The sequence below is a fragment of the Lycorma delicatula genome, chromosome 3 (genome assembly GCF_047948215.1).
Source record: "Lycorma delicatula isolate Av1 chromosome 3, ASM4794821v1, whole genome shotgun sequence".
Classification (NCBI taxonomy): Eukaryota; Metazoa; Arthropoda; class Insecta; order Hemiptera; family Fulgoridae; genus Lycorma; species Lycorma delicatula.
Genome location: NC_134457.1, coordinates 223,866,266 through 224,125,739, shown reverse-complemented (window position 1 = coordinate 224,125,739; position 259,474 = coordinate 223,866,266). Strand labels below are relative to the sequence as shown.

The 259,474-nt window shown below is 31.3% G+C and overlaps 1 protein-coding gene across 1 annotated transcript; it reads right to left on the bottom strand.

The window, feature by feature from the left end:
- Window positions 1-19,423: 19,423 nt before the first annotated feature.
- LOC142321321 (zinc finger protein 423 homolog) lies at window positions 19,424-144,304 on the bottom strand. The gene is made up of 15 exons (XM_075359312.1): window positions 144,205-144,304; window positions 89,424-89,629; window positions 61,873-62,015; window positions 46,505-46,715; window positions 45,323-45,503; window positions 42,421-42,887; window positions 39,956-40,354; window positions 38,715-38,870; window positions 35,939-36,109; window positions 35,281-35,571; window positions 34,965-35,141; window positions 33,057-33,315; window positions 30,883-31,055; window positions 28,046-28,399; window positions 19,424-20,855 (listed from the first exon to the last, which is right to left on the bottom strand). Exons 1-15 carry the CDS (start codon window positions 144,302-144,304, stop codon window positions 20,436-20,438), a joined length of 3,708 nt encoding a protein of 1,235 aa, XP_075215427.1. The 3' UTR covers window positions 19,424-20,435.
- Between the last annotated feature and the right edge of the window lie 115,170 nt (window positions 144,305-259,474).

Genomic DNA, 259,474 nt, shown 5'->3' with positions numbered 1-259,474 from the left:
TAGTCAACATTGTACAAAAGGCATATTTTTTTAAGGTAAAGGTACCTTCAATTTTATGGCATTCTTCAAGTTAATAAAACAGGCTACAATATGAAGTAATTAACAAAAAATAAATTGCACTGTTCACCCAGTAATTTTCTAATCGATTTTAACCCGTCGTCGACTGAACTGAAATTTTGTAGCGTTTGTTACACTAATTTTAAATGTTCTCATCCATGGCTGATTTTGTTAGCCTCTTTTATCATTGTTTTCTATATTAAAAGATAAGAATGAGATTTTTTGTTTAACTTGATGTGTATTTTATTTTCATCAACATGTAGATAAAAATATAATCTTAAAGTTATCCCATGCATAAAAATAACCTTAAGGAATACCTTATTTATTTCTTAGGTTTTTAAGTTATATGTTCAACTTTGAATTACTGCAGTGAAAACTTGCAGTGATCAGAAGAGTTTTTTTTATAAGGTATCCTAAAAATAGATTACTTCATAAAATGCACAAAAAAAATTCTAACCGGTAGAAGCTTTGTCATACTTTCTACAGAACAGCAGCAGAAGAAAAACCTTTTTTCTTAATAAAGATATTTACTTTAAAACCAATTGAAAAATAAATGATTTTTTCTACAAAAAAAATCATAATTTTCCATGGACAGAAAAAAATATCAACAAAAATATTCTTGTATGTAATGATATATTTAAAAATATTCCTTTATTACTTTTTATAAAACTACTTTCTGCATGAAAGTTATTTTAATTTTTAATACTTAAGTATTTAATGTTGAAATGCTTAATAATTTTTATTTCGTTCCCTTGTTCATTTTATATTTACACTTTTTTACTCTTTTAACCTATTTAAGTACTATAATTCAGTTTATAATCACCTACTTCAAGTAATTGGAAATGTTGATCAGTTTTTTAAATGGTCCATCACTGCCAGAAATTGATAAAACTACCCATATTTGATAAGGGTACAAACAAACATTAACTCATGTTACCAATATATGAAATTGTTTCATTACATCTATGAAGCCAAAATTTACATTAATTGTTTTTATTTTACTCAGTGCAAAACTTGTAACTTTCTAAAGCTGTAGATCAGCCATTTTTTGAACTTTAAATTGTTCTTTATAAAATTATAAAAAATAATATGACTATTTGTCCTTCAGAATAAACTTTTTTTTGTGAAGAATTGTTACAAAATTTTAACAGCAAAAACTCAATTCTCTGTTAACTAAAACATATCATCTTCAAGGAACTTCACTGAAGAAGTATCCAGATAAAGATGTTTTATAATATTCATCAATTTTTTTATTCTTGTTCATTACATGATACATTTTTAAATTACATTTTTTTTACTTGATACCACATAAGCGTAAGCATGAACCTTGTGACTGGGATATGGAAATGGAATTTTTCAGCGTATGAAAAATGCCATGCCTGACTGGATTCAAACCTGAAACCTCTAAATGAATACCTGAGATGCTACCATTCTGCCATGGAGATCACCGTATTATCATTATTCGATGCACATGCATGTCTCTGGTTCAAATATAATAATTAATTTAAGGTATGGTTTTAGTCAGATTTGAAAGTCCACATTATCATATTTCTTTGTGTATTTGATTTAATTTTTTTTATATATAATCCTCTGATAACTGACAGACTCAGTCAGTACTTAAGATAGGATGCGTCAAAAGTTACTTAAATTTAATTCTAAAAGTATGACTGCTAACTTTCTTTTGACTAGGAAGGGAATTCACTAATAGAGTAGAACCATTTTTCAGTTATAAACTACTTTTGCATTTTTATTAAAATTTTCCTATCATCACATATAAATCATAACATTTTCATATAAATGACATCCTATCATCACATTTTCCTATCATAATTTCTCCATAAACTTTGGCCTTATATACAATGGCTTATATTTACTGTAAATAAATGTTCTATGTTCTGTGGACAGCTACAAACCTACTTCTGTAACTGTTACCTACATTTCTTGTATTTATTTCTGTATTTTTTTTATTATTTCTTCTACACTTCTTATGCTATTATTACCACCAGTGCCTAAATTTAAAAAAATAAGTTTGACTATCTACAATTAATTACTGCATCATTAATAAATAAATACCTAATCAAGGAATTGTTGATCTTTAAAGATTTTACATGTTTCATATTTTCTTATTCCTACCATATATATAATGACTTTCTTTTATAGCATAAGAACTGTTGCTAAATTTAGTTTAGATGATAATCTTTACTATAGCATTAAGTATTCTGTGTTAGAAGTTATGAACTTATATTGGCATTGTCTCAGGAATTATTAGCCTGGTATCTTGAGACTGGACATCTATGGCTTGAAGTCTATAGTAAGTTATTCAAAACACTAATTATACAAAAGTAACTTGGATTTATATTCACTCATTGAATACTGAAATTAGTTAGGATCACACTGTTTAAATTAAAAGACATTATTTGTTTTATGACAGTAATATTGTTTATTCCTTTCTTTGTCAACCAGAAGCTATACTTTAGATTTACCTGTGTTGTGGTTGCTGCATTACCAGAGATTACTCTTAATAACAGAAAATATTTCTGAAAAGAAGGAAATTGATAAATTAAGTGGTGAAAATATCCGTATGAAACTTATTTTAATATTTATGTATTTATTTCTGAAATGCGTAATAGTTTTAATTTTCCCTTGTTCACTTTATATTTAGACTATTTTTACTATTTTGACCTATTTAAGTACTAGAATTCACAATCGATGACTACATTACTTCAAGTAACTAGAAATGTTGATCAGTTCCAAGTAAAGAAGTAACGGGCTGGTTTGGAATGGAAAGAATGTTTCAAATGATGAAATATTTCAATTTTTCATTTTGAAAAATGAATAACCAAGGATAGAAGGGTTTAAAGGCATTTGGATTCTTACCAGAACCTTTCTTGAACAAAGAATTACATCCTGGAGTTTGGTGAACCTAGGATTATAGTTTTTTTCACAATCAGACTTAATATATTATTAATTATATTACCATAAAGATGTATCAAAGTGATGAAAGTAGGATAGGGAAGGTGATATAATTCCTATGCACTCTATCTCACTTTAGAAGAAGTAAGTTTTTTAATAGAGAAGGATCTTTTTTTAAATTAGTTCAGAGCTTCCTTAGATTATCGCAGGCAGACAAACAAATAAAGTTACCTCTTTTTACCTGGTAGTAAAATTCTCACAACTTTAATTCTGTTTATTTTCTTCCTCAGCTGAGAAGTTAAAAATGTTTTAACTTTGAGAATTTAAAACTGATACTTAGTGCTGCTGAAATAATACTTTGTGTCCTGCATGACACAGTATTATGCTATAAGCAATCATCAATTGGCACTGTTTTCAAGTCAGTATCTGCATGTATTTATATGAATAATTAAAATGCAGCACTCCCAGAGATTTAAAATATGAAAAATGCAAAGTCTTTTGTCACTTTTGTTTCATGTTTAGAAAAGAGTCACTGTTATAACCTCTTACAAAATTTTGTATGAAGGAGTATCTTATAATTTTGGGATCAACAAAAATTGAACTTTCTTGAAATTTGTAAATTTTCAGGGTAAAAGTAGTTTTGCATGATCTTTATGATAAGCCGGGACTTGTCTCACATTTTCTTCTTTGTCAGAATTTATGGAAAGAAACACTGATCACAGTGAACACATCAATTAATATTCAATTAAATTACTTTTGCATCACTGATTACATTAAATAAAATGTAATAACTTATTGGAAGAGATTTCGAATGGATTTTTATTCTTCAAAACATTTTATGAGTACACATGCTCAGTGTTATATGAACAATTATTAGATTGGTATGAATCAGAAATTTTTGGTGTGAGATAGGTGTTACTTTTTTATTTTTTTTTTAAGGATGGCCTCCTCACTCCCCTCATTGCCATCCCCAACCTCCATGAATTTTTTAAGCACCCTCACCTGCTGTTAAGCATAACAAAATCACCTTGAAGTGCCGTAGCAGCAGTCTGTGCCCACCGTATCTTGCTCCTCTCCCAGGAACCCATCAGGGTTTCTCCTGCTTCATTGAAACACGCCGACCTCCTCTTCCAGATTGCCAATGCATTCTTCTGCTGAAGGGCCACCCTTTCCAGCTCTAGTCTATCAGATCCAGATGTGCTTTATGCACGTCCTTCACTCTCCTTGCCCATTTTCAGTATACCTCGAGAGTTCCCTATGCCATCATCGGGGAATCCCGACCCCCCACACTTGTGTTGTGTATGGCGAGAACACAGAAAGGTAGCCCATAGGGGCTACCTCTTTTGCCCTGCACGGCGCCATGTTTTTTTATAAAAAGGAAAACACAGGTAGGTGTCTTCACCCCTCCTTAGCCATTCAGAGTCCACCTCCATTTGGAACTACTTTTTGATTCTGCCTGTTTTTTGCTGCTGCGGTACATCCAGGTGTCTTTACCCATGGCCGTAGTTACCCCCTCATGTGACTGCCTCTTCGTCCAATGTATGGTCCTTTTCCTTAATATTCCTATTTGTTTTCATACCCGATAACATAATAACTAATTGACTTAATCTAATGCACGTAAATAAACAAAGGCACGAACATAAATAAAATACAATGTTGAGTGATTTCTTAACACTTGAGATAGGTGTTACTGCTTTGATGTATTTGCAGAGACTTGTTAACAGTCAAATTAGTGGCAGTATCATTATAATGAATGCATTTTTTTATGCTTTTTTTAATATCTCATTTTCTATTGCCATGGTAGGAGAATAGAACAGTTTATGGAGAAAATTCTTTGCTTAGTCTACATGATTCATCTTCCTAACTGAAAATTAGCTTTTCTGTTGGATTGGACTTGTTCTCTTCTATTTGATGTATTCATTTAAGAATTACTATATTTCCACTTTTATCTTGAGATGTAATGTGTCAGAGATTTTTAATTAATAATTTTTTAAAAATTATTTTATCTTTTTATGTAATATATATTTTATTTATAAAAATGATTTATTTTGTATTTGTGGAAATTTTTCTATTGCAGGCAATTGTGTACTAAAAAGATTAAATAATAGAGTAAACTGTTTAAAAAAATAAAGTATACTTGTACTTTATCAAACTGAGATAAAAACAAAATCTTTAATTTTTCCTTAAATTTTGAGTTTAAAAATCAATGCTTAATTAAAAATAAACATCTACGAACAATGTACTCTTAATTAATGCTAATTTGGCAATGATTTCAAAACTAAAAGTTTAATGAATTAAAAAGCAATTTTTTTTTTTTTGACATCAGTCACTGTAGGACCACATAGAATGGTTAATTTTTGGCTAGTTGTTTAGTTCTTCAGTACTCCTTCATTCTTTCACTGTGCCACTTTCTTCATTCTTCTGACTACTTTAGGTTAGCACAATCTTTCTTCTCCTTCTGGATATGTTTGAATTCTTCGATTTTTTCCTAAACACCCTTCTGTCTTTTAAAAATGTCAAGTTTATCTTTTCCCTTTAGTTTTTCTTTAACTTGCTTGAACCCTTTAATGTTCGTTTTGTTACCATTACACTTGTCAAAAATTCTGTTTTGTCAAAAAGTCTGTTTGAATCCATTCTTGTCAGATGTCCATAGAATGGTATAGTCTTTACTTATGTGATTCTATCTAACTCCTGGTAAAGTTCCTCATTCTTCCAATATTACTTTTTCTTGGCCCTATTTTCCCTAAGTTCAGAGCTATATATTCTACTGTGTATAAAACTTCTGATTGGATTACGTTGTATAGTGCCTGATCTTGCCCATCCTTGACATTCGTTTCTTGTTGTACATGTGCTTCGTTAGCCGTAGGATTTTAGGATATTTTTGATCTTATTGATTTTTGTTTCCTTGTCCATTCCATTTGGTTGCGTAGCCCTCAAGTACTGAAATCTGCTCGTTTTCTTAATTTTTCTGAGCTCTGTCCATAACAATGTTGGTGCATTCTTAATATTTTTCATATACTCTGTTTTTTCTATGGAAATTTGTAAGCTTGCATTTTTGGACATTTTGCATAGAACATTTAGTTGTTGTTTTGCTGTTTCTATATCTTCTGCCAAGAGGATGTGATCATCTGCCAGAAGATCAATCAAAGGCCAGAAGTTCAGATTCTCCCTCACACATCCCAAATTGACTTGCTTCAGGGCTTTATGTTGGCAAGCTTCCCTTCATTCTCTTATAACCTTTTTCAAGACCACACTAAAGAAAAGAGGTGACAATATGTCCTCTTGCCTGACTCCTGTGTTGATTCAAAAAGATGAAGATATTTCCCCTTTAAACTTAATCTTAGTCTTTGTCTATGAGAGTCTGCTTGATGAGGTTTATTGTACCAAATTCTTTATAAGATTAAACAATGTTTTCTGGTCAAATGAATCATAAGCCGTAATAAAATGTATGAAGGTGATGCCAAGTTATATTTCCTGATGACTGTTTTCAGGCTAATAATCTGTTCTGCGCTAGATCTCCCTTTCCTGAATCCAGCTTGATACTCTTCAATTTGTTCTTTTAATTTGTCAAGGATAACCTTAGAAAGAATTATGAACGTAACCAGCAGAAGAGATATTCCTTGAAAATATTTTACCCCTTTTTGTTCACTTTTTCTGTGAATTGTATGAATTAGAGCTGTTCTCCACTCCTTTGTGAGTTCTTCTTTTTCTCAAATCTCTGTAAACGCTCTACATAGTGAGTAGATTGTATTTTCATTGGCATACTTCCACATTTCTACTATGATTGAGTCTTCATCGCATGCTTTTTTACTTTTTGAGGCTCTGTATTATGTCTTTAATTTCTTCCAGAGTTGGTGGTACTGACTCTGAGAACCATTGTTTTGGTTCTACTTCTGGGAATCTTTCCTCTGGTTCATTACATTTGAGTAGTACCCAAAAATATTCTGCCAGGATTTCACAGTTCTCCTTGTTGTTAGTTGCCATCTCTCTGTTATTCTTTTTAAAGAAGAGACTTGGAGGAGTGTATTTGGTTAATTTCTGCTTAAAAATTCTATAGTAGTCTCTACTGTCATTTGTTTGGAAGCCTTGGTTAATTTGGTCAAGGAGACCATTTTCATAGTTTTTCCTCATGTTCTTTAGGATTTTTGCAATCTCTTTCCTTTACAGTCTAAATTCAACAATGTTTTCCTGCATTTTATTAGTATACCAGTTTTTCAATCAGTTTTCTAATGTATCGACATACTCTTGATTCCATGATCTGTGTTTCCTTTTCCTTGGTGTGTATGCTATCTCTTGTCCAGTCTCTGCTGCATGTTTTTTCAAGTCCTGCCAATTTTTGGGGTTGAGGTTTTCCAGTGTTTCTTGGAACCTGTATATTTTCTAGCAATTTTTGGATATCTATCCTGTGAATTTTACTTTGAGCCATCATTTTCTTCTTTTGAGGGATAAATTTCACTTTGATTGTGCTGAGATAGTGATCTGAGTTTACATTAAGTCCCTTCTTCACTTAAACATTCATTATTCTTTTAGGAAATGATCAATTTGAAATTCACTGATTCTCTTGCGAGGTTATCTCCATGTTTTCATCTTCCAGGGGTTCATTTTAAACCATGTTAGTCATAATTTTTAGAATTTCCAATTTACAAAGAGAGATTAAACCATTTTTATTCGTTCTCTTATGTGCTGTGTATTTACCCATTTCTCTTTCATCTATTTTGTTTTTTCCTATTTATGCATTGAAATTGTCTAGAAGGATCTTGGCATTGTTTTGGGGAAATTTTCTTTAAAAACCGTTATTTATAAATAAAATTTGTTTTTCAATTAATACTTAAAAAGAAAAAAGAATTTTATTTTTATATAAAATTATAATAGGTTTAAAAATGCTACCCAAATGAAAAAGCCAATTGTAAGAAATGTAGCTATGAGAAACTCAGTCTTGATAAAAGTTAAAGAAAGAATGTAGAGAAACAATTTGAAGGGAACTGCTAACAAGTGTGAGCTAATTCTGGATAACAAGAATTTAGAGCAAGTAACTCTACAACATAAATAAATGACCATCAAAACATGCCTATTTGAAGAGTAATGTTTGAACATAAAAAAAAAAACAATATGGATCAAATTGAAAACCTCCCCTGATTTATAGAAGTTTTAAAAACAACTTCTGTAAAGCAGGTATGCATTTATATCAGGTCTATCTTACCGCTATTTCTAAAATGGCTACTGCTTTAAAATATGAAGCACTTTAAACTGTAAAAAATAACATTTTTCTTGGTAACTTTGTAAAAACTGCTTGCAGGTGCTGGAATGCGGGGAAATCGTAACATTTCACATAATAAACATATTAAAACAGTATAACAATGAACATAAAACAATAGTTTCTCTGTTTTTGGTTTCAGCTTCCAAAAAGTTTACAACCTTAATGGCAAAGTGGTATCACTACTGTTCCTCCAAAAGATTTTTGGTTCAAATTTTGATCAGGCTTTAATTTTTCAGTGGCTGCAAAATTCATTTTTCATTAAAAATAGGGGAAAACTTGCTATAATTGGGCATCAGCTTGTATTAGCAAATAAATAAATTATTGATTTTTCAGGAGAATAAGCAAATGTTTGGTTTTATCAGGGAGTAAACAAATTTTTTGGTATTAAAAATGGAATAAAAATCTTATGTTTCTATACTGAAACATAGTAATAATTTAAGCGAAAAACAGAAAAATATGAATTTATAAATGCACTCTCAAACTACAAAGTATGTCAGTGTTATGTAAAAGAACTCTTACCATAAGAAATGAGAGGTAAATAATCATTATTACTGAAATTTTTGAAGCTAGAAAATAATGATGTCTATACAGATATTATTTAACACATATTAGTTTAGAAGTTTAATGTGTCACACGTTATAAAGTGTTATAGTGTAATAAAATTATATCCCATTTGAAAATTATGACAATCAAATAAGTTAGTTGTATATTTAATTGTTGCTTTTTCTGTAATTTATGTGTAACTTTGTTATGATATTGCTTTGTTACATATTTGTTCAGTACAAGAGGGAACAAATGTTGGTCCTAGAGATTACGTTTACATAATGCATTGTACATACTAATGAATGTCTTAAAGAAAATACTGTTAAATAGTGTCTATCTGTTGGGTGCCATAAAGAAATGCATGCAAGTGATCAGACATGAGATACAAGCCACTTCCAAAAACAATACAGTAATTTTCAAGAATATAAATCCCATACCAGGTTTACTAGGAAAGTGAAAAGTGAAATATTTCCCTGTTGTTTCACTTATTGTGAAATGTTTCCTATAGTCACCAGTATTAACATTAGTATTTACATAGTGAAACATTGAAATATCGATGATATTGTTTAAAAAAAGGAAATTTGTTCAAACTAACTGTTTAAAAGGTTTACTGTTCAAACTATAGAGGGATTATTTTATTGAAGAGTTATTATAAAATCTACCCTAAAATAGTAACAGAATGCAGCAAAACAATTGTAGATACTATACTTTTGGAAGAATAGTGTGGTTTCAGAATCAGTAGGTCATGAATTCACCCTAATTTTACTCTAAAACAAATTACTGAGAAACACACATCACTTTTGTAGATATAAAGAAGGTCTTTGATAGAGCTGATAGAAATATTTTTGTAGTGAAATCTGGACAGATAAGGAGTACCTTCGCATTAATAAGTTTATTAAATGTCAATACACGAGTGCAAGCATACAAATAGATATCGGTTGGAAATTGTTACAAGTTTAAGCAAAATCAGGAAGCTTTTAAAGAATGCAGCCTTATCTTCCATTTTGTTTAATTTGTATTTAGACTACACGGTATGAGAATGGAAAAATTTAGGCTGTAAGGGTATAGACTTGAATTCCACAGCATATGCATATTCATGTCTGTTTATCATTAAAAATTCAGGACTGTATTTATTATGATAAATAAATTTAAAAATAACAGCCAGGAAGACTAAAGTTATGATTATATCAAAAAACACTTTAGTTAGATCCAAGATTGTTGCTGATGATGTAGTTTTGGACCAAGTTAAACAGTTTAATTATTTAAGCTGTGAAATTAGCTTAGATGTGGAAATGTATTTAATAAAAAAGTTCAATTATATCTGTGGAAAAAAGAAACAGACTCTACGAATCAAAGTATCAAAACAGATCCAGTTAAAATTACCCCTATACCATTAAATGGCAGTGAGATGTGAATTGCAAACAGTAAACAGGAGCAATGAACAGAAATTGCAGAAAGGTGGTTCATGAGAGTAGTTAAAGAATGTGTCACAATTGACAGGCTTAGAAATGAGAATGTTTGGAAAAAATTGCTGATTATAAACATCTCTGAAGTTCAAACTATTTATCATGTCAGATGGTTAGAACATTTACATAGAATGGGGTAATGGATGATTACTGATGAACATATGGAAATATTGATTCCCAAAAGAAGGTGAACCAGGAAGACTACATTGTCTTCTTATGTCAACTTATTACATGATGTCAGACCAGATTTCACTAGGAACTAATCCATGAAGTGAAGAAGTGATTTGCACCAGTAAGAAAAGTTATGACAAATATTGTAAAACAACAAATTAGTGACCCTTTCTGTTAAAACAGTACAATATGTAAACCGCCTTTACTCAATAGGGGAAAAATTGTGATATTTTGATTTCAGAGGTATTGTGATTCCAGAGGTAAATTAAACATTTCTGCTTAAATGTTTAATTAATAAATCAAAAATGTTGTTGAAATATTCTACAGAATTTTAATGAAATAGATTTCTTACAATATTAAAAAATGTACAAGCTGTGTAGCTACTAAAATGCCAGGAGAAGGATTAAAAGATGACTTATTGTGCAAATTACTAATGTAATTTTAATACTTTGGTTTTTAAACAATAATATTCAACATAATAATTAAATAAATAATTATAACATGTAAAAATTTAATCTTAATAATAATCCCAAACCATATTTACCATTAACATACCAAAACGAACCCTATCTATTAGATATAATAAAATATTACTGAACTATATATTAAAATTAAGTATTTTCTATAATTATTATTAAAATGAAAAACAATAGATTTTAAAGTAGCTTTGAAACATATATAAATAAATATGTGAATTTTATTACTCTATATAATTAAATAAAACAGCTTGAAAAAATGTTTACAGATCATGAATTATCATTGATGCTAAAAAAAATGTATTTATTTGAAACTTTATTTTAGGGTATTATTTATCACAAAGTAAATGAACTTTATATTTGCAATATTATTTGGTCCTGTTGAACTCTTCCTTTTTTCTCTCTGTGTGTTTTTGATGCTGTTACAGTTTAATTCATTTTTTAATTTTTATTTAATTTTTCAGTGTGGCTTCTTCCTATTGTTGAAAAAAATGTATATGTGAAACTATTTTGTTTCAGCATCATGGTCATTACAGTTTGATGCCCACCTCAGTCAAGAGATTTCAATTTTTTCTTTAGCGGGAGTTCCTCCTTGACAGTCACAGTCAGAAGTGATATGTTGCATCTCTGTTGCTTAATATTATTTTGGCATTAGTTAAACTTTCCAGAATCAATTTTGACTGACAGTCTTTCTTTGTACTTTATTTTAATATTCACTTAGTAATTCAATATTATTGTATAGCTCTACAAAATCACTGACTATTACTGTTTACAGAATAACAAATATTATTATCATAAGGGAATTAATACAGAATTTATAAAGACTATTTTACCACTGATAAACTTTAAATTTAATAACTATAAAAACTTTATATAGTGAATCATTTTTATGACATGAGCAAGTTTCATGTCATTGGATGATTAAACGGTGGTAATAAATTTTATTCTAACACTAACAGTCAAATAAAACTTAGAATAGAATATTTTTAAAATAAACTTACAGCTGTATTTTATTGCAGATATAAAATAAATGAAACTTCTGCTTAAAGTATGCAATTCTGAGTGTTGTGAAAAAATCCACCTTTTTATGAACACTCTGGTTCTCTGTACCAGATTGGTTTATAATGTAATCCTTTTATTTATGTTGTACTCTACTAATGTGCAATATACTCCTCATTTTCATTTTCCAATATGACCGCAGTTCCTAACAAAATTCACACATCATAATATTCATATGATCTCTTTAAATCCATGATTCTATTCATTTAATTCATTAAACAAATTAAATTAGAAGAATAGAGTAAAATTGTGCAATTTAAAACTGTACAATTTTTAAACAACAAAAAATAAATAAATATAACATTTTAAAACTTACTTCATAACATTTTAATAGCTGTTAACAACCATTTTCAGCAATTAGTGGTTGCTGTTCTCACCCTGGATCATCTCTTATTATTGCTGAATTTTTTTTGAGTTAGGCAGATATTTATTTAGAATGCTTTTAAAAATTTTTATTTGGATAGTATTGAGGAGTAAATGAAATACACTCTAAATGTATATCTGCTTAATAAAAAAAAAAACTTCAACAATAGCATTATCTGACATCTGAGTGAAAAAACACTATCAATAGCCGAAGATAGTTGCAAGAAAACTGAAAATATTGTGATATAATTTAAAATCGGTTTGATATATTATTTAAAGAAATTATAATTTTAAATAACTCTCATGATTGTCACAGACAAAAATGTAGAAAATTATGTGTAAAAAATTAAGTAATTGATAAATTAATATTTTAACGACGATACAGTGTTTAAAAGAACTAAAGACCTCTCCTTTGTTTTTAGTATTTCTCATGTTCAAATGAGACAAACTTTTCAGGATGTTTCCAATTCTGGAAGATAACTTCCATGTAGATAGTATTTTAAACAATCACTTGTATCACATATTTCCAGTTTTTTAATTTTGTCTTTGTTCTGTGGGTTATTTCTCAGTTTAGGCTTTCATCAACACTAATGTAAGAATCTAGTTATTTAAATTACTTTAATATTTTTAATTTCTACATCTCAATCCTGTCCTTTACATACATTTTCTTTCCTGTTGATCTTTATTTCTTTATTATCTTTCTTCCCAGCTCTAGTATCTTTTCAAGAATGTTTCTATCAAAATCCACTGATATAGTTCATGTGCTAATAGATTTCATCCTGTTCTATTATATTTTCTCTCAGGACATTCACATTACTGTAGAAATATAAGAGCTGAAAGAGGAACAATGGTATGGGCTAACTTTTCAGAAATTTCTATACTACTACCCATGTGATTCTTCATATGTATTGTTTTTATCAAAAAGTTCATTTCTCAAGACTGTCTTCCTTTTTACTCTACATGACATAGGACTATATCAAATGCTTCTGCCAGATCAAAAAATATCATATGTACTTTCTTTTGCCTTTTCCTCACATTTCTCTAACAGTTATGCAAAAGTTAAATTCATTTTTCTTTTTGTGGTATGAAATAAAACTGGTGTATTTATAGTGTTTTTCCTACCTTTTTATTAACCTTCTTTCCACTATTCATTTTCATAAGTTCATTTTATACAACATATGCCCTACTAGTTGTCAGAATTCAGTTATTATCTTTTTCTGTGTATGTTATGTATACAGTCACACTAACACTAGATTATTTTATTCTAAATTAGAAAATGTATATTTTTTTATTTATATTTTTTCAATTGCAATAAACATTATTTTTAACAAGAAATGTAATTATTTTGTTTATAATATGCTGGCCATTTTTTAGCAGATAATACTTGTTAGTACTATTAGCAAGTAAATTAGCAAAGTTAATACTTGTATGTATCAGGAAAATAAATTCAGTTTTAGTAACAGATGAGTGAAATCTTGTTAATAAAACTATTAGGCTTTAAAATTTATAGAAAAATTAAAAATAAAGTAATTAAATACAGATTTAATTCTGATTTTTTAAATTTTGATAATTATTGATTATGTTTGTTAGGTGCTATGTTAAGTCCCGTGCCAGAATACTAGGGAAACTGAGAATAAAGTAGTTTCCATTGCCTTTACTGGACTGAATAGACAGTTTAAAATCACATTCAAAGCACACCAAACTGCAGGTGATATTTGGCCCCCTTCAATAACACTTTCATTCTGTTTACTGCAAGGCTCTATATATATATATATATATATATATATATATATATATATATATATTTATTTATTTATATTTTATCTTTAGTAATATAAATAAATTTGTATTCTTTCAACGGAAAGAACATTGGTTGGTATCTCTAGTACCTCAGCACCTTTATATTAATTACAACCACTTGAAAGATAAGTAACTCAACAAATTAAATGTGTCCCTTTTTATCAGAAACAATGAATTACATACACTTCTACACAGTAGAGAAAAAGCTTTGAGTGGCTCATAAATTAGTGAGTGTACGGATTCTGTAATTTTATCAGGATTCTCTGATAATCATGATCTATAGAAGATTAAATTACGTTTAAACATTTTTTTTTTTTTTTTTTTAATTTTCCCTATGACTTTACATAATTGGTCATATGAGTTTGGTGATTATCCAGTATATCTGTTCATAGCACAAGTAATCTTGATGATTTTGATTGTAACCTTATTAGATGTAGTAAAGCATTAGGAGTCCAAAGCAAATGAGATTGAATATAATTTAGATTTTTATTAAATGTGTTCTTATTTTTAAATTACTTTTTTCAAATCAGTATTTAAGTAAGGCAGTGTATTTTTTTCTTGAACTATGCGGATGTAACTATGTGTATTCCAACATTTAATATAGAAGTGTATGTTTAATTTAAAAACTATTATGTAACTAAAATAAATTAAGAAAATTATTTGTTAAAATTTTTAATCTGTAAAACTCAGAAATAGATGATTAAATCCCAGTAATGTTTTAAGAGTATTGTATAAATATGTTAATTCAAGGCTAGATTTTTCAGCTGTTTTAGTAGCATAAATTATACGACAGCATTCAGTTCAATTTATAATTTATATGCATTATCTGCATGGCTATTGTTCACAATAATTTTTCAAATTTTTAATTCTATTCACAATTTTTATGTCATTAAAATTAATTTACTTTGATAGTTTTAGAAAAAAATGGCATGGAATAAATTAAGAAAATAGTTACAATATAATATAACAATGTATAATCTTTTTTCTGATGGTTTGGTGTATTGATGTTTGGATTGTTGAGGCTCTACTAAATTAATATAAAATCAGTTTCATAATATAAATTTTATAAAATTAACCATCTTAATTAAAATTGAATATAATAAATGCTAGGAAATGTTTTAAAGAGTTTTTGTTTACTTAGATATGTAGTTAATGTAAAAATTATCAAATAATTTGAATACAATTTATTTGATAAATTTGTTTCCATAATTGTATATCTAATTAAAATATAAATGCAAGTATTTTTATTTATCTGATAAAAACAAACTGTTATTTGTTAATATTCTATTTTTTTCTGTTTATAAAAGTCTTCTGAACCTCCCAGCTAACTACCAATAATTGACTGTTGCTACCCCTGTCTTTAACCATTAATATATCTAAAAATAATGTTTATTTTTTTATTGTAATTTTTACATGCTTTTATAAACATTCATTAATGAAGAAAAATAGAGGATGAAAAAGTAGTAGATCCTTGACGAGAATGGAATCTGAGACTGGCTGATATAAAACTGAGCTTATCATACACTACAATGACTAGCTTTAAATTACATGTTAATTATCAGCACGAGTTACTATGAAGCATTCAAATATTTTAGCAGTTTTTTTTTATGCTTCAACAGAGGCTCTAATGCATTAGTGCACATCTGACAGAACTCAAAATCCCTACAGATTCAAAATGCCTTTGCGCATGTTGATTTTATTGGGTAAAAACTAAGCATGAAGAATGATTTAAAGAAGAGTAAAAGATTAGGATAATCTTGAAAAGATGGTGGATTTGTGAAAAGTGGATAACTGGTTATAAGTCGCAAGAAAAGAAGTGAATAAAAGATACTTTGTTGAATGAGCGCAGAAAGGTAGTAGATGATCTAATCAAAGTATCTTGAAAGAGGTAAGCCGAAGATGATGAAGACGGTAAATATTAAATTTACTGTATTCTACAGAAAGGCAGTTCTTTCTGTTACTTAAATTTATTAGCTGAGGCTTGTTTTTTAATGGTGTTACCAATTTAAATTGTACATAGGTAGTTGCTATGGATGTTTTTTACTTAATATAAAAATCTGTCCCATTACATCTGTCATTTTCACATTTTATAAAACTAAAAACTAATATTATTGATAATCTAACAATAAAATTAAATAGTACTTGTATAAAACTCTTGTCTGAATTCCTGGCAGGCAATTCAATTGATGTGAATGATCCAGAGCAGGTAGAAATTATTACAGTTGAATAGGGAGCAAGCAGTAGAGAGCAAAGAGGTTCAGTAGCTTTTTTAAATTTACATTAAGTTTGGTAATGACAAAATTATTTTAATTAACCATATTTCTTTAATATAAATAATAATTGAAAAACTTAACATATCTGGATTTAACAAAAATAACTTCAATAATAATAATAATAATAAATTTAAAATAACAGTAATTATAAAATAATAAAGTATAAGCAATAATATAATTTATACAACCCCATTTACTGAAACATATTAAGAACATTACATCTAATATTTATTTACAAGACAATAATAATAGTAATAATAACCACGATTATAAGAATACAGTTTAATACCAAGATAATTAACATCTTACAAACTATAAAATTAAGGGCACAGTTATATCTCATTTTAATATATTATATTAATAATAAACATGGATGATAATTTTGAGCATGTATTTACAGAAAAAAAATCTCTATTAAGTTTATATATTTACACATATAACTATTTATATCTACTTATTTATATTTTTATAAAACCATACTCCATTAAATACAACTATTTGAAAAAATAATCACTGTAGAATTATTTTAATATTTTCTTTAAAAAAAATAATGGGCAATGTTTAAAATAATACTGAATAATTTAATATGTAAATTAAACTTTATTAAATTCATATATATATATATATATATATATATATATATATATATATATAATATAAGTGTTTTATATATTTTCCAAAAACTTTGAAGCATAATAATAATAAAATATCAAGAGTGATGTTTGATTTCACAACTGCTTTTCTGTTAACCTACACCAGTTCCATATTGTTATTGCTATTTGTTTTCAATAATAAAGAAAAATTAGAGAAACTTATTCAACTTCGGCTAGTTTTTAACGTAACTTGAATTTATATCATGAATGAGTGAATCATAAAAACTACTTTAAAAATATATACTTGTGCAAATAAATCAAATCTCCCTGACAAGTTGGGTTGTTTTCAGACTAATGGTTTTCCAATTTATTTCTTCTTGCTCAAGTTATAAATATTTCAATTAGGAATAGTTATTTTTAAAAATTACAAAAAAAACCTTGAGTGAGTGTTCATTGTGGTAAACTGACAGGAAAATCTCTACAATGAAGAAAAAAACCACTTGTATTATTACAATGTGGATAAATTAATTGTAAATAAAAAAAATAATTAAATATTTTGTGTCAGGTTGTACAAGTACATAATCGTGCAAGAAAATGATTGGTCAGCACATTATCTAAAATCGGCAATTCAATCTGTATTGTTATATATCATTGCAATAGTTTTTCTTCTCTGCAGCAGTTAATAAAATAAAATTTCATGTATTACTTCTTCTGTTTCATGGTTATTTGTTTTTATTATAAACATTTTTTTATTCACTTCATCAAAACAAACATATCAGATTTATTAATAATAAAAACTAGGTTAAAAACCAATTATTGATTGATTTAAAAACAATTATTCTTGACTGAAATAGTTATTACTTGAAAAATCACTAATAACTAGAAGATTATTAGTTGAAAACACTAAATTTGATAGGACAATGAGGACAATTAGGTTTTAGGTAATAATATACATTTTTAGAATTTTTTGTGCATTTTATAGGAAAGAATTCTAATTAGATTAAAAACTAATTTAAAAAACTTTACTTTTAATTAGTTTTCTTAAGTTTTTGAAGAAGTCTTTCATTAATGAAATGAAATTGCATAGGTCAAAAGGAAAATTGTTGAATAAAATAAGACAACACTAGGTTTTACCATTATTATAAAGCAGCTTGGTAAGCTTCAAATTCATCAGCAAAAATATAATGCGATTGTGATAATGGAAGTGTTAATTAACATAATATATAATTTAAAAAAAAAAATACATTTAATAGATAAAGATACTGTGAAAAAAAATTAAAAAAAAGTTTGCAAATAATATAAATATAGTTTTTGGTCAATAAGTTAATTTTACATACTTAAATAATGTACACCAACATAATAAAATTAATTACACAAAGAAAATGACTTATTTTCTCCTAAATAAAAACTTATGACTATTATTATTCTTTGGTTATACTTCTTTTTTAAATCAGTGTCATTTTTTTATTAAATAAGAAACAAAAACTTAACAGTAATAAAAATTTAACATAATAAATATATAATAGTCTGTTACACCTATACTATTTTATCAGTGTTTTGTAATTAATATTCAATTAATTGAATAATATGTAATTTATACACAAGATTAATTAATTACTATATACACCAATATCAATTTTTATTATTACTTTATACAATTAAAGTGCAACAACAAATTTATTATTTTTTTTAATTACATTTTCTCATCAACATTACAAAACAATCATGTATTTTATAAACAATTATTACTTAAATGTTCCATTTTATTAATCTTAATTTCTTATAGTTTTTCAGTAAAATTGTTAATTATGTGTTTCAAATCTTGAATAAGATTAAATTAATAAAAAAAAGTTTTAAAAACAAATATTTAATAAAAATGTGTAGCAAAATTGCTTTGTAAAAGAAAGGCAAGCAATAGTAAATAAATAATTAAGTTTAAGTTAGTGTTCTGTGTACCATTGAGAACATACACTTTATTTATCTGGTGAATAAAAGCTATAAGTTACTAATATGTTTAAATTATTATTTAAACAGATCTTACGTTGCACTGACTACACAGATGTGTATTGTTTCTTACTGTTAACAATAGTGAACAGATAATTTGTGTTATTGAGCAGATTATTTACATTTATATTTATAGAATATAAATTGAAACATGCTATCATAACTTATTATCTGCAAAACAACTAATCAGTTTTTATCAATGTTTGTTTTTTGCTATTTTTTTCATGTAATCTACTGTATATTGTTCTTAACAAAGAAAAATCTTTTGAATGAAATTATAGTGATTTAAATCTTTAGTTAATAATTTGCATGATAATAATTAAAAATTCCCAATTTACTATTAAATTCTAATTTTAAAGAATTTAAAAATCAATACTTAAAATAATTAAGAAAACAGATAATTGAAAAATTGACAGTTGTAAAAATCAATTTCATTCTAGTCTGAGAACATTTAACTTGTAGCTGTCTTAAGGAATTTCTCATGAAATTAGTTTGTAAAAAATAATTATCTTGACATTTGAAATTATTATAAATGCCATTTAAAAAAAAAATTAAATAAAATAGAGTAGTTACACAACTATCTTTACTACAATTTTTAATACTACTGAATAATTTCTGCAGTTAATTCAAAATAGATAACTTGATATTAAAATTCTATTAAATAAACCACCTAGTAATATTGAGATAAGACATATACCTTAATTTTTCATGTAATTACTTTGGTGGATCCTGCGTTCTCAGTCATGATTGAAATAATTCCGTTATTGCATAATAAAAATACTAAAATAATGAAAACTGCATATTAATTTAAATGAGTGCTGTTATATGTTGCAGTGTTTATAAGACCAGCTCTCTCAAACATTGTCTGATAGTTTATCAAACTGAAATTTCGTTTTATTTATATATGTAATATTTTTCTAATGTATTTAATTTTTTGTCATATTTATTAATTTCGAATATTTCTATTGATATCAGAAACAGAATATTTATTGTTTATGGTCTGCCATATTAGATAAACCTAATTTATTTTTGTACTTTTTTATGATGTTCAAGACATATAGTTTTCTTGAGTAAATCTTGTTTGTATTTGTCTACACCGTAAGCCAGTGCAAATGAAGAATTTAAACTGAATTAATATAAGATTAATTAGTAAACGGAAATGTGCTACTACAAAAACAAACAACATAAAACAATCTCCTTCCCTTTATTTAATAATTGCTGAATTAGATATTTTAGTTTAATTATTGATTTTTATGTGATGTACAGTAACAATTATATATTTTTTTTGACACAACTTATTTCGATTAATTCATTTCTTATTACCACCAAAATTAAATTATTCTGGTCAATAACAATATAACAACAACCTGAAATTAAAAAAACAGTGATATTGATAAACTAATTTAAATACAATAAAAATTAAGCAACTTAATATTTAAGCCTGAAAAAATGTTCAAAATCTATAAATTCTCTTCTGTTCTGTTTATGTTGTCTGTTGTACTTACACTTTGATCTTCAACATCAATATGTTCATCTTCATCAACAGCTTCTTCTTTTATTTCTTGTTTTATTTCATTTTCATTCTCTGTTTGCGAATCAGGAATAACCGATAATGTTTCAAGTGATACTTTAATATTATTATCATCTGGTGTTGAGGATATTGATGGTTTTCTATGATGTCTCATATGTGCTTGAAGACCTACAGCGCTTCCCAATTCTTTATCGCATTCAGCACATTTAAAATTATTAGTCTTTTTAAGTTGTTTACAAGTTTGTTTATTTGAATCATTCTGCCCATATAAATCTATACCGTTTCCACTAGATACAGGAGATGACTCTGCTGATTGCACTTTGTTATGTGGCTGATAATATGGAGATGTCTGTTAACAAAAAAAACAAATGTTATGTTTATTATGAAATAAATAAACTACATATAACACTGCATCAGACAAAATTGAAAAATCATGACAAAGTCATGTAAAATTAACGTACAACAACATACAAACAGGTAGTATATATTTTGCTAGGAAATTTCCACACAGAACAAAAGTCTACAGAAGGCTAGAGAAGTCTGATCTGGTATAGGTGGCTCTGAAAAAGTGAGCAGGATAGGCCTGGAGGGGATCATAAAGCACTCCTTTTGATGGGTTGTCTTGTTTGAAGTCCATTTTAATATGTAACCCTTTACCTAATATTTGATCCCTTTTTCCTTAAAGTGTAGGTTTCAGGTGTAGAGACCAGATATTTATTGCACTTTTGGTATTTGATGGTGAGGTAGCATCCTCCAAGGATGCTTTTCCTATCTATTGGCTACTCAAAAACCCAACATGGGGCTAAGGTGTTTGGTGATGCTTCGTCTCTTAATCATTCTTAATAATACATATATATCAACTAGAAAGTATATGAATAATGTAAACATTTTTTATTACTTTTAAGATAATTTTTTATTATTCTGCCGTATTTCAGTTTTATTTTAAGCTAAAAACATCAGTATAAATAAATAAAAATTGGCCGAAATATGAGATTTGGAAACCATTAATTAATATTATAATTAACTTCTATACCTTCTATATATATAAAAATGAGTGTTTGTTTCATATGTGTTCCTATATCATTCATCCAATTGCGATGAAACTTTGGTGAGTTGTGCGCACGCCTGTAAAGTTTTCTGAATTACTTTGGACCTGGTAGCTGGGACTGGGGTCAAGATATTTCAAAAAATTGTATTTTTGGTTTGATTTGGTTCATATTCAGAATATATATTAGTTACGTGAAAAGAATATTTCTGAAAAAAAATATGGACCCGCTAGGTGGCACTGGGGCTGAGATATTTAGAAAAATTGTGTTTATGGACCGATTTGGCTCATATTCAGAATATATATTAGTTATGTGAAAAGAAAATTTTTTGCAAAAACTATACCCACTAGGTGGTGGCTAGTGTCGGGATATTTACAAAACAAACAAACAAATAACCAAACAGACTTTAACCTTCTATATATATAAAAGGCGATGTTCATATGTGTTTTTGCTATAAACTAAAAAAAACTACTGGACCCATTTACATGTGGGTTTTCGCAAAATGGTCTGTGTTGTCCAGAGAACGCTTAAAACTATTGAAATCCTCAATCTGACCAGTAGAAAGAAAGTTAGGAGTATTTTGAATGGACTACTATGTTTAGAGAGTAGTTTGAATTAAATCCGATAAGTAGTGCTGTTTTGATAATTGGGTTTATTTACAATCTGATTTTTATACAGTGAAAGGTTAAATTTTGTAAAGTTCCATATGTTCAATTTTTTAATGTTTTATCAAACTTTCAATTGTGTTCATTTATTTTAATGTATATATATATATATATATATATATATACACTCAAATTTAGCAGTAGTGAAGCATTGCTGGATATAATTCTTCTAAGATGCTTATAAGAATCCCATTTTATAAGTAGAATTATCTTCCAAAAGATAATATTTTATTTTTATTTTGTGTTGAGGTGTTACAGTATCAGTGCAACCGTAATTCATAAAAATAGTTATTTTATTTAAGGTATAATACATCAATATATAAACATTTTTGGTAATATGAAGCCCAATTCCAAATAGAATGAATATCTATACATACATGATTTAAATAATTAGCTAATTTAAACAATTTAAGAAACACTGGTAATATTGGTAGTAAAATTAATACAGTACTTCTATATGATCTAGTGACTACCAAATGAGCTCTGATTATCACAGTGTAGGACTTTGATAGAAAACAAAATCAAATCATCTTAGACCTTTTTTATGCTGTTAACATTAAATATTATATAATGTTAGATTTTTTGTGATCAAATTGAGCAAGTAGTATTATTTCAGCGAATGGAAAGGTACAAAGTGAAGAATCAAAGTAAAACTTATCCTCATAATCTATATAACAGATGTTATACCCCTTATTCTAAGAGATGAATCCTTACAGTGGGTATGTAACTTAGACGTGGGTAAAATTTATATTGCTATACTTGTTACATGGTAAGGTTGTATTCAAGATTAGCTGTAACCAGAAGTTTAAATAATCTTGACATGCACTTCCAGTATCAATTCGATTGCCATTTCTCATTATCTAATGATGATAATGTGATTTTTGGAGACTTATGAATAAAACAAAAGTCCAATAAGTCCTCCAAAAGTCCAATAAGTTAATAGGACTTATTGGAGGTTTATGTATAAATCTTTAAAATTATGGAAAGAAAAGTTTCAGTTGAAACTTGCTTCATCTGTAGTTCTTAATAAATCAATAATATCATCATGTTTGATTCACAAGTTTTGTGAGAGTTTTTTTGAAAGTAATCTTTACAAATGGACTTTTTCTTTTTTTGTTTAGCTTTCGGAACCACCATACAGTATTTTAACTTCAGAGGATGAGTGTAAATGAAAAGTAGTCTTGTTCAGTCTCAAGGCAACCATTCCTGAAATGTGTGATTAATTGAAACCCAACCGCCAAAGAACACCAGTATCCACGATTACGTATTAAAATCAGTGAAAAAGTAGCTGTCTTTACTAGGATCTGAACCTTAAAACTCATGACTTCGAAATCAGCCGATTTGCTATGACAAGTTCATCACTAGACCAACTCGTTGGGTATTTACAAATGGACTCGGGTGGAACCACTGTAAGGTATTACTTCAGAGGATGAGTGAGGATGATATGTATGAATGTAAATGAACTGAAGTCTTTTACAGTCTCAGGTCGACCATTCCTGAGAAGTGGGGTTAATTGAAACCCAACCACCAAAGAACACTGGTATCCATGATCTAGTATTCAAATCCATATAAAAGTACAATTACTTTTCAAATCCTAGTAAAGGCAACCCTTTACTAGGATTTGAACCTTAGAATTCTCGACTTCGAATCAGCTGATTTGTGATGACAAGTTTACTATTAGACCAACTTGGTGGGTTTTACCATTGGACTGATCCTGAAGGGGAAAAGATACCTGCTATGTGACGATTACAGTTGCCATGCCACCCCCCCCCCCATTACTAGTCCTATGGGCTTTACCAGAGGTCATCTTCTGAACCTACAGATTAATTAACATCTCTCAGTTAACAGCTTGACCTCCGTCAGGATGCCACCAATGCAAATGCCACAAGTGACATTTCCATCGGCATAAAAACCTTAACAATAAACGCAAAACAAAAATCAAAACTACTCAAACAAACAGAAGTTGGAAGAAATAAAAGTATTAAATTTTGAACTATAATCCTATCAACAAAATAAAATGAACAAATTCCACACATCACAAAATAACAAAACAAAACTACAAAACGCCTATCTTGGAGACAAGTAAACATCCAAGTGAGATCCTAACCAACCAGCCTCACTTGAACTCGCTTTCCTACACGCCCTCTGCAACTTGCTGAAGAACTAAATACTTCATAACGTTCTCTACAACTGACCATTCAACCTGGCTTTTCCAATTAACAATTAAATCTGTTAACATCTTCTATTTGTAGGGTGGCAAGAAAATTCAAATTGCTTGTTTACATAAAAAAGAAAAAACTGGACATTAAAAACATTTACCGGTCAGTGATCTTTATTCTTTATTGATAATGGGATTGAAGACTTCATCATGTTTATTTTAATAATGAGATCTGGTTTAACATGAATGGCTATAGAAACTAATAAAAGTGATGAAATTCTCAACTATTTCACGAACAATCATTAAACTCATGTAAAATTGATATTTAGTATGTTAATCTCCTTTGTTTTATAATAGGTCCTTTAATTTTGATGAAGTTTATCATGAACTTAATTCAGCATTTTATTACACCATTAGAAGAAAGTGACTGAAAATGCTGGTTTAATAAAGATTGGCTCAATCTGTCATACTATTAATGAAGTAGTAGCTATGTTAAAAGAATTTTTTGTTCATTATTTGGTCTTGCAAGGCTTTTGGCTGCCAAAAAAATTCAGCTCTTACAAGAATTGAATTTTCCTTTGTAGTAATTAAAATTTGAAGTTTTTGAGAACAATTCTTATATACTTGACAAACTAAAATCCTTTAACATTGAAAGTGAAATTTAAAACGTCTGAGCAAAACAAAACAACTTTCAATATCTAATATGAAATTAAAGTATTGTGAAGTTTTCCAATGGACACTTCCCAATAATGGACTTCTCTTAAAACCAGACATTTTTAGATTCCTCGGCAGTTCTATAGTGATATTAATTAATGGATAAAATACTTCTTAAAAACAAACCTTCTAAACAACGGATCTGGACAATGAATTTACCTATAAAAACTGTTCAATCAGTTCTGAAAAACCGTAGGAATAAAAATAGTAATCTTTCTTGTTTTATTTTATACTCATTGTGACTAATTTGTTTATCTGTTGTAAATTGCATCACTTGCTGTCTAGATGCTGATGCTATGATTTCAATCAATTCATCATCAGTTATGTGCAAGTGTATACTGTACATTGAACACGTGTAATATTTTTGTTACGGTACAGTACTGAATTTTTTATGGTAGTACATTTTCTATATATACTTTTACTGTACATTCAATTTTGTGTGTTTTACAAAAATCATTACAAGCATTTGTTACTACAACTTAAAATGTCTCAGAAATGTAAACTCCTGACATTAAAAGAAAAAGTAACAGTTATAAATGTCTATGATAAAGAAAAACTCAGTGTGTGTGATATGGCACAACATTTTGATATTGAGAAAACTCAGATAAGAGATTTATTAAAAAGCAAACTTGATATCCTACAGTCATGGATTGAAAATGACAATCAGTTAAGCAATCCTACATTTCTTAAAATGCCAGGCCTAGCGGTTGATAATTTTACTTATGATTGGTTTTGCAGTGCTCATGCTGATAACATTCCAGTCTCTGGAACTTTAGCATGTGAGAAAACCCTAGAAATTGCTTAAGAACTCGGTTACAATGAGTTTAAAGCATCAGGGGTTTGGTTCTGTAAATTCTGAATTACACATAACGTTTCATTTAAAAATGCTTGTAGTGAAATATATGGGACTGTAGATGAAAATTTGATGTCAGAATGAAAGGAAAACTTAAATAAAAGATGCACGAGTTATAAAGAAAAATCCCACCCTAACTTTACTTTAGAAAATATAAAATTGATATTTCTTCCTCCAAATACTACTACAGTATGTTAACCGCTTGATCAGGGATCATTCAGAACTTTAAAATTCAGAACAGAAAAAAGGTGTTACGATACTTATTGTCAACAGTGAATGAAGTTACAGATGCTGATGAGCTTTCCAAAAGCATTAGTCTGCTGGAAGCAGATTTATGGATTTGTATGGTGATAAAGCAGGATACTACTATGACAGTGAGAAAGTGTTTCATAAAAGCCGGTATTAAACACAAACTAACTTCAATTTCAACATTGAAAATCTTACTGAACCAAATGAAAATTCTGCTGAACAGAGTAAATTACAAGAAATTATTCAACTGTTTGTAAACTACAAAGAGTACCTGAATACTGATGTCACGCTCATCACAGGACTTATCAACTGACATCCATGATTTTGTTGCTGCTTCAAACTTGATTACTTCTAAAACGAACGACGAAGATAATGACAATGATGAACCCAGTTTTACCATTATGGTTAATGAAATAACAGAAAAGGTTAGAACATTTTTTAAAGCAATATTTCTTTCAAAAACGATTACCAGAAGGCGTTATTTAAATAACAGAAATGTAGTTACTTATTTAGAAAAATATTTACCAGGAATCAATTAAAACTAAAATAGATAGCTATTTTAAACCATCTATGTATAAATTGATTGTATGTATCCATATTTGAGTTTTACTTCCTTGTATGAATTAAAGGAAGTACTGTGATCGGGAATAATTTCAGTTTTCAGATTTCAACGGAAATATCCATTTGGACCAACCCTGAATCCATTTTGACTACTTTCGGTGTGACGTCTGTATGTATGTATGTACCTTGCATAACTCAAAAACGATTAGCCGTAGGATATTGAAATTTTAGATTACTAGAGTTGTAACATGTAGTTGTGCACCTCCCTTTTGATTGCAATTGACTGAACCAAAAGTATCCAAAAAAGCCCAAAATCCAAAAAATTAGAATTTTAGACGTTTTCTTAACTGCAGTAACAAGCCCTCATTGAGAGCTTTTCAATGATATGTCATAAGTGGTAATTATTTTCATTGGTTCCAGAGTTATAGCCAAATGAAATTTTAACTTATAAAATATTTGAATCTTACAAGGGCACATCGGTTTGAATCAGACATCTCCTTCTTTTTAACTTAAATGTATTGATTTATTGATAATTATTAACCTCAGATTGAAAACAAAAATTTTTGATAAATAATAATTCAATAATTACAATTAAAAAAAAAATATGAAAAAATATCTGTAGTAATAAATGAAATAAAATTTTATGTACTTTTCATTTATAAAAAAAATGTCTATATGTAATTTAATAGGTGTACAAGGAAGTCATGTAGTGTCCACTTAAGAGTTTTACATTATTTCTTATACATATGTTTTAATTAATATTCTTGTATACTGTAGCGTCTTTGTTTAATATTTTTTTAGTGTAAATATTTTTTTATTCCATTTTAGTATAGTACAGTAATTTTATTCCTTTGGCTGATTTCAGTAGTACAGTATTATTATTTTTTTTTATTAAAGTGTGAACCCAGAGTACAGATTTTTTGAAAAACAATAAAAAAAAACTTGAATATACAGTAATTTTAATTAGCAACTAATTTAAAAGAAATTTTAGTTTATAAGAAAAAAACACATTACTGTTGTTCTAGTTGTGTTTTTTTGTTTACAATAACTGATCACAATACTATATTTGCATTTTTCTGAATAGCAGATGCCTTTAAATAATGGACAGGTTGTTGTTTCTGCGCCATACCTGATATTGGGAAGTTTTACTGTATATGTAATCTGAATATTTTTGTAATTTCAGTCTTATGAAAAAAAAAATACTTCAAATGTACATTATCAAATTTTGGACCATATCCTTTATGAAATGGTCTGTCGATCTTATTAGTTAATCAGTTAATTGTTAATATTTACCTTATTTTGTTCATCAGAAGATTCTTCATCAAGATGAGTATAACTATGATTGTCTAACTCTGCTCTAAAGAAGAAACGTAGAGAACAACGAGGACAGTCATAAGGTCTTGCTGCTAAGCCGTGCTCTAACATATGTGCTTGTAAACCTTGAGCTGTTGTGAATACAGCACTGCATAAATAACATGTAAATGTGGGACAACCGGCAAATGTATGCTCTATTAGATGAGTTTGTAGTTGAAATGGTGTTGCCAGCATTCTTAAACACAATCTGCATTCATGTCCTGTTCCGTTACCCTCAGTTAATAAATGAGATGCAACGTGTAATTGTATTTCACGTTCATTTTCAAAACTTAACTGTAACATAATAAATAAAAAATACTCGGTAATGAAAAAAAAAAATTATTAATTAAAAATGGAATATTTTCTCTGAAAAAGTATAAAATTAATATTTAAAAGAAATTATCAGTGAATGACAAAAAAGAAAAGTCAGAAAATGTTATAGTATCAGTTAATAAAGTTAGTGAGAGATTCTTTGAGTGTATCGAGAAAGACCTTAATATCATCCGAGCAAAATCCAAAGGTATGTTTGTTATGCACGTATATTTACAATTCATTGCTACTGGGTTGGTGTGATGGAAATAGAGTAATGAATAGAGTAATGGATTCATTACTATAGTTACTATAGTTAAACAGTAATCTCTTTGTCAAGCTGGTGTTGAACAACTATATATATTTATAAACAACCACCAAAAAAACAATTTCATTGTAAAACTGTTAGTGAATTAATTTATGACAAAAACATTATAAAATTAAAAAAAAATGATGAATAATACAAATTCACTAAAAACACTTACAGTGTGAAGGTATTCCATCAGAAAAACAAAGGGGCTGTTTCAGTTAAAAAATAATGTTACTCTAAATAGATGTTGCTCTTAATGATTGAGCAGCTTGCTTATTTTTTTGTGTTTTTTCTAAACCAGTCGTTATATTTTGAAACAACTCTGTGGCAAGTGAACCTTTATAATTTTAAAAATATCAATTTTTTCCAGATTCAGGACAAACAATTGATTTTTGTGGGATACCTTCACATTGTAAGTGTTTTTCTGGGGTTTGTATTATTCACCATTTTTTCATTTCATGTTTTTGCCATAAATTGATTTGCTAACACTTTTAGTATGAAACTGCTTTTTTGGTGGTTGTGATATTAGTTATTCTGGTTAAAATATCTTTCATCACTTTCGTCATGATGTATATTATTACAAAAAATAAACAAAATATAAATGGATTGTTTTACATTTTATATTGAAGTTGTCAATTTTTCCAGCAAAAACACTTATTTCATTAGGTGCACTATTTATTAGTTTTTACCATTTACTAATAAATATTATATGTGTATTCTTTCCATTTAACTAGTATTTACCTAATCACAGATCAATCGTTTGTAATTCAGATGTAATTTTACTGTGTTTACCCTTCATCATAATAATACACAAAAAATAAAAACCTTTATTATTATTTTTGTTAACAGTTAATCATTCTTCATTAATTCTAATTATTTATATTTAATATTAATTATATTTCATTTTATATTTAATTAATATATATATATATATATATATATATATATTTAAAAAATAACAACCACCAAAACACAGTAACTGAAAAACCTAAAAAAAACTAATACCAATAATTGACTTTCAGGGTATCCAGCATCATCAATTGGCACACAATTCTACAATTACATCAAACAAATAAAACCCAATATAAAAATATCCAAAGTAATCGAGTAGTGGCAGTGGAGTTGTGTTATTCCAGATTTTGTGGTTGTTTGAGCGTTTATGTTTTCTAAATATTTAAGTTTTTATTTCTTTTTTCTTATTTGTTTGATGTAATTATAGAATTGTGTACTGACTGATGATGCAGGATCCCGCAAAAGTTGACTATTGATATAAAGCATTTTTTTAGGCTTTTGTTATTGCATTTTGGTAGTTAAGTTGTTATTTTCTGAATTTAATTAGCACAGTGGTCAAAATGTTGAAGAATTATTTTTAATTTTCAAAAAAATAACAAATATATATAATCTTGTATTAATTTTATTTTTTATATTTAATTATATTATAATTAATTTTTTAAAATACTTTTTTAATTCAAATTCTATTATATTTATATGTATAATTTATTAAAAAAATTTTCATAACTGATTAATACATCCTAGTATTTTTTGAACCCTGACAGTTGGCACAATCTGAATGAAGATACATGGAATTTGGAGGTTTCAATTTTTCTTGATGAGAAAAGAGTAAAACATGTGATTGTAGTCAGTGCCGCCATCTGATTAAATATAGATGAAGCATAATTCCTTTTTTATAAAGCCAATGTAAGTTGATTTGTTGTTGTTGGAGAAGAATAAAATTGTGGATTCATTTTTCATGATTAGAAACATTAACACATGTAAATTGTATCAATGAATGAATATTTAGTAGTGAAAATAGCTTTTATTTAAAGAAAAATCCATAAAAAAAATCAATATTATTGGTTATCATATAAGTGTGTATTTTTTAGTGAACAAAAAGTTGCAACCTTTTATAAGAAGCTGTACCATTTATAAATAATACCCCCGTTTGTTGTTTTCTTGCTTTTTCACTCTTGTTTTTTTGATGGATATTTACTGGACTCCCAAACAGGAGTATATATATATATATATATATATATATATATAAGGACTCCTGTATGTAGATTTTCTAATGATTTACATTTTAATATTTTACTATAGGTAAGATGTAAAGATCTTACTGTATTTAGGTATAAATTTTTATTAAAATATTGTCAATAGTTACCTGGCATTTAATGCATTGATAAGTTTTTCTGTGCACTGTAGAAAGATGAGCTTCTAATGCAGGTCCTGTTTCAAATTTCAATTGGCATTCTGGACATCGAGTTGGTGTTGCTTTTCCGTGTTTTGAATAACATTCTTTACAAATTCCACCAATTAAATCTCTTCTGTCACATCCTTTATCAACAAATGAAATGCAATGCTTAGTTTATTAGTATTACTCATATAAGATCATATTTTTCTATTTATATTCTATTTGTATTCATACGATAGGGAAATATCGTATGATATCTATGATATGGAAATTCTGCAGAGTGTGAAATATAACAATATTAGGATTTGAACCCACAACCATCTGGGTGAATGGCAAAGTTACTACTACACTATCAAGGAGGGTTGGTATGGCGTATTTATTATGGAAGTATTTAAAAGTACCTATTTTAGAATCATTAAATTGATTTTCATTACCATGGAATAAATCATTATTAACTAGGCAGAACTGTTTTACTATCATCAATAAATCTGACTTGTTTTTATCAAAACTATAATAATGAGTTACTAATTTTGAAAAAAAGAGGTTGCCTATAACAGAAGATTGGTTTTATGTAAAATAAATTAGAATATTTTAAATCAGCTATAACTTTAATTTAAGGTAATCATTGTAAAAAATGAAATGACTGAGCAATTAATCTAATCAAGGTTCTTCAAATCTGTAGACCTTAAAGTATAGTGTCATCATCATCATCATCATATACTGTTATCTGAGGCAGGTAGCTTGCTCCATATTTGTTCCATTCACCTTTCTTTCCAGTTAAACATCTGAGTTCCTGTCAGCATTTGTTTCCTTTTAGATCATTTATAATTTTTTTTCAGCTTATTTTTTTTGCATCATAGTCATTCCTTTAGTATTATTTTATCAATCCTTCTTCTTTGATGTGTTTCAGTCAGTTAACGCCTATTCTGCATTGTGCTTCATCTCCTAAAAAAAGACATGTCATCTGTGAAATCTTAATAATTTGTTTTCCTCACTCTGAGCTTGACTCTTCATGTTTTACAAAATCTGTGATCATGTTTTCAACATACATGTTAAGCAATGCTGAGGCTAAACAGCACCCTTGCCTTACTCCTTTTCGTAGGTGGAACCATTCTCCTTGCTCATACTTTATTTTACAGCTGTTTTATAATTGAAGTACAACTCATTATTAATTATTCTTTTTTTAGCAAGTTATGCTGAAAGCAGAATTAAACTCTAACTGTCCCAGATTTTGTCCTTCTGGCCAAAAAGTGTTTACTATGCCTCTTGGTTTTTGGAGAATGGATTTTTGTTTTAAAATAGTCTTTTGGACACTTAACCTGTTGTAGATACATTAAACTATTTTACTATTTTAAAGCTTACTGTTGGCAATTTAAAAACTGTTCTATATTTTTTAAAGATGATAGATATGTCATGGATAGCAAGATTCAAACTTTTAATTTAGCAAGGCAAGCTACTATCCATACTTACAGGAGCACTGCTTTACAGGTTAGTAAGATTGAAGCAATTCTCTATGCACATAATTAAAAGCAACACATGAGCTGGTTATATCGTAAAGAATATTCCTGAAAAATTTACATTAAACAATCTATAATTCAGCTACACTCTTAAAAGAAAGTTTGTGAAGTGTACTTAAAAATTATTAACGTATATGAAAATATTTTAATCACACAAATAATCCACTTCAATTATGAACGGATTAAAGAAGATGATAAGAAATTAAACAACCTTAGAACAAAAAATGCTAACAATAACTTCTCACAAGTTTTACCTTTTACCTCCAGAGTAAATCCTATAAACATTCTCTTACTGAAAATGATAAAATACTTGTGTTAAAAGAGTCTTTGAAAGAGTGAAAGTTTTCTTGAATGATGGATAAATCAAGAATGACCAGGTGTTATCTTATCAAAAATTTATTGATTATATAGTAATGAAGTATACAACTATATAGTGAAATGTAGGATCCACAGCAGCTCGCTAATAACAATACCTATTTCTTCTTTTCCGCATTTGATATATACATCGATTATTATGTATCATATGTATTTACACTCTTACAAATGTGAGTTTGTAAATGAATGTCATTTATTCAATAGTTAGAAAGTTGATGAATTTTTTAATGAAATGTTATGGATATTTATTACCTTGCAAGCAAACACAGCACTGTGTAGTTTCACTTTGGTGCAGATGAAATCGTGCATGTATTCTAGCCTCCATTTCTGACACAAGTGTTTGTCGACAAATAACACAAGCAGTTGGCAACATTAGCTGCATCTGAGATGGACTTACTCTTCCTGCTGAACTAGTTGGAGTGCTCCCACTATGTTGACGCATATGAACGAAGTATTGTTCTTCATTAATAATAGATGATTTACATTGTGTGCATGATGAACCATTTATTACCTGCAATATTTACAATAATTAAAAGATGTATTTATCTAAAATAAGTATTGAAGTAGTTAAATATTATTATAACATACTAAGTAATCTATCAATTCAGTTTTTGTAAATTCAGACTATTCACCCTCCAGGTTTTGAGACCTGATTTGGGTTCTTCATAAAATGTTAGAGAGGATGTCTTTTTAGAAATTTCGATTGAAACATCAGGGGGCCTCCAGAAAGGATTGAAGTTTTAAAAATATATCCATCTGAATTGGTAGATTACTACATTGCCTATCTATTTGAAGAATATGTCAATGTAGTGTAGCAATTTTCTGTGCATACATGATCTGTATACACTACAAAATAGTATAGTGTATACTGACCTGTAAGCTGTAGATGTTAAGACTTAACATTCATTGCCACCTCATTCTCTTATTATCAAATGATTATAACTGAAGGTGCACTACCTTCAGTTATAATCATTTATAAATATGTTCACTGAATAATAATTTATTATTGTAGAAGAATTATTTAACAGAAAAAAAACAAAAAACATTATAAAACAAAGAGATTTGTAATTTTTTTAAACTTTTAATACATCTGCACTGCATTAACACAACAATCTTACATTCTTTGAGCATAGTAATGGTGCTATGTTCAAATAAAACAATTATATAACTATTTAAAAATGGTCACTTAAGTGGAAGTAGATCCAAATTCTTGAAAATCATTAACAAGCTGAAATGGTGTGTAGTTGAATTTATAGATGAAAGCGCATGGTTGAATATCTAAGAAATTTTGAATGTTATTGGAATAAATGGAGATTCAGTGTAAGCAATTTTAACAAATGATTTGGGCACCAGTATAGATGATGCAAAAAAGTGTGTTCCAAACTGGTTTTTTATCGAGGCAAAAATAACTTTAACAATGAAATAGAGAATATGATGGACAACACCAACAATAATTTTGATTTTCTTAAAATCATCATAATTGGTAAAGAAAATTGGGTCAAACAATCTTGGTCCAAAGAATGCAAAGTAGTTAAAAGTAATAACAGTGATGCTGACTGTTTTTTTTTATATATTTTTTTTATTATTATGCAGTTGTACATCACAAATAAACTCCAGAAGTTAAAATAATTAATAATTAATGTCAAGTGGTTTATAATTGTTTGCATGATGCTGATGATGAAGTGCAAAAGACTAGACTAAATTTGTGGAAGTTGAAAAATGGTATTTTTATTATGACAATGTTTTTACCCATACTTTTTTCATACTTTGTGCAGAGAACTTTTAAGTGAAAGCAAAAGATTAATGATCAGTTCCTAAGGTTCCTCACTCTTTAGATCTGGTTGGTTATGATTTCTGGCTATTTCTCATGCTGTACATTGTATTTGAAGATATTTCTTTTTGGAAATATCATTCCAAAACCACTTCTTAAAATTTGTTGAAAAATGAAAAATCCAATAGGTTTACTGTACTGAATCAACATGATTATACTTTGAAAAAGCTAAAACTACAACCTGGTAAAAAGATGTTTTTGTTTAATATTGTAAGGTTAGGATAGTTTCTAAGATACTTTTAGAAAAAAATGTTATAATTGTAATCGCCCATCTGATATACTATTGAAATTTCCTGTTGGTATTTAAAGATACAAATTTAATAATTTACCTTACAATGTGTTAGTTTGTGCTCAGCAAGTATTGCAGCTGATGGACATATTTCATCGCAGATGTTACATTTATGTTTACCACTAGCAGAACCACCTTGTGAATGGGTTTTCATGTGATTTTCTAATTCTGTTCTAGATTTACAACTCTCACTGCAATAAGCACAATGTAGACTAACCTGTTTAAAAACAAAATGCAATTAATATTTTTTAATTTTATAGTTTCACCACAAATTTGTTTTTTAGAATTATATTTTTGTAATGAATCTAGTAATCCCAAATTAAAAAGTAAAAAATAAATTATATAATTAAATTTACCTTGCTACCAGTTGAAGACTTTAAGTGGTGTACTAATTTCCTATGTGCAGCCAATTCTGCTTCACTTGTAAAATCAGATCGCTCACATATATCACAGGCACTTGGATTATTGTTATTATTATTTGTGTATTCTGATTTCTTAACAGCTCCAGTATCAACTGGTTGATTACCAGACACGCTACCTCTCCCACTTGATGGGCCATTTAGTGTTATTGATGCACATGATGATGGTATATTATTTTTTGATCCAGATACTGATTGTTTCTGATCAGATTCTTCTCCATTTATGACCTAGAAGAAAAAAACACACATTTTTATGCAAGAGCATACAATATGGCTTGGTTTCTTAGGATTAATAAAAATTTTAGTTTTTGTTCCATCAGCATTATCTTTCAGTAACATTAGTTATCACCATGGGATAAATTGTAACATTACATTACAGTTACTACATAGACATTTAACTGCATAAAATTCTTAGAAGAAAAAAACACACATTTTTATGCAAGAGCATACAATATGGCTTGGTTTCTTAGGATTAATAAAAATTTTAGTTTTTGTTCCATCAGCATTATCTTTCAGTAACATTAGTTATCACCATGGGATAAATTGTAACATTACATTACAGTTACTACATAGACATTTAACTGCATAAAATTACCTGGGAAGTATGATGAGTTTGAATATGTTTATCAAGTAAAAATTCAACATGGAATGTCTCTGGACAGAGTGGGCAGCGGAATTGTTTTGTATGGACGGCTAAATGGAACTGCATTTCCAGTTCACTTGAGAAACTCATGCGACAAAACAAACATCTCACCATTTGTGCTGGCTGAAAAAAATTTAGTTAAAAAATTTGAATATTAATGTTAAGACAAATTAATTCATATTATTAAATATTCATAAAAAAATACTAGAAAAAATAACATTCTGGTAGATTAAAAATTATTATTGGTAGTATATTTACAAAATGAAAAATAATTTACAAAGTGTACTTTTAATCTTCTTCAAATAAGTTATTAAGATAATTGTGATATATCATTTCCAAAATATAACTTCAGCATTTTTTTTTGCTCTCAATTATGATAATGAAATCAGAGTAAGCTTGGTTGTGCTTTGCTGCAATGGAGAAGTAATGGCACCTCCTTTTTAGAATATGGCAGTTACAAATTCTTAATTTTACTAAAACTTCCAAAATGGTAAAAGCTATACATCAATAACACTAACAAGTTTTATAAAATGTGGGTCAACTAAGACAAGCAGATCATTCCAACACTTAGGTGTATCCCATAAACCTAGCTTTTTAATTTAGTGTAACTTAAAAAACCACTTTATAAAAATTTAATTAAAATCAGTTGAGCAAAGTTTTGCAAACATACGTACAGTAGCATGCAGATTAATCTGAACACAGGTGTTATTTAAAAACAAGCAACTTTATTTAGAAAAAAAAAATTAGACCTGTATAATTTGTGAATATCTATCTAGTAACAATTATGTTCTCCTTTATTCTTAATCACTCCACATACTCGATTTGGCATCAATTCAACAATTGTGTTACTATTGTTTTGATTTCTTTATCATAAAACCATACTGATATTATTGCTTTAATGAGGTCAATTTTTGTGGTAGAATTAATTTTTGAGAGTTGTTTTCTAACTATTGCCCAGAGATTTTCAATTGGGTTTAACTCTGAGGAGTGCCTGGTCATGGTAGCACTTGTTTGTGCTTCATAAGTTTTTCCTCTTCATTGGCAGTATGGCAGGCATGGTGTCAAATTTTGTTGGAACAATCCGCTGCCTTGTAGGAATTTGTTTTGAATATGTGTCACAAACCTTTTACCCTTCAGTATTATGATATATCCATCACTTTTCAACATGCCATCTACTGGAACAAAGGGCTTCAAATGTGAAACAACCCCAAAACATTTTTTCTGGGGATGTTTAACTGATTGTTGGGTATGAGCCAGTGATGCACTTTTATCTAATGCTAAAATATTAAACCCTTTGCTGCTGAACATAAAGATGTGTCTTGTTGGAAAGCATTACATTTTCCAGTCTTCTTTGATCTGGTTAGCATGCTCTTTGGGCTACAAGAGTCTTTTTTACTCATTGCTGGGATTAAAAGTTTTTTTTAACTGGCCAATGACCTTTCTATTCAGCTGCAAGATGTCAGTATGTAACAGTCACCACATGTAAATCTGTTCCACTGGCTGCTAATTTTTAATTTAAGTTCACATCAGATAATTTTGGATCAAGTTTACTTTTTCTCACTAACAATCGACTCTTTGTTGGAGTATCTTTTCTTTTATGGCTACATTTGCCTTTCCTTTGAGGTGAAATGAACCAGTTTTTTTAAATTGTTTTAAAATAGCAGTCACTGCTCCAAGTTTGGCATCATACTTAGGAGCTACTTAATGTTATGCCATACTGGTATGCCCAGAAAGAGCAACAATCTTGAATTTTTTTTTGAGTTTTATCCATTATTAAATTACAAGACATGCAGAACAAAAAAAAAAAAGAAAAGAAAACATGATTTTGTAATAAAAAATGAAATAAACTTTTACTAAACACCATTTGTAACATGAAAATTGCTAAATAACCAAAGCTAAATATTTTTCATATTAAATTACTAAATAACAATAACCTCATATTACACAGACAACTTAAAGAATGGGTGTGGTCAAGCAATGTAGCCACAACAAATAAATAAATAAAAAATTCCTTATGTTCAGAAAAATATGCATGATACTGTAGTTTTAAGAATTTTGATAATTATATCATAAATTTCAAACAGATCATAACAAATAATGTATCCAAAATGTTGGTTAAGGAAACATTTACTGGCTCACATGAAGTTTTATCTAAATTAAGTATTCCACTTACGTAGGGACAAGTATATAAAAAAATCCAAACTAGTAAAATTGGAAACTATTTTGTTTAAAATAGTTAATAATACTGAAGCACTGTGAATAGTATTCTGCTAATAATAAACAGTATTTATTTTTGTTATTGCGGTATAAAGGTAGTATATAGTTAAAAGTGGTTAATACAAAACAGTTTGGCCTAGATATCTCTGAATCATGTAGGTTATTTATACTCATAAAAAAAATAAAATCATCCCTCTTTTATCTTTGTATTATTTTTTAGTTGATACAAAATTATTTTATTTTTCAAATAAGTATATAAACCCAAAAGGAAGATAAAATTAAACAATTAAATATAAATCAATTTTCCAATTATGAAAAAAAACATATTTGTTACACTTAAAACATTATCTATTGTGTAGAATGCACATAAAATATTTCTACTTTATGCTGAAAAAAATATATTCTTAGAAAACGATCCAAACACTTACTAAAATTGAATTAAAAATAAAAAAATTAGTATATAGGTATATTTTAAATTTAATTAAATTTTAAAAGTTTCTATGTTTCTTACTGGTGCTACTGGTGGTTTAGGTTCTGGTCGTTGAGGTACATGAATATTAACAATGTGCAATTTAAATTCTTGTTCAGAATGAAAGACTGTATTTGATGGACATGCTGTACACCGATACATTTTAGATTCATTGCTATGTTTCACTGCAAAGTGTACCTGAAAATTTACAAACTCTAAATTAATATGTACCTAGTATTATTAAATTATGTAAAAACATAAATAAACTATTTTAAATACATTTATAGTAATTACTTAATGTTTTATTATAGGCATTGGTAGGATATTTTCTAAATAGATGCCTATTCTTTATCTATATATACTTACAGGGTATCTTTCTATCTTGTACATTTTTGGAGGTTGTATTGTATTTCACACAATATACAAAAAAATTCTTATGTTTCTACACAACCTGGGTGTAATAACACTGCTTATAATGAATATCTGCTTTGATGGCTGAGATGTTATTATAAAAATTAGTAAGATTACTTTTCTGACTCCAAAAAATCTAAATTTGTTACAGATTATCATCCATTTTAAAATGAGGATGTCTTCAGCTCTATCAAATCTATAGTTATATGTATCTAGAGGTTCATTATTCAAAAAGCATACTTTTACTGTCTATTTTCTTGCATTGATTCTGTTGGTCTAACCTATCTTACTGAAGATAAAGATTAATTAAAAAATAAATAAAGATTAAAAAAGATAAAGATTAAGCACATTTTATTAGAGATTCAGGCGAACGATGTCACATGCACAGATTACATTACTCTAGAGACATGTACTGATTCCTCTAAAACCAGCATCATTGAATACGACAATTATACATATAATAATAAAATATTGTTTATTTCATCTTAAAATTTCTTCAACTAAATAGAAACTAGAGATTTTAAAAAATTTTTTTAGAAATACTTGAATTTGTTACATCTTTTAAATAAGGAAAAAAAATATTCTGTTCTATTTCTATTAATTTTGTAAAAATGACATTTTTTCAATATTTAAGAAATAGCTATTTTAAAGCTATGTATTTTACACTGATTGAAGTTTTATCTTAAATTTGTAATAGGAGCTCAATTATTGATTTTAAATTAATTTGATTTAAAATAATTTTTCTTAGCACATAAAACTTAATGGGTAAACAGGTAAAAGAATTTCAGTAAATTATTTCAGTTATACATGCAATGAACACAAAGCATTAAAAAAATGAACTTGAAGTAGATAATGACAGACACATATCTTACCTGTATAGCTACTTTAGAATCAAACATTTCTTTGCAGAGAGCACAACGATAAAGATGATGTGCATGTATATCCATTAAATGTTTTTGCAATTCATCAGGCTTACTAAAAGCTTTCATACAGCTTTGACAGCTATATTCTATATCTGTAGCTAAAAAATGTGTTGATATATGTTGTGCTAATTCATCTTGATTAGAATAATGTGCACCACAATGACTGCACTGTAAGCTAGGTGATTTGCGAGGTTCACCGACAAGTGAACCTGCACCTCCAAGTAGTCCTCTTAGACCTCCAGCTTCTTCAATATGTGATTTCACATGACTTCTGAAAGATTCAAAATCTGGCAATGCTGCGTTACACTGATTACATAGTAATGTTCCAGGATGTTCATACTGCCTTAACTGTAAAAATATTGAATATGTTTTAATACTTTTAGTCACTGATATAGTTTCTATTGAATATTATTATAATCTTAAATAAGTAAATTGCATGTGGAACATACTGTGTTCACACACACTCATATGCATGGTGTGCATGCACACACACATCATACACAGATGAAGTTCTATAAATAATAGAATACTAGACTTCTAGATTTCATTAAAAAATTCTAGAATATGACTAATTAATGAATTATAACAATGTTCAATTTTTGGTACTTTTGCATCGTATCAACTTTCACTTCATTCATTTTCTAATTTTGAATGTTATCAATTTATATTTTTTGTTCATATAATTTTTTATTTTAAATAAATAATTTATCTTGTTTTAAGGCATGTGTTTTAATTTTATTATTTATGACATATTCTGTTCTTAAATAATACAAGTTTTTATATTTATTACAATTCAATATAATTTAAGGTAAAAACTCTAACCCGAATCTATGCCAGGTTCACTTTAAATTAAGCTTCTTCTGGGTTTGCTCCTCGGAACATTGAGTTTTTCCTGTTGTTGGAATTTGGATTAGTTTTTTAAGGATTTCTGTAATTATTAAGTATCCAAAGAAGTGTGAATTTTAAATTGCGTATATTTATTAAAGTGTTTTTTGGTATTTTACTTATAAATCATGTCTAGTCTTCATTATTAATATTTTCATGTTGTTAATGTTCATATGTGATTTGTTTTAGTAAGGTAGTTTTCAAAAGTGGACATAGGTATGTTGTAGTGTGAAATGTACAATACCATCAATAAAAACAAAATTAAGTCAAAAATATGCGACAACAATAAAATAAATCTGATTTACCTAGGGTCTAGAATTTGACCGGTTCAATTGTAAAAGGTTCTGGATAGAATAAACAGGACACACATTTACACAATGTGCTTTTAAGATGAAAATTCAGTTTCATAAACTTCTCATTGAAACAAGCCGTTTATCACAAACATGGAAATATTACACATAAACAACTTGAAATAGAGATGTATAAAAAAACAATAAAAATTAACAAGCACAATTTAAACTACTTTTGTGTTTGTGTTAAATTTCAGGACCTGAAGTAACAATATCTGAAGTTTTATTTCGAATGAAAACTACCTCAAGTTCAGATAAAATTTTTATTACCTTCAACTTAATACAAAGTACCCTGTAGCTGATTTAGATTGTTCTATGAGGAATAATAAGTAACATTTTTACTTCTTTGTACAAAGTAAAGGAAGTACTGTGATCGCGAAAAATTTCAGTTTTCAGATTTCAACAGAAGTATCCATTTGGACCATCCCTGAATCCATTTTGACTAGTATCAGTGTGACATCTGTATGTACATATGTATGTACGTATGTATCTTGCATAACTAAAAAAAAATGAGCCGTAGGTTGTTGAATTTTGGATTAGGACTGTTGAAACATCTAGTTGTGCACCTCCCCATTTGAATGGAATCGACTAAACCAAAAGTGTCCAAAAAAGCCCAAAATCAACAAAAAAAAAAAATCAGGATTTTAGACTTTTTCTTAACTGCAATAATAAGCCCTCATTAAGAGCTTTTCGACATACATCGAAAAGCTCGAAAAGCATCGAGAAGTACCATACATGGTACTTCTTTTCATTGGTTCCAGAGTTATAGCCAAATAAGATTTTAATTAATGAAATATTTGGATCAAGGGGAAGGCACATCATTTGAATCAGACTTCATCTCCTTTTTTTTTGTTAAATTTTTTTAAAATTTAAATAGTTTGATTTATTAATAATTATTAACCTTCGATTGTAAAAAAAAATTACAATAAATAATAATTCAATAATAACCATAAAAAAAAGTATGAAAAAATATCAAAAGTTATTAATGAAATAAAATTTTATGTACTTTTCATTTTAAAATATGTTTATATGTAATTTAATAAGCGTACAAGGAAGTCATGTAGTGCTCACATCAGATTTTTTATTTACTTTTTTTATATTACACAACATTAATTACTCCTTTCTACAATAAAATAAAATGCATAGTTTTAATAATAATGAATAATTTTCTACATTTACCATAGATGGAGAACGACTGTTGTCAACTCCATTGGCAGAAGAATGTCCATTTTCTGAATGACGAAACCTTTTACTTGATGGAGGTCTGTCATCATGAGGTGTGGGTGTTGGTCTTGGGGAAGGTTTTTTAGAAAGATCTGTGGGTTTTAGCTGTTCTGCAAGACCATGAGGAGAGAATAATCCAGCTCCTCCATGTAGTAGTACATAGTGCTCTGCAAAGAGTTGTGGTGTAGGAAAAGGTAAAGCACACTGTAAACAATAAAGAGGATCCTTGCTTCTAGGAAATCCATGAACTGAAAGGGCATGTTTTTGTAGTGCAGAGACTGAGCCAAATCTCATTGTGCAAAGTTCACATGAGTATGGCAGGATGGAACCAGCTACAGTATGGCTTGGAGGAGAACTCAAAAGCTGTGTTGTTTGTCTGAGAGCTACTAATTCTCTTTGGAGGTCACCATTCAAGATAGAACCTGTAAAGAAAAAAAAATTAATGCAAACACAATTGTTTTAATCTGATGCATTTTTGTTTAGAATAAATGAAAACCTTCTTAAATAATTTTGGATACATAAAAATAACAATTCTTATTGCTTGTTTAAATAAAATTTTATGCAGTATGGCTATTCATTTGCAACTTTGATGATCTATGCCATCGACTAACTATACAGAGTACAATTATGTTTTATGGCAATTTTTGGTCTGATATGGCTAAACTTCTGCATTTCGTTTGTTAATCATAATGTGCACTGTAGGCTAGGTGATTTTCGAGGTTCACCGACAAGTGAACCTGCACCTCCAAGTAGTCCTCTTGGAACTCAAGCTTCTTCAGTATGTGATGTCACATGACTTCTGAAAAATTCAAAATCTGGCAATGCTGCGTTGCACTGATTACGTAGTAATGTTCCAGGATGTTCATACTCCCTTAACTGTACAAATATTGAATGTGTTTTAATGTCACGGATGTAGTTTCTATTGAATATTATCATAATCTTAAATAAGTAAATTGCGTGTGGAATATACTGTGTTCACACATGCTCACAAGCATGGTGTGCATCCATACACACATCATACAAAGATGAAGTTCTGAAATAGTAGAATACTTGACTTTCGTAGATTTCACTCTGAAATAAAAAATTCTAGCATATCAGTCATTAATGAATTATAACAATGTTCAATTTTTGGTACTTTTGCATCGCATCAACGTCCACTTTATTTATTTTCTAATTTTGAATATTATCAAATTATACTTGTTGTTAATATAATTTTTTGTTTTTAAATAAATAATTTTCTTGTTTTAAGGCATGTCTTTTAATTTTTAGTATTTATGACGTATACTGTTCTTAAATATACAAGTTTTTATGTTTTTTGGAGTTCAATATAATGTTTAATGAATAATTAACATTTTTTCAAAGAATTTTTACTCACTTTCTTACATGCTTGTAAGGCTGTGGAAATAAATATTTTGAAGTATCAAAAGTTCTGACATAGATTATGAACACATTTCAATAATAACTACTTGCTAATGAGAATATATTATAATCTATGCGGTTAACATTCATAAATATAGTAATTTCTAGTTACCGTAATTCATAGTTATGTCATTTGTAAGAAATGATGACTAGTAAAATACTAGCAATACAGTTCTGTGTTTGGTGATGATGAAAAGATAATTAACTTGTGAGATTTTGATTAAGAAATAATTTGTGTAAATTATTACTTACACAGTAAGAAATGCATGCTTGTGTGTATTTCTAGGTTGTTTTCTGTGAAAAGATAATTAAAAAAAATATCCTTGTTAAGTTTTAATTTGATTTATATAGTAAGGGAATTATTTTAAATCCAGTTTAAAAATTAATCAAGACTAATTTCTGAGCATTTAAAAAAAAATGTTTGAGATTTAACTGTTCATAACTTACTTCATCATATCATAAAATGCAAACAGTTGAAGCCTTATTTTTGAAAATGATTCTTGTTGAACACATACATAAACAATCTTCCACATTGTTCCACTTTTGAGCTTTTCAGAGATTAACTACCACAGCCTTTGATTCACTTAATATAAATTACTGAATCTCTGCAGAAGAAATATTAAGTTTAAAATTTATAAAGTCTGAACTTGCATAACATGATGATTAAATAAATATTTGAAAAAAGTTATTGTTATGATATGCTTTCATTAGTTTTTCATTTGAAGATTTTAAAGGATGCGGTATCTAAAATCTCCAACATTTATTTTGCTATAACAATTTCCTTAAGATTTCTTTGTTTTAATTAAGTATATTGTTAAAATATTTTAGGTATTAATTCAGTATCAAAGTACGACTTTAGGATTTTTAAGTATTCTTAGAAACAGAAAATAACAAACAATAAATTGTAGCTTGTGAGACATATTGCATAAAAATACTTCCATCCTTCATCAGTTTCCCGATTTTTAAATTCATTCTGCCAATTAAAGAATTATCTTGGTTTTATTTGTTCCTACTCAAACATGGTTCCAGTCTTATTAATGACTGTGGTACATGATTGGAATTGTTAAATGGAGATTAAAACTGGTGTTACGTTTTGGGCTGAATGTCGCCTAAATTTTGGTGATTTTTGTGAGCAAATATACGTCAGGATATCTGTCCCTGTGAGAAAATCATGGAAAACTGTTTAACTCTTTTTTCTTCTAATAGAGTGCATGAAATAATTCTTCAGAATGGTTTTGCTGATTATGGGAGTAGCTTGTGTCTCATATTAGGTTACCTACAATCGTTTGGCTACATCACCTAACAGACAAAAAAAAAAATAAGCAGAAGAATTAGAGCTTTGCAAATATCAGTTTTTTCTTTATTTTTATCAACAATAACCTATAATACTTTACAAAAACAAATTTATTGTTACTATGCAAAACTTTGAGCTATTTACCATGCATGGCTTGAACATGGAGGTGTAAAGCTTCCATTGTATTAAAATTATCTTTAGTACAGTACATGCAAGCCAATCTAGGAGATGGAAAAGATGGTGAAAGATGAAGTCTGCTAGCTGACCTTGGAGTTGCAGGTGGTGTACATGTTCGCTCAACATGATGATGAGTTGCCATATGACCCTAGAAAAATAAATAAATAATTTTGTATTTAAAACATACAAAGTAACCTAATGTTTATTTTTTTTTATGAAATGGGTGTTTTAGGAGGACTCTTAACTGCTTATTTAGAGAGTTTTTCCATGAATCTCAATTTTCCTAAACAAATGCTTTTTCAACTTACAGAACGCTAATGAAAAAAAATGAAATATGGCTGTAAAACTAGATGGTGAAAGGAAATGAAGGAGATCTATGTAGACAACTGTAATTTACTAAATCTCAGTATTTACTGATCCAATAACTGTTCATCTTAAATGAAAGATGTTACTTAAAATTTTCCTTTTCTACTTATAGATTATCCTGCCAGGGGATGAATCATAGACCACCATAATTTTCCATTCTTTTAACATTCTTCCGCAACCATATCTACCAGTACTTTACACCCCAATTTATAGTATACTTTTTAACTTTATTTGATCATCTTTTTCTCATTTACCTCTTGCTATTCTCATTTGTCTCCCAATTCAACATTTTCAGAGACTATTTTCCCCATTCATTTTACATTCTAAGCCATCTTGCTCTTGTTCATCCTGTTAGCACACTTTCTTTCTTATTACTTTACATGTTTTTTCTTTACTTTTTTAACTTTTTTCTAACAAGTTTTCAGTGTTTATAAGGGTCCATAATTCTACATTCTTCACATGATCCTTTTTTGTGTTGCTAATCATTCTTCACTTTCTATGCTTATGGTTTTCTTTTCTCTAGACCTTTTTTAACTCATGCTTCTACACGATAAATGAGAATCGATGTTTTCTAAAGATTGCGTCTAAAGTTTATGATTCAAATATTCATTAATTCATATATTTGTAATACTCCTTTAAGGAGTGTTTTAAATTAACAAGATTTAATCTGTAATTTTTATTAAATATGTTTTATTACATAAAATACTACATGAAGTACTTTCCACATGAATTATATGTTTTTTCTTTAAAAGAAAATAATAAAGTATTAAATAGAATATTTACCTGAAGATCCTCTGGTTTACGAAAGAACTCTGCACACTGTAAACATTTAAATGTATTCCCAGGTGGGGATGGAGATGGTGGCTCGCTGGATTTCTTATGGTTTTGCATGTGAGATGTTAAAGCAGCAGCGGTATTGTATCCTCTGTTGCAGACAGTACATTGGAATGGTTTTTGATTATCATGAGTTTTCATATGAATTTTTAAGTGGTCACTGAAAAAAAAGAGTACAAATGTAATTAATCTTTTACGATTAACTACTGTACTTCTTAACAAGAAACGAGTTTTTAGATAGCGAAACAATAAAAACTTAAAAACAAAAAGAAAGGTTATATATTCCTCTGCAATGCATATTAATAATAGTATACTTTAATTATTCTACTATAAAATGTAAAATACCTAAAATAAATGAGGAATGTAGCTTGATGAAAATCTGGCTAATTAATCTTCCCTAATGGAAAACTAAACGGCAAGTGCAGAAGTAACACCAGTACTAAAACGTAGATTCACCGGTTGATTCTATCCAAGACGATACCACCCTGTTCTATGCTAATAAGAGGCTGTCCCTTTGCGATAGATCTGATTCCTGTCTTTGCTCATCTTCTCTTTTGTAATTGTTTATCCCTTTTCCTTGGCTAGGAAGTAGAAGAGAATTGGGTTAGCCACTACCCTGACTCCATCTGTAGCCTTACTGGTATGCCTTGTAGCAATCATTGAGTTGGCTACCTCTTTATTAGGGCTCAGTGAATTTTTGAACTGTTCATAGGGCCTACTGATATAAGATCTCCCAGGTGGGTGTTTGTTCATGTCAGAAATCCTTATCTGAACTATTTCCTTACCTAAACTATTTCCTGTCTAAAGTTATTGAATTAGCCAAATCAGCATTTGTCTATCGACTACAGATAGTCTCAAACTATTCTAAGAAATATAATGAATTAAAGTAAATTATTGTGTACTTCCCTTTAAAAATTTGATGTAATTATTGTGAAAAAAGATAACTCAGGAAATATACAAATACTTTAAAGAGTAAAAAGAAATGGACTATAAGGAAAATGATGTAAATATACTGGAAGTCTCTATATGTTATAATTGTACTTATATAGATGTATAATTACATGTCTTATCAACATACATATATATGACATAAATATATACATATTTTTTTCTTATTTACAACATACCTTTTATTTTCTTACATTTGTCATAAGTATACACGATGTCGCCTACATACTACAACACTGAAACTACTGTAATACTGAATTAAAAGTAAATAAAAATAAAATAACGCTGAAAGATAAAGGTAAAGGAATGATAACAAAGATGCAGAAACTAATAAGATGCTTACTCGATTAACGGTAAGGATGCAGGGTTCTTAAGAGTTGCTATCTACAAACTTATCTGAAATTTCTGTTTCCTAACCTGTGGCTCTATATAAAGCTTGGTTTGAAGTGATTGTTGAATAAAGATAGACGACTAACTTTTTCGGATTATGTACAAACAAGAGGAAAAAATAAAAGTAATAAAAAAGCATAAATTAAAATAAATTAATTAGTTTAGATTAAACATTCAAATAAATAAAGAATCAAATCAATAAAGAACTAAAAAACGAGATGTATTTTTATTCTGTAAATAAATGTTTTTCTTGTTTTAAATTGAAAACCTTTGTAGGAAAGGGTTAAATTTTTACCCATTAAGAGCGTATAAATATCGAAAAAAATATTTTTCATCAAGAAAACCTACCCAAATATTTTAAACCTCCCTGAGATAATCCATCATTGTAGATTTCTGCTTGCTTAGCAGCAGACGTACGACAAATGAGCCTACCTAACAGTATAATACAGGGCTTTATTATCTCACAGGTCTGATGACAACACCAAAATCACCTGCCTGTTGTCGTGTGTGATCGTTTGTATTCTGCTCCGGTTGTGTTAATCCCGATGAGTGTTTGCGGCTGTCCGTTGGAGTCCAGGATGGATTCAGAATGTTCATCTAAGAAACCTGTGAATTAATCCTTGTTCAGCGGGTTTTCGTCAATAGCAACGGATTTTTAACTGGGGATGGGTCTGATCTGAGGCCAATTATGTGCTACGAGTACGGTCTGCTCTATTCTACGGTATTGTCTTCCGATTCCAGCCGACTCTTCATGTGAGCCAGAATCCCTCCGCCGGCCGTAAGAATTTGTCCCGGGTTGAGACCGACGGCTACGAGGCACGGTTACCTTAATCGAGCCTGCAGAGGCCACTATCCGTAGAGTCGAGTTGAAGCACAGATCATTCCAGACTCTCAAAAGGAGTTTGAAATTGTCCTGAGCGGTAGGGGCCGCCTCCACTCCCACAAGTCCTCAATTCAACTTTAATCGTTAAATCGATGGGAGACAGGTGTTTTCGATCAAATCTCGCATGCTGACTTATAAACAAACGAGCCGAAGGCTCTCTGAATTAGTCCTCTTCACCAGACTAAATTCTCGGGGGCCCAAATCGGGCACCCCAGTAAGTATCTTTAATGCAAATGACCTGTATTTAGTGACTCCAATCATTAAATTATCATTATGCTGTCGTGGCATGGAATTACTGGAATTTAATAAGCCGTGGCATGAAATTACTGAAACGATCGTGTTGTAAAGCGGGTACATACCGTTTAGGTGGTGATAGAATGTAATAGAGTTAGGCGCGCGGGGTCTTTAATTTTCCGCGGATAGGCTGTTAATTTAGCAGTTTCTGAAGGCTACGCGATAGAGCTAGGTGTCTGATGTCTTCTTTGAAGGCAAAACTTGTCTAGGGCGGAAATTATTGATGTCTTTCGAGACATTTTCATCTGTGGCATCTTACGAGGCCGACTATGACTGTGGAATGTTATCGGTCTGAGGGCAAGTTGTCCTCCAATTAAGCCACTTACGGCTAGGAACGGAGGGAGTGGTGTGGGGTCCAGACACGTCACGAGGCGGGTGCTCTTCTCCCTCGTGGGAGGGAATTAAGATTTATTTAATCACGGTCAGAAGAAATACGAGTAGATTCTATACAAATTCTTAAAATCATTCCTGCTGCTTTTCTGTATTTAAGAGATTAAAAAAACATTTTTATTTAAAAAAGTGAACAATTTAGTAAATTATTACAGCCGATTAAAGATTACTTATAGTCAAAAAATTAATAAAGAAGGCTATAAAGAAATCCATTTGAATTGATACACCAGTATGGACATCATAAAATTCAAAATCAAGTTAAACGGATTATTTTGTTTCAATTTTAAATTCAACGTAAATATATCGAAAAACTTAACTTTATACAAGCTGTATAGTAAGTTTGTAATTGTAACTTATGAGATTCACTAAAGCTCAACGGATTTAAAGACCCCAACACAAAAATCTTAATGTTTAGACAAGAAAAGTTTTTCATATAATTTCTCCGGCAGTTTCAAAATTATAGGAAAAACAAAAAAAGGAATTTAATACGGAAAATAACTTTTTATGAAATCAATCTTACAATAACTGAAAAAAAAAAGTTAACTGTTCTTTATAACTGTTACCTCAAACAATTTTGAAGATACGCTGCGTAACATAGTTGTCGACTAAAAGTCATGTAGTTTCTTTAATGCCTTAATTTAATATAACCGTATGATGTTTTAGATTAACGAACAGCTTCATTTTTTATTATATAATGTGCTTTATTTTTTACTATTTTCTTCTGTTGAAGACTTGTTCTACCGACATATTTATCGAGTGTTAGAGAAACCGTATCGTTCTGTGGACAGCCTACCTCGATAATTTACGGCGCTACTACGTATTAATTACGTTGCAATATATTAAACACGGATTAACAGTGTAAAGAAACTTATTATATATTATGAAAATCTAATCGTTTATAGTAAAACACCCATCTCGAAAACGATACTATATTCATACTACATTATACTAAAACGATACTATATTCTATATACTAAAACTACTATATACTAAAACTATATACTATATACTATATACTAAAACTACTACTATACTATACTATATATAAAATATACTATATATATAATATACTATATATAAAACTACTACTATACTATATACTAAAACTACTATATACTATCTATATTCTATATACTAAAACGATACTATATTCATACTACATTAAAAACATGATTATGACAATTTTAATTATGCATGAAAAATAATTATCAACAAAATTATAATTTTTTTTAATCGCTGATCTTTGTTATAGTTGTTTTAAATCTGCAAAATCTTAGCTGACATTTTTAATCTATTCCTTAACTTTGTAAAAAAAGAAAAAAGCAAATAGCTTTTGCGATTTGACACTAAAATAAATTTAAATAAAAATTATTATAAGGGCATCAAACATTTTTAAATTCTAAACTTTTTAAACGATTATAGCTTTAAATAATTTTTAAAGCCGATCGTCAAGTACAAAAAATTAGAAAAACGAAACAAATTTTCTTTTTTGTACTATTTACTAATTTAAAATTTTTCCATACTGAATTCCCAAAAACGTAAATAACATAAAAGCTGTTATCATGTATAAGACTAACATTATAAGCCGGTAAAAAATAAATATAAAAATAAAGTACACCGAAAGAGGAGTAGTTTTAATTTGCAAAAGGATCGAGTAGCAATAGTAACAGTAGAAAATTATGAAAGCCTATCTGAAGTACAGAGGCGAACATGTCCTTGTTTTTCTTTTCTAATTTGGGTACGGAAGAATCAGTAAAAGTATAAAATACTTTTCTGCAGCAAATTGTCGGTACGGGGTCAAAAAATAAAAAAAATAATATTTGAGAAATTCTGCGCAAAGACTGACTTTTCGCTTCCGACGCCGTAACTATTTCGCAGTCAAAAACGCATTGATTTTCAGAGTACAACTTAATACATACGTTCGATTAACAAGGAGACCCTACACACAAGCATCAAGTTTAAACTCACTCGACACTGACTTACTGCATAAGCGCGTATGAAACATACACCACTACACAGTCAACGTAACCTCAAATTGAGGTTATGTTGTTTGTTGTCGACCTTAAACTGAACGTAACTTAAGAACGACTCGACCAGTCTTCATAAACTTTTCACACGCACAACTTCAGTCGTACCGCTACAGCATATAAATTTCAATGAAATCGATTTGGTAGTTTTGAAGATTTTTGAGCCAGAAAAAAAGACACAAAATAGAAATTTGAAAAAATTTCAAGTTTTTGGGAAAAATTGAACGTAACTGAAGAACGACTCAACCAATTCCCACATGTACAAATTCAGATACACTTATACAGCATATTTAAATTTCAATGAAATTGATCTAGTAGTTTTGGAGATTTTCAACCGTAAAAATTTATACATGAATGAATATAATATATATATATATATATATATATATATATTCAGCGAATGAATATTCCGAAATTATTCTGTTAGATAAATTTGATTTGAAAATAAATAAGAGTAAAGTAGAAGTAATGAAATAAAACAGAAATAAGGATAATGAGGAATTAAATATTAAATTGATAAAAAAAACAAAAAAAAAACAGAGGCTGCACATTATTAAAAAGTTTTTATTTAGGATGTAAAATTACAAAGGATGGATGAAGAAAGACTGTTGGAAAAGCAAACTAGCACAAGCCAGGAGTACATTTCGGTATCAAAATGTATATTTCGGTATCGGAAATTAAAAAGAAAAAAAATATATATGCATGAAAAGTAGCGAATGCTTTACCTTAGTGAAACGTGGAAATAGAAAAACTCGAAAAAAAATATTAAGGTTTTCGATATGTATTTTATAAGAATGTTGAAAATTGAGTGGGTTGATAGGAGTACCACCCCGGAAATGAATATGTTTTCAGAGAAATTGGAAAAGAGCGAATCGTTTTAAATATTATACATAAAAGTAACCGACTTTTTTTAATTCTAGCCTAAAGCTCTTTAAATGACCAAATCCATTTTATAAATATTAATCTAAAAGGGTAGGGTTCTAGAATACTAAAAAATAATTTCTTTTTCTTTAAAAATAAACATTTTCAAGAAATTTTAATTTTTGGCATTCCATAAGATACTCCATGTAGCAATTAATCTCTAAGTAACTTAGAAGATGGACTTCGATGGAATCTTTCTGATTATTAGTGGTATTTTTAACGTTAAATTTTTATTTAAAAACTAAAATTAACATACGTATTATGTATTACGTTAGGTACTGAAACACCATTAAATAGATCTCCACAGGTCTGGTGACAAATGAATCGTACGTTTTATTACTGTTAATTAAAGATATATGTTGAAATACCTTGTGTAATTTCTATCGCAAGTCGTAAGGTTTATTTTCGTATCATGACGCGTGTCTGTATTAAGGTGTATCAGTATATAATAAGGGAGAAAGATAAAAACAGAAAGAGAGAGCTCGAACGAGTGGAGGGTGGAAAATTTCGGCTCGTGGCCATCGCGTGCCACGTCTGATGTGGTCATTGTCTACATGTCTCCGTCGTACATCCTCTCTACATGCTTGTTAAAGTATCCCGATTGTACGTCGAGATTGGTGACTCCAGCTTTGTGTCGATCTTTTATTGAAAGCAACACCGTTCTTTCTTTTTCCTATTTCTATCTTAGTACTTTTGATTCTCTTTACTTAGAGTACTAGGTTATTTTTTGTTTCTTTCTATAACTATCATCTTTATTTGTCCGTTCTACCGAGATTTATTTTGTCCTCAATATCAAAATTTCTATGCACGTATCAAAAGAAATCAAGACATCTCTCATTGTATACGTTATTTCTCTTCGACGTTACTATTATTATTTTTGAACAAAATAAAACGATTTATTCTACAGAATCTCAAACGATACGCAGATTCTTTATTTTCTATTATTATAAATTGAGGGATATTATACCTCATACTGATATTATATTAATTCTGTAAAGGTTATAACAGAAGTCACGGTTTATAGATAATAAGATTGTAAAGCCAAAGCCTCACATTAACTTCTCTAAAAATGAGGTATCCTAAGATATAATATGCAAATATTATATTATTAAAAAAACTGTGTAATTGAAATGATAGCGGATACAACCCGAAATGTGTTTTGAATGAAATATAAAGAAAATGAAACGCAAGGTTTTTTTTTAAATAACATTGACGAATATAGAATTTTACATTTTTTAGACAGAATTTTATTTTTTAATACTTTTATTTATAGTCGCATCGACAATTAAAGTCATTACCGACTTAACATTAGAATGTAACTGTACCGGTAAATTTGTCCAAGACAACAAATTCAGGTCGACTACTCTATTCTTGAAACGTGTGGTTAATTGAAACCCGACCACCAAAGAACACCGGTATCCACGATCTAGTATTCAAATCCGAATAAACGTAACTACCTTTATTAGGACTTGAGAACTCTGACTTCAAAATCGGCTGATTTACGACGACGAGTACCATTAGATCAATCCGCTGGGTTATTTTAAAATTTTATTTTATTTTTATGTAGAATTTCATTTTTTATTTTATGTAGAATTCTATTTTAGGTTTTTTATGAAGAAAAAATGAGAAATAATAAAACTTTAAATTAAATTTTTAATATATACAGAATAGATTATCCCAATTTCATAAATAAAAACCAAAGATTCTTCTTTTTACTTTCACGAAACATGCGCTTAACTGTAGTAGAATGTAACTTAATCCTCGATTCAAACTGTCGCTGCACAAAAACAAGCTGTAAAATAAGCTTGCAAGACATACAGAATACAGTCTTCATCGATTATAAAATAAAATAAAAAAGAATCAAAATCTACCTCATACAGATCTAAAACGTTTATTAAACGTAACATTTAAAACGTTCTGTTGTTAAGAAAAATAATCACCTCGTAAAGAATACACAATAATTTACGAAAAATTATAAATTAAATTTTTGATATCTCGAACTTAATAAATTTTTATCTCGTTTAATAAATTTTTGTAAATGAAATACTGAAAATTCAGCGTATTTTATAAATTTTAAATCAAGCGACTATCTTTTACAGAATGTATTTTAGTAAGAAACTGAAAATACTAGTAAACGAAAAATGACACGATAAAATGCGACTCGTCGGTTTGAGTCATTGCTTTCGTCAAAGCCGATTTATCAAATAAATTTTATTTTAAAATCTTTCTTATAGTTTAATAAATAATACGTCGATAAAAATAAATAATTCAGATCTTTTAAACGGTTCCTGAGTTTTAAACGAAAGTTGGTAAAAAAACGCACGGGTCTTCTAATTTATACAGAATGATTCACGAAGAATATAAAAAACTACAGTTCTATTCGTGAAAGTAAACAAGAAAGTTCATATAAATATAGGTTCGCAAACGCTTCGTTAGCGAGTATCGGCTGGCAAAAATTTCGCCCTGATTTTTGCTTTTTCGGTAAAATTAAGTCAGAACGTAATTAATGGGATAAGTTAAGGGATGCATTTATCGGATTTATATGAAATTGAAAAAAAAAATAAAAAAAATAGGTTTCAGAACTGTATATTTAGTAGTTTTCTAGAAGTCTGGGGTAAGAGACAAAACATTGTGGTTGAAAAACACAATATTTTATGTTTGGCGTTATATAACTTTGTTAAACGGGTAAGAAATACATTAAAGTTTTAAAGAAAACTTGTAGAGTACTTGATTGTGAGTAAAATGGTATGAATAAACAGAAAATAAATACAAAAGTAAAAATTATTTAATTCTTTAAACCTTAATCGTTTCTTTTTCTTAAACATTGAATTCTTTTGTATTATTGAAAATTCTGTTTCACTTAATACCTTGTCAAAATCTGCCGTATTTAAAATTTTTTCTTTAATTCGCTTCAAAATTCTTACGTTTGTATTTAGTTTCTAAGTTAAAAAGTTAGTTTATTTTCTAAGTTTTCTTTAGTTTGCGTCAAGTTTCTGTGGACTTCATTCGTTAAGTTAAAAAACGAATTTTAAAATTCGTCGTATAATTTATTATTTTTCACGACTTTAATATTAAACACAGTAGTTTTCATCATCTTCAGCGTTAAATTTTCTATTGTTCTTCATCTTCTCTTCTTAACCAACAGTATCTTCAAAGACCGATTCGTTAATAACGCTTATGCGGTCTTACTCCGTAACTAACAATGAAAATTATACGGTACGAACCGGTTCCAATTTACAGGTTTATTTATATTTGTCGTATTTCTTTCTAACATTTTAATGTGTCAATTTCTTATACGTAATTGCAGTGATACATGCGGTTTTCATATACAATTACTTTAAAACTACTTCGTAACCGATAACGGAAACACTAAAAGCAATTTATTTACGACCGATTAAACAATTTATTTTTGACCGATATTAATTTACTGCAACTTATAGTTTTACTAAACGGTTTTTTACTACGATTACAGCAAAATTTTCTTTTTTGTTTAATTACAACTCATCGTAATAAAAAAAGCGTCAAGTAATTAAATTTATTTAATAACAATAGCGATAAACAAAAGCAAAATAAACAATACTACAAAAAATAACTTTAAAAACGGTTAAGTACCGTAAATGAATTTAACTGGAAAGGAATTAGTCTCCGTGACGTTCCGCTATATATGAAAATGAATGAAGAAATTGTAGGATGACATAAAAAAAATAAATAGAAAAACAAACGATTAAAGAATACAACAAAAACAATTTTATATTTTTAAATTTCCTATCGCTAAGTAAAATAGAAGAACGGTTTAAACGGACTTAAAAATTAATTTCACGTCTACAGGGAAAATCTAATAATAATTTTTAGTTGTTTTACCTACTTTAAGATTTCTTTATACTATGTTTAATATTTTTTGGAAAAATGCATTATTTATAACTCGAAAATTGTAAGATACTTACAGATAGTTATTATATTTTTTAAAAAAATGTATAGTATATATAATATATTTTTTTATAATATATTAAAAAAAAAAAAAAAACAAAGAAATATGAAAATATTTCACAGTCTGTCTTATTTTTGTCCTTTTGTTTCTTGGCAGAAATTCATTCTTAAAGATAGATTATCATCGTTTAATTACTGCAAGTAAAAACAAACCTAGGGAAATGGGTCTCTCTCCTTGGAAATTTGAAAGATAAAAATAAAGCTGTCATTTTTTTAGATGATGCGATCAACGTGTAGGTGTAGAGGTAACATAGCATGTCTAAATTTGGCTTAAGAGATAATTAACGACAGTTTAAATTTCGTGTTGTCTTACCTTTTCATCTTATATTAAGCAAGTTGCGGCGGACGCTGTCTCTGTGATGCACAAACTTAGAAGGATTGCTCGGAAAGACTACGGGCTGTCGGGCCGCCAAATGTACTTGGTGTACCGAGGCGTCTTCGAAAGTATGATCGCATACGCGGCGCCGGTTTGGGCGCATAGGTTGGATAGGAATAGAGCACTACTTCAAAATTTAAGGAGTGCCCAGCGCAGAGCCATGATAGTATGCACTGGTGTATTTAAAACAACCTCCTACGAGGCTACTACTGTATTGGGAAAGGCTCTCCCAATCGTTTTAGTGGTGAAAATTCGGGCAGCCATGTGGAAGTTGCGAAGAGGTCGGGAGGCCGAGGCGTTTGGGATGCGGTTTCGAGCCGGGCCAGAACCGGAGCGGAACGGTGATCACAATGCACCGGAGCAAAGTTTCGTCCAGTTGCCCATCTCCCGTCTGCGGAAAAGGCTACAAAGCCTCGCGATGGAGGCATGGCAGCTTCAATGGCACACCACGACTAAGGGTAGATCCTTGTATAATTTTATACAGGATTTGGGGGGATGGTATGCCTCGAGTTCCTTTTTAAGGGCGTCGGGTGCCCAGGCGCTCACCAACCATGTGAATCTAAACCAATATCTGTTTCGGTTTCGCCTGGTGGCTGATGAGTTGCGTGTCTGCGGGGAGGTCCAGTCTAATGTACATATGATGTACGACTGCCCGGCCCTTGGGGGGGGCCAGAGACGGAGCCACCCTGGAGCTTAGAGGTCAGGGGGAAACCTGGCCGCTCACAAGCGGCGAGGCAGTGTGGCGAGAGCCGCACTGTCGGACCGTGTGGGAGTTCCTTGATGAGGTTGCTATGTTCAACCATCATCGGTAAATGTAAGGGATTAAGTGTAAAATGCAATTGGACTCCTACAGCTCTGCTGCTGGAAACCAACCTTGAAAATAGGGCTGGCTATCAGCCAAATCACCTCCAAGCGCTGTTAAATGGTGGACAGGTACTAGCTGGCATACAGCGACCGAGGCGTGGCAGCCAAAATTGCTGTCTTTTAATTTTATTGACGTATAGTTATAAGTTGTACAAGGGGTGCGCCTCCCCGATCTAGTTTTATGTTTGACAAGTGAGCGATTGCGACACTTCAGCGGGTGCTGTATGGCGCCCTGCTTGATTCGCTCACGCACGTTAGGTAGCTCACTAGGAGCTTTTAGGATTTGGGTCGCTAAACCGTTCTGAGGCTCAGTAGCCGTTCTTGGCACGGAACATTTGGTCTATGCTCTAGGGCGACCGAATCGGGTGGTGGTGGGAGAAATGCCAGTTAACCAAATTACCTTTTCATCTTATCCGACCTTTACGCAAGCTGAGTGGAACGGAGTGAGGTGACTTGTCGGAAAGGGAATTTAAAAATTTTATTAACATATTTTGTAAGCTAACTTTTTAACTTCGACTTGGAACTATTCAAAGCGAGACTGAACTGTTAATTCACACGTTAATTTATCGTGATTAATGCGTGAATTAACAGATCGGGTTTTTACATTAATATTTTAAAGATAATAGAGTTTACAGAATAAGGAAAAATTTAAAGTGAAATTGTTCTAGCGATTCATTTACAACGATCACTGATTACTAAGACATAATATATATTTTTTTTTTAATTAAGTCTCCGATCAACTCCAAACATGTTCGTACTATAATTGAATTTGGTAATAAGTTATTTATTTCTTATAAGTTGTACCGCGGTGTTTCTCAAGGTATTATTTATTACCCGGAATGGAACCGTAAGTCAAATTTCAAAAAAAGTATTAAAACAAAATCGATTTAATTTTTATTATTTAAAATTAAATAATTATTGTCCTTCTAAAATATTTTTCTTAAGTTTATTCAAAGCGTGAAAAACACAAAAAAATTGCATCTCCTAGATGGAAAAATCCGCCTTTGAAATTTATAAATCGTTTCTGAGAAAGTTGTACGTAATTCTGTTTACTATTTTCATCGCATGAAATTTTTAAATAAAACTCATATTTAGAGAGTAAGTTACACAAAAGTTTACAAACAAGAGAAGCGGCTTTAATTTACTGTCCTATTATATTTTTTTAAGCGATCCAAATCCTAAATATTTATTTTTCTTCTTTTATCTTATTTTTCAATAAGGAAGTCTCTCTTATTGAAATATTGTACCCTTTGGTAACCGTTTAAAATTAGGGAAATTTAGCAGACGCAGCTAAGATTCAATTTCTTAAGTTACGCTTGCTTAAATTAAGTTCATTTTTTAGGATTTTTTAAAGCGCTTTATGACGTAAATGCTGAATAATTCTGTAAAAACTGTAGCACAGAAACGATTTTCTGTATCGGGCAGAAAGTCACATAAATAAAGCTATTGAAGCAAAACAATTTTTAATCTTGTTTGAACGTAAAAATAAAAGCTATCTTAACGAATCATATAATTTGTAATTATATGCTGATTTTACTGTTCTTTTTGTGTACTGTAATATACAGGGTTATCATAAAAAAATGGTGCGGTTTTGAACATGGTTTAAATTAAAACAGAATTACTTACAGTTTATGTTATTTAGTTTTCAAATTTGTCGTCTCAAACGTTTTATTACATAATTAATAAATTTCAATATGTCGCCCTTAGTCGGTCGACAAATGTCCAAACGATACTCAATTTCTCTCCAAACATTGGTTAACATTTCTTCGTTAATGGTTGTCATCGCTTCATTAATCCTGTTTTTAAGCGGTTTAGGTCGCGAATTTTTTGTGTATAAACAACGCTTTTGATGTACCCCCCACAAGAAAATGTCGCAAGGTGTCAGGTCTGGACTCGTTGGAGGCGAAAGTACGGGTCCTCGCCGGCCTATCCATCGATCTCCAAATTTTTCGTTCAAAGCGTCCGCGACCGATGCATTGAAGTGCGGGGGAGCACCATCTTGTTGGAAATGCAGTCGATGAATGTTTTCGAGTTCATTCGGCTCAGGAAAGCAATAATCGGTTAACATGTCAAGAAACACAACTCCATTAATTGTTTTTTCAGCAAAGAAGAAAGGCCCAATCACACGATTTTTCATCATACCACACCGAACATTAACTTTAGGCGAATCGCGTTGTTTCTCGATAATTGCGTGTGGGTTTTCAGAGCCCCATATAAGTGAATTGTGTCTGTTAACACATCCATTCACATGGAATGTAGCTTCGTCTGTAAAAATTATATCATCTAAAAGTGATTCGTTTTCACCTATTCTGTCCGACATTTCAACGCGAAATTGTAACGTTTTTCCCCATCATCGGGTTTCAATTCCTGCAGTATCTGGATTTTATAAGCGTGTAATGTCACATTGTTTGACATTAATGTCAATTGTTTTTTCAGCAAAGAAGAAAGGCCCTATCACACGATTTTTCATCATACCACACCGAACATTAACTTTAGGCGAATCGCGTTGTTTCTCGATAATTGCGTGTGGGTTTTCAGAGCCCCATATAAGTGAATTGTGTCTGTTAACACATCCATTCACATGGAATGTAGCTTCGTCTGTAAAAATTATATCATCTAAAAGTGATTCGTTTTCACCTATTCTGTCCGACATTTCAACGCGAAATTGTAACGTTTTTCCCCATCATCGGGTTTCAATTCCTGCAGTATCTGGATTTTATAAGCGTGTAATTTCAGTTTTTTATGTAAAACTTTGCGGACTATTGATTTTGGAATACCTAATTCGACGCTTCGACGGGAGATAGACTTCCCAGGACTTCTAATTGCCGATTGTCTAATTAGTTCAACCGTTTCGTCTTGTACACTTGGTCTGCCGGTTGATTTCTGTTTTTTAACCGATCCGGTTTCTTTGAATTGTTTAAACCAACGTGTTATGGTATATTTGTGTGGTGGATCTCTTCCGAATTCACGTCGAAAGGCACGTTGAACTAAAATTACGGATTTTAATCCAGATATCAATAAAACACACTTCGCTTTGTCTTTATCCGAGAACATAGTAACTCGCTAAACTCACGCAACAACAATACAAGAACTGATGTTGTGGTTACAACTTATGATAAACAAACTTTTGGGTTGGAGGCTTTCAGGGATACCAATATAACACCTAGAAATTTCCCTACAATCTTCCTATGAATTACTGAAACCGCACTATTCTTTTATGATAACTCTGTACAGCGCGCAGACCACGCTTGCTACAAAAAATTAAGTCTTCTACTACCAACAAAAATCGTAGCAAAATAATATTTTCTATTAAATTGGTGATATCTCTTGAGGAATTCATCCGATTTTTATAATAAAATAAGAAAAGGAAAATTTCACTTTCGTGGTTTCTGTTACCGACTACATTGCTACAAGAAAAATGACGCCGTAGATCAGTCAGCACACGCGACTCCTTCCTAAGAAGGGAGCGCATTGTTTCCTCCAAACACTAGAGCCCCGGAAGGCTATTCCTGTTAGCCCAAAGGGCGCTAGCACGGAAAGGATTTCAGGGGACGGACTGAAGGAGAATTACGCCGGGAGTACGAAGCTCGTATGCGCCTAGTCTCCCACGATCAACCCCGCTCAATTAATTGGTCTAAAGGACCGGAAGGCAAAAACCAACTCCGTCCGTAAATAAAACATAAAAAATCTATGAGCCATTAAATAAATAATGACCCGCCCGATGAAAGAATGACACAGCAGCAAGGGACATTTGTCCAGGTTCCGCGATCGGTAGGGAAATAATAAACTCCCGCTATCCTTGCGTTCCGTTCCGACGCTGTAGAATATATCACACGTTCCGTTTTATATCTACATATCCCATATTATTAAAATCAAAAACGCACAAAAATATTCCATGTGTCTCCTGTATTTTATTGATTTTTGGTTTAGGCTATCAGTCTGAGCGTTTAAGAGCAATTTTACTTATTTATACTCTTTTTGGTCCTTCATCTTTTAAGAATTTTTTATTTTATGGATTTTTTTTATTACGTTTTAATTTTTTAATTAATTCAACGGTTTTATTTTATTTTTTAATTAAGTTTCCTTTATTTGGGTTTCATTTGCGATTATCCTCTAATCGTTCTACAAATACGGCCAAAAAAACTCATTCCTCTTTTCCGAATTTGCGTTGCTAAATCATTATATTATTATTATTAATTAAAATAATAACGACGATGACATTTATTTTGATACTTACCTTCTTGAGAAAGCGGCTTCGCATTGTGTGCAACGATATTTCTTGTCACCCGTATGAAGTTTAATGTGCCTGTCCCTGCTTCTTTTGTGCTTGAACAGGCGGCTGCAAAATTCACATCTAAAAGGCATGTGGTCACTATGCGTCTAAAACAGATAAAAAAATTTCATAATATCATTACTATTTTTAGTATAAAAAAAAATACTTTTAATCTTACTATCGATGATTCTAGATATACCGAATTTACAAATTAATTTCTTACAGTACAATACGTAGCGCGTATGAAAATACAACAATAAACTGTTGTATATGAGATTATTTACTCTGGCTCTGAGAACTATCATAGTAAATTATCGATTGAAATTAAATAATGTAATTTCACAATGTTATTCTTCAAATTTCGTTACTAGCGGTTATTAATAATTTCATCAGTGCAAATTACTTCCTCCAAGTGCGTGTATGTCTGCGATTCGGATTTTTATAAAAAAATAACTTTTGTAAAATACACTTAAAAATAAATTAACATATAGGTTTTGAAAAACCTAAGGATTGAAATATTTGAAAGTCCTATTATTCTTTCCTTAACAGGATCGGGATTAAAGACTGAAGTAGAAAAAATAGAATCCATCACAAAACAAGAAAATCGAAAATATAACAAAAGAATTAAAAAAAAAAAAAATATTCTCTTGGCGCTTGTTTTGAGTAGTTATAGCAGAATATCACAATTTGCGCACGTAATTTAGTTAAATTAGTAAAAAAATTAATATAGTTATTAGAAAATAAAGTAAGAATAATAAGAAATAGGAAAGTAATTTGATAATCCGGACCTGACAAGATCGCACTCGCTTCGATCGTATAAAATACGGTTTACACAGAAGTTGCCCTTAATGAATCATTTTAATTTAGAGTTACGGCATTCCAATTTTTGACTTATTCTCTTAATTCCGCACGTTATTCTTTCCTTAAATAACCTTTTAGAGATTTCATTAGGCCAACCTGGATGAGGTCAGATTAACTGTAAATTTAGAATACGGAGTATTAATTTAAGTAAATTAACTTGATTTAAAAATTTTGTCTCGATTATATTTTTGTTAAAAAGATTTATTTCAGTAATTTGGTTAAAAAAATTGTATACGCGTTTTTGTGTATGTGCGCGCGCGCGTCTCTGTCTCTCTCTCTCTCGTGTGTGTGTGTGTGACATCTCTGGTTTGACAAACGTGAACAGCATGACTATTATAGATGAGAACGATTACAATCATAAAATTTGGAATGGTAGATTCTGTATTTGGAAAGATTATTTGTCTTAATCGTACTTTCGGTCGCACGGTAAGATGGGGAGGGGTGAAAATGAATTTTAATTAATAATTAACCCGGTTTTAATCGAATGGTATTTCCACACTCCTCATACCTCAAAACGTAAAGAAAATTCATTTTCACCCCTCCAAAATTTTATCATGCGACCGAAAGTATTTGATGAATTTCAATGAAAATTAAATTTTCTGCAATAGTGTATCTGAAGTTGTAGGTGTGAAAAGTTGATGAAGATTGGTTGGTTGAGTCACTCTCAATTTAAGGTCAAAAAATTTGTACTGGGCAAGTTAGAAGCGTGGTTCGTTACGATTCTGCAAGCTGGAGCGTTGACGTTTCTTTGTTAGTAATCTACGCTGTTATTGTTCGGCGTATTCAGGTAGTGTTACCTACTTTGAGGGTTTGATGACAGGGTATGTGTTTGAGCACTGCAAAAGGAAACAAAATAAAATATCGAAAAGTCGCCCTTAAATTTTTTTTTTTTAATTTGTGTAAGATGACGGTTAGCTACCGAAGAGTTGTTTTACTATGTTTTGAAAGGAGTTGGTTTAATGAAATATTACTCGCACGTGGTAATTATTATACAAAAATATATTATTTGAAATTTTCTCTAATTAACACGATTAATTAATTAATCGTTACTGGAATTTTGTTTTATGTAATGTTCAAACGAGTGATTTACTTTCAAGCGAACGGAAAAGTAAGAATTTATACAAACACAAAAGATATCAGTGGGCTTATGATCGTAGCTGTTGATGCCCTCTCTTTCTTAAAAGAAAGAAGAGTGGAATAAAGACTGTCTTTTTTCAATACCTCTTAAATCTTGTTTAGTTCTCTCTTTTAAAATAAATAGAATTATTTCAATCGGTCAAGAAAAAAGTAAAACTAAAGGGAATAAAATTCCTTTAAAATTCAAATTTGAAATCTGGAGATAAATGTTAAACGTGAATATGAAACGCATATATGGATGTAAATACCTCTAAAAACAATGATACCTTTGTAAAAGTTAAGAAAAAAAATGCCAAAAAATCTTTCATCTCAAATTTGATCAAAAATCTTTTTTTTAACTTTTGACTGTTTCAGTTAGTTAACGCAATATTTGGAATTTTTAGGAGGGAAATGAAATTCCCAAACGAAACGTTATCAGGATGGAGAAATATTTCATCTTCTATTATAAAAAGAGTAAACTAAAAAACCATTATACATACGAATAAATATAATCGTCGTTTAAACTGCCCAAATACTTTTATTTAATATGTTCATTATGCGACCACATACTTAACTACAAATTACATTTTTTATGATTTTTACATTTTATTAAAACGCTTTAGACTTTATACATTTTTTATTAAAACTTTATTCACGTACCTACTAATATCTTTTTCACAAATCATTTCACTAAGCGATAATTTTAAGCTTTAAACAAATTCCCAAAACGTTCAACAATATCGTTGCCAGATTATTTTTAAAGAATTTTGTTTTATGTAATGTTCAAAAGAGCGATTTACTTTCAAGCGAATGGGAAAGCGCGAATTTAGAAGAAAACAAATGATATTTGGTAGAGGACTAAAGACTCCTTTTTTTCTATATGATGTTTTAAATTTTCTCTTTATAAAACAGAATTATTTCCAACAGTTACTGAACAATAATGATACAAAATTTCGTTAAAATCCAAAGTTTGAAAGCCGAAGGAGAAATAAATGTGAAATATTTATCCGGGTAAGTTGTCTCAGATATAGTTCTCTTAAGCAGTTTTATATATATATATATATATATATATATATATATATATATATATATATATAAAGAGTCTAATTTATATTTTACTTTCCCCATTTTATTTGATAAAGGAAATATAAATTATTATTAATGTTATTAATTTACTATTATTACTATTAACATTATTATATAATTATAGTATAGACGTCAAGTCTTAGTTCTAAATTTGATTTGAACGTTTTTTTAAATTTAATTTATTACAAAAAACAACTTCAAAAATTTATACGAATGTATAGCCTCTGTGTGTGTGCGTGTGTGTGTAGCGCGCGTAATTACAGGATATATCAAGATTATTTATATAAATGGAACAATGATCATTATAGCCGAGCATTTTTTAAGAGCTGTAAAAGTTATAATCATAATGCTTGAGGCAAGGACCATAGCACAACGCAACATAGCATAGCAAGCATATTATAAATGCAGTGGGACAGCTCGTTGCACCCTGTCATTCGTTGACGCGGGGGCACAACAAATGAGGCAGTTATTGGCTCCCATTGCATTCTGTTCGCTCACGCCCGGGGTGGTCCGACCATTGTTTAGCGAGAAACAATAGCCCTTCCAAAAAATTTTTAACTGGATGTGTTGTTCTAAATTATTTCTCATCATCTAGTTTGGTCTTCATTGTTTTGGTTTTCAAACGAGAGCGTTAAAAATCGTACTAAAAATATTATATACTTAATTTAATGTACTTAAACGATTATAAATATTATTTCTAACAATTCTTATAAAATTCAATACATTATCGCGTAAGATATAGCCCGGCGTAATAATTTGTTTTAATATCGGCACAAATAAAATATATTACATCGAATTCCTTTCGAATAACTGCGCCTATATAAAACAGATATACATAGACTAACTATTTTTACCTCGGGGTAAAGAGCTCATCTTTCACATTAACATGCGGGCAACACTTTTGTATTTGTTGCTTCTGGAATGTCCATTATTTAAAAGCTCCTCCCAATTTAATTTACTTATCCGAGTAATTTTATTCGCATTCCTTAAACGAGATGGGCCACCGAGAAGTCTCTGGTCGGTATGCTACGTTCCGTTTTAACGCTTCGTAGATGAAACCGTGAGTGTCTATTATCCTTTTTATGTATAATTATTACAGGTAAAAGGAATACAAACGAAAGCCGTTTTTTATAATGCGGTAAACAAATTAATATTTAAATTAATTTTTTGTAATCGAAGAAAGAAAATTAACTTTTATTATTTTAAATAAAGAAAATAGAAACAAAAGACAAAAAATTAAAAAAAAAACCGAGATAATAAAAAAATTTTCATTATTATACTCGGTGTAAAGATTATGTCAATCCATTGAAAAAAGATGGATTTTATACATTATCAACATGAATTAAAGGGGAATTGCTTTATCTAATTCATAAAAATTAAAAAAGTTAATAATAACACTGTTCCTTTTAAACAGATGAGTCATCTTGTGCAATTTTTCACGATTCAGTTATATATATATATATATAATAAAGTAAAGTTAATGTTCCCATTTATATCTGTACACTTAGAATTGTACCTTGTTTATTTATACATATTTTTACGTTTTGGTTCAGGTGGATTTAAAATGACAAAACATTTTTAAAAAATCTGGGGAATCAAAATTTTGATATATTATGATACAAACCCTTTTTATAATACTCTTTAAAAACATTCTAATGTTTTTTAGCTCTGGAAATAAGAATGAAATAAAATACGTACATTTTATGAAAGAAATAAGAGAACCAATGATCTCTGATAACGGAATTCTTTTGCCTGGCAATGACATACGGGGTTTTACAATCATTGAATTGTCTGTGTGTGTGTATATATATATATATATATATATATATATATATATACGTATAATTTAACTTTTATATATATATATATTCATAACAATTTATGTATATATATAGATATTAACTTTTTTATTTTATGTTATACGTGCATATGTTTAATTTTTTACTAAAAACACTTGTATTATTTTAATTGTCGTCTTAGAAATTTCCTACTTGTTTTGCAGCATCATTAGGGAATGAAAATATCATCAATTACGTTTCGTCGGTCTTAATACAAAAAACACATACAACACATCTTATACTGTAATATTGCGGGGTGTTAAGTGTTTTTTTGTATTTAAACATGACGAAATGTAATTATGAATATTTTCTTTTCGTGATGGTGCTGATACACTGATGCTGTGAAACATGTAGGAAATTCATACGACAAATGTATGGCAAGACGATAATTATAACTATATGTATTTTTAGCAAAAAAAAAAACAACAAATATATATATTAATTATTTATATCAACTTTCCTGCAAATCATAGATACTTGGTGAAGAGTTTTATAACATTTTTATGTAAGTGAAAAAATTTAAATAGTTTACAAAAATAGCTTTAAATATTAAATAGCTTTTATATATATATATATATATATATATATATAAAAGCCGAAAATTTGTCTTTTTGTTTGTTCTTGCATCACGCGAGAACCAGTCGACATGCTTTCAAATTTGCAAGATACATTCGTGTTATCCCAGAGAAGGCTTTATAATCTAAATGGAGGTCCTATTCTCCTTGCGGGTGAAGTTGCGGTTTAAAAATATTCATTAAAGAAGAAAAAATGAATAATTAATTAAAAATTAACTTAATTTCTGTTACCGATGCGACAGAAATAACTTGTAAAATTTTACGTCAAAGCTGTGTTTAGTTTACTTACCGTGGTCGCTTCTACCTTGTCTTTTGTAATTTAGAATCTTTTCTGTTTTCTATGCCTGAATACTTTAATTGTTATTTATCAATATTATTCTTAGAACCGTACGGGTAACATTGTTGAGGTTCAGGGGTACCGCCCTGTGGATAAAAGGGAATGGCGAGGGAATCGAGATCTGCGGCCCTGGGCTAGGTCCCGTGACCGCAGGACGCTCTGGATCGGTTTCGGGTTTCGCCTGGCCGACGTGAGCCTCGACCGGCTAGTATATGGAGAGTGGTATCAGGAAGTTCTTCTGGGATTTTCATAACATATTCTACTCGTGAGAATAATGGAAAAAGTTCACATAAACATTCGTCCTGAATGCTTCGTTTGCGAGCTAGGGCTAATGAAAGATTTCGCTCGGATTTCAACTATCCGTTGAAATGAGGTTGAAATTTTGAGGGACGCTAATTAAGGGGCAAGATTAATTAAGGGGCTTTCTTAACGTTTTTGAACTGAAAAATGGAATAAAATAGGTCCCACAACCGTATCTGTAGTAGTTTTTGAGAAATTTGTACACAACTTTTTGTATACAATATTTTTAATCCATCCCTAGATGCAAAAATGTAAAAGCGTTAGATCAGGCGATCGTGATGTCCAGGAATGTGGACCTCCACGACCGATCCATTTCTTAGGTTAATTACGATTTAAGTGAGTGGAAACGGCACAAGAGAAGTGGGAAGGCGCGCCATCGTGCTAGAAGTATATTTTGCGCATCAGCGCTAGAGGAACATTTTCAAGCAGCTGCGCTAATTCTTCTTAAAGAGAGTGCAAATAGACTTCAGCATTTAAGCGGCCAGGTAATATGGACGGTTCAAAAAGCTAATTTTGAAGAGGGCCGCACCATATATTGACCCTAAATCGGAGTTGAAATTGCCCTCCACCGTTTCATAAGGATTTACTTCTGCCCGTATACGCTCATCGCGTAAATGTTGACGCCATCTCCAGTGAAATTTGCCTCGTCGGTAAATAAAATATGCTTGCAGAGTTGTCGATTTGTATTCCACCAGTTGCAGAATCCCAAGCGAAGCGGACCGTCTCCTAGGTGTAAATGTTGAACAGGCTGTTTTAAGGATAAAACTTATTTTGTTTAGGTGTCCTCCAAACCATCGAATGCAAAACTCCTGTCCGCTTGGAAAGACGTACTCACTCCAGGACTGCTCTGAACCGCATCAATAATAATTTAATCAATACCAGCATCGTGTTCGACAGATCGTAGTTAGGTAGGTTCGAGTAAATCGTAGGTAGTGAACCTGATTCCTGAGAATTGTGAAAAGTAGCGCTAATTCTTTTGGATTCTGCATTCCTGCGATTCGAAAAATGTATTTCATATTCTACTGCAACAGCTGTAGTATTAGCACCAAACACACCAGAATGAATACCACATCAGCGAATTCCTCTGTTACAAATAAGTACGGTATTACTTCATTGGGAAACCGACCACGTTCAGACTAAAATTCACAAAAAAATGTCGATAACGACAGCACAATTCACAGTACCCGATATACTTAATGTACCTTACAGAATGATTTAAACACTAATACAGTGTTGCCGATTGTCGATCGGTTGTTATTATTGCAGACTTTGAAATAATAATTTTTCAAATGATTTACTGCATTTCTGTCATTAATAAAAACGTCATTATCTAAGTAATTTTTATTTATTTAACGGTCTTCACCCCAGATTTCTCAAAATTTACTGCAGATACCGTTCTGGGACGTACTTTATTCGATTTTTCGGGTTAAAAGCTATAAGAAATCACTAATTTTCTGCTTAATTAACGCCCTAAAAATGTCAGTACGACCTCATTTCGTCGGGGTAGCTGAAATCCGAACAAAATGTTTCACTGGCCGTAACTCGCAAACGAAGCATTTTAGGACGTAGGTTTATACGAATTTTTTTATTTATATCTTCGAATATAGTAGGTTATGAAAATCCTAGAAGTTCGTGATACACTCTGTATATAAAATATACAGTGTATATTTTTGGGTTTTTGAATCCTATCAAATGTTGTCGACGGGAACGGTTTTCTTTATTTCATTTCATTTTCTTTAAATCATTACAAACCCGGTATCGCTTGAGGTTACGACAAGACATATGATAATAATTTCAACAATTTTTTGCTGCAATCCCGGAGTTACAGAAGCGAAAAACGCGTTACCCTCTATCCGGTGAAGTCAGATAAAATACTTATCGGATTATAAATTTTATAATCGGTTTCAATTATATTTTGAAATAATTATTATAATATTCTTTACAGTCGACTGAAATAAGTAAATCGAATTTATAATTTAATACATCTACTGTATATTATTTGTTATAAATACTTTCCTAATTTTACAATACTCTACACATCTTGTTCCCGTTGTAACAATGCGATAACCGTTCACAAACTTTGGAAAAAAGTTTGGTGGATAGCAAAAATTTGAATAAACATGAGATTAACATTTTTATTCTAATTAAAATAAAACGATTGTAGATCTAGGAATATAAAAACCTACCTAAGGTAGCCGTGAATTATCAAACGACGTTTACAACTTGGCTATACGAGCAAGTTTGGTGTTTTTGAAAAATAAATGCAGAAACAGACTTGAGTAGAACCGGACTTGAGACGTAAACTGTGTTCATTCACACCAAATATAGCGATGTTAGCAGAGTGTAAACAGCATCATCCTAGCCATTAGTTATGCGATCTATATGTATTCTTATATACTCGTATTACAGTCTCTTTTTGTAATAGAAATATTACAAACTTAAGGTAATTTTTTGTTATCAGTATTATGTTAATAAGAAATTGGAAAAAAGATCTCATAATTATGTCATTGTGAAGTATATATTATTTAGCGGGTCACGGAAGATTTTTATTTTAACGATCAAGGAAAAATAAATTAGAGTTTTAAGAGTCGCTGGTCTCATTATATGTTGTCGTTAAATTATGAAATTCATTATTTCATAGAATAAAGAAAAAAAAAAAATGGTACCGTAAATTATAGAACATAATTTTTACTAATTTTAAACATTTAACTGGATTTGTTTTAAACATCATTATAATCGTTAATTCGTTCGTCTTTGGCTCATTTTTATTTGTATACCGGTAATAATGTGAATAGAGTAATCTAAAAATTAATTTCTTAAATATATTTAATTATAGAACAGTTTTTGGTATTTTTTTTGGGACCGTCACTTATGACAACCTTAATGAAAAAACAAGCATACATGATTCTGATTATTAAGAGATTTAAGGTATTGGAAGAAAGTGAAAAAATAAATAAATTTTTTTTTAATCTTTTTGGAAAACTGGACGATTCAAATTTTTTTTTTTATTTACTGATTAAATTGTTTTGATTTACAAATTTGAAAGAGATGAAAAGGAGTTAAAATTTAATTTAGGAATATTTTTTTCTGTTAAAGCCGTAACTGTTTCATATCGCCATGCCATGCCAAACGAGAAGCAGTAAATATTCAAGTATACAAGTGATATTTTCGTTCTGCATACGAAAAGAACTGGTTATAGACTGAATATCACTCCACTCAGAGATAGTCAAGAGATATCACAGAGATAACCGTTCTGAATACTGTCTTTTGAAACTCAAGACCTGTCACAATCATAAGGGAGGCAGATAAGGTTTGTCTTTTCTATCGTCAAAAAGGATTATACTCATATACGAGGTGTGTGAGAAAAGTAATGAAACTGACTTTTTACTTACCAAAGTTTTTATTTTTTTCAAACAACAATTTTATCCCCTTCAAAGTAGTTCCCTTGGGCAGCTATACACCGGCGGAGTCGTTGTTCCCACTCCTGGTAGCAGCGCTGGAAGGCTTTAACCGGTAGGGCTTTTGACTGGTCGTTTACAATATTTTCCAGAGTTCCAAAATGACGTCCTTTTAAGACACGTTTCAATTTCAGGAAAAGGAAAAAGTCACTTGGACTCAAGTTAGGTGAATAGGGGGGTTGAGGAACCGTAGGAATGCGTTTTGAGGTCAAAAATTCCCTGATGGAAGTGGTCGTGTGACACGGAGCATTGTCATGATGAAGCATACAATTGTCTGCAATGTCTGGTCTCACGCGAATCACTCTTTTCCTGAGCCTTTCAAGGAGACCTTTGTAAAACACTTGGTTGACAGATTGTCCTGGAAAAACAAATTCTTTATGCACGATAACCCAACTGTCAAAAAAGCAAATCGGCACGGTTTTGATCTTTGATTTGCTCATTCAACATTTATTGAATGAGGAGATGATGAAGTGTACCACTCTTCGCTTTGTTTCAAGATCGTACTCAAATATCCAGGATTCATCACCTGTGATCAAACGATTGAAGAATTCTTGGTCATTGTCATTCCTCTCAAGATGATCAACGCACACGTTTCTTCGATTGTTCTTCTGTTCCGTTGTGAGGTTTTTCGGCATCAATTTCGCACAAATCTTTCGCATGTGCAAATCGTCTGTCAAAATTTAATATACGGTGAAATTGTTTAAATTTAACTGTTCACTCATCATCCTTCTTGTTAAACAACGGTCTGATCTCACAAGAACCCTCACACGCTCAACGTTTTCGTCAGATTTTGAAGTCGAAGGTCTCCCTGAGCGAGGTTGATCTTCAACGTGTTCTCGGCCTTCCAAAAATGATTTGTGCCGGCGGAAAACTTGCGCTCTTGATAAGCAATATTCCCCGTAGGCCTGTTTCAACTTTTCAAAAGTCACACTCGCGGATTCCCCAAGTTTAACACAAAACTTGTTCGCACAACGTCGCTCTAATTTCCGATGCTCCGTTTTCGTAATACACAAAAAAAACACAAGTTCACTGCTGGCGCTGTCAAAAATAATGTGTTGGCTGAACGGAGTTGAAACTCGTACTGAGCATGTGGAAGAGATGAACAAACCGATCTAGTACAGACCGGTAGACACAGCGTTGCCAGATCGCTCGCAGTATTACCAATGTCATTACTTTTCTTACACATCTCATATACTGCCATAATTCTCTAGGGAAGTTAGTACGTCTGTAGGGATATAAGTAAAACAAAAAGATTCATCTTATTGATATGCAAAAACAATCAGAAAAAAAAATATATAAAAGTTGCAAACAACGCAAGCGTTAAACACAATGCTGCTAGATGCAATGTTCTTTATCGGTTAAAAGAGACTAACTTACAACGATATAATCACAGTTTTCGATTCATTTCTTAAATACAATCACAAATCCACCGTTACTGACAATAACCTTATATTCTACATGTACCTAAAAAAAAACATTCAACACGTCTTAAAAACCTTGAATTTTACGAAATATATTAAAGAACGATAGCAATGTAGTAAATGAATTAACCCGATTCGAATCCGATGCGCTTTTAAACCGCATTTTAAATACAGTATATGAAAAATGAAAAAAAAAAAACAAGCAATAATACTGGCTAAGGCCAAGGGGTAAGAATAAATTTATCAGTCGACGAAGATGGAGCAACAACTGGAAACATTACAACGTCAGTGTTAAAAATAGATAATTAATAAATTCGGTTCGGCCTTTTGTGTAACAATTTTGTAGTTTAAGTTAACATTCCATAAGAAGCGATTACATCAACCTTTTTCTTTTTTCTGTTTAGCCCCCGGAACCACCATAAGGTATTACTTCAGAGGATGATATGTGCGAGTGTAAATGATATGTAGCCTTGTACAATCTGAGGTCGACCATTCCTGAGATGTGTGGTTAATTGAAAACCGATTATTCGCGATAATTTTTTAACGATGTTGTAAAAAGAGGAGATTCTCAACTCGATCTGTTTGGAATTTTTTGTTTGTTCAACCTTTATGCGCAATCAAATTGAACGATTTTGATGATTCGAAATTTTTTTTATAGATAACGTTCCACTAGTAGGTAACGTTCACATTGTAAATTTTACCTTTTATACTGATAAGAAAGGTTTTTTAACGAAGGATTACTTCGTCTTACATTGTATTATTTAAAACATTTTTTCACAAAAAAAGCGACTGAAAAATTTATAAGGAAAAACGTTTTACGTATTCCCGCATTCTAGAAAGCCTTAACTGACGTTCGATAAAAATATGTAACTCGTTTCTTTGCATTCCTTCTTACCGACTTATTGAAGAAAAGTACGGTATTACTTTCGGTTGCACGGTGGGATTGGGCGGTGAAATTGATGTTTTTTTTTTGAGGTAAGAGGAGTACGAAAATACATCCATTAAAATGTAGGTCCTTCTCTCTCTCTCTCTCTCTCTCTCTCTCTATATATATATATATATATAGCCTACAACTTATATAAAATCTGATTCTCGAAAATCTCTAAAACCACTTGATCAATTTCATTGAAATTTAAATATGCTGTAGGAGGGTCGAGTCGTTCCTGAGTTTTACGCTCAATCTAGGTCGACAGCAAACAACATAACCTCAGTTCAAAGTAGTTTCTTCGGTCGCATAGTGGAATTCTGGTTTGAAAAAGAATTTTATTTACGTTTTGAAATATGAGAATTACGAAAATACCATCGCATAAAATTTTACGGTTCGAAAATCTCCAAAACCGTGCGTCTGAAATTGTATATGTGAAGATTTGATGAAGATTGGTTGAATCGTTCTTAAATTACGCTCAATATAATGACGGAAACAGACAACGTAACCTCAATTTGAAGTTATGTTGAGTTTGTATCGGTGTGTATTTTTTATACGCGTTTATGCAGTGAATCATAGTGGTGAACAAGTTTTAACTTCGTGCTTGTATGTAGGATTTCCTCGTTATTTTTAACTATTTCATAAAATTACGGTTATAATAATTTTATTTTTTTATAAACAATAGATATATTTTAATATTAAAAAATAAATAAATATATATATATGTAATACCTCTTTTAATTTTCTCATTTAATTTGTTTCGTATATTTTTCGCGCAAAAAATTATAGAAAGAAAAAGTCAAATTTTTGCACAAAAATGCGCAAAAATTTTTAAAAAATTTCTATCAAAACCTATTTTTAATGCCTTTACGGTATTTATTAACGACTTTTTTTTTTGATACGGGCTACTATTTTTACAGACTGTTTATATTTCAAATAAAGGTAAAACAGAAAAAAAATTAAAATGCTTTTTGCTAAATTAATAACCACAATTTTATAAAATGTATTGAAATGAAATAATAATACTATTCAATTTTACATAAATTTTAATTTTTTGAAGTAGTCCTCAAGGGTAATGGTTATTAAATTCTCGCTAATGTTTGGTTTTAATTTTAAAATATTTGGAGACGATGTTAAGTTGCATAGTATTCTTATTTTACCACAATAAGAAGTACGTGTTCAGTGAAAAAAATCAACGAGCAAAATTAAATTTGCTAATTGTGCCGTATAAAAAAGTACCGTATTTGGAACAGGCTGGATAAAGTATCTATAAAAAACGTGTATTAGATTGATTTACTTCGAATTTCAATTAAATTAAGAGATAATCCATCAAATTGAGCGATTATTAACATCTTTTTTCCATAATAACTGGGGATTTTCGGAAAAAAAAGATGCTTCTTTCTGAAGCATTTAACTACGATAGAGCGTTGGACGGAGTAAAGAGAGCATTTACTATTAAAACATTCCAAAAAAATGACGATAATTTAACGGTCGTACAACGGTTCTTTCTAGTCGTTTCAACATTCATCGGAATGATGCGGTGTCGCCAGATTACGTCATTGAAGTCTGGTCGCATTATTTTTAATACCGGTTTAGAGTTGAGCAAGAAGCCTTCTGGTAAACGAAGGAAAGTGCACGAACGCTTTTAAAAATAGATATCGTAAGAAGTACAATGCTATACCCGTTATCATTCGGTTCACTTCACTTGTCGAATACCACTGTAAAGGATTCTTCATAAGGCTGTATTCACATCAATCCATATAAAATTCAAGTGATGCATTAATGGGTTCACTTACGGTCAATTTTCCTGTCAACATTTGAATTATAAAATAGTAACGAAATTGTTACAATATTATTAAAAGATGAATGAAATTTTCTCCTTTATGGATATGTGAATAAATAAAACTTACGATATAGGTAAAGGCAGTACTAAAGAACTACGGTTTAGAGCGTACCGTACGATGTGGAGTAGCATAAAATAGCTGTAAAATAAGTCCATATGTTTTTGAAGACAGCGATGGGAATGCTGTTAAAGTTGCCACAGAGCGATATGTCCAAACGATAGAAACCTCATGTCTGATTTTTCTCTTCTCAAACGGCGGGGAAACACCTTAAATCAAGCCGTTCTTTCGGTTTCAATAGGATGGAGAGACCGATGATCGCTTTCAGATCGCGTTGTCTGCAGAGATACTTCTCGGGTAGCGAGCATGCGATTTTTCTGCGGGACTGTTTGACGAGTAAGATATTCAGAGATCCACCCCGCGTTACGTTAAAGAACTCAAAGGAAACAACTTTTCGCAAGTTTCTTCAATTTCTGTGCATAAATAACGTTGTGCGATGGAAGACATAAAAACTCAACTTGAAGAATTTGCGTACCGAAATGGAGACCCTGTTCAAAGTATGGTGTAAAGAATTTAGAATTTTTTAAGGTAAATTTGAAATATTTTTCAAGCTAAGTATTAGTAATGAACTGCCAAATTCTTAGTAAACGTGAAATAAAAATTATCTTTATTAGTCACCTATTATAAATTTAAATATTATAAATAAAACAACTGTCAAATATTTTATTTAAATTTGTCACATATAAAAGATTTAGCTATATTTTATCGGAACAGAAATTTAAACACTTTTTAAGAAATTGTATTTATCAAAATCACACGATTTTTAAGTCTTTAATATAGATTTAGAAAAAAACCTTGAGTTTGATCGTTAATGTTACCTGCGAATTTACGAATCTGCAAATGAACTGGAAGAATTTCTTCTTTTTTTTGGAGCTTTAAAAAGTTTTGGAGCTATTTTTTTGTTAATGCTGGTATAAATCTTAATTGTGTGTGTATGTTTGTGTGCGTGTGTGAATGTGTGTGTGTGTGTGTGTGTGTGTGTGTGCACGTTTGTGTAATACAAAGTACTAAGTATGAGCATTCACAAAAGATTCACAAAAGAGAAAAAAAATACTTTTACTTGCTAAAAATAACTGAGAAAAATTGTATCATATTATTCAATGTAGATTTAGAAAAAGGTTAATATTTTTATTTAAAAAATTACTAACTGTTTTTGAAAAATCCGTTCAGAAAATTTTCAAAAAAGTGATTCAGCGTGTCAGTAGGTAGCAGTTTCTTAACATGTTTTTACCGACATTTCGAAGAAAATTACGGTGTTATTTTATCGAAAATAATACCATAGTATTATTAAGAAAAGTACGATGAAAATTTAATAAAAATTAATCGAGTCACGCTCAATTTAAGGTCAACAAAATTTGAGCGGGGCAAGTTAGAAGCCTCGTTCATTATGATGCTACTAGTTAATAATTTAATTGCCTTATAAACAGAAAATATAATATATTATTATTAAAAATTTGTACCTCTTTTAGTTTTCTCTCTGTTTTTTTGTAAAATCTTAGATTAGAATGACTTGATACATTTTCAAACAAAATGCAATAACGAAAAGTCGATTTCTTGTGCAGAATTGCACAAGAAGTTTTTTTAATAACCGATTTATTTCTGATTTTTGTTACATCATTACGAAACTAGTCTTGTCCAAAGAATAAGACAAAACATATTTTAAATCTGCTACAATTAAAGATTTATTACGGAGAAAATTACTTTTATATCGGTTTTTTATGTTAATTTTCTTTAAAGCATTGTAAAACAAATTAATCGATACGGATGAAATAAATTCTTACGAGTAACTTGCAAGTAAAACGGATAAGCAATAAAGAAGATTTATAACATCGAAAAGAAAAATAATAGCAAAGTTGTCAATAAAAAGACAAAGTTGGGTGAAGTGGGATCCGCCGCGAGAAAGAGGTAATATGAAAAAGTGGGTCGGGTAATAGGCGAGGGGAGTACGGCAGGGTGTGAGATCTTATCATTTACTGGCGGCGACTCAAAGAGATTTGAAATAATAAAAGAGACAGGAGGCGGTGAGTGCGGTTCATCTAGATCCCGAGTATAAGTATTTAAAGAAGAACGTGTCCGGATATCCAAACACAAAGTCCCTCGTATCTCCCACATGTTATTTATTGTATTCTCTGTCTAAAACAATGCTTTACAATGTGAAGCCGAAGCTCTCCTAGCCCTGATAAAGCGCTAAGAATGCCTCAGGTACTTTTTTGATGTACCTTCTTCTGTTGCACGCCTTGCATACAACTACGCTGTTTAATAGATTAGCGATCACACTGGAACGCGACGCGCGGGTTCCGCAAAGAGGATCTTATAAGAATCTCTCCGTGTCCCACATATACACATATACATACATTCATATATTCACAGATCCCTACCATACGAATATATATATATATATATATATATGTGTGTGTATAAAATAAGAATTTACATTTAAGTCTGTTATTTTTATGTTTGTTTTGAAGATATTAAATAATGAATAGAATAGGTAACTTTAAAAAACGATTATTTCTTTTTAAATATACGTAATAAATAGATAACTGTCCTGCGTTTAGATTAATTTAAGAATTAGTAGCTAAATAATGTATTTATCAAAAATATACACTTATGTTTAAAGATGGAAAGCCGATGTAAACTACATCGGCTTTAGTTTAATCTAAACTTTATCTGTAGTTTAATCTATTGGTTTTTTTTTTGTAAATGTATATACAGTACCTTAAAAGTAAATTTTAGATAATTTTTTTACCTGTTGCAGTTATGGTGTGCAAAATGTATAAAATACAATAATTATAATAAAAAAAAAGGTACACCCTAAATGTTTAGTTATTGAGGTGTGAATATAATGTAAACCTTATACACACTTATTACAATAAAATTCATCATATATATATCCGTTTAACGTTTATCTTTAAACATAAAAATCTTAAAAATAAGGTATTTTTTACCAGTAGATTCCGCCAGGTGGTTTCACATTTCATACTGAATATTTTTACATAATGTTTGGCGCGCATAAAAATATTCCTTTAAAAATTTTGAAAATTTTCTGCGTTCTGAAGTATTCTATTTGTTTTATTCTAGAAGAATATCAACCGTTGAATATTTCATCCGTATAACTGTACCGCTTTCAATAATATCATAAGTTGTAATAAAAGCCTAATCGACACTAAAGAGATGTACCGGCTATGAATCGTGAAATAAGCGGGCTATTTACATTCCTTTTCATAGGGCTATATCGACGACTAATTATTCCGTCATAACCTGGGACATAATTATTTTTCAATAATGTTCCGAAAAAAATAATCGGCGTAAAATATTTGTAATTAGTACTCGGCTAGTATTACCGATTATAAAAGTAACCGATAAAGCGATAAAAAAATCTATATCCGATACAAAAATCGGATTAAAAAAGTTATAAAAATTGCAACCGGTAGTTACAAAGCAAGGAAGGATACAGTAATATGAAAAGATAACGATAAAACTTTGAATCGCCACCGTTCGTAGGAAAACAAAACGAGGCAGACCAGATGGCAGATGTACGGATGACATAAGAATAATCATAGGTGCGAACTGAACGGCGCTAACAACGAGTGGAAGAACAATTAAAGAGATCTACAACTGCAGTACGAAACGGATAATTCAAAAATGAAAAATAAAAAAGAGGAAGGGATGAAAGAGAAGAGGAAGAAGGATGAAGAGAAAGAGAAAAGAGGAGAATGTAGAAGTGAAGGGTGTACTCAAAATCCTTTGAAATTTTATCAAATCAAGAAAAATTGGAGGTCTGTTTGACGTTATGACTGGAGTAAAATATAATACTATATATAGAGGATCTCGTGAAATATAAACTCAAAGAAAAAAAAAGTTATAATGTAGAATAATTAATACGCTGTTGTGGAAATATTTCTTAGTCTAATGTAATACAAAATAAAATAAGGTGTTCAAAATGATATATATTGAGGCGGTAAAGAATGAAAAGGGACGTCACGCGGTTGTATAGGCAGACAACAGACGAGATACTGAACCGGTTTTTAACTCTCCTTATGATCATATCATTCATAATTCAACTAGTTAAATTATTTACCGACTAACCACTACTGAATATACTACATACTCTACATACTAGTAAAATATAATACCGGACAATATAAATATTATAAACGTTTTCATTTATTAATTTAATACCGCTTAATTTTTATACTTACGGTATTTCATTTCCTTTTTATTACAAAATATTAAAAGTTAAACGTGTCATTACAACTACAGCAAATTTTTCTTTGTACAAGTAATAAGCATTCCAAAACGACACGAAGTTATAAAATTATACAACATTTAATTTATACAAACGTAATAAAAATACTTGCAGGCATTATTAATATAATGCACTAGCTGGTAATAAAGTTAAATAACAATCTTATAATAATGCGTTACGATTTCCTTAATTATATTATTCATACAAAAATATTATACAGAGTAAAACCGGTAAAATTTACTACGTACTGAATATAACAGCTTTAATTACGCGAATCAAAATTTATTTTAATTGTATTTTTTGTTGTAATCGGTTTACCAAAATTTCTTTAAAAATGAATTGCAACGAATCGTTAAATTATTTTTTTCTTTATTTAGAAAGGATTTGGAAGATCGGTTTTTACTATTTACGATTGACTTATCCTTGGATTTACTGAGCAGCAATTTAACTTGAAATAATCTTTAAACGGACTTAACGACAAATTATTCCCTGCCGGATCCTGCAATTTTACAATTATTTTGAGATCTTTGATTTTAAAATAATAAAATCGGTTTTATAAAATTCTGAAATCGCGCATACACGTGTGTTTGGTTTTACATATCAGGAATAGTTTAATAATAATAATAATAATAATAATAATAATAATAATAATAATAATAATAAAACACACACACACACACACACACACACACACACACACACACACACATGTATATATATAAAATAAGATTTAGTGAAGGTGCGGTATTGGTATAGAAATTTATTAAATTACAACAATCAAGCGGTTTCGACATTATGACTTCGTCAGGAGAACGATAAAATAAAATTAATTCACATAAATAATCTATTTATTTTTGTTGTAGAAAAAAACGGTTTATTGGATCCTTTTTGATTTGTTTTAATTTAATTTTTCATATTTAGCGAGTGACACAACAAAAAAATATAATATTTAAGTTAATTTATACGAATAATAGAAATATCTTATTTGTATAATACTTTTATAAATCCACTTAATATTTATATGCCCGACTATCATTTTTACTTAAAGTAACTGTATATTTATAACAACTAAAGGCGGGGCAAAATGGTAATAGAATCAAAATTAGAAGAAACTGTTGTAAGAATAAAATTAATAAGGAATAAAAGTAAGTAGCGAAAGAATGTAAAGAAGTCGAAGGTTAAAAGAACGGACTAAAGAAATAGAACAAGGATTTACATTATTAGTAATGAAATAAACTTACAGATATACAAAAAAAAAAAAAAAAACAGAGAATTCTTTACTTAAAAGAAAAAAACTAGTTTTTTATTTTGTTTATAAGGATGAATAAAACTTTAAGATAATTTTTTACCGATTAAAGGTAAACCGAATGATCAAAAAAAAAAAAATAACGCAAAAAGTTAAGGCAAAAAGAAGAGGCAACGAATTATTACAAGATTCGTAATACTTACGTGCTGAAATCTGTATAAAACAATATATTCTAAAAACGATTAAGTAGATAATTAAAAGATAAAATATATATAAAAATAAATAAATAAATGCGTAGAAATAAACGGACCGACCGTGACCTACTTGTATCAAAACAGGAAAATTCAAAAACGTACACTAACACAAGAATAAAAGTAAAAATATTATTAAATGAATATTCAAAGCTCTTGCGTGAAATAAAATTGTAAATTTTATCGAAGTAAGATTAAATATTTTAAGATGTAACGAATTTCAAAAACTGGGAAAAATATTACTTAACTTTCCTGCATTTGAATGTTATTTAAAACGTAACACCTCTCCCAGTAAAGCTAAAAAGATTTCATTATAACTTTATTTATTTTTAATTAAATACGTATTTAATCCCAAAATTCGTGAAAATAAAAGTATCCTAGATAAAAAAACCGTTTTGAGCTTTAAATAAATCATTTAAAAACTATGTTACGAAGTTAAAAAAAATTATTCACCAAAAACGTCTTACTTCTTATTCAGATGTTAACGTTTGAAACTTATTTCTACTGTTACGGTAGAGCCGTTTAGAATAGAGTTCAAATCATTACGTTGAAAATGTTAAAATTTTGAAACGTTTGTAGAATTTTTAGAAATTTGGCTGTATTACATATTATTCACGTGATACGATCTAAGGATCAAACTTTGATTTTATTTTTTGAATGATGAAAAAACCTTTACGATCGTTCACTTTCATCTTTTTAAAATTGTTTCTGACCGAAAAACGCCTCGATAGGTGGAAATAATATTTTTGATTAATTACAAAGATTTTGTCATTGTACTAAAATTGAGCAAAAATTCAGTTTAAATTCAATGTATTTTCAATTGGTACTTTAATCGTGGTATGAGAAATAACATTTTTGATATTTTAGATTGTTGGACAGGTCAAGCTGTTATGAGCCCGGGCTTCACTACCGTAGCGTCAACACAAGGGAAAGCTCAGTACGTGTACTAGTTCGCAGAAACAAAATATGTAACTGTCGTACAAAGAAATTATACGCGAGTATGTCGAAGGAATTATTCGAGTGAAAATCATACGTAAGTGGTAAGAACAGTTTTTGGGAACCGGAAGCGTTTTGAAAGGACCCTCAACGGGTTCGACGCAGTTCGTGCCGTTAGTCGTGAACTAAACATTCCTAAAAGCATTGCCCATAAGAAGAAAGTTTCAGTCGGCAAGCAACTGAAACTTCCTTCTTATAACCTGCATTTACTCCGTCAAATTACGCGTAACAATAAGCCACAAACAGATCAATCGGTAACGATCATGATAGATTTCATTTTTGTTAATGAAAACTTCCCACAGGACATTTTATTTTTCATATATTACATATATATATATAAGATTTAATATTCGTGGAATTGTCATGATTGTCGATTTTTTGTAGGTCAGAAAATCCACACCGATCGGCGGGATTCGTCTGCAACTGTTCGAAAGTAAATGTCTGGGTTGTTATCATGCAAAATCGAATTTTTGGGGCAATTCTTTACCGTGAACAGACTATTTATTACGGGCATAGTGTACGCGAACATGTTAGAGAAGTTTCTGTTTTCGCAGATTGAAAATACGGAGGACCTAATTTACCAGCAGGTTGGAGTCAATCCGCATTACACGAATCGTGCGGACTGCGCTTAAGGTTTCCAGAAACCGGATGACAAAGAATCTCCCATCGTTTGACCACCACACAGTTCCGCTTTGAAGCCGATCGATTTTTTCTTTTGGGGCTACGTAAAATATATCGTATATGAAGAAAAAATCCAATCGCTTGTTCACCTGAGCCGAAGAATAACATCAGCTGTGAAAGCGATTCTACAGAAATACCCGCGATAGTGTGGAATGAGATTGATTTGACGTCTGGAGAGCTGTAAACGATGCTCGTATTGAGTTGCATTAAGGGGTAAAAAAGAAATTAAACTTTGTACTTTCACGTAATAAGACACGTACTTTTGTATTTCTAAAATCTAATGAATTAAATTTAATTTAAAACCGAGGAGTTCTTTTTCGGATACCGGGTAGCAAATCGGCTAATTGAAGAAGCAGTCGCTCGCTTCATTCCTATACTACTAAGTCTAGCATAAAATCTGTGGTTATTTGTAAATGATTACGTTATTTTCTAGCGTGACTCATTCGTATTTTACTGACGATTCACGGAATGTATTCTATAACATTAGAATACAGTAATTAATGTAGGACGCGCAAGGTAAAAGAACTGAAATTCAAATCGATATATAAATAATAAACTCGGTTTTATGTTTTCTTTAAAACTTAAAATTATTATTATTTAACGAGATAAAACCTCAAGGTCAAATAAATTTTTCACACGATCCGACTACGATTAGAAATAACGAGAGGGAATTTTAGGTTTATTGAACTGTTAAGGCTATTTATAACGAAAGTCTCCGTCTTTTTATATTTACCCATATAAGATCAACAATACTTTCATTTTGGGAGCTTAAAAAATAAGTACATTTTTTAACCGCTCAAAAAGTATTTTATTTCTATCTTCTCCTTTTTTAAATTTAGAAAACATATGCTACCGTGTTTGAAACAAATCTTGGATCGTAATATGAATTAAAATAAACATTTAAATATACGATTTTATAATTCTACTTCCAGTCGATGAAATATGCATTTTATTTTTGTTTCTTTACTGCGAATGGGATGTTAAGATTTATGGTGTTATAAGTTCCTTAATTATCAGATAATCATATCATATCGCTATTAGGAATGAACATATATGCAAATTTTGTCGGTTGAAAACGAGTGAAATATCGTTTGCAAAATTCTTCTGCAAGAATTGAACGTTAAATAAAATAATCGAAAGAGAAAAAGAAGGAAAAGTAGGGAGGGAAAAATAAAAAAAAAGAAGCTATTTCTAAGTAGAATAAAACATATACGTGCGACGAAGAGGACAGATCGAGAAGAAATATTAGAAATATAGAACCGATGAAAAAGAAGTCAAGTACGGTAGAGTGCGCTGTACGCTCGAACTGTTTGTTTATCGAAGGCGTGACGCGAATTGATGCGACTAGGAGGGAAAAGATCAACATAGTAGCGACAAACACTATCCATAAGGAGTAAGGAGAACCAGAAGTCGAGGACGGACGACGGATGGATGATCGGACGTATATAATGACATAATAATAGAATGTAATGCTAGTCGGTTTTATAAAAACAAGTGGAATAGCCGTGTACAAGTTCAATGGACATTAAGGAACTACCACCACCACTGTACTGCAATAGCCTACTGGAAACTGTTCGACTGCAACTTTAGTAAAAAGTACAAGTCAGATAGGTCTAGGCGAGTCAGCTTAGTCGAAGCTCTTTACCAGGAACCTGACCTTACTATCCTAGGTCATGAGATGTGCGTAACCTGGTCTGCAGGTAGGTAGGTAGGTTTTGTTACATTGAAAAATGTAATTCTTATACTATGACGCAACAGAAAAGAATCTTATATTAATCGATAAAAAATAATACACAACAGATAAATACTATTTTCAATACGTGCAGACTGTACGTAAAATATAAGTTTTTAATAACTGTAAAATATTCAGAGAACAGTAAAATAAGTTTTTTCATGTACGGTTAAGTAAAAATGTCTCCTGATTTTGAAATATTTACATTTTTCTGATTTAGAAGATGAAACTTTTATAAAAAGGAATTTTATTTTAAATTTTTTTATTTTTTTATTTTACTAAAGGAAATAATTTTGCAACAACCGACTTTTTAAATCGTTAAATTTTAATTTTCTGGACGCTATAATATATATTATTTGAGGAAAATATTACGATTGTAAGAAAAAGACCCGTAAGGCTATCTTTTAAATCTTTTTTTGAAGCCCTTAGAAAAAAAAATACTGACCTCCTGGATACGAAATATATATAAACGAATAAGGATTATTTGGGCCTATATTTCCGGAATTGTCAAATTTAAAATTAAGAAATTTGGTGTTACGTTATGTGTATTAGGAAACTTGATTTTATTAAATTTTTGAAAAAATCGATTGAAGGGATGGGGAAATGGGGCTCCTCAATATTGAAGCTCCTTCAAATTGAACCCTTCTCAAGCTGAACTTCTTTCAAAATTGCTATGTCTTGAAAGTAATAAAAATCTTTGTTTCTTTAGTATATACGAGTAGAAATAACATCTCTGTTATGCTGTTGTAAATAATAAAACTGAAAATTAAAAAAAATATATTTATAAATAAATCACTTCACCCAAAAAATCTTTTTATAATTTTTTATTAATTTAATATTTCAAATATCAACATGATTTGTCTTCTATAAATGAGACGTAGTTTAGCGTGAACTTTTTTCTACCCTTATTACATGATTTTTAAAAGTAATACACTCTCTTCCTATAAAAATAGAAATTTTATTAACATTTTCTGTTCCATTTAATCGCCTTAAATCTTTTTTTTTATTATTGTTTCTAAATTAGCCGTTATAAATATAGAAATGACAATTATAGTGATAGATGATATATTTAAAAAAATTAAAATTACTAATTAAAATTAAGTAATTTCTTATCTAAAGGAAATTAAAAAAAAAACTGTCTACATTACTTTATCATTTAAAAAACAAAATATAAATACCTTTACAAACTCTGCCTAGTAATAAGATAATCTGTCCTGAAGAAGGCATTTATAAAGCATATCAACTTAAATTAACAATAAATTGGGTTTCATAATGAAAAAAAATATATTTTTTAAAGGTTATAATTTATTCCTATCATTACGGTACGAAAACTATTTCCATCCTAATAATGCCTTATTTGTAGTACATGTACGATATAAATGTAGTGTGTAAAAGATGTTTTACTGTCTTCAAAATTCTTTTTGAAAAAGGAGCAGGATCTCAGTTTGATCCTCTACCCCTGCTTACACACACACACACACACGCGCGCACACACACACACACACACACACACACACACACACACACACACACACACACATATATATATATATATATATATATATATATATATATATATATATATATATAAAAGAAATTATATAATACAGTATTGTATTATTAACAGATTACAGAAGTCATAAATAATTTTTCAGTGAACTTAGAAAAATTAATTTAGCAAACGCTCTTTCGAAAACGTTTTTCTCAGCATGATACCACTAAACCCTCTTTCGGAGGACCAACTCAAAATTTTAAATGAAAAGGGTAAGATTATGACAAATAATTATAAAGGGCAATGAAAATCCAATATTTTGATTTTCAACAATTAGAGGTACGACAAAGTTAATCAAAATCGCGGCCATTTAATTCTTTTTTTACTACTATTTTTTTAAAATAGGGCGTGCATTACATCCTGAGTATTGGTTTCAAGCCGAAAAATAAATTGCATTGTGATACGAAAATTTAGTAAATTTAATTTTTCTAGTATTTTTCTGTTAAGTATAAAAGAGTCTTAGAAGTTTCGATGTTTTGAAGTCGGCATTCAAAAGAGGCATTGTGCGCCTTTTTAATTTGCCACACAAATCAAAATTTTATAAAGACTTAGAAAAGTATTGCTATTTGGATTATAAAGCGGTTTTTGTATGTTTTATTATTAAAAATCTTATTTTATTTCAAAATATTTTGGGTGGTATTATTTAAAATTATATTTCTGGTAATATTTATAATTATTTTGATATACGGTAAGTTATTTTAAAGTCTAATCCCTTTTGAGTTATAACATCCCTTTAATAATTCCATTTTGCATAATAAGAAAAAAAAACGTGTTCGTTTATATTTAATTGTTATACGAGAATAATGAGAAGTATTTAAATATTGTAAATTTATTATACATTTCATTATTATTTTACTGTAATTAATATAATTTTATCTAAGAATATGTAAATTTTCATTTTTTAATGTATCTTTACCGGTAAATGTGAATAGAAAAAAATCAAAGCGTACAATTGAACAATTTTAAATTAAAACATTAAAAATCATGAGAAAACAGGGTCTTTGTACTAATTCTTAACTGTAAATAACTAATAATAATAATAATAATGTAAGTTAACTAATAGTTAACTGTAAATCTTTTTAATTTTTATAATATTAATTAACGCAGTTAAAATAATTTTATATTCTGAATGTAGCAATATTATTAGTTTAATTATACTACTTCTATAAGATTTAAACCAGTGATTGATCGATCGTAAATATTTATTCTTATAGAGCCATAAAACTTAGATATTAAATTATTCTACATAACTACTGGTATTTAAATAACCGATTTAACTTGGTCGTAATCTTTAAGTATTACATTTTAAAGCATCTAAAATTTAAAATAAAGTTAATTTTTCTTCCTCATTACATACGCACTCTCTCTTTCCCTTTTATGTATGTGTATATATATATATATATATGTATATGTGTTTGTGTGTGTGTGTGTGTGTGTGTGTGTACCCATTTATAATAAGAGAATGAATTCTTGTTTTATTTATTTATATATGAAGTTATTATAAACTGATCCCGATTTCAGTAACGAGAAAAATGCTAAGCCGGGATTAAAAAACTAGAATCCTCTGAGTGAAAGTCCCAGGTGATCGTCGCATCAAAAAATACCAAAAGATAACCTTTCTATGAAAAATAATCGTAAACGATTAAAGACTTTACGATTTATATGTTTATATTTCAAGGACTTCAGGTAAGTTGAAGTCGACTGATTGAAGACGCTAAACAAGTTTTAATGATTTCAGGTGTTTAATTTCTCTTACTTTCATCAAATGTAAGCCCGACAAAAACAAATCGATCGCTACATTCAGAACGATTAAGATCTAACTGTAGACCAAAGACTTCGACCGAAATCGTTAATCATAAACAGCGATAAAATCTTCCGCTTTATTATGATGAAGTGTTATTGTACGGTCGATACTTATTCTCCGGACGGTAAGCGGGTGTAGCTTTGAGGACAGCAGCTGCCGATGCGAACGGTACGTCGAAGAAGACCGAAGACGAAGACGACAGAGGTGGAAGGAACAGGTTAAGGGAGATGAATGGTGCCGGACAGGTCGATTGTCATTCCATCCGTGCGACCTGCCTTCCTAGACGAGAACGCTATGGACGTCCCCTGTTCTGTCTTGTCCTGTCCTGGACAATGACCTTCTCCAGACGTTCATTAACACCACCGCCGGCGTTCTTCACAGACCGGTAGCGAAAATCCTAGACAAATTTGCAGACTGGAATCTTTCAGCTCTCTTTACGTTCTTGATGAAACAGAAGCGGTCGGTTCGGTGTTACCCGAGGATATACGCATCGCAATGTTAGCCTAAGGATACGACTTAATAATTAACTTACTGACTATCTCGATCTTCATTGTAAAATACCTTAACAGGAAATAGTTTTTCTTGCGTTAAAATCAGAATCTCAAAAAAAGATTTCACCGGTCTGACTTTAAATTTCAACTACGTTTGTCGAAGTGTTCTTAGAGTAAAATAAAATTGCCTTTTTTAGAAACGAAACCGCTAGAGAAAATGACAGTTAACATAAAATATCGGCAAAGGTTTCTGCTCTACACTTCCATTCAAAATTAAGAAAATAAACTATTAAAAAATTACACCGCTTCAAACGGTTTGATGTTTATTTTTTTAAAAGTAATTCAGAATAAGTAAATGTCAAAACCTATTTTTCGTCGAGCAAGGGACGATTTTCCGTTAAATATTTTAAGTCGATCTAGGGAAAAACTTAGGGAAAACTTTAACATACGATCTGGATTCATATGACGATAAGACTTATACATCTTGATAAGATCTATATATGTAATACATACCGTTGTGCTTTACGAAGTTTATCGAGAAAACTGAATAATTTGTGATTTAAATATTACAAACGATTATATTCGTAACTAAAATTTAAAAATTAATAATAATAATATCTAAATTAATTAATAATTCTATTTTTATTAGACAAATAAATTCTATAAAACTCGCATGCGTAAAATTATTAACTGACCTGTTCATGCTTCTTTAAATACGAAAGGCGAGGAAACGCCTTATCGCAAAATTGGCAGGCGTAAGGTGTACCCTCAGTAACGCCGACAGTAAAAGATAATTCAGCGTCTGGTAGATCCGTAGCTGAATTAGGAGTAGCACATGAACTGCTGGGTGAGGTCTGTCCCTCTGAACCCCAAGATGAACCCCCCTCGGTCCCCAGCGCCTCTGCAAAAGAGTAAAAATTATAATTTAATAAAAAAAATAGAATATACTCTTAATAAATGATTTCTGGAAAATGTAGCAAAAATTTTAAATCCGATAAAAAAGTATTTTAAATCGTATTAAAATACACGATTTTAATATAAATACAATTCTAATCGATATTATTATCTTTATTTATCGCACGCGTTGTTAACGGTTCTGATGGATAAAGTTATACGCATCGGTAAAATTACATTACGTATAAATTCTTTATACAGGTACAATGTACAATTTTTAGACGTACAAATTACAGATAATTATGTATTTGTTTCATTTACTGTTTAAATTTTACGAATAATTTTCTTGTACGGTTCTGCTATATTTATAATTTGAACCGGTTTTTAATAATATTTCATATATCCTTAATGCGTTTGAAGAAACAAATTATTCTTTTCGTACAGATAATCCAAAATGTTATTTCAAATCGTCTAAACGTACGTATTATAGTGTTAAAATTATTTTCTTGATTAAGACATCGTGAAAATTGTCGCTGACGTTCTGAATTTTCACAGGTAAAATCATAAATACGAACGATTAAATAAAAAAATAAATAAAACGAAAATGTAAGAAGGCCTAAAGGCTATTTATTCAAATTAAAACTAATTCTTTTTCAATCTAAAACTTGTTTCTTCACCTTATTTGGAAATTTAATATTAATAATTTATAGATTTATAGATTTATAGATTAATAATATTAATAGATTTAAAAATTCATTTAACGGGCCTTTTCAAGATAATTGTAATATATACAAACCTGTAGTTTTAATAAGCGATCTATAAGTGCAGATTTTGGTCCGCTTATCTAAATTTTCTTTTGAATTTTTGCCAAAAATTAACAAAATTAGTATTATTTTCATGCGTTCAAGCTAAAAATTTGAACTAAATTTTTCGGCAGTCATAACTCGAAAACAAATAATTTTTGAATCTATGTCGGTTAAACGTTTTTTAATTTCATCGCTAGTACACGATCGTAAAATATATTTCTATTATTTCATCGCGTACTTTTTACATAATGCGGGAGATTTACATTTGAATCGAAGTATATTCGTAAGAGTACGTATACGATTGTGTATACGACTTAAGTGTTTACGACTTTGATACCGATCGTAGTACTCAACGTAAGGTAAAAAATGCACGTAAATATTAAAAGGGATTTAAAAAAGAAGTATTCTTTCTCACCCTGTAATAAACAGCCGTAAAAACTTTTACCGCATTAAGAATGTAGTTGTATTATTTAACAGTCGTTTTACTTTCATTAATAAAAATTAAAATTAAAAGGATCTGAAAAATTTAAATATTCATTTATCGATCGATTAACACAACTATTCTGTATTACACAACACCATTTCTAATGAATGCTTACTGTCGGTCTCGATTTAATGTAAAAAGTAATAAATACGGTTTAGATCAAAATAATTTTTTCCTAATTAAATCTATATTATTATTTTAATAATTTTTTCGGAACGTTTAGTATCCCACATTTGACAATACCGCAGGGATTATTGTTTATTTTATTTTTTTTTAAATCCAGATGTTAAAAAATAAAATAATCGAGAAAGTAGGCCAGAATTGTTTGGTAGTAAGGAAAAATATTTGATGAAAAAAACAGCTGCTGCAAGGATGCGGGCGATAATCACGCTTAAAAAAACCTAGCTGTTTTCTTTTGGTATAATCATCAACAATGAGACGTATTATATGAGTATATATGCAAATAAACCCAAAAAACTTTACGGTAATAAAGCGTAAGCCAATTTATACCAAGTACCCTTAAAAGAAATAAAAAACTTTATTTTTATTTATTTTTTTTTTGTAGCCGGCACCTAAATTAAAACAATTAACTACAACTTAGTAATTTCAATTTGGTCTGGATTTTAAAAATGTAAAATTAATACCGTACAAAAAAATTGGAGATCAACGTATTTTTTAAATTTGTTTAAAACTAACTACCGCTTAAACAAACTAACATTTTTACGTTTTTAAACCAAACGTTTTACGTTATCTTTTTCTAATTTAATCTTTATTTGGGGGGGGGGGGGTTGATTATTTTTAAACTTTTAAAACTAAAGGTTGAATCTTTAAATGATTGTAAAATTATTTTTCTTTATAAATTTATTTCCCAAAATAGAGAGCGTTTACACGCAACCCAAAAAAAGCCATCCAATTTAAAGAAAAATAATGCGCTATATTTAATTCGATAAGTTGTAAATATTAAAATGATTTCTGTAAAACAATATCGAGATCAAATTTTTCTATTATAAATCTTGAAAGCGTCCACCATTTTCAGCAAATACAAGTCTTTATCCCCTTTTTCACAATCCTTAACAAATTTCTGGTAATTCTTGAGTTATGTTGCTTTATAGTTTTCAGTGGAATGTGGATTATTTTTTAATAGACAACCTTTTGGACATCTCCAGAGAAAAAGGCCTGCAGAAACAACATGAGGTGACCTAGCCGTAAGCCGTAACTTATTACATAACCGCTAGCCATAAGCCTGTCGATATAATTCTTACACCGATATAATTTCTGAAAAGGTCCGTTGTCGCTCTTGCCGTGTGACATGCGGCTCGTCTTGTCGATATCGCAAATTTATCTCATTTAATCCTAAATTTGCAATAAATTGCGTTAAAATTTCTCGGTAGACGTCTGTATTAAGAGTGTTCTCAAAGAATACGATGCCGATTATTGTTCGCCTGGAAATTACACACCATACACAAATTTTCTGTGGGTGTAGAGGTCGTGAACGGATGACGCGAGGATTGTTGGAGCTCCAATAGCGACTATTAACGTAACCTCAAATGAAACCTAGCCTTATTTGTGAAAAATATATTATCTAACATTTTAACGGTCTCCAGAACAAACCGATTAAACCACTGACATTAGCGGAGCCTAGCGGCGTAATTCGTGCGATAAATGAATTCGGTTTGGCCAAGTTAAGTAGCCGGGTGGCTTTAAAGGCACTGTACAGAGATATTCCTTTTTGTTGTGCAAATTTTTGTATCGATTTGTTAGGCGAGTTTAAAAGGCTTATCCTAACGTTTTCCAGTGTTTAGTCATTAAGTACTGAACGTTTCCGGGTATCTCTCTGATCGCAAACAGAACCGTTCATCTATATTTCCTTATCAAACGATGAATTGAAGATTTATACGGCATTCCTATCCGGAAACTGCAATTAAAAATATTTTTCGCGTAAAACAAAAGATTTAGTTGTTAAATAAGTTTCCACGATAAAAATCCTTTCTTCCGCGTCCAAAACCATTAATTCTTAATAAAATACATAGATAACCAAAAATAATTAACCGTTCACAAAAAAGAAATAGAAAATTATATCGATCGATTATAAAACAACAAAAATAGAGCTGCCAACCCCTCTTCATTCGGAATTATTGTATTAACTTTTCTAAAAAGTATTTTGCTCGGATTACGTTTTAAAATATTCTGTACTATCACTTGAAGACTTTTTAATTATGTTTTATACTGGTTTCAAACTATTTAACGTATTAAAGATTTTTTAAATTTTTAAATAGTTTTTAAAAAAAACTTTTAAGAAAATAAATTCATAAATGAAAAATTATAATTTTCCTAACGTTAATGTCATTGTTGTCGGATTTACGCTGTAAAATGACAGTCGCTGTTAAAAAAAAAAAACTTTCTCGACGTTTGGATAGATTTTAATATTTAACCCTTCCTCCGTTTATAGATAAATTTGAAAATTATTATCGGTTTGCACGTTGCTTATTCGCTTACTGAACTAGTGAAGTGTAAAATAAAAATCCACCGCAATTTGTAAACGAGTAAATTTATAAAGATTAATGAAAATTATCCGTTAGACGATTCAAAAGATCGATCGTACCTTCAGCTTCTGCATATTCTTTATATTTATTTATAATTTAGATTTTGAAACGATTAAAACCGTGAAAAATACATTAAATTTATTTATTTATTTGCGTGAAGAGAAAGGAGACGAAGGAAACTTTTAGTCGATATTTAACTGCTATTAATGATTTTTAAAATGTTCCGGTGTAATTTTCATAAAATTGTACCAGGAATGAGGTAGAACAGTCGTGGTAAAACGAAGGGGTTAAGATATTTGGATCGCAAGAGAAAACAATTTGATTTTCCCCGCAATAAATAGTCTGCATAATTCCTTGGCGCTAATTTAAAAAAAATTTCGATCTAATAATTATAGATTAAAGAGACGACTACTTTATCGCTTCTATAATTTACGTACAAAATTTATAAGTAGTAATGTTACATTTAAAGAAATTCCACGGCAAATATTATTATTTAGCTATAATCATTCGTTCCAGAAATATTAAGTAACATAGACACCGACACATACGTTCAGAACTGTGCTCAAATTTATTAAACATTGATAAATTAAAAAAACAGGATATCAGAATCTTTGACAAAACTTACGTACGTATTTCAATAATTTATAAAAATTAATCGCAACATTTTTAACTTATGACCGATAATCTTATTAAAACATAGAATCTACTATCTATAAAAATTTATAATTAAATTTTTACGGGCGATAATTTATAATTTAATGAGTTTATTTGAGGTCGAGAGAATATTGTAAATTTTATTTTATAACGCATTAAGGAATACGATGTTATTCAATATCGTATAAATTTACATGTTTTTATATATTTAAGCTAGTCGTGTATGTAATTAAATAGCTAGAAAAGATTAAGTTTCTTTCTCTCAATGAACGGATGGGTCAATAAATAAAAAAAAAAAAAAATGTTTGTACAGATCTGCGATTGTGTTTTTAAATAATGGACCGGTAATAAGAAAATATTTGGTAATTCATCCTAGACTCTTAGGTTATTATCGTTTGAATTATTACCTTATCGTGATTAATGTTAGCGGTATTTACCGGCTCGGTTTTCATTTTATTCCACTTCGCATTTATATGATCGATATAATTCACGTTCGTAATGTTGTAATACGGTCAAAAGAAATAATCGTACGGTCAAAGAAAAAAAAAAAGGAATGTTCCAACAGCAAGCAAAGCAGTATGTTTATGCCGGGTGCAGGCAGAGGCTAACGGGCGGTTAAATAAGGCAGGTGTGGGAGGAACTAAATTAACGGCTTACTTAAAATTCTCGGCTCAATTTTCTTCAGTGTGGAGACCCGCTGCTGTGCCTACGTGTACGCCAAATTGGCTCTTCCTTAGTCCTGAATTAAACAAAAAACTTGAAGCAAGATAGAGTTGAGTTATTTATACCGCGTGGACCCCAGGGATCGCATCTTCGTCCTGTTAACACCGCCAGACCAAACCGAGGTGGCGGCGACAACTTACAACTCACCAGCACTCACGTATTTCAGTTTTTTCATCCGTTAACTCTCATATCGTTTCGCTAACTATTCGATGAATTTTGAATAAGTTTTTTCTTTGCGATTTTAAATCGCGGATGAATTACTACATTTCATTCTAATAAAAACGATGTTTCTATTAATTTGTTAGATTTATTTCTCAAGTATAATACTAAACAAAAAATAGAATTTACTGACCGCTTCAATTTCAAACACCTGTTAATCGTTAATCGTACCAGAGGAAATTTAAAAAGATATAATGTTTACGCACTCTTTCCGTAACTACAGGCCTACGACAAATTACAGCTGCCTTGGTCAAAATTTTGTACCGTATAATAAAATACCGATCCTTACCGGGATTCAAACCCACGACCTTGTTGATGAAAGGCTGAGCGGCTACCGCTCCGTTTTGAAGGTCGGCACGATTCTTAGTCGAAAAAAGTTATAAATTGATATTTGTTTAAGCACTACAAATAAAAAATTAATTTGCGATAATCCGATAAAATTATTTGGTTGTCGGCGTTCAATTGAAGAAATGTATTAGGAAAGGTTATCGTACGATCGAATAACATTCCCAAACCGTTCGTGGGATTTCTTAAAGCCAGTAAATGTTTTTGATCTGAGCAAAGTAAAATAACAATTTATAAGTTAAAGTTCTAAGGAAAGAAAATACAATGCACTTTTTATTACCGTCCCTATTATTATAGTACATAGAATACTAATAAGGGAAAGTATTGTAAGCGGTACAAATTTTCATCTCTAGAATTTTTCATTTGAATTTTTGTAAGTCCAAAAACGCCTAAAATTCAAATTTGAGGCGATTCAATACGTACGAAACATACACACGTGCCGCTCATTCATCGATGTTTATTTTGCTTAATATCTGTGAAAGAATAAAACGTAAAATTTCGTTGGATGACTTGTGCGTACGGAAGAAGCATCGATGTTATGAAACGTTTTTGAAAATCGTACTAGGAATTGGATATTTTAATTCGTATTTACTACCTCAAAATATATTATTTTGGTGAAAACTATACCGGGGAACTTTCAAACGCGATAAAAAAAATAGCGTAAAATATCGAAAATGTTTAAATAAAGTCGCCCTAAAAAACCAATTAAAATAGTCAGATATCTTTGGGACTCGTGGCTACTATTTGGACCCAAATACTATTCGATGGCTTACTGGGACATTTGAAATATTATTCGTTTTTTTTTTTTTTTTTTTGTCTTCAGTCATTTGACTGGTTTGATGCAGCTCTCCAAGATTCCCTATCTAGTGCTAGTCGTTTCATTTCAGTATACCCTCTACATCCTACATCCCCAACAATTTGTTTTACATACTCCAAACGTGGCCTGCCTACACAATTTTTCCCTTCTACCTGTCCTTCCAATATTAAAGCGACTATTCCAGGATGCCTTAGTATGTGGCCTATAAGTCTGTCTCTTCTTTTAACTATATTTTTCCAAATGCTTCTTTCTTCATCTATTTGCCGCAATAGCTCTTCGTTTGTCGCTTTATCCACCCGTCTGATTTTTAACATTCTCCTATAGCACCGCATTTCAAAAGCTTCTAATCTTTTCTTCTCAGATACTCCGATCGTCCAAGTTTCACTTCCATATAAAGCGACACTCCAAACATACACTTTCAAAAATCTTTTCCTGACATTTAAATTAATTTTTGATGTAAACAAATTATATTTCTTACTGAAAGCTCGTTTCGCTTGTGCTATTCGGCATTTTATATCGCTCCTGCTTCGTCCATCTTTAGTAATTCTACTTCCCAAATAACAAAATTCTTCTACCTCCATAATCTTTTCTCCTCCTATTTTCACATTCAGTGGTCCATCTTTGTTATTTCTACTACATTTCATTACTTTTGTTTTGTTCTTGTAAATATTATTCGTAATAGCGTAAAAAAATCCTTCGCTCTCTCCTCTTCCAACAAATCAAAAACCGGAACCCGATGTAGAGAAAGCAATTATTTTTTTAATAATTGTTTTAACTAACTACTTCTTTCAGGAAACGATCCAGAAAATGAAATATATATATATATATATATATATATATATATATATATATATATATATATATATGCGTACGTAAATTAATTTTCCATTAATTAAAGAAATCGGTAAATAAATATTTAAGAAAATAAGACTGAAAGGTCAGTAACAAAATTTTCATACTTTCACCGGAAGAATGATTAAATTTTAATCTCCTCACAAGCGCCGGGAAATTTTAGTTTCCTGTATTTTAATTACGATCGACTTATTAATAACTAGCAGTCGTTTAGTAGCGACTAAACGACTGTTCAGTACTTACAACTCGGTTAACACAACTCCCTAACGTTTGATTATTAATTTACATGACCGTAGCGATTTAAGGAAACCTGAAACGAGTTCCAAAATCGGTTCTGGAAAAGGTATAATTATTTTTAAGAACAAAAATCCAATGCCAGGCTTATTAAAGAAACTCTGGAGTCGATTTGCTACTGTCTTAAGCATTCGGTTAAGTACGATTTACATAATTAACAGCAAAAATAATGACCGAAACGAATAATGTTAAGCGATAAATTAATTAACTGCATTCTTTATATTCTAAAATCCTTAAATATATATATGTATAATATATAAAGTAGCGAGCGGAAATATTTCCCGAGCCGTTTCAGAGGTTTGTTATTAACCGTAAATTAAAAAAGTAATCGAATATAAATATAGGCTTTTAAGGATACGACGACTAAACGCAATATAAAACTACAAATAAATACGTAAATAATTTTGCACATTAATAATAGTAATATTATCTGTTTCTCAACGTAAACGAACACGCCTATCTAACAAAGGTGACAGATAACTGCTGTAGAAAAAATATATAACTGTCATAAAGCTCTCGTAAAACTGCGAAAATTATTGTGAAGTCGCTTTGAATACGAACAACCTAATTTCACACATCATTCTTTCAATTTATTTTTATGTAAAAAGTCATTCTTATTTGAAGGATGACATAGGCCTCCTTTTTGTAATAACTGTATAATCCACGGAGATAAGAATTTGTTGTTGATCGTAGTTAAAAGCATAGACTAAACATAAACACATACGCGCGCGCGCATACTTATTCCTTTTATATCGATGAATTTTTGAATTTTTTTTACCGCTGATTAGAAATACCGCTACTATTCCAACGTCGTGGTGGACAAGTAGTATCTCTGGTTTTCATCCGGAAGGTTGTGGATACGAATCCCGGTCAGGCTTAGAGTTTCTCATATGCTGTAAAATCTTATCGTACGGAGAAAGGGGAAAAAACACAGAACGGTAGTAATACAGCGTTAGTCCGTTGTCACCGATTCAAATAAATATATAAAAAAAATCGCTTAAATATTTTCAGAAAATTAAGTAGTATAAAACTAAACTTATTACTTTATAAAACAGCGTTCAAAGATTTTATCAAACCGATGTAGTCAGGGCTACGGTTTGACCTTCGAAATGTTTTGAAAGCTTGACGATCGAGCTTGACAAAATGGAGATAAAGGTGTCTCGTTATGTTTATACTTTGAAGACAATTACGCCGATCGAATTCTATTTTATCTTGAGTAATAATAGTTAGCAAAAATAATACCGTGGAGAAAGCGGGCTACTGTTAAACTCCAAAAATTAAAGTTAATAATATCCGAATACTTTTTGCACCCGATTTTGACTTAATCGGTTAAATATCTTGGCTTTTAGAGCGCGTAAAAGATAAAATTTTTACCGATGCATCGACTTAAGTTTCACATAAAGGTAATAAAAATGACCGACAAATGCGCCGCATTTCAATTGCATTTAACTGTTTGAAATAATTGTCAAGGTTTAGTAGCAAATTAACGAATCGGCCACCAGTTTGTTGTTTCTGGTTGAGGAAAGAGAGAATCTGAATTTAAGCCGCTATTATGTTAAAAATAAAAATAAATAGATCGAAATATATATACTCGTACGCATATTTATAGACAAGCAAATATAAAGTTTTTTTTATTATTCCATTTATCACTATTAAAGAGATCTCTGCTTTTTCAGAAGCAGCTTGTTAAACTACATTGCTGCCTTTACAATCTTTTTGTAGAGTATGAAACTAATGATCGATGCCGATTTTAAATTAAGTATATTACTTTGACTAATTATATACGTTACTTTATAAAAATTACCTAATCGCTTATATGCTTATAAATATTCTTGAAAGCGTTTTTTAACGTTTCTGTTCGTCATTCCTATGTATATATTTTTTTTTTACATTTTATACTACACATATTACGCTTTTTTAATCGATATCTGTTCTTTATTATAGATAATAAAATGAAATTTTTATTTTTTTTTAATGTATTTAACTGTTATTTATGTAAAATCGGCTCTTTCTTTACTAGCAATAAATAACAAATGTGTTGTTATATAATTCTAGCTAGTGAGGTACGTTGTTGATGTAATACCCGCTGGCGTTCCTTTTCTACGTAGTGATTTCTAGTAATTTGAAATATTATTAAAAATTATCGTTTTCTATTTACTTAACAATAGATTTGAATAAAATCGGTGTCGCGGTCTCGATGTTTAGAGCTTCTTAAGCGGTGTTTTTTTTATAATTTTGAGATGATATGATGTCGAAAGTTTAAGGGTATTTTATTTAACTGTTGAAAAGTTTATGTTCATTTGGATAATTTGTTTATAAATTTGATAGTCCACAAAAATACCGTAAAGAAATAAGTATAAAAAATTGAATTTTTTAGTTTTTTTAAACATCTCATTCTTAACTCTGAATGGTGTTTTCTATACACACTTTTTAAATCAGTATTGTAATTAATACATTTAGGGAATAAATTTCAATAACTGTAAAAATCGTGTTTTTGAACATCAATTTAAATAAATAAATTTTCTTCTCTCTATCTTACGGTAATGAATTTCAGTTATGTATTCGGTTAATAGCCGATTTGATTAAGGGGAATCTAATCGGTCTACATGCCTTATCATCGCAAAGAAAATAAATTTTCCTCGAAGAAAAACAAGTACTATTATAGCTATCAGGAAGGATCGTTGGGATGCGGATGGATTTTTCTTCTACAGCGGTAAATTCCTCACGCTAAAAAACAGCTGATTATATGATTTTTGACAAAATCGTGTACCGAGGTAGTTAATCAAATATTAATGGATCTAGGTTGAAATAGGAATGAAATTAATTTGACTAAGAGATTTTACACCTAAGTCGTTTTTAGGTTATTTAAAAAATTTGTGAAAAAAAGTACTATCAAAAATTGGAGTTTTTTAATCGAATTTAAAAAAGTATGTTCAAAGTTAGACCCTATAAGTTGGTTTTTTTTTTTTTTTTTAATATACGTTCTAGGGAATTATTATTCCTCACCAGATGAACCTATACGGATGATTTCTTTTATACTTTGTAGCGGAAATCCCTTTGGTGATCATGTTACAAGTTTTATTCCAGATAATTAAAATTGAAAAGTTTTTAAGTGAAAATTTCACCGCCTACACAGAGGATTTAGAAACGTTTTTCATTTTTTGTCATAATTTTTTAATAATGAAATAAAAAATTGTATCGTAAAATTTTTGATACGGTTAAAAATAAGTATTTCTTCATACCAAATAATTTTAGTTCATTTTGTATTTATAATTTTTTTTTATCTTAATTGTATTTATACGTTTTTTACATTTTTAAAAATTTTATCAAAAGAGAGGTTTCCACGATGTCCCTTTTGAAAGGCTAACTTTAATTTGGGTTGCATTTTTTGAAGTTCTATTCATATTTAAAGAAAAACGCTCGAAATTTACTTTGTAATAGTCTGGAATTATTGTTTAAATATCGTGTTTTTGAAATCGGTACCGAATTTAATCGTTTTTATCACTATATCAACTTATAAAAATCGAATTTAAACAATAGAAAAACTTATTATTTTTTTGAATACGGTTTTATTTTTTTGTATTTCAAATTATTTTTAATGACTTCGAAGTATTTTAGTTATTTATTCAAAAATAAACATTATCGTAGTGACATAAGCCGAGTATTATCAAAGAGGTAGGAAGCAATTTTTGTTTAATTAAAGAAAAAGGAAAGTTCCTAATAATTCAATGTCATTTGGGATTCAAATCGATATAATTTAATCTTGGTATAACAAATTAATAAAAAAATTATTTTTTATTACAATTAATAAAAAAATTGGTGGTAATGTAAATATTACAAAAAAATAATGATAATTAAAATAATTTTTAAAACTTATTAACAGGAAGCCTGTTTCAATCCTTTTGCAACTACGGGGAAAGTACACCGACATCCCTGATTTTTTTTTGAATAAGTAAATCGTATTTAATGCAATAGAAAGGATATTAATAATATTGACAGAATTTATGTTAGATTTTCGCGTTTATGTACGTTTTGAATTACGGAAGAGAAAACCATAAACATCACCAAAAATAATACAGAGTAAAGAAATATACTGTGGATTTTATCGCTGTAGGAAAGAAGAGTAAGAAAAAATAAATGAAAAAAAGGATAAAGAAAAGGAAGGAAGAAAGAAAGAAGGGAAGAAACGGTTCGGATAAAATAAATTGTTAAAAATTTTTAGGATTTGCATGGCAGGAGATTAATGACATGTTGATGTGGTGATAATAAGGAAAGGTGGGTGACAAGAGCTGAATTGAGATGGATTGGAGGTGAACAAGAAGTATGGCGTAACACGTATAAAACACTATCCCATAGGAACTACGGAAGGCCCCCGTCGACTTCCAGGAAGCATCGTTACATTCATCCTACTTTCTTATTTTAACCTACTCTCTTGTCTACCATCCTTTCTTCCTTGAATCTCATTTTTGCCAATTTAACAAGGCGCTTGACTTATTGCATTCCTTCATATCGTTGTTCTTGTATTTCGATAAAAATAAAATAATAAATAAGAATAAACAAAAATTTTTATAAATTCAGTAACCAAAAAAATCCTTTTAACTAAAAGGGATTTTTTTTTTAGAAAATAATAGCTATTTTGTTTTAATGATCTCTTTAAATTCAAACCGTAATAATCTTTACGTGTTATTTCTACGTTAAAAAAATCCGGTAAGATTAAAGTTTTCTCTATATTCGGATAGATTTAAAAATTTAACCCTTTTTAATGAAAAAGTTAACGATTTTTTTCATCTTAAGTTCTTATCTAAAAAAAATCATAACGATAAACTGATATAAAATTTATTTTTAAGTCTGTAAAAAAAAGAACTAAAATATTCAATCCGCTGGTAAATACCTCTGTTTTACGAATTATAAAAGATGTATCTTTTAACCGAAAAAGACTTCAGTTTTCTAGAATGTTTTGGACTATTTGCATAAATACCGTATTTTTTTGTATGCAGGTCAATTTTTTTTCTACATTTTTTTGCCAAAAAATGGGGGATCGACCTGTAATCGGGTTGAAGTAGACCTATTTGCGGGGCCGACTTTCATTTGGATACGACCGGGCTTTTATGTTTTTCCGTAGTGTATTTTCGTTTCTATATTCGTGATGGAGAACTTATTACAGTTATTATATTTTCAATAATAACCTACCTTAAATTATTTTATTATTATTAATAAAAGTACCTAATTAATGAAAAAGGTTAGACGGATGAGTATTTGGTCAAAGATTGGTTTAAAACGGTCTGGTCCAGAAATTTAGGTCTTAGAAAACAGCGATCCGTATTAATATTGGATGCATTCCGGGATCATTTGACGAAAATGTAAAATCGGAATCTTTAAACCGTTTAAGTTAACCTTAAAAAAAACCTTCCGTCAGCTTATTTTACGAGTGGATTATTAAGTTGTAGAACTTGATAATACCAGATAACATTAGACAAGAATTTAATAAAATGTCGCATTAGATATACATTATTAGATGGAACTTAAAATGATATTCTGCGGGAGGAAGAATCAAATAATGAAAAAAACATTTTATTTTCAGATAGCGTAATTTCAAGTTTTAATGTATTGCGTGTGAAATTTAGCGAAGTAGTGATTTTACTAATGCCATTTCTTTTTAGTGAAAATACGGAAAGACAATTTTAAAAATATATTAAAAAATGATTTTTAAAATATTTCTAACTAAAAATCTGGTACACAATTTTACATCTCTGATTTTTAGGTATAAAATTTAAGCAATTATGTATATTATAAAAAAATATAATAAATTTCGAAATTAATTTCTTATTAGAGGTAAATATTTTTTTCGCTTTAATCGTTCGTTTATACTTGCATCAACGGTAACAGTTATTAGCTGCTTAAATAAAACCATTTATGATCACTTAAATAAAACTTAAGCGATCATAAATAATAATGAGACGATAAACACCAAGCATCGAATAAAAAACTAGAACGTGAATAACAAATAAGTAATAAATAAATATTAGAACATGACCGCTAGACCATTTTTCACTGCGCACACAATACTCCGTAAGGGATTTCATGTAAGCAATACCGATAAATTCTTCATTCCATTATCACAAAGAAACCGCAACAGTCTTTTGATATATTTCTTCCGGTTATTAAATCTTCACATCTGAACCCAGGTTTAGTTGTCGACGAACAGACCCGAGCGTTAGGAAATGTGGTTTACAGACCATTCTACATTGCACGCCGCACAATTCTGCGGAGGAGAGCCAAATAGTTGAGCGTGGGTATGCTTTGTTTTCCCGATCCTGAGCCGAGTTGGGATGATTTGCCCTCTTCTGTTGTTTGGGATAAAAGGTTTCTCGAAGAAGTCCTTCCGGTGCCGTGTAAGGCCGCGGGAGGATTCAGGAGCCAGAACTTATTCCATTGGCTACGCAGTTTGACACAGGCTACCTTCGTGCAGTCGCTCTCATATGTTAATCCAAGGCCATTTGTTGCCGCTTTCTTGGCAGCCTCATCAGCGTTCCCGAGGATGCCGCAATGGATCGCGACCGACATGAATACCACTGTCTTGTTTACTCTTGAGAGGGTGTCATAGATAATTTCATAGTTATTATCAGGATGCTGTCGTCACTACGGGCCTTAATGACTCTAATGGCTGAGTGAATTGCATAGGCCTCGCAAAAGAAAACAGAGGATTAGGCACTAAGCTTATATTTTATCTCGTTCCCTTTCCGAGAATCCTCGAAACAGACAGGCCTAGTTCCTGAAGCTAGCAGACTAAGGATGAAGCAGACTGAGCTCGAAAGCCTTGGGTAAGGACTTCTTCCTCTCAAATTGTGGAATGCGAGTGGGCTTGGTCCTGCTTTGAGCAGTCGGAGAGAGGGACCTGCTGACCGCGTATTTTATAGCCTTGTATTTCCTCCTGCAATTTAACGGGAGTTCATTGGATTCTATTAATAGACTTTGTGTAGGACTCTAGTGGAAAATGCTCCTACGGATATTCGAATGCAAGTATTGTGCAGGGAGTCTAGGAAGCCCTTAATTATTCCTCTTGCAGAGCGGCAGAAAAGCTTTCACAAAACTATGCTTCTATATGCGTTCAGAACGATGCGTTTTTCAGCCCTTCGTTTGTAGGATGTTATGCGTTTAAGGACGCTAATTTTCCTTAGACATTCAGCCCTTAGTGTACTTAATGGGGCTTCAAAATGTCAGCTTTTCATCAAAAGTCACATCTAGAAGTTTAATCTCGTCCGTTCCCTTTATCTCATCTTCACCTAAGTATAGTTTGAAAATGTTCTTATATCCCTCTAACCGTCTAGAGGAAATAATAAATGTTGACTTAGAAATTGCCAGTTACTGTCAATTTGGAGCCATTACTACGTCCTCACCGAAGTTCAGGGAATTCTGCATTTAGTTTCAATTTTCTCGCCTCTACAGGTGTATTGATGTCGTCAGAGAAGATACGGTTTTTCAGCGGCGGAGTGATCACATCTGCTATCCCGTTTATAGTCACCAAGAAGAGCATCATACTTAGGACAGATCCCTGAGGACTACATTTTTAATTTCCAATATTTTTGAAAGTTCCCATTATCTCTAACATGTCTCTTCCGCTTTCTCAGAAATTAGATATTATCCTCTCTTTCCAAAATCTCATAGGCGTTTCAATGTCTAAAATTATTGCAAGGAGGTGCTCCTTAGAAGGAATGCTTCACAGACATTCTTCTGAGTAGATACAAAGTGATCCGTGATTTCTCTGAACTCGTAACGGTACGGAGGACAAGAACTTAATTCCTTCCAGATGCCGTTTCAGCCTGTTATTTATTATCTTCTCCATCACCTTTTAAAGAGTGCACGTTAAGGCAATCGGACGGTAGTTCTCTGCCGAATTGAAGTCACGATGGATTTTAGCCACAGGTATGAATACAGTCTCCCTCCAGACATCCTGAAACATCCCTTTTTCAGGATAGTGTTGAACAGGTGTAAGAGGCGGTAGAGACCTTTATCTGAGAGCTGCCGTATGAAAACACAATAATCCATCAGACTCAGGGTTAGAAGATTTTAAAAAGTTTTTAATTTTAGAAAACCGAAAGAATTTTATATCCTAGATCTTAGTAACTTTAACATATAAACACATCGGGAAATAAAAACGTTTGCCGGTAAATCTTCTATAGATAGAAAAAGAATATTTAAAACGAAAATTCGAATTTACGGGTTGTTTATATTAATTAGGTTTAGGTTTTATTATATTACATTAGTCATTAGAAGCCGTAACTATTATAATAACGTTGTTAATATTAGTGTGAATACAAGCTATTAATAACTGTTATAGATGATTTGGTATCCGGATATTTATGTATTCTTCCCTTTTCAAAAAACCACAACAAACTCAGAGAGATCCGTATACTCTTAGCACGAATCTAGTGAGCGTCTATAAAATCCCCACAGAAAACCACAGGAGGAAAGGATCGTGGAAAATAGAAAAGGTGTGTCTAATGAGAAAGGAACGATTTATTCAGTGATTATAAACCAAGATAAACAAGCCCACCCAAAGGAATTCTCTCGAACCCCGCTATTGCTATTACTTTACAGAATTAAAGCCTTCCTCCACGGTGAAGCGTCTGAACCTATCATCCGGAAGGTTCCTGGATCGAATTTGCATGACATTTTTCATACGCTAAAAATGTTTATTCTATATTCCAAAACACAATTTTTGAGCTTACGTCATGTATTAATCATATATAATTAAAATAACGTATAAGAAATTTACAACTATAATCTACATGGGCAATCTCTGCCTGGAGGAGGCCCTGAGCTTTTACTTGGGACTGGAATTATTAGTTTTTAACTGTTGTTTCTTCAAAGATAGATCATTCATTCTAACCACCCACCATCTTTTCTATCCTTGATTTCTTCTTCCCCCATTTTTTGTTTTGTAGGTACACAGCTCTGATCCTATTAGTTCCATTCTGAGCTTGACGATACTATAAAAACCAATTTCATTCTTAGTGCAATACGATGGAGGAGGCTAATCTTCACTAAATACGGGTACTCCGGAAAAACATTCAGATATTAAAAGTATTTATTGGTGCCCCGTTTTTCAATAAGTTCCTTGCAGTTGACCATTTGTAAAGGGTATTAAGATAAAAACTATTTTTTTACGTTATCAAGTAAGAGTTTAATTTCTTTTGTTTAAACTGAAGGCACTCATAATAATTCAAACGATACAAATTTCTAGTTTGAAGGGTTTATGAACTCTCAAAAATGTTAATTAAAAAAAAAATTGTCAGAAAGTGACAATTTACGATTACACGAGTAATATCTAGAGTTGTCATTAAAAGAAAAATTGAACCTGTATAATATTCCAAATTGTGTACAAGAGTAAACCGATTTATCACTATCAGAATATGCTGTTACAATAGCCGGTGTCTATTTGTAATTTAACGTTATACATATTAATAAAATTCCACAAAACTTATACAAATTAAGTAAAATAAATTAAAAAAAAAAAAAAAAAAATAACCAGTGAAACTATAAGTTAATAAAGTACTTTATGTGATAAAATTTTCACTTGTTTGTGAGAAATATAATCAGCTATTTAAAACTTATATCGATTGATTATTTGAGTTTTGAATAGATGTGAACATTTCACAGATCAAGTGTAAATTAATTCTAACGACATTTATCAGAACGTGAAAGGCAATAACCGAAAAGAAGTGACATTATTCACTCCCCGTTCTATGTTTTCTACCTCATCTAATGTTCTGGTAACGATTTGGCAATTTTGCAAATTAAAAAGACAATATAAAAAAAATTGTGAAAAATAAGAAAAAAAAAATTAAAATGTTACGAGCGACAAAAGTTTTGAGGAAATTCCTTTTAGTAAGAGCTAAGATTTAAAAAAACTTATTATCAATCGAAGCTTGGAAATAACTTTCATCAACTTTCTTTTTTTAACAATTTTGTTCGCTTAGGGGTTCTAAATATTAGCTATTATTATGATAATTGTGTTTCTATTCGGTACACGCAATAATTTAAGGGTTCTACACAACTTTATACGGGAGAAGATATTTCTGAAAAAGGAGTAGGCATCCTCGGTGTTTGTAAAAACGGTTAAAGATTTTTCTTTATGTTAATGCTTTTAGTAATATTAAATTTGTTTTTGAAATACGTTACAAAAATATTCGTTTGCTTGAAATTTCTCCCGCTACCACCCTATTCGATCGCCCTAAAACATAAGACCGAATATCTGTGCCACAAACGGCAACTGAGCTTGGAAAGCGACCGGTATCCTAACGTAGCTCCTAGAGCTTACCTAACAGCGTGAGCGGACTAAGCGCGGTGGCATACACCATCGGCTTACGCGTCCCAACCGCTCACTTGTTATATATTTGCTAAAACGGGTAGCCGCACTCCGTCAACTACTAAAAATACATATGACATCCATAATAAAATTTATTTCGTCTAGGCAGCAATTCGCTGTCACGCCTAGGTCGCTGAATGCCAGAAAGTACCAGTCCACCATTTTATAGCGCTTGGAGCCGTAATAATTGGCTGAAGGTCAGCCGTACTCAGGGTTAGCTTCCCGCGGCAATGCGGTAACAGTCTTTCCCTTAACCAAACTACGGATGCCGTTGAACAAAGCAACCGTATCTAGGAACTCCTACTACACGGTCCGACAATGCGGCTCTCGCCGCTTAGAGTGGCCAATTTTTCCCTTCACCTCTAAGTTCCAGGGTAGCCCGGTCTTCGGCCCTCCCAAAAGCAGGGCGGTCAAACATCATGTTTCAAAAATATATGTATCTTTACCTATAAAAGATTATCGCTTATTACTCATATCGTAGGGTTTTGACACGTAATTAAGAAATTAACATCGATAACTGCACGGGTAAATTTTCTCGGGAAACGACTAGATACGTGGTTCTTGAAAGCTTTTTCTATCCGCCCATCCTTTTGAGATGCAAACTTTAATAGCGTTATTACCGCACGCATAAAAATGACTACGACAAATTTGAAGATTTTTAGTCCGACCGATCCCGAATTATAAATCCAAATAGAAGCTATAACACACGTACACATCAAAAATACGTGAATGAATAGAATTTTCTTTCTTTTTTTCATTTCGACATTTAATCGCTCCCTAAATTCGAAAAACGAAACAAGCGGAAAGATGATCTTGGGCGTGCTTATCGTGCTTTCTCCTTGTTATAGCGTACACTATACTGCCGGACAATAAATAAATACGCAATTAAAAATATGAATTATTAAAACATAATTTATTTCTTTCACCGGTATTCCTTCTTTTTTTTTTGTAATTCAACGAACTCTCACAACCCCCCATCGATTGATATTTATTATCCTTAGAGCGTTTTTTATGTTAAAATTTATAAAAATAATTAAAAAGCAATTAAACAATTTAAAAACAACGATAGTGCTTTTTCTCTCTCTACGATTTTTCTCTCGAATATAAAACTGAATAATTTTAATTAAACTATTTTTTACTTGCTAATAATGCAATATTTTATTCTTTCTTGAAATATGTGTTTTTTACCTGTATAAACCGATATCTTTAAATACAATTTGATTTTTACATAAACTCAGGCTTAAAATCGTAAACATATTTTTGTTTTATAATAACTTCATTTCTGTTCGGTTCGAAAATTATTCTTTCCATTAATACAGTAAGTAACCGTATTAGAATTACGTAAATCAACAGCGGGTATTAAAAAAAGAAAATGTTTACATCCCTTCTTATTTTTTACGTAAATAGAATTTTATTTTATTAAAAAACCCGGATCTAAACGCATAATAAATTACTTTTTAAAACATTCTTATATATAACAGGACAGAAATTAGCTTTTAATATGTATAAAATAGTACTGTTAGTAGTTTTTTCCGTTAAACTGATTAACTAATTTGGACCGGTCGACTTTCTTTCAGCGAATAATTTATCTTAGTAGACGCTAAATATAATATATTTATGAGAACTAACTTTATAATTCAACGGCCTATATATATAAATGTATAGATTAAATAAACACAAATAAAAGTTTGATAAAACATTAAAAACACTGAACGCTACGGAATCTCATAAAATTTTACGTTTCCCTTTTTCCCTTTTTCCCTTCCTCCCTATTTCCCGTTTTACATTTTTGAAAATGTAAAAAAAACGTTAGGTTTTTTGAAAATTAAATTTATTTCCACGTAAGTAATAAATATTCTGAATATGAACCAAAACGGACGATAAATAACATTTTTCGAAATATCTCGACCCCAGCGCCACCTAGAGAGTCTAAATTAATTCAGAAACCTTTGCGGGCGTGCGCACAGCAACTCACGAAAGTTTCATCGGAATCGGATGAATAGTATAGGAACGCATACCAGACAAACAAACAAACATTCATTTTTTATATATATATATATTTGCAGATCCGGCAATGGTTCGCTATTGCTAGATTTGAATATATATATATATAGATAGATTAAATGAAAACCATTGAAAGTTGATAAAACATTAAAAAAACGAACATTACGGAATTCACAAAATTTAACCTTTCATTTTATTCCTTTTTCTCTTTTCACCCTTTTCCCTTTCCACCGTTATCTATTTCCCTTTTCCCTTATTTCAGTTTCCCTTTTCCATATTTATTTCTTCTTTCTCTTTTCCCCCTTTTCTATTATCCTTTTTCCCTTTCTCCCTTTTCCAATTTTCCCTTTTCATTTTACCCTTTTTCCCGTTTTTAATTTTTAACTCTTTCCCTATTTTCCTTTTTTCCCTTTTACCTCACGCGCAAATCGGTCCAGTAGTTTTTTAGTCTATAGTGGACACACATACATACATTTTATATATTTAGAAGGATAAAGTCTGTTTGTAAATTTGTTTGTTTGCTTCGTAACTATCTTGACACCGGCACCTCCTAGCGGGTATAGTTTTTGCAAAAAATATTACTTTTCCCGTAACTAACATATATATTCTGAATATCAGCCAAATCGGATCGTAAATAAAATTTTACGAAATATCTCGACCCCAGCGCCACCTAGCGGGTCTCAAATAATTCAGAAGCCTTCCCGGGTGTGCGCACAACTCACCGAAGTTTCGTCGCAATCGGATAAATGGTATAGGAACGCGTACGAGATAAACAAACATTCATTTTTATATATATAGAAGATTAGGCATACGGACATCCACTCCCAACGTCTTTGGATCGGTTTGTAATGTTTGTATTCTCACCCGTGCCGTAAAGGTTATATGAAACTTGACGTAAGACATAAGTTAATCTAAAATTGGAATTATTCTCGATAATAATTAGCATCGTATGGCAGAAGCTTACTACGGAAAGGTAGAATACATATTTTTTCTTAAAACAAAAAAAAGTGTGCGGATTCCTTACTGAATTGAAAAGTACAACAAATCGCGTACCGTACCGACGGAAATTCTGGTGACACTTAAGACTCCTTCAAGCGATAACTTCACAAAGTTGATCGTAGGAATAGAGTAGTAGACGATTTTACACTTTGAAAAAAATTCTATTTATTACCTTTTGTACAACAGGAGCCTTAAATGAATCGACACAGCTTTAATAAAAATATAGGATAGATTTTTACAAGGTGTTTTTCTTCACTTTTAATACATTTAATAATTTACGCAAACTAGATTGTAATTTGGGAAAACAATCGTAATGTCAGTTGACGACACCGTATTAGTTTACAGCTATACATTCTTGTAGCTGTACAAGAGGAATCGATCAGAGTTGCTCTGTCTGAGAATAATGATATTTATTGTACGGAAGTTCCTCTAGTAAACAGATAGAAGTGTTACTTATAAGGTCAAATGTCAACTGAATTTCGATCGGCTCTACATGCCGATAAGCAAACGTACATTCGATTAGATGTAAATATATGCGATTCGTTTCATCGTTAATGAAAAGAGTAAATCATTTCATTAATAAATTTTCTAGGATGCGTAGCACAAGATAACTATAATTCGAAAAAGTGGTTATGACTTTTTTCAAAGTGTCTTGAGTCATTTCAGGAAATCTACAACCGTTACGGTCACTACATCCCTCTTAATAGTTTTTTTTGATTCTAACGTATTAATTGTTATTTAAATAAAAATTTTTACACGCTATAAACGCTTTAAAATATCTTTTGTAAACATAACATTACGGTTTCTAGGCTTATCAGGTTTTTCTCCTTTAAATTGATGATTCCGTCATTCAATTGACCGCTGCATCTAAAAGTAAAACGCAAAACGTAGGGTTTTTACTTTGTACTTACCGTACGGACCAGATTGTTTATTGGTAGTTTCATATTAAATTTTATTTTTAGAAGAAACTTTTCATTTACAGTAGACATTGAAGTACAGAATCATAGTGTATAAGACACCTGACACGAAATACTCCGATTCGTGTCATATAATAGTTTAACAGTACTGAAGATCATCGAAATCATTGAAATCACTGAAGATCATCTAATCTTTACATGGAACTAGCAGTTAATGATGTTAAAGAACAATTTAGATTCGGAGTAACAGTACAAGGTGAAAAGATAAAGATGCTACGATTTGCTGATGATATAGTAATTCTAGCCGAGAATAAAAAGGATTTAGAAGAAACAATGAACGGCATAGATGAAGTCCTACGCAAGAACTATCGCATGAAAATAAACAAGAAGAAAACAAAAGTAATGAAATGTAGTAGAAATAACAAAGATGGACCGCTGAATGCGAAAATAGGAGGAGAAAAGATTACGGAGGTAGAAGAATTTTGTTATTTGGGAAGTAGAATTACTAAAGATGGACGAAGCAGGAGCGATATAAAATGCCGAATAGCACAAGCTAAACGAGCCTTCAGTAAGAAATATAAGTTGTTTACATCAAAAATTAATTTAAATGTCAGGAAAAGATTTTTGAAAGTGTATGTTTGGAGTGTCGCTTTATATGGAAGTGAAACTTGGACGATCGGAGTATCTGAGAAGAAAAGGTTAGAAGCTTTTGAAATGTGGTGCTATAGGAGAATGTTAAAAATCAGATGGGTGGATAAAGTGACAAATGAGGAGGTATTGCGGCAAATAGATGAAGAAAGAAGCATTTGGAAAAATATAGTTAAAAGAAGAGACAGACTTATCGGCCACATACTAAGGCATCCTGGAATAGTCGCTTTAATTTTGGAAGGACAGGTAGAAGGGAAAAATTGTGTAGGCAGGCCACGTTTGGAATATGTAAAACAAATTGTTAGGGATGTAGGATGTAGGGGGTATACTGAAATGAAACGACTAGCACTAGATACGGAATATTGGAGAGCTGCATCAAACCAGTCAAATGACTGAAGACAAAAAAAAAAGAAGAAGATCATCGAATATCCCGTACCAGGTCGGTATAGTATTAGAAAAAGTTAAAAGGAAAGCGGTTTTCCTTTATCTTCTTCGCAAAATTCATTCGATTATGTTACCACGACAGGTTTAACAAAAAAAGTGTGTTTAACAAAACATACATTATCTCACAAACTGGTTTTTTAGTAAACAATCTCTATAAAACTAAATAATACCTTCGTAAAACACAGCACAATATTTGAGCGATCGAGAAAGGGCCCTATTATTCATCCTTTCTATTTTTTTTTTTTAATAATTTATCGACTAATGTTTCGCTCAAATAAATTCCATTAACGCCTTCTAAATTTTTTCCTTTTATACTTTATTTCGTATAATCAAATATTCCCTTTTTTTATTATTTATTATTGTTTTTATTAGTAATATCAACTTTAACCAGGTCCATGTATTTTAGGTTCTACAACACTGCTTTGATCAAGATACGTCTTCCCTTAATTCGTCCAGATGAATGTTACAATATATTTTCTCGTTATCAGTCGTGTATTATACCTTTCATTCCTGACATGAACCGTGTAATGAACAATATATGTATATATATATCGACATATAGATCTGAATAAAATGTTTATTTAACATTATTACTCGTAGAGAAACTAGTCGTCTCTGGAGCTTCTTATATATAACATGGATTACATGAGTAATTAATATATTAAGAGAAACAGTTAAAGCAACAAGTTAATTCACCCGTTTCTATTTAATAAGAAACATTACGTAAAATTTCATTCACTAATTTTTTTTGTCTAGAGATGATCACAGATTATTTTAATCGTACGTCTTCAACTTACATAATTTTATTATACTTGTCTATGCTTTTAACAAATATTACTAACAAGATTTTTTTTTTTAAGAGAACAAAAGTCTAAAATAAAGAAATGTAAATATATAAATATTGTAAATTAAAATTGAACATTAACAATAACTAACCGACCTAGTGATGTAAATCTGTGTGCTGGCGGTAACATAGTTGACAAAAAGAATAGACAATTGGGAGAGGACAGGAAAACGCCCCCATATACCGCCTCCGACCCTTAAACAAAGTAAAATGAGCTAGTTTCTTAAAATACTTGTTGTAGCCTACTTTAAGCTATTCCTCTATTATTCATTTCGGAAAAATGAACCTTACTCAAAAATTCAAATTAGAATGTTAAGATAAAATATAAGACTATAGTAGTAATATTCTAAATAATAGAGTCAAATATTTACGACATTATAACTTCGATAACTTATATATATATATATATATATATATATGATATATTACACACCTCTTAAATCACACACACACCCGCGCGCGCGCGTTTTTGTTTGCAAAACAATATGTTTAACGAATAATAACGTTATGTAAAAAAAAAATTAATGATTATCATTTTTTGGCAAAAAACAGTGTATGTATATATATATATATATTTTTTTTATTTATGGATTGAAAAATGATTCCCCTTGATATTTATTGATATAGAAAAGTTACTAGTAACTTTAAAAACATTTTTAAACATAAAAAAATTGTTTATATAAAGCCATTATTATTTCACCTGAAGTTAACAACGAACTCATAAATACTTAAAAAAATAAATATAATTTATTCATTGACAGACTAAACAAAAAAAGGAAATCAAGATATAAAAAATAAACCATTTTAATACAAATAAAACTACAGAATAACCCAGCAAAATAGTTAAAATATAAATTAATAACCCAGCAAAATAAGACAAAAATTTAAAAAGTGCCTAAAAGAAGATAGTGTGTTTAAACGTATTCGTTGAAAAAGATTCTAATATGAATCAATGTTTTTTTTAAATACACTTTCTGTGGTTCGAAATAATTAAAAAAAATAAAATACCTTTTCTGTTGGTCGGGTACTGACTATAAACGAATGAGAATTTGAACGTTAAAACTAATCTTATATCTACCCGACCTAAATTAATTATTTATTTATAAAGTTTTACTGGAAAGGAAAGAGATTCTTTATTAAACTAAAACAATTTTTTCAATTAAAATCTAATTAAGCCTTTTAATGAAAAAGATCTGATGTAGACATCACGTGACTTCCTTGTACACCTATTAAAGTAGATATTCACTTTTTTTTTTAAAATGAAAAGTACATAAAAATTTATTTCATTAATAACGTTTGATATTTTTTAATTTTTTTCCTTTATTGCGTTATTGAATTATTATTTATTGTTCATAGGTGTTTACAATGGGAGGTTAATAATTAATTATTACTAAATAAATATATTTAAATAAAAAAAAAAGTTAAAATAAAGGAGATGAAGTCGTATTCGAACTGATGTGCCGTCCCCTTGTAAGATCTAAATATTTAATTCATTTAAATTTTATTTGGCTATAACTCTGCAACCGATGAAAATAATATGATATATTGTTAAAAAGCTCTCAACGAGAGCTTATTGCTGCAGTTACGAAAAAGTTCAAAATACAAATATTTTGGATTCTGGGATTTGTTGGACACTTTTGGTCCAGTCGATTGTGTAGGTGCACAACAAGATCTCACAACAGACCTAAATCCATGATTTCAACATGCTACAGCTAATCGTTTTTGAGTTATGCGAAATACATACATACAGACGTCACGCCAAAATTAGTCAAAATGGATTCAGGAATGGTCAAAATGGATATTTCTGTTGAAATTTGAAAACCGAAATTTTTCGCGATTAAAAAATTTCTGTTGTTACAGACAACAATAATTCATGGAAATTTCTCAATGAAGTACGGTCCTAGATAAATTTGGGTTGTGTTCAAATAATGCTTTTCTACTGGTCTCCGTAAACATAATTTTTCCACTTTTTGTGTCAAAATTAATGAATATTAAAATTTTTTATAAATGAGAAATGAAGATATTTAATATTGCTTAAAAGATTGCTTTTAAAAGATTGCGTACATCTGTTATTCCTGTCATATTATTAGTTTTCTTCTATTGACTACAGTTTACACATATTCTTCCATATTCTATCTAAATGATGATCTCCAAAGAGTATCGAGTATTAAATAACACATATTATTATACTGTTATAAACCGCTCTCTTATATTTATTCTTGGCGAATCTAGATATCATTATTTCTAGACCAAAGATGTTGAAGCTTTTGTGTTTGTAGACAAAAGGAGGTAATGTTCAATCGTTACAACTAAGTCCTTCATTTTGTATTCAACAAATTATTTCCAGTCACGCCGTTAAAGTTGATATTTAATGTCCAATATTTAATTAGAAAAGTTAAAATAATTACTTCGATTAATTATAAAATATAATAGAAGTTATTAGGAGCTTAAAATGTCAGTTGGACACAAGATGAAAATGAAAACGAATAGTGCTAGTGATCTATCGCAGAGTTGATTTATGATAATTATAATTCGTTATACATCATTTTTCCATTAAAAAATATATAGGCTAGATTTACGTCAGAGTAAAATTTCTGGACAGTATTATCCATCGTTTTTTACTCAACAAAATTATTATTCTTAACAACATTTTCACTGGGAGAAAAAAATTATATTTATAAAATTTAATTAATTAAATTTAAAAAATTGGTGACTATATGTAGTATGCACACACACACACACACACACACACACCACACACACACGCATATATATATATATATATATATATATGCTTGAATACATTCTTAATGAAGTCAACAGACAGTTAATTTATTATTTTGAACAAACAAAATGATATCAAATTAATTTAGCTTACTTCGGGATCCTTCCGTCGAAATTAAAAGTTGTACAGAAAATGTTATAGCTCCCTTTGGCAAAATATATAATGAGAAGCTGTCTCATTATAAATCATACATCTCAATGTTTATATTGTTCTAACTGAATCTTCAAGTTGTCAATTATTGTGTTTTCATTATTCTGCTTTATTGAGAAGGCACGGGTGTCGACTGAGATCACAACAAAACAATTACAGGTATTTAGATAAAGATATCCTACGGAAAAGGAGGTAAAGATATACTGCGGAACTCTTGGACCGACCGTGTAACTAGTTTTAAAGAAAGTTCATATGTAAAGAAGTTGGATTTGAAAAAAACAAAATTATTAAGAGAAAAAAGTAATATTTGGGATATACAATTCGGCATCCTCAAAGGTTTGGGCTTCTTCAGTTAATAGTTCAGACTTAGTTAGATATTAGACTTTCAAAATGTAAAAAAAAAAAAAAAATTAATTTATTTCTTCAGGTGACTTGGAAGATGATTATGAACCCTACAAACCTAGGAATCCGGTCAAAAATATTTGTGCACGTAGTACTACACTACAACTAAAAATAAAAAGATCTCTTTCGGCACCCCGGAAGGCGGAGGTAGAGTTCATCATCGGTGCTAAGCAGAAGTTAAAAAAAAAAGATTCCCTCCTTAAAGTTAAGAAAAACTTCAAATTTACTCAATACGACAATGATTGCACTTTTCAAAATTTTCACATGTTTAGCATACAAGACCCATCTTACAATTCCAGCAACGTTGTGGTCAGTAACGCTTTTGCAGTTTGCAACGTTTTTGCAGTAAAGGTTGGTCATATCAAAAATTGTTTCAGACAAAATTTATAGGTAATGTTTAGAGGACTAACTTTTTTAAAATCGGTTCGATACTGTGCCAATTAAGGAAGGTATGATAATTTTTTTTTTGAAACCCCATTTTTTCCACCTTCTGGGCCAATGGATGGTGATGTAAAAAAAACTTTACTTAGATAAGCTTTAGGCCCTTACCCAAAGAATAGTAGGTACTTGATATGAATCAAACGAATTTAATATTTTACTTAATAAGAAAGTTATAGCGATATTTTGTTTTTTCGAAAAAGCCACCCGTTTCCCAAGCCACGCCGTGATACGATTTTAGCCGTTAACAAACTTGACCGAGATTTTGGGTCGATTTATTTTTCAGGAACAATTTGAAAGTGATTGACGTAAAATTACGGCAGTTATTGAATACACAAGAAAGTGATATTTATATATATATATATATATATATATATATGAACATGTTAAATAGGTGACCCAAAGGGCAAAGGCCGTCAGGGTCTCACTATACCCAGTACTGAACAGTGCCAGCCCATATCCTCTGGCGGCCAACTGCTCATTTTTCGGCTATACGTCCTGCCGATTCTAATACATGCTTACCCGGCATGGGGAGCTTTGTTGAACTCCACGCTTCAAAAGAAATTAGAAGCTGTCCAAAACATAGCGTTGCAGACGATATTTGGAGCACTGTGGTTCGTCAGAAACGTCACTCTTCGCTACGACGCGGGACTACACACCGTATCCGAGGTGGGGGTGGCGCAGGCATGCAGACTGTTCGGGAGAGCGGCCGTGTCCGAACACGGTCATCTCTGAGACATCTGCCGAACGGACCCTACTCCACAGGGCATAAGAAAACGGCCTCATGCCTATTAAACGAACCACCGTGAAGAGGCGGTACGAGAACCAAAAAAATGACAAACCAGGCTTAGGAGCCTCTATATCGTGTAACCTATAAATGGAAACCGCGCGAAAGTGACCGTTTACACAATTAAATTTTGTTAAAACTATAAAAAGTTAGACACATCCCACACCGTCCCACGAACAGACTGCAATTTATTTCAATCAGCATATGCGACTCCCTCCGGAGAAGGAGGCGTATTGCTCCCTCCAAATAAGTAGGGCCCAGGTAGGCGTATTCCTGCTACCCCATAAGATGCTGGTACCGAAAGGACTTCAGCGGATAGAATGAAGAGGAATCACGCCGGGAGTACTAGGCTCAAAAGCTTAGTCTCCCACGGTCAGACCCAGTAAATAAATTTCACGCTTGTCCATACGGATAGAAACACAAATTACTAAATCCGTCCGTAAGTAAAACTTTCCTTTCTTTTCCTGTTTAGCCTCCGGTAATTACCGTTCAGATAATACTTCAGAGGATGAATGAGGATGATATGTACGAGTGTAAATGAAGTGTAGTCTTGTAACTTCTCAGTTCGACCGTTCCTGAGATGTGTGGTTAATTGAAACCCAACCACCAAAGAACATCGGTATTTACGATCTAGTATTCAAATCCGTGTAAAAATAACCGGCTTTACTAGGACTTGACCGCTGGAACTCTCCGACTTCCAAATCAGCTGATTTGGGAAGACGCGTTCACCTTAAACTTAAAATTTATAACCGCCACCAAATAACCGATGAAACCCGGCCGATAATAGAAAGATACAACAGCAAGGGACATTGTCCAGGCTCTGAAATCTGTAGGGAGAAATATTGAAACTCCCGCCATTCTTGCGTTCCGTTCCGTTACATATATATAAACTTTTGAGCTGACGGTGGTTTTGGGGTCTGCGGGATGTGAAACACGAATATATGTCGTAATTTTCAGGAGGTCGAATCATGGTACCCATTACAATAGGTAGCTTTCTGATGAAATCTACCTAAGTGTTTCAAGCAGCAGTCAATAAAATTGCCATTCCCATATGATCGTCCGATATCCGGTATCTATGGTCGGTCTGCAAAGAAGAAGAAGAAGAAGATAGCTTGAGGTCGATCGGAAATATAATTTAAACAATTCTTTTTAAAGTGGTTTTTTACTAAAATGTATTTTTCTCTACAACATCTTTGGTTTAATTTTTGTCGTTATTAAATGAGCTATTAGTTTAAAGTACGTCTACTAATCTGAATTTGTTTTTGAAATTTGAGAAATTAATGGTTATGCTTTTAGTATTAATGAGGTTAGTTTTATTTTTGTCGTTAAATGCTTTTTTTAAATGTAGGCTATGTATTTCTGCTGTAAGTAATTTTAAGTTTTAAACTAAATTTATTTAGTTAATATTTAAAATTTTTTATTAGATATAAATAAGAAAAACAATGCGTTACTCCTCTATGGACAGCACTTTCTTCAATCGAGTAGAGGTACTGCTTGTTTCATGACAGAAATAGGTACCACTTAAAACAAATTAAATATTGTCTCTAAATTACTAAATATAAATATAAATTACTAATCATACGATAAAAACACACTATAATACATTATCTAATTATATAAAACATAATGTCATTATCACTACTCATTTTCGAATTTCTCTTTATCCTTTTCCTTATAATTTTTTTGATCTAAACTAAATGTATGGATTGACTAATGAAGAAGGAGACTTTTTTTCTGTTTTAGCACTTAAATAATTTTCCAAAGGAACGATTTTTTCTCCTAGAATCTAACGAAAAGTAAATATTTTTTTATAACATTTGTCAGAAGAAAACCGATACATTCCCGTTTGTTTTCGATAAACAATTACAACCGAGAAATTTTAAACTAAATTTGAAAAATTTAGAGGAAGTATCAAAGAAAAAACACACAAATATAAAGGGAGAATTTATTTATACTATTTTGGTACGTTTTAACGAGAAGTCATACAAAAAGTTACATTTTATTAAACGCACTTTCTTTTTGTTTTTCTGTAGTTGTATTTGTCATGTTTTCGTAAAACTAAGAACAGTATTTCTCAGTGCTATACGATGCCGTCATTTGAAGATATACTAAGACTCATTGTATCCATCATCAAAATCATATTTTCATATTAATTAATTAATTTTTCTTCCGTAGGTGGTAGCAGAACAGTTTATAATTATGTTACAAGAACCGTTCCAAGGATTACTCTTTTTAAGCGCTTGAATTTCAGAAATAAAATCGATTTTGATGCTATATTGAAACCAATAAATGGAAAATTATCGACCGGTAACGAACTCTTCTATTCGGAAAAAATACCCTGATCTATCGCTGGTGTGCGGGCGGGATGGGGCCAACAACCTTGAAAGCCTGGAGGATATCCTCTATGTCGACTGTTTATCTCGAACTGTTTTTTGTGCGGGTACATCGTTCTTTCTCAAGATCCACTTTTTCATTATTTTTGATCTCTATTTCCTTATTTTCGGTTCTATAGGTGTAGGACGTTTCCCGTTTGGCCCACGCTTACGAAACACGGACTGTAGGCAGTACACTGATACATCGTTGTGTAATGTATCGGCTGTTCAGAAAATCTGTTTACTTTTGACGGTTGCAAATTATTTAAATATGATTTATTTTGATGGCTGCTAAATAAGACATAATTGACGTCCCTATCGGACCTAGTTATTCGTTTCTATAAGTAATATTATTTGAATTTTAGTTGAAAATTAAGCGTAAGTATCTTACTAATTATAAAAATTAACATTCCAAATATTTTTTTTTTTAATATGTAAGCTTAAATAAAACGATCGTAAAAGGTTTTAAAATTATAGATTTTGGAAATGTTTCGTTAAAAGTAATCGGTCTAAATTACCCTTTAACGAAGTAATTACCTCTTTTTTTGTGATTACGTATACAAAATTCTTAAAGCGGGGTCTGATGGTACTATTTTATAATTTCCATTAAAATATCTACCGATATAAATTACACGGCAGGAATAGATAGCCGTTTACTAAAAGTTTAATCGACTAAACAAAATATTTAAATACAGGTTCACACCGCTCGTATTCAATGCACAACTGATATTGTTGAATTTAAAAATAATCTTTTTTTAAATTTCTCAGAATAATTTATAAGAAAGGTTTTTTTAATAAAATAAAAAGAACAAACAAACTACGTGAATATTCGTAACAAACTACGTATTTTATTCATTCGTAAATCATTAAAACATATGGGATGTATGAATGTTTTCAGGGGATTATTATTTTTTGTTAGTCGCTAAAATGCAACGAGGAATGCAACACTGAGTGCAGATGTGCAAGATGGTTATCCTGTATTACGTCTGCAGATACAAAAAATAAAAAATAAAAATATAAAGTAGGGTCCTTTTAGTATTAAAAACAGTCGATGAACAACGATAAGTAGACTGTACATACGTTAAATAGAATCGGTATACATTTCAGTTATATAAACAAAATTATAAATATAATTCAATTAAACAAATATTTTAATAATTGCAAAAGTAGTCGATTAAAATTAACCGAAGAAGTCATAAAATAAATGTTTTATTTAGTTTTACTAAACTTATTTATTTACATATACAATACTAGAGCAGTAAATTTTTAAACAAAAGACTATTGATTTTCAGTAAAAGAAAGCATTTAAACGACAATTTCTTTCTTGCTCGTTTTAAGAAACTTAATCGTATACGTCTGAAACTAGAAAAATATATTGCACTTTTCTACTATCTATCTAATTTTCAAATATTGTGGTATTTAAAAAAAAAATAATAATAATTTTAATTAAATTAAAAAAATTTTAACTTTATTTAGACATCATTATTCCGTTAAATGTTTTCTTTAATAAAAACATTTTATGTATATAATATTTATATAAATAATTGTTTTAAGTGTATATCCTGTTTATAAGTTTAATACTTGATTGGGTAACCCAAGAGATTAATAAAGATAATATTTTTAAGTAAAATATGTCTTGTACTAATATTTACCTCTATACAATCAAGAGAAAAATAAACTGAAATAAACTAGATTTAAGTTAATAATTTATATATGTATATATATATATATTTTTTTTGCCTTCAATCACTTGATTGATGCAGCTCTTCTTTCCTTTCTAGTGCCATTCGTTTCATTTGGGTTCACCCCCTACATCCTATATCCCTAATAATTTGTTTTACATATTCCGAACGTTGCTTGCCTGCACAATTTTTCCCAACTATCTGTCCCTCCAATATCAAAACGACTATTCCAGGATGCCTTAATAAGTGGCCTGTAAGTCTGTCTTTTCTTTTAGCTACACTTTTCCAAATGCTTCTTTCTTCATAAATTTACCGCAACACTTCATCTGTCACTTTATCCGCCCATCTTATTTTTAACATTCTCCTATAGCACCGCATTTCAAAAGCTTCTAATCTTCTCTTCTCAGATACTCCGATCGTCCAAGTTTCACTTCCATATAAAGCGACGTTCCAAACATATACTTTCAAAAATCTTTTCCTGACATTTAAATTAATTTTTGATAAAACAAATTATATTTTTGACTGAAAGCTCGTTTCGACTGTGCTGTGCGGTATTTTATATCGCTCCTGCTGGGAATTCCATCTTTAGTAATTCTATTTCCCAAATAAAAAAATTCTTGAACCTCCGTAAGCTTTACTCTTCTTATTTTTATATTAGGTATCTACATTATCTGTACTACATTTCATTACTATCGTTTTGCTCTTCTTTATTTTCATGCGGTAGTTCTTGTGTAGGACTTCATCCGATCCGTTCGTTGTTCCTTCTAAATCTTTTTTACTCTCAGCTAGAATTACTATATCATCAGCAAATCGTAGCATCTTTATCTTTTCACCTTGCACCGTCACTCCGGATATAAATTATTCTTTAACTGCTAGTTCTATGTAGAGAATAAAAAGTAACGGGAATAGGGAACATCCTTGTCGGACTCCCTTGTTATTATTCCTTCTTCCTTATGTTCTTCGATGATTATTGTTGCAGTTTGGTTTCCGTAAATGTTAGCAATTGTTCTTCTATCTCTATACTTTAATACTAAATATTTTGAAATGCTGAATAGTTTATTCCAGTCTACGTTATCGAATACCTTTTCTAGGTCTATAAACGCCAGTTATGTTGAATTGCTTTTCTTTAACCTTTTTTCTACAGATAATCTGAATGCTGAAAGTTCTTCCCTTGTCCCTATACTTTTCCTGAAACCAAATTAGTCTATTCCTAACACTTCTTCCACTCTCCTATCAATTCTTTTGCACATAATTCTAGTTAAGATTTTTGATGCGTGAGTAGTTAAGGTAATTGTTCTGTATTCTTTAGATTTATCTGCTCCTGCTTCCTTTGGTATCATGACTATAACACTCATTTTGAAGCCTGACAGCATTTTAAGTTAGTCACCTGCGAACTGCTTACCACTTAAAAGTTCTTTCAATTTCCCAAACAAATTTTAATCAGAAGGAGCTAAGTCCGGACTATATATTGGGTGATAGTAAATTTTCCATACATAAACTATAAAAAGTTACCCATACCCAACACATAACTTAAACAAAAAAAAAAAACCTATGATCTACATAATACAAATTCTACTTCAAACAGAGCAAAGTTTATAATAGATTTTTTACTAAAATAAAATGAGATGTACAAAAATATAAGACAACAATAAAGAGCGACATACAAAAATATGATAAAAGAGTACTTTATAGATGCTTAGGTACATATATTATCACCAATTACATATACCTTACTGAACTCAAGATTAGGTTATGATGTGAGACGCTCTCTTTTATATGCTCTTGAGATGACATTTTACGCGTGGGATCCCGTTTAGCCGTCTAATAGTCGGTTGTGGCACTAACTTTACGTAGCTTAATGTTTAATTTGTGTTGGCTGGCACCGACTTCAAAAACAGTTATTTGTCGTAAATACTTTTACTTTAGTTAATAAACAAAAATATAATTTTTTTTATACATTTTTGGTACTATTATTTGTTGAAGTCGGTTTTTATTTTTTATAAACTATTTTATTACTGATCAATTACTAATTTTATAATGTGAATGTTGAAATTCAATCGTTCTAGATTTTTACTATTTGTAAACAGTTTTGGAACGTTCTCTATCTTAATCGTTTAATTCCAGTAATCGTTTAGCAAGCTCATGTTTTATATAACAACACAAAAGATTTAAAATATGAAAAAATAACCACGAATATAAAAGAAAATATAATTAATTAATGTAATATTTAAGAGTGATTTAAGCATAATTTCTTTTTCGTCTTTATGAGAAAAGTAAGAAATAAAGTTTGCTGAACAGGAAAAAGAAAAAAATAAGAGGGAAAATGTGCAGTGTGGGTTAGTTAATGACATTTTCCAGGAAACTACCATTAGTTAGACTTCAATAGAAATCGGCAATCATTAATTAAAAACCACTTAAAAATTAATTGCATTTGGATTGAGAAGCTGTTTGGATCAAAATAATCTTTCAAGAAGACTAAACAAATATTAATAAATTCTAATACGGAAAAAAATAATTTCTTAATTTATGTCCGGTATCGATTATTCAGTGGGTACTGTTTTTTATATAATTATATCATTAAGACTTATGTCCGCTAATTCTATATTACTGATTGTTTATATATGCTTATAAAAAAGAAAGGAAAAAGCATCCTACCATATTAACTTTACCTTGTGCACCTTGTCAGCCACATCAAGATATATATATATATGTATACATTTTATACAGAAAAAAAGAAAATACATTTTTAAAAAAGATTACGAAAAAAAATTTAATTTCCTAAAATATAATTGACCATTAGATTTTTTTCTTGGGCAGGGTTATATAGGCACCGACTTCTACGGTCATTAGCCCTCGTCACATTCTTTAAAATAAGGTTTAAATCACCATCAAGTATGTCATATCTAAGGGTGTAAAGGGCCCTTACATTTTATTTAAAAACACCAAATAAATAGACAGAACATTTAAACACAAACTAAAAACACTTGTAGGGTATAAATGGCCCCTTTATTAAATTTTAAAAAAATAAATAAAACTCAAAATATAAATGAAAAGAACGGTTTCACAATACCAAAAGTTCCTTTTTATGCCTCCCTTGCTTTATTTAAGCACCCCCGGAACCGCCATTAAATAACACATCAATCGTCCCAGGATGCCATGGCAGTTGACTGCCCCCTATAAACTGTCCCGTAGGACGTAATCCATCGGGGTTCCCCCCCACATCGCAGAAGCACTTCGAGCACCCTTAAGAAGTTGTTCAGGATGACCAAACAACCCCTTGTCCTTACCTACCAGGCTCCAGGCATGCCTTGGAAATACCCTTTGCACCGCGCCATCTGACCACCCTCGAGGGTCCCCCATGCCACCATCGGATACGCCTCGACTCCTCCACTCTTGCATGCAGGCAAGCCCGGGCGCACTAGGCAAGAGGGCTACCTTCCAGCCTTATACGTGTCACACTTTAAGATTCCCCTTTTTTTTATACGTAGAATTAAACTAATTCCCTCGGAAATTTATTAACACAGCTTGAACTTCCTTATAGACTTGTTAATAGTCCACTGGCGTGCAGATAAGCAACTATTTTTTCTTCATTTCATTTCCCAAATCAGCAGCAATACTGTTTCTTAGACCAAAGCTCTTTCTGAGATTCTCAGATAAGGTACAGTCTAGTTTTTCGAACATGGCACCGTTTGGTATAATAACTATTATATATAATTTAAAAAAAGAGCTTACCAAATTCTAATTGTTGTATAGTTCAATTGTTATATATCACTGTATGGTACACTCTTCCATTAGATGCTTGACTGTAAGTGCTTTATTACAAACACCGTACACTGGTCCTTCTTCGCCAGTTAACAATATAAATCTTTTATTTGCGTGGGACCGATTCTAAGTCTGGTCACCGCCATATGTTCGCAGCGAGTCAGCTTCACGTCGCTCTTCCATTTATATGGAGAAGTTTTAACTGCGTTTAGTTTGGTATTTAATCTTCTCCGATCATTAATCCACCGGTTTCTTATTGTATTGGTTAGAAAATTTTTAACACGTGACACTCGTACAGGAATTACAAGCAGGTTATCACAGACTTTCGCCTTTCTGGCAGCTTCGTCTGAACTTCATTCACTGCAATACCAGCATGCCATACAAATGGAGTCCATACAAAGTTGTATGGACAGTTGTATGTACAGAGTTGTATGGAGTCCATACAAATATACATCGCTATCCTCGTTGATTTAAAACGTACAAAATGGACAGGATGTTTGCAATAAGTACGTCTTTAATGTTCTTGTCCCGAATTGCAGTAAGTGCACTTAGAAAGTCGGAACATATTAGCACTCTCTCTTCGCAGTAGTGTTCCGAGTAGCGAAGAGCTTGCTGCATGGTAATAAGTTCTGCCGTATAAACATTTGCCATATCTGACAGTTTCCAAAAGTGGGCTTCTCCATTTACATAAATGGAGCATCCAACACCATGTTCGGTTTTAGAACCGTCATTATAAATTTGAATGTATTCTTCGTAACTACTGACGGTTGATAAAAATTCCTGTGGGATGATTACTGCTGGCTTCTCTTTTATCATTACACGATAGAGATCCAGTCTGGTGTTTACCGCTTGTAAAAGCCACGGCGGTATTTCTCTTGTAGAAATTTCTAATGACTGTGGTAGAACAATTTCATACTTTCTTGTTAATTCGATACCTTATTTCGGCTGATCTGGAACAGGTAGCACGATGTTCATATAATGCAGCCAAAGGATGATTGTTAAATGTTTTATTACTTATATGGGTAGGAAAGGCCCATATATTTTCTGCAAATTTTAGTAATAGGATCTCTCTTCTGTAATTTAGCGGCATTACTCCGGCTTCCGACATTAAACTAGTCGCTGGACTTGTACGAAATGCGCCTGTGGCATATCTTATTCCGCTGTTACGTATTACATCTAAATTTCGTAAATGCGACTTTCTACTGATGAATATACAATACATCCGTAGTCAAGCTTCGATTGAACCAATTATTTATACAGTCTCAGTAGTATTTTTTATCTGAGCCCCAATTGACGTTGGATAAACAATAATGCTTAGGTTTTTTTTTGCATCTATCACTCAAGTCCTGTAAATGTAATCCCCACGTAAGGTATTTATCTAGTAACAAATCTAAAAATCGCACATTATCCTTGTATTCTATTGCAATTTAAGGTGATGTTCGTCGATGGTCAAAACAGGACTTCGGTGAGGAATTCTCTTCCTACCGAGGAGTACACAGGACGTTTTCTTTGGTGAAAATTTGAAACAATTATTCCTCTCACATTCATTAAGGGCGTTTACCGCTCGTTGCAATTTCTCCTTCACCGTAGCTGTAAAGTTGCTGGCATACACAATTGCTAGATCCACATAAACACTTTTGCTGATTTCTGCTGGAATGGGTAATATCAGTTTATTGGTGGCGATCGTGAACAGGTACTGCTCAACGGCGACCCTTGTGGTTTGCCATTTTCCAATATTTTTTCTGATGAATATTCGTTGTTGAAGCGTAATTGGAAAGTACGGTCATTCATATAATTGCTGAGTAAAACTAGCAGATTTCCACGTTCATGTATTTGAAGCATTATTCCACGTCGCCAGGTCATACCGAATGCCTTCTGCAGGTCAAAGAAGATTCCGACACCATGTTTTCTTGTGAAGTTGTTACATATGATGTTCTGTAAGTTGATCATTTGATCAGTATTTGAGTGATATTATCGAAAACCCGCTTGATGTGGGGAGAAGAGAGTTTTTTTTATAAAATTGAAACAAGTCAATTATTTACCATTTTTTCAAAATGTTTCCCATAGCGCAGTCAAAAAAATAGAAAGGTAACTGTTAGATTTTATCTTTCTTTGGAACTGGAACAATATGTTTTTTTTCCACTGTTGCGGGTACGTTCCATTCAGCCTTGTCTGATTATATAGTTCTAACAATCTACGTCTTGCAGTGGTATTCAGCTGCCTGATCATGACATAATGAATTTCATCCAGACCAGCAGCTGTGTTGCCGGCTTTCTCCAACGCTTTCACTAATTCTTCTATTTTGAACGGTACATCATATTAAGAATTCATTTCAGTTTTGAAATTTGGCAGATCCTCAAGTTCGTTTTTTTTCTGAAATATTATTCGTAGTTAGCCGTTTTGCTTACTTCTTCGAAACGACTGGCTAGTAATTCTGCAATTCTGTTTGGAGTATCTCTAACTTTATCTTTATATTCAAGGTAAATTATGGAAGTAAAGCTTGCTCGCCCATAAATAGTCCTCACTTTCTTCTAAACGTCTGATGCAATTCTGTTTCTGTAAATGGATTAAACGTATTACTGCCAGGATCGTTTTTAGAATCAATGAAAAGTCTTTTTGCACACGCGCTGTATCTTTTAAAGGCAATTATATTTTCTAATGTTGGACGTTTCTTAAAAGCGTTATACGCTTTTTTCTTTCTTTTGATAGCTTCACTTATTTAATCGTTCCACCACGGAACGGGTCACTTCTTGAGTTTCCCAGATGTTTTGGGAATATATCTTGATACCGAATCAAGTTTGGCATTAGTTATAGCGTCGACATCAGCTTCGATAACTCCAGTTGTTTCAGGGAGTATCATCCTAACTGTAATGCCCTAGCATTACATCTTCTAGAGGATCTGCGTGGAAGCGATCATTTTCCTAAAAATGATCGCTTCCACGCAGATCCTCTAGAAGATGGAAGGTGTATCTCGGTGTTATTGATCCACTTATAAATGCAAGATTTATACAGGACGTCGATCCATCTCTGACATTGGAAAAAGTTCCTGAACCATCATTTAAGATATGAAATCAAAATTCTGTAGGAACTTTTCCAAATTCTCTTTCACAGGGATCTACTCGATCCGACCCCCAAAGAGAATTCTGTGCATTAAAGTTACCCACCCATAGTATGGGTGGGGAAAGCTAAGCAATTATTCGTGGTATGTCATCCTTCTTGCAATAAAAATTCGCCAAGTATATGCAAGTATTCTTCCACTGCATAAGGTGATCTGAGTCATTCTGATTGCGACCGCTTGCAGATTTGTTTTTATTTCAACCGCTTTGGTGGTAGCTTCGACGTTAATATAGTTACTCCGGCTCTAACTCTTGTATTTGGCGGTTGGTCTCGCCGAAGTGAACTGTGTTTTCTTAACTGGAAATTTTTATTTCGACAAAAATGTGTTTCTTGCAGGCACATACAAATAGGATCTACATTATGTATCAAGCTTTAGAGCTCATGGATGTTTGACAAACATCCATTGATTTTCCATTGAATTATCGACTAGCTAATTTTTTAAATTATTTAATCTCTTGTTTTGCCGTATGACCATTCTTTTTTCCTCTTCTTTTCCATTTTTCAAACAGCTTCGCATTGATCGGCGTTTTCTTTAGGTGCCGATTGAGAGGTGGGAATCTGGGAGACACCTAAAACAAGAGTCACTCCAGTCACTGCTTCAGGCAGGGGGCAAACAGGCCCCCCTGTATGGTTTTTGTAGCCTCTGTGGTTTACAGGGCACCACGGTTGCAGGAGGCTTGGGTGACTCCATAGAAGACTGCAAACCAGTCACTTTCCTCGCACCATCATCCAATATTTCAATTGAACGAACTTGGACCTCCGTTTTCTTCTTATCAGGAGCACTTTTTTTTTAATCGAGGTATCATCAGAAGGCTTGTTTTTATCAATGGCTTTGTGATTTCTTTACAACTGAGAGAGTTCATTTTGTTTTCTATTATTTTCTCAATCATATCAATCAAAGTGGGCGCAAATTTGTCTAGAAGCGTGGTTTGCATCAACAGAAACTGCAGCAGAAGCAGAAAGAGCAGCCGCAGCTTGACCATAAGTTGTTGCTCTAGGATTACGAGCGTTTGCCATCTGCTTTACCTCAAGGTAGCTGACGTTCTGCAAGGTTTTGACTTCCTGCAACGCTACTTAATCTTTGTGAATAGGACAGTTTATCCATATGCATGAATGCTGTCCTTTACATTTTTTACATGAAAGAGCCTTATATGAAAAACCCTTACAGAAGAACCCATGTATGAAGAACCACCACATGAAGAACGCTTACATGATTCCCCTTCATGAACCTCTTCAACATACACGCAAATTTGCGGTCTCGCATCGGGCAGCGGTGTCGTCAAAACGTTGGCATTTGAAGCACCGCGTTGGCTGTGATACAAAAGCCCGCACATCCAATCGGTGTATTTCTTCACGTACTTTCTCCGGCAGGGTTGGTCTATTAAAGGTGAGGACATGAGAAGCAGAAGGTAAGACTTCGCCGTTTCTTCTCATGTTCAACTTCCGGCACTCTATCGCTCCTTGCGGTGCCAAATTCTCAACTATTTTCTGCTCTGCAATTCAGCCCGACAGACCGCAACACCGTTTGAGGTACTGAGTGTGCCGTGCGGATCGAAATGTACAGCAAATTCGCCAATATTCTTAAGCCCTAGGATTTTCTGCAGCTGTGCATCATTAGTAGTTTCCACATGAAGTCCATTATATGTTTTCCTGGTTTCTTTAACCGGGCCTCCAGCACATTTACTTATTTCTCGAGAATAAGAAAAGGTCTGACCCCCGAAAAATTACCATCATCTCTCGTGATTACCAGATACATAACATTGCTCTTGAATATCTCTCTCCTTAAACTCTTCGCATCATTTTCTATCCTTTTATTTTCAAAATTTTTTCTCCGCTTCGCCTCAGGCGAATCGGGTAGTTGTAGACGAGGGTGTTTACGTGAACCCTCTGTCACGTTTGTTTGTTCAGTTTGCACGATAAGGATCCCTTCTGTATCAAGGCTAGCCGCCGAGATATACCCCTACTTCAGGACTACCGACCCTGGAGGTCCGGTTCGGTACTCCGGTGGAACCGGCATGTGTCCTAGCAGAGAGCGGATGCGCAATCCTTGCACCGACTCCAGGCCCCCAAAGTTATAGACTGAAGTTTTCTAGGCTCCCGTGCGCCGACATACAAGGGCACCTTAGCTACATGCTTGCCATCGCGGGGGGCATGTGGACAGCGGAAGGCCTCCGTTACACCTGTAATCACTTCGACCCTAGCCGCCAGATCGGCAGCTCTGGAGACAGTACGAATCCATTTCCTTAATTGTTTTAATTTCCATATCTGCAGGTGGCCGAAAATCCGGTCCTTGTATTACAGCTTGTAGGTGGTATCAGGCCGCAGAAAATTCCATCTCCGAGGGAAAACACTCGGAGCCCCGTTAGCCAGCATTATGAATAGTATATATGTATAGCTGTTTCTGATTTGGACGTGGAACGTAGATGGTATGCTCCGAACGTGGAGATTAACTACCTCAGGGCATTATTATTATTATTATTATTTTTATTGATGTAATCATAAGGTTCCTAAATTATCTCTTTTACTATTACTAATCACTTTTAAATAATAATATTAATAATAGCCTATCTATGTTTAATCTGTAATTTTAAGATTAAGATTGAACATTTTGTTTAATCTATCATTAATCATCCACAAATAATTCATTATTTTCTAAAGCAAAATTTATTATGTTTTACAGATTCGTAAACGAATAAAAAAAAGTTATCACAAAATTTCGACTATTTTTTTATAAAGCTTTTGCTACTATAGGAGTTCACGACAAAATTCAACAAAAACAGAAAATGGTAAAAAAAAAAAAACAAAACAATATTAGAAGGCAAAACCACGAAAGTTTTCTCGTTGTAAAAAATTCAATAATCTAATTTTTAATGGGTATTTTATAATGGAGACGCACCATTTAATTGACAGAGTAATGAGGAAATCGTATTTTATTTCAATTTTTAATTTCTTTTTTAACCTGTAATCGGTCAAATATTTTAATTAGAAAATAAAAATTTTAAATAAATGTAACTTAATTTATTAATTATAAAATTTAGCTTTTAAAATTGATAGAATATATAAAAATGTGTAGATAACCGGTACAAGTAAAACAATTGGGATCCACTTCTTCAGAAAGTCAGGTGGTGATTTTATCAGTAAAATCACCACCTGATTTTAATCAAGTGGAAAATCCGACTTGATTCATTCATCACTTAATTATCCTGAAACCCGGAAAACTAGAAAGACGAACTCTTACGTAAATATTCTTAAAAAGGTTTCAGTATAAGGAAAAAAATATTCTGATTAAAAACTCCTAACGAATTAAATTTAGTTTTGTTGATCGGGTTCGATATTATAAATGTATTATTACATACGATATAATCTATTATTTTTCTGTTGAGAAATATAATTTTCGAAAAAAAGGGAAGGCTTAGTCTGTCTCCAAATTTCCCGATCGTACACAGCAGGAAGAAATCGTCAAACATTTGATACCCTTCAACATAATAAAACAAGAATCAAATAATTCGTGATGTAAAGCAAATACAAAGAAGGATGTCCGCGTGCAGTACTTTAAAAACAAAGAAACTATAATTTTCCGAATACAATATGAAAATAGTATAACAGTTCAATTCTGAAATAAAGAATACTTCCTCGCATTTCAGAGCGGTGCTTGTAATCTAACTCGTATCATCTTGCTCATCACTCTCGTATCCGTAAGATAATTTGAAAAATACAAAGCGCTCCGCTATCTTGTAAAAGATATTCAAAAAGTTACACTTGGCTTGTGCGTCGATCATAACAGCATCTTGATTACGCAAAACCTCTGTTATTAAGGTACTCGAGAGACGTTTTGTTTGTTCTCGATTTTTATTCTAGCTGAAATCAAGTCGTATTTCATATACGATCGAGAAATACCCGTTAGATATAATCTAATAGTGAACTTAGGATGTTAAAGATGATTAATCTCTCATAAAAATGATTTCCTCATGATAGACGTAAATTTGTCCGTGTGCTCGGAGAAAAAAGCTCTGAGTTCATCATAATTCCAACATCAGACACAGTCAGCTCATCTATCGATGTTTCTTATGGTAGAATACTCGTACGATGTTATTAATATGTTTCTAAATTATGTTCTTATGCGGTCGAATGGGAATTAATTTTCCTTAAAATTTGATAGTAATTAAACATTTGTAATTTTATTAATTACGCTATAAACTCATCGTATTATCTATAACGTGTTATAATCTTTATTGGTTTTCAGGTAATCATCAAACAAAAATATTTTAGAGGCTGTTTCTCTTCAAATGTCGTTAAGAAATAGAATAATTACGAAGTTTAGTGTAATAGTTTCAAGCCTTTTTAAGGGTTCTGTTAATTTAAAAAAAAAAAATAGATATGAGGTGAGGATGTATTTAGATAATGCTTTATCTCAAGGAATATTGGATTTTTATTATTTTATATTAAAAAGAAAAAAAAACAAATTATAATTGAAAACATAATCAAAAATAATATCATATACAATTAAAAAAAAGAAGAAAATTATGAAGTAATAACAATTTTAGTGTTTTGATATGTAATGCAGAAATACTTAAGTTGTTATCAAAGCAGAAAAAAATTCTGAACGTTATTGGAAAGACTGGAATAAACCGTTCCGATATTAATAGTCGTAATTTATAAAATATAATAAATTTTTTAAAAATACATAAAACAAGGAAAACGAAGGTTATAATAATTTGAGAAAATAAGTGAAAAAACGGCTACATAAAGAAAGGAAAAATGATTGAAAACATAAAACAAAAAGATTCATAAGAGGCTTGATAAGATATAAGAAGGGAAAACATATTAAAAATTAGAATAATGATATCCAAGAGAGTAAAAACTTTTTATGAATCTGAGTTATTTTAGAATGTTGGTTATTTATTCATGACATACGAAGAAACACTTATTTAATAAAAAAATACGGGAATTGCATATTTGAAGAAGCGTCATGTAAAATCTTGTGTTTAGATCGTGTTGTTATACGAGTTAGGAATGGCTATTAAGGAAAAGAGAGAAAGAAAAGTTTCAGACATTTAAAGATACAACCATGAAGGTAGGAGAAAAGTAAATGTACAGATAACTCAAAAAAAAAAAAAAAAAAAAAATGGAAATCTAATGATACAACAAACTTAGAAAAATTCAGAATAGGAAATCCTTAAACGTCTCGGTCTTTCATCCGGGGTTCCGGTTTCATTTCCGGTCAGGCATAGCATTTTTAATAAAAAGAATTAGGAAATCAAAATTTAGTTAGAGATAGATGTGGATGGAAACGAATAAGGTGCTATATAGACCTTTCTCAGGGTAGATAGCATATAGTAATGTTATTTCGTAGGTGATGGGAAATTACTTCATTAAAAAATGTACAGGCTAGATTAAAATTATACAGGCCAGAATAAAATTATGGACGGTGTGATCCATCGTTTTTACGAAATAAAATCGCCATTTTTAATCGATATTTTCTCTAGCAGTAAAATAGATTAAAATAATTAAAGCTAAAAAAATGTCAAAATCTTACAGCAGCCTATCCAGCCATGCGAATCGTTTAGCCGTCTACTTCCTAGACAACAGGGATGACTTTAGAAAATTAAAACAGCTCTATAGTGTGTTATGTGTAACTTCAGCTGCGAGTGCTGTACATTATCTCTTCGATTTTTATTGTCAAATTTATCGCATATTCTTTTCAGTTTCTTCGCACTGTTTCTTCGGTTTTCTTTGTATTTACAACTGTTTTTTTTCTTTCTTTTGTTATACTGTTAGCGTTAAATGTACATAATTTCATAGTGTGTGTGTCGGTTGCCGCAAAAGTTCTTTGTAATTCTACTATATCATATTTGAAGCGTTTCGCTGGGAACTTCTTATTATGTGGTTGCGAGTGCGATCCAATTTACTCAAGGTCGATAAAAATGTAATAGATTGCAAATAAACTTTGAACATATATATTTGCATATCGATTGGGGTCGTTACAATCAAAGAAGTTGAACGACGAGTTAAGCTCGGGCGGCAAACATTTGGTAAACTTAAAATCTGTTTTAAGAACAAACCTTAAAAAGAAAGTTATCGATCAATACATCTTGCCGTTTCTTAGTTATGGAAGCGAAACTTGGACGTTAACCGTTCAATTACTACAAAAACTGCGGGTAGCACAAAGAAATACGGAACGCTGTACTGTTGTGGCAAACTATCTCCACGCACGGCCAGGCCGACCGAATTTGGCGGGCGGGAAAGAGGGGTCTCTTTTCCAAAATCATCGTGTTGACTAACTGTCAGCACACTTTCAGTGTCTCATTCGAAACATATGAGCAATGACTCAACATATTTAACGTATTATTATGTCTATTGTATTATTATTATTACTACTATGTCATCATATTAAGACTAATATTTATCTAAGGATTTGCTGATGCGATGACAAATATCAACACGCATTAGTAACGACCGGTTATTGTAGTTTGGTGACTATGTTATAATAAATTTTTAAACAACTCTCTCACAAGTAGCCCTTTATAAAACTACAAACAGCAGATTCTTATATAGTAATCTTTCTGTAGTAAATGAAAAAAGAGTTGTGACGGTGATTTTATATTTACAAACAATTTTATGGACTTTCATCGGTAGTCATTTAACATTTTAAGAGTTTGTGTTTGTGTACAAATTTAAAAATGGACAACGGCGTTCAATCGAAATGACGCATCAATTCTAGTCGAGGTAAAGAAATTATTTCTAACGGTTATAAATTTACGAAGGAAGAAGCAGATAACAAGACTGTCACAAAAGCTCGAGAAAGAACTGCTGCAGCATGTGGTGTATCTGAGCGTGCGGTGACGATTAATAGAGACTGAAAAAAATAATAGATAGTGATGACAACGAAACAAAACATTTTTCAACGCCAGGCAAACGACCGAAAAATTCTAAAAGGCGTATCACAGGACTGGACGAGTTCAATAAACGAACGGTAAGTTTATAATTTTCACCTGAAAAAACAACACCTCCGTACATAGTCTTTTTTAGGTTTACCGAAGGTCATCTTCAATACCTCGGGATTACCGTTTTTCAGCCTAGCCTCAGCCAGGAGAATGCCTCGGCCACCGATTCCTGACGGTGTACTACTAAATATCATGAACTCATAAACAAAACGCATCGTGTCGAGTCTTAAATAAGACCGAATGGACTACACAGTAGCAAAGTAACTATCCGAAATAAGCAAAAGCGAGTTCAGCATACAACACGAAACAGCAAAGCAGTTTGTAATATCGTCTGAAGGATCTTGGCTTCAAATGGAGAAGGCCCCAAAATAACAAAAAACTATTAATCGAAACGAACAAAGAATGTTTTATCTGAGGGCGATGAACAGTTTCAGAAATCAAGGAAAGGCCCGTAATTTATTTCGATGAATCTTACGTACTTAGCATTCACCTTAAAAATCAATCGCGGTCAGATTCCAGCAACGGTGTTCGACGTCCGTTCTTCAAAGAGGACAGATTAATAATTATTCATTCCGGCAGTGGAAAAGGTTTCGTTCCAAATGCCTTGACGACATGGAAACATAAATGTCTTGAAAACGCTTGTGAAACACATTTCTTTCACCGATGCTATGTGTGTCCAAGCTGTACGAACCGGTAAAACTCTCTACAAACCTAGATTTTACCCCTATATTCTTGATGAAGTTCAAGAGAAGGATCGTGGTATCTTAAGACTGCCGCTTATATAAGAGCTTGAGAAATTCAAAAGTTTAGCCCTAAAACTGAGGAGAGTAAAAACGACCGCGGTTCAACAGTCCTGCCTCTGGAGAGACCATCGTATAATATTTTTTTTTTTTTTTTTTTTTTGTCTTCAGTCATTTGACTGGTTTGATGCAGCTCTCCAAGATTCCCTATAATATCTGACTAAAATATCTGACTAAAAAAAAACGATTATTTTCTTCCGACTATCGAACTGAATTTTTGTAATTATTTTTCTCTGAATGAGACGTTTATCAAGATAAGAATAGTCCAAAATCTTATTACCGGTCAAGTAACCCCCTCCTGAAAAAGTAGGAATAAGGAAATATTTATAATTTTGTATTCTTCACACCTACCGAAAAGTATTTTTAGAATTATTTTTCTGTAACTCATCATAAGGGTACTTAAAATTTTCTAAGCAAAAAGAGTAAAGAAGGGGACAAAATATCCTTCCCGCTACCAAAGTAAGAGTTTTTTTTTTTTGGTCTTCAGTCAATTGACTGGTTTGATGCAGCTCTCCAAGATTCCCTATCTAGTGCTAGTCGTTTCATTTCAGTATACCCTCTACATCCTACATCCCTAACAATTTGTTTTACATATTCCAAACGTGGCCTGCCTACACAATTTTTCCCTTCTACCTGTCCTTCCAAAATTAAAGCGACTATTCCAGGATGCCTTAGTATGTGGCCTATAAGTCTGTCTCTTCTTTTAACTATATTTTTCCAAATGCTTCTTTCTTCATCTATTTGCCGCAATACCTCCTCATTTGTCACTTTATCCACCCATCTGATTTTTAACATTCTCCTATAGCACCACATTTCAAAAGCTTCTAACCTTTTCTTCTCAGATACTCCGATCGTCCAAGTTTCACTTCCATATAAAGCGACACTCCAAACATACACTTTCAAAAATCTTTTCCTGACATTTAAATTAATTTTTGATGTAAACAACTTATATTTCTTACTGAAGGCTCGTTTCGCCTGTGCTATTCGGCATTTTAATATCGCTCTTGCTTCGTCCATCTTTAGTAATTCAACTTCCCAAATAACAAAATTCTTCTACCTCCGTAATCTTTTCTCTTCCTGTTTTCACATTCAGTGGTCCATCTTAATTATTTCTACTACATTTCATTGCTTTCGTTTTGTTCTTGTTTATTTTCATGCGGTAGGTTTTGCGTAGGACTTCATCTATGCCGTTCATTGTTTCTTCTAAATCCTTTTTACTCTCGGCTACAATTACTATATCATCAGCAAATCATAGTACCTTTATCATTTCACCTTGTACTGTTACTCCGGATCTGAATTGTTCTTTAACATCATTAACTGCTAGTTCTATGTAAACATTAAAAAGTGACGGGGGTAGGGAACATCCTTGTCGGACTTCGTTTTTTATTATGGCTTCTTTCTTATGGTCTTCGATTATTACTGTTTCTGTTTGATTCCTGTAAATGTTAGCAATCGTTCTTCTACCTCTGTATTTGAACCCTATTTTTTTTTAAATGTTGAAAAATGTTGAACATTTTATTCCAGTCTACGTTATCGAATGTCTTTTCTAGGTCTATAAACGCCAAGTATGTCGGTTTGTTTTTCTTTAATCTTCTGTCTACTATTAATCTGAGGCCTAAAATTGCTTCCCTTGTCCTTATTCATTTTCTGAAACCAAATCGGTCTTCTCCTAACACTTCTTCCACTCTCCTCTCAATTCTTCTGTACAGAATTCTAGATTTTTATGCACGGGTAAGTAAGACTTATAAAAATTAAAAAAAGTTTTTTCTTGTTTAAACCGATAATTTGAAATTTTATTTTTCTTTGTACGAAATGTCATTAAGATGATTAATGTTCCCGTGTGTCATCAAAGAGAAGTTAATATTGCACAGACAGAAGTAAGATTTTAGAAATACTCAAAAACATTTCAAATAATTCAAAATATCTCAGAACTTATAATTACATCGCAAAAATTTACGGTGATTATAAGTAATTTAATACATTAAGACAAGGCAAGTCTCCATTTAAACAAAATTTAATTTCTGGCCATCTGTATAACTCTTTATTTTGACTGAGAATTATTATTAATATCTTCTTTATCGATTCATTCTACGCTTTAAGTTACGGTTTGCATTATAATGTGTTTATTCCTTCTTCCAAAGTTGTAAGATGATAACCGATAACATGTACCTTCGTTCAAAGAATAAGAAAACCATCGGAATCAAATTAATTAGATTCAAATTCATTTAACAGTAAAATGGAATATCGATTAGAAATGAACGTAAATAAAATCAATGTTATTTTTAATTAAATAAACTTTATAAGTATAAGTTACATCTATTAAGTCTATACGAAACAAGTTATAAGCGAATAGACGTATATAATCATTGTTCTAATAAAGTTATTATATATGTGTTTTATGTAAATGAAGTATTTAATTGATTACGTAATTTTTATTATTAACCGGAAAAGTAAGTCTTTCTCCGCATTATCCAAACCGATTGTAGCTAATAACAATTATTTTTAAATAACTTTAAATATTCTAATTTTTTCTTTGAAACAATCTTTGAACAACCAATTCTTTGTTCTTTGAAAGTAAAAAAAACCACAACTAAAATCAAGGATTGAACAGGTACAATTTTACAAAAGTGCAGGTTACTTCACAGCCAGTGGCGTCTTGCGTGCAGCACCCCCTATTTTCCCTTGATATTATCGGTAACATTTAAATACTTTTTTCTTTAATTCTTTCTTTATACTCGTACAATATATAATCTTTAACTTAATGTCAGTAGCTATCCCCCAGTTTATGAAAAAGATACAAAATTTTTGTATGGAACTGCGCGCTTCACAGTTCCAGTGGCGTGGTGTTTGGCTGTTGTGCGCTTGCGCACATAGGAAGCTGCACGGAAGGCTGCGAGGGAGAGAGAGAGCGCACTGTCGCTCCCGCAGTGCCGACCCTGGCGTGGTGGTGGAAGGTAGTTTCTTTAACTCCGCCTGTGTACGAAACGTTCCTTGTGCGTTCTCTTTTCTAGTTTAGTCGGTGGAAGAAATATGGAATTTTAAGCGGATAATTAATTAAGTTTGTCTAATAATGGTAAAAAATGTCATAAATATGACATTTTATCATTTATTCGGTACCATATTCTACGTACCATATACTTGAATGCGGTAAAGTGTGCTTCTAGCTATTCTATATTCTACTTGATTCATTATTTTTCGGTTCTTTTATTTTACAGAACTTTAATCACGGACTTGAAAAGGCCCAGAAAAAAATTTTCTGGTGCACCACCCCCCCCCCCCCTAATTTTAACTACGAGCCGCCACTGATCAGAGCTATCATAGTGATTCCCAATTTTTTCTTTATTTCTCTCTTACTATAAATACATTAATAAAAGTTTACGGATAGGCGATGGAATACTTAATTTATAACGATATATTTTTTGGTAAAATTATACGATTAAACCGAAGAGATATTATACGATAAACGTTTATTACCTTCTCCATAATTACATTATACTAGCCGATTACCCGGCGTCGGCCGGGTATTTATTTACCTCGATCATCTATCGTATAAAAAAAAATGAAACTTATCACATTCTGTGAAAGATGATAGACTTGTGTAGTTAGTTTCCCCTAAATACGACCGTCTGAGTTTTTTCGATTTCATGAGGCCAAGACCGGAGCGTAACGGTTTATAAAAATTTCCAGAAGAATATCGACACAGAGTCCTATTAGTTTCCACAACTTTCCGGAAGGTTCTACAGATTCTTTTCCGCTAAACTTGGACTTAAATGTCATCGGGACTGTCACCGATCAGCCTAGCGATCCTAAAATACGGATTCTATATTTTCACTAATATCGATCGTTTTCGATTATTTTTACACGTCATCCCTTCTTACCGCGATACTTAAGAGTGCTAGGAGTGATTTATCATAGTAAGTCATGTGTGTATCATGTTTAATTGAAATTGTTCCAAGCGTTCCAGAGTTACGCTGGAAAACAAACACATACACATCTATTTTTATATATGTAGATAAAAGAGGGTAAATATTTATTTCAGTCAAGATAAGTCGAACAACAGATATATCGTAAAAACAGAACTTCATTCAGCTTTATAGAGGCTGAGGAAGTTATACTCTATAAGGATTTTTCTTGTTGTATAATCAACAATTTCACTTATAATCGTAATATTTGAAGTAATTAACAAAACCTTGGATGAGGGAGGAAGAAATATTAAACGGTACTAAAATCTTGAAGACATTTTAATCTCGTTAAATTTCTTATAATTCATGGATTTTTGACCGTGTAAAAAAATCAAATCATAGCGCTTTCAAATTTTTGAATTAAAAATCATTAAAGGTAGTTAACCTTAAAAATATTATTTGTATAATGTTTTTTCTACTTCTAGCTTCAATTTTCATAATTTTTCTGAAAAGGAAGTATTTTTACAGTAGAATAATTTACTATGTTTATGAAAGGAGGTTTAAGAGACTATATAACCCTACTTAAAAATAGGTTAATTTAATTTAAAAAATTAGTTCAAACGACTTTGTTGATAGATTTTTTTTTTAAAGCATTGTATTATTAATGTCTATGTCTATTATATCTGGTTTTATTTCTTTGAGAATAATTATTTATAAGATAAAGGTGAAAATTAAAAGCGTCTAACTTAGCCATTAAATATATTTTTTAAATAAATAAAAAAACAAAAATAAAATTGAACGTTATTTAATTTACAATAAAAAAAAAGAAAAACGATGAAATTTTATAGTTAAGTAATAAAAATAATATTCTTTAGATATGACACCAGGTATAGTATTTTAATTTTACGTTCACGAAAAAATATTCTTTCTTAAATACGTGAAATAAATGATAGTCCTTATTTAATAAAAAATAAAATAATTTTCTGCACGATTTGACATATTAGCCGAGCAAAAATTTCAAACGATTTTTTATTTAATTTGAATTGTTTTCACGTATATTTTAAAATATTTTTATTTTATAGGTCTACTCCGTAAAAAAATTAAAAATATACCTCGATTAAGTAATATAACCGTTCAAACCAGAAAACATATTTTATCAGTTGTAAATTATTAAGTTAGAAGTACTATTTTAAAATTGAGAGTGTTTTTGCTTAATTATTATATCCTTAGTCCGTAAATAAAACAAAAAAATGTTAAAATTGTATCGATTTAAAACCGTATCGTTTAATTAATTTAGGGAATGAAGAATATTATCAAGCCACGTGTCGATTGGGGGGGGGGGGGGGGCTTTGCATTCTACAACATAATAGATATTACCTTTTTCATATTTTATCTCATTTAAAAAGGTCAACCCTTTAATGTATAAGATTCTAATAAATTCAGTTTTTACAAAAAAAACCTCTGTATACATGTCACAAGGCCGACGGTAACGGGGGAATTTGTACAACATTAGGTTATTTATGTTAAAATAAATAAAGCTCATTTACTAAAGATTAAAAACTCGGAAACGGTTTACAAAACTCCAAACTGAAACTCAAATTAAAAAAAAATCAAATCAAAATTAAAAATAAAAAAAATTGGTATTCCAATTTTTTTTAATCGTAGTTAAAAGTAGAGTAATTTTTAAAATGTGTTATAAAGTCAGGATCTAAAATCGGCAACAAAATTTATTAATACAACTAATTTCAACGAACTACAACAAAAAAAACTTGTTAAAATAAAAAAAAATCCTTTAATTTCATTAAAAAATAATCTTTTTGTAAACTATAATATTTAAATAAATACTTAAAAATCATAAAATCCACGTACTGCCTTTTAATAATAGATATACAAAAGAAAGGGTAAATAATAAAATTGTTAATTATAAACATCGCATAAAAAATTTGGTTTTAAAAAATTTTGACAGATGCAGAAAATAAAATGGTAAAATTTGTTTTTATGTAGTTTTTAGCATACGTAATCAAAAAAATTGAAAAAACCCTTGGATAATATACGATATATTTTTATAAAGTTGTGGCAAAAATAATTTATTTATAAGTACTTACGATTAAAATATATCTATTATTATAAAATTATTTATCTGCATGCACTGCTAGTAGCTGTTCGCATATAAAATTTCAAAGTTTTTCTAAGTTTAGCGATTCGTGATAATTTTGTTAAGAGCAGACGGAAGAGAAGATTCTATATAAAAGAGCGATGTTTTACTATCGTAAAATAATAAACATCAAACTTTTTTAAAATTATGTATTAATCGTTTGATAATTTTCTTTGCGGTATGAAACCGATGTACTTTTCTGATAAACTTTTAAATATATAACATATAAAAAGTAAGCCGTTATAAAATCAAACCAATCGATAACGTGAATCGAAATATTTATTAACTAATATAAATTCTACGATGTTATGTAAAATGATAAATTAAAAAAAAAAAAATATTAAAAAGATATTTTATTCCGGTTAATACGTAATTCTATATTACAAATTACAAATATAATTAATAAGATTAAACGAATCACTTTACGGATGAAAAAAGAACCGTTCGACTATTTATCTGAAAGGGTAAAAAAACGATGAGAACGCTCGGTTCAAAACAGCATCGAAAAGAAATTAATAAATTTTGGTCGGAAATTGGGGAAAAGAATTAATAAGTAAAAAACAAAGAGAAGCGGTCGAACTTAACATTAAAGCGTAAAGATTATGTATATAAGAATATAACTAAATAAAATCGGTAGAAAAATAAATAAAAATATAACACAATTTAAACAAGAATTTAGAAAATCAGGCTTAAATAACATGCAACGTTGTTTAAAAATTGTATTTTAATAATTTAATTATTAACAATATTAATAAAAAAAAGCGATACGGTCCTTTCTCAAAACGGAAGTAAGAGCCATTATTAACACGAACGTAGTTCTATTATCTGGTTTGAGCAAAGTTTTCCCCCGAAAAATGACAAAGTTATAGTTCAGTGTAAACAGAGTCTACATATAAACGGAAATGCACAACTTTATTAAATAGATCGTTTTATAAAAAACAAATTAAACATTCTTTAAATCATTTTCTTAGTAAAATTAATATAATCTGATTACAATTTAATAAGTTACTCTTCAACTGTTGTTTAAGATGTGCGTGTATATATATATTTAAAACAATAAAAATAAGGTAAAATTACTGCAGACTATAAAAAAGTAAACAGTGTGATATGTAAAATGAAATAAGTATTTTAAGGGGATGGGGATGCTGATGGTGAAATAAACACATTAATAATCGACGATAAATGATTTTCAGTAATAAAATATGTATCTATCTATATTAATTAAACGTCACAGTAACTTACTGATTATTTTCGTCGGTCGTAATGATGTATTAGAATATTAATTAAATGACGATATATAATTAATAAATGTAATTCCTATTACCTTTAATGTCTTGCTCGGTATGATTTTCCTTATTAGCCTGTATCTTTTCGATGAGAAGCTCGAGTCTAGAACTGTTGCCTTTGAACAGCATGTCTCTCATCCTAGCATATCGGCACTACTGGGCATTCAAGTCTCCGCTAGGAACAGCGCCCCCCACCCAAGGCGCCCATTGGTCGGTCCCAAGGGGCGGTCCTTCCCCTTCCAAGTCGCACACCTTACCCCACTCTACTGACCAAAAAATAACCTGCCGAACTCTTACGCTCGATTAAATCAAATTCCTATAAAGATATTGCACTGCAATTCATAAGGGTGTTCATATCTCTAGTCGTTAATTATTAGTTACAAAAAAAAAAAAAACAAACAAACAAAAACGAACGGTCTGTTTATGTTTGGCACGTATTAGTAAATTTTATTTTTAAATAAAATTATCGTAATTTCAATAAATTAACTATTACTGAAACCTAATCGTTAAATTAATAACGAGCACGCAGTACACGTGAAAGAAGATACATTTACGCTGCGTAGGTCAGCAAGCAAGAAAGATAAATTATCTAATATGTCTTATACATTTAATACAATGTTGAACGTATTAAAACAAGACGATGATTAAAAAAATTCTGTAGTCCTATTATTATAACCGAAAGTTAAATTATTCGAGTATTTTCAAACGTTTAAAACTTTACTGTAAATTGAGTTATATTCTCGCTGTGAAACGAGTAAATAATTGAACGGGGTTAAAACAATCTGCCGGAATGTTGCTTTTTTTACTACTCGTAGAACTTTTCGTTACGTTCCTAAGTTTAAAAGGAAAAACAAATTCGCTGAAAGGCAAATAATTTTTTTTTATCGTGAGTTATTTAACCGGTTTAACGCACTCCTGAATCCTTTCTGTTCTGTATCTATCTCGCAGACTCAACATCCTGTTAGTTTACCACGAAGTTGAAAAAATTAAGGCCTCTACACATATCGTAAAATTAATTGAAGACATATTCTTTAAAACAAACGAGTCTACATCTTTTTTGTTCGATGAATTATTTCGTAAATTAATTAATAATTAGTTGTAGATTTTAAAATTTGTTAAATTATTGACTTTAAAGAAAATAATATATTTTCCCAAACATACCGTTAATATTCATCAACTCTTGGATGAATTAACTCATTTTTTTTAGTATTTAATTTGTTTACAAAAAAAAACTATTGCTTTTTTTTAATAACGAGGTTAGTTTTCAGAAATTCTTATATCTTGAGATGAAAAAATCAGTATCTGAAAATCTTTTCGACAGACAAAGAAAAATGGTTATATATAAAGGAAAACATAGAGAAAATTTTAGATTTATTTTCTGCGAATAAATCACTGAAATTAAACAATCTTTACTTATTTCTACACTCCACATCCTTAGTTTTTTTGTTTTCTATGTTACAGATTTTTTTGTAATAATTAATACTTTACAATTTCTTTATAACCGTATCATTAATCCATGTTATTCATATTAAAAAACATATCCAAAACGTATTATTAATCCTGGGTGACCTAATTCATGGCTCACCAAACTTATTCTTTTTTTAAAAGTTTAGCCAAATACTTCTTTGTTTTCCAAATCAAGGAAAATTTTCTTAATCGATAACGTACGTAACGAACGAACGGTTAATGTATGAAATAATTTTTACGAAGTAGATATTTCTGATTTCACTGTTATTATTTTTTATCACTTTAGAATAATAGTTTTCCATTTCTTATTTTAAGTCATTCGTTTTACTACTCCACGCAAATAGACTGATTTATTGTATTATTTGACAAATTATTCTAATTAACAATTATTTATTATTAAATTAGTCGATAACGGACACCGTATTTCGAATGTGTAACCGATTTGTTGCGAACTTCAAATTTTCGAATATGTTGCGACTCAAATGCATAACATTTAGTGTGGCCTTCCGTAGAAATCGTCAATGTAAGTAGAGCTATGTTATATGTGCTAAACTGAACGAACCGTTCCAAAAAAAGGTCGCGAATGTTTTCTTCTTAAAGACGAGAACAACGGTTTTTGAAATTTTGAATTATTACAATAAGTCTTACGCTTAATTAGCCGGAATGAATGTTTAATAATCGACAATAAATCGCTTACAGTAGAATTATTTTACATCAGAATATAATTACGTATTTAATCGATCATCTCAGATAACCGGGAGTTTATTTCGTAAATAATAAAAAGAAAATTCCGGAATTTTTCTGGAACGATCAAGGGAAACCGTGACAAAACTTTTTGTTATTAGGCTTTTATTCAGGAGCGCAATACAAAGTAAAGATTAATGAGTAATAAAAAGGTACGGTTATCGTTCATACTAACGTGTAAAAATATTTAAATATATTATAGTCCAAAAAAAAAATTAAACAAGAGATAAATATTAAAAAATTTAAAAAACACGTCAGCCAAAAAAAAAAACATCGCTGACAAACATTGTTTATCTGTTTAATATAGGATAATTAAAGAGCGAGTAGCTGACAATTTTGTAACAGTATAATTTTTTTAATAAATATAGGTATTTATGAACGTAAGGATTCCAACGCAAGGTCATACATCTATATCGGTTCTGCTACGGTGGAACAAACATACACCCTAAATACAATGCACTCCTTTCTGGGCAGTCGCGTAATTAATAATAAATAGGGATAAAAATTGATGAATTTTTGAATAAGTATTAAGTAAAAGGTAAACGAGTGCGCAGAAAAATCAATTTTAACTAAATAGTATTATTTAATAAAACGATCGGTAGAATAGTAGTGCTTACGTAAAAGGTTATAATGTCATTTGATTTTTAAATAAATTGGTCGAACGATTTTAAACGGTTAGATAATTTATTAAAAATAGTAACTGAAGCATATTAAGGTCGTTTTTCATAGGACAAAGTGTTACGGTGTGTAACGCGAAAATAATTCTGTTGCCTGATTTGATAAAAATGAACGCTTTTATATTTAAGGATTTCCGTTCCAAAACTTAAACGCACAGAAATACTGAAATTTTTATTTAACTGAACATCAATAACTTTTAAATCCAGATTTTAGTTAACTATAATCGAAAATGAAAAATTTGGAATATTTGGAAGAAAATAAAGGACAAAGCTCAATCCTTCTTGTAAGCTATTTCACTGGTTTGAAACAACTCGCTAATTACTTTTTATTTCTGCAACGTATTTTGATGTTAATATATTTTATAAACTTATCGTAGTCAACTATCTGTTTTATATAATAAAGTTATGTTCAAAACTCAAACAAAATTCAAATTTTTGTTTATTTTTCATTAAAATCGATTATATTAGATAGCGCTGACTTTTTTTGATTGTTGCCGATTTCGGGTATCGAAATTAATGTCAATTGATAATATCGGTTGCTTTTAGTCCCTTAACAAACAATATAATATATACTGAAACAGCAGAAAATAAATACGTCGACTTTAAAAGCCTAAGTAAGTGAGCTGAGAAAAAAATCAAAGAAATAAAAGAAATGAGGTTAATATTTTTTTAAATTTGCAAAAAACTCGTTTCTTTAGATTCATGGATGTTTAGTTCCAGGAGATTTTTTTTCTCGACTGTTATGTAACTTCTTGTCAGTGTTGCTGCAGGTGGTATTGTTTTAACGATAATCGTCTTAAAGCGGGTTATGAAAATCATCTTAATGCAGTGTTTTTGTTGAATTTAATGCATTTATAAATTTCATAATATTTCATAAAATTTGTTCAAACCTGGTCGATTTTATATAATTCACACTTTTCTACGTTATAGTTAGCATAGTTTTAAGTGTTTCGTAATTCTAAAATTTGATTTTCAAAGGATGATTCGGTTTTATAAACCGGTTATACATGTCCTTTTGTAGCCGATTTTTCTTTATCCGGCGGAGATAATGACTATAAGAGATGATTTATCCGATTTTCCCCACCGAAACGATATAATAATTTGTGATTTTATCTATTTCACGTATTTAAAGCGTCTGAGATACAAGTAGCCCGAGTCAGATTTGCTTTCTCTGAGAGTAATGATGTTTATTGTACTGAAAGTCTCTACGGTGAATATACCGAAGATGTTACGTGTAGAATGAAGATCTTCTAGGTTTTAGCGAGCTCAGCGTGTTTGTGTGCAATAATATATCCGGATAACTTAAGGAGGAACTGGGAAGCCGCTTCAAACTTTACTTTTCCTACTAAGCACGACATGGAATGTACGTTATTTTTAGAAAAGCTATGCCGTTTTCAGGAGGATTGATATTTGGCACCTGACCGACAAACATATACGAGGTGCGACAATAAAGTAATGAGACTGATTTTTCTTTGCAAGATGTGGCAACCCTGCAGCTTGCGTAGGCACACCATCTTTGACCTTGGTCTATAAGCTACTTCTAGTCCAAGCGGCACATTGATGCAACTGCTCGGTCGTGAGTTGTGCTATAATAAGTGAACACGTGTTTCTGTCTCGTCACAGAAATGAAACCGCAAAATATTGCGCAACGGAATGCCATTTCTTTTTGCGTTAAATCAGGTGAAAACGCGACGACAACTTACGGTAAGCTTCAGAAGGCTTTTGGAGAGGAGGTTATGTCAAAAGCTCAAGTTTTTCGGTGGCATAAAATTTTTTAGTGAAGACAGAACCAATGTTGAAGATGAAGACCGCAGTGGACGACCATCCATCAACCTCACGGACAGATGTCAACTTGACCAGGGTGCGTAAAATCGTACGATCTGATCGAATATTATCCGTGAAAATGATTGCAGAAGAACTCAACATCGATCGAGAAACGATTCGTCTAATATTAACTGAAGATCTTGGTACGAGAAAGATTTGTGCAAAAATGGTCCCCAACAATCTCACACAACAACAGCGAGAAACACGGAAAAATGTGGCAGCCGATCTGTTAGAGCAAACGGAAATCGATCCAGATTTGTTGAGCCGTGTTATCACCGGTGATGAAGGTTGGTTTTTTCAATACGATCCAGAGACAAAACGCCAAAAGTTCGCAATGGTGCTCAAAGGGATCACCCAGACCAAAAAAAGCTCGCATGTCAAAGTCAAAAGTGAAACGCATGCTTGTGTGCTTCTTCGATTCCAAGGGAATTGTTCATAAAGAGCGGGTGCCTCATGGACAAACAGTTATCCGATATTTCTACAAAGAAATTTTAGAGAGACTTCGTAAACGAGTTCTTCGTGTCCGTGCCAACATTGTTGATAATTGGATTCTGCATCAAGATAATGCGCCATCCCATACTGCTCTGTCGGTATAGCAATTTTTAACCTCAAAACCTTATTCACCAGGTATCGCTCCGTGCGACTTTTTTCTATTTCCAAGAGTCAAAATGGCGGTCAAGGGACACCATTTTCAAACAACACAAGATGTCCAAACAGCTGTGACGAGGGTCTTGGAGGATATTACAGAAGATGAGTTCCAGAAATGTTACCGTCAATGGCAGAAGCGCTGGAATAAGTGTGTGCAATCAGAGGAGAACTACTTTGAAGGAGACAACACTAAACATGACTAAAACGGTAAGTAACATTTTTTTTCACATCAGTCTCATTACTTTATTGTTGCACGTATATCCGGCTAACTTAAGAAGGAACTGGGAAGCCGCTTCAAACTTTATTTTTCCTACTAAGCACTACATGGAATGTACGCTATTTTTAGAAATGCAATGCCGTTTTTAGGAGGATTGATATTTGGCACCTGACCGATAAACATATATGTATTCATCATATGACACTTAACATAATCTAAATGCGTCTATATACCGAATATAATTTTTTAGCGCAATCAATGTAGTTCATTCCTGTTCTTTTCGATATGTTTTATTACATATTACGTACTTTACTCCTCATTTTGAAAATAACACGGTAAACGCTTTCCTTAAAATGTTGTATTAAAATTTTGAAGGGCGATCACTTGCTGTGAATTTATTCGTTTGTTCTCGAAGACCCGTTTCTTTTATTTCTATCATTTTATATTTCCTTACATTTTCTTTGCTTCTTAATTTGACGTTCATGTCAGTCAGGAAATTTTTCAAAACGTCAACCCGATTTTAAACTCAAACTAAACGAGGAGTAAATCTCAAAAAAGATATAAATACGTGAAGTAGGTACGATGAGGGTGTTGAACCGTTCTTTTGTTAGCAGTAACAGGAACGAAATTGACCTGTTTGAAAAAAGGAGTCAGGTAGCGGCTGACGGAATTGACCGAGCCCGAAAATTTTACGTTAATCGTCTTTATACGTGATACCGTTATGCAATTTTATCGTGTTCTTGTTTAAATGTAGCTACTGTTCGACCGCATACTAATCTTCAGTTAACCACTTGAAGACTAAATGCCGTAAATAACAGTACCACCTACAATACCATTGATAAAGGAACTACGTAACAGTTATAAAAATATTTTTTGAAAGAACATCTTCGTGAATTTTTTATTTGAAGCTAGACTTAAAACTTTCTTTTTTACTATCTAAACTTAGTTTTTTTGCGATAAAAATATAGATATAATCTTTTAAGAATTGTTTTTCACTATTTATCGTAATTAATTAAATTTGTAGTTCGCGTTTTCTTTTAAAAGAAAATTCTTATTTTTTCAACGAATTCACTACAAAAATGATTTGTCTCTAAATATTTCATAGCGATTTGACATCGAATATTAATGGCGAAGACAAAGGTGGTAAGGATAATCTTGCCTTATCTTTCTAAAGAAAAGAGGTGAAACCTCATCGGTATAATATCACAAAAATACAATATTATAATTAATAATAGGATAATAGAATAGTCAATTACCGTTTACTGATAGTTTATTTGTGGAAAATATCTATTTTTGCGTGTCAGATATACAGTAATTAAAAGAAATATGGATAACTTAAGAATCGTAAGAAGAAATCTAACAAATAAAATCATTAATTAAATTTTATACATCAAGTTTTGCATTTTTATACGGCTGAGAATCAAAGGAAGAAAAACGGGTTAAAACAGCTATTATATGTGTTCTTAGAAAAAAATCAGAATATGCTTAAGCGAAAAAAGAAGGAACACTAATATTTAAAAATTTGTAATAAATTAAGTTATTCTATCGATAAAAAAGAAATGTTGTGAACTTTCGTTGTGATATTAATACTAATATTTTTTTTATTTTCGGGGCTAAGGAGAGAATATTTTAAAAATTGTTATTATTGTTTTAACAAAAATAACTTAATGTTAAAAAAAATTATATTTATTTCGATCCAAATAATTATTTTTTATCCGAAAAATTGTAGACTTTTTACTATACAGAATCTATATGGAATAAAAAAACCTACTTGTTTAATGCTACGGTTTCATAACACAGATCAATTAAAAACAGACCAGGAAAGTTTTGGAGCGGTCTTTATAGTTAAGGACAATATAATGTTTCATGCACGTAAGCAGTCGGTCACCGTAACGTATTTCACAGACAACCTTACACAAATGATGATGTATATATATATATATATATATATATATATATATATATATATATAAGATTGTATGGCCTGTCATATAATATATTTTATGACCTATTAATGAACATAAAATGCAGCGACTAAATTTGAAGAAAAACCTTTCTTTCGTTATATTACGGTAAATAATTTTTATCGAACCATACGCCAGTAAAACAGTATGTCCAATTTGCAATTTTTATATTCAAAAGCCGCGTTGTTTAAAAGAAGCTTATTTATTTATTTATTTATAGTAATTAATTAAATAACTTTAAAATTTATTTATTATAAAACAAATATTTACGTTTACAATGTGAAAAGTAGTTTTATTTATTTTTTATTTGACTATCGCCGATTTTTCTGGAATAATTATCAAATTATTTTTTCAATCACGCGAATGATTCCGAGGCATGACTTTAAAAAAAAAAAATGGAACACGGTATATATCTTTTTTCAAAAATTAACAAAAAATTATTAGAATAATATAATTTTAAAATATTTAAAAAGAGGATTTAAAAAATGTATTAGCCTACCGGGCTGGTATAGCGGTTATAAATGTCGTTGCAAATCGGTTTAACAGCTGATTTTTGAAGTCGATATTTCCGAGGTTGAAATCCTAGTAAATGCTAATTGCTTTTACATGGATTTGAGTGCTAGACAGCGGATATCGTTGTATTTTGGTGACTGGAGTTCAATTAACTACACGTCACAGAAACGATCGGCCTGAGTCTGTACAAGACTACACCTCATTTATACGCGACATATATATCATTCTCATGTTGTCGGGTCGTGGTTCACGTTAGAAAAAAAAATGAACCGACAAAATTCACATACCCTTTTTAATTTTAATTTCGTTAAACATACCCTATTTGTAACTATAAGAGTTACATCATGATTTTTTAAACGTAAATATTTATCATAAAAAAGAAAATAATTTTGAATTAATCAAATAACACAAAGTTTAAATAACTTACAAAAATAATAATTTTCAAATAATATTTTTCCTTGCACTAAATTAAAAGCAAAGCCCAAACAAGTTATTAATCTTACATGTAGAATATGGTATCAAAATCGAAATTTAAAAAGAATTGAAACAAACAATTTATAATGATTTTTTTTTTAATGCTTTTATTTAAAGTCGCATCAACAATTATAGTCGTTAGGGAACGTAAAACTATCATGTATTGATACGTAAAACAACAAAAATAAAGAATAAACACGGACAAGTAACAACAAATACAAACTAAAATACATAAATCAAACAAAAACCACTAAATTGTATTCTTCATTCCAATGTAGGAGACGAACCGCAGGCAGACGTGTTATCCCTTCTTTCCGGCTTAGCAGGAAATTGATATTTGAACCCAGGTCTAAATTTTATCGTACGGTTCCAAAGATTGAGCAATCAAACAGCAGATGTTGCACGGACCATTTGACCTTGCAAGCCTTATAGATCTTCTGAGGAGAGCCAAACAGATGATCGCGGGTAAGCTTGGTATATCCAATCTTTAGCCGAATTAAGACGACTTGGTCTCTCCTGTCGCTCGGGGAAGAAGGTTTCTCGAGAACATTCCCCCGGATGTTATGTAATGCCGTGGAAGGACTCAGCAGCCAGAATCTATTCCACTGAGCCCGCAATTTTACACGGACTGATCTCATGAAGTCTCTCACATGTCGACTATACTTGGATGCTATTTATTGCAGATCTCTTGGCAGCCTCATCGTCCCGTTCGTTCCCGAGGATGCCGCAATGACCAGGGACCCCTACAAGTACCTCAGTCTTATTTATCCTTGAAAAGATATCGTGAATAATCTGGACGATGGATTTAGGACGTTTGCAGCTCAAGCTCTCAAGTACACTCATAGAGTCGGTGATTACTAGAAGCTGTCATCGCTACGGGTTTCAATAACTTTCAAGGCGGAGTAAATTGCATAGGCCTCGCAAAAGAACACAGAAGAACAGACATTAAGTTTATATAATACTCGTATTTCGGTGTCAGGGAGTACAATAGAACAGCCACACCCGTCGGTCGAGACAGAGCCTTCTGAGTAGATGAGAGTGTATCCATTGTAATTCTTAGCCGAGTTGTTAAATCGGTTTCTAGCAGGTTGGAAACCCGGGTCCCGTTTACGACTTCCAGATTGTAAGTATACGATCTCTGGAGTCGTGCGTAACAAAGGGGCGCCGCATCCTATTCCCTCTCCAAGGATCTCTGGAAATCAAGTTCTTGGAGATAGCGAAGCAGCCTGAGGCTGAAAGACTACGGTAAGGAGTACTTCCTTCAAGTAGCGAAGTGCGAGCGTGTTTGGTCATTTGCCATGAGCAGTTCACGTGTTTGACAGTCTCGTATTTCGTCCTGTAACTCAGCGGTGGTTCATCGGATTTCATCAGTAAGCTTGGTATAAGGGAAGTGGAGAACGCCCCTATTGACATGCGAATGCAGGTGTTGTGCAAGGAGTCAAGTATGCCCTTAATTATCTCTTTCGCAGAGTCATATAGTACAGACCCGTATTCTAATTTCTAAAGAACAATGCTTCTGTACGTGTTCAGGATGATGGATTTATCCGCACCCCAATTGCAAGATGAAATGAGTTTAAGGACGTTCATTCTCCTTATAATGTTTTGTTTTTCTAAAATACGTTTCTTTTTTAAAATTTATAAATTAAAATTTTTATAGGTAGTTTTATTTTTGTTTATTATTTCAATAAAACATTTTTTATATGAATAAATAAATCATTCTCAAGAAACGCAAAGATGACAAACTTAAGTCTTAATAAATGTAAGATAAGGAATGAAGAGATATGTTATAACGAGATTACTACCGAACGAAGATAAGACTATCTTAAAAAGGAAATCTCTATTAATATTTACCTTAAAGTTTCTTAAATTTTTTCACAAAAATATTTTGAACGTCAGAATATATAATGTTGCATTACATCAACGCAAATAGTAAGAAATAATATATTATAAAAAAATAATTTTCAAGCGGTTATAACGAAAATTTAATTTCCAGTTAAAGAAATATTCCGCTTAACATGTATGAAAGGTATACTTAGTGATCACCAGCAAAATTTTCTTTAAAAAGAAAAATCATCGAAATCAGTTCGTTCGTTAAAAATAAGGTACTTCAACAAATACAGACAAAGCAGATGTTGAACCGAAAAGCTTCTCCTTTTTTGAAATAGATTAATTATCGTCTACATCATTGATTCCCAAAGTGGTCCAGGTGGACCCCCAGGGGCCCACGGGAGACTCGACGGGGGTCTACGTTGGCGTGACAAAAAAATTGGGGTTCACAATTCGTAAGCTGGGGTCCACGAAAATTCATCTGGTTTCGATAGTGAAGAACTAAAATGTTGGCTTGACTTTGCGAAAAATCTGAGTGATAGATTGCACCAATCGGTTCAACTTGTAATTAATGCTGTTAACACGACAAGAAGCAATGGATTGAATACGCGTTTATTTGCCCAATTGTGCGATGAAAATGATGAAGACTTCCAACGATTGCTCTTACATACTGAAGCACGCTGGTTGTCGAAAGGTGCAAGTTTAACAACATTTTACTCGCTTTTTGAATCAGTTTTAGAGTTTCTGGAAGGTAAAGATTCAGATTTAAAAGAAAACCTGATTACTTTGAAAGCTGACATCGCGTATTTGACAGATTTGTTAAAAAAATTTAATGACATTAACTTACAATTACAAGGGGACAGTCTCAATTTAATAAAAACAAAGGGTGTAATTTCAGTTTTTCTTGGAAAATTGAAATTTATGAAGCAAAATATTAGTCGGCGCGTATTTTCCCAGTTTTTAAATTGTCACAGGTAGAATGCCTTGATGAGGATATTCAGACATACGTTCAACATTTAATCGCCCTGCACGATGACTTCAAAATCAGATTTGAAGATATTCTGACGATGGAAATACCACCACGGATCATAAATCCATTTGATGAAACGGAAGTGGAGAATGTGATATTAACAGAGGAGCTACTCGAGCTTAGCACTAATGAGGAGCTGAAGGTGAAATTCAAAAGAGGGTATCAAACATTTTGACTGCGGGCAGAAATACCAGAAAAATATCCTGGACTGTGGGGAATTGCGAGAAGGCTTTTGATAGCGTTTCCCTCGTCATATCTTGTCGAAAAAAGTTTTAGTGTCGTTACAAACCTTTTATAAAAAAAAAGGAGCAGATTCATTATCACAGAACGGGGAGATTTGCGCTTATTCCTAACAAAACTGAAGCCAAATATTGATAATTTGCTGTCATCCATCAAGTACATCCCTCCCATTAAAATTGTCACTATTTTGTGATTGTCATTGTAGAAGTTACATTACGTTATTAATGTTTAATTTTAATTATATTACGACAATTCTATTATATTACATTGCAATATAACAATAATAATTAATAGTGTAATGATTACATATTTGAATAAATGCAACACAAAAAAATATACTATTTTTCTTTTGCTTTTAACCACTCTGAATGGGAATTTTTCTAAATAAAATAAGTGAGATTCGATTGCTTTCTTGTGCTGTGAGTAGATGTCAAAAATGTAAAGTCGGATGGAAGCATTTTTTTTTGATCGTCCAACTTTACTTTTTTGACATCCACTTACAGCACAGTCGATCAAAAATTAACCGATCGATTCTCACTTTCTTTTCGGAAGCTGTTAGTTCGTGGAACTCAGCCGTAACGCAAATTTTCATAGTTAGATCTAATCTTCACATTTTCCGTCCACTAGAAATATGGTAGAAATGTAGTGCAGAGGGTCCACCGGAACCAGCAAAATTTTGAAAGTGGTCTATGAGAAAAATAAGTTTGGGTACCTCTGATCTATATAAAAAGATTAACGCGTCGGATAAATTATAAATTGATAGTTTGGTAATTTAAAGCAACAAATAGTCGTTTTTATTAAATTTGGGGGAAATAAAAATTTAATCCTTGCTTTGTGTTTTACATTGAGTTTTTCTTGCCTTATTTTGAAAAAAAAAATAATATTGGGATATTATATGAGATTAAATAAAGCTTTCGTAACAGTTAAAATATTATATAATTAAATAAAGAAAAAAATCTATTTAATATATACATTTGGAAAAGTTGGAGTTACAAAATAAAAAAAGGACAGTTCTGTCTAGAGAGTTGAATGATACTTGGTAGGGTATAAATCAGTGTTTTTACGCTTTTTGTAAAGCACAATTAAAAACAAAGAAAAAATCAAAGATAAAAAAAGGGTGAGGTACGCACGATGTCAACGCACTTTACTATTTCTTTTTTACATTGTAATGGAATTCATTTGTCTATTACAACACGTACGGCCAGTTTAAAGTAATGTCTTTCATGTATTGTTTTAGGCTATTTCCTCGAGATAAAATGCAGAAGAAAAGGAAGAAAAAACGACCGCAATGGAATTGCTAACCGAGTTGAATATTATATAGCAACAGACTTCGGATCGGTTGAGTTAATTAGCACACCGGTGAGAGCAGGAACTAAACTGGAGCTGCAGAGCAAAACAGCTGCCATAAAGCACACTTGCAACAAGCTTACTCGGTATAAACTACACTACTGTTCCTTCAGGCCACCTTCTACAGATGCGGTTCAAGTAGGACCGGATTCTTTAAGGAACTTCCCTCATTAAACAATATTTTACGATTACATACGTATTTTATCCTTAAAATCTTTTGATAAATGTGAATTCCTTATTCTCAAGTATAAAATATGAAAAAAAAATTTAATTTTAAAACGGCTCCTTTGACATATAATAAAACTGTCTCGTTTGTAAAACGTTAAAACTAATTATTTTTATTGTTAAGAGGGTGACAAAATTTAGCCTTTAAACGATATTAATAAACGATTAATAACTAATAACATTAATTAAGGGGAAAAAATACATTACATTAATTAATTTGGTATCAGAATATATTCAAATAAAATAAAACTTCGCGTTAAATATAGGCAGTTATATTTTTGAAAAGCAAGCTCTGTAACATATTAGATGTAATAGTCTTAATATTTTGTCGTATTTCAAAAGCGTAAAGATTATATTTCCACAAAAGTTCTTTAAAAAATTATATTAAATCAAATACAGACAGTTAATTTGTATAAAAATATTGTTTTATTTGTATACAGAGTGTATCACGAAGTTCTTCCGGGACTTTCATAACCTATTCTACTCGTGAAAATAATGGAAAACATAAATATAAACTTTTTTTTTGTCTTCAGTCATTTGACTGGTTTGAAGCAGCTGTCCAAGATTCCCTATCTAGTGCTAGTCGTTTCATTTCAGTATACCCCCTTACATCCTACATCCCTAACAATTTGTTTTACATATTCCGAACGTGGCCTGCCTACACAATTTTTTCCTTCTACCTGTCCTTCCAATATTAAAGCGACTATTCCAGGATGCCTTAGTATGTGGCCTATAAGTCTGTCTCTTCTTTTAACTATATTTTTCCAAACGCTTCTTTCTTCATCTATATGCCGCAATACCTCTTCATTTGTCACTTTATCCACCTGTCTGATTTTTTACATTCTCCTGTAGCACCGCATTTCAAAAGCTTCTAATCTTTTCTTCTCAGATACTCCGATCGTCCAAGCTTCACTTCCATATAAAGCGTCACTCCACACATATATATCAAAAATTTTTTACTCACATTTAAATTAATTTTTTATGTAAACAAATTATATTTCTGACTGAAGGCTCGTTTTGCTTGTGCTATTCGGCATTTTATGTCGCTCCTGCTTCGTCCATCTTTAGTAATTCTACTTCCCAAATAACAAAATTCTTCTACCTCCACAATCTTTTCTCCTCCTATTTTCACATTCATTGGTCCATCTTTGTTATTTCTAATACATTTCATTACTTTTGTTTTGTACTTGTTTATTTTCACGCGATAGTTCTTGCGTAGGACTTCATCCATGCCGTTCATTGTTTCTTCTAAATCCTTTTTACTGTCGGCTAGAATTACTATATCATCAGCAAATCGTAGCATCTTTATCTTTTCACCTTGTACTGTTACTCCGAATCTAATTTGTTCTAAATATAAACATATGACCTAAAATAATTCGTTTGCGAGTTACGGCTAATGAAAGATTTCGCTCGGATTTCAGCTATCCCGGTGAAATGGAGTCGTACTGAAATTTTTAGGATGATAATTAAGTTCAGAATTAGTGATTTATTATGGTTTCTGACCTGACAATTCGAATAAAATAGGTCTCAGAACTTTATTTGCAGTAGTGTTTGAGAAGAAGGGGTAAAATCCAATAAATTGTGGTAAAAAACAATTTTTTTTTTATGTTACACGTAAAATAATTTTATTAAACGGGTAATAAATATGTAAAACTTCTAAACAAAACTTGTAGAGCTTATTGTTTGTTCAGTGAGAATCGGAATAGAAAAGTAACAATAGAAAAATATCTTGAAAGAATTATTAATTAAAAGTATAATTAATTTTAAAAAAGTTCCAAAAATGTAAATCTGATGCTATATATACTGTTAAATTAAGTGTTTTAAACCTATATTAATGATAAACATTTACGAAACTAGAAAATACTAAATTTTCTCTTTTTAAAACGATAAATAAAGTTCGACTAACTTAATTATAACAAATGTTAAGAAATCATAATGATTTGGAAACAAATGAAGCTGAGAAATCCTATACGCAAAATTTATCGCATTATAAAAGTTTTAAAACCGTTTAATAACACGCCGATCTAATTAAAGAAATATATAATCTCCTTTAAATTAAAACTTAAAATTATCTACAGACATTGTAAAAGAGAATTTTAAAATCCTGACAAAGTTAGGAATTTATAAACAAAATATAGATGAAGCATATAAATTATTAACGTTAAAATCAGCGCTTAGAAAACATTTCTATTCGATTCAATACGATATAAAGAATCTTTAACGTTTATACATTTTACATTTTTCATATAATTTTATTTTAAAAAAGATTTTTAGAAATTCAGAAAAAAATATTATTAGTTCTTTCTGCTAGTATGAAAAAAATAGCATCAAGTTGAAAAAAAAAATGGTATTACAGGATTACTGGAGGTGGTAGGTACTCGATAAATGAGATTTTTATGTTTGTAGTTAAGTAGGTACGAAATTGTAGTTACTGTCGGTAATCTAGAGATTACGTACAATTTCTAGACTAAAAAAAAAACTTAATAGTTTGATCACTGTATAAACGAATAAAAAGAACGTTAGCCGTGTATAAGTTAGTTTAAATGTAATTCAAAATACTTTGTCATAAATATTAGCTAAAGTAATAAAAATAATTTAAATTACCGTAAAAAATTGTAAATTTAAAATAAATTTTAATGTTTTTAAAAAATAATTTTTAATCAATTTTACATTCACGATTAACTGATTTTATGGACGAAGTCGGAACAGTAATGTACGACTCGAATATTTGCCAACAGAATTTAATTCGTTCATTAACAATATCTGAGTGTTTCTTATAGTTATAACGCATATAAAGGACGTGTAGATCAAAAGGCATCGGTCAGGATTCCTCACTCTAATAATAATAATAATGTTTATCACACAGACCAACCTCTTGATGAAAAAAAAGGCTGAAATTGTCGTGTGTAGGACTGAACACCAAATTTCGGTGAGTTTTCTTACCTATATACGATAGTATATTCTAATCGGTAAATAACGCAAAAGGAAACCACTTCAAACCTCACTTTCGTTCGTAAATAAGGAATGGAATACTTATTATTCTTGTTAAAGGACAGTAGCCATTTTTGGGTACGATTTGTGTGAGTAACCCTTCAATTATAGTACTTCATAGACCCGATCGATGTAAAGCACCTGATGTTATTTCAAGTAACTTACGAAAGGTTCTTGGGAACGATACTTCCCATCATATTTTATTTTGTCCAGATTTAAAAGATTTTAGGAAAAGATTATATTTGAGTATCCCTCCTGCAGAACACATGCGATTAGAGTAAATTTTTAACAACATTTTACTCGAAATTTTTTGGAATAATTAGGTTGAATGTTAATTATTCCGAAGCGATTAGAGAGAGAATCAACCGAGTAAAAATTAATTTTATTTTATTAATTATATTATTTTTGTTATAATTCAGGACTTCTTTCAGACTTAATACCTAAATTTAAAATTTTTTTAAAGTTATTTTGAAAAAGAAAAAAATAAATTTGCTTTTTTTATTTTTCTATATTATAAAAAAAATTGTCCCATAAAATACATGTTTTTAATTCGTTTATTTTGTGAAGGGGCAAAAATAAATGAAGTTCTCCAAAGCAATGAAGTTCAGTAAAAACTTTGCTGAAGTTCTTCAAAACCCGGATTTATATTTAAATTAAACAAATATTTTTTACAATACGAACTATTACCCGGTTCAATTTTTAATTATAAGAACCAGATTATATTAATTACTCGTACTTATATCGAGTATTTCAGATACTAACTTAAACAAAAATAAAATAATTATTTATTAAGAAAATGTCTTCCCGCTTCCGATTTTTGAAACAATAATTGTACAGGGCGGCACACAGGGTCGTCACGTTCTCACATAGCGATTGGTTGTCTCTAGATCCGTGAAATCCTAGCAAAAAAGAAATAAAAGAAAAAATTGCATTTCCACCATGACAAGTTGATGACACGGCGTACGGTACTCTACAATTCTACAGGCCGGAACGACTACGGTGAAGACGAAGGCTGATGCCGATAATGACTAAGACGATGGTGAATTCCAACGTCATCATTCTGTTCATAGAATAGCAGTCTTGCTAGTAAACTATAACAAATCACGGTAGTAATACTGATTCAGTCATCAACCGTCATAAACTGGTACCAGTCACTCTTAATTATTTACTTGATAATATAGTAAAGTTATATAAAAACAAAATAATTTCTATTATTTAAATTTCATTGAACTTTCAATTAATTTGAAGTAAAAAATAAGCATTAATAATAATAATAAAACGAATGATAAAGTTTGATAAAGAAACCATGTTAAGGCGATAAAAAAAAAATATATAAAAATCCACAAAAAGAATATATGCAGTTATTATTGAGAAAGTGACAATCAAAATATAGACATAGTTTACATTAAATGTCATTGCACTTTCCTATCATTTGTATATTTTAAAGCTTTTCTCAAAGTAATAAAGCTAAAAATTATTTTTCTACGTTAAACCTAACCTTTATCTACTATAAATATAAAAGCAAAAAAATATTTAAACCGCCAAAAATGCGTAAATAAATTATTAAAAAATTAATAATTTAATTTTTATTAATTATGGATAGTTCTAAATAAAATATTGGCGTTATGAAAATCAGCCGTTTGTAGGAAATGTAAATGTGAGAACCCACTTAAAAAAAAAATAATAAAGATAAAAAAGATAATAAAAAAGATGCTTTAAGAAGTACGGAAGAATAGATTGCAAGTGAGGCTGTGAACAGTTAAGTATCTTTATATTTTATCTTAAAATATCGACGTAAATTTTTTTTCAATTTTTAAGCAAAGATACTTAATTAATCAGACTAAAATATATAATTAGGAAATAAAAAATTAATTTTAAGCAAAACGGTTTTATTTTTGTTTTTTTATTTTTACTATAACGACACAGTAGGTTTTTAATCTATTCAGCAATATAATTAAACAATAAGTAAATAAGATCTATATTTTAGCTAACATTAAGTAGTCACATACCCGGCGGCTGGTGACTTAACGATAACAACAAAATGAAAATAAATGAAATAGAAGAGCACTCCGTCCAGCCAGATCATAAAGTCACCTAACTGAAACGATAAGGCAAACCAAGAATCTTGAAAAATCACTGATCGTTTATCCAATTGACCGCCAAATAATTCGGTTGCCCATCCAAACGAATTTGATACCGTAGGCTGACCGGAGGTATTTCCTGTCGAACGGTTTGCAATTTAAGATTATTATATACGAAGCTGATATTTATGTACCAGGGTATGTTCAGCATTTTTCGCAATTTTTTTGTCCGGTAGCGTTCAAGTATGTCAATACTGGAGTTGCACGCTGTACTCCACGATTCAAGCCCGTAAGTCCAAACAGGATTCAAAACTAATTTATAAATCGATAATTTACTTTCTATGTCCTATCAGTCAGTACATGCTTTTAAACGTGAGATCCGGCTGTTTCCGCTTACATTTGATATGTTTCGCCCAAGTAAGTCGTCGATCAAGATGAAAACCCAAATATTTGCAGTCTTGAGATCTCGGAATCGCAAAATTGAAGATAGAAACAGGAGGACCTTTTGTTCCTTACAAAAGGTGAACGTGACGCGCTTTGATTTTGTTTCGTTTATTTTTATTTTCCAACGTGTAAGTCACGATTCGAGGAAAAAGATATAATGTTGAATAAAACGAGACGCAGTAGCCGGATTCTCGTGGACAGAAAGTGTTGTGGGATCTTCATATGATAAAAAAATATATAAGCATTTTTTAATCGTGAGTACAGAATAAAATCGTTCGGTATATTCGATAAGAATTAAAAACTGAACGAAAACTGAACTGAAATTAAAGTTGTACGAATAATTTTTTTTTCTTTCTTCAATAGGTTAAAAATAAAAAAAACAAATTTTTGTACAAAGCTGACCGTTCAGAAAACAATGAAAAGAATTAGCTTTGTAGTAGTTGAGAAGCTAAAGTTTTAATTCAGAGATTTGCTGGAGCGCCAAAAAAATATTTTTATCATTATAGGTAATACTGTATCCCATGCGATGAAGTTAAATTATATTTAATTATCATTCATCTTTTGATTCCGCTGCTGGACTTAATAATCAAAGTACTCGGTAAAGCATATCACATCTTTAGAGTACCCGTAATTCCCGAATATTTTGAACTAGATTTCATCGGTGATATAAATAAATTACATTTTTATAAAAACCGTAAGCGCTTTTAAATAATGGAGTCCGTTATAATCATTACGAGACGTGTTTTTAACGGGTCATTTCAAAGCGATTACAAAACACTAAGTATTATTTCATAATGAATTCGGAAGTTTACTAGGAAAAGAATAAAGGGATAGTCCCTCTTTGGGGGCATCCTCGTAAACTACTGTTGCGTAAATTTATTTCTGTCAGGCTCTAAAATACGGTATAAATTTAGGAGATTGAATTAAAACTTTTATTACTTCGATTCTAGAAAACGGGTTCTTTATAAAATTTATGTATATGTGTATGTATAAAAAACGTACTCATACGGTATGTATTTGTTGCCAAATCATGAAGTAAGCTGTAGGACGTGGAATAATATCAGAGCGATAGTTAATATCGTTATATTTAATTTTTTGGTTTTATTGTAATATCTAATTTCTTTTTTAATTAAGTTTTTATTTTATTTGTTCAGAATAATCCGATAGTATACGGAGTATAGAAGAAAAAAAAACATAGCTACTTCCAATATAGTATTTTTTAAATAAAATTAGAAGAAATGGACAATATATAGTTAAATTACCGTAAACATTTATCCCGTAATAAAATATAACCGACAAATTTAAAAATACATTCGCTACGGTTTAGCTATAGGACAATAATGTTTATATTTCATGACGGTTGTCAATACTGTTCTGATTAAACACGAAAGAAGAAAACATAAAAAATACAACACATCGTTATCACAAAAAACAAAGAAAAAGTATTTTCTTTATTTTTAATAATAATAGTTTGAAAATAATAAATTTTAAATCGCGGTAAAAAAAGATTCTATAATCATCTTGTGAGTTCTATAATGGGAAATAAGAATAGGTATTCGTTATGGGAAAACAGGGCGGCGGAAATCACTACGCGCAATTGCGCCATAATTCGCCTATTTATTTCCCTATTCAACCGGAAGTCACTGACCATCTCTGTTCAACACTACCATTAATAAAACGCTTTTACGAATGCTGATAACCATTAAACACTAAATGCAACCACTAAATCACAATATATATATATATATATACTTTTTTCCCATTCAATTTTATTATTTTTTTTTTAATGTTTACTATGCTTGTATATTACCGATTTATACATTTTTTTTTTGAAGAGAAATATATGTTACCGTATTTAAAAATAGTTAACTATTATTAAGTGTTTCTGTGTTTACGCACTAATTTGTGTTCTTTTGAATGTATGATATGTGCTATATAGTCGTACATGCACTCATATGTACCTGCTTTATATATGTTCTGAATGAGTTTGTTGAATAACGAACTTGATGCTAACTTCAACAACAAATTCACGCGCTATTGTTTTATTTAACAACGGTTCTTAAAGAACCATTACTTTACGGAAAAATCTTTAAATCGTTCTTCAAAACTCAAACGATAATTATACTAGCTGTATAAAAGCTTTTTATATTATTTACGTACATAACCTATAATAAAAATTATCGTAAGTTATCGAACGATTAAATAATACAGCAGTATAAAGGTTTTATAATTTATAAGCCGATATAATACTCTTGAAGGGTGAAATGCTTCAACGGCAAATGAAGTAATAACAGCCAAATTTTATGCGGCTATTTTTCCCGTTTGCAATTAAAAGAGTGTTTGAATAAATTTTTCCGTTAAAGATGTTGATTTTAATGACATAATACTTTCGGTAGGTAACTTTATATAAGCCCAGGAAACTTACAGGAGACGTTTTAATTTCGTTCACTACCGGTCTGGATGCATACTGAACATCATTACTAACAGAGAAAGTAAAACCTGATCGTTGCTTCCTGTACTTCATTTTTCGTACGATTTAGATTCTTTATTTTTTTTTAGACTTCTTTATTTTCTTTCGTAGGTATTTATTATGTATATAATTAAAATTATACTTGTAATTCGTCGAAAGATAATTTGTATTTTTACGTTACGCGTGAATTTTATACAAAAATAAACCGAACTAAAGTCTTCTACCCACGAACATCGGATAGTTCAGTTTACAGGATGTATTGCACATTTTACGTATGACATTTACGATGAACAGTGTATTAAGTATTCACCGTATGTAATAAACATCTAACTAACAAGTATTTATAAATCGTTTTAAGTAATAATAATTACAATAGTTAATGAATAGGTCGCGGCCAACTATGTCTATATTCTTGTCAACTGGATCAAGTAGACCTAGCTACATTACGTATCTATTTATACAATCGACCCAGATCAAATGTTGTGTCCCTGGTTAAACTGAAATAAGTGACAAATCATTTTATCTTACTATCTTATTTACGATGACCTTTGCGATCGTAACGTAAGCGAGTTACAAAACGAAACAAACCTAACGCTGATGGGGATTCGAAACCGGAACATTCTGAATGAAAGACGAGCGGCTTTTCTACTTGTCTTTTACGGAGGCCGGAATTTTATTTTTACATAAGATTCTATAGAAGAACGAAGTACATATTCGATTGAATTTTAACGAGAGAAAAATGTAATTCGATAAAAAAACAGCATCTATTTTATTTAAATATAATACATAATATAAAACAAAAAGCCGGGTGCTAAATTTATAACTTCTGAATAATTAATACGGCTACGGTTACTAAATTTGAAACCCGAATTAAAAAAGAAAATAAAAATATTATTTCGATAAAATTTTTATGTTTATTCGTATACAGGTATACATTTTTACTAAGTACGAGTATATGTCATTCATGTGCGTAAACGTTTTATAAAATTAATAATTTTTAAGTGTGTCGATTCTTTTACTAGCCGTCATTTTAGAAATAAGCCTATTAATTAGAGGGAAATCATATCCGCGCGTTGTGATGTTCTTACTATAACAATTATAATCGTAGAAATAATTAAATCGGTTTAAATGAATATGTAAATTTCATAAGTACACAATCACAAACGGCTTCTCCATACAGTTCACTATGTTGGTTGCTAACTTGCGATTAAACTGACCGTTTATAAAAAGTTCCATTTTAGTGATCCTAAAATTTTAAGGTGCTCCATGTTGCAGCTATCCTTAAAAAAATACTAAATTTTATTGTAATATTGATACTTGTTGAACCGTCTATAACCTTAATATTAGCAGGTTGCTGATGTGCATATTGTAGATTTAGTTCAGTGAAGAAGGCAATGCGAAACGACTTCACTCCTCATACTTTCAAACGATTATACCATTTTGGGGTGGGAGGGTGACTTTCACCTTATGTCAGGTTAATAATAACTATTACGGTTATAGCGCATAACAAACAAAAAAAACATATATAAGTCTTATCGTTCACGCCGGTAATACTGCATGTTTTTTGTCATAATACGAGTCTATCCCATTCGATTTGAAGGCTGTCTCGAGTAAGAGCTTTATGTTGAAAAAGCAGCACTGAAGTAATATGTAGCGGCTGCTAGGGTATTAGAAGACAAAATTATCGAATCGTTTGGGGAAAGATGGGTCGCTGCAAGTAGATTTGCATATCGCTTCGTTCGATTCATTTCTTAAAATTTATCAATTAGTTATGAACACGTACTGTTCGTTAACATAGGTGTACAGAAGTTATGGGATACTGCTTAGGAAATATGAGAATTAACCGACCTCATTCAGGTTACGTGAGGAATACGAGAATAATTACTGATACGGTCTTTTTCTAAATCCATATTTCAGGATTTCCAAAGTTAATTGCGGTGAATACACCTGTGAGAGAACTGGCCTATTGTCATTGACGCTAACGAAAAAACATTCAAAATTTAGTTGATTATAGAAATTAAGTGTTGAAGTGTCGGGCGTTTTCTTTGTACACATAGTTTTATGCTTGTTAGTTTGCTGCAGCCCTTTCAAATTCTACGGTAGGCAGAGTTTTTAATTACAAAAAAAAATAACTAAATGTAAATATGTATAATCGTCAGCAAATGGATTTGTTTTGTTTCTGTTACTGTAGGTATCTATTGAAAATCCCGTTTACTCTCTTGCCGAATCAACTTCTCAACGAAAATGAATTTCAAGTGTGCATCCGGTTACGGGGCGAACGATCTACCTATAAATAGCTCACTCATGTAACATAAAATTGCATGGAAAAAAGTTGTTTTAGGACTATTTCCATGTGCTCAGTAGGCTATATACGGTAAGGGTGGTTAGGATATGGATGAACTATGGGACTACACCATTCTGCTGTAGAGGACTTATCTACCGCAGGAAGCTGTAGGAAGCTAATATATATATATAAATAGATACCAGTTGTTTAGTTTATATCAATCCTTTTCATGTTATTCGTAAAGCCAACTCATAGGTCAAATATTTTGAAGCCAAATTAAGGCCAAAGAAATTTTTGATGAAGAAAGATAAATTTTAATTGGTTATTGGCCGTTTTTCTATTTGTGATATTCCTTGAATCTCGTCGCCTGAATTACTCCTTGATGAATAGGCTGATAGTTTAGGGGTTATACTAAGGTACGGTTCAATAAATTTACTGAAGATGCGACTGAAATTGGAAATTAGAAATCGTGGTGTTTTGAAACTTCTATTAAGGGGATCTTAACTTAAGCGATGGTAGAGGAAGGCTATACCAAACATTTGCGTTGAAACAGTAATAAAAACAGTAGAAAGTGTTACAAATTTTTTTTCTTGAATTTTGAACGACGTCTCTTTTGAAACTGTATAATTCAAATGCTAAGCCCGAAAATTTTTATCGTCATAAACCGGATATAGTAATACGGCCTGCTAAATTATAACGTGTAATAAATACACCTTAAAACAGATATTTCAAGTCAAGGAGAAAAATCATTACGTTATATCTGAAGAAGAGAATTTACCAGTTTTTCGCTTGTGTGTGTTTGAGCGCGCGCCTGCGTATTAATGTGTTATATTTCATTAAAAGCATTAAATTTTTTTAAAGAAATTTTTTATTTTTATAAACCGAATGAAACTACTTTAAAAAATGAAACGAAAGGGGTCCGAGTGAAATAAAAAAAAAGTAAAAAATGTAGGTTATAAGTTTATGCGGCTTAAAGTAACGTTTAACGGTGGTAATCATAAACGGTTAGAATAGTTACGATCGATGAACGATTGAGGAGCGGCTTTGCTTGACAACCCGGTAAAAAAGAAGTAATGAAAAGAAAAGAAAATACAAGAAATTCTCCTAGAAATTGAGATAGTTGATGTACAGACCGGGTTGAAATAACGGTAACATGTGCCAGGACTATACATACAACTAAGGCATACGGCCTCAGGACGGTGACGCGGGACGGATGGCTTCCTGATGTAGCAACCACACGACAGGAACAGAGAGCGGCTCCCTCCCGCCTAACAACTTTACAATTTACTACTGCGTTGAGTGTGCGTTTGAATAAGTTTCTTTACGTACGTAAGTGTACGCCTAAACCAGATTGTTTACTACCATCGCATACGACAGACTACTCGGGCTTTTAAGGTGATTTTGTTAATTAACAGATTTATTGATTATTAATCGTTTAAAATGCGGTATTAATTAATTAAAATTTATATTTATTCAAATTTAAATTTTTCATACTCTACTTTTACCTAACGGATTGTAGATTACGTTACTTAAAATATTGTTTAAGCTTCAAGAAAATAAAAATAACTTTTATTAAATAAAAGAATAAAATATTAGTCGATGTTTTTTATATAAGAAAATTTTTGTTCCTGTGAAAAAAGATTAAAAAATGTTGTTTTACTAATCCGTCCTCTATTTTTTTTATGTTGTTAGAAATTTATTCTTCAAGAACGGATCGACTCGTTTTAATGGCATGTAATTATGAATTAATACTCCGTATGTTTTTAATAAAGACTCTTAATTAAGTAATATTACTGCGTTAAATTTATTCTTTCTGGAAGAAATTAGTCAAAGTAAACGGTATTGTAATCATTCTATAATGTAACACTGTGCTACTCGCACTGATCATTCCTCCAAGTTATTCACTCTTGAGCTATTTTTCTGTACGGTTTATTTAGAAATAACTTCAGACATTTACGTCTCATTATTATTATTATAAACATCGGTTCTTTACACGAGTTCAGTCTTAACAGAGAAAATAAATCGTTTTAATAATATTCACTTACTACGAGTGACGATTACAAGAAAAATAAAATCTTCAGGACAAGTTTTGAGGTCGTATTTGGATACAGCTCGAAAGATTACGAATAAAAAAACATCTATAAACCGTGTAATAAGAAGCGTTCTACGCCAGCTTTTATTAAGGAAATGAAAAATGAAATTGTATTTTCTTTTGCTGTAATGTTATTGTTATTGTTTACCGTACCGATACACATCACCGTGCTAAGCCCGCTGAAATTCAAGAGATATTGAAACGTGCGACGACTTCACTCTGTTCACATAACGACTGGCTTTGCAACAACCACCGTTAATCTCAGTGAAAGTACTCGGAACAATGGCTCTTGCACATCAGAACTTTATTTTCGTGATATATATAGCTTACAAATATCCTTATTTGTTCAGAAACAATACGATCTAGAAGTTTTTCTATTAAGAAGGAAAATGAAAACATTTATTTAAAGTACGCGTTGGAGTACTTAACGCGTTAGATATTTCTGTAATCGACATTTTCGAAACGATCAACGTCTATCCGAAGACGGTTACCGTAGATCATCGAAGTTATACAAAGTTTCACCGCTTAACAGTCGATAACATTAAATAGTAAATAATAATAATAAAAAAGGAAATATTAAGGCGTTCTAAATACATTTAAAAATATTTTATAAAAACAAATAATCTATAAAAAATATTTCCCGTAAATTTATTTTCTTACGAGTCGATATTTTTTAAGACTTGTATCGTTTAAAGTATATATCTTTTTTGAGACTTTAAAACTAACAAAACGATAAATATTTTCTTCAAGAAGTTATCCAGACGCTATTAATAAGACAACAATGGCTTGTATTGTGTTTTATACGTAATAACCTAAACGACATTTGCAAATGACAGTGTAATTAAGTACATATAATTTAGAGTTAATAAATATATCTTAGGTTGACACACTCAGTGATGCGGGGCGATTTCAAAGAGGATTTTAAGGAGGGGGAAGAGGGAAAGCATTAAGGACCATTAAGCTTTAACATTGCGATCTCATTCTCTTAACCGACGTGTTGAAAGAGAAGGACGAGTAGCGGCGGGGATTTGAGGGACGGCACGGTTTTGGGGTTGGGGTATGTGAGGTTAAAGGAAACACGGTAAGTGTTGTTCCGGTGGTGTTTCCGAGCCTGACCCGAGGTCATTCCTCAACCCTCTTCCACCCGCTCGCACCCCCTAGGGGTTGATTGAGCCATCACCACCCCTTCCAGCCGGCCAAACTACCCTCTATACTCGACTTTATGGTCCTCTCAGCATCCGTTTTATTCTTTGAATAATTTGCAGTCCTTTCCAAAGAATGTGTTCAATTCAATTCGATCGCATCCCTATTATATAATGCGGTCAAACATATACGAGTATATTTTATACGATACCGATGTAAGAAAAATATGTCCGGTCGAAAACACGCTTATTTAAACGTATTATAAAAGAACATTAAAGGAAAAACATATCTTTTAAAACCGATAAATCACGATAAATAAATAAAACAAATTTTATTTAATTCATTAAGTCAAGTTTTTATTTACATTACGCTAAGTGTTATTTAATATGTTACGTAGCGTAGAAATGTAAGCTCTGCAAAATTAAAAAAAAAATGACCGCAAAAGGATAACAAAAAGTTCAATAACGTGATATTTTTCATATCGATAAGTATATAAGTAGAAGAAAAAGCACATAATAACGAGGAAATTCTAGATTGAAGTTTTAATAATACAAATATTAGTGAAACGATGTAAATAATCATGTCGGTAACTAATTTAAATATTCTAAATTTTATCTTACGCGTACGATAGCATTTGTATATGTTATACTTTTTTAACGTTTGTTAATGTAGGTCTTGTAAATTCTTAATTTAATTTCAACGAAGAAGTAAGCGTATTGTCTTTTTCTTCATATTTATTGATCGATTAATTTTTTTTACTTCCTTGTACGAAGTAAAGGAAGTATTGTGATCGCGAAAAATGTTGGGTTTCAGATTTCAACGGATATATCCATTTTGACCATCCCTGAATCCATTTTGACTATCTGTACGTAGGTACGGATGTTACATTTTGATATCAAATTTTGGATATTGGACTATTGTAAAATTTAGTTGTGCACCTCCCCTTTTGATCGCGATCGAATGAAACAAAAATATTTAAAAAGCTAAAAAAAAAAATAAAAAAAATGGATTTTGGACTTTTTTTTAACTGCAGCAATGAGCCTTCAATGAGAGATTTCAATGATATATCGTAAGTGGTACTTATTTTCATCGGTTTCAGAATTATAGCCGAATAAAATTTTAATTAATGAAATATTTGGATCTTACACGGGGAAGGCACATCGGTCCGAATCACTTCTTACTTCATCTGTTTTTTTAAACTTTTTTCTTAATTTAAATATATTGATTTATTAATAATTATTAACTTCTGATTGTAAAGATTAGGTTACGATAAATAATAATTCAGTAATAACAATACAAAAATAATGTTAAAAAAAATATTAGACGTTATTGATGAAATAGAATTTTATGTACTTTTCATTTTAATTGTGTGTATGTAATTTAATAGACGAACAAGGAAATCGTGTGGTGCCTACATCAGATTGTTTTGTTTGATGATATCACCGCATAAGCTTGAAACTTCCACGTGGGACATGGAAATGGAATTTTGTAGCGCGTGAAAAATACTATGCCTGACCGGGATTTGAACCCGGGACCTACGGATGAAAGGCCGAATTTGAAAATAAAGAATCTAAAAAAATAAATAAAAGAAACCGTTAGGAATTTTGCTGGCAAGATTCTCATGCCGCAAATAGTTATAATGTTTTTCAGATTATTTCTTAATTATGAGCTATAACCCAGTATAATTCATAGATTAATAATAAAGCGATTTGTAAATTATTATCGTTTTTTTATAATTCCGAAAGTCGAATTTTGTTGTTTGATGACAACTTCGGTCGATTATGAGCTGATTTCTTTAAAGATAGTCGTTTGTATTGTATGTTCCAATATTTCTTTAGCTCCCGGTTTACAGTTACGCCTCGATCTAAATTTCGTTCGATTATATTACATTAAATAAACTTAAATGCCGTTAATGATTGAATTATCGACTTAGTTCAAATAAGAATTTTCCAAACGGTTCTTTATTCTCTGAAAGGTACTAAGGTACCTCACCGTTTCAAATTCTTTGATCCATTTTATTTTTAACATTCCTATTTAATACCGTATTTATAAAGCTTTTATTTTTCGCCTCGCTGGGTTTCCAACTTTCAGTGTTTTGCTGTCACGTAGACGTATTCTCACAATAATTTTTTTAAAGAATATCTTTCTTATTTTGAGATTTTTATTCGCTATTAATACATTTTTTTTTACGTAAAGTTTTTCCTTCCTTGTGACAACTCGCTTTAATATCTATTCTTTGTTTCATAATACTTTCTACTCGTATAAAGAACGGCAGTTTAATTACAAAGGATATACATATTGCCAAAAAAAAAATTTATTTACTTTTTACGTGTTATTATCTTAATATTTAATTCGCCTTTCTTAAAATTTATTTTTCTTTCTTTCATATTTCATTAACTTTATTTTACTCTTATTTATATTTAAATTAAAAATTTTCTTTTTACAAAAGAACCGTACTATTCGATATATCATATCTTCTAATTAAGTTCTTGTTAAAGCTGAAAGAATGTCATCCGCGAATTACGATGTAAATTTTTCATTTTTACATTTACAAAGTAAAAGTAAAATTTTTAATTCGTAAACAATTTACGAATTATCTTCGCGTGAAAATAAACAAGTACAAAACAAAAGTAATGAAATGTATTAGAAATAACAAAGATGGACCGCTGAATGTGAAAATAGGAGGAGAAAAGATTGTGGAGGTAGAAGAATTTTGTTATTTGGGAAGTAGAATTACTAAAGATGGACGAAGCAGGAGCGATATAAAATGCCGAATAGCACAAGCTAAACGAGCCTTCAGTAAGAAATATAATTTGTCTACATCAAAAATGAATTTAAATGTCAGGAAAAGATTTTTGAAAGTGTATGTTTGGAGTGTCGCTTTATATGGAAGTGAAACTTGGACGATCGGAGTATCTGAGAAGAAAAGATTAGAAGCTTTTGAAATGCGGTGCTATAGGAGAATGTTAAAAACCAGACGGGTGGATAAAGTGACAAATGAAGAGGTATTGCGGCAAATAGATGAAGAAAGTAGCATTTGGAAAAATATAGTTAAAAGAAGAAACAGACTTATAGGCCACATACTAAGGCATCCTGGAATAGTCGCTTTAATATTGGAAGGACAGGTAGAAGGGAAAAATTGTGTAGGCAGGCCACGTTTGGAGTATGTAAAACAAATTGTTGGGGATGTAGGATGTAGAGGGTATACTGAAATGAAACGACTAGCACTAGATAGGGAATCTTGGAGAGCTGCATCAAACCAGTCAAATGACTGAAGACAAAAAAAAAAAAAAACAATTTATGTTTATCTGATTTATGAAATCTGATATTTAATCACAGTTCCAATTTTGAGCTGTTTATGTAAAACAATGAGGAAACTTTATTTAATAATAAAATTGTTTCAATTTTATATTTTTATTTAAAACTACCTTCTCGTGTTTTATTTTTGAGTACCAGAATTTTACGAATAAATAAATGTTAATATATATACTTAAATAGAGTATATAAGTAATATACGTAGGTATAGGTAATATTTATAATATATAATTCTATTACAACGATCTATTATATAATTTTTAAACTTTTGTAACTACTTTCAAGCGTAATATTGTTTCGATTTGTTATTATGTAACCCGTACAGTTTTTCTACTGATGATTTGCTTCTACAATGAATTTCAAAAGATTTGTTTAGAAAAAATAAACGATTCGATTTATTATTTTAAATTATCACGTACAATTTTCCAAATTTTACTCCTCCAAATTGTCTTGTGTAATAGACAGGAAGTGGAAAGATGCTAATGTAGATTAATCTGATTTTATTGAATGAATTTAGACGGCAGAGGTGCTGCTTATCACTAACATTGTTTTTATATCTACAAAAGCGATGTAGTATTACAAGGACCAAAATAATAAAGAACGTGCTTTAGAAGGATAAGAAAAGAACTTTAATGTAGGTGATGATCTATTAGAAACATAATAGAGGATATACCGATTGCGGTTACTGGAAAAAAAGTTATAAAAAGAAAAAGGTCACTAGATGATATTACCTTGCAGGTAGATAAAACTGAAAAATTAAAAGAAATGTAGTAGATGGGTTTATACACAAAAAAAGAAACGGGAACGAGTACGGATTGAGCATATATGAAAAGAAATTAAAACTTTTGAATTTAGAAAATAAAGAAACGACGAATAAAAGGGAGGGAGTGAATAAAAGGGAATAAAAGAGAATAAGCATTAATTATTAAGTTTAAATATTAAGTGCCAAAACTAAAACAGTGAATTTTTTTATATAGCTTTTATAATTGCAGACGTTGTTTATTAACCGCTACTGCTATAATAACATTTTGAAAACACTTACCGTACTAAAAACGATCTATTTAGCGAAAAGTAAAGCATACGTTTAGTTATCTGAAATAAACAAATTATTCGAAAGCTTCAAACAAGAAAGTTGATAAAATTTAGATTTTCCTGGGAGGTGTTTTTATTAATTAAAGAAACACAAATAAACGGTGAATGATATTATTTTTTTATTCTAAGATAAAACGTTTATGTGTTGGATATTAATAAAGGTCATGAGTTTGATCCCCATCAATTTCCCCACCACCCGCTCATCAGATTAATAATAAATTGATATAATCGATTCCCCCACGGAACATTTTACAATACGAACTTTCAATGTGTAAGGATAAAAGTTTTTGAAATATAACGCCAACACATATTCATGCTTCTAGTATGTTTTCTATTAGAGAAGTTGTATTCAAGTTAATTCATAAGTAGAGGATTTTTTTATCTCTTAAAATAATATATATGTATATATATATATACGAGGTGCGACAATAAAGTAATGAGACTGATTTTTCTTTGCAAGATGTGGCAACCCTGCAGCTTGCGTAGGCACACCATCTTTGACCTTGGTCTATAAGCTACTTCTAGTCCAAGCGGCACATTGATACAACTGCTCGGTCGTGAGTTGTGCTGTAATAAGTGAACACGTGTTTGTGTCTCTCGTCACAGAAATGAAAGCGCAAAATATTACGCAACGGTATGCCATTTCTTTTTGCGTTAAACCGGGTGTAAACGCGACGACAACTTACGGTAAGCTTCAGAAAGCTTTTGGAGAGGAGGTTATGTCAAGAGCTCAAGTTTTTCGGTGGCATAACATGTTTAGTGATGGCAGAACGAATGTTGAAGATGAAGACCGCAGTGGACGACCATCGACCTCACGGACAGATGTCAACTTGACCAGGGTGCGTGAAATCGTACGATCTGATCGAAGATTATCCGTGAAAATGATTGCAGAAGAACTCAACATCGATCGAGAAACGGTTCGTCTAATATTAACTGAACATCTTGCTATGAGAAAGATTTGTGCAAAAATGGTCCCAAAAATCTCACATAACAACAGCGAGAAACACGGAAAAATGTGGCAGCCGATCTGTTAGAGCAAACGGAAATCGATCCAGATTTGTTGAGCCGTGTTATCACTGGTGATGAAGGTTGGTTTTTTCGATACGATCCAGAGACGAAACGCCAAAGTTCGCAATGGTGGTCAAAGGGATCACCCAGACCAAAAAAAGCTCGCATGTCAAAGTCAAAAGTGAAATGCATGCTTGTGTGCTTCTTCGATTCCAAGGGAATTGTTCATAAAGTGCGGGTGCCTCATGGACAAACAGTTATCCGATATTTCTACAAAGAAATTTTAGAAACACTTCGCAAACGAGTTCTTCGTGTCCGTGCCAACATTGCTGGTAATTGGATTCTGCATCACGATAATGCGCCATCCCATACTGCTCTGTCAGTACAGCAATTTTTAACCTCAAACAAATTTCAGTACTACCACAGCCACCTTATTCACCAGATATCGCTCCGTGCGACTTTTTTCTATTTCCAAGAGTCAAAATGGCGGTCAAGGGACACCATTTTCAAACAACACAAGATGTCCAAAAAGCTGTGACGAGGGTCTTGGAGGATATTACAGAAAATGAGTTCCAGAAATGTTACCGTCAATGGCAGAAGCGCTGGAATAAGTGTGTGCAATCAGAGGGGAACTACTTTGAAGGAGACAACACTAAACACGAATAAAACGGTAAGCAACACTTTTTTCACAACAGTCTCATTACTTTATTGTCGCACCTCGTATATATATATATATATATATATATATATATACGCTAACAATTTTTTTTCAAACCATTATTTTCTATTTTTATACGTGTATTTAAAGGTGTTTGACATACTGAAAATTTTTGTTTATTAACAATTATTTTAGTGTCAAATTACAAGTCTGTAGGACTTAAAACGCCGAAGAACAACCAGAGGCCATATTTTCTTCAACCCATTATTTTAACTAAAAATACCAGTTACACTCGATTTAATAGGCACGTAAATGTCAGGAACATATTCAAACGATTATATTGTTTGCCGTGCGTGAATTCGTTTATAGATAGTTACGCGTAATTAAAATAAAACTTCGTACTCTCTTCAAATAAAAAACTCGTTATATTTTCGTAGACAACAAATACTTCCCAAAACAAGTGTAGTTGTCTTATCTAATTGTACGGACGTACACCACTTTCGAAAAAAATTATTGTTAAAAACTCCTATAGATTTTCTGTATAGCCTAACTGCTGAAAGTTCATTTTAGAATTTAAGTTTGCCTGATTTTTAACGTAGATATTTTATTCTGATAAGGGAAAAAGATGTTTTTTTTTTTATTAAGTTAAAAAGTCATTTTAAACATGAAAATTTGAAATAAATTTTCTCTACAGGATATTTTTAAAAAATTGTCTTTTTTCAGAGCATAATTTTTTTTAATCATTTTCAAAGAAATTAGATATACTTAAAAACATGATAAGAAATCCTCTAAAAGAACTGAATACTAAGGTGTAAACTATAAAGCTTAAAGATAGCAAATCCTTGTCTGGAACAGTTTATCGATACGGTTCTGTTAGTTTACAGAAATATTACAAATTTTCCATTTAAAGAAATTAAATTTTAAAAAGTGTGAAATACGTTGCGCGAGCTATTTATTTTTAAATCGGTTAATCGTATGATGAACCAAAATAATAGTGTACGTCCGACACTGCAAATTCAGCGACACAACCGGCCAGAATGTTGTGTTTATTGTAACGATAGAAATAAAACCCGTAAGTAAGATTTTTGTGACGGTAAACTATTGAATGTCTTCATAAAGACGTATGAAAATCCTATTTGATCGATGACTTTGATCGGACTACCAAACAGTATGTTCGTTTCGTTTGTAACTTTAAAGTTCGATGCTTATACAGCTATTGCAAGTTTTACTGAAGTTATTCGCATAATAACACGAGAGAGGATAGGAGTAAAGAGAGGAGGATTCATTCGGTCGCACAGAGCAATCGTTTAGAGGCGATGAAATGTTTTGACAAAAAAAAAATTAAAAAGTTCAGTGAAATAAAAGAAAATTTTAAATGTAAATAAATAGATTTCAGAAAAAAAATTGGCAATACATTACCTGTTTCAATCGGTAATCTCTTTCTTCAGTATATTTCCTTCTTCGCAGGTTTATACGAGCTACAAAGGGTTTTGTTTTACATTTGGAAATGTTTATAAATTGTTCGTATAATTTTTAACGTAACATATTTACAAATAAATTCGACTTTAAAGATTAAATAATTTCAAGCTAAAAAGAAGGAAAAGAAAAGAAACATTAGAAAATCGCATCGCTTTGAAGTATAAAATAAATATTAATTAACAGCTCACAAAAATCTCAAAAAACGTGGATTGAATATTTCGAAAGAAAACGATGCGGAAAATCAATCGATTAAATATTAATGAGACTGGATATATTGGACCCTTCAGAAGAGTTTTTTTTTAAACTTTTCCCGATGATAAAACCCCATACAAATTCCAATACAAGGATTCATGCGTACAGGAAAAAACTGTCAGTCAGGATATTTTTACTCGTAAAATTATTGAACTTATGAAATTCAAAAGGTCGAGAAATACAAAAAGATCCAAGGCTGGATCATTTATCGACTGGAATATTTTTCCTTGTTATATACCTAAACGACCAGTATTTTAATTAATTTTCAAAAATTCCAAATTTTCTTAGTACTTTGAATTCGATAAATACAATATAGAATTTGATAAGATAAAAAAATCGAGATTACTTAGTTATTTTTACGTCACGCATCAGTAATACAGACAATAAATCTCGTGTTAATCTTGACATGATATTTCATTCGGCATAATGTACATACATAATATCTGGTGGTACGGTACGATGCGGTATAGTATTAAATTAAGAGACGCTCGGTATCACGTAAAGTTTTAAACAGGAAGAATTAAGTAAAGATGTTATAATAGTACAACCGTTACTTACTGTAGTCATTATCATCGTAAAATAAGACGATCATCAAAACCATTATCATTTGCGTCGAATGTTATGGGTATACAGGAAATACATAATTGTACGACTACATATTGAGCAGTACCCTGGGCGCCATACAAACACCCACTTGGTTTCACCCACACTGTCATGTTTCCGGAGTTTATTAACTCTAAGAAGCACTCAAAGCCGAGCGTATATACATAAATATACACTTCTACACTTAAAGTTATAATTTATCCTTTAAAAGAACTCTTGGTTTTCAAAATAATTTTCATTTTAATAATAATTATTACATTTAAATAATAAAATATACTTTTAAAATTATGAATATCATCTGATCAATATAACTGTAAAGGAACAATACTTAGAGGGCTACAAGTTTTTAGACGAGTTTTAATACAGTAACTCGCTTCATAATGACGGTAAGCAGATCTTATTTCACTGCCCGATCGTTTTTTCTTTTTATTAATCTACGGAATTTCAAAACTATATAATAAAATAAACTATTTAAAAAACACAACCTGAAAATAATCTTTTTGACTGTTTCAACTCGACAATAGATTTTAATTTCGTGTGAAACGGGAAAAAATAAAAATACTTATCCTATTATCCGTTTAATAGATAATTAATTCTATCTCACTGTACTTCTGAAATTAGAACCGATTATTTTTTAGTTATCGGTAACTTTCCAGGAAATTGCTATTTTAATTAGGAACGGATAGGTTTAATTTTTCAAAAAACTGGCGTACTAACCGATCACATGAAGAAGTATCTGGTTGATGCTGTACGTACTTACATTTTTATTTTGAATGAATGAAGCGCTTCTTGGCAAAATGCAACAAAGTAGCAAACTGCATTTGCTTGCTTTATTTTTGAAAATTTCCTGTTTTTGTTGAAAAAATAAAGGGAATTTATCGAAATTTTTTTGTTGAAATTATTGACGCGTTTCGTTGTAAAAGTTTTTGTTGTTGTTAGTACGCTAAATTCAGAACTTTATTTAGTTACAATCGGAAAAAAAATTTAACAAAATCATGTGTAATCAAACGTAAACCAAGTAACATTTTCGCGGCGCCTTTTTTAGTTTTTATAAGCCGAGTACAAAAATGCATATAAAAACGAGTATAAAGATGAGTATAAAAACTACTATTACATTGCGGGAAAACTTATATTTTTAAATATACGTTGATTAAATATTTATCTCCAGAGCGTACGATGTTTGATAACAATCCCAAGAAAATGATTAACTAGCAAATATCTATTGAAAATCCAACCGCAATGTGATCCTTTATGTGACGTCATAGAACTTTTTCTATCACCAGCAGTTAAATAATTTTTCCTTTTAAATATCTTCAATTCTTTGTAAAAATAATTAATTAATTTTACGTTTTGTTATTCTGTTTAGCAAAACGGGCATATGAGATTTAAAATCATCATTCTTAAATAAAATAGCGATTACTTGGAAAAGTCGATTCGTGGACAAAATCCAGTGGAGAAATGTTTGTCTAAAAACGTCCAAAACTAAACCAAAATCAATCTAAAAATAACAGTTACTTATTATTAAGCGATTAAAACGCAAGTTCTTAATTTTTTCTGCTCGTTTTTCACTACTGTAAAATTATGATACGTTAAAAGGAGTACTTTTCTTCAGTTATTTAACAGCCATTTTTTAAGAATTATATTATTAATGAACTGAAATCGTGTAAGTTACGTAATTATTGTATAATAAATCTAAGCGGCAAATAAAATAAGACGGTCCGAGATTATGAAGCGGGTTATTAAATTTTAAATTTAACAGAAAATACATAATAAGCCAAATGAAGTAAGAAAAAACCTATAAGTTTTCATAAGTACAACGAATGTTTTTGATATTTTTCAAAAAAAGGAAGTCTGCTTTTACCCTATACACTAGGAGGGTTGTTTTGCGACTGAATATTTCTTTCTCTTCCAAAACAAAAGAGGTATTTTAATGAATTCGGTATCAAACGATTTGTTTCAACCACGCAAGCACACACTTGTGTGATTAAGCTATTATGATGCTTTGATATAAACAAAATATCGGGTGACATTTACCATTTCCGGCGATCAGAGTGCAAAAATTATTTAAACCGATGAAATAAAAGTGTTCGAGAAGTAAATTTAAAAATTAAATTAAGTGTTTCAAGGTCTGTCACGATATTATAAATTAAAACTTGATATAAACGTTGCTTAATGTGTTAAAAGTAATCGTGAGGGAAGAATAACAAAAATGAAGAACCGTAGTTCGCACTTTATTCTAATTTAAATGTTCCTTTTACTTACGTACATTTTATTTCAATAAAACTTTAGCATCGCTTTTTTCTGAGAACAAAATTTGACTGCTTGGTAATGGCAAAGCTAATTGTATACTAGAAATTAGACCGCGCATCTAACTGCGTTAATATAAGAGTTGATATGCACAACGACTAACTCCATTGATGGAGCCGATAATTAGATCAAATTATCCTCTGAAGGAACCATCCCCGACTGAGATATTAATAATTTAAATATAAATAAATAAAAATAAACAACCCTAAGAACGTGTAAAAATTCAGTAAATTAAAAATAAATAAATATAGAACATCTAAAATAAATTTAACTACTAAAATTTTTAGAGATAATTTGAAATTTTAGCTGCTAAAGCTTATTAAAATGATTTAATTAATACTCATTTCAAAATTCTTATAAAATAGGGAAACTATTTCATTTAATTTCTTTTTATAATTTCATTGTCACAATAGATTGATAGCGTACGATCCAACTTAATGTCAATAGTACATTGAAGAAGTGTGTGAACATACTCGTAAAAGTAAGAAAAAAAACTGAGTATACAAAGTAATAAGAGGGAATTCTGAATTCTGTTGCAGGTAAGTGAAATATTTTATTATAATTTAATAGTTTCAGAGAAAAATATATTCTTATAAAAAATATATTTAAGAAATAGGATATGAATTAAAATAAAAAAACAGCTGCGTGCGCGCGCACACACACACACACACACACACACATATATATATATATATATATATATAGAACACTTATATATATATATATAGAACAACTTTATATATATATATATATATATATATATATATATATAAAGTCATTATCAAGCATTGCTTACGTATCAGATTATAATATCATTGTTACACCCATTTATAAATTTATATCTGTTATTTTGTGATAGATGTCTATCAGGGTGGTCTAAAAGAGAAATAATATTATTTCCAGAACAGAAAAAATAAAATGTGTTTATGTAGATGTACGTCTATTCTCTATTATTAATGGTTAGAATTTTAAAATTTGTCGTAAAAAGATAACAAATTTTTTTAATATAAGAATAAGTGCAATTAAGTTAAAATAAAGTGACATTTTATAAACACTTGAATGAATCGTACAATATTTATTCAAGATTTAAAACTGTCGTTTTACGGTCAATGGAATTAGAAAATCCATTCCTTTTGCACCCTTTTGACCAAAACAAACAGAACACGGCAGGGTGTGACAGAGACAACAAAAGCTGCTGCCCTAAAATTCAATCCTAATTGACCTCCCTTACGAAGGGTACAAAGTCAACAATTTGGTCACCCTTTTGAGAGCTTACATTTTATACCTCTTAGGCCAATGAATTTCCAAAACTAAATTTCAATAATAATAATAATAATAATACGACGACTAGCTGAAATGATCAGAAGTAGACCCAACTCTCATACCTTTCTTTTTCCTGTTTAGCCTCCGGTAATTATCGTTCAGATATTACTTCAGAAGTTGAATGAGGATGATATGTAAGAGTGTAAATGAAGTGTAGTCTTGTACAGTCTCAGTTCGACCGTTCCTGAGATGTGTGGTTAATTGTAACCCAACCGCTAAAGAACACCTGTATCCACGATCTAGTATTTAAATCAGTTAAAAATAACCGACTTTACTAGGACTTGAACGCTGGAACTCTCGATTTTCAGATCAGCTGATTTCGGAAGAGCGTTCATCACTAGATCAACCGGGTGGTTAACTCTCAGACCTAATATTCCCAAACTTCATTACAATAAGAAATCTTTAGTTCATCCAGCAAATGCTATTCTCCTAGCTATCATCCACTCGGACATGTCTCTTGGTCAGCTGCACTCCGTAATATACTGTACACCATTATCAGTGATACAACTTAACAATCAGACGCCTATCATATCATGTAACAACAGGAAAAGTTTAAAAGAAAAAAAAGAAAAAATGGCCAACTGGACTGTAGATAATCTGCACAGAAAATCTGCGAATTAGAATTGGATGACTTACGCAGTACTTGCGGGGTAATCGTAGTAAACGGGTTGTAACGAGATTAATATCATCAATACCAGATGAAGCGACAAAAGAGGACCTGGTGAATTTTTTTAACACTTAAAACATCGTTTATCCGTCTATTGAATCGGTACAAAAAAAATCAAATCTGAGGAAAATGGACAACATTGCATTTGAGAAGAACAAAAGTAGATTCTACAATGGACTGAAACACGGCTATGCTCAAACAAAAATGTAAGATCTTCCAAGTATGTACAGGACTTACACCGAAAACATTCAATCAGTCTCTGGAAAAACCAAACATCCCGAACTAGGCAGGGCTAGCCTTGCTACAGAAGGGATTGAACATCATGCAAATTGAACAATCAACAAACGTGACAGAGGGTTCACGTAATCAACCTCGTCTTGAACCACCCTTTCTCCAGAAGCAAAACGGAGGAAGAGTTATGAGAACGCAAGGTTAGAGAAAGAGGCTAAAAGTATACGGAGACCTCTGTACGAGCATTGTTTTTGTAAACCAAAATATTTGGTCATTAGTAGTGAAGAAAGTAATTTTTCAAGGATAATTCCTTTCGTTATCGCTCGAGTGATAAACAATTGTGCCGGAGGCCCAGTAAAGAAATCCCAAAAATTTACAATGGACTTCATGTAGAGCGGTTAATGACAACCAGTCACAGAAGATCCTCGGGCTAAAAACGATAGTGAGTTTGCTGTACGAGTTGATCCTCACAGCACCCTCAGTACCTCAAAGGGTGTTGTGGTCTGTCGGGATCTACTTAATTGCCTGGAGCAGGAAATCGTAGAAGAGTTGACATCTCAAGGAGTAATTGAATACCGAAAGCTGAACACGAGAAGTAACAGCAAAGCTCTTCTGTTTGCCTCTCATGTCCTTACTTTCAACAAAACCAAGTCTACGGAGAAAGTGCGTGCAGGAATACAGGTTGGATGTGCGAGCTTTTGTGCCGCAACCGATGAGATGTTTCAGATATCAATGTTTTGGCCACACTGCGGCTCGGTGCGAAAGGCCACAAATATGCATTTGTGGTGAGGAAATTAATGAAGGTGAACCACGGAAGGATCTTCCTTCCTGCGTGAACTGTAAACGACAACACTCATGTAGATCGAGGAATTGTCCTGTTTACAAAGACGAGGTATCTCGTCTTTGTAAACAAGAAGGTCAGCTACATCAAGGCGAAGAAGATTGTGTACTCCCGCAAGCTTAGAGCAACAACAATTTAAGATCCGGCTGCGGCTACAGTTCCTGCTCCAACTGCTGTTGATACAGACCAGCTTCTATGCAAACTTGCGCCTACATTGGCCACTATGATTGAGAGAGTAATTGACAATAGAATGAAGTCTTTCACTCATAAGGAATTTATAAAGCCTGTGATAAAGATACAGCTTCCAGCAAATACGTCGAATATAAACAAAAGCGCATCTGAACAGAAGAAGACAGCTGCTAAACCAGCGGTTCCAGTGAGTCTACACAACATTTTAGATAATGGTTACTTCGGAGTCTTCTAAGGATCCTCCCAAGCCTCCTTTATCTGAGGTGATCTCCAAGCCACAGAGATCACCAAAAACCACACAGGGGGCCTGTTTCCCCCCTGCCTGAGACGGAGATTAGTGCCGCTCCTGATTCGGGGGTCTCCGAGGTTCCCGCCTCACATCGGCGCCTAAACCAAGCACGTCGTCCGCGTCTTCGATAGTCTCCGATTTGGAGGCCGGCAGCTATACGGGCGATGACATTCTTAACGAACACGAAGCTGTTCGTAAAATGAAAAAGAAGAGGAGAAAAGGATGGCCGAAAGGCAAACCCAGGTAATAAACTAATTAAATATTATCGAGTCGGTTCTTCAGTGGAACATCAATGGATGTTTGTCAAACATCCATGAGCTCCAATGAATGCTTGGTATATGATGTAGATTCAATTTGTATATGCCTGCAAGAAACACATTTCTGCCGAAATGACAGTTTCAAGATAAAATACATTTCGGTGATATCAACCGCCAAATTTTACGGTTAGAAGTGGAGTAGAGTAGAGTTAGTAGTCGATTAACATCGATTAGAGTTACCACCGACGCGATTAATTTAAACACAAATCTGCAAGCGGTCGCAATCAGAATGAAGCATCCGCTTCAAATAACCATCTGCAGCATATACTTGCCGAATTTTGATTGGAAGGAGGATGACATAGCACGATTAATTGCTCAGCTTCCCTCCCTCCCATACTACTGGTGGGTAACTTTAATGCACAGAATTCTCTTTGGGGGTCGAATCGAGTAGATCCCTGTGAAAGAGATTTGGAAAAATTCCAATTGGCTTCCGATTTCATTATCTTAAATGATGGTTCAGGACCTTTTTTAATGCCAGAACGGATCGACGTCCTGTTTAGATTTAGCTCTTATAATTGCATCGATAGCACCGAGGTACTCTTACCAAGTTTTAAAAGATCTGAATGGAAGAGATCATTTCCTGGTGCAAATTGTAACTGACGCAACAAGGAAAATATATCCCATCTCCAAAAGATGGATGTTTGATTAGGCAGATTGGATGAGCTTCACAGCTAGTACGATATTACCTGAAACAAATAGACTTATCGAATCCGATGTCGATGATATAACGAACGCCATATTTGACTCGGCATCAAGATATATTTCCAGAACATCCGGGGAACTTAAGAAGCGACCCGTTTCGTGATGGAACGATGAAATAAGTGAAGTTATTAAGAGAAAGAAAAAAGTATATAACACTTTTAAGAAACCTCCAGCATTAGAAAATCTAATTACCTTTAAAAATACAAGACGTATGCAAAAAGACTAAAGAGAGATACTAAAACACGATCCTGGCAGCAATACGTCATCCGTTAACAGAAATACGATTGCATCAGACGCTCGGAAGTAAGTGAAGGTTATTTTAGAGCGTACAAACTTTGCTCCCATAAATTGCCTTTAATATGAAAATGAAATTAGAGATAGTCCAAACGAAATTGCAGAGCTACTATCCAATCGTTTCAAAGAAGCCAGCAACGGCAAACTACGATGAACATTTTAGAACGCACAAAACAGAATTTGAGGATCTACTAAATTTCAGAACTGAAGTGAATTATTCATACAATGTACCTGTCAAAATAGAAGAACTTGTGAAAGCATTGGAGAAAGCTGGCAACACAGCTGCTGTTCCGGATGAAATTCATTATGTCATGATCAGGCAGCTGAATACGATTGCAAAACGTAGATTTCTAGAATTATATAATCAGATATGGCAGGATGGAACGTACCCGCAGTAGTGGAAAAAAGCACATATCGTTCCAGCTCCAAAGAAAGATAAAAATCCTACAGTAGTTACCATCCTATTTTTTTGACTTGCACTGTGGGAAAAAATTTTGAAAAAATGATAAATAATCGACTCGTTTGGATTTTAGAAAAAGAAAATATTTCATTCTCGCATCAAGATTTTCCGCAATACCACTCAACTACTGGTCAAATGATTATTTTAGAAAATATAATACACGAAGCTAATATGAGAATATTAATAAAATTATTACTGTATTGCTTCATCGCAAGAAAACATTGTGTCGGAATCTTCTTTGACCTGCAGAACGCATTCGGTATGACCTGGCCTCGTGGAATAATGCTTCAATTACATTAACAATTCACGACAATCTGCCAATATTGCTCAGCAACTATATGAATGACCGTACTTTTTAAGTACGCGTTAACAACGAATACTCATCGGAAAAAAGATTGGAAAATGGCATACCACCTTGTTCACAATCGCCATCAATAAACTGATATTAGCCATTCCAGCAGAAATCAGCAAAAGTGTCTATGTCGAAGAATCTGGCGATTGTATATGCCGGCGATTCTACAGTTATGGTGAAGCACCAATTGCAACGTGCAATAAACACTCTCAACGAAGTTGCGAGGAATAATGACTTCAAATTTTCACCAGACACAACGTGCTGTGTTCATTTCTGAAGGAAGAGAATTTCCTCACCGAAGTCCTGTTTCGACCGTCGACGACCATCCGATAAAATACAAGGATAACGTACAATTTTTAAGTTTATTAGCTAAATCCCTTACACGGGTATTACACGCACTGGACTTGAGTGATAGATGCAAGAAAGCCCTAAGCGTTATTAAATGTTTATCAAACATCAATTGGGGCTCAGATAAAGAAATACTATTGAGGCTGTATAAAGCATCGGTTTAATCGAAGCTTGACTACGGATGTACTATATATTCATCCGCTAGAAAGTCGCATTTACGAAAGTTAGACGTAATACATACATGACAGCAGAATAAGATATGCCACAGGTGCATTCCGTACAAATCCGGCGACTAGTCTAATGTCGAAGCCGAAATAATGCCACTACATTGCAAAAGAATGATCCTATTGCTAAGAGATGCGGCAAATATGTGGGCCTTTCCTATCCTTATAAATAATAAAACTTTTAACAATCGTTTTTTGGCTGTATTATACGAACCTTTATTCCAGACCGTATAGGGGGCAATCAATTGCCACGGTATCGTGGGGCGACTGATGTAATGCTTAAAGGCGGTTTCAGTTATCCAGGCGGGTGCTTAAAAAAATGAAAGTTCTATGGATATAACATTTTTTTAATAGCGTGGTATTTTGAATACATTCGTTTCTCTTCTCGTTTTTTATTTTCCGTTTAATTTTAATATCAGTGCCCTTTACACCCTGCAAGTGTTCTCAGTGTTTTTAATGCGTTTGAGTGTTTAGATGTTCTGTTGGAAATTTTGGTTTTTTAAAATTAAAATGTAAGAGCCCTTTACACCGTTAAACCCGATTTAAGAATGTGACGAGGGCTAATGACCTTAGAAGTCGAGATGCCAAAAAAAAGAAAAAAAAGAAAGAAAACCTTGTAAAGACGTAAAAAGCTTTATTTTTAGATTTTATAATATTAAAAATTATTTAACAAAAACCTACTATAATTACATTTTATTTTGTAATTATTAAATTGTTAGCGTTTGTGTAAGATTTGAAATATTAAAATTTCAAATAAAATTACAATTAAACTTTTATTTTACTGTAATATAACGTAACTGAAGCTAATAAAACGGGTAAAACAAACGAAAAGATTGAAGAGCTGTTTAAATAAGCAGCTTTTATTATTTAATAAAAAGATATAACAATCAAAAACATTTGCATCTATCCCAGTCACTTCACTTGCTTGCCGGTATGAATTGGAAGTAAAATTATTTAACTATATAACTTCGTTTGAAATAACGGTAAGAAATCGTGATGTTTCATTTTGTTTCTAAAATCTGTAGCAACAGAAAGAATAAAGAAAAATGGAATAAATTTACCTTATTTACTTTTTAATAATTTTTAACTTAATTCGACTTCATGTCCGCGTGCAAAACTATGTTTAACTGTTGAATAATAATCTGTTCTTATAGCATTTTAAAATTTTTATAATTTCAATAAATCGTCAAACAGCGATTTCGTAATTATGAAGAACTTTTCAAGTAATAAGAATTTCAGCCGGCAATGGTTTTTAAAAAAATTCAACTTGTTTGTTCGTTTTGGTAAATCGAGTAAGAAAATGAAACGCAAATAGTAATGAAAACGATTATTATCATATCCCTTTATAAAAAAATATAAATATTATGCTCTACTTTCGGGGATTGTGCTTAATTATGCAAGAAAATAATTAGCCGGTGTCTTGTCTTAAAAGCAGTTGCCTGCTGTACCGGTAACCTAGCCTACGTATGATTGTTTTAATTTTTTACCTCTGCAGAAGTTATTTGAAAAGATTTTTTTTCACACACCGATTAGTCTCAGAAGTAATATTGCTTTTAATTACTATATTCGTCCTTGATCATAATTAACGGAAATTACTTATTTTTAAAAATCACCATTCCTGAGTAAAATACACAAAAATATATGAAAAAATGCTGATTAACAACAAAACCGATGGTCGTAAACCGTCTAGATTTGATGATAGAAATGTTTAGATATTTGAAGAATAATCAAGAATACTTTTAGAATGTTTTTTACGGTATCGCACGGATAAAGAGACAAGTTGGATTACAAAGTAGTCAAAAAGATTATCTTTTCTTTAATTTCCCAAGTTTTTTGAAAGAAAAATCATAAAAAAGTAAAAGTGCAAAACGTTAATCGGTTAGATTCCAGTTTATCTGTGACCGATATTTGTAAAAAGAAAGGGAGAAATATTGAATCTTCATCATTTTTATAAAATTTTAAATTGTTTTCCAGCAAATAATATATTAGAAAAACAAGCAACAATCAATAACATAGTTAATTGTTTGGATTCTCTTGGTTTATTGCACATTAATTAATAACTACTTATAGCAATCAATTTCAATGATTTTTTTTTACGTTCTTAAGAAAGTTTCTGTGATAAAACTATCGTAAAGTTTCCTTTAGATAACATTTTTCCAGAGGAAAATTATTAAACGAAAAAAGATATTGTCTATACGGATGATTAATGATTTGTTGGTTGTTCATCAGCGCTTAATACCGTTAGTATAATGATTACTTAATACGTAGCATAATGATACAAAGTCTGAAGTATTCAAAGTATATTCTGATATTCAAAATATTTCCACCTGAAACTTCCAGAAAATTAGTTTAGAAACTTAAAATAAAAAAAATAGAATTTATATTCCCACTTTCCTGACAGTCTTAGCTGTCTGAGAACTTCTTAAAAGGTTACATAGTATAAGTCTTCTTAATCCTTTTTCTTATTTTATCAAGACGCTGATTTTATTGTATTTTGAGTTCTTGTGAACTGCAATTTTCCTACAGACGCTGTTATTTCAAAATTAAAAGAATCTTTTTAAATACTAAATAAAAACTTCAAAAAATTGAACTGAAGAGTGCAAAATAATACTTTATAGTTTTTCTTTGAATTTAGATTTGATGAATTCCTTATCGACATATTTTAATGAGTTGTTAATAGGTTCTAGTTTTAAATTTGGCGCCAAACTTAAAAAATTAGGAATTTAGAAGCCTCGAAAAAGTAATATGGTTTACTTACAGTTCGGATTTGAAGTAGTTTTACTCAAAGAACCTACCGGGTTGGTCTGAACGCGTCTTCCCGAATCAACTGATTTGGAAGTCGAAAGTTCCAGCGTTCAAGTTATAGTAAAGTCAGTTATTTTTACACGGATTTGAATACTAGATCGTGGATACCGGTGTTCTTTGGCGGTCGGGTTTCAATTAATAACACATCTCAGGAACGGTTGAACTGAGACTGTACAAGACTACACTTCATTTACACTCGTACATATCATCCTCATTCATCCTCTGAAGTATTATCAGAAAGGTAATTACCGGAGGCTAAACAGGAAAAAGAAAGTTTTACTCAAAGAAAGCTTATTTTATATTTTGTACAGTACGTTTTGGTTATTTCATATTAAAAGAAACATATACTAAAATATTTATAAAGTATATTTATTTTGAGACAAAAACTTAAATGTTTTATTTCTCTAATCATAAATATTACTAAAACTAAACTTTTTAAGCGACCTATTATTTAAAGAAATCGTTAAACGAACGGAAATTAAATTAATATTAAAATAGACATGTTACAGTATTAAATACTTCCTGGTTTATCAATTTTTGTCGTTTACAAGTCTTAACCGATATTCTACGATCATTTTCTGGAAAAATTTAACAAGAAGTAATTGATTTATAAATTTATTTTTTGTTTTAATCTAATGCTAGTTAATATAGCCAGCATTTATACGGTTCCAGTTGTTTAGGTTATATCCCAGAAGACAACAATCAATTAAAATTACGAAATTTAAAAAAAATTTATTTGCTTAAATTATTTTTATTAGAAATTTATTGCTAAAATTCTTTCTAAGCAAATAAATCCTAAAATAGTGTTTTTTCTAGAGGTAGATGGTAAATCCATTTGCAAAAAAGAACGCTTTTTAATATTGTTTAATAATCTATTTAATTTTTACCGATTGATATTTTTTATTTATATATATATACACACGAGTATATGAAATCAGAATGTATAAAAAATTCATTTAAGAAAAAAATCTGTTCTGACAAAATTAAGTTAATTTTCACCCCGAATATTTGTGTAAAGTGTTTTATATATGTATACGTAAAATAAAGTGTTAAAATTTAAGAAGAATTGACATCATGTTTTTTTGTTTTTAATTATTCTTAAAAAAGTAAATTCTATTCTACATTTTTAGCTTTATATTACATAATTAAAAAATTTGCTAAACGATCGCAATTAGAAGATAATAAAATAAAATTTATTATTAAACACGGTCTTCATTGTAGAAGGAAAAGCAATTTTTTATTTATCGAATTAGGCCTACGTGAGCGGTAAATTTTCTTTTTTTTATAGTTAAAAATCGATATAAATTTTATATATTTTATTAAAATTTGATTTATTAATAAAATAATTATGTAAATAAATGAAAGTAGAAACAAACGAGAATATAAAAATTTATGAAATATTATTATATATACTTATTTTAATAAATAAATAAATTTGAACAACAGTAGTTTACGGAATAAATTTAATGAATTCGATTGCCGTTGCGTCCATTTTCTCTATCGTAGTTAAATGTAGATGAAACAAGGATATTTGTGACGACAGCCGTTGTGTTGTGAGGAATACCGTGCTAGTTGTATGAAGACAAGCGATATACAGTGGAGCGGGCAAGCAAAATAAATGCCCCGGAGGTGGATAATCAGGTGGGTAACTTGTGTGTAATGTGACCGCGATTATCTCGTCTCTTGGATAAACAAGCTCTATCGACACTAAACTCTGATCGATTCACTACAATCGACCTAATCGTCGAGCCGCCGTTTTGTTCCCCGACCCTGGGCGCGCTACTACGGTAAGAACAATGAAACCTACTAGTAATAATAATAATAATAATAATAATAACAACAATACTAATACAACTCCTCCGCGTTTTATCAACAATCCTTCTTCAAAACTAAACAACAGAGTAAAATTGAGGATGTAAAAATCTGTTTTTGCTTTCCATACTAGATATTCAAATGACAAAACCTAATTTTTCGGTCATACGCGACAAAGCTTCCCGTTCTATTTTTTAATTTAAAATAAAAATGATTTATTTCACTTTTGTATTTTTCTTTTCTTTTTTGTAATAGATTCGAATGAAAATTGCCTGTCTGTCCAAGCATTATTCCTTAATGACTTGTTTATAATGAAAATGTCGATCGATATATTTAGTAATAGTCCTGATTCCTCGGATTTAGTGTTTGATGAATTTAACTTATACAGCCTTTTGATCCTTGGATGAGAGATTTCGTTTTTGATAGTTTGTCGATTAGAATGTAATCTTTGTAAAATAATAACTCACCGTTTAATAAATTTGTCCTTCTTTTCTTTGAGTTAAGCGCTATGGAACACACGTTCCGCATTTTAACTTTTTAACTACGCTTGTAAAAAAATCATATATTTTTATACGTTCAGACGAAGCAAAGACCTCTGAAAAACGGTTAAACAGAAAAATATTAAGCGATAAGTAAATTTAGAATTTTTACAAATAATAACATTCCGCTGCTAGAATTTTTTTTTGAGGGGGCTTGATGATAAACTTTTATTAACATGATTTGCTAAACTATTTAATAAAATAAACTTTGTATTATAAAATTAAAAGTAGTAAAAATGTATTTAGGAATAAACAGATGTAACAAATATTAAATTATACGAGTGTATTTCAAAGTATTAGGAAATAAAAGGAGATTACCCTGTTTGTCCATTACTTGCCGTAATTAAACTGTTGCGGATGACCTGACAAAACGACACGACTCCCAAAAAAGTGTGTAGTCATTTCAAAGAGTGACACTATGGATCCTATACCAAACTTTCACGGGAAAGCGAGGAGGTAGAAGGTGTCTCTTTTGTCTGAATGAATATATATTTTGCACGTAAAATGTACAGAGCCCACTGAAATGCAGATTATTTTCAGTTCTACAAGTAATATTTTTTTTTGTGTTTACAGTAGGAATTAGCTATTTAGTGAACATCATCAGGAATTACGGGAAGTGCGTCACGTATCTGAAGGTACAATTATTACAGCTGTAAAAAAGAACGACACAGATTTGTTAGGGAACAAAATAATAAACCATCTTCTATTATATAACCGTGAACATAATGTTTATTGCAGAATATAAAAACGGTTTCTTACTTTTCTTTGAATTCAACAAATATGAATCATTTAAACCGTTAATTAATAAATTGAAGATTCCAACAATTCTACGCATTTTTATTCACGAATATTTTATCTCTTTACCGATTATTCCTAAAAAAAATTCACTTCTCCCAAATCAGTCAACAGAATGAATTTTGTTTGACGACCTATGAAAGTGGGTCTTTATTCTGTTTCTGTGTAAATTTTTGATAAAATATCGAACGTCTCAAAATATACTAAAATATTTTCTTTCGTGAGTGCAATAGTAAATCTACGTGTTCAGTTTTTAAATATTATTAAGTGAATAAACTTGTAATATATTTTAATGTGTTGGCTTCCATATATTTAACGTGTATCATTCATTCTGAATTTTGTTTTTATCTGTTCCAGGGTTATTGCAGTATAACTATATAATTTTTTTTTTTGATGACCCCCACAACTACCCTTATAACCATCCGAACCTCCCGGAAAAAGAGGCCTAACTACTGTATTAGGGAAGCAGAATGGCCTACTCTAATCTGAAGATAGTGCATAAAAGAGTAAAGAGAACTTTCGTATATTCACTAATCCTATTAGGGAACGTATGAAGCAGGGAAACGTCAAAAATGCATTAAATAAACAAAAACAAACGTAAAAAAAAGATATAAAAAACAAAATATTAACCTAACCTGGAACTGATAAGAAATTCTACTCCAATAAACTTATTATGTCGCTGGGTTTAAATACATCGACCACACAACGTACTCATTTAGCCCGCTAATAAACTTAGCTATAAGTTTCAATCTACTGTTGTAACACCTTTTAAACAGACAGTGCCTATTACATCGAATAAAAGGAACATTTACGGTTACGTTCCTTAAATCGCATTTAATAACGGGTAAAGACAAGCTCGTGTACATGCGCCTGACCTTGAGCGGCTGCATTTTCCATAAACAGCAATCCTCCTGATATCTTTCAAAGGAAGAAAAATTACAACAAAGACGCAGCATATAGATTAGTCGCTTCTGCACTGCTTTTATGCTATTACACGTATAGTCCCTAATACGATTCCAGATGACAGCACGATTTTCAAAAACGGGTCTAACCTTAGTTTTATGTAGGTGCAGAATGGTATTTCCGTACTGCAAATGCCGACTAAACCGAAGAAGCAAACCAAGATTCCTTCTGGATTTCATGATCCCTCAGGGATCCATAAGGTACCCCAGAAACGGTCGTGAATTCACCAGAAACCCTACCTAACACTCACGCGAAAAGGTCTGTCAGTAATGTAGCTCCGCAACCGTTTCAATATTGTTGCACTAACACCAAGGCAGCTAAGCTTCAACAGAAGTAGATCATGAGATACGGTGTTGAACGTCTTACGAAAGTTAAAATAAACCTCAACCTGTTTACGAGATTCAATTTCTGGAGCGGTAAACATTAGCCATTAAGATTAATCATAGTGGATTTATCTTCGCGGAAATCATGCTGATACGGGCGGACCGTCTTCCCAAGCGATGAGAAAAGATGCCGGTGAACTAAATACTTTCGCAACAAAATTAATGAAAATCAAAATCGGACGATACTTATCGACGCAGTGATGTTATCACCTTTCTTTGGCATAGGGAAGACAAATGGACACGCCCAACTGAACAGGAACATTCCGGACTGCAGACTAAACTTATAAATCCAGGATAAAACTGGAGCAACCAGATTAGAGATGCCTTTAATGATAAAAGGTGGCATCCGTCAATACCAGCCACGGAACGGGGACGCAATGATATGATGCACACCTCGACCTTGTCGACAGTAACGTCATGAAGAATCCAAACTTCCTGTTCACGAGATTTGTAGACAGACTGAAGAGACCTACCCGATTCTTCACTTATTCCGAACCGTCAACAATAGTCCGATTACCAGCTTTAAGCTAGCGAACTGTACCTGAATCTTTTACCGCTGACTGCAGTTAACGAAATAAGATCTCTAGCCCCCTCATGAGCTCATTCTCGGCCAACCTGGCCCTTTTTAAACTATCAGCTCTGAAGAGAGTTTTATCCTTACTACGCAATTCAGAAAATGTTTGATAGTAGATCAGAATACTTGTTTTCTTATATTTTTTATGAAAAAAATGTTTTTGTTTAAGACACTTTATCATGCGAGAAACTGAAAGATTTAGAAAAGATACTGACAGAATTAGATAATATTTGAGGAAAGCTTTTTTTAGCAACAATGCGTCCAGACTGTTCTTAATTGCTCGAGAGATTACAGATTGTGCTGGTGGTCCCGTCAATGATATTCGCAACAAGACTTTTAATGGTTTGTACATCGAAAACGTAACCGACAGTCAAAGCGTAAAGGTTCAAGCTTTAAAGACAATCAATGAGTTCCCTGTGTCTGTTTAATCACATAAAAAACTCATCTAAATTGTTTTGTCTGGCGTTTCTCCATTCGGTCGCCCTAGAGCATAAGACCGATTGTTTGTGCCACAAACGGCTACTGTGCCTCAACTCGGTTTAGCGACCGATATCCTAATTAACTCTTAGAGCTTACCTAACTGCGTGACTGGAATAAGCGTAGTACCTTACACCACTCGCTTCCGTATCCCACCGTTCACTTGTCATATATTACTAAAATGTGTAGGCGCACCCCGTCTACATACTAAAATATATGATTTGTCAATAAATAAAATTATTCCGTCAAAGACAGCAATTCGCTGCCACGCCTAAGTCGCTGAATGCCACCAAGTACCTGTCCGCCGTATTGTAGCGGTTGGAGCTATATTTGGCCGATGGCCATCCGTTTCTCGAGGTAGCTTCACACAGCAAGCTGTAGGAGTCATATATCCCTTAAACTATTGTTGCCAGTTGAACAAAGCAACGGCATCAAGGAACACTTACACAGTCCGACAATGCGGCTCACGCCACACTGACTCGCCACTTACGAGTGGCCCCTTTTCCTCTTGACCTCTAAGTTTCAGGGTGACCTGATTTCTGGGTCCCCCAAGAGCTGAGCAGTCGAACATCATGTGTTTGTTCGACTGGACCTCCCTGCAGACGCACAACTCATCAGCTGCCAGACGGAACCGAAACAAATATTGGTTCAAATTTTCCGTTGGTTCAAATAGTGGTTGGAGAGCGCTTGGGATTCTATTGCCCTTAAAAACGAAGTAGAGGCGTACCATCCCACTAAGTCCTGTATAAATCTATATAAGGATCTACCCTTAGTCGTGGCGTGTCATTCTTGCTACCATGCTTCCTAAATAGCGAGGCTGTGCGAGCCTCCTACGTATGCGGGAGATGGGCAACTGTTTGAAATTTAGAACAGGTGCATCACGATCATGTTCCGTTCCAGTACAGGCCCGGCTCGAGACCGCGTCCCAAATACCTCGGCCTCTCTACCTCTTCGCAATCTCCACATGGCCGCCCGAACATTCACCATTAAATATACTGGGAGAGCCATTCGCAGTACGGTGGTAGCCTCGTAGGAGGTTGTTTTAAAAATCACCAGTGCTATCGTAATCAGTGCACCGGTAACTCATCGAAAGGAGTCGTTATTTGCCGTGATCTTCTTATTCTGAAGAAGAAATAGTGGAGGAAATGTTAAGTCAAGGAGCGGTTAAATGCCACAGGTTAACCACGAGGGAAACCGGTGAGGTTCTTCCTTCAGCGTCGCTTGTGTTTACCTTTAATAGACATAATCTGTCTGAAAATGTACTTGGTGCTATACATCGTCTAGATGTACGCGCATTCATCCCGCAACCTATGCGATGTTTTAATTGCCAGCGTTTCGGCCACACTGCAATCAGATGTGAAAAGCAAGAAATCTGCAAGTGTGGAATGGAAACTCATGAAGGCGATCAGTGTAAAGATCCTCCAGTTTGCATTAACTGCAAAGGGCACCACAACTGTCATTCAAGTAACTGCCCGGTATACAAATTGGAAACGGTCATTCAGGAAGTTAAAACACTGCAAAAGTTACCTTGAAGCGAGGAAGTCTGTTAGCAGTAGAACACCTCGACCAACAACGACTTAGGCAGAAGCAGCCCCTTGGCAGCAGCCCTTGGATGATGAAGGCATCATCCATAGTTAACGTGGAACAGTTGATTTCTACGCTTGCATCAAGTCCTGCTACTATGATAGAGAAGATCATCGACACTAAGATTGAATCTAGTCGGCGAAAGGAACCGTAATTATTTTATGAAGAAAGTGTTCGGCGAAAAGAACCATTTAAATCCGTGAGGGGCTCATCCACTGATGGACATTATTGAAGAGTAGGATCGAATCTTCTCAACGAAAGGAAGAACAAAACCCGCGCTAATAATACCACCAATCGATGTTGTAAGGATAAGGAGACGTCTGAAAATGCCAAAAACATCACCCCTTCGACGAAGGAGGGTATAGTAAAGGTTATGAAAAAGTCTGAGGCAAAAAGTGCAGGTGCAAGTAACAATAGAGAAAGCACCGGATATAGATACTACACAACTCGCACCTGTGGAACCTCTAAAATCCCAGAGAATATCTAAGGAGAGGGCGAGTACTTCAGCCGCCTGAAATATACCATTGGAGATTTAATCGAGTTTGGATTTAATAACAGCCGTGCTGATAATAGTTCAGAAATGTACTTTTCAACAAAGACTGAATGTATTTGAACACTGACCTACATCACTTCCTCTTATCTCTCTTTACCTAGAACTTTATTTTAAATAAAAAGAGTGCTTAATCGTTGTTAATAAAACAACTGAATTTTCCTAAATTCTATTTTAAACAGAACTATTTTTATTAATTTTATTTAGCATGGTCCGTTGGTATATATAATATATAAAAGGTTTTTCATAAATTATAATTTCCGCTTACCAACAATTATATGTTGGTAAGCGGTTGTTATTCTGTTAGTAAGCGGAAATTACAATTTATAAAAACCTTTTATGAAATATTTTTATGCATATAAGCCTTAATTAAAAGTACTATTGGTATACTTAGCCGATTTTGACAGATTAGGAACGTATTTATCGAAAAGTATTTGAATTCAAATCTTAGAGATTATTATAGAAAAACCCAGTTAAACAATCCAATGAGGTTTTCCACTTTTAAAAACAATCCAACAATTTTTACTACTGGAATTTGAGGTAGTCCAAAACCCAAAAATGTAAAGTTTTTGTATTTCATTATCTCCCGGATAAAGCTTTCTGCTTTTTAAGCTGGATTAAGCTTACGTCCTGTTAGGGAAAATACTGGATTCAAAAAAACAGAATGTTAGAGGACCATATCAAATCTTTTAGGTTGAGAGGTAAAAGCTAAATCTACGTTTATTTAATCTAATACTTTTACAGCAAAATACGTGGATATACGTAAAAAATACAGAATTAAAAGAAAAAGAAAAAAGCGTTAAAAATTTAATTTTAATACAGGAAAATGAAAATTATATGCAAGTACGGTTAAAAAAGAATTTTAAATTGGTATTAGCGATATCTTTTTCAACATTTTACAGAGTATAACTAAAACGATGGTTCTTTTCTCGTGTTGAAAGTCAGATTTAAGATCGTTAATGGACGGTAAAAACTGAAAGTAAAGGCAAATGTCAATGATTAGAATGAATTGACATGGATAGTGAAAATGTTCATTACATAAACCTACACATCAAGTCAATTAACGAAGCATGTAAGTTTACTGTGTGTATTTGCGTGCGTGTGTGTGCGCGCGCGCATCCAATTTACTTTTTTAGACCAGATTTTTTGAATTAAATAATTGAAAACATTAGAAACATTAGAAACATTACGGCTAGTTTAGTGACGTAAGATATTTAATTCAGATATTCAAAAATTTCTAAGTTACATAAAAGATATATTCAAAAATGATAGGTTCACCGACGAACAGTTTTTTTATTTACTAAAATTTTGATATAGCAACCGAGTAGTTTATTTAATTTCAGTGACTGACGTAGTTAACGTGTATTTCTACAGGGTTTTAATATTTTCAACCGCCTTAACCGGTATATAAAAAATTCATCGGGAAGAATAGATAATTCTGCAAACGTTAAACGGCGATACAAAAAGAAACCCAATAGAAGAATTGTTAGTATCGATTTTGTAAGCCGTTATTAATAAATTTATTATAAATTATTGGATAATACAAAATAACTGTGCAAATTCTTTAATTGTTAAAAATGAACGTTAAAAAAATAAAACAAAAATTAAAAAAGACTAACGGTATCTTATTTTAGAATGGACCGGAGTTTAAAAATTAGACATTTTAACTTTACTAGGTTGGGCCTCGCTATTGAAAGATCGGATTTAAAGCGAAACACGGGCGACGATTGATTCAGGAGGCGTGGGAACCGTTTTCACCTTGCGCTGTTTATAGGCAGCAGTAGTATCTATCGTAACGTGTGACAGACTGATGTATACCTTTATCTACCAGAAAAAAAGGAAAAAGAAAAAACAACACTTTGTAACACGTGACAAGGTACAATGATATTGATTTTTGTTTTTATGAAAGAAAAAGTGTCAAATTAAACACGACGCTCTTGCTTATCGTTAACGTTCTGTATACATTATACAATCACACACGTGAACATAAGCTCATAACACGCACTCTAAAAAAAAAAACGCAATGAATATTTACCGTGTATTAAGTAAACAGTATAAAATTAACTTTTATAACGTTTCTCCTTAATTCTATTTATTTATCTGTTATTTTTATAATCATATTTAAAAAATTATTGGCCAATTCTTTTAAGGAAATATGAAATTATAGTTAATATTTGACGAAAATAGATCTGAAAACTAAGCGAAATACTCCGAAAATTAAACTTAAGGTAAATACTAATGAGATAAAAAAATAAATTTTCATGTCCTACCCGTTGCAAAAAAATAAAAAAAATCTTACTTTAAAAAGGTACGGATAATAACAATAAAAGATAGTTTCGTTTTACCTCAATCTCAAAATCAAAACTATTCAACTTATTCAAAACATTCGACTTACGTACCTACTTAAAAAAAAATTATTACAGACTTCTCAAGACAAGAGCGAATACCGTAAAGAAAATCTAGCATTATGGAACGTTTAGCACACACAAATAAATATAACACGACATTCATTATGGCATTCTTGCAGAAAATAAAAACAAAAAAAAAAGCAAAAAAAAAAAAAATTTACAAAAAACCATTACATTAACTCCATAGCCACAGCTAACAATTGCTAACCATTGCATTAACGCCAACCCAAAATCCAGCAACATGGATACATGCTTGATCTTCCGCGCACATATAAAAAAAAATCAAACCTTAGCGTATTCGAATATCTGAAAAAAATTACGAAAAATGGACGCAATTAAAAATCGAACGTGTTTTTGACTTATATTCTAAATGTACTAGTATTTACTGATCATAAGCCATATATATTTACCTACGGTCAATAAAGCGATAGTTGCAATTACAAATTATAGAATAATCTGTATTCTTGATAAATATAATTCGGTTCGGTTTATCAGATCGCTAAAAAAGAAATGGAAAAATTTGAATTTTTTTTTACAACAGTAACAAAATAAAGAAATTAATAAAACATAAGAATTATCTAGATACTTGGGTCTGTGTTGAAAAATATGGTGCGTTTTTAAAGGTATAAAAGTTTTAAAAATTTAACAAATTAAAAAAGTAAATAAATTCGTGATTTTTCTACCGATTAAAAGTTAATCGTTCAGATGGTTTATGAACCAATAAAAATCTTCAATATTTACATTTTTTTATCAAACGGTTTCGTGAAAGGATATCGGAAAGCTAATTAACAATTTAAAAAAGAGTACATTTTTAAGCACATTATATAAAAAGCACATACACATACACACACACGCACGCGAGAGAGAGAGAGAGTGAGGAGAGAGAACGATATAAATGAAGAAATAATGAACCTTACATAATTTAATAACGTATATAGAGTATTGAATAGCTTACTCTGGTCATCAAAGATAACAATAAGAACCAAACAGATGTCGTATAATGCGCTAGTTGAACATATTATGGCTCAGAGTTGTTGGTAGGTGAGAGCAAAACGAATAGGTAGCGTTTGGAGGTTTTCGAAATGGATTTTTTTTCTTAGAGCGTACCGACTTTCAAAACTGTATCACAGGATAAAAAAAGGATTGCTTCCGTAATTTAAAAATTCGAAGAAAAATAATAGTGTGGTATGGACATGTTCAACAGATGACATGTTCGATGAGAGGTGTTCTTTTGGTGGTTGCTTTGGTTAATTCTAGTTACATAACCTTTAAATAAAAAACTGTATTATCTACTTGATGGATTTTTAATAGTTTCAATTTTTGTTTTATCACTGCTTAGTAGCGGATTATTATAGTATAACTCTATAATACTATAGATGCGTTATACTATTGTGTAATGCAGCTGATATCAGACTGATATTTAAAGTGTTTCACGCTAAGCTTTGAGAAAATTTTAATTAACCTGCGCCAATGTAAAAATTAGATTGAAGAATAACTAGTAAATAGTGTTTATTTAATCTTAAAAAAATAAAATATATGTTTAAGCGCGCGCACACACATACACACACACAAATGAAGCCTAACTCATGGCCGATAGTAGTTACTTTACATCTTTTTTCTGCATCACTTTCGCATTTTTATCCTGACGCAGGATTCTCAGCTTTTTTGATTCTTGCGAACAGCGTTTTTGTCATCATTCAAGAAATATTTTATATATCTATAAGTAAAAAAGGATAAACATATTTTTAAATTAAAAAAATAAAATTGTATTAAAATAATGAGGCCCTTCACATCTGAACGGCTGATTTTCATTACTTCATATTTCTGTAAAAATACTGAGATAATCGAACGACTGTATTTACAATATAATCGTTTTTATTGAAGTCGATGATTTTTAAAAACTTTCTCAGATTATCGACAATCTATTTATTCGCAGAAAATTTTTATGAGAATTAATCGTTTTAATATTTTATTTCATTTTAGTACTTCTTTTGCGCGTTACTTTAACAAGGATAAACGATATGTTAAAAAATATTCGATGCTCGGTGGAAATCGTTCCTAGAATGAATGATGATCGATTAATCGTTTGATAATTTTTTTTTTGTCTTCAGTCATTTGACTGGTTTGATGCAGCTCTCCAATATTCCCTATCTAGTGCTAGTCGTTTCATTTCAGTATACCCTCTACATCCTACATCCCTAACAATTTGTTTTACATATTCCAAACGTGCCCTGCCTACACAATTTTTCCCTTCTACCTGTCCTTCCAATATTAAAGCGACTATTCCAGGATGCCATAGTGTGTGGCCTATAAGTCTGTCTCTTCTTTTAACTATATTTTTCCAAATGCTTCTTTCTTCATCTATTTGCCGCAATACCTCTTCATTTGTCACTTTATACACCCGTCTGATTTTTAACATTCTCCTATAGCACCGCATTTCAAAAGCTTCTAATATTTTCTTCTCAGATACTCCGATCGTCCAAGCTTCACTTCCATATAAAGCGACACTCCAAACATACACTTTCAAAAATCTTTTCCTGACATTTAAATTAATTTTTGATGTAAACAAATTATATTTCTTACTGAAGGCTCGTTTAGCTTGTGCTATTCGGCATTTTATATCGCTCCTGCTTCGTCCATCTTTAGTAATTCTACTTCCCAGATAACAAAATTCTTCTACCTCCGTAATCTTTTCTCCTCCTATTTTCACATTCAGTGGTCCATCTATGTTATTTCTACTACATTTCATTACTTTTGTTTTGTTCTTGTTTATTTTCACGCGATAGTTCTTGCGTAGGACTTCATCTATGCCGTTCATTGTTTCTTCTAAATCCTTTTTATTCTCGGCTAGAATTACTATATCATCAGCAAATCGTAGCATCTTTATCTTTTCACCTTGTACTGTTACTCCGAATCTAAATTGTTTTTTAACATCATTAACTGCTAGTTCCATGTAAAGATTAAAAAGTAACGGAGACAGGGAACATCCTTGTCGGACTCCCTTTTTTATTACGGCTTCTTTCTTATGTTCTTCAATTGTTACTGTAGCTGTTTGGTTCCTGTACATGTTAGCAATTGTTCTTCTATCTCTGTATTTGAACGCTAATTTTTTTTAAATGCTGAACATTTTATTGCAGTCTACGTTATCGAATGCCTTTTCTAGGTCTATAAACGCCAAGTATGTTGGTTTTTTTCTTTAATCTTCCTTCTACTATTAATCTGAGGCCTAAAATTGCTTCCCTTGTCCCTATACTTTTCCTGAAACCAAATTGGTCTTCTCCTAACACTTCCTCCACTCTCCTCTCAATTCTTCTGTATAGAATTCTAGTTAAGTTTTTTGATGCATCACTAGTTAAACTAATTGTTCTGTATTCTTCACATTTATCTGCCCCTGCTTTCTTTGGTATCATTACTAACACTTTTTTTGAAGTCTGACGGAAATTCCCCTTTTTCATAATTATTACACACCAGTTTGTATAATCTATCAATCGCTTCCTCACCTGCACTGCGCAGTAATTCTACACGTATTCCGTCTATTCCAGGAACCTTTCTGCCATTTAAATCTTTTAATGCTCTCTTAAATTCAGATCTCAGTATTGTTTCTCCCATTTCATCCTCCTCAACTTCCTCTTCTTCCTCTATAACACCATTTTCTAATTCATTTCCTCCGTATAACTCTTCAATATATTCCACCCATCTATCGACTTTACCTTTCGTATTATATATCGGTGTACCATCTTTGTTTAACACATTATTAGATTTTAATTTATGTACCCCAAAATTTTCCTGTATGCTCCGTCTATTTTACTAATGTTCATTTCTCTTTCCACTTCTGAACACTTTTCTTTAATCCACTCTTCTTTCGCCAGTATGCGCTTCCTGTTTATAGCATTTCTTAATTGCCGATAGTTCCTTTTACTTTCTTCATCACTAGCATTCTTATATTTTCTACGTTCATCCAACGTTTGATTATATCAATTTTTTAGCAAAAATAATTTTATATATAATTTTTTAAAGATTAAACCCTACAAATAATTGAAATTCAGAAATGACGAGATAGACTCTCGTGTGGTTTTCGGTCTACTTATCTCATATTTTTGTAAAAGATATAAAAAAAAAATAAATAAATATCCTCCTTTTTAATTTACCACATAATATCATAAACGAGTTCTACACAGTCTGGGATTAAAGGATTCATACATAAATTGATATATAGCGGACGGTTTCGGTTTCTGGTAACTTCACCTTCCAAAGGTATCGTGGTAAAGTTTTTTTTTTTAATATTAATGCAGCAAAAAATATAACTTGTTAATTTTTAAAATTGACGCTGCATAAACAAATATAACTTAAAATGAATACTATGTAACAAAAAAAAAGAAACGAACAAACATGAAAATTCTGAAAAGTATTCTATTTATAGAAGAAACAGTAAACGTATACTGTTATTTTCTGTTGATATATATTAATAAAACAAGAAATTCACCGGATTTCACGATAGAAAGCTACGATTTGAATAGAAACTGTTCATAAAAAAATCATTGATAATATTACTGAACGTTCTCAGACTTTTTGTCTGGTTTAAAATATAATTTTCTATTTATTCCTTATCTGATAAAATCGTAAACGAATACATTTATTAATTTATTTTTATTATTTAATAAATAAATATAAAGATAAATCTGTTTTAGTCAATTCTGGAATCTATAATGTTATGAAAACCGGTATTTGCACATATTTTGGTATCTAAGCCATCGTAACGTACAACCGCTTACCTTTTTTTTTTGAAAAAAGAAAATTACTTTTCTAAAAATTCAACTACTTCCGTTTAATTCCTTCGATAAATATTGAAAAGTATTCAGAATGAAACTTCAGAAAAAAATCATGTTTTATAATTTTACTGAATAATTCAGTAACTTAAAATAATCACAATGTAGAAATTTTTTGAAGGTGGTATTAATTTTTAAAAAATTAAAAAAAACAAGTATTGCGCAGTTTTTAAACGGTATTTTTATTTTTTAAACTTGAAAAATACATACCTTGACTATACCATAACTTGAAACCCATATTATACCCCGTTTTTCCACCGGTTTTTCAAAAATTGAACGGTACTAAACTCGTTAAAAAATTTATCTAAATACGATAAATTTCAATCGGGACTTATCCGCTACCCGATACGATAAATTAACGAAAATACTACATAATTAAAGAGTAGATTCAGGAAACCGCGAAGAATATAAAGGATGTAGAAACCGACCGATTCGATTTAGGAAGAGGCGTAAGACAAGAAGGCTACATCCCCGATCGTGTTTAATAAGTTTTGTTGATACGATCAAAACTATACTAGAGAAGCAAAAGGATCAGAAAAGGAAGAAAGAGACTAGGCTATATAAGTTTTCCAGATAACACAGATTTTAAGAGATGAACCAAAGGATATTCAGATGGTAATTTAAAAGACATTTCTACAGAATAAATTGTGAAAGTAAATGTTAAGAAAAAAAAAATGAGATCAGGAAACTATGAAAAAATAAAATTATACGCGAAAGAAAAAAAAATGAACGTCGAACGAACATAGGTACTTAAGCGCAATTATCGGAACAACGGATTACTAAAAAGTGACAAAGGAACAGAACAGCAACGGTTAAGGAAGCGTTCGATAGAAAGAAATATTTTATTTAGTAAAATGAATGAGGTCAATTCATATTAACTTCTTTAGCGTCGGTACCTTGACCGTTCTTAAAAAAGTCTCATTTTTTTATACGATTACTCTTAGATGCTGAAAATTCAAAATTAATAATTAATAAAAATAAAAACTGTTTTTGTACGGTGACTGTATTTATTTTACGGACAGAAGTGGTTTTTATACATTCAAATGTTTGAAGTGAAAGTACCTAATTTTGTGAATATTTTTATTGACGCGATACTGAAAGCGATCTAATCAGAAGATCGAATGTTACGAGAAAGGTTTTATGAAATGTTTGTCTACGACTGAAGATGAGTTTTTAACGAAAATTTCAGATTTTCCTTTGAAATATTTTTTTTTTTTTGAAGCGTAAAGGTCTTCTTTGGACGGCGATTAACCTCGGCTTGATGAGTTTCACTTTCCTTGCTTTCCGGATTTGATTCATTCGATGTCTACTAGCCTTCTTCTGTTCGTCGGTCCGCTTTAAACCCGTCCCGCGTACCTGTTTTTGTTCTTTAAAATATCGTAAATATTTTCCTTTGAAATATATACTTTTCAACAGACCTTTTTTTTAAAGAAATAGCGGCTAAAATATATAACTGTTTTGACAAAAAATTAAAAAGTATTTTTACCCGCACACCGCTTTTCAGCTTCGAGATTTGTTCGTCTGCTTAAAAAATATTTCAAAAATTAGAAATTCACAAAAATTTGAAAGAGCCGGTTAAATATTTTTAGGACTACTTGTGGACCTATCCAAGACTATTTGTTTGAATTTGAAATTTATAAAATAAAGAAGAAGAGCAAAGAAAGGATAGATGAATTTGAGGTGAGGTTATGGAAAAGACCGATGAAATCAGGTAAGAAGTAATGCCGGGAATGTAACCGTAATCAGGACAATTAAGCTAAGGAAAGCTTCGCTTAGAAGATCCGGGAGGTACCGTGAGGATATTCATGAACAAGAGCTAGTTATCGGAGTGGCTCTTGGCTATGTCCGGAAAGTGGAATAATTTTGCAATATTTGCAAGAACAGTTATCAGAATAAAAGAAGATGAGGCAAGACGACTGGGATTCTGAGGGGTGTAGTTTATAGTAGCGCTGGGCGGACAGCCCCGTTCCTGAGGGCTCACATGCCCTGGTGTGTGGGTTCCCGTGATGGAGCGGGGACTCCTGGTGTCCGTTAGGTGCGAACGAATGAAAAGACCGAGACCCGGCCGGCGGTGTGGGTTCCCGGATACGCTTTGGCGGCTTCGGCTCCTGCGCCGTCGGTTTGGGGCTGGCAAAAGGAATGACCGAGACCCGGTCTCCGGCGGGGGGGCTGGGAACGGCATAGCCGGGCCTGGTTCTTACGTCGGAGATTAGAGGCGGGCAATTAACACGTCCCCGAGTCGAGTATACTTAATTGGATGTCCGGCTCGGGGTGTAGGGCAAAAAAAAAAAGAAAAAAGCTAGTTAAAGCGATGTTAGAACGATCAGTAAAATGTACAAAGGGAAGGCGAAAAGGAGTAAAAACGACAGACAATATTAAACGAATTTTCAAAATAGGAGATAATGGAGATGGCCGAGTTACAAGATACCTTGTCTCAGGGTAGATAGTTGTAAGGTTAAGATGAGTAAAAAAACTGTTTCGCTGCGGTCGCATGTTAAACCGTTTCGATTTAATAAAGCAAAATATTACACTAATAGATACACATACTGAAATTTTTAACCGCTAATTTTATATTTTTGGCTTCACGGAAACCCGTAATAACGAAAAATATTTCTTCTGACGGTATACTTTCTTTTATATTTCTCTACAATAGCTAAGAAAGTAAAAATAAATCTGTGATTATCAAGGGTATCTAAAAAAAGTAATCGTTATACTGAAGCCGATAAAATTAAATCTTATTAAAGAAAAAATTCCACCGGCTCCGCTAAAGAATCCAGTCTCAAGAGAATGGAAAAGGTATTAAAATAAAAAAATTAAATTACGTAGTTTATTTTTGCCGGAACACATATTTTAACGAATACAGTAGAACCGTTTTTATTTAAATAAGGGAATTTACAGTTAATTATTTAAAAGTTTTTATTCCTTCTAGTCCTCCAAATACTAATACGTATTAAGAAAGCGGCTAAAGTTTATTTACTTCTTTAAGCGAAGTGAATAATTTTATATATAACAAGCGTGTAATTAAATATTTAACAATGCGGTTTTTATTGTTATTATATGTCAAGTATTAACAATATACTGGTAGGTCCCAGAAGGCGTCGATGTGAAATTTTATAGCCGAGTGGTGTGTACAACAGCACACAGTAAAGGAGTAAAGGGGTCCGGTAAAAGAGAAGCGGTCATAGTAACCATGGGAAGCGAGATAAAATGTTTTCATCAAGCGCAAACGTTTTCTTACACCGATTGTTTCCTGGCGGGTTTTCTTTTTACTCGTATCGATTCGGTGCTTATACCGTAAAATGAAGACCGTTCTATTGACTTTAACAATTTGTGTTCGTCATTCAGCTAGCCATGACAGGTAACAAGTGTATTAAAACGGAATTCCTTTCACAGCCAGCAGCAAACAAATCCATAACACAAGCGAGTTAATATAATACGAACAATATAAAAGAATGTGGTATCTCTTTTTAGTAATGCGAATTGTAATATTACATGTCTACGTTGAATTACGGATAATAGTAATAGCTTTAATAAATAAAAAGTAGAATTTAATTTCTAATCGGGTTAATACATATTTAATATTTTTATTCGTACTACCGGTTCGGCGATTTCTTCAAAATTCACTTTTTTGTTAAAATATATATTTACTTTAATCTACACCTCGACTTATCTGTGAAACAGATTCTAATTTTTATCTAACCCTCAGTACAAAATTTGTTCCTCTGTGTCAAATTTATTTAACTAACGTTGATCGGTTTAATTATTGCCAAATATTAAATTAGTTCTTATCTTTTTACAAGATTCTTCTAAAAAAGTCTCTTATTCTTCTCGTAATGCATTAATTTTTAATTTCACTGACTCACCTAATTCTCAAAATTCTCTTATACAATACATTAAAAAAATTCAATGATTCAATATTCAGTTACGATTAAATATTCAGTAGTTTCTATAAAAACACACACAAACACACGCGCGCGCATATAAATATATTATAATATATATATATCATATTAATATATATTATATATATTAAATTTATATCAAAAATTATATCTGGGAACTATTTCATAACAAATTTTCATGATACAAATATAAGTGGTAACGTATCAATATTTGAAAATAATTTTACTTCTGTATTTATAATTAATTGTACTGTTTTATTTTTAAAAATAAAAAACTACTTTTGCCGCATTATATTTTTATGTACATTTTTGAATCATCAATCTCTTTCCTGTCAATTACATTGTGAATTTTTTTTTCTTATTTATTTCAATAAATTTATTTTTTAGTTTCTAATATAGAAGAAAACGATTTTCTGATAATTTTTGGATATTAATTTTTATCTCTCGATTGTTATTTGCTATCAAATAATAAGTAATCTTTAAACGATTTGAAAGATCAAATCGATTGAAAATCCTTCAATCATTTTGAAAGATTTCAACGATAATAAATAATCAATGATTTTACCGTACGATGAATCGAGTTGAAAACAACGGAATGTACAAAATTATTTCTCGCTTCTAGTTTGTTTTTCTTCAGCTGCTTCTATCATCGCATTCTATTCAAAGAAAATTAAATAAACTGATTCTGTAATCCACCCGTCTGATCGCATTTATCTCATCACCTTACACGGTTTCCTGCCCTGAGGTAGGTCCTTTCCACCACCTACGTCCCTATCTTCAGCAAAATGTTTGAGTCGCGATAAAATTTCTTTTCTTTTAAATCGCTTATGATTTTCATCGCTTTCAACGCTGTTTCAATCGGCCTTTCTTCCCTTATGATATGTCCAACCGGTCGGATTTTTATTATTTTGAACTATCCTGATTAAGCTTCATTGTATTCACTTTCCTCGCTATGATCTGCCCGTTTAATTTTCTCCAATCTTTCACTACGTATACGTCTCCTGAAAATATGTAGTAGTAATCTTACAAGATAAAAATAAAGAGTAGATGATATGAAAATTAAGTATTTAAAAATGAGATTACGGTGAAGTCTTGATAAGTAACATTAATTATGCACGAAAAGTATTGTATGTAAAAGCGTTAACGAACTAAAGAAATATACAGTACGGTGTAATCAGATGAGCGGTATAGATTAGAAAAGAACACGCGATAACTAAGTGAAAGATAAAATATTTAACGTGCATAGTATTAAGCGATGTAAAATATAAACGTAAAAAATGATTTGTTAATAAAAAACATATTTATTCATTTTCGAATATGTACATGAATAAATTACATATTTCCTAAAGATGTATTAAATACTATTTTAATAAGTGTATGTTTAAGCGATTCCAAAAATGACGAAAATTTTTTATTGACTCTTACATAAAGATCTATGTTTATTTTCTAATATATATATATGTTCAGACCTTACTGTTAATCAAAGAAAGGATTTCTCTAATTCTATTTTTATTTTGTAGAAGAAGATAAATTCTTAATAATTTCCTACCAAATCAAAAGAAAGATTTTTTTAATGGAGGTTCGTCGATATACGATAACGTCTCTGTTATTCATACATAAGGTGGTGGATTCGAATTGCAGTCAGGGTTGGAACTTTTTCATACTATCAACTCATTCTTCATCATCCAAGAAAGAGGTATTCGGGTAGCTGTTGTAATCGGGCATGCATCAGTTAGTCGGTAGAAAAAGAGAAAGTAAATAAATACAAAATATATTGTCTACGTTTACAACATGAAAATTTTTTCAATTTTATTTTTACTACTACTACTAGTACTAATAATAATAATAATAATTGTTATTATTAAAATAATAGTCTATTAAAAACCCATTCATACGTTTTTATAATTATAATTAAATGCTACTTAACGAAATAATTTGAATGAAGAAGCCATGTAAAGAAAGATGAAATGATAAATTATTTTGTATACTAAAAAAGAAATCGTGTATTCGGGTTTTTGTAAGATCTAAATACCTAAAAATCAAGTACCGAATCCTATCGTACCGATTTCAAACCCAACCTAACTAAAATAAACATAAACTGTGAAATAAACAAAAGATCGTCAATTACTACTTTTTATCAGATTGTGACCCAGGAAACGGAAATGGCAACTCCCTCTTTCGATTATAAAAGTACAAGAAAATGTATTTAACGAAATCAAATTGCGCCTTTGATCTCTTAAAATAGTGTTTTCCACTTTTTTCTGAAACTTACTTGTCAGGGGGGGTGGTGACACGATAGGGAAACAATTAAATATAAGGTAAATGCGTTTCCTAGTTGTAAAAGTCATTAGTAAAGCTTATAAGAGTAATATCGTTTAATGGATTTCTTTTTTTTTTAAATTTAGATCTAAAAACGAATAGAATGAATGAGCTATGCGCCCTTTTTAATAGCGATTATTTATAATAGGCAGTTACTCAAAGGATACACCGATTTACACAATGTGTACTTTCTTCATTTCTGATGAAAAAAGGATATCGTCCGTCCGTCCGTCAAAAGACAAAGAAACATGTGCGTGCGCGTGCGAGTGCGTACATACATACATACACCCTAAATACACTACACTCTATTTTGGGCGGTCGTGTAAAAAGAAAGGATTTGTTTTTTTTTCTAAATTAATTTGCATGTTACATCTGGTATTTCAGGAATTCAACGAAGAATGAGGAGACAGAGAGAGATGCTTTTATACCATCACTTGTGTTTGTGTGCGTGCATACGCTTGCGTTCCGTTTATGAACATACGCGCACGTATGTGTTTGTGCCATATTAGTTTCTTTCTGCTATAATTGAAGATACAGGTTGATATAAACTTGTATTTTTTAACATGCCCCTGGCAAATCTGCATACCGTTAAAATCATAACTCAATTTCCCCACACATTATCTTCAAGCTATACAATCCACAGTACATTTTATCGTCAAGATAAAATTACCTGTACTGCCTTTACTTTGATCTGGAACTCCTCAGAAATTTTATCATAACTATACCTTCCATCGGCCGAGATCTCTATCGCTTCCGATATTATTTTCATTTGCATTAATTACAAATATAAAATAAGTTATGTATAGATCGATGCCGCACACAAATTTAGTTACGTTTAACTCACGAACACACAGATTTATACGTACTTACACACACACATACACACACCACACATACATACATACATACACACAACGTGTAAGTGTGTGCGTTGTGTATGTGTATGCATTCTCGTAAATGCTTGCAAGTGACCATAAATTGAGTATATACCGTAAACCAAGTCGTAAATAATATGCATAAAACGGAATTAACACAATTATCTCTGTTTTCTAGAACAGTATCGGTAAATTTTACGGTAATTCTAAAAAAAAATGTGTATAGATTTTTTTCAATAATTACATTATCCACGCCTTGTTACCAATAGAAGCTTTTAATTCCGTATAACAGTAAAAGTTTTACATGTCATTTTATGATTACTTTATAAAAAAGATGTTTTTATTTTTTTTATGCATTATTAAAACTAAAAAAATAAATTATTTAGTGAATCGGAAAACGTATAATTAAAAACGGCTTTAAAAGACTTTGAGGAGATCAGCGCTCAGCGATGCTACTCCAACGAAAATAAACAAATAATTTATTTAGATAACACAAACACATCATTTAATTAGAATATCTTACTATATATATATACATATATATATATATATATATATATATATACCTACTTAACATCATTTCAGTCTTCGTTTAAGATTTGGTCAGTGGCTTAATGAATCTAAGTTCATAATTAGTCAGTTGGGGTTACGATTTAGTTTATCTTTAAAACGTAAGTAAATTCCGATATAAATAATTTTTAACAATATAAGATAATTTCCCTTAAATCCTACTTCAGATATGATGAGATATTGAGTTGATGCTTGAGAGGGAAACGAATTATTCTCATAATGAATTGTACAAGTATATATATATATATATATATATATATATATATATATATCCCACACGAATAGGCATATTGTTGGTTCAATAGTTCCGATATTTTACGTTACATATTAATAACATAGTGAAGAAAAGCAAAAAAAAAAAAAAAAAAAAAAATACATATATAAATTACTATAAAATTTTTGTCTGTGTTTTTTGAAAATATAAATCAGAATATCGTGTAGCTATTTATTTGCTAAACACTTAATAACCACCAGGACGATTGGAATGATTCATTTACAACTGTATTTATTTAAATCGTCGATTAATTTTTAGTTTAAATATCTCTAGACAACTGGGTGTCCAATAAAGCTAAAACAGATACCCTATCGAATTTTACAGCACCGTTCTTTCTGTTGAGTTACTGACTGACTACATCATGTTATCCGAGACAGAACTAAACGGTGACCTCGTAATCGAAATTTTTAAAATAAAGTCGCTTTTTCCTTCGTGTTTTATTATTTAAAATCAAGTCATTATTAGAAGGTATTATGTTGTTAAGATGTTACACGAGATAATTTGTCGCATCCTTATTTTAGTAGACAGGTGAGATACGTAATCTTACGAAGTGAGCGATTTCTGTATACTGTGTATATAGTTGTCTGTAAATAAACAATATTAATAGTTTTCTTCGTGTTTTCATTACGTTCCTTAAAAAAAAAAGAAAAAGAATTTTCTCTTCGATATTTCTATTTATTTTAATTTAAGCTTATTATGTCGCGTCTGTTTAAAATCTGTCTGGGAATTTACACGGTGAGAAACATAAAACCGAACCCATAATGAAACCGCTACCGAACACATTTATGAAAGACTCTCGCACAACTAGCAGGACTAGTGGAAGTATACGTTACAACTGATTGTCGCTGCCGTTTATCAGGTGGTTACATCTTTTATAACAATAAGGTAAACATATCAGTGCAGTATACGTTTTGTTGTAGTGTAGTATTGTGAGTGCTAGTTGTGTTTTTGTAAAATGCCTTATTCAATCCGGAAGAGGATATCTACTCGTATAGTTGAGATATTCGTTCTAGATCGTTTGAAGAATCGCATCAAGTATTCGTAGTAATAGCTTCAAATGCCTGTCTCCCGGCAAAGAGTAGTATACACGATTTAGTTAAAAAATGGCATACAATAGGTTCGGATTTAAATGCAAAACGAAATAGGCAACCTTCCGTCAGGATTCCACAGGCCATTGCCGATATTGAAAGGAGAATTACTGCCCGTCCAAAAAAATCACTGCGCAAGTTATCCCGACAATCTGGTGTTAAACACACATCTTTTCGTAAAATTCTTCACGATTTAAAATTGAAACCGTACCGCGTTACGACTGCAGGAGGCAGACAAACTGAAACGACTTGACTATTGCAACTGGCTTCTCGGAAACATTGTTGGTGGACAGATAGAGTTGTCTACTTGCGATTTTTCCTTTGGGGCTACTTAAAGGAGGGAGTTAATGCATCTGATTTCCACAATATCGATGAACTGAAGGTGAACATTTGACGAGAAATTAACGCGTTTGACAACGTTTTGCGTCAGACGACTCGATATGATCACTCGAGTACAAAAGCGCATCGATGCCCAGGGTGGACATTTTGAACATCTTTTATAACAGTAAGGTAAACGAGTGAAACATTTAAATTACGTTTTATGTTTTTATTATTTAATTTATTCCTATCATTCATTAAATTTCATTTCGAGATAACCGATCGATTCTGCAACGGTTATGTAATGCGTACGGTTTTATTTTGCTCACTCTGTACATGAACTATATAGCCTGTTTTAAACGAAACTCATTTTAATTAAGTATATGTAACAATTTACACGATTAAAATTATAATAAAATAAGTTGTCTTTTGACTTGAAATATTTATCAATGGACTGCCCCTAGTTATCTCTTAATGGACTGTCTCTTATCAAATAGATATAAGTCATAGAAATGTTTTTAAAATTTCAATCGCTGGTTCCTTCCACCATCTTAGCAGGTAAGTTTTTTGTAATTTACGGTATACTGTGGATGTATTTCGGTAAAATATGTCAGGGAGGCAAGAATTAAGCGAGCATAGAGGCGAGTAAAATTTTAAGCAATTATTAAGGAAATCTTTTTTAGGATTTTGACTGAAGGTTCACTTCCGGCTAATAAGTAAGATCTGGCACCTTAAAAAAACTTGAGCAAAAACCTTATTTGTGTAAACAGCTCTTTTATAATTCATACAAAATCTATGTAGTGCAAACAAAAATTGCGTACTCCTTTCAACGGGAAGAATGTAATGAATCATTTTGACTTTTTCCTCCGAGTAACGGAAATACAATAATTCTTAGTCTTATTTTTCTGATATTTATTAATCTATCAAAAATAATATTAATTAATGTGTATTTTGTTCGTGTATTAGGTAATATACGAAGTATTACGTAATACCGTAACAATAAATAGGTAATACAGAACTATCGCTTCGAAAATCGGTGGTCTACAAATTGATGTAATAAGCCTTATCGATGTAATAACCTATTGATGTTCTCGCTATATTAAGTAGACTTTACGGTTAAATATTTTTTTTTATTTTTATGAAAGTAATAATTAATTATAAAAATATGTATTAAGTACAGTAGTCTTTGGTAAAAAAAAAAATATTTTTACTAATAATATCTTTTACATTATTTTTTTTAGTAAATTTACAACATACGTAATGGAACAGTTAAGAGAATCTAAGAATCATTTAACAACATGTTAAAAGACCAATTATAAATCTCGTCATGCAACTGTTGCCTCTGTGTTGTTATAGTAGTTTCTTTATAGCAAAAAATCAATGACAGACTGGGCAATGAAGCAAGGATGTAGTCGGGTACGTTAAGTACAAGAATAAGCGATTGTTGTGTGTGTGTGTGTGTGTGCGCGCGCGCGCGCGTTAAAGCTAACTACACTTTTAGCTTATAGTCTTAACTATTCTGAAGAATGCACGATAGAACTTGTCACTCGCATACAGTTATAAGATATCACATGCAATCTATATCAATTCATAAGAATTCATTATTTGCAATAAACAATTACATAGTTTTTCATTTTTTTAAGAGTTTATATAAGGACGATTATGATGTAGCGCGTGTGCGGAGCGTTTTCAAAAGATTATTTTTTTTATATACATTCTTAATTAGGGTTAACGCAATTCATTTAAAGGCAAATTCAATCGTACAGGTTTAAACAAAACACTATCCCAGCCTGATAAATTTTGTCTTAAACAAGTGTCAAAACATTCACAGCCGAAATCGGATGCTGATATTCCTAGAAAGACAGGTAGAAAAATTTTAAAACATTTCTACCATAACTCTCACATTATAGAATGATAAATAGGTTTTGAAGTTATTATGAACTAATTAAAAGTCATTAAATCGGTTATTAAAAAAAGAAAAGTCATTTTCTACCGAACAAAAATAAAATAATGAAACGGTTTTAAATTTTTTAATCTACAACGAACAACGTAATTCTTCTAAAACGTAATTAGAAGTTCTTCCTACTACTATAATGGTTTTTATAAATTTCCACTTGTTCGGAAATTTTAAATTGAGGTTAAAATTGAAATATATATTTTAATAGTACCTATGCACGCTGAACGTGAATCTCATTATCCAGTAAACTAAGAATTGCGTGTACAAGATATTATCCCTAGTAAGTTATTTTTTTTTTGTTTTCACAGTAAAATATCCGACAATTTTGATATTTACAGTAATGGGCACTTTCACTCGTAGCAATGCAAAAATTAATGTGTTGATTTTTGATGTCAGTTACGCGATAATAGCAGCATGAACTTCTACTGGAGTTTTAAAAAAAATTCATTGTTTACGAAATTTTTAATTCATAAATCTAACGGATTACCTATAATAATACTGGAACCTTTAAAATAACTGAAGAGATGGACTTTTTTCAATGAAATCCACGAATTTCTAATGTACGAGTAATAAGGTGAAATTATTTAGTACAGTAATTCTGATTAGTTTAATTGGCGAGATAAAGAAAAAAAAAAAAAAAAACATTCAGTAACTTGGTACTATCCTTCCGAAAATAAATAGCGATTTTCAGAAAGTGAGGATGGAAGTTGTTTCCCATTGCCTCTTCACCGAGTCGAATAAATCAAAAAGGAAATAGTGAAAACTGTTTTGAGTAATCAAAAGAAAATTCAGCTGATATTCAATTTTATTAGTGACACATTCATTTTGTCCGTTGCAGGGATTGTATGTCTGTCTATTAAAAAAATCATTATTCTCAGAGAAAGGCAATATGATTATTACCTCTTGTACCTCGAGTGCTTTACGCGGCAAAAAAAGATTGAAGATGGTGAAACTCAATAAATTTATATACTCTTTTCTATTGTGAAACATCGCATTCTTACATGTCGTTGAAAAACGTAGTCGGAAAGTTTATTAAAAAAAACTAAAATAGTTCAGCAAAACTGTGAAAAATTAAAATGAGACGGATTTTGACTATCGAGATAAAAATTTACGAAATTCATTAAGCGAGAATATTTCACTTACGTTACTTATAAATTGATATAATTTTTGGAGGCAAGAGTCAAAAATAGTAAATTATATCGATTAGTCTAACGGGAATTTTTATTCAAAACTATCAATAATATAATAGCTCTACGTGTAATCGATATAAATTTAAATGAATTCTACATACCAGTAATAAATAATACACGAATAAATGCAATTTTTAATAATAACGAAGTTTAAAGTATTATAAATAATAAAATATTTTAATAGAATTGTTTTTTTTTCTATGTCATTCCACGATAAAGATTTAAACAACCTGCGTATTCACAAGATGACCTAAGTATCTCACCTGTAGGCCTTAGCGGGAGGTATGTTTAACAGACCAGAACTGTCATCGTTGCTATTGTGCTCACTTTCAGACCATCCTTTCGCCCCCTACCAACATTCTATAATTTATCCTCTCTTACTTTCTCAACATACCTCTTCTTTTCTAGCGGTTTTCATTCTCCATAATTCCCCTTTATTTACCTAAACTTATTTTATTCGACAAATTCTATCAAATACGTTTCCTCGTCTGTAAAAAATGTTCCATATTTTATTAAGATTTAAAACTAAAGACCGCTGTAACATCTAATATACGTAGTATCCATAATTAATAATTCAATTATAACAAGAATTCGTTGAACAAACTTTTAGAATTAAAAAAACTTTAACGAGAATTATTTATGAAATTCAATGAAAAATAATGCGCTTTAACAGCAATATAATTTGTAGCGTCTGACTGTAAACGCTAGGCTCATCGCGGTTTAAAATACTGTTTAGTATTTTCTCACTCGGGTTACATTATAAAGAAACATTTACATAAAAAACTAAAGGTTGTTAATGTTAACCTAAAACATCTTTTTGTTAACCGTTCGTAATTTTTTTGTTGACATTAAACGAACAGAAACTAATGTATTGATAGTTTTATATAAAACAGAACCGTAATTTTTTAAGTATTTACGCCCATGAGCTTTACTCGTTTTGTCAAGTACAGATAAACAACCTAATATCTGGTATTGATTATTTTGAAGTAAAATCTTAACTTATAGTCACAGGATTGTGGAAAGTTATCACTGTGTGAGTTATAATTCTTATAAACTAGATACCGGATGCGTATACACTTCAGTGGGAGGAGTCTAAACGTTTTGTTGAAACTTTCCATACACCACACAATTTTAAGAACGGAGAGATTGCTTCTGTATAACTATGTTGTTGAAAAAAAAAAGAATTGTAGAATTTACTAAGTTCATTAACGCTTTTGGGTTATAATTCTTTGTCGGTGAAGCGCTTCTTCTTCCGTTCTAGGTTAAAACGCTCTGAAATGAAAGGGATTGCGGGAGGAATTAGCACTGATACCTGTAACCGGTCTTGAGCTCATATTTAGGTAGGTATTTGTCATGCACTACTGTTCCTCCCGGATGGATCACCCTTTCTCAACAACTATCTCTTTTCCTTATCGTCGATTTACATCTTCCGCGATTTGGGATTCGGCAGGTATAAGTTGAATCCTGTTATTTCCATACCGAGGATTTGTAGATTTGTACAATCACTGCATCGATACACAGTTTTGTATCTATAAAATTGTTATTTATTAGCTTTACCTATAAACGGATATAAAACATTTATAGGGTATAAAGTTTAATATACGTTTACAGGGTAAAGCCAAGCCTTTTAATTCATTTTAAAATATATAATAAAAAAATAGCAGCTGATAAATCGGGTAGCGTTATTTGTTAGCCGAAGTAAAGTGAATAATAATAACCGTCGTACACTTCCTCTACCTAAAGATAACGTATATATCAAGAATAAATTAGTTTTTACCAGTATAAGATTTTTAGGGAAAGTTACAAGTTGCGGTTTATCAATGTAACTAGAACCCTTGTTTTGTTTTAACAGGGGTGGGGGATAAGACACACTCCTGCGCAATGAGCATCATGAATGTTATAGAATTTACGTTTTAAGAATTTTTAGCTTTCGTACGAAACAAACCGAAAAATAAGTACAGGTGGTTTAGTGTTTGGGAATTACACTTTTGGCTCGATGAATTTATTTTTGTGAGGTTTAAACGAAGGTTAATAAAGGAAGAAAATTTAATTTAATGTAGTCGAATAAAAAAAGATACTTCTGAAAGAATCACGAGAAAAAGTTGTAATTATTGTAAAATGTTGTGCTACAATTAGATAGAAATCTAGATGATCATGAAAGCATAAATACTTGCTCTTAATGGAAAATAATTACTATATTAGAAGTATTAATATTAGCAGATAATTAGGGATGCTGTTTAAAATGATTAAACCGTATTGTGAATTGAAAAAACTGTTGTAGAGTGCACTGAGGAAGTACTAAAACGCCCTGAAATGAAACGGATTGCGGGAGGAACTAACCCTGATGCCTGGAACTGGTCTTGGCTTATAGCTTTTTCATCGATAAAACCGACCGATGAGATAATAGTTTTCAAAAGAGACAGATAAAAATAGTGGAAATATTGGTAGCAAAAGATGCTTTGGAAAGGCGTGGAATCCCCAGGTACCTTTAGAAAAATACGGAAAATGAGCTAAGAAAAGATAGACGGCCGGCAGTGCTATGAACGTTTATATTTGTATCCCATAAATGTTAAAAACAATATTACTGTTTTTGTACAGCTACCGGAATAGAAACAACTTCCGGATGGCCCAAATCTAACTCCTCTTCGACAAATTATAACAAGGATTTACTAGATAGGACCAAACATTGAAAAGAATGGCTCAAGAATAAGAAAAAGAAATGGTTGGTGCGAAAGGATAATCTACTTACTAAGAAACCGAAGTAAAAGATTAAAAACCTCATCCAGCGAATTTTCCACTAGGTTTCTCCTACAATAACCAAATCTACCAACTTCAAATAATAGATGATGATATCTAACCCGTCATCAACTGTCTCTCACTTGTTGTTTTTAACTGAAAATTATTCTTCATCGAGCAGTTTAAAAATATTTTGATGGAAGAAAAACTATTTTTCTTCAGAACTTTTAGATTCCTAAATGAACAATCTCAGACTTAGCAGCGAGCGAAAATATCTTTTTTAACTATTCATTGTTAAACCTGAGTCGACATACTGTAACATCTGTAAGGCATGTGGTATAAAATATTCACTTGGTGGTGTTATATTCTTTCTCTTATAATGACGGGTTTTAGTAGGAAATTGGAAGAAAAAAATTTTAAACTGTCGCTTATTTTACGGAGGGTTCGAACTTCGGCTTGTTTTGTTCTTAATCGTTTAAAAGGATAAGTTTTGGGATAATTCGGATGTAATAGCTAATAAATAAAATAAAATTATAATGAAACCTTCTTAAATCTCAAAAAATATCCTAATATTATGTACTGTGCTACGGATTTAGGTACCCTGTAAGATTTACTATTGAATATAGGTCAATAGATTATAAACATGCGTGCATACACTTTAACGACGATGCTTGTATTGTATAGGTGACTGTGACATTACGGTATAATACTAGTGAGTTAAGCGAATATCAACATGTGGATTTCAATTCACGTACTATGCACAAACAATCGGTTACCATGGCAATGTAAGACGCATACTGAGCTTGTCAAACACACCTGTTGCCTTCTCGATTTCTTCATAATAATAATTTTTCATATTCTATCTTATAATGAGAAAATTTCAATAAATTTTTGTCGGTAATGTTCTGTATAAAACATTATATAATCTCGTAATGTTTAATGGATCTATTAAAAAAAAATAAAAATCATAAAATTTCAAATTTTATAAAAGATAAATTTTATAAATAATTTTTTACGGTGACTCGATCATGAATTCACAATAAAACCCATATCTGATTATTATTCATCCTGAAAATGTGTTTATCGTTAAAAGTTTATTAAATTTCAGGTTGAATAAATTTTAAACAGTAGTTTTTTATGTTTAGGCTAATGTTGGAAAAATTCTTTTAAAGACAAGAATTCTTTTTTTTTTTTAATTTTCCTGACAAGATTTTATAATTTCTCGTAGGTTTTTTCTCCCGAATAAATATGCAATTCACCACTATTTTCTTTTGTTCCGCATTTCATTATGTATTTTCTTTACTTTTAAACAATACTTTGATAAACATTTTTAAAGTAATGATTTATGATTATTTTCACCGCTTATTAATTCTCACTTTTACATGATTATCCTGAAATCAAATTTTTTTTTTTGCTAGTTGTTCGGACTTTGGTTTCTTTCATTTTTAAATACTCTTTACATATTTATAATTTTTTATTATCGTTTAAATGTTGGAGCTTTAATGTATTAAATAGAATTTTAAAATGTAAATATCTTCGGCTTCGGTCGGATTCATTCGGATATTTACAGTAAACTCGGCTCCTTTCGTATGCTCCTTTCATTCTTTCACACGGCTTCTTTCGGATACACTCGGCTCCTGACGAAGCAGCGGCTCAAGCAACATTATTTAAGCAAGTCATCGTCATTCTTGAGGTCATTCATTGTTCACTCTTCTTCAGTCGTTACTCTTGTTCAGTTCCAGCCAGTCGCCTACAAATGGCAATCGCATTATTCTTTTACAATCCCATTCAGTAACAGTTCCGGTTCATAATTCAATTATAATAAATATTCAATAATATCTAGATAATTCATTTAATATTTCAAGTATAAAAATACATACAAAACTATTTTCAAATATAATAAAGAATTGATAATAACATCAACTAATGGCTTTAATTATTTCAGAATCAGCGCCGAACTTCACCGATTAGTACATCACATTTTTGGTTCTCAGGCCGCGGATGACTTGGAAAAATCACATAAAAGATTTTTTGATCTTCAAGCCGTGGTTATCTTTGGAACTTTCAAGATACATTTTATGGCCATAGGCAGAGAAATATCATTATCAACATTCAAGAATTCTACATTTTAATCTACCAGAACTGCGATCGATTTCAAAAACGACATCATTCAAGAATCAACAAATTGGGTCTTCCGGCAACGCGGATATAATTACAACGTTTCAACAAACTTCATAGAATCAGGGTTCGTAACAACTATATCTACAACTTTATTTATCGTAACTTTTTTAAATTTATTATCACATTTAATTTTCATCGCTTAATCATTACAGTAATATCGTTTAATATTTCACATTCAATTCGCATTGTCAAGTTATTTCAATCGTTACAATTATTAATAATTTACATTAATTTAATAATATTATGGAAAAAGAAAAATTAATTAGACAAAGACGATTGGTAAAAGCCTCAATAACTAGGATTGGAACATTCACTCAGAATTATGATCCTATACAAGGTGATATTCCCACCTTATGAATTTAGTTAAAAAATCTTTTTGATTTGCAAGACAGATATAACAGCATTTAACCAGAACTTGAACTAAATTACGATGAAGAGGTTTTAGAATTTGATCGTTTGCAAGTCGAACAAGATTTGCGTACCATAGAATCTAAATTATAAATTTTTTTAGATAATAATCAAAAATCATGTAATGAAGAAGTTAGTCCAACTGTAACGATTAAAAACAATTACAGCCAATTAATATACCTGTATTTAGAGGCAGCACTATTTTAATATATTTATCGATTTAGTTCATAAAAGAGATGACTTAAATAATATTAAAAAATTACACTTCTTTGAAGGATGATGCTTTAAATATCATTAAAAATTTACCGTTAACAAATGAAAATTATATATAGTATTAGAATTGTTAAAAACACGATTTGAAAATTAATATATTGCATGCCATACTGCTGAGCACATTATAACTTTAAAGTCAATAAAAAGGGAATCCGTAAATAATTTATCCAAATTTATTAATGAAATTTCATCATATGTCCTATGAATTTGTTGTCCGATTCCTAACATCAAAATTGGACTACAATACTTCTAGATTACGGAAGGATAGGTCGTGAAAACAAAGATTTCTCACTTTTAAAGATTTTATCGAATTTCTAAATTCTAGACGATAACTTTTAGAAAATAATAACCCATCCGCATCAAACGTGCAATTGAATACAGATAACGATACTAAGGAACAACGCCATAAAAATACAACTCAATCTGTAACCAAATGTTATAATTTAAATCCTAATAAACAAAAGGAAAGATATAATGTTAATTATTATACAGAATCTTAATTTAATCAAAGTCCATTTTGCGAGCCAAATCAGAATTTTAACTTTGAAAAATGATGATTGTAAAACCTTTTTGACAAATAAAAAATATGATTTTAGTTGTTTACATAAGGTTTTAATTGTTTACGATTCGATCAATCGATGTTATTGAAAATGTCTATGTAAGATTTGCGGAAAGAAACACAATATACACATTCATATGGACCTTTTGAGAAACCTCAAAAGGTTTGAGGTTTGAGGGACCTTAAAAAGAAAAACGCAAACATATATTATGGCATCGTTCATATCTACTGTTGTTTTCGATTACGCAGAACGATTTTCATCACTTCATACTTTAATTCGCACATTTAGTTTCTATTTTAGGTTTCTTCACGATGCTAAATCAAAGCGATCTGAACGAATCAGTGATTCACTAACTACAAAGGAACTAAGCCGTACTCTTAACTTTTTCATAAGGCAATTACAATACATATATTTCGGTAATGAAATTAACAATCTTAAAAATAATCAAATTATTGCTAATCAAAGCAAACTTATATCGCTTGTTCCATTTATGGGTAATTCAAGCTTATTACGTGTAGGTGGCAGACTGCAACACTCTCTATTACCTTACCGACTGAAACATCTTATCGTTTTACATCCTAATGCTAACATCACGAAATTAATCATAATGCTGAACTTGTGCGACTCTTGCACGGCGGTGTTCAAATTATCCATCATTCATTACGACAAAAATATTGGATAATAAACGGCAAGAGAATTACTTCCTCTATCGTTCGTAAATACATGACGTGCTTTGATATATTACAAAAACCCAAGTAAAACAGCTTTGTCAACTACCTCCCTCAAGAGTAATTCCTTTCCGACCGTTTTCTACTTGCGCAGTGAACTACGGCGGTCCAATTATGATTCGCTATGGCGGGCAGTCTAAAACATTAAGTAGGGCATATATAAGACTTTTTATTTGTCTCACGAGTAAAGCTATTCATCTAGAATTAGTATCTGATCTCATCACACGCATTTTTATAGCAACACCCTAAATGTTCATATTACGTATGGGTATTCCCGCTCAAATATTTTCTGACAACGGTTCCAATTTCCATTCTGCCAAAATAAACTTTACGATTTGTATCGATTTTGAAATTCAGAAAACGTAATTTCCATCATTTGTCATTCATTCCTCCCTGTTCATTCTATTTTGGTGGTCTATGGAAAAGCTCAATTAAAAACGTTAAATATGCGTCGTGAAACAGGACAAACATTTCTTAATTTTTAAGAATTATATAAAATTTTGACACAAATTGAAGCCTGTCTAAATTACCGTCCTATCTTCCCTATTTCAAATAGATCTAGAGCCAGTATCACCAGAACTCTTTCTTATTGGATATCCACTCGCCTCCTTACCTGATCTCGATTATCAAGAAATAAAAATTAATCGATTAGGCCGCTGGAAACTGCTACAAAAATTTGTACAAAAATTTGTATCTGGAGACGATGATCAAAGGATTATTTACATTATTTGCAACAAGCGTTAAAAAACTAAAAATAAATTCTATTTATTGTTTAACGATTAAGCTTTTTTCTTTGTTTTTACCCGGTTAGACTTTTTTCGACCAAAGTGAAAACCACCAAATCGGATGATTTTATTTCGCGGATGAATTTATAAACTGTAAATAAAAATATTGTTAAATATCTGGATGTATTACAGGATACAGGCTAACTCTCGTAAGCAGCTGATAAACCGGCGCATTTTCTTATAAACAGTAGTCCGGATTGTCGCCTTTTAGTTTACGTGATTGTTGCGGCGATTTTTTCATTGCAGTTTATTTTTAAAAAATTCAAAAAACCATTGTATCATCGTACGAATAATAGTTATTAATTACCGTATAGTTACAATTCTTAAGCGTATCAAAACAAAAATAGCAGTAATTTAATCTTTTAAAAAATTCCTGACTGAAATTACTATTACTTGAAAAATAGCCGATAGCGCTCCAATACTGTAGATATAAATACGTCCATGTAAGGCGTGAGAATAATGACAAAATATTACGCAGTAATTAGGACATATTTTTAGAACATTTTTTCGTGTTTCATACAAGCGTAAAATCTGATTAAGTTAAAGCAAAAATTAGGTTAAAGTTACTTTTCTTAAGTTTTTTTTAGAAATAATTTTTGAAAATTATTTTAATATCGCTGAAATAAAATTATATAAATTAACAGGAAGCTATTTGGGGTAAATACAAGCGCTATCAAATTTTTATGTTGTTTTGAAGCGATGATAAGCTTGAAACTCGTCGGCATAGATAAAATTCGTGGTCTGATTTGAGTGAATTTTTATTTAGAATAAAATAGATATATTAGTTGATTTTGCGGTTGTACGAGGCTACTAGATAATGAATTACGGTAGTCTTTCGCAAATATAAATAAAAATATTTACAAAACACCTGTCCCGCATCGAAATATGATGCAACATTAGACGTCACGTTCAAAGTATTGTAACTTTGCTCACAATACTTAGTGAATTTAACGGAGTAGTCAGAAACAAACAACTAACTGTTTCCCCAGGGAACAGTAACATCAGTAACGTCCACCTCCCTCGAGGTTTTGTGACGTCACGTCTAATGTCTGTCTCCCATGAGTTTTAAACGACAAACAACTCACGTGTATCTAACTACTTACAACAGTACACCGGGGTACGACCGTAGAATTTCGTATATCGTCAATCGATACTAATTAAAAAAAGTAATTTTCATCAGAAACATCGGCTTAATCTTGCTTCATGAATATCTTAATTATGTATTTTTTTTTTGTAATAAAAGTATTTGTAGTTATTTTAGTAAACGAACTACGAATTTACAACACACCTTAAACATGTGCCGTTTAAATTTTCACTCGTTAGTTATTTGTATTGTAAGGTAAAGATTTAAATAAAACTTACGAGTCGTTCTCAGTTTCTACCCTACAAAATGAAAAAAAGTCATTCTTTACGATCTAATTTTTAAAAGTAATTACATACGGTAAAGAAGTGAGGAAAAATACTTTTAATAATTTTTAAATTATTTTCTCACTTATTCCTTTTAAAATAATCCCGTAGATCAATATACCAAGTATTCCAAACGATACTGGTATATGTATAATCGGAAAATTGATTTGTTTAATATGGCGATAAGAAATATTCTTTGCTGAATTTAACCAAATTTTCTCTCGCAACATATTAAACCTGTGATATTGTGTTACCGAATGACTATATGAGGAAAGAGTAGAACTTTTTTTTGTACATCCGCAAATATTAAAATCTAAGAAAAACATTTAAAAGAATATAGTTATTCGCATAACGTAAGTCCAGAGTTACTAATAGCGGTAAAAAAATAATTATCAAATTAATTTTTTATCACGATTCACCTGGATTGAGATAGTAGTCGTGGATTCAAACGGGATCAAGTCGCTTTGCGAAAAAACTAAAAAAAACGAAGATCGTTTTATAAAAAAAAAAAATCTTAAAATGCAAACATTTTCTCTGTTCCTCGGACCTTAAAGAGAAATTATGTCCCTTACGATTTCTCTAAAAGTACTTGTACTTTAAAACGAAAAAAGTTGTTAGACTCTGGATATTAGGATTCATTTTCTTTATTATTTAAGTCGAACAAGGAGTGAGTAAAGTATTTCAATGTTTTTACCCGATAACTATTAATAAGGTTTGACCCGGAGAGCCTTTCATCAGATTGTAATTTAATAATCGTTAAAATTTTTTTTCTGAAGTTTTCATCAATATTCAACTATCTGAATGATTAACTGTGAATTAAAGAGACCCGTCCTATTCTTTTGCACGATTTTTGTAAAAAATTTAACTGTATCGATACAAAACCTGCTCTAGATCTAAAAAAAAATTTAATTAAAGGACTTCAAAACTTGAGAAATTAAAAAATCGGGTTATTCGATTACAATACTTTCCCTTATTATAATATTTGTTTTGTATCCTAGCCCTAATCCACAACTTAGAAGATTTATTGTTAATGATTTATACATTTTTTAAATATTAATAACTATTACTTACTTTAGAATAATAACGAAATTTAGATTTCATGAAAAAGGACAACCGATTTGCGAGAGGAATGCGTTTTATCTCTCTAAGCGCTAGAAGGAAAATTAAAATATCTAATTTGATAGTCAAACACCCATTAACATTATCGTTTATAATGACGAAGGTATAATTTACATAATATATGTCTGCATCATGATTTTTGTGACCGCTGATGATGGTCGATTATGAAACGACTTGCGCTGCATAGTTTTAGAGACTTTTCTTTACAATTTTTTTTACAAGAGTTATTTAAATGAGGATATTTATAATGAAGGAAATTTGTATAAGATAAAAGAGCCTTCTATATTTTACAAATAACTGAAGAAAAAAGGCCGATTTTGGAATAACATATAATATTTCAATAATGTATTTCATAAAAAAAAAAAAAAAAAAAAAAAAACAATCAAGTGTCTCTGTGATAAAATTAATTTTTATATTTTTTAATCGGTTTCAGAGAACCAATCTCGCAAACAGTCAACAGTACACAAAATATCTTATTAAAATCAAATTATTTACGGTAAATTACAACAGCGGTCGAGTTCATCTATTGAAGACATCACAAAAGGTCTCCTAGCTTTTCACCTAAATCTATCTCTGTTATTAGTTATGATCTGGATAGGAAACAAGAAATAATTACCTTTTATTAAATGAGAGCGTAAAAAAAATAAAATACATCGATTGAAATATCGAGATGATTTAATGTTTAATATTGATTTCAGTATAATTAATTGTAATTATTAGAGAAAGATAGATATATAAGCCGGAACACAAAGCGATAATAGTCTGTTAGGTATATTGTATGCGACTGAATAAGGTACAATAATAACACGGCGTAAGGGGAGACAGCTCAGCTATCAAGCAAACCCCGTTTGGGTCCGTAGTTCGTCTCGGCCACTAACCGGGGTATCTACAGTCACAATCAAGACGACTTCACTGTTAAATATTACACCCCGTTGCGTTAGACCGCCCTACGCGCTTTTATACTTTACAAACTGCAGTCGTGGTATATTATAATATTACAATACAAACAACAACTGTGGAGGCTTTTATTGCAGTCATTACATAAAAACTATTATATTTATCGCTTTATTTTCTATCGTATAATATTTACAATTTAATTAATAATATTTTTCTCAAATTTTCGTTTAACTTTATACACATTAATCCAACCGCTTTATTTTTAAGCCTTTGGATTCGATTCCGTATTATATTTATAAATTCATTATATTTTGTTCATTTTTAAAAAAATGTATTTCATCAGTAGTTAATCGCTCTTTAAACCCGAAACTTTTACCTATATCTTACATACTCTGTTTAACTATTTTACATAACGCAATATTTTTACTGATCTACAGTTTTTAACCCCAATAGATTCCTAATTACGGATTTACTTAAACTAAGCATATTTTAGTATTTGGTCGTCGACATACCTTTTTTCGTAAGGTACTGCCTCAAATTTTTACATTTTTTTTTCTTCTTTAGATCTACACAATTAAAATTTTATCGATCTACCTAATTTTTAAAATCTTTCCGTAATACCGTATTTTAAGTCTTAATTGTTTATTTTCTGGTTTTATTATTATCTATGAATCGATAATATTTTTAAAAATTTTAACCAGATAAATATTTTTAAGAATTTCTTTCTTCCTTTCTATTCTGAAACTTTTCGAGTATTATGTTCTCGTACCAATATTTAATTTTTATTAATCTCCTCCGTTATAAGAATCTCTATAAATTAATATATATATATATGTGTATATAAATACTATTATTGTAATACCTATGAATATAATCTATGAAAATGGTATCTTATTTATTGAAGTGATTTGCATAATATTTCACATTCAGATGTCTTCCGTTTGTGTTTAATTTCTCCTTACTTATATTTGATTAAATGGACCATACAGAACGAAAAAATGACCTATTCAAGCTGAAAATCAAACTTGAAACCTTCGCTATTTAAGGTACTCTGTTATCCGACCAAACTAACGAATGATCTATGAAGTATCTTATATAAGTTTTCCTAGCAATATTAAGTAATCAGTGAATGTCCTACAACGGAACGGTTAAAGGCGACTGGACGTAAGGTAAGAGTTATTCTAGAAAACTGCAATATCCTCTCCAGAATTAAAATAATCTCAAGAACAGTACGGTACTATGGAAAACGAGTAAAGAAACTACTTCCCGATTTTTTCTTCACAGCGGTAAATATAAAATTGATATAGTTTTGGCAAGCTCAGATAGACTTCATTTTGACGATTTTTAGTTCTAAAGTGATATTTTTACCTTGGGAACTGACTGCGTGTAAAACATTATTACTGTCGGTGAAGGCTAGTGACTTTTGTGTCCACTTTGAGTTCCATAAAATACTTAAAGAGCAAACGTATAGAGTCAAAGCCATTAGAATTACTAGGACGAAAAAATGTAAAGCTACTGATTAAGTTAATAATCTGTACTGTCAAATTGTATAATATATTATACATATTAATACTATCTCTACGGATAGGATTTATTAACGTAACGAAATTATTAATTTGACTTTTATTCGATCGACATCTGAGTTATGCAAGAAATAAATAATTAATCCTGGTAATTAATAATGTAAAAATTAATTAATGAGTAATTAAAGACTGTTCAGTCTTTATATATATATAATTTTTTTTTTGTAAATTTCTGTAAATAATGTACCTCAGTTTATTTTAAAGTTTTATTCTATAAAATTTGCGATAATAATTAATTATAATTGTACGCTAATTATTGTATGACAAGATAATAAATATAATTCTACCTTATTTCACTATTTTTTATGATTTTGAACAAATATAATTTACACTTTGTTTGTTTTATATTAATATTTAAAAAAAAAAAAATCATTGTTAATTAAAGATTTATGTTATTTTATAATTCCAAAAAAGAAGAGTTTCATAAAAGCTCACTGTACAAAATTTTTGTTAGTTTAATTAATAAATACTAAAACGTTTTTATAAAATACACAAAGTTATTTTATAATTTAATCAAAAATACTTATCGTTTTAAGAAATATTCTTAAAAATTCAAAATGGAGACCGTTTTTAACGATTGATTTTTATGAATCACGGTTATATTTTTTAATAATTTTATAAAGCGATTGTATTGTTGTAACGTTAATGTCACCCAGCAGTACGTTAGACAAAGTCTTGATATCATACACCAAACAACTGTGACACGGTAAACATGTTACCTCAAAGTTACACAAGACTTCTTGACATTAATGAGGCTTTCATTTCATACGTATAACGGATTCAATCAAAATGTGTGTACGGTTATTATTTTTTGTGTTTCCTTTCTTTGTTACACGACTTGTCTACTACATTATATTATATTTAACCTTTTTAACTACAATCTGTTTTAAATTGTATTCATCCTATTTACGTTTCACAACATTCTTGATTTATTCAATTTAAAAGCTTATTTTATATAAAAAGTTATAAACAATCAACGGTTAGTAACGTAGAATAATATTAAATGTTATTCAAAATGTATTAAAATATATTCCAGAGATAAATTTAAACAAAATTGTTGCGGCAGGTTTTAATTTAAAATGTAATCAAAGACAGGAAAGAATAAAATATCGGGGATATATTTTTTTGCAGAATGCATTGATTATCGATAAAATATTAAAAATATTTACAAAAACAATCTAAACTGCCAGCCTTTTACAGTTTTATGTTTATATATTTTACTATAAAATACATTAAACGCCTTCTTATAAGATGCGTCATGAAAGAAATGATTATCGTTAAGAATTGGAAGTTACAAATTACCGAACGGAAAGTACTGAAGTCAATATATTTTAGTTGGAAAGGTTAAATTAACAAATTTTACTAAACAGACCGATAAAATAAAGCAAGTAAAGATAAAAAATAATAACCGTTTAAGATAGAAAGAATTTCCATTGAAACCTACTGGCAATTTCAACCGTTTGTTAGAGAATAATACAGTCCTTCCACAATATTGTACGCTGCTGTATTGTACTTTTACGCGAAGATACTGACTCTTTACCGACAGACAATTGAGATTTTTACACGTTTCAATAGAATTACTTCGTCCTCGTTCTGACTTTCCGTTGTAGCGTAATTTAAATAAAATTCAAATTACCGTTCGGTTAACCTGGAGTGAACATTTTTGAAAAAAAAAGATTTTTTCCGGAAATATCATTTTTTAATGATACTGAAAAATTACATTACAACTTTTTTCTTCTACGTTGACCGGGATAAAATTTAATAGGGGAGAATTTCAGCAGCGACTACCGAATAAAAGTACGGTATTACTTTCGGTCGGACGGTGGGATTGGAGGATCAAATTGAAATTTCTTTACGTTTTGAGATATGAGGAGTACAAAAATGTGTAACTCCTTTAAATATATAATTTGGGGCTCGTAAAGTTTCAGAATTAGTAAAACAATTTCGATGAGATTTAGATACGCTGTAGAAGTAAATCTGAAGTTGCGCGTATGAAAATTTGTTGAATATCGGTTGAGCCGTTGCCGAGTAACACTTAATTACGGTCGACCACAGCAGACAACATAATCTCAATTTCAGGTTAATAATAATAATAACGGACGCAGGGGTCAGGGAGAGGACCTTCATAAGTGTCCACGATAAGGGTGACGTATCGTGCAGATAATGGATAAAATTGAAGGTACGACAATGACGGCAGGTAGGGGTGTACGGCGAGTCCATTTGTTGATAAAGGACGTCGATGCCCTTACCAAGGAGCAGGAATCGGTGAATGACATATGGAAGATCGCTGGGAATCGGTTAACGATTGGTGTCCTCTCCCAGAGGTCGTCATATGGAAAGAATAAGGTGGCGACGGTGGCGGATCCGCCTCTGCTGGCTGATCGGTTGCTGAAGGTTGAACGAATCCGCATCGGTTGGTATCTTATCGAGTGTCGAAGAGGTCCGCCGCGATATTATCGGCGTTGGGGGATACGGCACCGGGCTGAGTCCTGCAGCGGTCCCGACGAAAGGGGGCATTGCTTTAATTGCGGAGCTGAGGGCATCTTCGGAAAGACTGTCAAACTGAGTCTAAATGCCGCTTATGTAAATTACAAGGGCATTCGCTTGGGGGCCGTGGCTGTAGGATCAGCAGCAAGAAATGAGACCCGTCCGCTTTTGTTTTTGGGGATGACCTAGGGTTGGAACAGCCTCGTCCAGGAGGGATGAGACGCTCAGGCGTCCCACTTTCGACGGTTGGACGGGGACTCCCTTTGGAACTTCAAGACGGGAGGGGGATAAACTAAGACCGTAGTCCCGGCGGGGGATTTCTCTGTGGTTCCTCATTAGAGGAGTGGCGTCAAGACCGGAGTCCCGGTGGGAGGATCACTTTGAGTACCCTCATTAGAGGCATGGCGAATGATTTAAGACCGAGTCCCAGCTACCTGTGGGGGGGAACCTTAGTTCCTACCGTGCTAGTTTGAGGCGATGGCACCCCCTGAAGCTGTGTAAAAGCTTAGTTGCGGATCCGGCTCCAGGGGAGGGGATAAACAAAGGGGAACAATTAAAAAAAAAATAATAACGAGCCAGGAGTTATTTGACCACAAAATGAAATACCTCCTGTTTAATGCTAACAGCTCCAGGGACGCCGTGGACATCTATCGGGCGACAAGCCAGAGAGAGGGGGTGGATGTTATCCTCGTCATGGAACCCGATGTGGTGGCGGTCAGGAAACCACGATGGTTAGCGGATTAGGCTTTAGGAGCTGCGGTCGGTCTTCCGATTACAGACACAATGTTGAAAAGCCAGTGTCACTTTGTAGCAGACGCAGGATTCGGGCCATGGATTCTGCAAACCAAAGTCCGGGAAGAGAGAAACTGACGGATGCTTCCAGATGAATCTTTTAGAGAGTACCACAATACAAGGTCCTCAGACTGAGGCGGAAGAACACGGCCGGAGGATGAAAGACAGCCCTCTGCGGAGCCGTCGTTCATCCTGCGTGGATGGACGACGGTGATGAAGCACGGAGACCTCTGGCCCAAAGGCAACTTCCGAGGACGTGCAATGCTTAATTGTGAACCTGACCCCTGGGAGTGGAGGATCGGTGAGATATGACGTTTACTCAGTAGGGCGCAGCAAACATACGTTCTCTTAATAACATCTAGCGGAACCTGTAAGCGAGTCCGTAAATGTAGTTCCTCAGACTTATCAGAAACGCAAAAGGAAAAAAAAAAAAAATTTAATTTTCTCATAAAGAGGAAATATAGTAATAAATTAAAAATAAAATTGTACCTGTTTTAGGTTTTTCAATTAACGTATGTTCTGAATATTTCTTGCGCAAAAAGTTATACAGAATAATTATACAAAGTAAAATAACGGAAAGTCGGTCTTTTTCCGCAGACCTGCGAAGAATTTTTATATATATATAGGTGTATAAAAAAATTCTGTGCCCTTAAAAACAGTCATTTAAACAAAGTATAAAGGCAAGGAATCATCGACCTGAGATAAATATGAAAAATAATGCTGTATAAAAAAAGAATATTTCTTTTTTGTTTTGCGTACAATTTAACTAACTTCTTGATATTTTACGTAAAAAATACCTTGAACATCAGAATAATATCGGGCTTATATCAATGTGTTGCAAGAATTCAGCTAAAGAAAAGTTCTTTTAATATTTTCATATCATTTACGGGCACGATATCATTTTTCGTTAACAATAAAGACCACCGATGTTGCCTGGAAGAAACATAATAAACCAGAGTTCTATAAACTATATATAAAATAAATAGTTAATCATCGATGTCCGCCTTATTTGTTTATGTTCGGTAAAAAACCGCTAGTTTAATTAGGCTGACATTTTAATTTAACTCGCTTAAAGTTTTCTCAAATGATCTTAAATCTATGTTTGAATCAAGACTAGGTTAACTGTTTCATATTAAGACTGTTCGTTTAAACTGTTATGAAGTAATTTAAAAATGTATCGGTTATATTTATTGAATTTCAGGCAAAAATCTGACAAAAAGACTGTTATACTTTCCGGGCGTTGTTTGTTTATTCTTACGTAGTGGAAAAATAATGATAATGAAAAAAACAATTAAAAAATCGATATTTTTTACATTTTTCTGTTCCCCGACTTCAAAATCATCTCCCAAGAAAATTAATTGATTCGCCTAGGTTTACTATGTTAAATAGAAGAAAAAAAAATTCCACTGGAAAATGTACAACCGATAAAAAATAACCTAAAACTTCTTATTCGTGGGTGTGGGTGAATTACGATGAAATTTTATTGTAATACTATTATTAAAAGTTTAAGTATACTACAAAAAATTTTGAAAACTTCAAAAATCTATATTTTTAAACTTTGGCAGGCTCTCCCACCGTACTGCCCCGGTAGTATTTTTTAAGCTTCTAGCACACTACTTTGCTTAGGAAGACTTAAAAAAAGGCCATACATAAAAATATAGAAATATTTGATTTTTGGAGAAGGGGAAGAATTGAGGGTAAATTTTTCGTTGAAAGCGTTAAAGCACGTACGCATGTAAAGTATATACGCATAGAAAGTGGAGATGTTTGTAAAAGTTTGAGAAGTTTGACCCCAAAGAAACTATTTACCACAGCCCCTGGAGATATTAATCCCGTATTTTACCAACAAATTGCTTCATACACACGAATCTCTGTGCCAAATTTCATAAAACTCGGCTTCTCCAGTCAAAAGTTATTAAGCTTCAAACACACTAACACACGTACCTACGTACGTACGAACACTACTACTTATTTTTTCTGTTTTTTGGAATTCTCGGGTCATGAAACGTCGAGAAATGCAAAACCCCATTCACTATTTTTTGACCGACTATCATACCTTCCTTCTTGCATCGTATCTCTAGAGCTATGACTCTGGGAAAGTAAAAATTTATTAAATTGAACGCAATTTCATAAATTATATCAAATATTTATATTATTACTATATTTCAAAGGTTTTAAGCCGACTGAAACCGTTTATTGAAAATTCACTTCCAGTTCGGTAATAGATTGGACACATTTTAATCGTGTAATTGGATTACTCGAAAATAACAAATTTTATTCGGGTATAAGTTTTATCGTCTACCTACATCGTTGAGAGTACATCAAAGTTGGTCTTCACATGTCATTTCACCCGTAAAAAGCGCTTGAATCAACACTTGTTTTATTTTAAATCGATGTGTAAACGCGGTGGTCCTTAACTCAATCCGGGGGGTCTTTAGATGTCCTGCCGAGAAATCATTGTCACCGTTAAGAACACCTAGTAGACAGGGGTAGATTTTATGCTCAGCACCCTTTTAACTATGTGGGGGGTCAGTATGTAGACCTGTCATTAGCTTTCAGTTTTAAATTCGGAAGTCACTTACATAATATTATGTAAACCATTTTCACGGGTCGTCCTGTGATATTTATTACACGAGTACGGCTATTCTGAGAAAATTAATAAAAACAATCGTTCGGTTCAGATGTATACCTGGATTTACGCATTTCAATATACGTAGACTATTATAAAAATATATTTTACAATTCAGAAGACTTGAATATGAAATTTAATACGTACCATTCTGAACGGGCAAAGCCACGATTACGTACACTTTTGAGGTGCCTGTCACCTTTCAGCGAGCGAAACTTAATAATTAAATTACAAGAGTTTAATCGAGCTATCCCAATGTACATAGTGAAAATTTACTTAAAAGTTTTGCAATTAGCCTACCCGATGTGTACATTGTACGATGTAGAGAAAATCCTGTCGATTATTGTGGTTGCAAGTCATTTAATGTTTAATAGAGTTTAATATTTTACATTTTTTCGTTAATTTATTACACGGCGCCAAAGTATTAATAAATCTGGAAACTTGTATAAACACACATCCATATTCAGGTAACATTTTAAACAAAGATTAAAGTATCTCTGAAATCTGTTAACCTTAAAATGCTCAGATTAAAAAATTCGGGAGAGACTTCATTTCACGGCTGACAGTAGTATTTTCCCCCGATTGAATGACAGTAGGACAAGTTCAATCGTACCGAAAGCTGAACTACCCGTGCGACTGCTGGTGTAATCTTTTTTATTATCTGGAAGGGGTTCATCGATCAAATTCTCCAAATTTATTTCTTAATAAGAAAATTGTCACGACTTTTTTCTTTAGTTCTTGTCATGTAAAATATTTTTTTTTTAAATTCGTAACGAGTAGTGATGTACACGTTATGCAAAAAAGTTTCATCTGCAAAAATAATTCTACAAAAGGTGTTTACAGTTCTAATTCGTTCAATTTTCCACGGTTGGAACTCTTTACTTAAATATTTTTTCGGCATGTAAATAAAATAAAAGCTTGTTAAAGCAGATTATTAAAAAAAATATTCTACCTTTTCTTTTATTGTATTCTGAGACAGTAAATGACAAACAATTGTTTTTCGACATGTTTCAAGATAGACAGATGTAAAACATTTTGTTAACATTTTAATTTTAATAATTGTTATGCCTAATAAAAATTAGTTAGTTCTTTAAAATTTCCTAAAGCAGGTTTTGTCGTGTCGTTCATGATTACTCCCTTCGAAATAACTTTGGAGGATTACAAACGAAGTATCTTAGGAAACAACGAGAGGATGTTATCGAATGTTTTACGATCTGTTAAGGCCGTCCGTTTATATTTAAATACTTGATTATTAATTACTATAGTGTTTTTCATCTATTGACGTTTGATCGATGGTAATTTTATTGTTTTAATTAAAATTTTTAATATTGTATTTCATTGTGCTTTTATTTCGCCTTTAGCATACGTCATAGGTGCTTTACAACTACATTGTACTGAGTGAGGAATATTTTTCGTTTTACGATATTGTTCATTTTATTTTTTTTTTATAATATGTTATTTAATTTTTACTTCCTTGTACGTAGTAAAGGAAGTATTGTGATAGCGAACAATTTCGATTTTCTGATTTCAACGCAAATATCCATTTTGAATCTATTTTGACTCGTTTCGGCATGTCGTTTTACGTACGCATGTATCTCGCATAACTCAAAAAAGATTAACCGTAGGATGTTGAAATTTTGTATTTAGGACTGCTGTAACGTCTAGTTGAGCACCTTTCCTTTTGATTACAATCGACCGGACCAAAAGTGTCCAAAAAAGCCCAAAATCCCAAAATAAAATTATTTTTTACTTTTTCTTAACTGCAGTAATAAGCCCTCATGGAGAGCTTTTTAACGATATATCATAAGTAGTACTCATTTTCATTGGTTCCAAAGTTATAGTCAAATAAAATTTTAATTAATGAAATATTTGGATCTCAAGAGGGAGGCACGTCGGTTCCATCCGACTTCATCTCCTTTATTTTAACTTTTTTTAAAATTTAAATGTATTGATTTATTAATAATTATTAACCTCTGATTGTAAAAAAAATTAGAAGTATTCTGTAAAAATATCAAAAGTTATTAATAAATATAATTTTATGTACTTTTCATTTTTTTTAAATGTGTATATGTAATGTAGTAGGTACACAAGGAAGGATTTAAAAAAATTAATATTTCAATTTCATGTATTTGTGTTCGTATCTGCAGATAGTTGAGTGCAGGTAGTCAGATTCCATATTTATTTTTCTAAAAGATTATTTAAATTTTATTTTATCGATTCATCATCTTATTTTTATTTTATTTGAAAATGATCTTGAAAGCGTATCTTTTTATCATCGATCGGATTTTGTCGTTAATAATTACTTCTAGCCTCTGTAAATTAAAATAAATAAATGAAAATTATTATTTTTTATTGAATTAAATATAACGAAAATTTGTGGTGAATAATATTTGATACTATCCGTCAATATCTTCTTTAATAACTTCGATATCAGTAGTTGACGAGTTTCATTCAATATGCTGATTAGATTCTCGTTTGTAACTAAAGTTTTTAAGAAACAGTGCTTCTAGCACTGCTTCTTAAATAGAAGCAAAACGTTAAAATACAAATACAGAAAAAATTTTTTTGGCGATGGGTGTTTTAACACAAAAGATTAAAATTAAACGTTAACGGAAGAGGTAAAAATAAAAAGCTATGACAATCACCTTATTTTATATCTGGAAATAACAAATAATAACTGGAATCTCTGCTAAAGTTTTATCCTTGATTTTAACAACATCGAAATTTTCTTCGAACTCAATTTCATACCGATCGAAAGAACAATTATAATGTAAAAGGCTAGTTGACTGGGCAGATGCGCATACCATTTCCAAAGTATATTCCAGGTTTACAGCGTGAAAATACTTTTTTAAATTTTAATTAAAAGTACGATAAAATAAATTAAAAACTCGACAAAAGCCTAGCAAATTAAACAAGTTTTTCCTTAAAAAAAATTCCTGAAAACGATTGACACATCTTTAAAGAAACACGTTAACTTATTCGAGTAAAAATTCTTTACGTAAAAAAAAAGAAGTAAACGAGGTAATTATTAAAAAAAAACAAAAAAAACTACAAACACAGATACATTTTTTCTTGAATACGAGTCGAATAAAAATATATACTGCAAAATGAATACAAACAGGGATTCCTGTTTAACCTGCTCGATAAAATATGAAGTTCAAATTTGATATTAATTTTACACGCGTATAAAAGTCATTCGTGGTTTTTTATTACTTAAATTACAAATTAAAAACTAATTTGTATTACACAGACCTATGAACAAAATACTTTTCTTTGAATTTAAAAGTTAACATATAAATAACGTACATCTGCAAAGGAAAATTTATTAAATATAAAGAAATTACGATTAAAAATTCAGTCGCATACATAAACAAAAGTATTATACATAATAAAACACATCGTAAACTCATTATAAAACAAAATTATTTAAAAAATCATAAAAACATGTAAAAAAATAAATAAAACATTTGCATAAAAATGATTCTAACTGATGTTTTTAATACTTTTAACTTTAATTAATTCATAAAATTATGACATGTTAAAATAACTCTCTTTTACTGAAAGAACAAGATAAAAAACGCGTTAAAAAGTACTGTATGTAAAAACAAAAATTCAGCGGCAGATGCCAGTAATATACATTATAAAGAAAAACAACCGACCACCTTGCAATACATGCTGCATTCACGAACATACTTAATATAAGATTATTGAATTACTTAATGAAACTTGTCCTGCTTACCTCCTTAAACGTAAATAAAAGGAATACGTTTTTTATACAACGAATAATTAAATAAAAACAAAAAAAATCAATACCGCTTACAAAAACGAAATTAAAACTACCTTTTATTCTACTTGCATTCTACGTATTGAATCGCTTAAAATAATTACATTATCAACTGAATTTATAGATCCTTTTTTCTACTTATAAAAATATTATTACAACTTTACTACAGTTTTATATACTTTTTTAATTCCTTTTTTAACAACATAAGAAAAGAAATACAACTTCTTCAGTCGTATCTAGACATCAAAAGAGATGGAAGGTTTCAATTTTTTTTTAATTTTTTACCAGTTTCTACTACTTTACGTCTAAAACTGGTGTGATAGTTTTAAATTTATGTCGATAAGAAGCGATAAAATGATAATTAGCGGTGAAATTACTACGATAATTAGGTTACAAAAGACTAACATCATTTTTCCATCCGTGATATCTATTGTTACTGTTTATTTACGAGACCAGATATCGTCGAATATTATATAAAACTATTAATTTTTAAAACGACAAATTCAACTAAATTTATTAAATATGATGTTTTAAAAACTCATGTCAAACGGCTATCAGCCACTTTTGCGTTATTCTTTTGAACTGGTATTGCTCTTTCGTCAGCTATTGTAATCGCGTCGGATTTTTACTCGAGTTAAGTGTGTATTTTAAAGATATATTTTAAACGAGGTCAAAAAATATGTTACATTTATGGCTGTTAATTTATCGTATTTAATTTATAATTTTCATCATCTTCAAGTACGTTAAGACGAAGTCATTTTTTGTGTATATTCAGAATATCAAATTTGTTAATATTTGTGATTTGTATGTATGAAATTATTTGCATTTGTATTTCTAGGCAGAGCTTTTTAAGTTTCCGTTGGATATTTTTTTTTTTTGTCTTCAGTCATTTGACTGGTTTGATGCAGCTCTCCAAGATTCCCTATCTAGTGCTAGTCGTTTCATTTCAGTATACCCTCTACATCCTACATCCCCAACAATTTGTTTTACATACTCCAAATGTGGCCTGCCTACACAATTTTGTCCTTCTACCTGTCCTTCCAATATTAAAGTGACTATTCCAGGATGCCTTAGTATGTGGCCTATAAGTCTGTCTCTTCTTTTAACTATATTTTTCCAAATGCTTCTTTCTTCATCTATTTGCCGCAATACCTCTTCATTTGTCACTTTATCCACCCATCTGATTTTTAACATTCTCCTATAGCACCGCATTTCAAAAGCTTCTAATCTTTTCTTCTCAGATACTCCGATCCTCCAAGTTTCATTTCCATATAAAGCGACACTCCAAACATACACTTTCAAAAATCTTTTCCTGACATTTAAATTAATTTTTGACGTAAACAAATTATATTTCTTATTGAAGGCTAGTTTCGCTTGTGCTATTCGGCATTTTATATCGCTCCTGCTTCGTCCATCTTTAGTAATTGTACTTCCCAAATAACAAAATTCTTCTACCTCCGTAATCTTTTCTCCTCCTATTTTCACATTCAGCGGTCCATCTTTGTTATTTCTACTACATTTCATTACTTTTGTTTTGTTCTTGTTTATTTTCACGCGATAGTTCTTGCGTAGGACTTCATCTATGCCGTTCATTGTTTCTTCTAAATCCTTTTTACTCTCGGCTAGAATTACTATATCATCGGCAAATCGTAGCATCTTTATCTTTTCACCTTGTACTGTTACTCCGAATCTAAATTGTTCTTTAACATCATTAACTGCTAGTTCCATGTAAAGATTAAAAAGTAACGGAGATAGGGAACATCCTTGTCGGACTCCCTTTCTTATTACGGCTTCTTTCTTATGTTCGTCAATTGCTACTGTTGCTGTTTGGTTCTTGTACATGTTAGCAATTGTTCTTCTATCTCTGTATTTGAACCCTAATTTTTTTAAAATGCTGAACATTTTATTCCAGTCTACGTTATCGAATGCCTTTTCTAGGTCTATAAACGCCAAGTATGTTGGTTTGTGTTTCTTTAATCTTCCTTCTACTATTAATCTGAGGCCTAAAATTGCTTCCCTTGTCCCTATACTTTTCCTGAAACCAAATTGGTCTTCTCCTAACACTTCCTCCACTCTCCTCTCAATTCTTCTGTATAAAATTCTAGTTAAGATTTTTGATGCATGACTAGTTAAACTAATTGTTCTGTATTCTTCACATTTATCTGCCCCTGCTTTCTTTGGTATCATAACTATAACACTTTTTTTGAAGTCTGATGGAAATTCCCCTTTTTCATAAATATTACACACCAGTTTGTATAATCTATCAATCGCTTCCTCACCTGCACTGCGCAGTAATTCTACAGGTATTCCGTCTATTCCAGGAGCCTTTCAGCCATTTAAATCTTTTAATGCTCTCTTAAATTCAGATCTCAGTATTGTTTCTCCCATTTCATCCTCCTCAACTTCCTCTTCTTCCTCTATAACACCATTTTCTAATTCATTTCCTCCGTGTAACTCTTCAATATATTCCACCCATCTATCGACTTTACCTTGCGTATTATATATTGGTGTACCATCTTTGTTTAACACATTATTAGATTTTAATTTATGTACCCCAAAATTTTCCTTAACTTTCCTGTTGGATATATCTTTCTTTAAATCTTCATTCCGTTTGTCCGATGTACAGTATTGTACGTTTGTAAAAATTGTAATTTTTGATAGTTTTTTCTGTTTTTGTCCTGAAGGCAACACCGTACCTAGGTTTTAAATTTGATACGCGGTTACCGTTGAGAAAAAAGAAAGAATATTAATGTCGACATAGGAAAGAAAGAAACTGCATTACCGTGCAAATTGTCAGCGCGTAAGAATCGCTGTTAAAAAACGCGTCTTCCTTTGCCGTCTCCTTTTGGCGGTCACCAGATTGACGCGTAGATTTCTTATGTCATACGGTAATACTCAAATAACTGTCCCGTAACGGTAGTCAAATTAAAATTGACTTGTTGATTTGATGCGTTGTGAGTCCGCACAAATATCAAAGCAGCACATAATATCGTCAGCATTAAAAGAAAATTGGAGCTAAAATATTGACAAACTAATTAAACTTTAATATTTGTACAACTTTAGTCTAAATTTTTAGCAAGCTTTTCAGTTTTTTGTTTGTTCTGAACCCTTTACACTTTTATTTCTATTACTTGCAATACAGTACGGGTATTACGTTGAATGTGGATACGCTTGCATATTTTCCTTCACATATTTTTAAAATAGTTACGTTATTTTTACAATAAAAGTATTTTTGCATTAATTTACCTTTATTTGTGAATGAGGGATTTTACTTCCATCTTAATTTGATAGTATTTAATTTTTTTGTAGAGCGGTCGATGCATGTACTGTCACATCTGATTGCGTGTGCTGGGAATATTTTATCGTGTCGAGTTCTGCAATGTGATTATAACAAGACGTGGATGAGTCTAGTAGTCTGTAAATCGTGCTTCTTAAAGCAGTTAATCGCACATAATTTAAATGTATTAAGGGTATTGCTTATGGCGATTACAATTAAGTATTTTCAAGTTGCAGAATAAAAGGGTAACCGCGTTAAATAAATAACAAACGGATTAATATAAAATATTATATGATTTTGTAAAAAAAATTAATTTCAAAACAAAATTTTCGCTTATTAATATTTTCTTTATTCTTACTTATTTGTGTGATTATATCGCTTAAATAAGAAATTACGTTTTTTCGTTGTAACAGAAAATAGCTGACAGTTGGGTTCTACAATTTTTTTTTTTAAGATAAGCGGTGTCACATTACAATCTCTTAAACACGTTTTCTTAACGTAAATAGCAAGAAAATGAAACCTTGGTACGGGGATGTTGATACTAGATAAAAGAATTAATATTATTTTTATTATATTCAAAAAATCAATGAAAATAGGTAACGAAGAAAAACGATTCTAAATATGAAATTACAATTTTATTAACAGACGTACGTGCGTACAAAAATTCTCATTGCGGTTTTGTTCATCGCCTTGAAAAATTAAATCCAGTCTAGCCAGTGGTTTTGCGGTATGTCTGTGTGTGGTGTTGACGGTTCAGTCACAGCTCGTAATGTAATTCTTTAATATGAAAGGTGTAAAAATACGTATGGGATGGTGATGGTGGTGTAAAGAGGTCGTTGTGAATTGTTATGACAAGAACAAGAACAGGTGGATGTAAAAATGTAGAAATAAAGAGGTGGAGGTAGAAGAAAAGGAAAAGGTAAAGGTGGGTGTCTGGACCGAAAAGAAGTCACGTTCATCTTTCTAGTTGTTCGCTTGAGAGCGGACAGGTGGCCACTCTTCAAGATAGCAACATCACTTCACAGACCCTTCTAGTATAAGGTAAATTATTTCGGTTCTAAAACACGAGGAAAACTGTACGATAAGTTTGCACGTTAAAACTGTCAACATTGAGAACCGCTTTTCTTAGTGGATCTATTAACCTTTAAATTTTAAATCTATTAAAAATAATAGTAGATATTTTATCTTCACTTTAAAACGTTAAAAATTATCTTGCAAAATCCTAAAGAACCAAAATAGTTTTCCTGAAATACGTTGGCTTTTTTAATAGTTTACAAACAGTGTTTTTATTTTTTAAAAAAGTACGTGAATTTATTCATACCGTGCAATATCCCAAACAATGAGAGGTTGAAGAAACAACAAAAGGATTCATACGTAACTCACCTGAAACAAAGAAAACAGAAAATAAAATTTTCTTTATTTGAAAAATTTCAAGATAAATAACGAACATTTTAATATTTAATATAACATATTTTTATTTAATTGCTACGTATCTGTAATTCATTTATAAGCGATAAATGGATGTTACACAGAGTGTACCACGAAGTTCTCCCGGGACTTTCATAACCTATTCTACTCGTGAAAATAATGGAAAAATTCATATAAATTTATGTTCTAAAATGTTTCGTCTGCGAGTTACGACTAGTATAAGAATTCAATCGGATTTCAGCTAGCCCGGTGAAATAAGGAGGTCGTACTAAAATTTTTAGGACGTTAATTAAGGAACAAAATTAGTGATTTCTTATCTCTGAAAATCGAGCTCCTAGAACCGTACCTGCAGTAGTTTTTGAGACATCTGAAGTGAAAACCGATAAATTTGGGGTAAAAAATCCTGTTTTTTATGTTTGACTTACAATAACTTTGTTAAATGGGTGATAAACACGTAAAACGTTTCAACCAAACTTGTAGAGAATATAATTCTGAACAAACTGGTGAAAGATGAGTTGAATAAAATAAAGAAAAGTTAAAAAAATTTGAATTTTATTTAGAAACAGCGCATTACCAAATTTATAAAAAAAGTACTTATTTAATGTAAACGAAAATCAAATCATTTTTGAAAATGAGAAAAATTTTTAAAAACAAAATTTACTATTAAAAATTGTTATTAAAAAAAAAACTGAAATTACACTACAATAATTATAAAAATTACTATGATAATTTTTTTATTAATGACAGAAATTGGTTTGCATGGCATTTCTCGCGCCACCACCACCCTTCGGTCGCCCTAAAGCATAAGACCGAATGTCTGTGCCACAAACGGCTACTGATCGTCGAACAGTTAAGCGACCGGTATCCTAACATAGCTCATAGAGCTCACCTAACAGCGTGAGCGGACTAAGCGTTGTGCCATACACCATCGGCTTACGTATCCCACCGCTCCCTTGCCGTATTTTACTAAAAACGGGTAGGTATACCCGTCAACCAATAAAAATATATATGAAATTCAATAAATTAAATTTACTTCGTCAAGATAGCAATTCGCTGCCACGCCTAGGTCGCTGAATGCAGCAAGTATCTGTCCACCAATATTAAAGCCCTTGGAGCTTTAATTGGTGGCTAGCCATCACTCTCGGGTAGCTTCCCACAGCAGCACGGTAGATGTCTTTTCCATGAATAAACTACTGATGCCGGTTGAACAACGCAACGGCAACAAGGAATACCAACATGGTCCGACAATGAGGCTCTAGCCACATTGCCTCGCCGTTTCTGAATGGCCAATCTTCTCCTTGACCTCTGACCTCTAAGTTCCAGGTCGGCTTGAGTTCTGCCCCCCCCCTCCAAGAGTTGGACAGTCGAACATCATGTGTTCGTTCGACTGGACGTTCGCAGACGCACATCTCATCAGCTGCCAGGCGGAACCGAAACAAATATTGGTCCAAGTTCACGTGGTTGGAGAGCACCCGGGCACACGTTGTCCTTAAAAACAAAGGAGAGGCATACCATCCCCCCAAGTCCTGTATAAATCTATACAAGGACCATCCCTTAGTCGTGGCGTGCCATTCTTACTGCCATCCGTCCGTATTGATAATGAGATAAATAACCGCGTTATGAAGATTTCATGAAAGCTACCACCACAACATATGTAAAAATAAAATGTAAGAGATTAAACGATTATCGCAGAAATGATTTGCAAAAATGAAATAACAAAATTAAAAATTAATATCGTTCATCAAAAATAATGTCTATAAAGTATTCGTTTTGCATTATTAAATTTTTTATAAAACATATTTAAAGATGTCTGAAATTGAAGTTAAAGTTAAGAAATTTAATAAATTTGTTGGCGTTCCCAAATATGGTACCAAAAAAAGCGCGGGTTTAGATTTAATTTAAACAACCGATGCGGTTTCAAAAGTCGACGAAATAAAATTCATCCCGACCGGTATTACTGTATCGTTACCGAAATTTTCGAAGCGTAAAAAGACCCAGATCAGGTTTGGCAGCTAAAGATGGCGTTACAGTTGCCGATTCGCTACGCACAATTGATGCCGATTAACGCGGTGAAATTAAAGTCATTCTTATTAATTTGGGCAATAAAGATTTTATAGTACAAAGGGGCATGAGAATCGCGCAAACGGTAATATCAAAACACGAACGCATATCGTGGATCGTTAGTGAAAAACTTGTTGAAATTGAACGTAATTGTCATAGTTTTGGTTCGTCTGGTTTTAGCGCAATTAAGTGCAAAAGTAATCTGTTTCATCGATAAATTTATATAACTTCTTACTTTATACAAAATATTTTGCCATTAATTTCATAAATAGCCGCGTTCCGGATTCTCCCTTCGGGTTATCCCAGATTTAATGCCGACCCACTGTAACTTATAATGTACTTCAATAGAAATAATTTTTTTTATATGAGATATGAAGAAAAAGAAGAATACGAATAAAGGACGTGGTATTATGGTTATGTAGTTAATAAGGCTGTAGATTTAGTATTAAAGTTTGAGACGCATATTCCAGGTTACATTTATTGCGGTCCGGGTACGAAATTAGATAAGAGACTTAAGCGCGGCGACAACGGTATCGATAGATTTGATGAGGTTTGTAAACGGCAAGATATAGCTAACTCGAGATATTCAGATAATAAAACCAGATCTGCAACTGATACAGCACTAGCCGAAAGAGCTTGGGAACATGTGATCGCGCTGGGTAGCAGTTTAACTAAAAACCGGCGGTTTATGCTGTAACTAACGCGATGAAACTTAAATCAAATTTGGCGGCAGATTGAAACTAAAAAGGGGCGGTAGATTAAAATTAAAGTGGTACTATTAAGAAAAAGGTACTAATGAAAAAAAAAAATAATAATAGATTCGATACCGAAACGCGCTTTTTACGATTACGAATTAGTTGAATATGAAAAACAATTGAAAATTCCACGTTTTAGAGGCGTTTTTATGCGAGACACTTCATCGAAAAAATGAGAAAAAATGAACCTGCTATAGTCAATTTAAATTATTCAAACGGACACGGCACACATTGGGCGTGTAAAAATCGATAAAAACGTAGATTAGTTTGATAGTATCGGTAATATGCATCCACCAGTAGAATTGATGAATTATTTCGGTAAATCTAATGTAACACAATAATACTAGATATCAAGCCGATGACTATAATTTGCGGTCGATTATGTTTAGAGTTTATAAGCGAATAAAATATTAATATTTGTTTTAATTTTTTCTCTGCTAGAGATATATCGCTTCTATTATCGATTAATGGTACTACTTTTGCGATTAAAAATACATATTTCCCGCCAAACGATCTTTGAAAAGGACATTATAAAATAGGTTTACTATGGTTGATGACGGGAACAGCATTCCGAATGTTAAGAAAATAAAAACAATAAATTTCTCGCGTTAGTCGAAGATGTGAAAAGAGATGAAAACAATAATAAGTATGCGGTAATACCCATACCGACGGCCAGTTGTGAGACTGATGGTATCGTTGAATATATACAAGCCGAAATGAAAAACTTTAAACAAACCGTTTCCATTAAAGCAAACAACAATACATTACAGATGAAATTAAAAGCACAGTTTGGATAAATTTTCAGATAAAGATTGTTATATTGGTTACGGATTGAGACTACTCAAACTGAATCTAAACGCGTAACGGTCATCCGATAAATATCGCCCCTGTAAATGTAATACGTTTAAAATGCAATATCATTACGAGTAATTTCAAAGTTGGTAATCGAGACAATATTTTGTATGCGAATATCCATTAGTCGCCGACTCCAACGATATGATTGACGAATATCCATTGGATATTATATTTTTACCGGCAGATGTGAAAGAGATTAGCGATTTAGAGATACAATTGACCGATCAGAAAGACAATTTATTAAATTTGCTCGGCGAACAAGTCAGTTTATTTTTTCAACCTGTGTAAAAATAAACTGTTGCGATCGAACTTTTATTCATATATAGATACAACACAACAGCATATCGTTTATTAATATACGATACTATGATCAGTTATTCACCGTTAATTGGCGAAGTAAAAAAAAAAAACGGGACCCACGTTACCAGTCTGCTAGAAATGTATGTGGCAGTTCATTTATACTCCTTTGATAATGATTATAATTGTAGATATAAAAACAAATTGTTATTTATTTTTTTGCTGGTGAATCAAAGGCCAGATGCGGTAATATTATCTTAAATTTAATTCGTATCATTTTATAAAAACAATTTTTTATCGTATAAATAAACCAATACATGTGAAAACAACTAATTATTATTCATTTAATTTTTAGATTTATCAATTTATATTACGTATAAGCAACTGAATACATCAAAAAGATATTGTTTATTTAGAATGAATGATTGAAAGCTGCTGCGGGGAATTCCCTGACGTCATCACCAGATCATGGGAATTCCCTTGCATTGAAGAGCCTATATGATTTCTCTCTGCGTTCGGGGTGCTATGTAAAGAGCATTTTTTTCAGTCAAAAATGTCCTAGGACGCACCCTTTTCGAGATACGCGTATTTTCGGACACCGAAGAAAATACATACAGAATAATTTGAAAATGATGCGTGAGAAAGAGTGCGAATATGTGAATTTTGCTCGTAAAAGACCGCATAATATGTAATTTTGTATAAAATAAGCTGCATAAAATGTAATTTTTCTCGTAAAAAATAAATATAAAAATACATTAATGAATCACATGGCCAAATGAGGTCAAATTTGCGGTTGAAGCGGTCATCTATATCTCTTTACATTACAGAGCCATTAATCTGAAAATGATGCTTGCAAAAGATTACGGAAAAAGGAAAAATTTTTTCCCCGTGGGAAAAGGAAATCTCCAGAGAGAAAAAATTATAAATACATTAAAGAATCATTAAAAAGGGCAAAGGTCAAATTTGGGCCAAAGTAACCAATTGTAACTATAAATTTCAACACCGATTTAGCGTCAATGAATGGTGTGGCTTTCTTCACGATCAGCTGTTCGGTGATACTTTGGATACCCAAAGCATCACGCAGTATGATTTCTCTGAGAAATGAATCGGTCGTAAAGGTCCATATTTCTGGCCAATAAGATCCGGATGAACACCTTTAATATTTTGCGTCTGGAAATGGAGGTAGAATATTGTGTACAAAATAAAAATATATTCTCGTGATGAATTAATTTCCCCCATTATGGATGCGACTGAGCAACTTAAGAACTGCTCTGAAGAATTAAAAGGAGCAACAAAAGCAGTACAGAAGCGTGCCAAGAAATGTGTAGAAAATGACGTGCTTTTTGAACATTTATTAACTGATACGTGCAACGCACTTCAGCGTAATCTTTCTAAATAAAATTTGAATTCTTCCAACTTTTCTTTGTTTTATTCAACTTATCTTAAACTGTTTTGTTGTACCAGAATTAAATTCCCTACAAGTTTTATATATTTATTTTACTTTTAACACAGTTACTGTACGTCAAACTTAAAAACAGGGTTTTTTACTTCAATTAAATGCTTTTCACCTCTTATTTCTCAGAAACTACTGCGCATAAGAGTTCTGGGACCTATTTTATTCGAAATTTCAGGTCAAAACTCATAAGAAATCATTAAATCCTTTCCTTAATTAACGACCTAAAAATTTCAGTGCGACCTTATTATTTCGGGATAGCTGAAATCCGAGCGAAATCTTTCACTAGCCGTAATTCGCAAACGAAGCATTTTAAGACGCATGTTTACGTGACCTTTTTCTATCATTTTCACGAGGTGAATTGGTTATGCAAGTCCCGGGAGAACTTAGTGTTTCACTCTGTACATATCTGTCTTGTCTTGTTGAAGGGATACTGTTTCTTTCAGCTCTGTCATTTTACCATGATTTAGAAAGCAGTATTCTGCGATTGAATGTTTGCTATATTTTCTTAGAAAAGGATGTATTTAAAATAAATACATACACCACCTGTTACCGGATGAAAAAATAATAAAACTGATATGTCATCCGATCTACTGATGTCGTAGTCTACGTGGTATTTCGTTGTTGTCTAAAAGGTCCTTACCAAATCGGTTGGGTTTTTAAGATTAGTTAGCGACATGCAGAAAACTTAAAAATTTCTACTTTAGGAGAAGAAGCCTTGAGAATGTTTAAGACTTGAAGGATAGTTGAATTAGTAATGACGATGATTCCGTTATGTTACGGAGTTTTGATCGAAATCTTTGGAGAAAATTCAATGTTTTGCTCGATATTCCCCAAGATTCTATGAGATGTCAAAATTTGTTCGATAACGGTTTTGTAAATCAGATATTTTTTGTTCTCACAAAATGTAGTAGAAATTTTAAATCTTATGGTTTAATTACAACCGTTTTGCTCATATTAAATTTCCCAAATTGGTTGTCTGTCAAAATGTATTTCATTGTAATTTACTTATTTGAAAAAAAAAAATTACTACGTTTAGATTAAACAATAATTATACGTTATAAAAATTACGTAAGGAGATACCATGGATAACAGAAAGGAATTGTCGTAGCATTTGTCTGGAATCAAAAGAAATCGCTTGAAAATTATAAAACGAAGTTTTCATTACGAAGTATAAAATTATAAACAATACGATTGTTTGATTCTACATTATGGACTTAATAATTCTATAAATAAATAATATGCTTGAAATAACGATGATGCAACTACGTGTAGATAATCTAATTATTATTTTCCATCATAACGTTTTACATCCCTAACAGCATTTCCGGCCAAATATTACATTTTTTTTACTCAAAACCATTTTTTTACTTCTCCTATCTCTCTATCTTGCCCTTTTATCCTCTTCTTTCAAATACTAACGCTTCTTTAATTGATTCTAATTTTCTTTCGGTCAGAGAATATTGCAGATTAAAAAAAAAACATATAATCCTTTTTCATTTGAAATTCTTTATTCTTAATTCTAGTCCAGTCTTTTAGTGATTCCTCTAAGCGATTGTAAAACTGCATCCAGACTGGGCGCTTATCGCTATACAAAACCTGTATATATGAAAGGAGTGCTTGTATGGCATAACGATTTGCCCAGAAATTTTGTGTAAAAAATCAACCGACAAAAATCTAGTCGTACTGAGCGTGTATCCTATTGCTCTTGATTCTTGTTATTATTTAAGCGTTAAAATAAAGAATGAAAGAGGCTAGCAAGAGTGGTTTAACGTATAATTTTTTATATTATGATGCGCACGAGCCGGGCCTTCTTCAATCACTTACCTCGAGTTCGCTACAAACTCAAGAACCATTCGACGCCAAAACACGTCTCCATACAATATGAATTGAAACAGCTAGCCCTACAAACCATCCACGAGGATTTTCCGGACGACTAGTGGATTCACGTTTACACTGACGGTCTTCAATTTCAGACGGTGGAGAATCAATGGCTGGGTACAACCGCCGTCTTTTTTTAGGGAAATATAGCCGTGGGTACCCTTCTCAGCAACTATGATGGAGAAGTAGAAGCGGTGCACGCCGCTGCGGCCGAACCGGAAAAGTTATTTTTTCTTTTGAAAGCAGTGTTTTTACCGCATAACACCTAAACGAATTGCCGTAGGACGGCTGAGTGTAAAAGAGGACTGAAAAGCCTGGGAAATAGAGAGTTGACTTGATGTTTCAACGTATACCCAAGCATGTCAACATACGTGGAAACGAGGAGGACGATAAACTAGCCGAGTTAGGAACGACTCTATCCCAACCTAGTCGCCCCGCGTCTTTGCGTTCATCCAGAGCACCGGTAGACGCAGTGGTCAACAGATGTGATGGTCCTATCAACCTCGGTCTCCCGCGTGCGGTCAGCGTAGCTGTCTTTTGCTGGCCACAACTTTTTTTTTGTCACCTTCACCGCATCCATGTGCTGCCGCCTCCTGAGCGTTCGCTGTGTTGTTGCGGGACGATGGATGCCGATCGCCTGAAAGATTGTCTGGCTCTGGACCACACCCAGCCGGATGAGAGCCCGGAGTTTACAAAAGCCCGTCTTTATTGGTCAGCGCGTCGCCAAATGGCTCAACAGCCAAGAGCGGGCGTTGGCTAGTAAGTAAGTAAGATGTTAGGCGACATTACGCAATATCGCTCCGAATTGTAGGAGGTGAAGCTCGATCCATGGTAAGCTTTCAAGGCTATCTTTTCGTAACAAGCAAAAAAATCGGTACAGAATAGGATAATAGTGTTATGAAATAATAACTGTTAAGGCGTTAATTAGAAAAACACGAGTACACGTCGAACGAATACTCGGTAAATTCCGACTGTTCTAATTTTTATAACTAGATTTTCATCATTTTTATCATTTTTTCTTTCGCAGACAAAAATTTTTAAATTTAAATTTAAATAAACATATTGAAAGATATTTAAGGGTCTTAGGTAACGTTTTATAAATACAAGTTGAAAGTTTCGATCTTTTTTGAATCTTTTAATATTAAATATAAATACGATAAATAATATTGCAGTATTTTAGAATGTAGTGTAATATTGCACTAATATATAAATATAGCAAAATTTTGTTGTGCGATTTGATAAAAATGAACATTGTTTTTTTTTTTATAGAAATGAAGGATAATTTTCTAACATTATTAGCATTAGCATACAACAAAATACACTGCAGATCCACTCACAAGTTCCCCTTGCCTCTTGGCACCGTCCATAACAAACCGCTATTATTATAGAAGAAAATTGTATTAGCAGTACTCTGACACTGAGTGGAATGATGATGTATTTTTAGTAATATTTAAGAAGTTACTCAACAATTAATGCAATTTCAGCTACAACTAAAGCAATTAGAGAATGCGGGTGCCATTTTAATTAGCTAATGCATTATCAATTGCAAACTGCTTAATATATACATATGTACAGTGTATAAGTACGGGGAGAACATTGAAATGATGTATATGACTCAGGGACAAAAAGAATATATCTATTCAAATAGCCACCGACATTATTATGATACGGGTCGGTCAAGTTTGACCATTCATTTATATTCATTCAAAAAAGAAAGAACCAATAAAGAAACATCTGTTACTGTATTACACGTGATGAATAAGTAGGTTTGAGCGTACACAACGAACAATTAACATACGTATTATCAGCAATCGTTTTTACGGTGGAAGTGAATTACACTTAAAAAATGTTTTGAGAATAAAAAAATAAATTATCGTTTGTCAAGTTTAAATATTGCTACGGTTTTACAGTTAAAATATAATTATCGGTAACTTTAGAGCTGCGATGGTTGAAGTCACCGGTTCGACAAACTATTACGAATATACACTATAAATTCCTGAGAGTACATTGTTATCGTTTGTGTGTAGCTACGAGAACCGATAAAACTATCTCTAAAATTTAATTTTTTTATTCGATAAACGTCACATTTTTTTTATAATTATGATCTTATATTATGAGAATTTTTAAGTTATGATACATGCGTCTTAATTTTAATTAAAAATAAACAAATTCAAAAGTACCGAATCCTAAATTAATGAGTTTTACAGAAAAATTATTCGTAAACGACAGAGTACTGAAGGTATTACGTTAAAGAAAACTTTTGTTTAAAACGAGTTAGGCTTAATTTTGAAAACCACGATAAGAAAATGGATTCATATAAAAGACTACGCAAGTATAAATACCTTACTACACGTTAAGAGTCCTTAGCAAATACATAATTTATCGGATAACGAGGCGATTATAATTTCCTTTACTTTATCTGTTACAGCCTTTATTATAGCTATAGTATACATAAATAAACTGATGTACGAGAAGCTTAGGTCAAGCTGTTCTCGGAGAGTAATGATGTTCACTGTAGAAAAGTGTTTGGAGTGAATACAGCGAAGCTATCGTTTACAGCGCTGAATATCACCTGCATTTGTGTGGGATAGTCATATAAATTAAGAAACCGTTTCATTTTTTTTATTTTCTTGTTAATCGTGGAAATTTTGCTTGAAAGTGGCTGAGGTATTTTCAGGGGTGAATTTTATTTCGCGTCAGGCCAACTACAATCTTATCATTAATCGTTACCTGTCCTACGTAATATCTAACTGTACGTACTGCAAGAAAAAGATTATCTGAAACATTGAAATTATTTATTATTAAAATATTAACGAATATTTTTCTTTGTCTTAATAATAAATAACATTAAAAATACTTATATTACAACATATTATTAAATTATTCATTTTCTTTCTTTTATACCGCAATAAATATTGTTATAAAAATATCTAAATATTTAAGATCCGTTTGTCATATTTTTAATTCGATCAAAAATAATTTTTTTTTTTTGTGCGATCTAGTGACATTATATTAATGAAGATTTTCATATCGTACATTAAAGACCGATTAAATTTTGTAAACGACGAAAATGCTATATTCGATAAATAAGAATATATGCTGCGTTGTGGTTTAGACGTAAAATAAAAAAAGTAATTGTTTTTCAATTTTGTAATTTATATATATATGTGAACATATTCCAACAAATTCAGTCTTGTACGCTCCTAAGGCAACATTAATCTTAGCTATATTTAGAAATGTAGGGTCCGTTACTTTCAATCTATTGACGATAGAATACTGAAATATAATAATAATCTACAACTTTATTTTTAATAAATAATTAAATAAATAATAATAATAATAATAAAAATAATAAAGGGGCAACATAGTAAATAGGTTGGACAGCCAATAGTTAGAAAAATTGTTTATAACTTATTTAAAATACTAAAAAACCTCTTAAGCAGTTCTGCGCAACAAGTCCGACTTTTCGTTTCCGACGCCCTCACTATTCGCAGTAAGAAACGCACTGATTTTCAGAGAACAATGCACTAGCAGTATACCAGTGACCCTGTACAAGCATCAAGTTTCAACTCTTGTCACCGTTGTTGTGACTCACTATATAAGCGCTTTGAAAAATACAACACTATTGAACATAACTTCTATTGAGGTAGACCCCTCCTTAAGGAGGGGTCTACCCTTAATCTTACACGATAAAACAATTTTTCTGGATTTGAATGAATGTTCATGGACTTGGTGTATTAGTAACTTGTAAAATTTAGGTTAGTATACTTTTGTTTAAGTTGTTTTCTATTTTCTTTATTGAAAACACTGTGATTATTTACAATATGTCACCGAGAAAACAGATTGCACTAAAAAATAAAAATAAAAATTTATGAAAATCACAAACTCAATCTGCTGTTCAAAAAATATGGAAAAAAATGCTAGGTTCTCAAAACGTTTCCTCAAAAACCGAAGAAGGATCACCTTAATGTTATTATATTTAATTAAATGTTAATGTAAATAAAGATGTCAGCTCGATAAGACAGGCTGTTCTGGCGACATTAAACCGTTGTTTCTCTGATGCGGGACCGTGGCACACTAAGTGTTCTGAAGGGATTACCAGCAGGTGCTTCTACAACCGTGCGTTGGCTTCAAATACAGAACTGGTAGCGATAAAGAAAATGCCAGAACTCCTATTTATTTGAAAGTATTAAAACATATTCCTCCTATATGTGCTAGAGGCTGTGTATATATATGCAAGAGGCTATCTGATCCTGCTTTATTAAAAACGTGTCGAGAGGTCAGATACAAGACATCAATGAAAGCCTACATATGTTTATTTGGGGCAAATGCGATCGAGCTAGAAGAGTTTCCGAAAAAGCGATTGAAACTGCAGTTTCACCAGGCCATCCAGAGTATAATTTTGGTAAAAGAGCAGCTATAAATACCATCATGACTGCTTCATTGTCCCCTGCACACAATACTACATTAAGGCGGAAAAATTAAATTACAAGAAGGTGGAAAATTAAAAGTGCGCGTTTACTGTCGCATGCGCTACAAAAATCGAAAAGATTATTGAAATTATTTAGTACTACGATAGAAAAATCGAATAAAGAAAACGAAGGTTGTAGATATGGACCGGAAGAATTTTAATATCAACTGAGAATATACGGGAAAGCTGTGCAGAAACACTGTTCATTTTTAATATGTATTTCCGAAAACTGTTTTTTTTTATACTAGAAAGATCATATCTTGAATTCTATAATAGAGCCTTAAATTTTTTTTTAATGTTCATAATTTCAACATTTATTACCTGACGTATGGGCAAGCAATTAAACCTAACTGAACATTTCACTTTTTAGTTGAAACCTGAAATAACGAGTAATTTTTCTAATGTTTCTTATAAATCTTTAATAAATTTTAAAATAATAACAAAAATTTGCTAATACGTCACATAAAATAAAGGCCTTAATTTTCTAAATACTTAAAAAAAGTCATTACTATGATACAATTTCTTACTGAAATATTAGATTCCTAGTAGGTAGCTGCATTTTCACCTCCACCCTTATGTTAAGGGTTGCGCTGTGAATTTTAATAATATATTTATATCATTTTTCATATATTTTATAGCTTAAATTTTGCACTTAAAATGAAAGATTCAGCTATAAAAGAAAAAACTTTCTTTGTGAGTAGACTCCCTCCTTAAATTGAGCATAACTCAAGAAACTCAACCTATCTTCATCAAATCCACAACTTCAGAACTACTACACCACATCTAAATTTCAATGAAAATGATCAAGTAGTTTTGTAGATTTTTGAACCACAATATTTTAAACACACACACACACACACACACACACACAACCACATTTTAAGTGACTAGTATTTTCACACACCTTACACCACAAAACGTAAAAAAATTCATTTCACTCCCCACTACTACAATACTACCGAAAGTAACACCGTAGTTTCTTCCAAAAGTCGGTAAAAAATATACTACGATAGAATTTTCATAACTCCTATCTCATTTAATGTTTAAATCAATATTAAATCATTTAATTTGTTCAAATTAAGTCGTCTTTTAATTTTTTTTTTATTCTATTTAAATTTGTTTGAAATATACTCCGGATTACAAAAGCTAATATCAAATGCCATAACTGCACATACAGCCGTTCCTGAGATAGAAAAAAGCATAAGCGTAAATATATACGCATTCACGCATACGCACTTCATTTTAAAACATAAAGTATTTTGAATGTAGAATGTCTTAAAAAAAATGGAGGGGTTAATTTTCATTTCAGATATTTTTATTAACAGTCACAGCAAATAAATTTATCTGCAACTACGTACTAAATATTTTAATACCGATTGTTCTTTTAAAACGCGTTTCTTTATATTCGAGTTTGATTCCGGTCGGGCATATTATTCTTATCGAATATCAAAATTTCCATTCACATTCCCACACGTAAACTGAAAGTTGATGTCACGAATTAATTATAGAAAAAAATAATTCGTTTATGAAATCACGATACTTTATTTGGTAAAAGTATTAAAAACCTACCTTGTTTATAAAAATCTTTTTGTTAATTTAATAATCAATTCTAAACTCTTGCCGACTTACGTGTTTTAATACATCAAGTTAAAAAAACTGTTTAAATAAGTAGCAAAATGGTGTTTTAGTAAAACAGATTTCTGTAGGTTGATAATAAAAATAACATAAAGTACGCACAGAATGTTTTTTACTTTCACGTCTTTGAGATATAAAAGTAATTTTTTTTTTTTTAATAAATAATTGATAAAATAATAAAAAAAAACCTTTCGGCAGGCCGGAAGGCGGAGGTAGATTTCACCGGTGCTAAGTAGGGATAAAAAAATTTACCATCTAGTTAAGAAAAACTACAAATTTACTCGATAAGACAACGGTTACATGTGAAATAAGTTTCACATGTTTAGCATAAGACAAGCCCCATCTTCTTACAATTCCAGCAACAGTTTGGTCTTCCCTTGCCGTAAGGGTTTTTCACACCAAAAATTGATTCAGATAAAGGTTTTAGGTAATGTTTAGAAGACTAACGACCACCTTAAATCGATTCGATACTTTGCCTATTAAGGGAGGTAGGTATGATATTTTTTGTCTTCGAAACCCCATTTTTTTTATCCGCTGGGCCGATGGTTTGTGATATCAAAAATTTAGATACGTTTTAGGCCCTTACCCGAAGAACAGTAGGAACTTAAAATGAATTAGATATTTTATTTAATAAAAAAGTCGTAGCGATATTTTGTTTTTTTTTCGAAAAACCCCCGTTTCCATCCCCAAGGTCCGATTTTGCCCATTAACGAACTCAATCGAGATTTTGGGTTATTATATTTTACGTATCAATTTGAAACTGATTGGCGCAAAATTGCGGCAGTTATCGTATACACAAGAAAGTGAAATATATATACTTTATTTATTATATTACGAAAACATTCATAATATTTAGGTATTAAAATATCTAATAAAATATTATTTTTTGTATTAAGACCGTAATAAACTTTTTCGGGAAACGTTTTTATCGGCTTTAGGATATAACGTTAAAAGGATATAAAAT

What these genes read in the sequence shown, in the direction of transcription:
- LOC142321321 (XM_075359312.1), bottom strand. Translation starts at nt 144,304, where the DNA reads ATGAGAGACATGCTGTTCAAAGGCAACAGTTCTAGACTCGAGCTTCTC. An exon ending in AAACTCATCATACTTCCCAG is followed by an intron (nt 35,572 to 35,938) that starts GTAATTTTATGC and finishes TTTTTCTTCTAG; the next exon opens with GTCATAAATGGAGAAGAATC. An exon ending in ACAAACTAACACATTGTAAG is followed by an intron (nt 33,316 to 34,964) that starts GTAAATTATTAA and finishes TAAATATTGCAG; the next exon opens with GTAATAAATGGTTCATCATG.